Source organism: Ambystoma mexicanum, chromosome 13, assembly GCF_040938575.1.
Source record: "Ambystoma mexicanum isolate Mex_15411 chromosome 13, UKY_AmexF1_1, whole genome shotgun sequence".
Taxonomy (NCBI): Eukaryota; Metazoa; Chordata; class Amphibia; order Caudata; family Ambystomatidae; genus Ambystoma; species Ambystoma mexicanum.
In genome coordinates, this window is record NC_090938.1 from 815,060,842 (window position 1) to 815,349,199 (window position 288,358).

The following is a 288,358-nucleotide window of genomic DNA, read 5'->3' on the forward strand; positions in this document are numbered from 1 at the left end:
TTGCACATGGTGCAAGTTCCGCATTTCCTAAATCCATTGCTGGTTGATGTTAACCAATTCGATGGTTCCTCCGTTGTGTCTGGTAGGTTCGAAGGACTTAGCTCATCTTTTAGTGTCTGTGCTCTCTTAAAAATAATCCTCGGTTTTACATCAACAAAATTGGAGATGTGCTCATCCAATTTTAACAGATGCCAGTGTTTGGCTAGGAATTTCTTCACGTATCTGTAGTCATTGCCAAATGTGGTGATGAAACCAATAGTTGGTTGTTCCAATACTTTGTTCCTTTTTACTAGTGTTTCCTCTTGTGTTATTAACTGACTTCGGTCCAAAGCTTTGTTGACACATTGTTCTGAATATCCTCTAGATAGGAATCTTGATTTCAGAAGTATACATTCTTTCACAAAGGGTTCTGTGGTCTGATAGTTTCTTCTTGCTCTTAAAAATTCCCTGATGGTATGTTTAGAATTGTTGGTTTGTGATGGCAGCTTGTCGCATGTATGGTAGAGTTGACTTCAGTAGGTTTCCGAAATGTGCATGTTCTAATTTGCTTCTGGCCAATGTATATTGTGAGATCTAGAAAATTAATACTTGTTGCATCAGAGACACCAGTGAATTGAATCCCCATTTCATTACGATTGATTCTGTTCTGAAAGTCTGTGAGCTCCAATTCTGTGCCTTCCATTGTATCAACACATCATCTATATATCTTAACCAATGCACAAGTTCCTTCTGATATGCCTTGTCCTGGTAGATAACCGTATCCTCAAATAGGCCCATAAAGAGGTTTGCTAGGGCAGGAGCGTATTCTGTGCCCATTACAACTCCCTTGGTTTGCCTGTAATATGTATTATTGAAATTGAAAATGTTGCACTCTAAGGATAGTTCTAACATTTCTTTGATCATTAGAATTTGATTGTACATCGATGCTGAGTCATCCTTAAAGGTATGATCAATTGTTTGTAAGGCCCATGAGTGTTGAATCGATGTGTACAAAGCTTTCAAATCCATGGTTGCCAGTAAGCAGTCATTCTCCCATTTCCAAGATTGCAGTTTAATAATTACATCGGTCGTATCTTGTAGATATGCTTTCAAATTCATGGCTCTAGGTCTCAAAATATTATCCAGGTACTGTGAGATATTTTCCGTTGACCAGCCTGTTCCACTTAGAATTGGTCGACCTTCCGGTATTGAATCGTATTCCTTGTGGACCTTAGGTAAGAAATACATTATTGGTATGATCAGATCTTTAATCAGGAGATAGCTCTTTTCATTGTCTGTAAGAAAACCTTTTCAGTACCACTCATGAATTTTGTATTCCAATTTATGTACAATTTCCTTAGTAGGGTTAGCCGGCAATCTTTCATAGCAATCTGGGGTGTTAAGGTGCCTTTTAGCCATTTCCAGGTAATTCTCGCTGTCCATAATGACAATATTCCCTCCCTTGTCCACCTCTTTGATCACTATTGAGCGGTCGCTTTGCAATTTATGTAAAGCTTCTTGTTCTTTAGGGGTCAGATTTGGTTTAGTTTTTGAGTGTAGTCGTCTTTGGTCTGTTCGGTAGAGGTCTTGAGATACTGCCTTGTAAAAGGTGTCAATGATATTATCAGCTGCAAATTGGGGTACAAATCTAGAGGTTGGTTTTAGTTCCTTAATTGGCAACGTATCGGGTTGCACGTTAAGATCTCTCAGTACATTGGTAATATCATAATCCACTGGTTCCGTAATTGATCTAAGTAAGTGAATTTCTTCTATTTCTTTAATGCTTAATTCACTCGGATTTTAATTTACGGATTTTGATCTTCCCTAATTTCAACAATGATCAGGACAATAACCTAGCAGAGATGTGGGAACATAATTTGAATGGAAGCGCAAAGAAAATGGTAGAATTACTGATTGGACACGGGAACATAAGAGAACAATAGAACTGATTGATAAAACCAAAAAAGAAATTGAGGAGAAAAAGTCACAAGATTCGAAGAAAGTGAAGAATTATAATTCAATGCATGACATTCTGAAAAATGATCAAGATGAAGTGAAACTAAGAAAACTGAGGAAGCATTACAGGGACGAGAGAGACTATCAAGATGATAGGGTCTATACCTTTCCAGCAAAATATAACACAACGAAATTCGGATCGAAAACTAGCACACCTAATAAATCATCCGCAAGTTCGGATGCGGACTCAGAAGGAGAAACGCAGAATACAGATGAGACAATAACCGTAATGGATACGTCCGGGGCTAAAGAAAGTACAAGTGGAAGATCTACCTCTGGCTTTATGAATCAAATCAAGAGATATAAAAAAGGCAACAGAAATTTCATACCCAAACAGGTCTGTTTTCAGTTACCTGTGAATACCGGACCAACAACCAGCACACCAGGAGGAGAGGAAGGAGGGGTGGAACAAGATCTAATAAATCAAGGATTACAAGAAAATACAAACAAAAGACTTACAAGAGGGACCTCAAAAGAAATAAACAGAGTGAAATAGGGCCCAATCTCATTCTTAATCTATCAAGTAGATCGATATCACCCAAAGCGAGCAAATTACTAAACAAAGGACTTTAATTCGCTCCATCTACACACCATAATGAGACGGACTTACATACTGATCTTTTCAAGTTCGTACGGAAATTGAAACTGAAAAAGTTCTTCACCACTAAAGCACCGGACATATAAACAGCAACAGAAAATCATTCCGGTGAATTAAGCATTAAAGAAATAGAAGAAATTCACTTAATTAGATCAATCACGGAACCAGTGGATTATGATATTACCAATGTACTGAGAGATCTTAACGTGCAACCCGATGATACATTGCCAATTAAGGAACTAAAACCAACCTCTAGATTTGTACCCCAATTTTCAGCTGATTTGCAGCTGATAATATCATTGACACCTTTTACAAGGCAGTATCTCAAGACCTCTACCGAACAGACCAAAGACGACTACACTCAAAAACTAAACCAAATCTGACCCCTAAAGAACAAGAAGCTTTGCATAAATTGCAAAGCGACCGCTCAATAGTGATCAAAGAGGCGGACAGGGGAGGGAATATTGTCATTATGGACAAGGAGAATTACCTGGAAATGGCTAAAAGGCACCTTAACACCCCAGGTTGCTATGAAAGATTGCCGGCTAACCCTACTAAGGAAATTGTACATAAATTGGAATACAAAATTCATGAGTGGTACCGAAAAGGTTTTCTTACAGACAATGAAAAGAGCTATCTCTGGATTAAAGATCCGATCATACCAATAATGTATTTCTTACCTAAGGTCCACAAGGAATACGATTCAATACCGGAAGGTCGACCAATTCTAAGTGGAATAGGCTGGTCAACGGAGAATATCTCACAGTACCTGGATAATATTTTGAGACCTAGAGCCATGAATTTGAAAGCATATCTAAAAGATACGACCGATGTAATTATTAAACTGCAATCTTGGAAATGGGAGAATGACTGCTTACTGGCAACCATGGATGTGAAAGCTTTGTACACATCGATTCAACACTCATGGGCCTTACAAACAATTGATCATACCTTTAAGGATGACTCAGCATCAATGTACCATCAAATTCTAATGATCAAAGAAATGTTAGAACTATCCTTATAGTGTAACATTTTCAATTTCAATAATACATATTACAGGCAAACCAATGGAGTTGCAATGGGCACAGAATACGCTCCTGCCCTAGCAAACCTCTTTATGGGCCTATTTGAGGATACGGTTATCTACCAGGACAAGGCATATCAGAAGGAACCTGTGCATTGGTTAAGATATATAGATGATGTGTTGATACTATGGAAAGGCACAGAATTGGAGCTCACAGACTTTCAGAACAGAATTAAACGTAATGAAATGGGGATTCAATTCACTGGTGTCTCTGATGCAACAAGTATTAATTTTCTAGATCTCACAATATACATTGGCCAGAAGCAAATTAGAACATGCACATTTCGGAAACCTACTGAAGTCAACTCTACCCTACACGCGACAAGCTGCCATCACAAACCAACAATTCTAACCATACCATCAGGGAAATTTTTAAGAGCAAGAAGAAACTGTCAGACCACAGAACCCTTTGTCAAAGAATGTAAACTTCTGAAATCAAGATTCCTAGCTAGAGGATATTCAGAACAATGTGTCAACAAAGCTTTGGACAAAAGTCAGCTAATAACACAAGAGGAAACACTAATAAAAAGGAGCAAAGTATTGGAACAACCAACTATTGGTTTCATCACCAAACTTGGCAATGACTACAGATATGTGAAGAAAATCCTAGCCAAACACTGGCATCTGTTAAAATTGGATGAGCACATCTCCAATTTCGTTGATGTCAAACCAAGGATTATTTTTAAGAGAGCACAGACAATGAAAGATAAGCTAAATCCTTTGAACCTATCAGACACAACGGAGGAACCATTGAACTGGTTAACCTCAACCACCAATGGATTTAGGAAATGCGGAACTTGCACCGTGTGCAAATATGCACATGACAAAACAGACTCATTCTCCAGCGGCAACAATAAGATCTTGAAAATTAAACAACCTATAAACTGTGGGACAAAATATGTGGTCTATGCAGTCATCTGTGTGTGCAAATTGGTGTACATTGGCAGCACGATCAGAGAACTCAGGACCCGAGTACGAGAACATCTAGCGAAAATCGGAAGCCAAGATCCCAGACTGCCACTTGCATGCCATTGGCAAGAGAAACACCAACTGGATGACAAGGCAGACATCCAGTTCATTGGTCTTCAAAGAGTCACATTGGGTAGACGTGGAGGTGACAAAGAGAAGAAACCCAGACAAATGGAAGCAAAAATAATCTGTAAACTTAATTCTACGGTAGCAGGCCTTAACACAGATAATGAGATGGTGTCCTTTTTATAGGTAATTAGTCACCAACTATACATTGCTGAGTGTGATTCCACATAAATCTCTCTTTATTCTCATTTTCACTTTATTTAAGGACAACCGACTACTTTTCGGCAATCAGCAGAACGAGAAGTAACATATGTTTGATTATTGATTAACTGAGTGCACCCAGCCCATTGTTACAATTGTATAATTATACATTTGTTTGTCTTTTTATGCTAATCCACGCCTTTACTTCAATGAATGATTAACTGAGTGAATCTACTCCATTGTTACAATTATACATTTGCTTCTTCCTTTATGCTAATCCACGCCTTTATTTCAATGAATGTTCTACTGCTAAAGGTTACCCGCCTGTCACCAGGGCAGTTTTCACAGTGCAGTGCTTTTCGAGATTAGATATTGTCCGCTCTACCATTGCACCGCCATTAAGAGTACTCAAACTTTTAGGTTCTCCTATTTTCATTTGAGGCCTATTTTTGGTACTTAATATGAATACCTAATATATGACCATGAATCTGACTTGTACACAATCATGGTGAGTCTCTTAATACCGCGTTCATAAGGACATACTATACCGTATATATGAACGGACTCCATCCTAACATGGCCGCCAGTTTTTCACTGGATTAAACATGGAGAAAGGACTGAGTTAGGATGTTTGTCACCATAGCAATATAAACTTTTACACTGAGGACTCCTAATGGTACCCCCTCAAGATTCTTTGCAACACGCGATTAGACGCTGCATTGCTATACTAAGGTAAGAGACCGTCTGGCATTTCACGGCCCTCTTTGTACTCTGAAATACGTAGAATTCTCGCACGCGAACGGGCGCACTTTTCAATCCGATTTGTTAGCTACTCATGTCATGCATCTCATCTCCCGCGGGGGATTATTAAGGAACTATGATACTTCTCTTGGAGAAGAAGTCTGAATAGCAAGACTGTTAGAAACAAACGCAAGCTCCAACATTACTATTATACTTTATAAAACGCCACTATAACAGAAATAATGTGACTTCACCGCGCATCAGCTTTAATTTTTGACTTACCTAACTACTTGGATAGTAAGGTGATTGTGTCAATATTTCACCCCTGTAGGGATCGAGCCCTTTTATCTATGGAGGATTAATGCCAAATGTGACAGGGGCACTAGAGGAAGTTTAAGTTATCTATGGAGGATTAAGGCCAAATGTGACAGGGGCACTAGAGGAACTTTAAGTTATCTATGGAGGATTAAGGCCAAATGTGACAGGGCACTTGAGGAACTTTAAGGTAAAGAAACTCAATTATTTTTAAATGAGCCGCACAATGAATTCAAAGCTGATCTTTTACCCATTCAAAAGTACTTTATTTAATAAGTGTCTTGTATTTATCTTTTTCAAAGAAATACCCCTTCCATTACCACTCCCATTCCCCATCCTATTTTTGTCTGGCTTTTTATTTCAATTTGGACTTTTTCTGTTCATTTAACACTACTCTGAACTCTGTTTTTTTGTTTAATTCTTACATTTTATGTAATGTGGAGAATTGTACATGGTTATTAATGTGAATGTGTACATTAAAATGCTCACATTGAACTTTTGTGTTATAACGTTATGGTGCTATGACAGATTAATAGCCCTGATTTGAGAAAGGTCTCTGGGAGACCGAAACACGTGTCATTATCTAAGGGCATTTTTGTAAATAACACATTTTCTTGGAACATTTGGCGCAGTCTCCTTCCGGGTTATTAATAACTTATACTAATGCTTAAGCGGGTTTTCTCTTGGCTAAACCCAGTATCCGGTGAGACGCGACTGTTTGCATTTAAGGAAACCTCTTTAAAATACACTCATCATCACAAGATGTCGCCATGTTAGACCAAACCGCTACAGCCAAGATTTTTTGGATAAAACTGTTTTATTTTTATGCTCTGCCCTTTTCTCTCTCTTTAACCGAATTATTGGAGTGCCATCTAGGTTACGTGCTCACCTCTGTTTTGCAAATAAGTGGTGTTTTAACTTAGACTTATCTGATAATTATTAAAGGATAGTTCCGGGACTTTTTTTTTATTGTCCCTACGGTTCGGCCATGTGTTTTTAAGCATAAATCGGTAGATCGTAGAAAACTTTCCTATGGACCTTACCCGACTTTTCGTCCATTAACGCACTCGAAATCAGCCGCCATTTTGTGATAATCCTATCATTTCCCCCCATCGCCCTGGCTCACCTGCGTTTGCGGCACTAAATCAAATCCCCTGCCCCTGAAACAGACTTGATGAAAACATTCATATTCCCCGCCTCTATCCGTGACGTGACTGTGCTGCGTAGGCAAACGCGCCCAGGCGTCTTCTACGCGACTCCACACAGAACCCGGAAACCAACACAGATCAGCTCACAACACAGCGCGCCACAATTCGGAATATGAAACTGTACTTTAAAATCAAACAGCAACACGGTACATTTGGTAAAGTACATTTATTGGACATCAAATGTTTAGAGAATATTCAGCGATTTGCATTTTTCTTTGCTCTCGATCCAAAATAGTTCGTCTTGAGGCAAGCGATGTTCGTGTGCAGTACACAGGGTGTTGGTTTACGATAAAATAAGCTCTTCGGTCGCACTGATAATCGCATGGCTGTTCCAACAACGAGGCACTAGGCCACCACAACGGTATGTATGTTGCATCTAGCCATTAGTACCGCGTAAGGGCATACTTGTACTTGGCGATCGTCCCATAAAATGGTCAGGGTGGTAACGTTGTTCATGCGGAGAAGCAACTGGCGGTTGAAAAATCCATCCGCCGGTGTCTGGTACTCGTGACACAGACAATAATGAAGGATGTACCTGTTTTAAAAACATAAAAAATGAAATTAGTCTCACCATCAGATCTTTATTAAAATTATTCATTTTATATATTACGTCGGGAAATTATTTCATAGCTAGGACAGTGCAACTGGGTATTATACGTCATTTCCAGTAACCCACCCCCTCTCCTCCGCCTTTTTCAGAGCCGCCTGAGCGCCAGTGGACCACTTCGTCACTGATATGATATAATATGGCATTTGCAACGCGCCTATACACAAGTGTTTCAAGGCGTGGCGAGGCAAGGTAAGTGCAGAACAAGTGCTGGGAAGGGGGGGCTGTAGGATACTGAGACAGTCCCCCAGTGCAGGGGTTGACAGGGAGGCAGTGCAGGTGGAGAGTGGAAGGGCCCAGGACCGAGGTCGCAGACAGTGGACCAGTTGTAGCAGGGGAGAGGGAGAGAGAAAGCAGAAGCAAAGAGGAAGGTTTTGACGTGCTTCCGTAAAAGGAGATGGTTCTCCTCAAGATAGTGCGCGGTACAAAACAATATGCCACATAGAACGAACAAGTACAACTTAACCCGTCTTTAAAGCTACTGTATAGTAATTAAATTGCGGTATAAACTCATCTAAAGAGTTACTTACATTATATTTGCATTTTCCATTGTGTCTGTGCGTAGGGCAGCCCCGAAATACCACTCCTTCTATGCCGACGTTATTTCTTCTAATGAACGAACATTAAATGGCTTTCGTTTCTGAAATTTTATTCATTATCGTTTCTTACGTTATTGCACCACACCCCCAAAAAGAAGTCTTTCGGGATGGTCCCGGCCTGTCAAGGTCAAATAACAATAGAACCTTATACTGAGTCGTGGGCCATTCCGGCACCCGAGCAAAAAATCAAAGCAGCTGACCTTCACTTTGAACGAGCACACATTCCTAGTTAGCTACATTCAGTGTAAGGCCATCTCGCAGGACTTGAAATTTACACTCCATCTTTGCATTTTGTCTGCGTGCTTTGCAGCCCCAGAGAACCATAAATACGGAGACATTCTATATGTTTTGAAAAATGATTTATATTACTGTTTGGTTTAATTTAATGCACAAATGAACAAGGTGGAGAGACACATTGCATGTACACTGAGCAATCACTTTTATTTACACATTACATAGATACACATATTCAATGGGCCTGCAACATGAGGAGACTCGAGAGCAAAGTCACAGGTGACACCCGGGTGGTTCGCACTACTGCACGGTGAAGGGAGGGGCAAGGGTGGAGAGACACATTGCATGTACACTGAGCAATCACTTGTATTTACACATTACATAGATACACATATTCAATGGGCCTGCGACATGAGGAGACTCGAGAGAACAGACAATCAAATTACAATCATTTGAACCGTGATGTGTATTTCTCAATGAGCTCTGCTTTAGGTGGACATGGAACAGAGGCAATGTTGGGTGGCAATGCAGTTGTCCCCTGCACAGGTTCGTTCACAACTCCATGTATGTGCCTATCTAGTACGTCAACAATAAGTCTCTCAATAAACTCATATTGCATATCCTCAAACACTGGTTTGATCACCCATTGTTTACTTCTTTTAGTGAAGGCCTTATTGTAGCGAAGCGTCCCTAAAGTTCCGGTCGTCCTACTTTGTTGACGGCCAACATTATGGTTATGTGCCAAGACCGCTAGAAGAGTTCCGATTTATCATGCCCTCCATGCCAAAATGCAATCGTTTTGGCCTGTACTTTAGGCACATATTGTGGAACACCTCCAAATCTCCTGTGTGGCAGAATTCCGTGAGTCCCCTCAAATCTCTTGTTATAGTTTTATCAAATACAATCTTTTCAATGGCTTTGTGAGTGGGTGATGAAGGAATCAACCACTTCTTCTTCCGTGCCTCCTCTGTGGACAAATGGCCATGTTCACAATTGTGGAAATGTTGGTTCGTGTTCCAGCGGTGAACGTTGCTACAGTGTAGCATTACTGACCGCCATTTTTCCAGTAGAATTTCCAACGACCCTTCACATGTTTTTGAGCTCCACCAAAGATGGTTGCTGATTGACTTGGACCACTGTGAAATACCTTGCATATCTTTTTTTTTACCTGCAGCCGACATTTTTTTATTGATTGATTTTGCAAGATGCCATACGTCAAATTGGTGATTTATATTTTTGTACTCTTCTCTCATTGTCTTGGCAATTGAAACGTGTCTGTCCGTGGCTATCAGGTCGATCACCATTCCCCGCGATTGTAGTTCTTGCAATGATGCTACAAAGCCAACTTTCTCCATGGCCACTGAGGATGTACTTTGTGACACCTGCACGACCACCGAACTCACAATTTTCTTACTTTCCATGTCCTGAAAGCGGTAGGTGCAGTACTTGGCTGAAAATCCTGGGCTGTCGCACTGTCCATCACCGGCTAGCCTGAACCGTTTGCCCGCGAATGTACTTTCAATAGACATTTTTTCAATTCTCCAAGCTGCGCTAATGGCTGGAAATAGATAATCGGTTTGGTATTTGTAGAACTGAGTTTTCGCAATGAAATGGATTCCCACAAACTGAAAGAAATACTGTAACTTTTTAAAACTTGAACCACTAAAAAGTGCGCCCGCTGCACAAAGTAGATTGCCTGCTGGCAGTTGCCCCAGCATGGGTTGTGCAGACCATGAGAACGGATGATATTGTGTACAGGTGGCATGTATTTTAAGGTTAGTGCCTCGAATTGCACGAGTCACATTAATCAATGGCTCCCCACATACTTCCCCACCAACCAAATGCCCACATTTCAGCATAATAATAATATCAATCAAACAACTATCGAATACAATGAATTTGGCCTCTTTCCTTATACTGTCACTCTGCATCCCAGCTGGTTCGGCCTGTAACGTTGAGGACATGTCACTCACAGTAAAGGTACAATCTCTGATATCGTCTTCCGCTATGTTCAGTGATATTGATGGTGTTTCATTGTTGTCCATTACATTCTCTTCCATTGAAACATCTGTTCCTTCTCCGGCGATGGGAGAATAAAACAATTTCTTCAACTTTCTCGCGGTCTTGGTTTTTGCGGGTGTGGATTCTGTGAATTGAACTCCGACTGCATCCGAACTACCAGGAGGACATTCACTATCAATGGCTGGTGGTGGTATAGCTCCGTTGTCAATCACTTCATATTCTTCCCATTGGCACGATGCATCTCCAGTCTCAAGTCCCTGCCAAAAGGTTTGACAAGCAACATCTCTCGTTCGCTTCACTGTCTGTGTAGATCTAGTTCGTACACCCACTCGCAACTAGAGGACAGATTGGAAAAGGGATGTTCAGTTTAAACACAACTTACAGTATTGAACTATTAACAGTGAAAAACAACGTAATATAGTGAGCAGGACACTAACCTTCTTTTGCTTTCTTTTCTTTGAAACTTTCTTGCCTCGAACTTCAACATCTGGACGCTGTTGCTCCGACTCGTGTGTGCATGTCTCCACTTCCTCTTGCGATGCAACGACTATATTTGCACGATAAGCACATCCATCACTCACTGACGCTCCATCGACTCCCTGAAACATAGAACTTTCATTAGTATGTATAATAATATTGAAAACACAAAATGTACTTGGGGACCAATACCCACGTACATCTCAATAGCAAAACACGAATGAACGCATTGTGTAGAACATTCAAACGACAATTATTCAGGCATTGTTGATCTAGTTAGATGGAACTGTCAAGATCCATACCTCGGGCTCCGCATAGACTTCCATTGATGATATTATTGAAGATGACGCTTCAACAACTCCCTGAAACACAGTAATTGCATTAGTATGGAAAGAACATAAACTTTGTGCAGGCGTCAACGGCTCATCTAAATAGACCTGCACAAATGATCAGTTGTCAAAAATAAATAATGGATATCTAAATATGATTCGATTTGCTCGATCGTTGGAAGTGTCACCACCCAGAGATCTGCATCGACTACTAGGGGTGATGTTCTTGTAGAAGAAGCTCCGTCATCTCCCTGAAACATAGTACTTGCGTTAATAAAGAAGGAAGTATAGTGGATGTAATCACGTCATATGATCTTGCTTGATCGAACTGTCAGTATCCATACCTCGAAATGCATAAGAACATCAAGGGACGCTGTAACTGCGGTGCACACTTCTGCAAGCTGTTGCGCCGACCCGTAACTGCATGCTCCCCCTTCTTCTTGGACTAATGCTCCATCGACTCCCTGAAACATAGGACTTTCATTAGTAATGAACACAATATTGAAAAAAGAAGACACATAGGAGGGCGACGACAGAAGGACATATCAATGGCTAAAAACGAAAGAAACATTGTGTGTAACAATCACGCTAGAAGAATGCAAGATCTGATGATCTCCATCGAAGGAACTGTCCGGAAACGTACCTCGAGCATCTGAGTGACATCAACGGTTGTCGTCAATGCGTTGGACTCCTCAGCATCTCCCTGAAAGACAGTACTTGCATTATTTTGGATAACAATAATTATAACTGAAAACAAAGACTAGTGGACGAGTACTAGGGTGTACCATTAGGTGAAATAATTACACGATAAATTAAAAGTATTGATTTACATGCCTAAAACAAGTCAGTGGCAGAATAGCTAAGTAAGATTACCCGATAGGCGCTTGAAGTGGCTGATGACTGCAATAACGACACGGATGGAGAATCTTCCGCCTTCATATTGAGTGGATACATAAATGGGGAAATTATTGTTAGCTAATGCTACACACTACCGCAAGGCCGAGAGCTAAATCCGTAAACTTGACTCACCAGTGGAGGGATGTGGACGAATAGAGTGGGAATAGCGGTTGAGAGCAATTTTCGCCTCGCTCGCGGTGTTTTCTTCTTTATTAGCAATGATGTGGAGTACATGTCTGAGCTAAAGTGCCTGCTGCAGATGCGGTATCGATCACCCCTCTTGTCCGCAAAGACTTCTAGGACTCTACTTTCAAGCTCAGACGGTGGATACCCGCAATATCGGACCCATTCTCTTATCTGATCTATTGTCTTAGGGAAAACATGCATTATAGTACCTTCAGATTTATTATGGGTCTTCGAAGGGCAACCGCCAATGGAACAGGCAGGCATTGTGAAAAGTTCTGAAAAGTAAAGATCAACAATTCTCTATGAATACCAATGTGTTAAAAAATTAAATGACACATAAAAGGTCCAATGCAAGGTTCGGTTTGGTTCTTGGAACTATACATGTTATTCACATGCGGATAAGTATTTGAATAACTTTAAAAAAATAGAAAAATAATTTGACTAAACTCAGAACATGTGACTAGTTCCTTGCATGTACTGTCTTGAACGAAAAGAAAACATGGATGCAATTTGATGACTACTAGCAAATAGATATAAATTAAAAAATTGGACGCAAAATGATTATGGTACATGGCCTTACCTTGACGAACAAACAGTTAGATGCAGGGATCAGAGTAGTTTCTTGTCGTAGAACAGGGAGCAGTTCACAGGTTGCAAACTGACGAGTTTGCTCGAAGTGGTCACGGAAGTTCACAGGGACGAAGAGCAGATAACCAGCACCTTCACGGGTTGACTAGCAAAGCGCAAAGAAGTTCTCATTCGAAATATGAAGTGGGTTATAAAGAATTCGAAACAGGGGTGTGTTTGTGAATGCATGACGTGTATATGTCGTGGCATTATGCGGTTTGCAGGGGGGCGTCCAGCGTGAGGGGGGATGCTTGGCAGGAGACACGGGGTCTGGAGGTAGACATGGGAACAACAACCCATGCTCTATAGACCACTTTGAAGTGTACATGGTCTTTGGCACCTCTTGGCCTTTATCGCTCCCTGACAGCTCCACTTGCCAGCGCAAGTACCCCGGTGCGAACTGCCTTTGATAGGGCGGGGGGTGGATTGGGGCGGTGGTCGTGCAGACAAGACACAGGAAGACTCGTGAATGGAGACACACTTATGTGGATTGCAGGGGGGCGTCCAGCGTGAGGGGGGATGCTTGGCAGGAGACACGGGGTCTGGAGGTAGATATGGGAACAACAACCCATGCTCTATAGACCACTTTCAAGTGTACATGGTCTTTGGCACCTCTTGGCCTTTATCGCTCCCTGACAGCTCCACTTGCCAGCGCAAGTACCCCGGTGCGAACTGCCTTTGATAGGGCGGGGGGTGGATTGGGGCGGTGGTCGTGCAGACAAGACACAGGAAGACTCGTGAATGGAGACACACTTATGTGGATTGAAGGTGGGCGGCCAGCGTGAGGGAGGATGCTTGGCAGGAGACATGTGGTGTGACAAGACAAGGCACAGGAAGACTATTCAATGGAGACACACTAGATTCATTTAAAAAATCAAAACAACCATTGTTAAAATATATGTTGGGTTTTATTTTAGATCTTAATTTCAATTGAACATAAATAATAAACATTACACATTGTAAAGTTCCGGTTGCAGCACATCCAGGGAAAATCTGCGGTATTGTCCACTGTCGCTGGGGAAATGTTGTCTAATGGCAAGTACCGCACAGGCAGGTATTACTCTCCGAACGCGGTGTCCGAGCCTCCCGTGAAGCCACCAAGTGAAGCAACGATAGGCCACCAGCCTGTACCACCTGTGAAAAAGAAAGATGCAATGGAACCAATTTACATGCGTTCGAATGATATGTAGATGTAATTTTATATGTGGGAGACGACCATGAAATAGTAGTGGCATCACTGACATCACAACCAGAGTATACTTACTCGTTACTCGGATTACGCGGACGAACAGTGCCGCGAAGTTCGTGCATAAGCACCATCATCATCCTCAACACGGTCCGTGAGAGGCAGGCTTCCCCGAACTCTGGCAGCTCGGTGATGCATTGCGGACTTGGCTCGCCTTCCGAAATGTAGGCCAAGCACCCGGAATTTTCACGGCAGCAGCAGTTCTCCTCCTCAGTTGGCATTAGCTCGCACCGATTGCACGTGCACCAGGTGGAGACGCCGTCCATGCGACATGGTCCAGGCTCTTCATCCGTTGACTGGTCCTCCCAACTGCCGTCCGAATCCCCATCGTTTTCGCGTGCTTGCCTTTCCAGTAGTTCCTCCTCGGTGTACTCGGGCTCGTACATATACGGCATTATTGTAGCCATTGTGTGGTAAAGAAAGTAAAATAATTTACAGAGATGGTACAGGTGTTCACAAGGCCTAGAAGCGGCGAAGGTAGCTGACCAGAGCAAAGAAACGAGTGACAGAATACTCAAAGTAACACAGAGAGAGGAATGGAATCGGAAATCGGCTGCTGTGTGTTGTGAAACGGTGTGTTTATACTTATTGAGGAAAGAGGCGTCCTGCCATTTCCATGGCGACACTTCATTAGCTGAGGCGCAGCGATTGTTGACACGAAACGTGCTTTGGCGTTGGGAAATGGGCGGTACGCGTCTGCTGATGTCAGGCTCAGGGGCGGGGGATTTGATTTAGTGCCGCAAAAGCAGGTGAGCCAGGGCGATGCGGAAAGTGATAGGATTATCACAAAATGGCAGCTGATTTCGAGTGCGTTAATGGACGAAAAGTCGGGTAAGGTCCATAGGAAAGTTTTCTACGATCTACCGATTTATGCTTAAAAACACATGACCGAACCGTAGGGACAATTAAAAAAAAGTCCCGGAACTATCCTTTAAGGGAGCTGTGTATACTTTTGTTGATTGTGTTTTGAACTTGCTTTGCTATATAGTGCTAGTGTATTTCTTAAAGTGTGTGTTAAATAAATAATTATATACTTTTGATACCAAAGCTCTGGTCAGTGTTTGTTTGCTCTATCGTGTTTTTAGCCCTATTGTGTATACTCTATATACTGCCCTACTCATCTTGAGAGAAGTCTGACTGCTCAGCCACAGCTACCAGGTAAATCTGGGTGGTGCTGACTGCTACCAATTGGGTTTACTGCTTACTCCTGTAGTCTTAATCTTTTTGCAGTGTTCCCTAAGGGAACTGCACAGGATTCTGCCTAACACTCTTCCTCGGTAATCGGCCTTTAAAGCTCAGAGACCTCACTGTGACTAAGCGTTGGTAGGGACACCCCTTCCAGGTAAGACTCCATTGCTTCCCCTTCTTGGACTCCCTCTTCCCCATATAGGGACTCATAAAAGTTGGCAAATTCCCTGGCTATTGCCTCTGGTTCTGACTGCGGGCTGGCCCCTTTCCCCTTAATCTTGTCCACCCACCTCGCCGCCCTTTAGCCTCTGAGCTTCTCTGCCAGCATGGCATCCGCCTTAACCCCCTTCTCGTAATAACTCTGCTTTAAATACTGGAGGCCAGATACCACCCTCCCCATCTCGATGCCCCTTAGTTCCTGCCGCTTATCCCTGGCGGCTGCCTCCAGATCCCTTACCCTTTCTTTCTTCCCCTTCCCCTCCGCTCTCTCCAGGAGGCGAATCTCCCTCCGAAGAATCTTGGATTGGAGTGACCTAATCCTCTTCTTCGCCGCCCCTTCCCAATCTGCTTGCCCCACCAGGTTGCCTTGGCCGCATCCCAAACTATCCCTTGTTCTACTTCTCCTGTATCATTTAGGGTTTAATATTCCTTGATACACTCTCTCATTTCTTCCCTGAAGGGCTCGTCCCTCAGGAGCAGGTCGTTACAGCGCCACAAAGATTCCCTGGGTTTAAGTCTTGACATAGCAATGTCCGCCCCCACTAATTTGTGGTCAGACCAGCTAATAGGGGATGTTCACACCTCTCCACTCTATTGGCCTGTTGGAGCTCCAGGAAAATGTAATGGATCCTAGTTCTGGACCCATGGACTGCCGAGTGAAAGGTGTATCCCCGCGTGGCCGGGTGCACTTCCCACCAGGTGTCAACCAGTCTCTGGTCCCACATAAAATCCATAAACCCCCGGCTCGCCTGTCCGTCCCTGCTACCCTTGGGTATGGGCTCACCACTATGATCCATTCCACGGTCCGCCCACATGTTGAAATCACCTCCCAGGAGGAGAAGCCCCTCTACTCTGGCCAGGATCTCCCTCAGGAATTGCATCTGACCAATGTTTGGGCAGTCTAGGGTTGCAATGGATATTCTACCATTTTCCAGGTTACCCGAGACTACTAGAGCCTTCCCGTCCACTCTTCTCCAAACTGTGGGTTCGGAGAGCCTGAGTCTTTTGTAGATCAAGATCCCTACTCCCCCTTTCTTGTCAAGACCGGAAGCCCAGAATGTCTGGCCCACATGGGGGCCCGGGATGCGTCTCTCCTCTCCTTCCACTGTCCTAGTTTCTTGGACCAGCAATACCTCCAACCTCAAATTTCTCATCTCCCTTCCAAAGAGAGATCGCTTTATAGGCGAGTTGAGACCCTTCACATTCAGGGATCCCAACTTAAGTGTCTCGACCCGGGCCCCGCTCTCAGGGATAGCCATCCGGGATCACCAGGCTTCTCAATTCCCCTTTGGCCCCGAAGGATCTCCCTGCACACTTCTCTGTCCCCGACCTCTGACACCTTGAATGAAACCCCCCACCCTCCTCCACCCTCCCCTGCCCTCCCTCCCCATGGTATGAGACACCTGCCCGTGGACAGGCCAATATGGGTTAAGATCCGTTGGTCCTCCGTTGTCTTCCTATGTTTCATCTTCACCCCCGGCAGGGGTCTCCCCGTGGCCAGCTTTTCTTCCGGTGGTGCTCTGTAGGCCCTCTCTAATTCACTTCCTCATTGCGTGTTGGGGTGTTTGGTTTCCTGAATGTTCTCTTCCCCTTCATCTTTCTGTTGAGAGCCCCAGGGCCTTCTGGTCCGCTTGCTTGTCCAGTTGAGGTTGTTCCTTCATCTCCCCCTTCCGCTGGTGCGCCTTCCCCCTTGAGGACTTGGAGCACTTCCTTGCCACTGGTCACCAGGTAATCCACTCTCTCCCGCTCAAAAGACAGCGCAAAAGGATAGGACCACCTATATCTGATGTCCTGTTCGGTGAGCCATTGTGTTAGTGGGCAGCATTCCCGTCTGCGGGCTAGCGTGAGGGTTGAGGGATCCTGGAAGATCCGGACTGTGTCCCCCTCAAATATAAAGCTCCCAAGTCTTTTCGCCTTCTCCAGGACTTCCATCTTTTCTCTGTAGCGGAGGAAGCGCACGAGAAAGGACCGACCTTGGGCCGCCTTCTCCACCCCCTCCACCTCTATGTTATGTGCTCTTACAAGCTGTACCTCCTTGCCTCCTTCCATGGTGAACAGTTGGTTTATCAGGCCCTGTACCTTTCTTTCTACTTCCACCGCCATTTTGCCCCTCTGCTGTGACACGCCTAATATGCGCAAGTTGTTACGGCGGTCTCTATTTTCGAGGTCGTCCATCTTTAACAGCATGTCCTCTTGTCTGATTTCGAGGTCAGTTATCCTCGCCTCATACTTCATGTCGAGGAGGTCGGCCTGTAGGTGCTTATTTTCCATACCCTCCATCTTATTCTCGAGTGTGTCCACCCTTCCTTTGAGGTCACATATCGAGGCTTGTATGTCTGTCCTAATGGCTTTGATCTCTTGCAGTATGTCTTTGAGATCCTCTCTGGTGAGCACCGGGGGTGGTGGGCCGCCTCCTGCAGACATTCTGTAAGTGGTTGGGTAGGTTCTCCCTCCGGCGTCCTGTGGCTGTCTCCGGAAACGCTGCAGGGAGAGGAGTGCTTGGGCAGGCGACCGATTATTTGAGCTGATTATGTGTGATGGCTCCAGGTTCGCCCCTCTGTACCTCTCTGGTACTGTTGTTTCGGCTCCCAGAGTTCACGTCCCTTTCTTGACTCGTGCTCTCCTAGGCCTGATCACCTCAGCCCCCAACTCTGCACTTCACAGCATTTGCTTTCCGTGGGGGTGCGTTGGGGCGGTGGGGGGCTCCTGTATGTGGACCCATGGCATGTACCAGTGTGTTATTCAGCGCCCTTCCCGGGGGACCAATCTCCCTCTTCTTGACCTTTGCCCTATTTTCAGGGAGCCCCTGGGTGCCAGGGGCCCTCTTTCTTGCTTGGGAGTATTGCCCAGGGGGGTCGCGGGATCAGTTCCCCGTCGGGGGCAGAATGCTCTGTGTCCTGTATCTTGTTTGCGGCACTTCTGGAGCAGGGCATTTACATGTTGGTGCTGTCATGAACTTCAGATCACGCCCCTTTTGGACCTCCTGGTCCTTGTCTCAACGGGGCTTACATTCCGTACTACTTCCAACATGGCCGTCCAGAGCTGAAGCCCTTACTCGCTCCATGCGCTGAACGCGGCGTGATCTATTTATAGACCGCGGCTCTGCGCGTCTCAATGCTATTGCAGAGTAGCCTCAGACGTGTGTTCGTAGCTTGCGGTATTGTTTCCTTTGTCCCAGTGCTACTACCCGCTCCTGACCCTTTCCCCCTTCCTGATTCTGAGTATTTCTAGCCTTTCCCAGACTCCCGGATTCCTGGACTCCGCGCTCCCGGAACTAAACGCAACCTGGAACCAGACGAGACTCGGGCAGCGCTGTTCAAGACCAGGAGCGTTCGCAAGAAGGCAGCGATCGAAGACACCGGCAAACACCGGACCCAGGTGAGAAGAGGGGAACTCCTTGACAGTTTGAGACGCCACCCAATCGAACCTAAAAACGAGATGGAAGCTGCCGTGCAGGACATAATGCGACGCATGCAAGAATTATCAACCGAGGTTCAAAATCTTAAGGCGGAAAACGCTGCGCTCAAACAATTGGTTTTATCCCGGGATTCTGCTACAAAGGAGGGTGCCCTGTTCGGCGGTATTTTTGACAAGTATGATGGTTCGGCAAAAACACTTGGCGGATTCCTGGATTCATGCCTCGTCCACTTTACCTTTAAGCCCTATTATTTCTCGACTCCTAGGGCTAAGGTGGGTTTCATCATATCCCACCTTTCCGGCAACGTCTTAACTTGGTCAACACCCCTTGTTAACTCCGGCGATGCCCTCCTAGATGACTATGATGGGTTCATACAGGCCCTTAAAGGCATGTTTGACCGTCCAGAGCAGGTCTATACTGCCCAAGAACGCTTGCTTGACTTTCAACAGGGCTCACAAGATATGCTCACTTATGTGACCAGATTTAAACAATTGGCTAAGGAAGCAGACTGGTCCTCTGAGGCTAGTTTTACCCTGTTCAGGAGAGGCCTGAATGATGAGATCAAGGATGAACTGGCCAGGGTGGCCAGACCAAATTCATTCCAAACACTAATGGACCTGGCCTTGCAGATAGACTTTCGCATCCAGGAAAGGAAGGCTGAAAGGAAGAAATCCAAGGCAAACCCACCCAAGACGTCCTTTGAGAGCACAGCCAGAACGGACGCAAACCCAAGTCCAGCACCAGAACCTGAACCCATGCAAATTGGAGCCTTTCGTGGACCCATATCACCTCAAGAAAGATTGAGAAGGATCCATATGGGTTTGTGTATGTATTGTGCTTCAGACAAACATTTTGTCAGGGAATGTCCTCTGGCACCTCCTCGGCGTTTGGGAAACGCCAGCTCCCGATCTTAAATGGAACAGAGATTCAGGAGAGAGATGTTTGCTCCACATCAATTCTATCCTTGAACTCTCCTAGACAAAACAGTTTGGTGATACTACAGGCCTTCCTGTCGCCCTCCAAAGACAAGACCTATCCCATTCTGGCCTTGGTGGACTGCGGAGCTATGGGAATTTCATTGATCAAGACTGGGTTGTTAGTCATCATATTCCGTACAAGACACGAAACACCATGCAGCCGGTGGAAGCAATTGACGGAAGACCCCTCTCTTCAGGACCCATAAGCCTGCAGACTAAAGAGATCCAACTTTCCATAAACCATCATCAAGAGCGGATTACATTCGACATCATTAAGTCAGTCCATTACCCCAAGGTTTTGGGAATGCCCTGGTTACAAAAGCACAATCCGTATATCAATTGGACAGCAGGATCATTATTCCTGGGCTCAGAGTTCTGTATGTCCCACTGTCTATCCCTGGACCCCTCCTCGATAACTTCTAAAGAACCACCAAGAGACCAAGAAACACCACTCATGGTTTCCAATATCATACAAGTTCCAGAAGCCTATCAGGGATCTGCTGATGTATTTTATACTGCCATAGTCCAAGCCTTGCCCCCTCACAGGCCCGAAGACTGTGCCATAGATACGGATCCCTCAGCTGTAATTCCCTTTGGCAGAATGTTCATTCTTTCCGAACCCAAGAAAAAGGCCCTTCGGGAATACCTAGACACTAATCTTGAAAACGGCACCATAAGACCCTCGAAATCTCCAGCGGGTGCTTCGTTGTTCTTCGTTCCCAAGAAGGATACCAAGGAACTCAGACCTTGCCTCGACTATAGAGGCTTAAATCAATGCACCCTCAAAGATCGGTACCCACTGCCCCTGATCTCGGATATCCTGGAAGCTGTGAGAGGAGCCGTAATATTCACCAAATTGGATCTCATGGGTGCTTACCATTTGATCTGTTTCCGGGAAGGAGACGAGTGGTAGACCGCCTTTAGAACACCCTTTGGCCACTACGAGTACCTGGTCATGCCCTTTGGACTAGCCAATGCCCCAGCAGTATTCCAACGTTTTATGGCTAGAGTGTTCTCTGATATGTTGTTTCTTTTCATCATTGTCTATCTGGACGACATATTGATTTTTTCCAAGGACCCTCTGAAGCATGAAGGACATGTTAAGGCAGTTCTACAAAGACCCCGGGAACATCACCTCTTAGCCAAGCCTGAAAAATGTTTGTTTCACGTTACCTCTGTGCACTATCTGGGATTTATCCTTAGTCCAGAGGGGATTGGCATGGACCCTTCAAAAGTAAAGGCCATTCTCGCCTGGCCTACTCCCACGTCCGTGAAACAAATCCAATCCTTCCTAGGACTAGCCAATTTCTACCGAAAGTTCATAGCCACCTTTTCCGAGATTGTACAACCTATAGTGGCTCTGCTAAAGAAGGATACCCCATTTGTCTGGTCAACATTACAAGAAACTGCATTCCAGCTTTTGAAGACCGAGTTCACACAAGCTCCCATTTTGGCTCAACCCGATACAAGTCAACCCTTTTTAGTGGAAACAGATGCCTCTAATTATGCTATAGGAGCTGTGTTGAAGCAGAAAATGGAGGACGATTTGGAACACCCTGTTGCTTATCTTTCATGAACCTTAACTCCGAGTGAAACACACTACTCCGTCCTGGAAAAGGAACTCTTAGCCATTCGCCAAACCTTCACTGAATGGAGACACCTACTTCTGGGAGCCAGACATCCTGTCCAAGTCCGTACTTATCATCGAAACCTTCACATTCTACAGTCACTGGAGTGCAGGAACAGTTGTCAGGCACATTGGGCCTACTTTTTTGCCCAGTATCAGTTCCACATTACTCATGTCCCTGGATCACAGAACCTGATCGCTGATGCCTTGTCTCGCCGTCCTGACTATGTGACCACTGAAGATAAGGCATTTCCTAAAATGTTTTCTCCCACGATCTTCGTAGCCCAAGCAGTTGATCTCCTGGAAGAAGTCCGATCGCAAACCCAATCCTCGGAAATATGGAAGGACATTTCAACAAGAAATCACTGGAAATTAAGAGCCAAGGAAGGCTACTTATTCAAGGACAATGCACTACTCATTCCTACACGGAAGTTACAGCAAAAAATAATAAACCTTTGTCATTACACACTCCATTCCGGGCACCGAGATATCACCAACACCCTCCGTCTTATACAGTGACAGTTCTGGTGGCATAAAATGAAGCCTGACATACAGCAATACATCCAGGCTTCTATAACCTGTGCCCAAAATAAACATGATAACAAAAGACCGGCGGGTCTTCTTCTGCAGCCCACTCTACCCTCTAAACCATGGGAAATCATCGCTACAGACTTCATAGTGGAGTTACCACCTTCCCGAGGATATACTACCATCATGGTCACCATAGATTTGTTTACCCATATGGCCCATTTTACGCCACTGATGAAACTACCCTCCTCTTCAGAGCTAGCTGGAATATTTCTGGAACACATATTCCGTCTACATGGGCTTCCTTCCAAGATCGTATCTGACCGGGGTCCCCAATACATTTCACAATTCTGGAAACACCTCTGTCGGGTACTAGGAATCCAACGTGCCCTCTCTTCAGGATATCACCCCCAAACCAACAGAGCCACAGAACGTGCAAATCAGACCCTGGAACAATATCTCCGATGTTTCGCCACCAAGGTCCAGGATGACTGGTCTCTCCTGATACCCGTTGCAGAATTCGCTTACAACAACTCCGAACACTCAGCGCTACAGACCAGCCCTTTTTATTGTAGTCAGGGGTTCCATCCATCGGTTTTACCCTCGGTTCTTCCTTACCCTACACCAGTACCTACTGTTGACTCCTGGATCGAAACTCTTATCAACATTCACCGGGAGGCTAAAGAACACTTAGAGAAAGCCAGATTACAGACCAAGAGGTATGCGGATTCCAAGAGAAGACCAGGTCCTTCCTATACGGTCGGTGACCGAGTATGGTTGTCATCAAAACTACTCCCCCGACACTTGCGACCAAACAAGCTGGCTCCCCGCTACTATGGTCCATTTCCCATCAAGGAGATTATCAATCCTGTCTCATATCGAATCAAGCTACCTGACTCCTGGAAAAGAATTAATCCTGTTTTTCACACATCCCTATTGAAGCCCTACATCCAATCCTCTCAAAAATCCAGTAGACCTCCTCCTCTACTGGTTGACAACCAACTGGAATTTGAGGTGTCCCAGATATGTGACTCCGAGTATAAGCGGGGCCATCTTCAATACCTAGTGGAGTGGAAAGGATATCCCCTCCTAGAGAAAGGACCTGGGAACCTGTTTCAAATATCAAGGCTCCTCGGTTGCTCAGAAGATTTCACCTAATACACCCGGGCAAACCTGGAGGAAAAGACCCTCGGAGGAGGCATGCTGTCATGAACTTCAGATCACGCCCATTCCGCACTACTTCCAACATGGCCGTGCAGAGCTGAAGCCCTTGCTCGCTCCATTCGCTGAACGCGGCATGATCTATTTATAGACCACGCCTTCCACGGCTCTGCGCGTCTCAATGCTATTGCAGAGTAGCCTCAGACGTGTGTTCGTAGCTCGCGGTATTGTTTCCTTTGTCCCAGTGCTATTACCCGCTCCTGACCCTTTCCCCCTTCCTGATTCTGAGCATTTCTAGCCTTTCCCAGACTCCCGGATTCCTGGACTCCGCGCTCCCGGAAGGAAACGCAACCTGGAACCAGACAAGACTCAGGCAGCGCTGTTCAAGACCAGGAGCGTTCGCAAGAAGGCAGCGATTGAATACACCGGCAAACACTGGACCCAGGTGAGAAGGGGGGAACTCCTTGACAGGTGCTCCCTGGATGGAGGTGTCAACCTCAAGGGGTCCCATCCTCGTCCATGGGGGCCCGCCTCCCTTCAGTGCCCCTGCAACTCAGCGTATGGCAGTCTTTTATGGTGCACTCTTCATGGCGGTGCCCTCGGCCGCCTCCTGCAACCGTGTGTCTTCTCTGTGGTGTCCCCGGGGTTGGCCCAACAGGACTTGGCTCATATGCGAGGGGGACCTCACCGGAGGGTGCCCCTTCCAGTTCCGGGGGAGCGGGTCCCCAGAGTGGCTCCCCCCTCAGCGGGCAGTCCAGCTTTAGGTTTCGGTGATCCCTGCACACTGTGTCCCTTGGAATGTCCCCTCCTTATGATGTGCACCAGGGTCTCGTCAGGGTCAGCCCAGCGTTCCCTCTGTGCAGGGATCTCCACTCGACTAGTCCCATGTGACCCACCTCAGCCCCCCTGACCCCTCTTCCACTCCTAACCTGGTCCCACTGGGATTCTCCCATTGATGGGGGATTCCGTGATCTTTGCAGCCGCAGGTGATGCAGGCCACTTGGTCTCGTGGGGGAGGCTGCTCCATGTGGTCCAAAGCCTGGTCTCTCCCTAGGGCTGGTCCGGACGTGTGTCGACGTGGGTAGAGGGCCCAGTGCGGCCGCTCTTCACTTGCTTTCTTCTCTCCCTCGCCTCCACTGGGTCGGATCCACCAGCAGGAATCCCTACTCCTGGGGTGAGCAGCTGTGCTCCCTCGGCACTGGTCCCGGGTGCGTTCTTGGCCATATCTCCAAGGGGCCCACCGACCGTTGCCTCAGGCCGTCTCTCTCGGGGCAGGTCCACCGCCACCAGGCCTTCACCCACGTTGCGCCCGCCTCAGAAGGTAGGAATCCGGGCTCCACTGCAAGGATCGCTCTGCTCAGCACCAGCTGTCACTGGGGTCTCAGCTTCCTGCAGGTGGAGTGCCTCTCCCCTCCAGCGAGATCTTCCATCTGCTCCGGATAGCTCTTTACCAGAAAGTTGGGGGCTCCAGTCGAGTCCCAAACTCTTTATCTCTGCCGGGGGTGAAAGTTGCACCCCATGCCCAACTGGTGAGGACGGAGCACAAGTCTCACGCCTCTGCCATGGTCCGCAGCCCCTAGCGGTCTCCCTCCATCTTGTCTTGATATCACTTTCAATCATTCCTGCCTTTTTCTGACTTCCAGACCAGGCTGTTGTGCTCTGGACACATTCCCAGAAGACTCTTCTAAAAGGGTTGATATGCAGGCAACAGAGGGATGGGCCTTCTCAGGATTGTACCTGCAGAGCAGGAGGTCATGTCAGCGGCCGATCCACAGTAGCACCCAGGGTAGCAGGCAACAGAGGGATGGGCCTTCTCAGGATTCTATGGCATGACAGGAGGCTTCATATTATGCATAACAATCTTTACTCTGAAACCACAGCAGCAAAGAAAAAACTTTTACAAACAAAAAAGTTTCAATAACAGAACTAAATAGAGTTCAATGTCAATGCAAGGGGAGCTCCCCAATCCATCATGGAGGACACGTCCTGCCCTGTAGGGAACCAATGAGCAGGGACTCTCCTCTATATATGTCCTTTACTCTAAATCCAACTCCTCTTTCTTTGCTGCTGACACCACAGCTAAGTCACTCCTTTTATTTGTGCTTTGCATGTTAGTCAGTGGTTGCCATATGAATTTGTGTTTCATATATAATATGCTGGGTGCTTTACTGTGTTCACCATGGGAATTGTGTTTCCTTATTTTGAGTTTATTATTGCAGTATTGTATGAACTGCCACTTACTTCCTGGCCTTTAACCAAAATATTGGGTCGTGAGTGCCCGCACTTTAATTGTGGTGTGGTTTCCTGAAGTGAGTATTTCGATTTTCAGAAACCTTTTTTAAATACCCAACGCCCTTCACGCGTGGGTTTGGGGTGCCAGGCAATGCTGGCCTCTGTGTTTATTTATTTTGCTTTTCTTTATAAAATGGAATGCGAGCTGTGGCGCGCGGGTCTTTGAAGCCTTGGCTTCAGACCTCACACGCACAGCCTTTTGTTTGTTTATTTCACATGCTGCCCTTTTAGAAGCTGTAGCTTCAGGTCTGTCACGCGTGGGTTGGTGCACCTAGAGCACCAGGTTATGTTTCTTTTTGTTTAGCATTGTGTTGTCAGCTGTGCACGCGGGTCTTTAGAAGCCTTGGCTTCAGACCTCACGTGCACAGGCTGCTGTTTCTGCTTCCCTCCATCGTGCGCGGCCCTTTCAGAAGCTTTCGCTGCCGGCCCGACGCGCGCCGGAAACCCTTCTGATTAACACGCTTGTCGGCTAACCGATGACCGCTCCTCCCTCCCCATTCACCTTGCGCGTGGGTATTGAAATCTTTGCTTTGCTCGCAGCGCGGGGGGGGGGGGGGCGGGATGCTAGTGTTGGGAGTTTTTTCCCTTCTGGAGCAGCGCTCTGATACCTGTAGGTTTGTAGCGCTGTATAAATTAGGAATTATGAATGACAAATTATTCAATTTATATGCAATAAGGTACTAGAGTGATGGGAATTTTTTCCCTTCTTATACGCTGCGCCAGGCCCAGGGGTAGGGTTGAGCAGCGCTCTTATACCTGTGGGTTTGTAGCGCAATGTAACTGCTCAATTATGAATGCTCAATTGTTCAATTTATACACAATAAGGTACAAGAGTGAGGGGAGGTTGTTTCCCTTCTTATACGCTGTCCCAGGACCTGGGGTAGGGTTGAGCAACACTCTGATACCTGTGGGTTCATAGCGCTATATGTGAATGTTGAATGCTAAATTGTTCCATTTATACCCAATGTGATACAAGGGTTTTTCCCTTTAAAGGAAACATTATGGGAAAAGTGCAAGTTTTCCACATGTCCCCACGCGCGCCCTGGCAACAGATTTGCTTACTGATGCGCAGGTCAGGGGAGCGCCATTTACCATCTCCCTTACATTTTAGAAATGAAATACAAAAAATACAAAGTGTCTCTCACTGTTTGGGGGTATATTGTGTCAGACTTTTGGCACATACATTTTGAGTGCCGATGCCTGCTCGGCTTCAGGTTTCACCCGAGTTTGGATGCGAGGGTTGTTCCCTGGCGGGCTGTTGGTTTCCATACCCTGCTAGGGTAAACAGCTTGTGGTGCGCTTGCTCAGCGTATTCCTTTGTTACAGCAATGGTTAAGCTGTGTGTGAAGCATTAACGCTTCCCTTTTGTTAAAAGAATTATTTTGTTTTATTTATTTTTCTCATTTTATCCTTCAAAGAAAAAGACAGGGGTTGGTGGAGGAGGTCGTTAAGTGACCTAGGGGGGCTTGGGCCTTCCTATCCAGCCTTCATTCAGACGCAATCCTGTACTAGCATGATATTTCATGTCCCTTTATGGGGGGAAAAATGTCTGGTTAGTTTCCCCTCTCTCTTTTTTCCATTAGGTAGGTTCAGGACAACTCAGTCCGTTTACTTCCCTTAGGTTTTTCGCCTCCCCTGAAGGGGTCAGGTACGCAGGTTAGGGGGAGTACCCACAGTTCTGGTCCGTTCCTCATAGCCTGTTTTCTTAGTATATATCTCCGCTACTGCATGGTCCTTGTTTCTGTGACAGATAATTTGGAGGACCCTATTTGCCTTCAGAGCTAACCCTCTCGACATTGATTGGACAGTCCTTGGTATCCTTCTTTGCCCTAGAGGAAATAAGGGGAAGGACCCTACGAAGGAAGAGTGGTAGCTGTGTATTTAAGACATGTATAACCCAGTTTGCTCAGCTGGCTAAAGAGGGATGCAACCTCTAGTTTCACTATTTGATGTGCAAGTACTGGGCTACTTGAATGAAATCTGTTTGCCTGCTCAGCAACGACGACGCCTCTGCTCTTACGGAGCGGCGTAATTACCCCTCTTGTGAGGAGGGATGGCTCAAGGTAAAACAATACAATCCAGGTTCGGATTATAATACTAGCACTTGAAAATGTGCGGATCATGAAGGGCTAGATTATAAGAGCGATTGCCTGCTCAGCATCGATGAAACACCTTCATGGCCACAGGATGACGTAAGCCCCTTCCCGTGCGACTTCATCTCAAATGATTATTGAACAGGTGGCTTTTATTAAGAGCTTTGCCCCTCAGGAGAAGGGAGCCAGCTCCTGTGGGTGTTTTTCCCTAAGTCTACCTATCCGGTAGAAGGCGCATCAAGAGTTGCGCACAGTTACTCCTCTGCTCGAGGGGCTTGAGCACTGTGTTTTTGTTCCTTTGGAGAGATTGTGCCGACAGGAGTCCTGCTAGTCATAGGATATCTCCTCTAATGCCTCAGGTGTTCACCAGATTCTTCTTAAATGTTCACCTCAAACCCCTGGGGGTTGCTGTAGGTTAACAAGGATCCAATGTTGTACATTTCCTCTGTCAGTGTTCCCTTGCCTCCTTCCCCAGTGGTCACTAAGGCAAGTAACATTTTTGGAAGGGGCGGTGATACCAGCCTCCCTCAAGGTTTTTCAATTATGAATGAGATAACTCTGCTCCCACTAATTGGGAGTGAGCATATGGAGTACTTCCAATAATTAGCTTGCCAGTCTTAACATCTATTTGGGGCACCTTTAAAAGAGGAAGAGTTTTTATGCTCGTTGTTTCCTGTCCCTTGCCGGAGGGCATGGCCAGGTTAGGCCTCGAGGATGAGTGCTGGGAGTTCCAGTTTTTCCTTCTTATTAGGAGTTTCCTCTTCATTTCCACTGATGGGTTCACTCTTATCAATGTCCTTCCCTTTTGGTTTGCCTTCTCATTTGAGCAGACAAGGCATAGTGTGAAAAAAGGATTCGCCCGGGAGCACTGACTTTGGTTAAGTGACGAAACTGTGATTTGAGAGCAGTCTGCAGTTCAGAAACTTGAACACATCTCTTCCCAGATGTAATCGGTAGAAATACTTTCTGCAAAAGGCCTTTTGAAACTTTGGTTTGAAAACACTATCTTTGGAAAGCATTGCAAAAATATGGCAATTGTGTTTTGCTAACGGAAACACACTACTCTTTTTGCAGAAGTTTCACGATTGTTTTTATTTTTTCATTTGTATATTTGGGCAATCTAGCGCCTAGATGCCTACGGGTTTAGTGCGCTTTACAATTTTAAAAAGAAATAAAAGATAAATATTGTCCAAATTAGCAATATGCTTTTATTTCAGAAGCTGCAAATAAGGATTATTTTGACTGTCAAGAAAAAATAGCAAATAATAACTATGTTTATCAAGTGCTGCTCACTACAAAATGAGATGGCAGCCTCATTAATGTACCCCCTGATCCCTGACTGGAGGGGGTGAGCAGGCCAAAACTGTATGCCGGTGTAGAATAGCAGGGGATCCTACAGCAGAATGTTGCAAAGCCAACTGAGCTGGTTAGGAGACTGTTGCTGTGATGCTATGAAACACAATTTACTTGTATAAGCGCCTAACAAAGGCACAATATATAAATAAATGTATACATTTAGACTTTCCTGTAAATCATACGTCTTCCTTCCTATTCCTGCGGCAACATGTGCAGTAAAATGTGGTGTCTTGACATGGGGAGGAGTACGGCTCCCTCACTTCACTCAGTGTCTGAACTTTTGCCCCCATAGAAAAAACCAAAAGCTGGCACCCAAGAATATACGCACAGTAAGTGAACACATCTGAAAGTGAAAGGAGAAAGATACAAACGTATTGCAATTGACCTTTCCCCTTAGAAGAAAGTGCACGAGGCAAAAAGAGTACTGACCTTTCAAAAAAGTAATCAACAACAGAAAAATAACCTCAGAGGAGATTTTGCAACAAATACGCTGGCAAAGTTTAAAAGGTGCTCACCATTTAAACCCAGCAATATGTAGTGCAATATTCCCAGGAAAACAAAATCCCAATACGAGCATGTGCTTTGATGAACGTTTTATGTGTCTGCACTGGAAACATGACAACCCGGGTGACATCCCGGTAGTCAAATGCTTGAGCAAGCTTGCCGACCTCAAAAACACCCAAGCGGGCTGCGTCCACCCTCTGAAAAATGTTACTGTCCACCCACATGCATCCTTTACTTGTGCCCTGAAATGCAGCACATGGCCACAATCAAAGGGAAAATAACTGCACCAGTCTCCAGGATTGCAACGTCTCTTGCCACGTCCTGGGCAAATATTCAGGAATCACTTGCCCTCTCAACATTTCCCCTCCTCAACCCCATGTCTGGTCTTCAACAATACTCTGTTTTATGAAGAGGACTTGAAAAGTACACACACCATAGTAAGGTACCCACTCAAATATAGAAACCCTGACAGAAATATGTTAAGCATAAAGAGTACAATTGTGGTACTATTTCCTCATCTTGACTAGGAGACTACAAATACCAGAATGCAATTCAGCAAAAGGCAAACAAATGCCCTTTGTATTTTCACGACATATAACAACATGTAGTGTGTGAAAAGGTTACCCGTTTGTGTTTGTGTTTCGCAAATGCAGGGTTCATATATGATGTGATGAAAAAAATCAAATTCTATCAAGAATAAACGCTTTTTGGTGTATTAAATATGAACATCTGAAAATAATGTAGCTAATTTAAAACAGTTTTGTTTGATATATTGTAATTGACCTGGAGGAGAGCATAGATGTAGGCAGCTAACTTGTTCTGTATGTGTGCTTGTAGAATGAAAACACCTATTTGAATTTCTTAAGACAGAAATGCTACAACCCTCTCCTCCAAAACAATGGTCTCTTAAATGGGCCATCACTTGTAAATCGCCCCCACTTTACATGCTCTGTTTGAAGAAAGAACGTGATAAGCAGTCATTAAGTGGCCTGCAGCACCCGATGGGCCTCTGGGAATGGGTGTTGGTCTCTAGAGAGCCACGGGAGGTTGGGAGGCGACACTGTGGCCTCACGCGAGCTTAGTACCGAAGCCGCACAGGCCCCCTTAACACATTATTCCTGGTATAGTTGATAGGTACTGGTGCCTGCGGGGCCCCTCTGACAGCAGGGCCCTGGGCCACAGCACAGACTGCCCATGCTTCAGGCCGGCTCTGTATTGGAGCCTTCCCCCTGTTGCGTTTCATCCTTCAGGCCTTCCGGCGCTCCAGCCTGTGCTGGCAGGGGGCTGGAGCCGGTATAGGTGGGCACCACTTACTTGCTGCCCGCGACTGACTACCCCTCCTCCGGAGTCACGCCACAGCATTTATTGTACGTACCGCATGCAGTGACTTGTACATAACACCCCCATCCCGCTGTATGGTTTCTCAACCAAAAGGCACCTTTGCTCCCTCACAGCCCCACCACATAGATCTGGGACGGGGTGAACTAAAGTCTCTTTAGGAACTAGAAAGAAACTATCCTGTGTTCTTGGAAGTGAGCAGAATTGCAGAGTAAAAGGCAGGTCTTGCACCTGACTTTCCTGACTTTATAAACACGCTGCACATGCCCCCCCCCTCCACCATTCCCTTTCACACTCAGAGATCCTAACACATCTGAAAACGGGGACCATATTTAATAATAGAGTTTTTTAATGAAAACATTTCGTTATACAAAATAGCATTCAAACATATTGAACATAATTATTTAGCAAACTATATTAAGACAAGACCACCAAGGCAGGCCAGTTAGTGGTCTGCAACTAAGGCATATTTACAGGGGGCGTAAGTAGCGCATCTAGCGCTTTATAGGGATCAATGGCCACCTGTTTACAGCCACTGCACACACTAAATTCCCCCACTCACCTGAAGGGGGGTCACGCTCTAGAATGTGTAGAATGGGGGTACATGCACTCATTCAAGGTCTCCTACACACAGGGGAAAGCAGGCAATGGTGGTATGTATCCGCACATGTGGGTCAAAGTTTGCTTGGGGCACTTTGACAGTGCAGACACCTGGCCTGCAGGCGACCCACCTAGGCGGATATCTCTGGTAGATGGGGTCCTGGGCACTGAACTCTGCCAGGGAGTCATTGATGGCCCGATGACAAAAGGGGAGCCTTCTACAGGGCAAAGCCTTGTGGAGCCATGCTTGAGGGTGAAGGCGGAGGTGTAATCACCTGTGTGGCCACATTTTATTCACAAATCCTATTCTTTTCCGATTTTTCAATGGACTTGAGAATTATTTTTATCTTCGCTAAGCAAAAAAAACACATTGTGCACCACATGCTATCTAAAAAGTTATCAGACTCCTTTCACTGGAGCCTGGTGCCATCCATGCCGTGCACAGCTGTGCATTACGCATGCATCGATTCATTGCCTGGTGCCATCCATGCCATGCACAGCTGTGCATTACGCCAGCATCGATTCATTACCCGGTGCCATCCATGCCGTGCACAGCTGTGCATTACGCCTGCACCGATTCATTGTCTGGTGGGTCCTCAGCAAAGCCAGTCAGCTGTTTCTGCACCAGGGCCCAGTAGATGCCTTTTCTATCCAGCAGCTTCTGGTGTGTCCCCTGCTCTTTAATCTCACCCCCAGACAGCACCAGGATGTTATCGGCCTGCTCCGCCACGCTCATCCGGTGTGCGATCACCAGCACGGTCCTCTTCTTCTCCTTACTGTAGATGGCGCTCTGCACCTGGGTGTAGAAGAGTGACAGGTTAGAACACACGCACCAGTACTCTCACACCAGTGTCTGACTGACATTGCCCCGTCAGACATGCCAGGGCCTTCAGAAGACCTTCAGAGGCAACTACAACCACTGGCACAGGAATCACCATCACAAGCTTTGTGTGTAGAAAGGTGAGGGTGTCACTAGTACTCTTACACCAGTGTCTGACCGACTTTGCCCTATCAGACACGCAACTGGCCTTCGGAAGCCCTTCAGCCAAGCAGATCTCCTCCAGCAGAAATCTCTGGAAGTTACTGATCCATATCAGATTTAGCGATCCACTCTGAGAATCTGATGAATAAGGAGCTTGAGGGGGCCCAGAGCATCCTAAGATTGTAAGGTCTCCACGGAGGAGAATCTCCCGCCTCCAATGGATGGTCGAGACATATGTTGTTCTGCACAACCATCCGAGCTCTGACTATACTCCTGTGGGCACTAATCCCAGAATATGAGGTGTCCTGGGCCCTCCCCATTACCGCATCCCTACCATGAGCTTCTAGACAAGAGATCCTGCTCTAGGCAGGATGGAACCCCCTCCTGATCCACCACCACCCCAGAATATGAGGTGTCCTGGGCCCTCCCCATGACCCCATCCCTACCATGAGCTTCTAGACAAGAGATCCCGCTCTAGAAAGGATGGATCGCCCCCCTGATCTTCCACCACCCCAGGATATGAGGTGTCCTGGGGACTCCCCATGACCCATCCCTACCATGAGCTTCTAGACAAGAGATCCCACTCTAGACAGGATGGATCCTGCTCCTGATCCTCCACCGTCCCAGAATATGAGGCGTCCTGGGCCCTCCCCATGACCCCATCCAGAGGTCGAAGTGGTCGGGAGCGGTGCTCCTATACTTTTTATTTTTCAGTTTCACCGTTCCTATACTTTTATTTTTAAAAGAAACCGTTCCGGAACAGTTTCGTTTTTAAAATAAAAGTGTAGGAAGAAATTGAAGCTTGCACTTCAGTGCACTGCACTGAACATTCCCTTAAATAATAGGTGTGTTTGTTTGGGGGTTTGGACTGTGTGTGGGAGGGGCGCAGCTATGGGGTTTGTGGGGAGTGGGGCAGGCCGGCAGGGAACATAGCTCCACTACTTCTTTTCGTACACTTCGACCACTGACCCCATCCCTACCATGAGCTTCTAGACAAGAGATCCCACTCTAGACAGGATGGATCCCCCTCCTGATCCTCCACCACCCCAGGATATGAGGTGTCCTGGGCACTCCCCATGACCCATCCCCACCATGAGCTTCTAGACAAGAGATCCCGCTCTAGACAGGATGGATCCCCCTCCTGATCCTCCACCACCCTGTTATGGTAATACATGCACGAGTCTCTTTAGAACCTCGTGCATGTATGTTCCATTTGAGAGTGCCTCGCCAGTTGGTGCTTCTACTGCGACAACCCCGGGGGCCTCGAATAAAGCTCTTACTCTCCTTCAATTTAGTGTGCCTCTTTATTACAATGGCGACGAGGCACCGTACCCCGAGGCCCCCGGGAGCGTATCATGCCACCTGACTGCGAGCACAGCCCCCCCCTTCGCTGCCGCCGACTTCTTCCGACAGCGCCCGCAGCGGCCTGCCTGTCAGCTGCAGACAGCCAAGAGAAACAACCAAGAGAGGCCTCGACATCCTTTTCCCCCACCTTCACTTCTACACTGTAAAGGGTGCCTCTCCTCCCCGCTGGGAGTTTAGAGCGGCGCACACTGCAATCCTGCCCTACTCCAAAAGTGCTTCAGACAGCAGGAGCTGTCCATCTATCAGGTCAGAGGAGGGGGGAGGACGAAGTGAAACATACACTTTCCTTTTATTTGGCAGTTTATGTGTAAAACGGACGAAGTGAAACGTACGCTTTCCTTTTACTGGCATTTTTTTTGTGTAAAACCCTCATCGCCGCCCAGAGCAGAACCCTGCATCAATTTCAAAAGCTGCTAGCTGTTGCCCAGCAACGCACACACAGCATTTGCAATCTTCATTCTCTAAATGGCCACTTTGACCTTCCGGGACTAATTACTCACTATCTTGGTCCATTGTGACATCACAACTGAACATTCCATCAGGTCTTCCCTGAACCAGCCACCCTGCGCTTCCAACCCATTGTGAGGCCACAATCTGTACTAAGGGCCATCCATACACTGAAGCTTAAAGACTCTGCAGTACAGATACGCCTGGGCACTCTCTGAATCGGGTCCTACCCTACCCTTCAAGCACTTCTATAAAGGCTGTATCCCAGCGCCTCCTTGCCAGCTCACTTTATTGACTGCCAACAGTACTGCAAACCTCTGCCTATCACCACAGCAACTGGCGCCATTGAACAGCTGCCACACACCATTTAACACCCAGTCCTCAGCATAACAGAGTTACCTTTCCACAAGTACTTGTTGTCTGTTTCCTTACCACTTACAACCAAGAACCAGGCACACCACCATGCAGGGCGTTCCGCCTCCCACCAAGTTTCTTCCATGCCCTGGGAGCCCAACCTGCCCATGGGAACAATGGATCGATGGCTTCCACGTCTACCTCAGAGCCATTGGGGGCAGCAAGTTCAATGATGACCTCAAGGAGGCGACCCTCTTGAACTGTATAGGGGCAGAAGCACTGAGACTTTTCAGAACTTTTCCAGAACCCGGCAACATGGGAGGAGATGGCAACCGCAAGTTCGACATAGCATTGGCCAAACTCACCAGTCATTTTGGCAACAAGACCAACATAGTACTGGAAAGATACAGGTTCTTTTCCAGAAAGCAGCTCAAAGGCGAGTCTATTGATTCATACATAGCGTCCCTCAGGGCGCTTATGTCAACCTGCAGTTTCACAGGTGTCTGTGATGAGTATTTGAGAGACCAATTGGTGCTGAATGTGGCTGATCCAAGCATCCAACAAAAATTGTGGCAAACCAAAAATCCCACCCTGGACCAAGCCACGGAGATAGCAAGGAGCATGGAATTGGGAGATCGATGTATGAGGGAAAGACGTGACCACACGACCAGTGTGGAAATCAAATGTGTCAGCCCTGAGTCCGAGCCTTACGAGCCTCTTGTAGCAGCAGTAAGAAAGGCTCCGCCATCAAGAGGTTCGAAATTTGGCTCAAACAGAGCGAGGCCATACAACTCCCAGAATCCAACGCGCTGCCAGAGGTGCGGATGGTACAAGCATGCAAATCCTGATAAAGAATGCCCCGCCATCGCTGTCGAGTGTTATAAGTGCAGCCAGATTGGACACTTTGCCAAAGTCTGCAAGAACACACGGGGAAGGACAACCAGATATGGCAATCTCACCAGGCGACCTTTCATCAGACCGTCCTCTGTGAGAGTCATCGAAAGCAACCAAGAGCACAATGACATGTTATCTATCAGTCAAATGCAACAAACGGTACAAATACTCACTGTAACATCCCAACAACAGAGCAACGGTCCCTGGGTCAAAATGCAAATCAACGGCATATCATTACCTGTAATGGTAGACACCGGCTCCCCCTACACCATGGTGGATCTCAAGACCTTCTTGAGTGTACTCTCTGGCAAGATACATGACCTGCGGAGCACTTGTGTAAGAGCTACCGGTTATGGAAAAACGCCCATCGATATAATGGGATATGTGTGGGTGAACCTCAAGTTCCATGACAGAGAATCATATTGCAAACTCTTTGTAGCCAAAGATGGCTCCTCCTTTGTGGGATGGGAAGAACAAGCCGGCCTTCGAGTAAGAATACACCCTGGAGAAGAAATCCCCGTGCTGAGTGTACTCAATAATGATATGGACATCAAGTCTAATCTAGCAAAACAATTCCCCAAGGTGTTCTGCAACAAGATCGGACTCCTAAAAGGTTTCCAACACAGAATAATCCTCAAAAGAGGTGCTGTCCCAGTGGCCCACCGAGTCCGCAGTATTCCCTTTGGAACAAAAGAGGCGTTGAAGAAAGAACTTAAACGCCTCTGCGATGAAAATATCATACAGCCCATCGAGAGTTCAGAATGGCTTGCCCCAATTGTCTTAGTAAAAAAACCGGACGACTCCATAAGAATGTGCGTCGACTTGAGAGACCTAAACAAAAACATATGGGTTGACAGACACCCACTTCCCAACATATCTGAACTCCTATCGACCATGAAACCTGCAAAGTACTTTACAACTCTGGACCTCTCCTCAGCCTATCACCAGATTGCTTTGGAAGAGAGCTCAAAGAACCTAACATCTTTTGTCACACCGCTCGGTGCATTCATGTTTAACAGAATGCCATTCGGACTCGCTTCAGCCGCAGCAGTCTTTCAGAGACTCATGTCACATCTATTTGGAGGACTTGATGGCATACACTGCTTCCAAGATGATATCCTCATATCAGCCAGTACAGAAGAAGAGCACAACGCAAAACTTGTGGGTGTCTTACAGGTCATACAAAAAAGTGGTCTCACACTCAAATTAGAGAAGTGCAACATAAAATGCGACTGAGTTTCATACCTGGGCCATTCCATTGACGCCAACGGCATCAGCCCCAAGAGGAAACTCATGGACATCATATTGAATATCGCCGAGCCTCAAAATAAAGACCAATTAAGGAGTTTCCTCGGGATGACAGAATACTACTCCAAGTTTATAAGCAACTATGCTGATAAGACCAAAAGCATGAGGAACATCTTGAAGAAGGCAGCCAAATTTATATGGTCCACTGAATGCAAGAACGAATTTGAAGAAATCAAAATCCAAATTAACCAAGCCCCAGCCTTAGGAATGTTCGATTGTAAAGCCAAAACCATCATATCCGTAGATGCAAGTAAAACCGGACTGGGTGGTGTCCTGGAACAGCAACAAGATAAGAACACCGTGACGATCGCATTTGCATCGAGAGTACTGAGGGGAGCCGAACTAAACTATTCCACCATCGAGAGAGAAGCTCTGGGTGTGAGGTGGATTCTTCAGCATTTCAGGAACCTAATTTGGGGCTTACCCATCCTACTGAAAACAAACCATAAACCTCTAGTAAATGTCCTTCAGTCCAAAACCCCTCACCTTATATCACCGAGAATAAGACGTTGGTTCCTCGACATCATGCAATACAACCTCCAACTATGCTATACTCCTGGTCCACAAAACCAAGTAGCAGATTGCCTTTCCAGATTATCGACCAACCTCGACACTGAGATTGCATCTCCAGATGAGGACATCATAGTTGTCGTAAACCCTGCCATCTCAAGAGATGAATGGAAAATTAATGCCAATACTGATCCGGAACAGCGAGAAATCAGGGAAGCGATAACCAATGACTGGGTGGAAACGGGAGAGGCCTTAACAAGCTTCATTCCCTTCAAGGAAGAATTATCCATAGACGATGAGCATATCTTTAGAGGCGATCGAGTAATCCCACCCACCCAACTCAGAAAAAAAATACTCCAACTGGCACACGAAGGTCACCTAGGAAGGAGCTTGACGAAAAACAAGTTGAGAAACAACTATTGGTGGCCAGGAATGTGGAAAGAAGCAGAAGAACTGGTCAAAAATTGCTCCACGTGTGCCATGAGTGACAAGTCTAAGATCTTAAGAAAGACCCCCTTACAGCCTATTGAACCTCCCAAACATGTGTGGTCTAAACTGGCAATCGACATCATGGGTCCATTCGAAAACCTCGAAACAGTCAAAGTATATATCATAGTACTTGTCGATTACACCTCTAAATGGACAGAATGGGGAATAGCTGAGGACAATGTGACCTCAAAGAAAGTTACAGATTTCCTGACAGAGATCTTCAACAGGGAGGGAGACCCCAAGGAAGTGGTTTCGGATAACGGGTCTCAGTTCATGTCTATGGAATTTGGTGATTTCCTCAAGAAAAGGTCCATCAGCCACATAACATCTTTGTACCATCCGATTTCCAACGGACTTGTGGAACGCATGAACAGGCTCGTGAAGAGCGTAGTTCAGCTGGCCACGGCCAACAACCTCCCGTGGAGAGAAACCCTCAAAGCAGCCTTGCATGCGTATAGAACAACCCCACACACCACCACAAACATAGAGCCCTTCCCCCTCATGCGAGGTAGGGTTGCAACTAGCCGATTTAGACCGGCGTGGATGTTCTTATACACGGGAGAAGCAAGGGTGAACATGGATCTACTTCAAAAGACAGTAAGAGAAAAACAAGCAAAATACAAAAGACAATATGACTCCAGACATGGAGTAAAAGAGATGCTGGTTCGTGAAGGAGACTGGGTATGTGTCAAAGAACCGAAGAAAACTCTCAAGGGTGAATCCATCTTCAGACCCCCACAGAGAGTTGTGAGTTGCCATGGGAAGTCTGTCATCCTCGATGATGGAAAGAGATGGTCTGGAGATGATCTCACAAAAGTAACAAAAGACATCCTAGAGACCAGCATATCTAAGGACAACAGTCCTGACAGACCATCACAACACACCTCAGAATCCCTCTGTGAACATGTGGACAATAATAGACCTCACTCCATTCATCAAGGAGTCCCCACTGGAAGAATGTCCAGAAGGAACCGCAAAATCATCCAAAACTTCAACAATGCCTATGTCTATTACTAATGTACCCCAGTTTACCCATCTTCCCTCTGCCTCTCCCACTTGACCCCCCCTTTTTTCCCCCTCACTTCCCCGTTTTCTTCCCCCCTTTGTTTTTCCTTTTTTTCTTTTGCCTCATGTGGGGGAGATGTTATGGTAATACATGCACGAGTCTCTTTAGAACCTCGTGCATGTATGTTCCATTTGAGAGTGCCTCGCCAGTTGGTGCTTCTACTGCGACAACCGCGGGGGCCTCGAATAAAGCTCTTACTCTCCTTCAATTTAGTGTGCCTCTTTATTACACACCCCAGGATATGAGGTGTCCTGGGCCCTCCCCATGACCCCATCTCTACCATGAGCTTCTAGACAAGAGATCCCACTCTAGACAGGATGGATCCCCTCCTGATCCTCCACCACCCCAAGATATGAGGTGTCCTGGGCCCTACCATGAGCTTCTAGACAAGAGATCCCACTCTAGACAGGATGGATCCCCTCCTGATCCTCCACCACCCCAGGATATGAGGTGTCCTGGGCCCTCCCCATGACCCCATCCCCACCATGAGCTTCTAGACAAGAGATCCCACTCTAGACAGGATGGATCCCCTCCCGATCCTCCACCACCCTAGGATATGAGGTGTCCTGGGCCCTCCCCATGACCCCATCCCTACCATGAGCTTCTAGACAGGATGGATCCCCCTCCTGATCCTCGACCACCCCAGGATATGAGGCGTACTGGGCCCTCCCCATGACCCCATCCCTACCATGAGCTTCTAGACAGGATGGATCCCCATCCTGATCCTCCACCACCCGAGGATATGAGGTGTCCTGGGCCCTCCCCATGACCCCATTCCTAGCATGAGCTTCTAGACAGGATGGATCCCCTCCTGATCCTCCACCACCCCAGGATATGAGGTGTCCTGGGCCCTCCCCATGACCCCATTCCTAGCATGAGCTTCTAGACAGGATGGATCCCCTCCTGATCCTCCACCACCCCAGGATATGAGGTGTCCTGCGTCCTCCCCATGACCCCCTCCCTACCATGAGCTTCTAGACAAGAGATCCCCTCCTGATCCTCCACCACCCCAGGATATGAGGTGTCCTGGGCCCTCCCCATGACCCCATCCCCACCATGAGCTTCTAGACAAGAGATCCCACTCTGGACAGGATGGATCCCCTCCTGATCCTCCACCACCCTAGGATATGAGGTGTCCTGGGCCCTCCCCATGACCCCATCCCTAGCATGAGATTCTAGACAAGAGATCCCATTCTAGACAGGATGGATCCCCCTCCTGATCCTCCACCACCCCAGGATATGAGGTGTGCTGGGCCCTCCCCATAACCCATCCCTATCATGAGCTTCTAGACAAGAGATTCTGCTCTAGACAGGATGGATCCCCCTCCTTATCCTCCACCACCCCAGGATATGACGTGTCCTGGGCCCTCCCCATGACCCCATTCCTAGCATGAGCTTCTAGACAGGATGGATCCCCTCCTGATCCTCCACCACCCCAGGATATGAGGTGTCCTGGGCCCTCCCCATGACCCCATTCCTAGCATGAGCTTCTAGACAGGATGGATCCCCTCCTGATCCTCCACCACCCCAGGATATGAGGTGTCTTGGGCCCTCCCCATGACCCCATTCCTAGCATGAGATTCTAGACAGGATGGATCCCGCTCCTGATCCTCCACCCCCCCAGGATATGAGGCGTCCTGGGCCCTCCCTATGACCCCATCCCTACCATGAGCTTCTATACAAGAGATCCCACTCTAGAGAGGATGGATCCTCCTCCTGATCCTCCACCACCCCAGGATATGAGGTGTCCTAGGCCCTCCCCATAACCCATCCCTATCATTAGCTTCTAGACAAGAGATCCCGCTCTAGACAGGATGAAATCCCCCTCCTGATCCTCCACCACCCCAGGATATGAGGTGTCCTGGGCCCTCCCCATGACCCCATCCCTACCATGAGCTTCTAGACAAGAGATCCCATTCTAGATAGGATGGGTCCCCATCCTGATCCCCCACCACCCCAGGATATGAGGTGTCCTGGGCCCTCGCCATGACCCCATCCCTACCATGAGCTTCTAGACAAGAGATCCCGCTCTAGACATGATGGACCCCCCTCCTGATCCTCCACCACCCCAGGATATGAGGCGTCCTGGGCCCTCCCCATGAACCCATCCCTAGCATGAGCTTCTAGACAAGAGATCCCCTCCTGATCCTCCACCACCCCAGGATATGAGGTGACCTGGGCCCTCCCCATGACCCCATCCCTACCATGAGCTTCTAGACAAGAGATCCTGCTCTAGACATGATGGACCCCCCTCCTGATCCTCCACCACCCCAGGATATGAGGTGACCTGGGCCCTCCCCATGACCCCATCCCTACCATGAGCTTCTAGACAAGAGATCCTGCTCTAGACATGATGGACCCCCCTCCTGATCCTCCACCACCCCAGGATATGAGGCATCCTGGGCCCTCCCCATGACCCCATCCCTACCATGAGCTTCTAGACAGGATGGATCCCCCTCCTGATCCTCGACCACCCCAGGATATGAGGCGTCCTGGGCCCTCCCCATGACCCCATCCCTACCATGAGCTTCTAGACAAGAGATCCCACTCTAGACAGGATGGATCCCCCTCCTGATCCTCCACCACCCCAGGATATGAGGTGTCCTGGGCCCTCCCCATCCCTAGCATGAGCTTCTAGACAAGAGATCCCCTCCTGATCCTCCACCACCCCAGGATATGAGGTGTCCTGGGTGCTCCCCATGACCCCATCACTACCATGAGCTTCTAGACAAGAGATCCTGCTCTAGACAGGATGGATCCCCTTCCTGATCCTCCACAACCCCAGGATATGAGGTGTCCTGGGCACTAGCCATGACCCCATCCCTACCATGAGCTTCTAGACAAGAGATCCCGCTCTAGACAGGATGGATCCCCGTCCTGATCCTACACCCCCCCCCCCTCCCAGGATATGAGGCGCTGCTTGGACCCCATGACTCACCAGGTGCTCGCTTTCGGTGTCCAGCGAGCTGGTGGCATCGTCCAGGATGAGAATCTGGGGGTCCCTTATCAGGGCCCTGGCGAGGGCCACACGCTGCTTCTCTCCTCCAGACAGCTGCCCTCCCCTCTCGCCGGCATCTGGGGAAGGGAGACAGGAAGGAATCAGACATACAGAGAGGAGGGTAGCGCATGAGAGGGTTTCCAAGCGCTTCATGGGCCCCATGGGAAGATGGGAGTTTCTTCCACATTGGGAGATGTAGAGAGGCTTACAGCCGGACACAAGCCTCGCCTCCCACTCATGCCAAGAGCATACATGTAGATCGCTTCAGAGCAATTTAAAGGGAGTTAAACCATAGATAGAATGTCTTAAACCACTGCTTCCCAAAAAGGCCTACACGCTTCCCAATACTTATTATTGCACGGATGGCTGACCTTTGACCCCCTTCGTGTGTAAGAGAAATGAAAGACTGCAGGTGTGCACAGTAATGGAGTATACATGGGTGCCCCAGGGCGTTGCCTCACATCACACACACACGCGCACGCACGCACACACACAGACACAGGGGTGCGGAAAACATTTTTAGCACAGACTCATGTCTCAATGCTTTCACCATCAGATGGACGGCGCATGGAGGCAGGGAAGCAGTAATTCCTCCCCACTTACCCCCACCTCCCGGGGATGCACTGTCGTGAAACAGGATGCATGCACAGTGCTGAGCAATCACCAGCACCGAGGCATAGTGCCGTGCAATCACCAGCACCGAGGCATAGTGCCGTGCAATCACCAGCACTGAGGCATAGTGCCGTGCAATCACCAGCACTGAGGCATAGTGCAGTGCAATCACCAGCACCGAGGCACAGTGCAGTGCAATCACGAGCACCGAGGCATAGTGCAGTGCAATCACCAGCACCGAGGCATAGTGCCGTGCAATCACCAGCACCGAGGCATAATGCAGTGCAATCACCAGCACCGAGGCATAATGCAGTGCAATCACCAGCACCGAGGCATAGTGCCGTGCAATCACCAGCAATGAGGTATAGTGCCGTGCAATCACCAGCAATGAGGTATAGTGCAGTGCAATCACCAGCACCAAGGCATAGTGCAGTGCAATCACCATCACGAGGCATAGTGCAGTACAATCACCAACACAGAGGTATAGTCCCGTGCAATCACCAGCACCGAGGCATAGTGCCCTGCAATCACCAGCACTGAGGCTTAGTGCAGTGCAATCACCAGCACAGATGGATAGTGCAGTGCATTACCAGCACCGAGGCATAGTGAAGTGCAATCACTAGCACCACGGCACAGTGCAGTGCAATCACCAGCACCTAGACACAGTGCAGTGCAATCATCAGCACAGAGGCATAGTGCTGTGCAATCATCAGCACAGAGGCATAGTGCAGTGCAATCACCAGCACAGAAGCATAGTGCAGTGCAATCACCAGCACCGAGGCATAGTGCAGTGCAATCACCAGCACCGAGGCATAGTGTAGTGCAATCACTAGCACTGAGGCATAGTGTAGTGCAAACACCAACACTAAGGTGCAATCACCAGAACCGAGTCATAGTGCAGTGCAATCACCAGCACTGAGGCATTGTGTAGTGCAATCACCAGCACAGAGGCATAGTGCAGTGCAATCACCAGCACCGAGGCATAGTGCAGTGCAAACACCAACACTAAGGTGCAATCACCAGCACCGAGGCATAGTGCAGTGTAATCACCAGCACTGAGGCTTAGTGCAGTGCAATCACCAGCACCGAGGCTTAGTGCAGTGCAATCACCAGCACCGAGGCTTAGTGCAGTGCAATCACCAGCACAGACGGATAGTGCAGTGCATTACCAGCACTGAGGCATAGTGCAGTGCAATCACCAGCACCTAGACATAGTGCAGTGCAATCACCAGCACCGAGGCACAGTGCAGTGCAATCACCAGCACCAAGGCTTAGTGCAGTGCAATCACCAGCACAGACGGATAGTGCAGTGCAATCACCAGCACAGACGGATAGTGCAGTGCAATCACTAGCACCAAGGCACAGTGCAGTGCAATCACCAGCACCTAGACACAGTGCAGTGCAATCACCAGCACCTAGACATAGTGCAGTGCAATCACCAGCACCGAGGCACAGTGCAGTGCAATCACCAGCACCGAGGCATAGTGCAGTGCAATCACCAGCACCGAGGCATAGTGCAGTGCAATCACCAGCACAGAGGCATAGTGCAGTGCAATCACCAGCACCAAGGCATAGTGTAGTGCAATTACCAGCACCGAGGCATAGTGCAGTGCAATCACCAGCACCGAGGCATAGTGTAGTGCAAACACTAGCACTGAGGAATAGTGTAGTGCAAACACTAGCACTAAGGTGCAATCACCAGAGCCGAATCATAGTGCAGTGCAATCACCAGCACCGAGGCATAGTGCAGTGCAATCACAAGCACCTAGGCATAGTGTAGTGCAATCACCAGCACCGAGGAATAGTGTAGTGCAAACACTAGCACTGAGGAATAGTGTAGTGCAAACACTAGCACTAAGGTGCAATCACCAGAGCCGAATCATAGTGCAGTGCAATCACAAGCACCGAGGCATAGTGCAGTGCAATCACAAGCATCGAGGCATAGTGCAGTGCAATCACCAGCACTGAGGCATAGTGAAGTGCAATCACCAGCACCGAGGCATAGTGCAGTGCAATCACCAGCACCGAGGCATAGTGCAGTGCAATCACCAGCACTGAGGCATAGTCCAGTGCAATCATAAGCACCGAGGCATAGTGCAGTGCAATCATATGCACCGAGGCATAGTGCAGTGAAGAACAAGTTACTTTCTTACCTGGTAACGTTCTTTCGATGGGATGGTCCGACGACGTATTCCATATCTATGACATGTAATCACCACAGCTGTGCTGCTTCGGAAACTTTTTTCGGCGTCTGCGTCCTGCGTCGATGACGTCGATGCGCCGTCGTCGAGGATCTCCTCCGACCGTCTGCGTCCTGCGTCGATGACGTCGATGCGCCGTCGTCGAGGACCTCCTCCGACGTCCGACGTCATCCGATGTGATAAGTAGGACGCACGACGCCCGTAGCCTCAGTTGTAGTTTTTTCCCCCAGAACGTGTGACATCAGTCAACTGCCAGTCAGACACAAAGCCTTGCGGAACGTAAGCTGCAATCGCAAAAGAAATTCTGCAGCGGGGAAGGCAGGGCGGGAGCGATATGGAATACGTCGTCGGACCATCCCATCGAAAGAACGTTACCAGGTAAGAAAGTAACTTGTTCTTCGAGGGGATTGGGTCCTCCGACGTATTCCATATCTATGACAGACTCCCAAAGCAGTACCAGAGCAAGGAGGAGGGAAAGAATTTAGAATCAAAATTTAGAATAGCCAATCAAATAGCAGAGCAAAGGACCGCCTTGCCAAAGGCCAGATCCTGCCCTCGGATGGAATCGAGGGAATAGTGACGTACAAGTGTATGTACTGAAGCCCAGATGGCTGCATCACAGATGTTGCGAATAGGAACACCCCTTTGCAGGGCAGTAGATGCAGCCACACCCCTGGTAGAATGGGCCCGCAAGCCAGCCGGTGGGTCCTTACCCGCCAAGCGGTAACACTCCGATATGGCTAAAATAATCCAGCGAGACAAAGTCTGTTTCGTCACGGCCTGTCCCAAACGCTTTCCAGCGTAACCAATAAAGAGTTGATCGTCCACTCTGACCCGGGACATGCGTGAAACATAAAAGCTTAAAGCTCCCCTAGGATCAAGCCTATGGAGCCTCTCCTCTTCCTTACCAGGATGCGGAGGAGGATAGAATGCCGAAAGAACAACCTTCTGGGCCAAATGAAATTCCGACACTACCTTCGGAAGAAAAGAAGGACGAACTCTAAGGACAACCCTGTCCTTGTGAAATACAGTGAAGGGTGGCTTAACTGAAAGTGCCTGTAACTCACTCACTCTGCGAGCGGAAGTAATCGCAACTAAAAACACAGTTTTCAGAGTTAACAGCCTCAAAGGGCAAGAATGTAAAGGCTCAAACGGAGCACCCATAAGAAACTTAAGAACAAGGTTTAAATCCCAACCTGGCACCAGGAAAGGTGACGGAGGGAACACATTAGTGAGCCCTTTCAGAAACTGCGAAATTAAAGGGATTTTAAAGTAAGAACACTCTTCAGACGAGCGCTTAAAGATGGACAGCGCCGCCAGGTAACCTTTAACGGTACCCACTTGCAAGCCCCTGTGGGCCAAAGAAAGTAAAAAGGACAGAACCATGGGGATGTCACATGCAAAAGGATCCACATTCTGAACTCTGCACCAGTCGCAGAACTTACGCCAATGGCAACGGTACAGAGACTTTGTTGCCGGCCTACGGGCCGAAAGCAACACCTCCATCACGTCTTCAGGGAGGTCCCAATCCTTATACCTCAACCTTTCAGAAGCCAAGCGTGAAGGTTGAGGGATCTGACCTCTGGATGGAGAACCTGACCCCCCTCCCGTGAGAGCAGATCGTCTCGGTAGGGAAGACGACGTGGAGGGCAGATGGACAAGTCGAGAAGGTCCGGGTACCACGTCCTCCGAGCCCACGCCGGAGCAATGAGGATCATCCGGGAACCGAACTTCCGTAACCTCCGCAGCACTTGCGGGATGACGGGGACTGGAGGAAACGCATACAGCAGCGGGAATGACCACTCCACCACGAACGCGTCTAATAAGGCTCCTTTTGGAGGAAATTCCCGCGAGCAAAACCTTTCGCACTTCCGGTTGACACTGGAGGCAAAGAGATCCACTTGAGGGGTCCCCCAAAGGGCGAAGATCTCCAGGAGAATCTCCTGAGCCAACTCCCACTCGTGAGAGATCGCGCTCTGCCTGCTCAGAGCGTCCGCCGTCACGTTTTCGTCTCCGGCCAGATGAACTGCCGAGATCGAAACTTCCTGCTGGATGGCCCAGAACTCGAGCTGCATCGCCTCCCTGCACAGAGGAAGTGACCCTGCCCCCCCCTTTTTGTTGAGGTAGTGCATGGCCACTGTGTTGTCCGTCAGGATCAGGACATTCTTTCCTCGCACAGTCGGCAGAAAAGCCTTCAGGGCTAGCCTGACGGCCCTCAGCTCCAACAGATTGATATGGAGTCTGGACTCCGACGGAGACCAACGACCGCTGACTGTCAGCCCGTTGGCATGAGCTCCCCATCCCGTGAGGGATGCATCCGTCACGATCGTCACCTCCGGCCAGGGTAGCCAAAATGGAGCCCCCTTCATCAAGTTGCCTTCGACGGCCCACCACAGAAGGTCCCGGGCGACCGAGGGCGGCACCTGAACCGAGTCCGACATCCTGCCGGAGGACTGCGACCATTGCGTCTTGAGTGCCCACTGCAAAGATCTCATCCGCAGGCGAGCCTCTGGCACCAGAAGAATGCAGGATGCCATGAGGCCGAGCAACCTCAAGAACTCGAACGCAGGGAGCGTCTGGGCATGCTGAAACAAGTGCACCATCTGCTGAATGTGAAGAGCCCTCACCTGGGGAGGAAAACACTGCCCCAGGGAAGTGTCGAGCACTGCTCCGATGTACTGGAGCCGCTGTGTTGGCGTCAAATGGGACTTCTTTAAATTGAGGGAGAAGCCCAGCCTGTGAAGGGAGTGGCAGGTGACGGATAGATGATCCAGGACTTGCTCGGGAGAGCTCCCCCTGATCAACCAATCGTCCAGGTAGGGGTAGACGTGAATCCCCCCTTGCCTGAGATGCGCTGCCACCACCACCATGAGCTTGGTGAAAACCCTCGGGGCGGAGGTCAATCCGAACGGCAGGACCCGAAACTGAAAGTGCGAGTCGCCAACCGCGAACCCCAGGTACTTCTTGTGCTTGGGATGGATCGGCACATGGAAGTAAGCATCCTTGAGGTCGAGTGACACCAACCAGTCCTGAAGCTGAAGGGCCTGGAGGACTTGAGAGTGAGTAACCATCTTGAACTTGTCCTTCCTGAGGAGTTTGTTCAAACCGCGCAAGTCCATGATGGGTCTCAATCCCCCGTCTTTCTTGGAAATCAAAAAATAAGGGGAATACCATCCCTTGTCCCTCTCCGCTACAGGCACCAGTTCTATGGCGCCTTTCTCCAGCAGGGCTTGAATTTCCTGCGCAAGGAGCGGATCCGGACACTTCAAAGAGAGGTTCCCCGGTGGATTGTCGCGAGGCCTGTGCCGAAAGGGAAGACAGTAGCCGTGGGTTATGATCTCCAGAACCCACACATCTGAAGTAATGGCTTGCCACTCTACAAGATGCTGCGCCAGCCTTCCCCCAACCGGCGAACCATGGGACATGGCCTCATGACTGAGTGGGAGCGGCTGCGGCGTTACCTGAGGGCAAAGAGGCAACTGCACGAGCAGCCTTGGCACCACGGGTACCCTGTCGTCCACCTCTGGTACCCCTGCGTTGGCCTCTTTGACTGCCAGCTCCTCTCGCTTTACTGAAGGACGAGTAATAGCGAAAGGAACCACCCCTCCATTGCTGTCCCCTAGGACGAAAAGGCGGAGGTTGGCGAACTGCAGCACCCAACGACTTCGCTGCAGCTTTTGAGGTCTGCAACCTCTCAAGGCTCTAGTCAGCCTTGCTGCCAAAAAGGTGTTCACCGTCAAAGGGCATGTTGAGAAGCCGGGACTGCACATCAGGAGCAAACCCCGACTTCCGCAACCACGCAAACCTGCGTATCACGGTGCTCGCCGCCATGGACCTACTGACGCATTCAGCTAAGTCCAAACCCGACTGAACGGACTCACACATGGCATCCTTACCATCCTGGACCATAGCAAGGAAACCATCTCGTTCGTCCCCTTCGGGAATATGTTCAGCCGCTAACGCAACACAGTTCCACAGAGTGTGCGTAAAACGAGACAAGGCACAAATGGAGTTGGCCGCCTGAAGCGCCATACCACCAGAAGAAAACACTTTCTTCGCCCAACCATCAAAACGTTTGTCGTCCCTATCAGGAGGGATGGTAGGGTACGACGCCTGCTTTGCTGGGGCCGTGGCCGCCTGCACCACCAAACTCTCCGGAGTGGGGTGCCTGGTCAAGTAGCAGGGGTTGCTACTGGCTGGACGGTATTTTCGCGACAAGGATCTGCCCACCGCCGGGAGACTCTCTGGAGCAGTCCAAGCCGCCGCCACCCTTCTCTGTAAAGCCATATGGAACGGCAGTAGCGGGTCAGTTGGGGGACCAACATCAAGGATGTCCGTCAGATCATCCTGCACAAACTCCCCTGGGGGAGCAGACCATCCCAAGTACTCAGAAACCCTAGCCATAAGGCGCCGGTACGAGGAATCGGCATGAGAGCCAGGCTCAGGCCTACAAAACTCCACCTCCGGAGAGGTGTCCAGTCCACTGGCATCATGCAGTAACTGCCTCAAATCGTCAAACTGACTATGGCCCGAGACAATTTCATCTGGCACCTGACTAGGAACCAGGCCATCAGAATCCTCATCCGCCTCTGAAATATACTCCAGGTGGCGAAAAGAAGGCACCCGAGAGTGCTTGCTCTTAACCAGAGCTTTCCTAGGGGGTTCTCCCGTGACACGGGGTACCTCCGACACGAAAGGCGTCGATGGCGTTGAGCGAATCGGCGCCGACGTCGAGAAAACCGGCATCGGCGCCGAGAGGATCAGCGTCGAGGAAATCGGCGTCGACGTCAGATGCAGCGCCTCCAGCATCGGCGGCGTCGACACAGCCCTCGAAGCCGGAGCTCCGAGCGTGTCCTTCGACGACCTGAGCGTCGACGGCTTCGACGACTTCCTCGGAGCCGGAGCCTCGAGAAAACCTGTCGACGCCCTCGACGCCTCAGACGTCGATGTCTTCCTCGAAGACCTCACAGGTGCACACGGTCTCGAACGCGTCGAGGACCGGGACCTGGAACGGGTACGGCGAGAACGAGCCTCCTTGTCCGAACGGGACCTCTCCCGTGACTCGTGCCGACCACTCTTGCAAACGGTGTCTCTCGACCTCTCACGGCCGACCCCACTCGGGGGCGCGGACGGCTTAGTACCCTGCGACTCAAGAATCGCCAACATTTTCTTCCCGAAGGAAGCCCATTCCTCCGGCGTCGCACGGCTGGAGGGGTAACCGACGTGCCGGGCAGAGTCCTCGGAAGAGGACCTGGAAGACGACCGGTGTCGGCGCTTCCGAGAATGCCTCGAAGAGGCTGAGGAGTGGCGAGACCGACTCCTAGAAGGAGACCCATGAGACTTCCGACGATGACGCGGAGAGTCACCCCTCGAATCATCCGTCGAAAGCCCCGCAGACTTCGACTTCCGGGGCATGGACACCCGACCTACCGACAACTTCTTCTTACGTTCGCGTAAGGCTTTGGACGTGAGCGACTGGCAGTCGATACAGTCATCCGTGTCGTGGGCCTCCCCGAGGCACCAGAGGCAGGCGTCGTGCGAGTCCGTCACCGACATCTTGGACCCACACTCCCCGCACTTCTTGAAGCCCGGACGCGGGGTCGAAGACGAAGTAGAAGACATCTTTGAAGGATTTTCACAAACGAACAGGTTCGAAGAACCGGGAAGAACAGAACTCCAAAGAGTCGAGGCGTAGAACCGAGAAACACGAAGCAACACGTTCGCGGAAAAAACGGAACTGAGGCTACGGGCGTCGTGCGTCCTACTTATCACATCGGATGACGTCGGACGAGGTCCTCGACGACGGCGCATCGACGTCATCGACGCAGGACGCAGAAAAAAGTTTCCGAAGCAGCACAGCTGTGGTGATTACATGTCATAGATATGGAATACGTCGGAGGACCCAATCCCCTCGAAATCACCATCACGAGGCATAGTGCAGTGCAATCACCAGCACAGAGGTATAGTGCTGTGCAATCACCAGCACTGAGGCATAGTGCAGTGAAATCACCAGCACCGAGGCTTAGTGCAGTGAAATCACCAGCACAGACGGATAGTGCAGTGCATTACCAGCACTGAGGCATAGTGCAGTGCAATCACTAGCACTGAGGCTCAGTGCAGTGCAATCACCAGCACCTAGACATAGTGCAGTGCAATCACCAGCACCGAGGCACAGTGCAGTGCAATCACCAGCACCGAGGCATAGTGCAGTGCAGTCACCAGCACAGAGGCATAGTGCAGTGCAATCACCAGCACCAAGGCATAGTGCAGTGCAATCACCAGAACCGAGGCATAGTGTAGTGCAATCACTAGCACTGAGGCATAGTGTAGTGCAAACACCAGCACTAAGGTGCAATCACCAGAACCGAGTCATAGTGCAGTGCAATCACCAGCACCGAGGCATTGTGCAGTGCAATCACCAGCACCGAGGCATAGTGCAGTGCAATCACAAGCACCGAGGCATAGTGCAGTGCAATCACAAGCAATGAGGCATAGTGCAGTGCAATTACCAGCACTGAGGCATAGTGCAGTGCAATCACCAGCACTGAGGCATAGTGCAGTGCAATCACCAGCACCGAGGCATAGTGCAGTGCAATCACCAGCACCGAGGCATAGTGCAGTGCAATTACCAGCGCCAAGGCATAGTGCAGTACAATTACCAGCGCCGAAGCATAGTGCAGTGCAATCACCAGCACCGAGGCATAGTGCAGTGCAATTACCAGCACTAAGACTTAGCACGGCATAGGTCACGGCTTGCTCATGAAGAATCAGGTGTACATTATACTTGTTCTTTTATGTGTAAAGGAGCTCCCAGTCACGCGCACCAACCAAATAAGGGAGCAACCCAAGGTGCAGGAAGAAACCAGCTTTATTGATGCAATCGGCCGGTAGAAGGTCCACAGACGTCCTCAATTACTTCCAGGTGACCCCGGGGTAGAGACTAACCAGATGACATCATCATATTCATAAACACAATATTCACAAGCTGCCATTGGTTGCTGAAATAAAATCACCTATATTGTTATATACATGACCTCTTCTAATTGGATATTCATTATCTTTGAGCCTGCCCCGGGTCCCTCCTACTATGCAAGACGTCATGTCCCGTGCATCATCGGACCGTGCTCCAACTGGATGGAACCACAACATGCCGACATCGTTACAATACTGGTGCCTGTTACTGATGTGGCCTTGGGTGTTACTGGTGCCCGTTACTGATGTGGCCTTGGGTGTTACTGGTGCCCGTTACTGATGTGGCCTTGGGTGTTACTGGTGCCTGTTACTGCTATGGACTTGGGTGTTACTGGTGCCTGCTACTGATGTGGCCTTGGGTGTTACTGGTGCCTGTCACTGCTGTGGCCTTGGGTGTTACTGGTGCCTGCTACTGATGTGGCCTTGGGTGTTGCTGGTGCCTGTCGCTGATGTGGCCTTGGGTGTTGCTGGTGCCTGTTACTGATGTGGCCTTGGGTGTTGCTGGTGCCTGTTGCTGATGTGGCCTTGGGTGTTACTTGTGCCTGTCGCTGATGTGGCCTTGGCTGTTGCCCGTCGCTGATGTGGCCTTGGGTGTTACTGGTGCCTGTTACTGCTGTGGCCTTGGGTGTTACTGGTGCCTGCTGCTGATGTGGCCTTGGGTGTTACTGGTGCCTGCTACTGCTATGGCCTTGGGTGTTACTGGTGCCTGCTGCTGATGTGGCCTTGGGTGTTACTGGTGCCTGTCGCTGATGTGGCCTTGGGTGTTACTGGTGCCTGTTACTGAGGTGGCCTTGGGTGTTACTGGTGCCTGTTGCTGATGTGGCCGTGGGTGTTACTGGTGCCCGTCGCTGATGTGGCCTTGGGTGTTGCTGGTGCCCGTCGCTGATGTGGCCTTGGGTGTTACTGGTGCCTGTTTCTGATGTGGCCTTGGGTGTTACTTGTGCCTGTCACTGATGTGGCCTTGGCTGTTGCTGGTGCCCGTCACTGATGTGGCCTTGGGTGTTACTGGTGCCTGTTACTGCTGTGGCCTTGGGTGTTACTGGTGCCTGCAGCTGATGTGGCCTTGGGTGTTACTGGTGCCTGTTACTGATGTGGCCGTGGGTGTTACTGGTGCCCGTCGCTGATGTGGCCTTGGGTGTTGCTGGTGCCCGTCGCTGATGTGGCCTTGGGTGTTACTGGTGCCTGTTACTGCTGTGGCCTTGGGTGTTACTGGTGCCTGCTACTGCTGTGGCCTTGGGTGTTACTGGTGCCTGTCGCTGATGTGGCCTTGGGTGTTGCTGGTGCCTGTCGCTGATGTGGCCTTGGGTGTTACTGGTGCCTGTTACTGATGTGGCCTTGGGTGTTACTGGTGCCTGTTACTGATGTGGCCGTGGGTGTTACTGGTGCCCGTCGCTGATGTGGCCGTGGGGGTTGCTGGTGCTTGTCGCTGATGTGGCCTTGGGTGTTACTGGTGCCTGTTACTGATGTGGCCTTGGGTGTTACTGATGTGACCTTGGGTTTTGCACTTATCCACAACAATCCAATCAACTTGTGGTGGGAAAGGAGCGATTGAAACGTTGCCCTGGCCAAAGAACTATCAAACTCACTCCCATCTCATCTTTCCACGCCAGGTCTCAATCTCCCAACCAGTTTGCTCAACCTCGGAAAGCTTGTCCCGTACTCCCTTCTGATAAATACTGCTGCCTACAAGCGTTTGCTGCAATTGGGTCATGCCGTGCACAGCTTATTCATTGCAGTGTGAGGCCAGTGTATGAGACCTTTTCCCTTCAATGTATTCAATCTGTTAATGTGTTCTGCGGGCATGCGTTGAACTGCATTCACCATTGGAGGCGCTGTGGATGCATCTTGCTAGTGTGTTCTTGGCAACATTACTTACTTCCCGATAGCAATTAAAACTGGGTATATTTCTGTCTGCTAGCAACAAAACGAACTTTGTCGTTTAGCTAAACTGGAACCATGAGAAAGGCATATTCGTGCAGTTTCAGCTATCCTCCCTCTTCTTTCAGCCATGGAAGTTTCAGCCATCTGGACACCATCATGGATATGCAGTTTCAGCTATCCTCCCTCTTCCCTCAGCCTTGGCAATTTCAGCCGTCTGGACACCATCATGGATGTGCAGTTTCAGTTATCCTCTCTCTTCTCTCAGCCTTCGCACTTTCAGCCGTCTGGACACCACCATGGACGTGCAGTTTCAGCTCTCCTCCCTCTTCGCTCAGCCTTGGCACTTTCAGTCGTCTGGACACCATCATGGACGTGCAGTTTCAGCTATCCTCCCTCTTCTCTCAGCCTCGGCACTTTCAGCCATCTGGACACCATCATGGACATGCAGTTTCAGCCATCCTCCCTCTTCCTCAGCCTTGGCACTTTCAGCCGTCTGGACACCATCATGGACATATAGTTTCAGCTATCCTCCCTCTTCAATCAGCCTTGGCACTTTCAGCCATCTGGACACCATCATGGATGTGCAGTTTCAGCTAGCCTCCCTCTTCTCTCAGCCTTGGCAATTTCAGCCGTCTGGACACCATCATGGATGTGCAGTTTCAGTTATCCTCTCTCTTCCTCAGCCATGGCACTTTAAACCGTCTGGACACCATCATGGATGTGCAGTTTCAGCTATCCCCCTCTTCTCTCAGCCTTGGCACTTTCAGCCGTCTGGACACCATCATGGACGTGCAGTTTCAGCTATCCTCCCTCTTCCTCAGCCTTGGCACTTTCAGCCATCTGAGCACCATCATGAACGTGCAGTTTCAGCTTTCCTCCTCTCAGCCTTGGCACTTTCAGACATCTGGACACCATCATGGACGTGCAGTTTCAGCTATCCTCCCTCTTCCCTCAGCCTTGGCACTTTCAGACGTCTGGACACCATCATGGACGTGCAGTTTCAGCTCTCCTCCCTCTTCTCTCAGCCTTGGCACTTTACAGCCGTCAGGACACCATAATGGATGTGCAGTTTCAGCTATCCTTCCTCTTCTCACAGCCTTGGCACTTTCAGCCGTCTGGACACCATCATGGACGTGCAGTTTCAGCTATCCTCCCTCTTCTCTCAGCCTTGGCACTTTCAGCTGCCTGGACACCATCATGGACAAGCGATCATTTCTACTACAATGCTATACCTTCTTAACCATGTGCTGTGCAGGGCCTTGCAAAGGGAAGAATGGTGCTTCTCTTGCCATTTATAACGCTGCGTTACATATATACCCTACCTGACTGTGCACCCCAGCATGTACTACATTCCCTCTCTGTGTATTCAGCAACCTAACCCTCCCTACAAAGTGGCAAAACCAACCCTAACCTGCTTGTGTTACATTCTACATGGCGGTGGGAAACACAAAATGACACATTTTAATGTTCTTATTCTGTATGTTCGCTCTGGTTTGGGGACAGGTGGAGTGGGGCCTTGCACACTACTGTGGTTATCTCCATCACACATCTATGTATCTTATTTATAAATGGCAAGATAAGCTGGGAAGCACTGACGCGCTGTCCATAGGGGGCACCATACAGCAGCGTGGGGGTTGCAGAGCAGCTGGAATGAATAAGTGGAGCAGGGGGCTTCAGAAGGTGGGGTAAGGGGTTGAGTGGAGCAATCAGCGATTGGGTAAGATGTTCTTTGAAGTGTAGGGTCTCCATGTTCTTGGTGAAGTGTGGATGGAGGGGCCAGTCTTATCTGCGTTGGTAACTTGTTCCAGAGACAGGGGCACAGCAGGAAAAGGCCTGTCCTCTTTTTACTCCTCTTGCAATTCTATGTGTCCACACTGGTGATGTTGTGGCTTCTGGTGCTGGGCTGCACCCCAGAGATGGCAAGTTTCTCAGGCAGGTAGAGTGGTGCTTTGTTTCCACACTGGTAATGTTGCGGCTTCTGGTGCTGCGCTGCCCCCCAGAGATGGCAAGTTTCTCAGGCAGGTAGAGTGGTGCTTTGTTTCCACGCTGGTAATGTTGCGGCTTCTGGTGCTGCGCTGCCCCCCAGAGATGGCAAGCTCTCAGGCAGGTAGAGTGGTGCTTTGTTTCCACGCTGGTAATGTTGCGGCTTCTGGTGCTGCGCTGCCCCCCAGAGATGGCAAGTTTCTAAGGCAGGTAGAGTGGTGCTTTGTCTCCACGCTGGTAATGTTGCGGCTTCTGGTGCTGCGCTGCCCCCCAGAGATGGCAAGCTTCTCAGGCAGGTAGAGTGGTGCTTTGTTTCCACACTGGTAATGTTGCGGCTTCTGGTGCTGCGCTGCCCCCCAGAGATGGCAAGTTTCTAAGGCAGGTAGAGTGGTGCTTTGTCTCCACGCTGGTAATGTTGCGGCTTCTGGTGCTGCGCTGCCCCCCAGAGATGGCAAGCTTCTCAGGCAGGTAGAGTGGTGCTTTGTTTCCACGCTGGTGATGTTGTGGCTTCTGGTGCTGCGCTGCCCCCCAGAGATGGTAAGTTTCTCAGGCAGGTAGAGTGGCGCTTTGTTTCCACACTGGTAATGTTGCGGCTTCTGGTGCTGCGCTGCCCCCCAGAGATGGCAAGCTTCTCAGGCAGGTAGAGTGGCGCTTTGTTTCCACGCTGGTGATGTTGTGGCTTCTGGTGCTGCGCTGCCCCCCAGAGATGGTAAGTTTCTCAGGCAGGTAGAGCAATGAACTTGGGTCTAGTGCTGGTGGCGGTGGTACATCCCAGTGCATGTACCAGTGTGGGGTCTATGCACTATATGTAGGTGCACTGAGGAGGCCGAGCAGGATACATATACCTGAACAGGATACATATACTAGCACTGAGCCTGAGCAGGAGGCATATACCAGCACTGAGGCTGTGCAGGATGCATATACCAGCACTGAGGCTGTGCAGGATGCATATACCAGCACTGAGGCTGTGCAGGATGAATATACCAGCACTGAGGCCGTGCAGGATGAATAGACCAGCACTGAGGCCGAGCAGGATGAATAGACCAGCACTGAGGCCGAGCAGGATGAATAGACCAGCACTGAGCTAAGCAGGAGGCTTATACTAGCAATGAGGCCAAGCATGGGGTATTTCACAGCACTGAGGCCGAGCAGGGTGCCTATACCAGCACTGAGGCTGAGCAGGGTGCCTATACCAGCACTGAGGCTGAGCAGGGTGCCTATAACAGCACCGAGGCCGAGCAGGGTGCCTATACCAGCACCGAGGCCGAGCAGGGTGCCTATACCGGCACTGAGGCCGAGCAGGGTGCCTATACCGGCACCGAGGCCGAGCAGGGTGCCTATACCGGCACCGAGGCCGAGCAGGGTGCCTATACCGGCACTGAGGCCGAGCAGGGTGCCTATACCAGCACTGAGGCCGAGCAGGGTGCATAACGTACCACTGAGGCTGAGCAGGGTGCCTATACCAGCACTGAGGCTGAGCAGGGTGCCTATACCAGCACTGAGGCTGAGCAGGGTGCCTATAACAGCACCGAGGCCGAGCAGGGTGCCTATACCAGCACCGAGGCCGAGCAGGGTGCCTATACCAGCACTGAGGCTGAGCAGGGTGCCTATAACGGCACCGAGGCCGAGCAGGGTGCCTATACCGGCACCGAGGCCGAGCAGGGTGCCTATACCGGCACTGAGGCCGAGCAGGGTGCCTATACCGGCACCGAGGCCGAGCAGGGTGCCTATACCGGCACTGAGGCCGAGCAGGGTGCCTATACCGGCACTGAGGCCGAGCAGGGTGCCTATACCAGCACTGAGACCGAGCAGGGTGCCTATACCAGCACTGAGACCGAGCAGGGTGCCTATACCAGCACTGAGGCCGAGCAGGGTGCCTATACCGGCACTGAGGCCGAGCAGGGTGCCTATACCAGCACTGAGACCGAGCAGGGTGCCTATACCAGCACTGAGACCGAGCAGGGTGCCTATACCAGAACCGAGACCGAGCAGGATGCCTATACCAGAACCGAGACCGAGCAGGGTGCAAACACCAGCACTGAGGCCGAGCAGGGTGCCTATAACGGCACCGAGGCCGAGCAGGGTGCCTATACCGGCACCGAGGCCGAGCAGGGTGCCTATACCGGCACTGAGGCCGAGCAGGGTGCCTATACCGGCACCGAGGCCGAGCAGGGTGCCTATACCGGCACCGAGGCCGAGCAGGGTGCCTATACCGGCACCGAGGCCGAGCAGGGTGCCTATACCGGCACTGAGGCCGAGCAGGGTGCCTATACCGGCACTGAGACCGAGCAGGGTGCCTATACCAGCACTGAGACCGAGCAGGGTGCCTATACCGGCACTGAGGCCGAGCAGGGTGCCTATACCGGCACTGAGACCGAGCAGGGTGCCTATACCAGCACTGAGACCGAGCAGGGTGCCTATACCGGCACTGAGGCCGAGCAGGGTGCCTATACCGGCACTGAGGCCGAGCAGGGTGCCTATACCAGCACTGAGACCGAGCAGGGTGCCTATACCAGCACTGAGACCGAGCAGGGTGCCTATACCAGAACCGAGACCGAGCAGGATACCTATACCAGAACCGAGACCGAGCAGGGTGCAAACACCAGCACTGAGGCTCGGCAGGAGGCATTTAACAGCACGGAGGCTGAGCAGGAGGCACATACTAGCACTGAGGCTGAGCAGGGTGCCTATACCAATCAGGAGGCTGAGCAGGAGGCATATACTAGCACCGAGGCTGAGCAGGGTGCCTATACCATCATTGAGGTTCAGCATGGGGCATATACCAGCACTGAGGCTGAGCAGGTTGCATAAGCCAGCACTGAGGCAGAGCAGGTTGCATAAACCAGCACTGAGGCAGAGCAGGTTGCATAAGCCAGCACGGAGCCTGACCAGGGTGCATACACCAGCACGGAGCCTGACCAGGGTGCAAACACCCGCACTGAGCCTGACCAGGGTGCATACACCCGCACTGAGCCTGACCAGGGTGCATACACCCGCACAGAGGCTGACCAGGGTGCAAACACCCGCACTGAGCCTGACCAGGGTGCATACACCCGCACTGAGCCTGACCAGGGTGCATACACCCGCACTGAGCCTGACCAGGGTGCATACACCAGCACAGAGGCTGACCAGGGTGCATACACCAGCACAGAGGCTGACCAGGGTGCATACACCAGCACAGAGGCTGACCAGGGTGCATACACCAGCACAGAGGCTGACCAGGGTGCATACACCAGCACAGAGGCTGACCAGGGTGCATACACCAGCACAGAGGCTGACCAGGGTGCAAACGCCAGCACGGAGGCTGAACAGGATGCATTCAACAGCACTGAGGCGGAGCAGGATGAATATACCAGCACTGAGGCTGAGCAGGATGAACATACCAGCACTGAGGCTGTGCAGGGTGCATATACCAGCACTGAGGCTGTGCAGGATGCATATACCAGCACTGAGGAGGAGCAGGATGAATATACCAGCACTGAGGCTGAGCAGGATGAACATACCAGCACTGAGGCTGAGCAGGATGAATATACCAGCACTGAGGCTGAGCAGGATGAATATACCAGCACTGAGGCTGTGCAGGATGCATATACCAGCACTGAGGCTGTGCAGGATGCATATACCAGCACTGAGGCTGAGCAGGGTGCATATACCAGCACTGAGGCTGTGCAGGATGCATATACCAGCACTGAGGCTGTGCAGGATGCATATACCAGCACTGAGGCTGTGCAGGATGAATATACCAGCACTGAGGCCGTGCAGGATGAATAGACCAGCACTGAGGCCGAGCAGGATGAATAGACCAGCACTGAGGCCGAGCAGGATGAATAGACCAGCACTGAGGCCGAGCAGGGTGCATATAGCAGCACTGAAGCAGAGCAGGGTGCATATACCAGCATTGAGGCTGAGCAGGATGCATGTACCAGCACTGAGGCTGAGCAGGGTGCATATACCAGCACTGAGGCTGAGCAGGGTGCATATACCAGCACTGAGGCTGAGCAGGGTGCATATACCAGCACTGAGGCTGAGCAGGGTGCATATACCAGCACTGAGGCTGAGCAGGGTGCATATACCAGCACTGAGGCTGAGCAGGGTGCATATACCAGCACTGAGGCCGAGCAAGATGCATATACCAGCACTGAGGCCGAGCAGGAGGCATATACCAGCGTGGAGGGTGAACAGGAGGCATATACCAGCACTGAAGCTGAGCAGAGTGCCTATACCATCATTGAGGTTGAGCATGGGGCATATAACAGCACTGAGGCTTAGCAGGGTGCAGATACCGGCACTAAGGCTGAGCAGGGTGCAGATACCGGCACTGAGGCTGAGAAGGGTGCATGTGCCAGCACTGAGGCTGAGCAGGGTGCATATGCCAGCACAGAGGCCAAGCAGGATGAATATACCAGCACTGGGGCCGAGCAGGATGCATATACCAGCACTGGGGCCGAGCAGGGTGCATATACCAGCACTGAGCCCGACCAGGGTGCAAACACCAGCACTGAGCCTGACCAGGGTGCATACACCAGCACAGAGGCTGACCAGGGTGCATACGCCAGCACAGAGGCTGACCAGGGTGCATACGCCAGCACAGAGGCTGACCAGGGTGCATACACCAGCACAGAGGCTGACCAGGGTGCATACACCAGCACAGAGGCTGACCAGGGTGCAAACGCCAGCATGGAGGCTGAACAGGATGCATTCAACAGCACAGAGGCCGAGCAGGATGAATATACCAGCACTGAGGCCGAGCAGGAGGCATATACCAGCGTGGAGGGTGAACAGGAGGCATATACCAGCACTGAAGCTGAGCAGAGTGCCTATACCATCATTGAGGTTGAGCATGGGGCATATAACAGCACTGAGGCTTAGCAGGGTGCAGATACAGGCACTGAGCCCGACCAGGGTGCAAACACGCCTGACCAGGGTGCATACACCAGCACAGAGCCTGACCAGGGTGCATACACCAGCACAGAGGCTGACCAGGGTGCATACACCAGCACAAAGGCTGACCAGGGTGCAAACGCCAGCACGGAGGCTGAACAGGATGCATTCAACAGCACAGAGGCTGAGAAGGGTGCATATACCAGCACTGAGGCTGTGCAGGATGCATATACCAGCATTGAGGCCGAGCAGGATGCATATACCAGCACTGAGGCGGAGCAGGATGAATATACCAGCACTGAGGCTGTGCAGGATGCATATACCAGCATTGAGGCTGTGCAGGATGCATATACCAGCATTGAGGCTGTGCAAGATGCATATACCAGCACTGAGGCTGAGCAGGATGAACATACCAGCATTGAGGCTGTGCAGGATGCATATACCAGCATTGAGGCTGTGCAAGATGCATATACCAGCACTGAGGCGGAGCAGGATGAATATACCAGCACTGAGGCGGAGCAGGATGCATATACCAGCACTGAGGCTGGGCAGGGTGCATATCCCAGCACTGAGGCTGAGCAGGATGCATATACCAGCACTGAGGCCGAGCAGGGTGCATATACCAGCACTGAGGCCGAGCAGGATGCATATACCAGCACGGAGGCCGAGCAGGATGCATATACCAGCACTGAGGCCGAGCAGTGTGCATATACCAGCACTGAGGCCAAGCAAGATAAATATACCAGCACTGAGGCCGAGCAGGGTGCATATACCAGCACTGAGGCCGAGCAGGATGCATATACCAGCACTGAGGCCGAGCAGGATGCATATACCAGCACTGAGGCCGAGCAGGATGCATATACCAGCACGGAGGCCGAGCAGGATGCATATACCAGCACGGAGGCCGAGCAGGATGCATGTGCCAGCACTGAGGCCGAGCAGTGTGCATATACCAGCACTGAGGCCAAGCAAGATAAATATACCAGCACTGAGGCCGAGCAGGGTGCATATACCAGCACTGAGGCCGAGCTGGATTCATCTACCAGATAAATATACCAGCACTGAGGCCGAGCAGGGTGCATATACCAGCACTGAGGCCGAGCTGGATTCATCTGCCAGCACTGGGGCAGAGCAGGGTGCATGTACCAGCAGTGAGGCTGTGCAGGATGCATATACCAGCACTGAGGCCCAGCAGGGTGCATATACCAGCACTGAGGCCCAGCAGGGTGCATATACCAGCACGGAGGCCGAGCAGGATGCATATACCAGCACGGAGGCCGAGCAGGATGCATATACCAGCACTGGGGCCGAGCAGGATGCATATACCAGCACTGGGGCCGAGCAGGATGCATATACCAGCACTGAGGCCGAGCAGGATGCATATACCAGCACTGAGGCAGAGCAGGATGAATATACCAGCACTGAGGCTGAGCAGGATGAATATACCAGCACTGAGGCTGAGAAGGATGAATATACCAGCACTGAGGCCGAGCAGGATGAATATACCAGCACTGAGGCAGAGCAGGGTGCATGTACCAGCACTGAGGCCGAGCAGGATGCATGTACCAGCACTGAGGCCGAGCAGGGTGTATGTGCCAGCACTGAGGCCGAGCAGGGTGCATGTGCCAGCACTGAGGCCGAGCAGGGTGCATGTGCCAGCACTGAGGCCGAGCAAGATGCATGTACCAGCACTGAGGCTGAGCAGGATGCATGTACCAGCACTGAGGCTGAGCAGGATGCATGTACCAGCACTGAGGCTGAGCAGGGTGCATATACCAGCACTGAGGCCAAGCAAGATGCATATACCAGCACTGAGGCCGAGCAGGAGGCATATACCAGCGTGGAGGGTGAACAGGAGGCATATACCGGCACTGAAGCTGAGCAGAGTGCCTATACCATCATTGAGGTTGAGCATGGGGCATATAACAGCACTGAGGCTGAGCAGGGTGCAGATACCGGCACTAAGGCTGAGCAGGGTGCAGATACCGGCACTGAGGCTGAGAAGGGTGCATGTGCCAGTACTGAGGCTGAGCAGGGTGCATATGCCAGCACAGAGGCCAAGCAGGATGAATATACCAGCACTGAGGCCGAGCAGGATGCATATACCAGCACTGGGGCCGAGCAGGGTGCATATACCAGCACTGAGGCCGAGCAGGATGCATATACCAGCACTGAGGCCGAGCAGGATGCATATACCAGCACTGAGGCCGAGCAGGATAAATATACCAGCACTGAGGCCGAGCAGGATAAATATACCAGCACTGAGGCCGAGCAGGATGAATATACCAGCACTTGGGCCGAGCAGGATGAATATACCAGCACTTGGGCCGAGCAGGATGAATATACCAGCACTGAGGCTGAGCAGGATGAATAGACCAGCACTGAGGCTGAGCAGGATGAATAGACCAGCACTGAGGCTGAGCAGGATGAATAGACCAGCACTGAGGCCGAGCAGGATAAATACACCAGCACTGAGGCTGAGCAGGATTCATCTACCAGCACTGAGGCCGAGCAGGGTGCATATACCAGCACTGAGGCCAAGCAAGATGAATATACCAGCACGGAGGCCGAGCAGGATGCATATACCAGCACGGAGGCAGAGCAGGATAAATATACCAGCACTGAGGCCGAGCAGGATGAATATACCAGCACTTGGGCCGAGCAGGATGAATATACCAGTACTGAGGCCGAGCAGGATGAATATACCAGCACTGAGGCCGAGCAGGATGAATATACCAGCACTTGGGCCGAGCAGGATGAATATACCAGCACTTGGGCCGAGCAGGATGAATATACCAGCACTGAGGCCGAGCAGGATGAATATACCAGCACTGAGGCCGAGCAGGATGAATATACCAGCACTGAGGCCGAGCAGGATGAATATACCAGCACTTGGGCCGAGCAGGATGAATATACCAGCACTTGGGCCGAGCAGGATGAATAGACCAGCACTGAGGCTGAGCAGGATGCATATACCAGCACTGAGGCTGGGCAGGATGCATCTACCAGCACTGAGGCTGAGCAGGATGAATATACCAGCACTGAGGCCGAGCAGGATGAATATACCAGCACTGAGGCCGAGCAGGATGCATATACCAGCACTGAGGCCGAGCAGGATGAATATACCAGCACTTGGGCCGAGCAGGATGAATATACCAGCACTGAGGCCGAGCAGGATGAATATACTAGCACTGAGGCCGAGCAGGATGAATATACCAGCACTGAGGCCGAGCAGGATGAATATACCAGCACTTGGGCCGAGCAGGATGAATATACCAGCACTGAGGCTGAGCAGGATGAATATACCAGCACTGAGGCCGAGCAGGATGCATAACGTACCACTGAGGCTCAGAAGGATTCATATACCAGCACAGAGGATGAGTAAGAGGCATATACCAGTGCTGGGGCTCAGCAAGAGGCATACACCAGTGCGGAGGCTGAGCAGGAGGCATATACCGGCACTGAAGCCCAGCATTTTATGTATATCAGCACGGAGACCAAGGATGGGATGCATATAGTACCGCTGAGCAGGGTGCCTATACCATCTTTGAGGCTGAGCACAGGGCCTATAGCAGCATTGAGGCTGAGCAGGTTGTGTTAAGGTAGCTATTGTCTGCGGTCAAGACTAGGTCTCAGGAGGGGTGAGGGTGACTGAAGGACAATGAGCACACAGAGCAAGGACACTTACAAATGACTCCCAGACAGGTGTATATATCAAACAGATAAAAACATTTATTACAAGGCCTTTGTAACTCAGCACCCCGAAAAAGAATCACAGCAATACTATCAAACCAACACAACACTATCAATACAAGATATATACAAGACCATTGGGGTCTAAAGGGTTAAAGGCACAAAATATATTCACAACCTAGAGGGGGAAGGAACATAGGCAGTGCAGATAGTCTTTAGTCCCCTTGCACATCAACCACACACCTAACTAAGAGGCAGTCCAAACCCTAAGAAGAGAGGAGCCTTATGCTCAATAGTACATGTAGTGCAGGCGCACGCGGTTGTTCCAATGGGCAAAACGGGGTCCCTTCAGGGGTCTCTAGCAGCTCAGGAAGGTGGGTGAGGCGATGAAGAATAGATTCTCACTATTCAAGGAGGGCCTCCACTTGAAGGCAGAGGTGATTCCAAGGTTCGGGAATAGTTTGCTAGTTAGCACTAGCAGTGGAAAAGAGAGGGACCTCCAAGGGCCACTCGTGCCTAAAAATGGATGGAGGCGCTAGGGCCCACCGGTTAGGGATGCGATTACTCACCGACCCCGGCGCACTCCGGACCAAACGTCGCCAGTTGAGTCCACTTCGGTTGCAGGTTCAAATGCGGCAATATGATGGCTCTGCGGCTTTCAGTTCCGAAGATACAGTGATGATTCCCAAACAGGACAGTGGCGATTTCTCTGCTCCGGATGGATGGATCAGGCCAGTTTCACTGCAGCAGGCTTTAGGGGCACAAATGCAGCGTACCTGCAAAGGTTGTTGCCGCGGCTTGGCAACACGGTAACCGTGTTTACTCTGGTCCTGGCACACTCATCTCACTTCAGACCAGGGAATGCCAAGTGTACGAAATTCGGTGTGAGGGTGCCGTTGACAGAGAGCTAGCAGTAAACCCAGTTTTGAGGGTCTCCTCGAAACGGCGGCGGAGACAGAGCAAGGTCCTGCGTAAGCTGGTCAGACCACTGGTTGGCACAGGGACACTTCCGAGAAGGCTTACTTGCAGGTTTTGTTGAAGGTGCCGAGAATAGTTGGTCCCACTATTCCAATGGGTCGAAGCGCCTTTGCAGACCTTCTAGGACGACCAGATACAGTGGGGTCCCACGTGATGACAGCGGGCTCAGGGTGCCAAACCTTACAGCAGTTCCTCAACTCGGCTTATTTAGTTTCAGGATACTTGGATCCTATCCTTCGTTCAGTGAGAACTCCAGAGATCGACATGGTAAGGGTGTTTTTGGCCTCCTCTTATCCAGAGTCTCCTTTGCGCCAAAATGAAGAGGACCCAATGGGAGATCTGCTCACAAACACACACTCTATACGTGGACCAATCACGGACCACGGTGGTCCCAGGCATTCACAGCACTCCAGACTCTCTGGCACCCTGGATGTGTATTGGGGACAGACACCCCAGCCCACATTATGGAGGCACACACACAAGGCATGTATAAGCCAGTGAAAGCTTGGCGTTTCACGGGAAACTGCATGACCAAATAAGGATTGACCCGGGTCGGCTCGACCTGGGGAAGGCAAAGGGGCAAGATGGCCAAAGGACAGGACAAAAGAACCTCGTGGCATGGCCATTTTGGAGCCAGGCCACCTATTTGTGCCAAATGCGGTAATCGCAGTTTAAATGAAGGAAAGGGTTAAAATTATATGAAAAGATAAGCTGCCACCAGCCCTGTCCATGACACATCTGCACATCTCCGAAAAAGTCCTATGAGAGTATCTAGCGTCTTTGGAAATTACTAGGAGACCCAAGTGCACTGTACTGTAAGGTACATTGTGCACTTGTTAAATGTTGCAGAAAAATTGCAACATTGGAAAAGGACTCCCAGTACTGACTGTCTTAAGGGCATGTCAGTTTCCCCATAAAAAGTGAGCGAAAGCCCAGAGGAGTGCAGCTGAAGGCTGTGCCTCTCTGGCAAAGTCAGACCATAGTGTTTAAACAGCAGCAAAACGTTTGGGGGTGTACAACTGGAGGGAAAATTACACATATAATGGAAATCTTTCCTACCAGGATGAGGCTGAGCAGGAGGCATATACCAGCACTGAGGCTGAGCAGGATTCATATACCAGCACTGAGGCTGAGCAGGATTCATCTACCAGCACTGAGGCTGAGCAGGGTGCATATACCATCATTGAGGCTGAGCAGGGTACCTATATCATCTTTGAGGCTGAGCACGGGGCATATACCAGCACTGAGGCTGAGCAGGGTGCATATAGCAGTAGTGAGGCTGAGCAGGGTGCATATAGCAGCAATGAGGCTGAGCAGGGTGCCTATACCATCTTTGAGGCGGAGCACGGAGCATATACCAGCACTGAGGCTGGGCAGGGTGCATATAGCAGCAATAAGGCTGAGCAGGATTCATATACCAGCACTGAGGCTGAGCAGGATTCATCTACCAGCACTGAGGCTGAGCAGGATTCATCTACCAGCACTGAGGCTGAGCAGGGTGCATATACCATCATTGAGGCTGAGCAGGGTGCCTATATCATCTTTGAGGCTGAGCACTGGGCATCTACCAGCACTGAGGCTGAGCAGGGTGCATATACCATCATTGAGGCTGAGCAGGGTACCTATATCATCTTTGAGGCTGAGCACGGGGCATATACCAGCACTGAGGCTGAGCAGGGTGCATATAGCAGTAGTGAGGCTGAGCAGGGTGCATATAGCAGCAATGAGGCTGAGCAGGGTGCCTATACCATCTTTGAGGCGGAGCACGGAGCATATACCAGCACTGAGGCTGGGCAGGGTGCATATAGCAGCAATAAGGCTGAGCAGGATTCATATACCAGCACTGAGGCTGAGCAGGATTCATCTACCAGCACTGAGGCTGAGCAGGATTCATCTACCAGCACTGAGGCTGAGCAGGGTGCATATACCATCATTGAGGCTGAGCAGGGTGCCTATATCATCTTTGAGGCTGAGCACTGGGCATCTACCAGCACTGAGGCTGAGCAGGGTGCATATACCATCATTGAGGCTGAGCAGGGTACCTATATCATCTTTGAGGCTGAGCAGGGTGCCTATACCATCTTTGAGGCAGAGCACGGAGCATATACCAGCACTGAGGCTGGGCAGGGTGCATATAGCAGCAATAAGGCTGAGCAGGATTCATATACCAGCACTGAGGCTGAGCAGGATTCATCTACCAGCACTGAGGCTGAGCAGGATTCATCTACCAGCACTGAGGCTGAGCAGGGTGCATATACCATCATTGAGGCTGAGCAGGGTGCCTATATCATCTTTGAGGCTGAGCACAGGGCATATACCAGCACTGAGGCTGAGCAGGGTGCATATAGCAGTAGTGAGGCTGAGCACGGAGAATATACCAGCACTGAGGCTGGGCAGGGTGCATATACCAGCAATAAGGCTGAGTAGGGTGCATATGGATCGACGTGATTACAGCGAGGCATGAAATTGCAAATCTGAAAATATTGAATTGCAAAGCCATGCAGCGCAGTGATCACATCTATATATCTTTATTATGTGTTATATAGCACCACTAACCCGAAGGCCTCAGGGCGCTCACACAGACAGAACATCAAAAGAACAAACAGGAAAACATACAAAGGACAAAGGAGCTACAGCACATTGACCAAGTTCATTGTCGAAGAGGAGAGTCTTTAAGTGTTTTTTAAAAGAGGGTAGTTGAGGCACTCTCCATAAGATCCGAGGGAAGTGTGTTCCACAGAGCTGGGGCCCCAGAAATGTCAACTTGCTGCACCACTTTTCTTGAGGTTAACTTGTGGGTGGCCAAGTCTGGTGGTGCTGTTAGATCGTCGAACACGTCTAAAAGGGGTCCTATTTATTCTTGTAGTCAGAGAAGGCGGCACCTCACCCCAGAGACATATAAAGACCATGACTAGGCCCTTAACCTGAATCCTTTGCTGGACCGGAGGCCAGTGCAGTCTCCTCCGGGCCTCAGTGACATGGGCAAGACGTTTCAACCCACAGACAGCCCGTACAGTGCTATTCGGAATTACCTGCAATTTTCTAATGTCAGTCTGGGAGGTTCCTACCAACAGACTATTGCAGTGATCCAGTTTAGTGTTTGATTGCAGCAGCGATCATTGCCCAGTTTGCCTCCGATAACAATTGATTGTTTATTTGTATAGCGCCTATATACAAAGTGCTTAAAGGAGGGAGGGAACATGGGAGAAGACAATTACATTCTTATAAGTCCTTGAAACAATTAAGAATGAGAATAATAACTATCAGAATCAGCCTGACGACATTTCAGATAGTGCAAGGAACAAATAGGGAGAAGAGGGGTAGGGAAAAAGGAGACAAACTAGCAGTAACATTACTATGCCTGATGGCAATTGATGCACTGCATGAGTATGCAGAAGGTGGGGGGGTGGAGGGGTGAAGGTGTGGAGTTGAAGGGGAAGGAGAGGAACAAACAAGAATAGGAAGGTCAGATGACAGTTCAGCAAAATGCAAGGAGGGGAGGAGAAGATCAGGAGGGAAAGGAGGGGGAACGGGCAAGCTGCCATCAAAGTCGAGAGACAGATGATAGGAGTAAGTGCTAAGGGACAGAGAAAGAAAGTGGGAAGGGGCACAAGACTGGGAAATTGGGCAGAAGTGCACAGAGACAATCACATGGGACATGGGGGAGGGTAAAAGGTGCAAGACAGAGACAGGGAGCATAGGGGTAGAAGGACAGGGTCCGGACAGGGAAAGGCAGGGGGAGCGGGAGTGGCTGCAAGGCAGGTGGCTACGAAACTATGCCTGACGGCAATTGGGGTAGAACCGGACTTATCAGGACAAGGGGAGGAGCTACAGGGGAGGGACAGACGGTTACGATTACTATGGCCAACGACACCTAGGGGAGTGTCTGAGAATGTTAGCGTCTGAGGGGGAGGGTAAAGAAGGGTAAAGGGGAGGAGAGAGAAGGGGAAGGGAGGAGGTAGGGTGGGGTGAAAATAGAAATTGCAAGGGCAAAAGGGTGGGAGGGGGTAAGTGGGGGGGCACACAGAATGACTCTGGGGCACACTCAGGGGAATGGGGGGCACACAGACAGATCAGGGGGCATGGGGGCACACAGACAGACTCAGGGGCATGTGGGGGCACACAGACAGACTCAGGGGCATGGGGGGCACACAGACAGACTCGGGGGAATGGGGGGCACACAGACAGACTCGGGGGCATGGGGGCACACAGACAGACTCGGGGGCATGGGGGCACACAGACAGACTCGGGGGCGAATCTGCCATAACAAATGGCCATAATAAGAGTGGGATGATTTAAGATGGCGGACCTGCTTAAACGATAGCTGGCAGTCAAAGAAGACTCCCAAAGTCTTAACACATACGGAGACTGGGATAACATGGTCTACAATTGTAAAGCTCTTATAACTTGGGTCCAGTTTTTTCAATTTTTGTTGCGTCCCTAAAATAAGCAGCTCTGTTTTAAAGTTGTTCAGAGCCAGAGAGTTCCGAGCCATCCATGATTGTGTGGCTAAAAAGACCTTGTTAATGTTCCCAGACTCATCAACATAAGAACCAGAGAGCTTCAACACAATCTGGGCGTCGTCCACATGCATCCCCAAAGCAGAAATTCCCGTAATGTTGTGGCACTACTGGTGCATATAGCAGCACCGAGGCTGAGCAGGGTGCATATAGCAGCACTGAAGCAGAGCAGGGTGCATATAGCAGCACAAAGGCCGAGCAGGGGGCATATAGCAGCACAGAGGCTGAGCAGGGTGCATATAGCAGCACAGAGGCTGAGCAGGGTGCATATAGCAGCACAGAGGCTTAGCAGGGTGCATATAGCAGCACAGAGGCTGAGCAGGGTGCATACAGCAGCACTGAAGCAGAGCAGGGTGCATATAGCAGCACAGAGGCTGAGCAGGATTCATATACCAGCACTGAGGCTGAGCAGGATGCATATACCAGCACTGGGGCTGAGCAGGATGAATATACCAGCACTGAAGCAGAGCAGGGTGCATATAGCAGCACTGAAGCAGAGGAGGGTGCATATAGCAGCACAAAGGCCGAGCAGGGGGCATATAGCAGCACAGAGGCTGAGCAGGGTGCATATAGCAGCACTGAAGCAGAGCAGGGTGCATATAGCAGCACTGGAGCTGAGCAGGGTGCATATACCAGCACTGGGGCTGAGCAGGATGAATATACCAGCACTGGGGCTGGGCAGGGTGCATATACCAGCACTGGGGCTGGGCAGGGTGCATATAGCAGCACAGAGGCAGAGCAGGGTGCATATAGCAGCACAGAGGCAGAGCAGGGTGCATATAGAAGCACTGAAGCAGAGCAGGGTGCATATAGCAGCACTGGGGCTGAGCAGGGTGCATATAGCAGCACTGAAGCAGAGCAGGGTGCATATAGCAGCACTGGAGCTGAGCAGGGTGCATATAGCAGCACTGGAGCTGAGCAGGGTGCATATAGCAGCACTGCAGCTGAGCAGGGTGCATATAGCAGCACTGAAGCAGAGCAGGGTGCATATAGCAGCACTGAAACAGAGCAGGGTGCATATAGCAGCACAGAGGTTGAGCAGGGTGCATATAGCAGCACTGGGGCTGAGCAGGGTGCATATAGCAGCACTGGGTCTGAGCAGGGTGCATATAGCAGCACAGAGGCTGAGCAGGGTGCATATAGCAGCACTGGGTCTGAGCAGGGTGCATATAGCAGCACTGACGCTGAGCAGGGTGCATATACCAGCACTGAGGCTGAGCAGGATGCATATACCAGCACTGGAGCTGAGCAGGGTGCATATACCTGCACTGGGGCTGAGCAGGGTGCATATACCTGCACTGGGGCTGAGCAGGGTGCATATAGCAGCACAGACGCTGAGCAGGGTGCATATAGCAGCACAGAGGCTGAGCAGGGTGCATATAGCAGCACTGAAGCAGAGCAGTATGCATATACCAGCACTGAGGCTGAGCAGGGTGCATATACCAGCACTGAGGCTGAGCAGGGTGCATATACCAGCACTGAGGCTGAGCAGGGTGCATATACCAGCACTGAGGCTGAGCAGGGTGCATATACCAGCACTGGAGCTGAGCAGGGTGCATATAGCAGCACAGAGGCTGAGCAGGGTGCATATAGCAGCACAGAGGCTGTGCAAGATGCATATACCAGCACTGAGGCGGAGCAGGATGAATATACCAGCACTGAGGCCGAGCAGTGTGCATATACCAGCACTGAGGCCCAGCAGGGTGCATATACCAGCACGGAGGCCGAGCAGGATGCATATACCAGCACTGGGGCCGAGCAGGGTGCATATACCAGCACTGAGGCCCAGCAGGGTGCATATACCAGCACTGAGGCCGAGCAGGATGCATATACCAGCACTGGGGCCGAGCAGGATGCATATACCAGCACGGAGGCCGAGCAGGATGCATATACCAGCACAGAGGCTGAGCAGGGTGCATATACCAGCACGGAGGCCGAGCAGGATGCATATACCAGCACGGAGGCCGAGCAGGATGCATATACCAGCACTGGGGCCGAGCAGGATTCATCTACCAGATAAATATACCAGCACTGAGGCCGAGCAGGGTGCATATACCAGCACTGAGGCCGAGCTGGATTCATCTGCCAGCACTGGGGCAGAGCAGGGTGCATATACCAGCACTGGGGCAGAGCAGGATGCATATACCAGCACTGGGGCCGAGCAGGGTGCATATACCAGCACTGAGGCCCAGCAGGGTGCATATACCAGCACTGAGGCCGAGCAGGATGCATATACCAGCACTGGGGCCGAGCAGGATGCATATACCAGCACAGAGGCTGAGCAGGGTGCATATACCAGCACGGAGGCCGAGCAGGATGCATATACCAGCACGGAGGCCGAGCAGGATGCATATACCAGCACTGGGGCCGAGCAGGATGCATATACCAGCACTGAGGCCGAGCAGGATGCATATACCAGCACTAGGCAGAGCAGGATGAATATACCAGCACTGAGGCTGAGCAGGATGAATATACCAGCACTTAAGCCGAGCTGGGTGCATATACCAGCACTGAGGCTGTGCAGGATGCATATACCAGCACTGAGGCTGTGCAGGATGAATATACCAGCACTGAGGCTGAGAAGGATGAATATACCAGCACTGAGGCCGAGCAGGATGAATATACCAGCACTGAGGCTGAGCAGGGTGCATGTGCCAGCACTGAGGCCGAGCAGGATGCATGTACCAGCACTGAGGCCGAGCAGGGTGCATGTGCCAGCACTGAGGCCGAGCAGGGTGCATGTGCCAGCACTGAGGCCGAGCAAGATGCATGTACCAGCACTGAGGCTGAGCAGGGTGCATGTGCCAGCACTGAGGCCGAGCAGGGTGCATGTGCCAGCACTGAGGCCGAGCAGGGTGCATGTACCAGCACTGAGGCCAAGCAAGATGAATATACCAGCACTGAGGCCGAGCAAGATGCATATACCAGCACTGAGGCCGTGGAGGGTGAACAGGAGGCATATACCGGCACTGAAGCTGAGCAGAGTGCCTATACCATCATTGAGGTTGAGCATGGGGCATATAACAGCACTGAGGCTGAGCAGGGTGCATATGCCAGCACAGAGGCCAAGCAGGGTGCATATGCCAGCACAGAGGCCAAGCAGGATGAATATACCAGCACTGAGGCCGAGCAGGATGAATATACCAGCACTGGGGCCGAGCAGGGTGCATATACCAGCACTGAGGCCGAGCAAGATAAATATACCAGCACTGAGGCCGAGCAGGATGCATATACCAGCACTGAGGCCGAGCAGGATGCATATACCAGCACTGAGGCCGAGCAGGGTGCATATACCAGCACTGAGGCAGAGCAGGATGAATATACCAGCACTTGGGCCGAGCAGGATGAATATACCAGCACTTGGGCCGAGCAGGATGAATATACCAGCACTGAGGCTGAGCAGGATGAATAGACCAGCACTGAGGCTGAGCAGGATAAATATACCAGCACTGAGGCTGAGCAGGATGCATATACCAGCACTTGGGCCGAGCAGGATGAATATACCAGCACTGGGGCCGAGCAGGGTGCATATACCAGCACTGAGGCCGAGCAAGATAAATATACCAGCACTGAGGCCGAGCAGGATGCATATACCAGCACTGAGGCCGAGCAGGATGCATATACCAGCACTGAGGCCGAGCAGGGTGCATATACCAGCACTGAGGCAGAGCAGGATGAATATACCAGCACTTGGGCCGAGCAGGATGAATATACCAGCACTTGGGCCGAGCAGGATGAATATACCAGCACTGAGGCTGAGCAGGATGAATAGACCAGCACGGAGGCAGAGCAGGATAAATATACCAGCACTGAGGCCGAGCAGGATGCATATACCAGCACGGAGGCAGAGCAGGATAAATATACCAGCACTGAGGCCGAGCAGGATGAATATACCAGCACTTGGGCCGAGCAGGATGAATATACCAGCACTTGGGCCGAGCAGGATGAATAGACCAGCACTGAGGCTGAGCAGGATGAATAGACCAGCACTGAGGCCGAGCAGGATGCATATACCAGCACTGAGGCCGAGCAGGATGAATATACCAGCACTGAGGTCGAGCAGGATGCATATACCAGCACTGAGACCGGGCAGGATGAATATACCAGCACTGAGGCCGAGCAGGATGCATATACCAGCACTGAGGCCGAGCAGGATGCATATACCAGCACTGAGGCCGAGCAGGATGCATATACCAGCACTGAGGCCGAGCAGGATGCATATACCAGCACTGAGGCCGAGCAGGATGCATATACCAGCACTGAGGCCGAGCAGGATGCATATACCAGCACTGAGGCCGAGCAGGATGCATATACCAGCACTGAGGCCGAGCAGGATGCATATACCAGCACTGAGGACGAGCAGGATGAATATACCAGCACTGAGGCCGAGCAGGATGCATATACCAGCACTGGGGCCGAGCAGGATGCATATACCAGCACTGAGGCCGAGCAGGATGCATATACCAGCACTGAGGCCGAGCAGGATGAATATACCAGCACTGAGGTCGAGCAGGATGCATATACCAGCACTGAGACCGGGCAGGATGAATATACCAGCACTGAGGCCGAGCAGGATGCATATACCAGCACTGAGGCCGAGCAGGATGCATATACCAGCACTGAGGCCGAGCAGGATGCATATACCAGCACTGAGGCCGAGCAGGATGCATATACCAGCACTGAGGCCGAGCAGGATGCATATACCAGCACTGAGGCCGAGCAGGATGCATATACCAGCACTGAGGCCGAGCAGGATGCATATACCAGCACTGAGGACGAGCAGGATGAATATACCAGCACTGAGGCCGAGCAGGATGAATAGACCAGTGCTGAGGCTCAGCAAGAGGCATACACCAGCGAGGAGGCTCAGCCAGAGGCATATACCAGTGCGGAGGGTGAGCAGGAGGCGTATACCAGCACTGAGGCCGAGCAGGGTGCATGTACCAGCACTGAGGCCAAGCAAGATGAATATACCAGCACTGAGGCCGAGCAAGATGCATATACCAGCACTGAGGCCGAGCAGGATGCATATACCAGCACTGAGGACGAGCAGGATGAATATACCAGCACTGAGGCCGAGCAGGATGAATAGACCAGTGCTGAGGCTCAGCAAGAGGCATACACCAGCGAGGAGGCTCAGCCAGAGGCATATACCAGTGCGGAGGGTGAGCAGGAGGCGTATACCAGCACTGAGGCCGAGCAGGATTCATCTACCACCACTTAGGCCGAGCAGGGTGCATATACCAGCACTTAGGCTGAGCAGGATGAATATACCAGCACTTGGGCCGAGCAGGATAAATATACCAGTGCGGAGGCTGAGCAGGAGGCATATACCAGCACAGAGGATGAGTAAGAGGCATATACCAGTGCTGGGGCTCAGCAAGAGGCATACACCAGTGCGGAGGCTGAGCAGGAGGCATATACCGGCACTGAAGCCCAGCATTTTATGTATACCAGCACTGAGACCAAGGATGGGATGCATATAGTACCGCTGAGCAGGGTGCCTATACCATCTTTGAGGCTGAGCACAGGGCCTATAGCAGCATTGAGGCTGAGCAGGTTGTGTTAAGGTAGCTATTGTCTGCGGTCAAGACTAGGTCTCAGGAGGGGTGAGGGTGACTGAAGGACAATGAGCACACAGAGCAAGGACACTTACAAATGACTCCCAGACAGGTGTATATATCAAATATATAAAAATATTTACTACAAGGCCTTTGTAACTCAGCACCCCGAAAAAGAATCACAGCAATACTATCAAACCAACACAACACTATCAATACAAGATATATACAAGACCATTGGGGTCTAAAGGGTTAAAGGCACAAAATATATTCACAACCTAGAGGGGGAAGGAAAATAGGCAGTGCAGATAGTCTTTAGTCCCCTTGCACATCAACCACACACCTAACTAAGAGGCAGTCCAAACCCTAAGAAGAGAGGAGCCTTATGCTCAATAGTACATGTAGTGCAGGTGCACGCGGTTGTTCCAATGGGCAAAACGGGGTCCCTTCAGGGGTCTCTAGCAGCTCAGGAAGGTGGGTGAGGCGATGAAGAATAGATTCTCACTATTCAAGGAGGGCCTCCACTTGAAGGCAGAGGTGATGCCAAGGTTCGGGAATAGTTTGCTAGTTAGCACTAGCAGTGGAAAAGAGAGGGACCTCCAAGGGCCACTTGTGCGTAAAAATGATGGAGGCGCTAGGGCCCACCGGTCAGGGATGCGATTACTCACCGACCCCGGTGCACTCCGGACCAAACTTCGCCAGTCGAGTCCACTTCGGTTGCAGATTCAAATGCGGCAATATGACGGCTCTGCGGCTTTCAGTTCCGAAGATACAGTGTGATTCCCAAACAGGACAGTAGCGATTTCTCTGCTCCGGATGGATGGATCAGGCCAGTTTCACTGGAGCAGGCTTTAGGGGCAAGAGGGGCACAAATGCAGCGTACCTGCAAAGGTTGTTGCCGCGGCTTGGCAACACGGTAACCGTGTTTACTCTGGTCCTGGCACACTCATCTCACTTCAGACCAGGGAATGCCAAGTGTACGAAATTCGGTGTGAGGGTGCCGTTGACAGAGAGCTAGCAGTAAACCCAGTTTTGAGGGTCTCCTCAAAACGGCGGCAGAGACAGAGCAAAGTCCTGCGTAAGCTGGTCAGACCACTGGTTGGCACAGGGACACTTCCGAGAAGGCTTACTTGCAGGTTTTGTTGAAGGTGCCGAGAATAGTTGGTCCCACTATTCCAATGGGTCGAAGCGCCTTTGCAGACCTTCTAGGACGACCAGATACAGTAGGGTCCCACGTGATGACAGCGGGCTCAGGGTGCCAAACCTTACAGCAGTTCCTCAACTCGGCTTATTTAGTTTCAGGATACTTGGATCCTATCCTTCGTTCAGTGAGAACTCCAGAGATCGACATGGTAAGGGTGTTTTTGGCCTCCTCTTATCCAGAGTCTCCTTCGCGCCAAAATGAAGAGGACCCAATGGGAGATCTGCTCACAAACACACACTCCATACGTGGACCAATCACGGACCACGGTGGTCCCAGGCATTCACAGCACTCCAGACTCTCTGGCACCCTGGATGTGTATTGGGGACAGACACCCCAGCCCACATTATGGAGGCACGCACAGAAGGCATGTAGAAGCCAGTGAAAGCTTGGCGTTTCACGGGAAACTGCATGACCAAATAAGGATTGACCCAGGTCGGCTCGACCTGGGGAAGGCAAAGGGGCAAGATGGCCAAAAGACAGGACAAAAGAACCTCGTGGCATGGCCATTTTGGAGCCAGGCCACCTATTTGCGGTAATCGCGGTTTAAATGAAGGAAAGGGTTAAAATTATATGAAAAGATAAGCTGCCACCAGCCCTGTCCATGACACATCTGCACATCTCCGAAAAAGTCCTATGAGAGTATCTAGGGTCTTTGGAAATTACTAGGAGACCCAAGTGCACTGTACTGTAAGGTACATTGTGCACTTGTTAAATGTTGCAGAAAAATTGCAACATTGGAAAAGGACTCCCAGTACTGACTGTCTTAAGGGCATGTCAGTTTCCCCATAAAAAGTGAATGAAAGCCCAGAGGAGTGCAGCTGAAGGCTGTGCTTCTCTGGCAAAGTCAGACCATAGTGTTTAAACAGCAGCAAAACGTTTGGGGGTGTACAACTGGAGGGAAAATTACACATATAATGGAAATCTTTCCTAACAGGATGAGGCTGAGCAGGGTGCATATACCAGCAATGGGGCTGAGCAGGATTCATCTACCAGCACTGAGGCTGAGCAGGATTCATCTACCAGCACTGAGGCTGAGCAGGATTCATCTACCAGCACTGAGGCTGAGCAGGGTGCATCTACCAGCACTGAGGCTGAGCAGGATTCATCTACCAGCAATGAGGCTGAGCAGGATTCATCTACCAGCACTGAGGCTGAGCAGGATTCATCTACCAGCACTGAGGCTGAGCAGGGTGCATATACCATCATTGAGGCTGAGCAGGGTGCATATATCAGCACTGAGGCTGAGCAGGATTCATATACCAGCAATGAGGCTGAGCAGGATTCATCTACCAGCACTGAGGCTGAGCAGGATTCATCTACCAGCACTGAGGCTGAGCAGGGTGCATATACCATCATTGAGGCTGAGCAGGGTGCCTATATCATCTTTGAGGCTGAGCACGGGGCATATACCAGCACTGAGGCTGAGCAGGGTGCATATAGCAGTAGTGAGGCTGAGCAGGGTGCGTATACCAGCAATGAGGCTGAGCAGGGTGCCTATACCATCTTTGAGGCTGAGCACTGAGCATATACCAGCACTGAGGCTGAGCAGGATTCATATACCAGCAATGAGGCTGAGCAGGATTCATCTACCAGCACTGAGGCTGAGCAGGATTCATCTACCAGCACTGAGGCTGAGCAGGGTGCATATACCATCATTGAGGCTGAGCAGGGTGCCTATATCATCTTTGAGGCTGAGCACGGGGCATATACCAGCACTGAGGCTGAGCAGGGTGCCTATACCATCTTTGAGGCTGAGCACGGGGCATATACCAGCACTGAGGCTGAGCAGGGTGCCTATACCATCTTTGAGGCTGAGCACGGGGCATATACCAGCACTGAGGCTGAGCAGGGTGCATATACCATCATTGACGCTGAGCAGTGTGCCTATATCATCTTTGAGGCTGAGCACGGGGCATATACCAGCAATAAGGCTGAGTAGGGTGCATATGGATCGACGCGATTACAGCGAGGCATGAAATTGCAAATCTGAAAATATTGAATTGCAAAGCCATGCAGCGCAGTGATCACATCTATATATCTTTATTATGTGTTATATAGCACCACTAACACAAAGGCCTCAGGGCGCTCACACAAACAGAACATCAAAAGAACAAACAGGAAAACATACAAAGGACAAAGGAGCTACAGCACATTGACCAAGTTCATTGTCGAAGAGGAGAGTCTTTATGTGTTTTTTAAAGAGGGTAGTTGAGGCACTCTCCATAAGATCCGAGGGAAGTGTGTTCCACAGAGCTGGGGCCCCAGAAATGTCAACTTGCTGCACCACTTTTCTTGAGGTTAACTTGTGGGTGCCTAAGTCTGGTGGTGCTGTTAGATCGTCGAACACGTCTAAAAGGGGTCCTATTTATTCTTGTAGTCAGAGAAGGCGGCACCTCACCCCAGAGACATATAAAGACCATGACTAGGCCCTTAACCTGAATCCTTTGCTGGACCGGAGGCCAGTGCAGTCTCCTCCGGGCCTCAGTGACATGGGCAAGACGTTTCAACCCACAGACAGCCCGTACAGTGCTATTCGGAATTACCTGCAATTTTCTAATGTCAGTCTGGGAGGTTCCTACCAACAGACTATTGCAGTGATCCAGTTTAGTGTTTGATTGCAGCAGCGATCATTGCCCAGTTTGCCTCCGATAACAATTGATTGTTTATTTGTATAGCGCCTATATACAAAGTGCTTAAAGGAGGGGGGGGACATGGGAGAAGACAATTACATTCTTACAAGTCCTTGAAACAATTAAGAATGAGAATAATAACTATCAGAATCAGCCTGACGACATTTCAGATAGTGCAAGGAACAAATAGGGAGAAGAGGGGTAGGGAAAAAGGAGACAAACTAGCAGTAACATTACTCTGCCTGATGGCAAGTGATGCACTGCATGAGTATACAGAAGGTGGGGGGGGGGGGGTGGAGAGGTGAAGGTGTGGAGTTGAAGGGGAAGGAGAGGAACAAACAAGAACAGAAAGGTCCGATGACAGTTCAGCAAAGTGCAAGGAAGGGAGGGGAGGAGAAGACCAGGAGGGAAAGGAGGGGGAACGTGCAAGCTGCCATCAAAGTCGAGAGACAGATGATAGGAGTAAGTGCTAAGGGACAGAGAAAGAAAGTGGGAAGGGGCACAAGACTGGGAAATTGGGCAGATGTGCACAGAGACAATCACAGGGGGACATGGGGGGAGGGTAAAAGGTGCAAGACAGAGACAGGGAGCATAGGGGTAGAAGGACAGGGTCCGGACAGGGAAGGGCAGGGGGAGCGGGAGAGGGCAGGTGGCTGCAAGGTAGGTGGCTACGATTACTATGCCTGACGGCAATTGGGGTAGCACCGGATTTATCAGGACAAGGGGAGGAGCTACAGGGGAGGGACAGACGGTTACGATTACTATGGCCAACGACACCTAGGGGAGTGTGAGAATTTTAGCGTCTGAGGGGAAGGGAAAGGAAGGGTAAAGGGGAGGAGAGAGAAGGGGAAGGGAGGAGGTAGGGTGGGGTGAAAATAGAAATTGCAAGGGCAAAAGGGTGGGAGGGGGTAAGGGGCAGAGTGGGGGGGCGCACAGAATGACTCTGGGGCACAGACTCAGGGGAATGGGGGGCACACAGACAGACCAGGGGGCATGGGGGCACACAGACAGACTCAGGGGCATGGGGGGGCACACAGACAGACCAGGGGGCATGGGGGCACACAGACAGACTCAGGGGCATGGGGGGGCACACAGACAGACTCAGGGGCATGGGGGCACACAGACAGACTCGGGGGCGAATCTGCCATAACAAATGGCCATAATAAGAGTGGGATGAATTAAGATGGCGGACCTGCTTCTTAAACGATAGCTGGCAGTCAAAGAAGACTCCCAAAGCCTTAACACATTTGGAGACTGGGATAACATGGTCTACAATTGTAAAGCTCTTATAACTTGGGTCCAGTTTTTTCAATTTTTTTTGTGTCCCTAAAATAAGCAGCTCCGTTTTAAAGTTGTTCAGAGCCAGAGAGTTCAGAGCCATCCATGATTGTGTGGCTAAAAAGACCTTGTTAATGTTCCCAGACTCATCAACATAAGAACCAGAGAGCTTCAACACAATCTGGGCGTCGTCCACATGCATCCCCAAAGCAGAAATTCCCGTAATGTTGTGGCACTACTGGTGCATATAGCAGCACCGAGGCTGAGCAGGGTGCATATAGCAGCACTGAAGCAGAGCAGGGTGCATATAGCAGCACAAAGGCCGAGCAGGGGGCATATAGCAGCACAGAGGCTGAGCAGGGTGCATATAGCAGCACTGGGGCTGAGCAGGGTGCATGTACCAGCACTGTGGCAGAGCAGGGTGCGTATACCAGCACTGAGGCTGAGCAGGATGCATATACCAGCACTGGAGCTGAGCAGGGTGCATATAGCAGCACTGAGGCTGAGCAGGGTGCATATAGCAGCAGTGGGGCTGAGCAGGGTGCATGTACCAGCACTGTGGCAGAGCAGGGTGCATGTACCAGCACTGTGGCTGAGCAGGGTGCATATAGCAGCACTGAGGCTGAGCAGGGTGCATATAGCAGCACTGGGTCTGAGCAGGGTGCATATAGCAGCACAGAGGCTGAGCAGGGTGCATATAGCAGCAGAGAGGCTGAGCAGGGTGCATGTACCAGCACTGTGGCTGAGCAGGATGCATTTAGTAGCACTGGGGCTGAGCAGGGTACATATAGCAGCCCTGGGGCTGAGCAAGGTGCATATAGCAGCACAGAGGCTGAGCAGGGTGCATATAGCAGCACTGGGGCTGAGCAGGGTGCATATAGCAGCACAGAGGCTGAGCAGGGTGCATATAGCAGCACTGGGGCTGAGCAGGGTGCATATCTGAGCACTAAAATCAATCATGGTGCATGGGCCAGCACTGAGGCAAAGTACAATGGTAGTACCAGCTCTGAAGCCAAGCACATTTCATGTAATGAGGCAAAAGACTCTGCATGCACCCACCATGCTCAGCCTCCGTGCTGGTATATGTGCACACTGCTCAGTGCTGGTTTATGCACCCTGCTCAGCCACAGTGCTGGTACATGCACCCTGCTCAGCCTCTGTGCTGCTATATGCACCCTGCTCAGCCACAGTGCTGGTACATGCACCCTGCTCAGCCACAGTGCTGGTACATGCACCCTGCTCAGCCACAGTGCTGGTACATGCACCCTGCTCAGCCTCAGTGCTGGCACATGCACCCTGCTCAGCCACAGTGCTGGTACATGCACCCTGCTCAGCCTCAGTGCTGGCACATGCACCCTGCTCAGCCACAGTGCTGGTACATGCACCCTGCTCAGCCACAGTGCTGGTACATGGACCCTGCTCAGCCACAGTGCTGGCACATGCACCCTGCTCAGCCACAGTGCTGGTACATGCACCCTGCTCAGCCTCAGTGCTGGCACATGCACCCTGCTCAGCCACAGTGCTGGTACATGCATCCTGCTCAGCCTCAGTGCTGGTACATGCACCCTGCTCAGCCTCAGTGCTGGCACATGCATCCTGCTCAGCCACAGTGCTGGTACATGCACCCTGCTCAGCCTCAGTGCTGGCACATGCACCCTGCTCAGCCTCAGTGCTGGCACATGCACCCTGCTCAGCCACAGTGCTGGTACATGCATCCTGCTCAGCCTCAGTGCTGGCACATGCACCCTGCTCAGCCGCAGTGCTGGTACATGCACCCTGCTCAGCCGCAGTGCTGGTACATGCACCCTGCCCAGCCTGCCCAGCCTCAGTGCTGGTATATGCACCCTGCCCAGCACCCTGCTCAGCCTCTGTGCTGGTATATGCACCCTGCTCAGCCTCTGTGCTGGCATATGCACCCTGCTCGGCCTCAGTGCTGGCATATGCACCCTGCTCAGCCTCAGTGTTAGTTTGTGCCTCCTGCTGGTGTCCATGGTGTCATCTTTTTTACAGTAATTATAATCTACTGTAGTCTGTGCATGCTGAACTACCGCCGTGCCCCTGTGTGTGCCACACTGGGACTGGCACTCTGCTACCTTCTGTGTACAGACACATACCATATCACACACTGGATATCCATGAATCTCTGTGGGTGTTTTATTGGGGGGGAGGTGGATATCCCTCTTGCGGTTTCAAGCGTGACTAACCCACTTACCTTTTGCGATTAACTCGTGCGCATTGGCCTGTCTCGCCACTCTCTCGACAGCGTCCAATGGCTGGGCCTTAAACCCATAAGTGATATTCTCCTGCACCGGGCGGGCAAACAGCACCGGCTCCTGACTCACTAGCGCCATCTGCAGAGAGAACAGGGAGACACATGAGCACACAATCCTGCTCCCTAGCGCCATCTTCAGCAAGAGAACAGGGAGACACATGAGCACATAATCCTGCTCCCTAGCGCCATCTTCAGCAAGAGAACTGTTATTACACTAACACGCAGTACACAATCCTGCTCACTAGCGCCATCTTCAGCAAGAGAACAGGGAGACACATGAGCACACAATCCTGCTCACTAGCGCCATCTTCAGCAAGAGAACTGGTATTACACTGACAAACAATCCTGCTCACTAGCACCATCTACAGAGAGAACAGGGAGACACATGAGCACAGAATCCTGCTCCCTAGCGCCATCTTCAGCAAGAGAACTGTTATTACACTGACACGCAGTACACAATCCTGCTCCCTAGCGCCATCTACAGAGAGAACAGGGAGACACATGAGCACAGAATCCTGCTCACTGATGCCATCTTCAGCAAGAGAACTGCTATTACACTGACACACAGTACACAATCCTGATCACTAGCGCCATCTACAGAGAGAACAGGGAGACACATGAGCACAGAATCCTGCTCACTGATGCCATCTTCAGCAAGAGAACTGTTATTACACTGACACGCAGTACACAATCCTGCTCCCTAGCGCCATCTACAGAGAGAACAGGGAGACACATGGGGACACAATCCCTGCTCACTAGCGCCATCTTCATCAAGAGAACTGTCATTACCCGGCCACTGTTATTAGACGCACACCCAGCACACAATCTGTGCTAACCAGTGCCAGCTACAGAGAGAACAGGGAGACACATGGGGACACAATCCCTGCTCACTAGCGCCATCTGCAGTAAGAGACTGCTATTACATAAACACACAGAACACAATCCTGGCTCAGCAGCACCATCTGCAGAAAGAAAAGGATGTCACATGAGCATCCAATCCCTACTTAACCGCACTGTTATCCGCATGAGAAATGTTAATGCATGAACACAGCACACAATCAAAGCTCTCACGTGCCACTGGCAGTGAGAAGAGGGTGACACATTAGCACATAATCCCTGATCAACAGTGCCATCATCAGCAAAAGGCCTCTTAAGTGAACTCACAGCAACAATCCTGCCTCACTAGCTCCCCCTACAGTAAGGGAACATCTAACATATGACTACACGGCCCAGAGTCCTGGCTCACTAGCGCCCTATAACATAGGATTACATGGCCCACAATCCTGCCACATTTGCGTTATAAATGCCATATCATATCATATCCCCCTACAGGAAGGGAACATCTAACATAGGACTACACAGCCCTCACCTCTGCCTCACTAGCGCCCGCTACAGGAAGGAAACATCTAACATACGACTACACAGCCCTCACCTCTGCCTCACTAGCTCCCCCTACAGGAAGGGATCATCTAACATAGGACTACACAGCCCTCACCTCTGCCTCACTAGCGCCCCCAACAGGAAGGGAACATCTAACATAGGACTACACAGCCCTCACCTCTGCCTCACTAGCTCCCCCTACAGGAAGGGATCATCTAACATAGGACTACACAGCCCTCACCTCTGCCTCACTAGCGCCCCCAACAGGAAAGGAACATTAACATGAATACATGACCCACTATCCTGGCTCACTGGTGCCCTTACAGGAAGGAAACATCTAACATATGACTACACGGACCACTATCCTGGCTCACTAGCTCCCCCTACAGTAAGGGAACATCTAACATATGACTACACGGCCCAGAGTCCTGGCTCACTAGCGTCCTATAACATAGGATTACATGGCCCAAAATCCTGCCACATTAGCGTTATAAATGCCATATCATATATCATATCCCCCTACAGGAAGGGAACATCTAACATAGGACTACACAGCCCTCACCTCTGCCTCACTAGCGCCCGCTACAGGAAGGAAACATCTAACGTACGACTACATGGCCCACAATCCTGGCTCACTAGCTCCCCCTACAGGAAGGGATCATCTAACATAGGACTACACAGCCCTCACCTCTGCCTCACTAGCGCCCCCTACAGGAAAGGAACATATAACAAATGACTACACGGCCCACAATCCTGGCTCACTAGTGCCCCCAACAGGAAAGGAACATTAACATGAATACATGACCCACTATCCTGGCTCACTGGTGCCCTTACAGGAAGGAAACATCTAACATATGACTACACGGACCACTATCCTGGCTCACTAGCACCCCCTACAGGAAGGGAACATCTAACATGTCTACACAGCCCACAATCCGGTCCCACTAGTGCCCCTACAGGAATGGAAAATCTAACATACCACTACACGGCCCACAAACCTGCCTCACTAACTCCCCCTACAGGAAGGGAACATCTAACATTGGACTACACAGCCCACAATCCTGGCTCACTAGCACCCCTACAGGAAGGGAACATCCAATATATGGCTACACGGCCCACAATCCTAGCTCACTAGCACCCCCTACAGGAAGGGAACCTCTAACATATGTCTACACAGCCCACAGCCCTGCCACACTAACTCCCCATACAGGAAGGGAACATCCAACATATGGCTACACGGCCCACAATCCTGGCACACTAGCGCCCCCTATATGAAGGGAACATCTAATATAGGACTACACAGCCCACAATCCTGGCTCACTAGCACCCCATATAGGAAGGGAACATCCAACATAGGACTACAAAGCCCACAATCCTGCCCCACTAGCGCCCCTACAGGAAGGGAACATCTAACCTAGGACTACACAGCCCACAATCCTGGCTCACTAGCGCCCCTACAGGAAGGGAACATCTATAATATGACTACAGGGCCCACAAGCCTGCCTCACTGGCACCCCCTACAGAAGGAAACATCTAACATATGACTACACAGCCCACAATCCTGGCTCACAAGCACCCCCTACAGGAAGGGAACATCTAACATAGGACTACACAGCCCACAATCCTGCGTCACTAGCACCCCTACAGGAAGGGAACATCTAACATAGGACTACAAAGTCTTGTAGCATTTGTCTAATATTTGCCGGTAGGGAGGAATAATTTGCTGTGGACAGTGATTCAATATCTTTAGTAATGTTGACCCCCCAAATATTTTATCGCATTACCTGGCCAACTGTACCGAAAAAGACTTCTAGTGTATAGAGGGTCCTCTCAGCCAAGTTCAATGGATTTTTGAAGAAAGTTGGAAGTTTAATGGCCTGGTTTACATGGAACCTGGGTATGAATTTAGATGAAACACTAGGATGTGTTCTAAGTGCAGCCTTGTTCTTGTGGATAACAAAGAAAGGGTCTTGTACTGATAATGCTTGTAGCTCACTAACCCATCTTATAGAGGTGATGGCTACTAGGAAAGCTGTCTTGTAGGTAGGGTGTTTGAGGCTGGCTTTGTGCATAGGCTCGAAGCGTGGACCCATGAGCTTTGAGAGTACAGAATTAAGATCCCAACCTGGTGGCGAGTTGGAAATTGGAGGGTAAAGTCTCTTTACTCCCTCCATGAAAGTCTTGATAACAGGAACTTTCTACCAAGACATCTTGTTTTGTGAAGTAGTGTGCGCAGACAGAGCCGCTAGGTGAACTTTGATGGCGCTACATAATAGACCGGAGTCTAGTAGATAGAGCATGTAGTGAAGAATGTTTGATGGGGAACATTCAATTGGATTTACAGCTTGTGTTCGGCACCATATCACAAATATATTCCATTTGTTGAAGTAGCAGTGCCTGGGGTTAGGTTTGCATGCCTCCTTTGAGGTAATTTTAAGTGTCCGAACTCTAGGACTTCAGGAGCCAGGCTGCCCAGTTCATAGATTGAGGATTTGGGTGGAGAGTTGTTCCCTCGTGCTGTGATAGTTTGTTGTAGGGGCATGGGAGTTTGACTGGTTTGCACATCGCCAGTTTGAGTAGATGTGGAAACCATGGTTGATCTTGCTCACAAAGGAGCCATCAGGATTAGTGTTGCTTGTTCCTGGTGAATCTTGTGCACGATCCTGCTGAGGAGAGTTGTTGGGGGTGACGGGGGGGGGGGGGTGAGGGACAAGCATAAGCACATTTCCCTGACCAGTTCATCCATAGGGCGTTCCCCTTGGATTGTGGTTGAGGGAGCCTGGATGCGAAGTCGAGGCATTGTGCGTTTTGTGGCGAGCAAGTCTAAAGGAGGATAACCCCACAGGAAGATCATTATTTTTTATTTGGTTGGTTGATAAAATCAACCTTTCTAATATATACAAATCGTTAATTTAGAAGTTTTAACAGTTTCACAGTTTGCAATTTTGCTAACACTTTACAATGATATTAATCCCATTGCATTCATAATACAAAAAAATTGGTAAAAGATTTAACTTCATACAAACAACTTTTAGATCTCTCACAGTTCATGATAGTATTCTTCAGAGTAATTAGCGCTAGAACTCTTAATCTAGCTATTTTGATGATTTGGGAAGTATGAGATCCAAGTACTGAATTATCGCAATGCAAACAGCTAGTCTTGTGTTTGTAAAACGCCAAAACCATATTTCACTTGTCTCCATATGAAGATGTTTAACAATAAAATTCTTGAATAGCATATTTCTCTCATCCTTTAGTTCCGGACACATTACAATACAGTGTTGCAGTGTTTCACGCTCTGTTACATTTTTGCAGAATCGACAATAATTTTGTTCAATTGGTATTAATTTTACTCTCACCAGCACATCCCTAGCGGGCCAGAAATTCAGCCTAAATCGCAGAAATTGTGTTTGTATGTATGGGGACAGACACTTAATAAGATAGTCAGACATGACACGAAATATTTTATGGCCAAACAATAACGTATTAAAATCTTTGTAGGTCATACAACGATTTCGGTTCATGATCCATAGATTTTGAGCTTAGCCCACTCAGGATTTTGTAGTAATTGATCTAGATCTTCCGCTAAAGCATTTGTAGCACATTCAAGCCATGTTTCAGGAAACATGTGTTTTGCAGGTAATAAAGATTTTGTTTAGAATTTCTCTGCTGAATTGCCACTCGTGCTCCTGTGGTTTCTGCTTCGACTGTCTGCTAGAGCATCGAGTTCCCCCGAACGTGTTGCGAGACTAGGAACATATTTCCGCTTGAGTGCCCACTTCATCATTTTATGGGACAGCCTGGACAGACTTGGAGAGTGTGTGCCTCCCAGCTCATTTATGTAAAACATGGCAGTGACGTGGCTGTGAGGATTTGCACCGTCTGACCTGCTAAATGCAGTTGAAAAGCTTGTAGGGATTGGAGTACTGCTAGTACGGCTTCCCATATGGACAGTGAGGTGTCTGTTGTAAGTATTGCTTGAACTGGTGGCTTGTGAAAGGGTTTTCCTTTTAACACATTTTCCTTGGACCATCAGCGAAGTGCTTATGCCAGGGTTAGCGAAACAACCACTAGATGGTCCCACTTACCGCTTGCCTGAGACCATTGTTTCGCTAACGGCTCCTGCATTGAGCGCATGCACAGCTGTGCACATGGAAGTAGATAAATGCATGAAGCCACCACCCCGAGCAGGTGCATTGCCTTGCGTACGGTTATTTGGTGACCAGCGAGATATTGCAGAATTTGCAGCAGCATGTTTTGAAATCTTTCGTTTGAGGGGAAGACTAGCCCCTCTCTTGTCCTCATGATAGCTCCCAGGAACTGCTTAGTTTGACTGGGAACAAGACTGGATTTGTTCTCTTTGATTGAGAACCCCAATTGCATCAGAAGGTTGATTGTTCTCTGGGTATTGTGCTTGCAATTTTGAGGGTATTCCCCTGTTATTAGCCAGTCGTGCAGATAAGGGTACACTGGGATTGATTCTCTGTGCGAGTGTACCGCCAGTACCTTGGTGAATACTGTAAAGACTGGAAGGGGAGTTATCTGTACTCCTGCTCTCTATATGGAAGAGTAGAAGCACAGAGCACCCCAGTGAAGATTCTCTATAGGGCAGAGAAGGACGAGCAATCAAGGCCTAGCTTCTCAGGAGGTAACGCGGGCTGGTTCTTAAGTACAGTGTAGTCCCCAAGCCCCCACAAAGGAATGTCCACACACAATGTTATGTGATAACACAGTTCTTTATGTAAATAAGGTTCAAGATATATACACAATCAATAACACACGTGGTTTGGCAAAACTAATATGGCAAATCTATACAATGTCTATGCGGTACCACACTTAACTCTTGACTCCTTTAAAATGCACCAACTGCTGACAGTTCTAATGGAACACAAATCAAACAGTAGTGGGTATCAGCATCAGACATAGGAAGGAAGACAAGTTAGGTTAAACAATGGCAGGATAGTACTTTAGCTACCAAGACACAGTTCTGTGTGAGGATCCCCCACTATGGCAACCTGCAAATAAAGTGTATAAACAAGCCCAGTTCATTATTGTTTAGTCTTGTTTCCTGTTAAAAATGTTCTACTACCCCAATGTACCTGAGTTTAGCAGAGTTTCTTCGACGGTTCATCGACGGATCGCTCGTGGGTGAACTCCCTTTAGACCAGGAGTCACAGGGCATTGCTAGTCCTCCAACAATGTGAACCTTGGCATTGAGAGTCCCCGATGAAGAGAGTTTGTTGCCGCAAAGATGCCTTAATGAAGAACGTAGGCCTGGCAGCGGGCATCAGGTGTCGGCGATCGGCACTCGATTTTGGCTTCCTTTCAGATCTTCGTCGGCGTCTTTGTGGACTTTGGTTGGTGGGAAACCCACCGACGGATTCTCCTTGGTCGTCGACGACCTCGACTTTCTCTGGCAGGAAAAAGCGTTCAACGGTGATGGCAAGGCAGCCCTCCATTTATGATATGATAATGGCATTTATAACGCGCCTATACACAAGTGTTTCAAGGCGCGATGAGGCAAGGGAGGGGGAACAGAGGGAAGACAGAGACAGCTAGGCCAGGTGACATTGAGATCGCACAAGTGCACAGGAGGGGGGAAGGGGAGAAGTGCAGGGGGAAAGTGGGAGGGGGCAGTGGAGAACATAAGATAACCGTGATAAAAAATAAATAAATAAAATAAATAAAGACAATAAAAAAGAAGTACAGCCAGCTCGTGGCAAGGGTAAGGGCAGACATCAGGTGTCAAGTGCTGGTAGGGGGCTGTAGGGATACAGAAACAGTCCCCAAGTGCAAGGGTTGTCAGGGGGGCAGTGCAGATGTGCAACTGGCAGGGAGGGGACCTGGGCCCAAGATCAGAGTGTAGCCAGGTAAACCAGTGCAGTTTCAGTTTCAACCAGGAGACCAGCAGGGGAGCAGAGGAGAGAAAGCAGAAGCAAAGGGGAAGGTCTTGAGGTGCTTTCGGAACCAGAGATGGTTCTCAAGTTTCAGAGAGGCAGGGAGGCTGTTCAAGAGGGAGGCCTAAGCAAAAGAAACATCTACCACCAACTCGTTTCTTGGAGAAGCGAGTGACCCTGAGGGAGTTGGTGGCAGATGAGTGAAGTGCTCGAGAAGGAAGATGTTTAGGAAGAGAGGGTTGAAGATATTGAGGGCCCCAGGCCCAGAAGGCCTTATGGACAATGCAGAGGGTTTTGAACGTAATCCTCGCCGCCACTGGGAGCCATTGCAGAGATTTCAGTCCTGGAGAGATACGATCCCTGGGCTTGAGGCCAAGGACAAGTCTTGAAGTCCTGTTTTGGATGAGTTGCGGAGAGTAGAGGCAGGCAGATTTTGAAAGAGGCGGTTGCAGTAGTCCAGCCTAGAGAGAACCAGAGCTCTGGAGACAGTGGGCTTCTGGGGAAAGAGAGGAAAGGAAGAATACCTCTGCGGAGGTGCAGCTGGTAGTGTGACTTCTTGGAGATGTCGGAGATGTGAGGAGAGAAGAAGAGTGTGGAGTCGAAGATGACCCTGAGGATTTTAGCCTCACAGGTGGGAGCAGGAAGAGGGCCAAGAGAAGCCGGGCAGAGAGCTGCAGGGAAGAAGGGAGTGGGTGTGCCAATGAGGAGAATCTCGGTCTTACTGGCATTAAGGCAGATATCATTGGTGGCACACCACTCCTGAATAGCAGACAGTCAGAGATGAGAGAAGGAGAAGAGGTGGCAGAAGGGAGCCTGAACATGAGTTGAGTGTCATCCTCATAGCACTGAATGTTGGGGCAGAGAGCGCCAATGCGGTGGGCAGGACATGCCAGTTATTGGTTGAACAGCAGGGGAGAGAGATTAGACCCCTGGGGAACACCACAGGTAAAGCTACAGATAGAAATGGAGGAAAGGAAGGACCCAATTTGGACCTGGGAGGGTCGAGTGGAGAGGAAAGAAGTCAGCCAAGCCAGGGTCTGATCAGTGATACCCAGGTTATCACAGAGACGGTTGAGCAGGATGGCATGGTTGACCATGTCAAAGGCAGAAGAGAGATCAAGTAAGATGACGACACAGGGGGTGTTGGAATCAAGGTAGGAGAGCAGGTCTTCACGGATGTTCAGGAGAGCAGTTTCCATGCTTCTGGCAGCTCTGAAGCCAGACTGATGGTCATGGAGACAACCAACAGATTCAGTGTGATGATTAAGCTGGGAGATGGCCAGCTTTTCCATGAGTTTGCCCAGGAAAGGAGTGTTGGAGATTGGGCGATGGTTAGCTGGGCGGGAAGGGGCGGCAGAGGGTTTCTTAAGGAGAGGGTGCAGAAGGGAGTGCTTCAGGGGGGTAAGGGAAGACTACAGTGGTGGAGTGGGTCCGGAAGTCAGCCAGAGCAGGAGCCAGAGTGTCAATATGATCCTTCATGGTTTTAGAGGAACAGGGGTGAACCTGTTTTGACGAGTCTTTCATAGATCGGACTTGTCTGGAAACCTCGTCGGTGGAGAACAGGGCAGAGGCAGAGAAGGAGGGAGGAGAGGCGGCCCAAGAAGGACCAGAGGAAGAGCAGGGAGTAGAGGGAGGAGGGGGAGAGGAAGAGAGAGAGAGGGCAGGATGTCCTGATTTTTAGTGATGAAATGAAAAGCCAGGGCTGAGCAGAGGGCTTTGGAGGGGACAGGAGAGGTAGATACTGCAGCAGGATTGGCCAGCTCCTTGCAGATTTTAAGGAGTTTGGCTGAGTTGTTAGATGCCACAGAGATGCAGTCTTGGATGTGGGCTCTCTTCTTGGTACGGACAGAGAGCTTTGGCATAAGGTGGAGCGGTGTGGCTCTGGACGTCGAGCAGCACAGCGTCAAGATGTCCCCGCTTCTGGTTCTGACTCGACGGGCTTCCAGCAGTCACGGAAATTCTCCGAACCCCGGTCAATGGCAATGGACTTCGATGGCCTCAATATCCGGGTGCTTCACTTCGAGATTCCTCAACGGACCCCGTTTCCGGTCAACAGCCTTTCGGGACTGGCTTCCAGGGTGCCTCAGTGAAGATAAGCTTTTGCACGATGTTGCCGCGTAGCTCGGGGAAGAGGTCTCCTAGCCAGGTCCTCTCTCAGATCAGTCCTCGACAGATTCAACAGCTTTCAGATCGGGTTGAGGGAAAACATCAGTAACCCTTCTTCTTCCAGCTGGGCTTCAAGAATAAGCAGCTTCAAGTTTCAACTTCAGCTTCTGAACAATTCTGGTAGCTGAGAGGTCCCCAGATATACAGTTCTGTCTCTTTCATACTGCTGAGCCAAGCTCGGGCAACCAATCAGTCAGAAGGGCATTCATACAGGCAGGCAGCCAATCAGGCTCTCAGTGCATTCAGGCCATTCACTTCCACCCAGACACCCATAACATGAAGTGCATATTGGACACTCCATTCACCCAGGTCACACCCCGAAGGTGTACCCACAACATACAGTCAATGGGAAGGCTCCAGCCAGTCTAGCCTGGACTTCCCCACAATACCATATATGGTTCTTCCACACAACAGCCAGTCAGGAGAAGGGACAGTCAGGGCTTCCCAGGACTTTGGGAAAACAAGGTAACAGGCAATGGAAAGCAAGAGGCCACAGGGGCCATCTTGTCTCCTATCAGGAATCCACCGATTCCTATGGTAGGGCCTGGGTATCCCAAAATGGAGGATACTCAGAGCACCTGTCAAATTCAGCATGGAGCTGCCACCAACCCATACCCTGCCCGGTGGGCCACACACATGTGCCCAAAATGATACACTAGGGGTACAGGGCTGTACCCCCACCCATGTTCACCACAACCAAAAAGAGGAAGAGCTGAACTGCCAGGGGTCCCACTGGACTCCTGTGCAGAAAAGAACACAGAACACACATGATAAGGGAGTACAGGACAAGGGTTCCACGTGTTAAAAAACCCCAGCAAAAATATCGCCATACACAAATATAGCCTATGGCCATTCCCGACAACCATATATACGGCGATATTTTTGGTGGGGATAATATTGCCTGATATCAGGACAAGGACATGGAGGCCCTGTCCCTCCAATGCATTCCAGCATCACAAATACCCTTGCAGATGAGTCATTGCCAAAGGGGAGCACCATGAACTGGAAGTCTTCTCCTGCTATTTGGAAGCGAAGGAATTTTCTGTGCGCTGGGAACATTGAAATATGTAAGTATGCATCTTTCATATCCAATGTTGCCCTGTAGTCCCCTTGTTTCAATAGGGGGATTACCTCCTCCAGGTGAGGGCTGCAGTGGTTGTATTCGGTAGGTGCTGGTGTGTGCCTCCAGGTGAGCGCTGCAGTGGTTGCCTTCTCAAGGGGATGGTGCGTGCCTCCTGGTGAGGCTGCAGTGGTTGCCTTCTAAAGGGGATGGTGTGTGTCTCCAGGTGAGCGCTGCAGTGGGTGCCTTCTAAAGGGGACGGTGTGTGCCTCCAGGTGAGCACTGCAGAGGGTGCCTTCTAAAGGAGATGGTGTGTGCTTCCAGGTGAGCGCTGCAGTGGTTCCCTTCTAAAGGGGACGGTGTGTGCCTCCAGGTGAGGGCTGCAGTGGTTGTCTTCTAAAGGGGATGGTGTGTGCCTCCAGATGAGCGTCGCAGTGGTTGCCTTCTAAAGGAGATGGTGTGTGCCTCCAGGTGAGCGCTGCAGTGGTTGCCTTCTAAAGGGGATGGTGTGTGCCTCCAGGTGAGTGCTGCAGTGGTTGCCTTCTAAAGGGGACGGTGTGTGCCTCCAGGTGAGGCCTGCAGTGGTTGCCTTTGCTAGGTGTTTGTATGCCTCCACAGGAGGGCTACAGTAGTTGCCTTCTTAAGATGATGGTGTGTGCTTCCAGTGGGACGCTGCATAAGTTGCCTTCTGAAGGTGTTGGGGTGTGCCTCCAGGTGAGGGCTGCAGTGGTTGCCTTCTAAAGGGGATGGTGTGTGCCTCCATGTGAGGGCTGCAGTGGTTGCCTTCTAAAGGGGATGGTGTGTGCCTCCAGAGGAGGGATGCAGTAGTTGCCTTCTCATGGTGATGGTGTGTATCTCCGGATGACGGCTGCAGAGGCTTTCTCCTCCGTGTTTTGGAATGCCTTGATCCAGCAATAGCAGAGTGGTGGCCTCCTTCGGGTGAGGAATGCCTTCATCCAGCAGTAGTGGAGTGGTTGTCTCCTCCAGGTGAGTAATTCCTTCATCCAGCAGTAGTGGAGTGGTTATCTCCTCAGAGGAATGGCATGGCTTCATCCAGGAGTAGTGGAGTGGTTGTCTCCTCCAGGTGAGTAATTTCTTCATCCAGTAGTAGTGGAGTGGTGGTCTCCTCTGGGTGAGGAATGCCTTCATCCAGCAGTAGTGGAGTGGTGGTCTCCTCAGAGGAATGGCATGGGTTCATCCAGCAATAGTGGAGTGGTTATCTCCTCAGAGGAATGGCATGGCTTCATCCAGGAGTAGTGGAGTGGTTGACACCTTAGGGTATTGGAATGGCTTCATCCAGCAATAGTGGAGTGGTTGTCACTTTAGGGTGATGGAATGGCTTCATCCAGCAGTAGTGGAGTGGCTGTCTCCTCCGGGTGAGTAATTCCTTCATCCAGCAGTAGTGGAGTGCTTGTCACCTTAGGGTGATGGAATGGCTTCGTCCAGCAGTAGTGGAGTGGCGGTTTCCTCTGGGTGAGGAATGTCTTCTACCAGCAGTAGTGGATTGGCGGTTTCCTCTGGGTGAGGAATGCCTTGGTCTCCTCAGAGTGAGGAATGCCTTCATCCAGCAATAGTGGGTGGGGGGGGGTCTCCTTGGGGTGATCTGGAGCATTCCTCCCGTGGGGGTGATGTAGTCACATGTCCCACCCGCCCCCTATATTTATAAAAGGCAGTTTAGGTTTTAGAGCCTCTGGGAGATCAGATAATTATTATTATTATTATTTATTAATGTGATACAGTTTTAAACAAATGTAAAAAACTTTACACATATTTACATCAAACAACTGAAATTCGATTAATAAAAATAAAATTCCAAACCTTGATAAAATCTTTAATACAGTTAATAGATAATTGATACTATATATGAGTTCAGAACAGAGCATAGTTATTGTATGTATATACGTAAAAGGAGAGAGAAACACCCTCTTCATATTCATATTAACATTAAACATTTCGTACTTGCACATACCAGGAAGAAGCCCCCTCGAGTTTGAATTCATGAGAGCAGCGGCCTCACGCCACGCCTGATGGAGTGCAAGATGCAGTTTAGAATTGTAGGTATTAACACACTGCTTCCAGAAATCTGCCTGATCCATATAATCTATATTATGAACAAACTCACTGAGATACTTCATATGCTTCCTTCTCATCCTACAGCATCTCGTCAGCACATGGCGAGCCGTCTCCGGCTCGGTAGGGAGATCACAAATCCTACAGTATCTTTCTGCTAAACTCAGACCCAATTCTGGGCCCCGAGTAGTCAGAACCGGTAAGTGGTTGAGGCGCATTAATAGAATAAACCGCCTCAGATGTTCTGATGGGCATACATTTAAATAGGGTTGTGCCTTCCCATAGGTATATAGTACAAATAGGATGAAACTATAGCTTTTCAGGCTACTAAGATGGTTCAAATTATTCTGCCAGTCCCACAAATTGAGGCGATTGCTCATGCTAGTAATCAGGAAATCATTTTCCCTGGCCCATTCCGGTGACCAGCTGATTTCTTCAGTCAGAGACCGAATCTGGCTTTCTAATTTAGCCTGTCTACCCGCCACGCAATCTTCCTTAATAGTCAAAAGTAGCCTATTTGTTGGTTTATTATTGAGCCTGATATACAATTCCATCCTCTTCCTTAAGACCGTGGCTCTACAAGAGAAGATTCCTAGCTCGAGTCTAATGATCGCCATGGGGATACACTGGGGAAGGCCAAGAATTTTTCTCCAAAACGTACCCTCTACCAGTTGTAGCCATCCTAAATTCATGTTTATTAAAGGTTCTAAACCATACGTCACCATGGGGGCCAGGCATTGAATATACAGCTGACGTGCTGCCCAAATTGAAAATCCACACTGATCTCGTGTGAACTTATAAATTAAGGCTGTGAGTTGAGCTGCTTTTGTTCTACGCTCCTGAATGCAAGTGAAATAATTTCCTTTACTGTCAAATTCTACCCCCAGATATCTGTACATATGAGTGTATTCAATTTCGATCAAGCCCATCGTCATTCTCGGTCTAGCCACTCTACCAGCAGTACATAGCAATAGCTTAGTTTTACTATTATTAATAACTAATTCATTGTTTTCTGCATATCGCCATAGCTGATTGGCTGATCTCAGGATACCACTGAAAGTTTGATCCATGATCACCAAATTGTCCGCATAAGCCAGGAGTGGGCAGTGGCAGGAGCCTATTTTAGGGGGACAGTTATTAATCCCTGAGAGGCATTTGGGTACATCTGAAACAAACAAATTATATAGGGTAGGAGCTGTCACACATCCTTGCTTTACCCCTCGACTCTGGGGAATGGGTTTGGTCACTGAACCCAAATTATCCAACCTAACTTGAACAGTGTTATTAGAATGTAGGAGCTCCAGATAATACAATAAAGATTCGGGACAGCCCAAATTCCTCAATTTGTTCCATAGGAGGGAGCGGTTAACCGAATCAAAGGCCGCCTTGAAATCTACATATAGAGCGTATAGTGGAGGGTTAGAACGGGCCAATGCCTTATTTCTCAGAGTATTCATAACAAATATATTGTTTGAAGTAGAATAGCCTGCTCTAAAACCGCTTTGAAATTGATCTAATATACCAGCGTTCTCTACCCATATTAGCAATTCTTTCAAAATAAGGGCTGCAAACAATTTCCCAGAACAATCCAGCGTAGATAAGAGCCGGTAGTTCGTAGGATCGGACCTACTGCCTTTTTTGAAAACGGGTATGATGATGGCTGCCTGCCAAGATGTCGGTATACTACCCTCATATAATACCTTATCAAACAATATTTTCAAAAGGTTTGCCCAGATAGGGGGGTTGTTTCTCAGCACCATATTAGAGAGGCCATTTGGCCCAGGAGCTCGTGAAGTATTTAATGACTTGATTCTATTTTGCAGATCCTCCACAGAAACAGAGAATGGGGGAATATGGGGTTTGCTAGCAGTAGGAATAAAAATCTTACAGCTGCTCCCCATATTTCTCATTCCCAGAAAGGAGATCCATTCATCACACCCTATAGGATTAACCATGCTGGATATAGTTTTCCCTTTCGCTTTCCCTAGTATGGACCAGATTTTACGAGTGTTCTGGCCACATAATGTTCTAACTGTATGTTGCCATCTCTCCACTTTCCTGATATTTTTATGTATTTTTAGCCATACTTGGTAAGCAACCTTCAGCTTTCTTGTTTTGAGAGCTATACCCTTTTTGGGGTCAGGGCCATTGATGATATGTCTCATGTCTCCTCTAAGCTTGCACTTCCTATCTCTAATACGCTCATATTTTAACTCGTTTGAGGCCTTACCCACCATCAGCCCCATTTTACAAGAGAGAATTTGCTAATCCAGCTTTCTATTTGTTTGGGTGACATTTGCATAAACATATTTGATTGTTCAGTCCCCCACTCACCAGACGCCCTTGTGGCCTTTAGAATATTATTCGCTGACCAAGAAATACGATTTAGGGAGTGGTTGATTACGAGATCTCCCAGATTTGCAGTTTCTACATTAAGGTGGCTGTATCCCAGAGATAATATCAAGGGGTCGTGGTCACTCCATTTATATTCCTTTACCCTCAAATCTTTAACGATTGATGCAATCTCCACACTAGTGTAGATATAATCGAGGGTACTCTCGTTACTCCCATTCTTCCGGGTAAATTTACCGGGACTATCGTTTCTAGTTCGACCATTAATTATTTCAAGGTCCCAGCATTCAAAGAAATCCCTCCAGCACATCCCCTCATTATCAGTAAAAGCCTGATTCCAAAAAACTATTATTCGCTAAGTACTGATTATTGCTTATACCACCACCACTATTGATTCTACAATTTAGATCCCCAGCCACAATAACAAAATATCTGTCATTGGTTAATTTCCAATTGCTTAAAAGATTGTGCAGAGTATCTTCTATGCACTCTCTATACTTCGCACCCGGGGGATTATATACATTTATTAACAATATTTCTTCCCATCTTGCTTTTATTCTGAGGGTCAGGGCAGCAGCACACAAATAGTTACTGTCCACTGGGATCATTCTGCTTTTAATATTAGATATCCCTATAGCTACGCCCCCATAAGGTCGTCCGCATAAGCCTTTCTTAGCAAGGGTGGGGTATGTAGCGTAACCATCAATGGCTGTCTGCTGCACCAGCCAAGTTTCTTGTAATAAAATGATGGGATATTTGTTTATCAATAGTAGGGAACCCTTATTAGTAAGAAAATGCTGATGACCATGTGTATTCCAACTTAGCAGGGTATCATCTCATGTTTGTTGTAGAACTAAAGGCAGCGAATCTGCCAACCATGTCAAAGTGTTTTGGATATCTGACACCTGTACGTTCTTTCCCGTTATTTGGGTGGGTATACCACTCTTGTTTTGGGCTGCCATTGACTCAGCGCTTGGGAGTGAGGGATCTTCCTTCTCTTTACAGGCATCTACTTCCATCCCCACTTGTAAAAGACATTGTTTATGAGATCGAATCAATTGGGCTGATGCCAGGACACAGCAATGGAGGGCTGTAACATTGGGATTGCATACAGTAAGTGGTTCCACAAAGGAGAAATCTTCTGAGTGGATAAACCGCAATTATGGAATCAGATGCAGTTTATTCAGGACCTCCGTTCTCGTCAACCACTTATCCCTCTTCTTTTGATTTAAGTTTTTAATAATGCATATTTTACTTGCATTAGGATCGTCTATTTCTGTTGCTTCCATTGGGTTGTGTGGCCCCTTGGCATCCACATTATCATCCCCACATTGATTCGAACATTTCGTGTCCTCTTCAGCTAAGCTGGTAGAGATGTCAGAATCCGGATCCTCAAGGATCGTGCTGGTAACTTCCTGTGCTATGTCCGGGATAATCCAGCTTGTTAAGGTCCCTAATCCTTTCTTAGCAAATTTCCTAGTTTTCCGCCTCCTGCGTTTTGCTTTTTTAGCACGGGTTGCTGGAACATTAGTAGCAGGTAAGGGGGAAGCTATTTCGACTACCAAGTTTTTAGAGGCTAGACGTCTTTGTTGCCGTCGCTGCTTTTTTGTCAGGGGTGCTTCCAAGCCATTCTCTACGGGTTTGTCTGATTTGTCGGGTGCCATCAGTGCAACCGGTCCCCCAGCTCCATTTGGGGGCTGCTGATTTGATAGATCTTGCCCCATAGATGTAACAGAATTAGGAAGCCCCAACTGTATTATCGAATTGGTGTGGATCCTCCCGCATAGTTTTAACAGAATTTTCATGGCAAATTGGAGAGATGCCACTGAGGCTTGCAATTCTACAATGGCTATGTTATTGCAGTCCTCAATGTTTCTGCTATCTCCCCTATCCATGCACTCCGGGTCTTCAAATCCAATATATAGGTTTGGAGAAGTTGATAACCGCTCAACTGTTGGGACCACCGGGGAAATAGAGGTAGGGTGCATAGAGTGGGTACCCGATAAGTTAGAAGTTGAGTTGCTTGGTTGTCTTGGGCTAACAGATCCCCTAAGACTTTGCTGCTCCCCCTGAGCTGCATTTAGAACCTGGGCCTCAACCACAAGTGGACAATCGTTTAATGCAGTGGAGGGTTTGTTTAGAGAGGCCATCAATTTTTGAATTGATAGACATAGGTCTAAAAGAGAGTTATTATCAATGTCATTATAATTAGTATTATCCAGGGTAATACTATTATTATGTTGGAATGGGGGTGGAAAATTACAATCTTCTGCTACTGACTTATCCGCAGTGGTGGTTTTCCTTTATGTTGTTTTTCCCAAACACAGCTGGAATAGTCCCTTTAATCACTCTACCCACCTCCTCCCTAGTGTTGATATGCTTATTTACTTTCTGCGGTGGATTATCCCTGGGCCCTTCTTGGCCTTTACGCAAGTTATATCGGGTTTTGTTCTGCCTTGTTTTGGCCATGAGGTCAAGCAGACCTTGGCCTCCCTTCTTCTTAGGTGGATGTAGCGATGGAATAAATAAGCACAAACGTGCTAGTATAGTCTCCCTTGAATTATACCGGCTTCCACAGTATGTAAGATCAGAGGTGCACCAAGGCACAATGTAGTTGTAGGTATGCGAGATAAATAACTCACTGCCTCGAATTTCAAGTTGGCGATATCACTTCAGCGCCAAACAGTCGCAAAACAGTCGGCGCACTTCACCCCTGGGTGTTAGCCTGGTCTTTTTACTTCTCCCGAGGTCACGTGGTCTGGGTACGTGTGGTGCGTGGCCCCGCCTCCTCCAGGAAGCGTGCAGCAGGGATAGTAGCGGCAAGAGTCGAGGAGCAACTCGCAGTGCCGGCTCTTTGATTGTAGGCTCCAGTCAATGTAAAATCACCAGTTCTTTGTAAAAAACAAAATGATCTGCTGACCTGCACCCCCACTTCCTTGCAAACCACCAACTAGTCCCCCCAAGACCCAAGACCCAAGTTCCTATAGTCAAAGATTCTTAGCCTGCCAGGTCTAGGGGCTTGAACTCTGACCCTGTGCATGGGTGCACCTACACAAGCACACTCCTTAATGTAGCCACCTGCTCACCCGCGTATCATAATGCAGCGCTATGGTTTGCGGTCACCAGGCCGCCATCTTACCTTACTGTGCAGGTACCGGTGATCGTACTCCTGAAGGGGCGTCCCATCCAGGAGGATCCTGCCAGCCTGCGGCTCATAGAAGCGCTCCAGGAGAGCCACACAGGATGACTTACCAGCCGAGGAAGGGCCTATGAGGGCTGTTACCATACCCGGTCTCAGCTCAAATGAGACAGCCTAGGGAGAAAAAGAGAGACTGGTGATTAGTAGAGATGAGAGAGTCTCATGGATACTTTACTATATCCATGTTATTTCTCTCTGGTGAGGTGTAAAGTGCTGCCGCCCTAGTGGGGGAATAAGAATCTGCAGTCATTTACGGCACGGCCCTAGCCATGGATGAACCTTCCAGCACCACCTAGTGTTTATCTGCAGAAATGTGAAGAACACAGAGGACTTCCAATGAAGAATTGTATTAGCATAATGCCCCGCTGCAGCCTATGCACACACAATCTGACCTCAAGGTAAACGGGCAAATGAGAAGCTTGAAGACCTGAAGCCATCCAGAGCCCCCTGGGAAGGGGAACGCCTTCTCGTACCTTCAGCACTGGAATGTTCGGCTGGCTGGGGTAGGAGAAAGCCACGTTCTCAAAGGTGATGTGACCATGCAGGGTTTTTGGTGCCAGCGTGCCAGGAGGCGAGATCTGTGGAGTGCGGTTCATGTACTCGAAGATCTTCTCAGAGGCTCCGACAGCTCCTTTCACATCGGGGTACATCCTGAGGAGCACCTGATCCAGGGGAGACAGTGATTAAGAGAGCAGCACACTCAGACACAATAAGCAGGTCAGCAGGCATAGGGCAGCAAGATACCCGGCGTACGTGTAGGCACATAGGATAGCTGATCTTCAGGGGCACAGGAGGCATGTTCTGATGCCAATCCCCGAGGGGCACTGGAGCATGGGACGAAACATACCCCTGATGGGCACTGGAGGCAGGTGGTCATATGTCGTATGGTGAAGCTTGCTCCCAATGGAAAACACTTCACCTGCTCAACTCACCAGAAGAAAGCAAGGGTGACAGAGGAGGAAGATGTACAAGGAGAGCAGCGAGGGTAGAATTACATTCAGAGACAGGGAGAGGAATATCAGGGCATGAGAGGAAGAAGACAGAGCCTAGTAGAGTGTTACATTCAGAGACAGGCAGATCAGGGCATGAGAGGATGAAGAAAGAGCCAGGTAGAGTGTTACATTCAGAGTCAGGGAGAGGAATATCAGGGCACGAGAGGAAGAAGACAGAGCCTGGTAGAGTGTTACATTCAGAGACAGGGAGAGGAATATCAGGGCACGAGAGGAAGAAGACAGAGCCTGGTAGAGTGTTGCATTCAGAGACAGGGAGATCAGGGCATGAGAGGAAGAAGCCAGAGCCTGGTAGAGTGTTACATCCAGAGTCAGGGAGAGGAATATCAGGGCACGAGAGGAAGAAGCCAGAGCCTGGTAGAGTGTTACATTCAGAGACAGGGAGAGGAATATCAATGCAAGAGAGGAAGAAGACAGAGCCTGGTAGAGTGTTACATTCAGAGACAGGGAGATCACGGCATGAGAGGAAGAAGACAGAGCCTGGTAGAGTGCTACATTCAGAGAAAGGGAGAGGAATATCAGGGCGTGAGAGGAAGAAGACAGAGCCTGGTAGAGTGTTACATTCAGAGACAGGGAGAGGAATATCAGGGCATGAGAGGAAGAGACAGAGCCTGGTAGAGTGTTACATTCAGAGACAGGGAGAGGAATATCAGGGCATGAGAGGAAGAAGACAGAGCCTGGTAGAGTGTTACATTCAGAGACAGGGAGATCAGGGCATGAGAGGAAGAAGACAGAGCCTGGTAGAGTGTTACATTCAGAGACAGGGAGAGGAATATCAGGGCATGAGAGAGAGATGACAGAGCCTGGTAGAGTGTTACATTCAGAGACAGGGAGAGGAATATCAGGGCATGAGAGGAAGAAGACAGAGCCTGGTAGAGTGCTACATTCAGAGACAGGGAGAGGAATATCAGGGCATGAGAGGAAGAAGACAGAGCCTGGTAGAGTGTTGCATTCAGAGACAGGGAGATCAGGGCATGAGAGGAAGAAGACAGAGCCTGGTAGAGTGTTACATCCAGAGTCAGGGAGAGGAATATCAGGGCACGAGAGGAAGAAGCCAGAGCCTGGTAGAGTGTTACATTCAGAGACAGGGAGAGGAATATCAATGCAAGAGAGGAAGAAGACAGAGCCTGGTAGAGTGTTACATTCAGAGACAGGGAGATCACGGCATGAGAGGAAGAAGACAGAGCCTGGTAGAGTGCTACATTCAGAGAAAGGGAGAGGAATATCAGGGCGTGAGAGGAAGAAGACAGAGCCTGGTAGAGTGTTACATTCAGAGACAGGGAGAGGAATATCAGGGCATGAGAGGAAGAGACAGAGCCTGGTAGAGTGTTACATTCAGAGACAGGGAGAGGAATATCAGGGCATGAGAGGAAGAAGACAGAGCCTGGTAGAGTGTTACATTCAGAGACAGGGAGAGGAATATCAGGGCATGAGAGGAAGACGCCAGAGCCTGGTAGAGTGTTACATTCAGAGACAGGGAGAGGAATATCAGGGCATGAGAGAGAGATGACAGAGCCTGGTAGAGTGCTACATTCAGAGACAGGGAGAGGAATATCAGGGCATGAGAGGAAGACGCCAGAGCCTGGTAGAGTGTTACATTCAGAGACAGGGAGAGGAATATCAGGGCATGAGAGAGAGATGACAGAGCCTGGTAGAGTGCTACATTCAGAGACAGGGAGAGGAATATCAGGGCATGAGAGGAAGAAGACAGAGCCTGGTAGAGTGTTACATTCAAAGACAGGGAGAGGAACATCAGGGCATGAGAGGAAGAAGACAGAGCCAGGTAGAGTGTTACATTCAGAGACAGGGAGAGGAATATCAGGGCGTGAGAGGAAGAAGACAGAGCCTGGTAGAGTGTTACATTACATTCAGAGACAGGGAGAGGAATATCAGGGCATGAGAGGGAGAAGACAGAGCCTGGTAGAGTGTTACATTCAGAGACATGGAGAGGAATATCAGGGCATGAGAGGAAGAAGAAAGAGTCTGGTAGAGTGTTACATTCAGAGACAGGGAGAGGTATATCAGGGCACGAGAGGAAGAAGACAGAGCCTGGTAGAGTGTTCCATTCAGAGACAGGGAGATCACGGCATGAGAGGAAGAAGACAGAGCCTGGTAGAGTGTTACATTCAGAGACAGGGAGAGGAATATCAGGACATGAGAGGAAGAAGACAGAGCCTGGTAGAGTGTTACATTCAGAGACAGGGAGAGGAATATCAGGGCATGAGAGGAAGAAGCCAGAGCCTGGTAGAGTGTTACATTCAGAGACAGGGAGAGGAATATCAGGGCATGAGAGGGAGAACACAGAGCCTGGTAGAGTGTTGCATTCAGAGACAGGGAGAGGAATATCAGGGCATGAGAGGAAGAAGACAGAGCCTGGTAGAGTGTTACATTCAGAGACAGGGAGAGGTTTATCAGGGCATGAGAGGAAGAACACAGAGCCTGATAGAGTGTTACATTCAGAGACAGGGAGAGGAATATCAGGACATGAGAGGAAGAAGACAGAGCCTGGGAGGGTGTTACATTCAGAGACAGGGAGAGGAATATCAGGGCATGAGAGGAAGAGACAGAGCTTGGTAGAGTGTTACATTCAGAGACAGGGAGAGGAATATCAGGGCATGAGAGGAAGAAGACAGAGCCAGGTAGAGTGTTACATTCAGAGACAGGGAGAGGAATATCAGGGCATGAGAGGAAGAAGACAGAGCCTGGGAGGGTGTTACATTCAGAGACAGGGAGAGGAATATCAGGGCATGAGAGGAAGAAGACAGAGCTTGGTAGAGTGTTACATTCAGAGACAGGGAGAGGAATATCAGGGCGTGAGAGGAAGCAGACAGGGCCTGGCAGAGTGTGACATTCAGAGACAGGGAGAGGAATATCAGTGCAAGAGAGGAAGAAGACAGAGCCTGGTAGAGTGTTACATTCAGAGACAGGGAGAGGAATATCAGGGCATGAGAGGAAGAGACAGAGCCTGGTAGAGTGTTACATTCAGAGACAGGGAGAGGAATATCAGGGCATGAGAGGGAGAAGACAGAGCCTGGTAGAGTGTTACATTCAGAGACAGGGAGAGGAATATCAGGGCATGAGAGGATGAAGACAGAGCCTGGTAGAGGGTTACATTCAGAGACAGGGAGAGGAACATCAGGGCATGAGAGGAAGAAGACAGAGCCTGGTAGAGTGTTACATTCAGAGACAGGGAGAGGAATATTGGCGCATGAGAGGAAGACGCCAGAGCCTGGTAGAGTGTTACATTCAGAGACAGGGAGCGGAATATCAGGGCTTGAGAGGAAGAAGACAGAGCCTGGTAGAGAGTTACATTCAGAGACGGGGATCAGGGCATGAGCGGAAGAAGACAGAACCTGGTAGAGTGTTACATTCAGAGACAGGGAGAGGAATATCAGGGCATGAGGAGAAGAAGAAGACAGAGCCTGGTAGAGTGTTACATTCAGAGACAGGGAGAGGTATATCAGGGAATGAGAGGAAGAAGACAGAGCCTGGTAGAGAGTTACATTCAGAGACGGGGATCAGGGCATGAGAGGAAGAAGAAAGAGTCTGGTAGAGTGTTGCATTCAGAGACAGGGAGAGGAATATCAGGGCACGAGAGGAAGAAGACAGAGCCTGGTAGAGTGTTACATTCAGAGACAGGGAGAGGAATATCAGGGCATGAAAGGAAGAAGACAGAGCCTGGTAGAGTGTTACATTCAGAGACAGTGAGATCAGGGCATGAGAGGAAGAAGCCAGAGCCTGGTAGAGTGTTACATTCAGAGACAGGGATAGGAATATCAGTGCAAGAGAGGAAGAAGACAGAGCCTGGTAGAGTGTTACATTCAGAGACAGGGAGAGGAATATTAGGACATGTGAGGAAGAAGACAGAGCCTGGTAGAGTGTTACATTCAGAGACATGGAGAGGAATATCAGGGCATGAGAGGAAGAAGAAAGAGTCTGGTAGAGTGTTACATTCAGAGACATGGAGAGGAATATCAGGGCATGAGAGGAAGAAGAAAGAGTCTGGTAGAGTGTTACATTCAGAGACAGGGAGAGGAATATCAGTGCAAGAGAGGAAGAAGACAGAGCCTGGTAGAGTGTTACATTCAGAGACAGGGAGAGGAATATTAGGGCATTAGAGGAAGAAGACAGAGCCTGGTAGAGTGTTACATTCAGAGACAGGAAGAGGAATATCAGGGCATGAGAGGAAGAAGACAGAGCCTGGCAGAGTGTTACATTCAGAGACAGGGAGATCAGGGCATGAGAGGAAGAAGCCAGAGCCTGGTAGAGTGTTACATTCAGAGACAGGGAGAGGAATATCAGTGCAAGAGAGGAAGAAGACAGAGCCTGGTAGAGTGTTACATTCAGAGACAGGGAGAGGAATATTAGGGCATTAGAGGAAGAAGACAGAGCCTGGTAGAGTGCTACATTCAGAGAAAGGGAGAGGAATATCAGGGCGTGAGAGGAAGAAGACAGAGCCTGGTAGAGTGTTACATTCAGAGACAGGGAGAGGAATATTAGGGCATGAGAGGAAGAAGCCAGAGCCTGGTAGAGTGTTACATTCAGAGATAGGGAGAGGTATATCAGGGCACGAGATGAAGAGACAGAGCCTGGTAGAGTGTCTGGAAGGCACATTCCCAAACCTTGTGTAGTTACTAACAACATTGATAGTGAAGAGCTAGACTAGAAGGTCCAGGAGGGAGTTTAGATATAGACGGCAATTGCCTTTAGGTTCTCATTGACAGCCAAGCTAGATACCCGACTGTATGGGTCAATAGTCTCCATCTACGAGGGGATTGTGAACACCTGGGTTAGTGTGGGAAACACTATATCTAGACAAGAGAATGAGGGACGCCCTAGTGTCATGGCAAATAAATCAATAAAAACCCTTGAACCTTCTCTGGGAGTTGGGGTGTTCCTTTAGCCATCTGTGACATAGGTTGCTATAAGTCTACGCACAAGCATACATCCCCATTCACCTTCCTGACTACACCCAAGGGGGACATGCATTCCACGTCTTTTGTTATACCTTCCTGGAACAGGCTGGACACTTATTTCTGTACTACACTTCTCTTCACCAAGGGGACACGTTGTGCTCTGGCCACGGGTGGTTTTGGCCCTCCCTTAAGCTCTGTTTTATGTATCACGCCTTTGAAACCTCAAACTTGAGGTTTAAAAACTCTTGGAACCTCCCTTCCTCCGGCACATGTACCTTGTGTTCTCTCATGTCACATTGTCGACACTATTGTGAAGCAAAGCACAGAGGCAGTCTGTAGGTAACTCTGGTAGCTCCATTTATGTTTAGATCAAGGTGACATGGAGCGGCCCGCTTCCCCCAAAACTCCTGGCTGCCTGGCCGGCCATCATGGCTGGAATCCCTAGGCCGTCACATTCTTGAGCACCTGATACATTCCCAAACTGGTGCCCCCATGGCCACAGTCAGCACAATATCTACTCCCGATGGGTAATGTGATGTCATGGAGGCAGAACCCTAGAGGCACTGGGCAATACCCATCCCTGAGAGACAGAAGAGGCAGGAGGTTAAACCTAACCCCAGGAAGTGCAGGGTGATATCACCATGTGCCTCCAGTGCCGAGCAGGGGTAGCTATCTACCCCCGGGAAGCACAGGAAGTGCTGGGTGATATCACCATGTGCCTCCAGTGCCGAGCAGGGGCGGCCATCTACCCCAGGAAGCACATGAGGTGCTGGGTGATATCACCATGTGCCTCCAGTGCCGAGCACGGGTAGCTATCTACCCCCAGGAAGCACAGGAAGTGCTGGCTGATATCACATGTGCCTCCAGTGCTGAGCAGGGGTAGCTATCTACCCCCAGGAAGCGCTGGGTGATATCACCATGTGCCTCCAGTGCCGAGCAGGGGTAGCTATCTACCCCCAGGAAGCACAGGAAGTGCTCGCTGATATCACCCAGTGCCTCCAGTGCCGAACAGGCGTAGCTATCTACCCCCAGCAAGCGCTGGGTGATATCACCATGTGCCTCCAGTGGCGAGCAGGGGTAGCTATCTACCCCCAGGAAGCACAGGAAGTGCTGGGTGATATCACCATGCGCCTCCAGTGCTGTGCAGGGGTAGCTATCTACCCCTGCACAGCACTGGAGGCAGATGAAGAGATCTATTGACGATGGGCACTGTGAGGAGCCAGGAGTGAGATGCAGACACAGGGGAATCATGGTTTGGACCCAAAACCTTTATTAAAATAAAAAGGGGTTGAAAAATACCTCTATGTCCCTATTTTAAGAGCCATTTCCCTACCTACCATTTGCCTGACTAAAAAACTAAGGGTCTGTCAAAGGTCAGAATGTCCAAAGCAAAACGTCCTGTGTCCAAAGTACTATCCTGGCCCTCAAATTCTAAAAATCAACTCCAAGGTGAAAGGGAAAATGTCTTTGGCCTCGAGTAGTGTACAAATGTTCAAAAAGAAAATGTGTAACTTCAACACAAAGGTTCCAGAAGGAGAGAGTTCCTTGTTCCAGAGGGTGGTTCCCTGCACCTGGATTTCTCTTCACTTTGTTTTATACTTCAAAGGATAACAGTTGCTTAAGTTTCTCTCGATCAACAACACAACTGACACACAAAACAGTTTGGCTGTTAGTCTGTATCTTGGTAGGATACCTGGTGTACTCTCCTGCAAGGTTTTCACTCCTTTTCAATATGCTTTAACACAGCTTTTTGCTAGTCCTGATGGATCCTTCTCTGGACTGCCTTAGGTGATGTATTTTACACACTGCTCAACGTGACCTTGCCTGATATACTTCCTTCCCAGGATGTTCGCATATGAATACATTTGCAGCTTGCATCTGCCTGGTAGACTCTCCTGCCAGGGCATTTCTCTTGTGGCTTGAATCTGCCTGGTAGACTCTCTTGCCAGGGCCTTTCTCTTGTGACTTGAATCTGCATGATATTCTCTCCTGCCAAGGCTTTCCTCATATGTGCACTGTGCACACTTACAGATTTAATAGTCTCTCTTGTTTGTTCTGTTCTATCTTGACTCTGCCTGGTACACTATCCTGCCAGGGCATTCCTTATATGTAGTATACACTTACAAACTTGACAGTCTCTTATAGCTCCTTCATTCTGTCTCTAAGTAATATTGACTGGTTCGCTCTTTCTCATACACTTCATTTAATGTTATTTGCTTTCGGGAGGGTTTCCAACACGCCCCAGTGTCCCTGCTTCCCTTGGGTGGACTCACTGGCTCTTGATGGCGTATATAGGTTCTCCTGCAGTAAGCCTGTGGCTCATCAGCATTTTGTTTCCTCTCACCGCCTCTGCTTCACAGCTTCTGTGCCTCTCGGGACTCCCGCTCTTCCGTTCTGCATCTCTCCGGGCTACGGCGGTGTGGAGGTTGTCTTTCGTTACCTGCGAACGCCCTGAAGCTTCTCGTCTGCTTCTGGCATCCTCGCAGTGTGCCGTCCTCTGCAGTCAGCACCCCTCGTTTCCTTCGGTGAGCCAGTTGGCGCCACACACCTCAAACCAGCACTGCAGTCCCTAAGTCGACAGAGAGGACTAGAGCTCTCCAGCCAGCGTCTTCCTGTCAGCTGGTCTGCCAGTTTAAATCTCCCAGCAGCTTGCCTTTTCCTGCAACAACTAGAGCGCAGCTTGTGCTCTTGGCCTCCATTGATCTTCATTACTCAACTCATCTATTTCGTCCCAGTATTTTCGTATTTAGGAACAAGGTATTCAAGTTCTTGATGAAGTCTTGGAATGGAAGGGGGTGTCAGGTCTGTGTCCCACCCACCCTGTGCAGGCAGATCTGGGCGTATGGTTCATTTTGGAATGGAGGGAGGGGAGAGTCAGATTTGTGTCCCACCCGCCCTGTGCAGTTAGAACGGGGTGCACGGCTCATTAATGGAATGGAGGAAGGGGGGGGGTGTTGGATCTTTGTATCACCCACCCTGTGCAGTCAGAGCTGGGCGTACGGTACATTTTGGAATGGAGGGGTGGCGTTCCTTAGTAAAACTTTTTCCTGCAGTGAGAATTTAAGCAGACGCATTTATATACGGCCCTCAACATGGATTAGGTTTGCTCCCTGGATCTATTCGTGGGGTCCTCCTCTGCTGCCCTCACGTATGGCTTGCTTAAGTTTGTGTACATATGGGGGAGGGGCTGTCTGAGTTTTAAGAACTGCAATATCTCTAAGCACTCACCTCCACTGCTGTGGTGAACTGCAGCTCGTACAGGATGAAAGCCACAAGGTCCCCTCCACTGACTGCGCCAGATGTCACGAGGCACCCCCCGTAGTAGAGGATCCCCACCTTGAGGGCCAAGCCTGAGAACTGAGGGCAGAAATGAAAGGCAGGTCACAGCAGCAAATAAAACATCCTCTTTACAGTGGTTCTGAACCTAAAGTGGGATGGGGGATGTGCAAGCCCTCACCTCAAACAGGAGGGAAGACATGAGGGAATGCACACACGCGCCCAGCATGTCCTTGCCTGATATATATATATATATATATATCACACACACACACACACACACACACACACACACACACACACATATATATCACACACACACACACACACACCTCGCCTACCACTGACTTCTTGTAGACCGTTCCCATTTCGCTTTCTCACTTTGCCACTGCCAAACTCTTGCTTTCTACCCCCCGCCCCACCCTCTCTCACACAGATACATTGAACCCCCATGTGCAACAAGGATCTGGGAGATGAGCAAAGGGGGTAGCGTGGAAACTCCACTCATTAACATGAGCTGCATGCTGGGGGATATGGAAGGCATGAACCTTGGGTTCAGAGCTTGGGAAGGGAGGACTCTGGCCCACCTTTCACTTTCCTTGGCATGGTGGTTGGCAGGCTGTTTGAAACCACACTTCAACTTGCTCAAATGCTGTGCTCGGTGGTCAGCTGGGACGTCTGCCTGTCACGGCAGTGCCGGTCGGGGCAGGCATTGGCGCTCATCATGCGATTGGGCAGGGCCCACAATCCCTGGGTGTTTTTCCCCAGAGTCTCCCACAGGTCTCAAGATCCTTGCACACAGTGCACACAGCCACAGGACAAAATGAAATCCACCACACTGGCCCCCACTCACCAGGAATGTGCACATATCCAAGTTGTCATTAACGTAGACAGGGGGTGCGCTCCCATCCAGGCACCATTCCCTCAAATCTGGGGTTCACAAGGAATACACACACACATCCAGACAATTGCTAAACTGCAGGTGTTGCAAAGGACAGTGCACCCACCCAGAGCTTGCAGTTAGGTCCTACTGGTGGGTCTGGGGGGGAACTACACGGCATGAGCACGAGGCCAGCATCTGTGAACATCCTCCAGCTCATTACACTGCTAGTATATTGCACTGCTAGCATATAAGAAGTCAGCATAAGTGGATATCCTACAGCCCATTACACTGCTAGCATATAAGAAGTCAGCATAAGTGGATATACTACAGCCTGTTACACTGCTAGCATAAAGAAGTCGGCATAAGTGGATATACTACAGCCCGTTACACTGCTAGCATATAAGAAGTCAGCATAAGTGGATATACTACAGCCCGTTACACTGCTAGCATATAAGAGGTCGGCATAAGTGGATATACTACAGCCCGTTACACTGCTAGCATAGAAGAAGTCGGCATAAGTGGATATACTACAGCCCGTTACACTGCTAGCATAGAAGAAGTCGGCATAAGTGGATATACTACAGCCCGTTACACTGCTAGTATATAAGAGGTCGGCATAAGTGGATATATTACACCCATTACACTGCTAGCATATAAGAAGTCAGCATAAGTGGATATACTACAGCCCGTTACACTGCTAGCATATCAGAAGTCAGCATAAGTGGATATACTACAGCCTGTTACACTGCTAGCATATAAGAGGTCGGCATAAGTGGATATACTACAACCCATTACACTGCTAGCATATCAGAAGTCAGCATAAGTGGATATACTACAGCCCGTTACACTGCTAGCATAAAAGAAGTCAGCATAAGTGGATATACTACAGCCCGTTACACTGCTAGCATAGAAGAAGTCAACATAAGTGGATATACTACAGCCCGTTACACTGCTAGCATATAAGAAGTCGGCATAAGTGGATATACTACAGCCCGTTACACTGCTAGTATATAAGAAGTCGGCATAAGTGGATATACTACAGCCCATTACACTACTAGCATATAAGAAGTCAGCATAAGTGGATATACTAAAGCCCATTACACTGCTAGCATATAAGACGTCAGCATAAGTGGATATACTACAGCCCGCTACACTGCTAGCATATAAGAAGTCAGCATAAGTGGATATACTACAGCCCGTTACACTGCTAGCATATAAGAAGTCAGTATAAGTGGATATCCTACAGCCCGTTACACTGCTAGCACATAAGAAGTCAGCATAAGTGGATATACTACAGCCAGTTACACTGCTAGCATAGAAGAAGTCAGCATAAGTGGATATACTACAGCCCGTTACACTGCTAGCATAGAAGAAGTCAGCATAAGTGGATATACTACAGCCCGTTACACTGCTAGCATAGAAGAAGTCAGCATAAGTGGATATACTACAGCCCGTTACACTGCTAGCATAGAAGAAGTCAGCATAAGTGGATATACTACAGCCCGTTACACTGCTAGTATATAAGAAGTCAGCATAAGTGGATATCCTACAGCCCGTTACACTGCTAGTATATAAGAAGTCAGCATAAGTGGATATCCTACAGCCCGTTACACTGCTAGCACATAAGAAGTCAGCATAAGTGGATATACTACAACCCGTTACACTGCTAGCATATAAGAAGTCAGCATAAGTGGATATACTACAGCCCGTTACACTGCTAGCATATAAGAAGTCAGCATAAGTGGATATCCTACAGCCCATTACACTGCTAGCACATAAGAAGTCAGCATAAGTGGATATACTACAGCCAGTTACACTGCTAGCATATAAGAAGTCAGCATAAGTGGATATACTACAGCCCATTACGTCTGTGCTCCTTGTGTAGGACATGGGGAACACCCTACGCCTCATTGCTCTAGTGGTACTGTAGGAGACGGGGAACACCTTACACCTCATTGCTGTAGTGGTGCACAGGGAACGCTCAGCAGCCACTCACACTGTTGGTCCACATGACTCCTGCGTATGTTGCAGCCTCCATCTTGTTGAGTTGGTACGTCTCGTGCAGCTTCTCCGCATATCGCTTGGCTTCCCCGTCCTCATTGGCAAAGCTCCTCACCGTCTTCATGTTGGAGAATGTCTCCGATGCCACGTGATTGGCCTTCGACAGAGATTCCTGTACCTGCTTTGACAGATTCTGGGAGGGGGGAGAGAGAGAGCATTGCTGAGTAGGGGGTCAATAAGGAGAGGTGCAGTTTTGTTGAGCTAGTACAAGGTTTTCTTGCTGCTTTTCCTATGCCAAAGATCACATCCTTCATGACCAGAACTGTCCCTTCTGACACCCTCCAGCTTCCCCTCCCAGCGCCCCATATCCCCATTGAGGACCCCTCTTCGACGCACCTTGCTGGTCCAGACCAGTCCTTCATATGACATTGCCCCTGTGCCCTGTAAAGTCTACATTGCATCCTTAGGGGAATGGCTGAAACTCGTACCCACATCTTCATGAAGGGAGCTCCTCATCCACCAGGCACTTTACTGAGCGTGCTCCACGCGGCACATGCCTCCAAGTGCAATGGCCACACTCAGCTGCACATCACAACAATACACACTGCTGTGGATGCAACACCCTCAACTTCACATCCCCCCATATTCTCTCCTGAACACCACCAACCTCCAAGGAAACATCCTTCTGAAGCTCAGTTCCCTCATCAGTCACCCTGCTCATCCAAGCAGCATCCTCGTCCCAAATTATTTATTTATTTAATGTTTGCTTTTTAGGCGATTATACAATAAGAATACACTGTTTCAAAGCACCCACAGGGCAGGGAGGGAGAGTGGGTAATACATTATAACATTATAAAACAATATTTAAGAGCAGAGGGGGAAGAGGGAGGGGGACACACCTATTATGCCTTGTGAGTATTCATAACATGCAAGTGCAGAGTGGAAGAGGAAAAAGGGGTAAGTGATGGGGAAGAGGAAAAAGGGGTAAGTGATGGGGAGTCCGAGCCCATGTGAAGTGCGAGGAATGTTGAGTGCTACACGGCCTGGGACCCAGGAAGTGTAAATGCGAGTCTCCAAAGCAGAGGGAGTGCAGATGCAAGTGCTGTGGAAAGACAGGAGCTGGGAAGAATTGGTTTGGGAGTTCAAGGCCCCAAAGATGCATAAGGGGCAAGGACACCGATTCATCAACTGTGGGATTGGCAGAGGAGAGAAGGAGGGAAGGAGGAGGAAAAGAGGAAAGTCTTGAGGAGCTTCCGGAATTTGAGAAGATCCTGCTCAAGGCGCAGGGGGAGGCTATACCAACAGAGGGAGCCCGCAGAGGAAAGTGAGCGGCCCCCTGTCCTCTGTTTAGCAAAACGCTTCACACACAAAGAGTTGGTGCCAGAGGAACATAGTGGTCTAGAGGGAGAGTATTTATTAAGATAGAACTGAAGGTCGTGTGGTCCCCGGGCCCAGACAACCTTGTGGATGATGCAGATGTGTTTGAATTTAATCCTTGCAGCAACCAGGAGCCAGTGAAGACTTTAGTTCAGGAGAGATGCGGTCCCTGGGCTTAAGGTCAAGGATAAGTCTCGCTGGCCTATTCTATTTTCGTTCCATTCTTTCAGGAGGTTACATGATACATATGGGTATTTGTTCTTCTATCAGTGATCAATGTAAACTTCCTTCCCAGCAGATATCTGAGATAGAGGACTGCCCATGTGATGGCAAGGGCCTCTAATTCTAATACAGAATCGTTCCTTTCTCTGGGGAATGGTTTACGACTGGCAAATAGGATGGGATGCTCTAGACCATCATGCACTTGGGATAATACTGCTGCTAATCCTGTCAGGGAGGAATCCGTCTGTAAGGTGAATTCCTTGGAGAAGTCTGCCCCTTTTAGTACGGGGTTTTGACATAGGGTCAGCTTTAGGTTATTATAACAGATGTCGTCTTCCTCAGTCCAGCAAACGTTCAGAGTCTTTGCGATTTTTAGCTTATCAGTCAATCTGGATGTTTTGTCAGAGAACCTGGGGATAAACTTACGGTAATACGCGATTAACCCCAAGAATGAGGGAATAGCTCTCTTTGTCTTAAGTGTGGGAGCATCTAGAGCAGTTTTTACCTTTCCTCGCTGTGGCTGTACACTGCCATTCCCAACAAAGAAGCCTAGATATTTCACTGCTGATTGAGTTAATTTGCAATTCTTTGGATTGGCAATCAGTCCGGCTTGTCGGAGTGGCCTCATGATAGTGTAACGATGGGAGAGATGGTCTTCCCAGGTCAGGCTATAAATGACAATGTTGTCAATGTAAGCCCCACAGAAATCAGAGTAGGGTTGGAGTATCTTATCCGTAAATCATTGAAAAGTTGCTGGGGCCCCATGTAAGCCGAAAGGAGGACTTTAAACTGGAATAGCCCTATTAGGGTCGAACAAGCCATATTTTCTTTATTAGGTCCATGTACCGGGAACCTGCCAATACCCTTGTTAGGTCCCGGGTTGATAAGAATACCGCAATACCCAGCTTGTCTATCAAATCATCGATTTGAAGCATGGGATAAGCATCAAAGGCGGAGATGCCTTTTACTAGCCTGCAAAATATGCAAAACTGTCAGGTTTGGTTACCAAAACAACAGGGGAGGACCACAGGATTGAAGAGGGTTCCATGACATTGGATTTTAGCATGTTCTTAACCTCCTCAATCACTATTTTCTTTCGAGCCTCTGGAATTCTGTAGGGCGTTAGATGTACTACCTTCCTTTTGGACCCTAACAGGTTTTTCACTAAATACATCATTGAAAGCACAAATGAGATCGTCCAATCTCTCTGTTTATCCTTAGATAAGTCTTGGGGAATGAGGTCTAGGTTATCAATCTCTTCCGATATCAGACAGGATAGCACGGAAGATGTGGAGGCCGCTGTATTTTCGTTCCATTCTTTCAGGAGGTTATATGATACATATGGGTATTTGTTCTTCTATCAGGTTGGGCAACCCTATTGGTACAGGTACCGGTTTGTTCTATCATCACATAAGGTCCGTGCGATTTGAAAGAAGTTTATTCTCTGAGGTGGGTAAGAGAACAAACACTTTCTGACCCACTGAAAATTAGCAGAGGTTCACTCTCCAACATAGACCTGTTTTTGTTGGGTTTGAACTTTCTCCACATGAGTATGAACTAGAGTTCTAACTAGCTTCATGTGTTCTCGTAATCGGGTAGCTGTCTGGGACAAGGGTATTGGTGCTTCTCAAGTTTTCCTGAGCATGTCTAAGGCATCGCTGGGTTCTCTACCGTACAGTAGTTCAAAGGGAGGGAATCCAGTAAATGCTGGAGGAGTTTTCCTCACTGCAAACAGGGCCCATGGGATCATGCAGTCCCAATCCTTTCCATCCTCATCTAGTAACTTTCACAGGATTGTCTTGAGGGTCTTATTAAATCTCTCCACCAATCCGTCTGTCTAGGGTTGTAAACTGAAGTTCTCAATGTAGTAATGTGTAGTAATTCCTTTATTTCAGCTTAGCTTCCTTATGAAATTCGTTCCCTGATCAGTTAACGTTTCCTTGGGAAAGCCAACCCTAGAAAAGAAGGGTAACAAATGCTTTAGGATCTGCCGAGTGGTGCTATTTCTCATAGGGAAGGCTTCTGGGTAACGGGTGGCATATTCTACAACTACAAGAATACATTTATTACCCTAGAGATTTCCAAGGGTCCTATAATGTCCATCCCTATTCTAGAGAAAGGAATTTCTATTATGGGCAGAGGGTTTAACAGGGCAGGTAAAGGAATTTGTGAACTGGTCTTTTGACATATTTCACATGTCTGAACATGCATACCTGGCCAATAGAATTTCCCACTTAACCAGGCCTTCTACAGTCGTTTCTCTCCTATATAGGAGTCCTTGTTTCAGAAAGAAAATAGGGCTACCTTTTCCTTGGCCTTCTCCTTCGGGAATTAATTGCAAGAATGCCTCTATGAGTATTGGATAACTTCACTATACGAAGGCTAAGTCAGGAAGGATGGACGGTTCATCGTTCCTTGTGGAGCTGATGTTAAGCTCCTTGTCAACCTCTCCAAAACCCAAGTCACCCCTCTCAGTTTCCTCCATTTGCTTTTCCTCCTCAAAGCGGGGAACTCGAGCCCTTTCAAGTATTCCCTGGGCGATTTTATCCCCAGGTTGTATTATAAAAGGGTTTTCGCTATGATTTTGTAGAAGAACTTTCATGTCTCCCCTAAAGTCTAGATCTATAACTCCTGCCAGGACATCCAGAGCAGATTTCCATGCCAAACCACATTTTGGGGCTAATCTAATACAGCAACCAGATGGGGGTATTAGGACTAAGTCAGTGGGAATTAACCCTCTCTTCCCAGGAGGGATGGTAGTTTCCTTAATGCTACATATATCAAAGCCAATGGATTCCTTAGTGGCAACAGAGGTGTCTGAGGCTCAGTAGCTACGCTTCTGATGTTTCAGGGTTCCTCAATTTGTTTCAATTGAGTTGCATCCCACTTCTGACACCACATGTAAGGGAGGCATGGTATCACAAGTGAAGACTGAGAAACCTGAGGGTATTCCCGCAGCAAAACCTTGAAAATCCCAAGTGGTCAGTACACGGCCATTGTTGTTGGATCCAGTTCCTGGAGGTGGACAAGCAGGGGAGTATCACCTGGGTAGGGGAACCCGGGGTTATGCTTGGGGGAATACCCCAGGTGAGATGCGGTACCATCACAGGGAGGATGGTGAGGGGAACCAAGTCCCTGAGGCTTTTATAAGCTATTCCCACTCATCATCTCTTCCATCCATTGAATCTCCCTTACCCAAAAGTTAAAAACAACAACCCATTCACATCCGATACATACCCTAGGAGCACAACCCCAATTAGGATTAAAAATGCCTCTCTCAGAATCCTTGCGTTACTGTTCCCCATCTGCACACTCACAGTCATTCTTCTTCCTGTCCCTCTGACTGCTTTCTTCCACACTCCCAACCTACTTGGGGAAAAATACCACAGCTCCCACAATCCCTCTCGTTTATTTCACAGCCCCAGCTAGTCCCATTTGCCCAACAAACCCTATCAATCCCGTCCCACTGATTGTCATTTTCCGAACAGCAAATACACTATGACAGGACACTACCATTCCCACAATCCCCTCTGTTCTGTTCTCCATCCCGGTCATTCTCGTCCATTTAACAAAACCTACCCTTCCAAGAGCACCCCAAACCCAAATGCGAAGGCTATATTTCCATGCATCACCTCTTGCCCTTCCGACTCTGTAGGATGTTTGGAAACTCTACCAACCGCCTTTTCCGATACTCCAACCCCTTCCTTTTCCGACATGAACACTGGTTTACAGTCTTGTAATGTTAAACCTGTGTACCTGACATGCCCCAACCAGAGGGTCAGGCAACTGACTCAAATCACACACACCTGACGGCTCTTCCTTTTCCCACAGGGATAAAAGGTGAAGCAAGAGAGCGCAGTATGAGCAAGGCAAGCACGGCAGACAGCACGACAAGACGGCTAAACAGGCACAGCTATTCAAGCGAAGGAGAAAGGCGGCAGGAATCAAGAGGGTGGCAAGAGGAGAGGTGACCTTGCCCTATTCATACCAGGCCTGTAGAACCTTTGTGGAAGAGAGCCTAAGACCATGAACAATAGCACAAGTGTCCTGCAGCAGATGTCAACGGTACACATGGCAAGCATATGCCGATAAGCAAGAGCGAGGGACGTTCCCGCGCCCGTTCTACCGACCTTGACTCCAGAGAAGACAAAAAAACAAGCGGTTCATCACAGTTGGTGAGTCGAGGAGAGAACTGATAAGAACTGGTCTGTGTTGAGTGAGAATCACAAAGTGGCAAGTTTTGAAACAAAGCTGATGAACTTTGAATGAACTGTTAAAAGTGTGATTGGGAGACCAGCTGTAGAGGGAAACTGGCACCACGTAGGTGCTAACTCAAGAGACTCTAGTCGAGCCCCAGAGGAGAGAAACTAAAAATACCAGAAGGCTGTAGGAGGGCCTGCAAAATAGGAGGTCAACGTGGTCATACAGAGGGTCAAGCAAAATCCCTGTACAATCGAAAGACTTTGATCTATAAGCAGTGTGAGAGAACGGGAAGTGAATCCCACAGCAAGAGTAAACATTGAGAAATCAAGGGAACTGAATCCCGCTAAAGGCAAGATGGGTCCGAGCCCGACCGAGGGAGATCCAGGGGTGAAGTCATCACCCAAGCAAAAGACATTGAGAAAATGAGGGAGGAGAAATCCTGCAAAAGGCAAGAGGGGTTCGAGCCTGACCGAGGGAGATCTAGGGGTGAAGCCATCACCCAAAATTGATTTATATAGGAACTATAATATATTTTTGAAGTACGATACTTAAAGGGTCACTACCCAGTAGAGGGAGACCCAGGAGTGAAACAATCACCTTACTTGAATGTGGTTATAAACAATTGAGAAGGGTCAGCATCCAGAAGAGAGTGGCCCAGGGGTGAAGCCAACACCCTACATGAAACTGTGATAAACAATTGAGAACGGTCAACACCCAGAAGAGGGGGGCCCAGGGGTGAACAATGATCACCCCAAGCAAGATAAGGGAACAAACTTGCATTTGGTTAAAGAAACTTTTGTTTTTGTTATTTGAACAAGTCATGCCCGGAGGCAAGAGACTTTCAAAGGAAATGAGACTTGGCATCGACGCGCCCAAGAACCATCTTCGGAACTGTCGTCTCGTGCTGGAGAAGCCAGAGACTGTACTGTGCTCTAAGCTCCAATCTTACCCCGTACACAAAATGTGGGGAAGGGAGACCCAGCCTACTGCATCCTTACATATTCTTTAAGAAGACTTCTTTCTTTTCTGGATAACTAGCCCACATCCCTTTTTGTATTAGTTGTGAGGTTTGGCTATAGATTTCTTAGTATAGGTCCTTTTATTTTGACACAACGGCACCAGGACTGCCTTATATTCCTTTGATGGTCGATGCTTGCTCCCATCTTAGATATAGGTTTAGATTAGGCATTTTTCCAACCTGCATACAGCATTCATTGTTCAATAAACACCTATGAACTGTGATTGCTTGTGTCTGTCTTGTTGTCACCATGAGTTTCTCACAAGACAGACACAAGATATGCACTGTTCAAGGGTGTTTATTGAACAACAGGGGTTGTAAAAACTCCTGTCTGGCTCTATATCTAAAGATTGGAGCACGCTCTACCATCAAATAAAAATAAAACAGTCCCAGTCACGTCAGTCAAAACAAAATGGCCTATACTAAATAAACCTATTGCCTGCCCTTCTGCTACTACAGTAAATGGGTGCATGGGAAAAGGTATATGTAAAGAAAAACAGTGTTCAAAATAATATGTTGGGGTGGCTGAGCAACCAAATTCCCTTCAACAGGTTTTTTAGCACGGGACACAGTGGCAGCCTCGGGTCTTTAGAACACACTGTGGCTGTTTTGGCACGAGGATGCAGCTCAGGAGACAGACCAGGACCTTCCATGAAAAAGCCTCTTGTTCGCACCAAGTCTCTTATTCGCAGGATGTCTTGGACTTCTTTAACACAAAAGAAAAGCTCCTTCTAAATTCAATACAGTCACATTTCTTCAGGATTTCTCAGGGTTCACAATTCACAATAGTTCTCCCTCGGCCGGGCTCAGACCATCCACTTGCAATGTTATCATCGTTCGTTACAGGCCTCCCTCTGTCAGCCTCGGACCTTCTAGTCATACTTTCAAATGTGCAAGGGGTTTTACAAAAACCTCCGCAGGATCACTTTGATCGCAGTTTATTCTTCCCTTCAACCATTCAGGATTTCAAAGTTAATTACTTGACGAGGTTATTTCCTACTTTCACTTTCCATCTCATTACAGTATATGTTAAACAGAGACCTTCGTTTGGGCACTTTCACTATGCCGGACCACTCTGTTATTTGGTATCACTCGTTACTTGCATGCTTGACAGTTCATCAATGCTTTTGATGGTTTAATCATATCTTGCCTTCACTTGCGTCTTTCCAGTAAACCTGCATCCTTCATTCTCATGATAAACTGTTGCAGTTTGCAATCTTAGCTTCAATACAAGCTGGTTTTGCACGGCTTTCTCTAACTCAGCAGCTGTGTTGATTTCTGAGTTTGCGTCTTTGGTTTGGGAGCCAAAGAGGATACCATGGCGGCTGCTTGATCTCCCCCACTCAGCCATTAATCCGGGAGTGCAGCGTGTATCTTTTACACACAATGCTGGATTCAATATTCTCTGTCGTTGGGTTTGCATATGCAGTTCTCCAGTTTCCTGGGAGGTAACGATCACCTGCCGAGACGCCCAAGGGCTCCACACTTCTTGTTCCTGGCTCTCGGTCTGCTGTCTGTCTCCACCTGCTTTGCTGCTGCCCTGGAAGAACAGCTCCTTCGTGTGATGTGCCTCGCTCAGAGTGTTTTCCCGTGCTCCACCTTTTATCCATGTGGGGAAAGTCCATAGGAATGGATACATGCAGGTGGGGAAGACAACAGCATGCCCCTACGCAAGGGTGCCTATCCCTAGGCAGCGTATGGTACAACGGCCAATCTAATAGGGATAGGATAGGAGAGAAACTGTCCCTCACTTAACCAAATGTATGAATACCCCAGCCTGCATTGATGCTTATTTTACAGCATGAAGAGTTTTTTCTAAAATAGAGCAACCAACAAAAACAACACACAACTCTTGCGTTTCCTGGTGCGACAGGACTGGTTATTAGATCACTGTCAGACACAGCTAAATAGCTTGCATGAGCATTTAAATAACCATGGGTTAGGGGGGTAGATGAAAACTCGGAATATCCTGAAGAGTAGGATGGTATAGAGGTGTTAAGGTGGGTATATCACGTATCACCATTCAGTGTCCCAACCGCACTCCCAAGGACCCCTCACCCAGGTGATCCTCCCGCAGGGGACCACCCCCAGGCTCAGGATCCAATGGCGATGGCTGTGCCCTGGCCAACGGAGTAAGAGATCCTCTGGGACTAGACAGTGAGACACCCTCTGGTTTCTCTCACCTGGGTTGGAAGGGTGAGCAGGGCACCATTCCCTGGTTTTGGAAGGGTGAGCAGGGCACTATACCACTGGGTGGGGGACCAGGGCACATAATCTCTGGATGTGGACTAGAGAGCAGGGGTCTGTATCCCTGGGTGTGGAGTAGAGAGTAGGGGTCTGTATCCCTGGGTGTGGAAGGGTGAACAGGACACTATACCACTGGGAGAGGGACCAGGGTGCATAATCTCTGGGTGTGGACTAGAGAGCAGGGATCTATATCCCTGGGTTAGGAAGGGTGAGCAGGGCACTATACCGCTGGGAGGGGGACCAGAGTGCATTATCTCTGGATGTGGACTAGAGAGCAGGGATCTATATCCCCGAGTGTGGAAGGGTGAGCAGGACCCTATACTGCTGGGAGAGGGACCAGGGTGTATAATCTCTGGGTGTGGACTAGAGAGCAGGGGTCTATATCCCTGGGTGTGGACTAGAGAGCAGGGGTCAATATCCCCGGGTGTGGAGTAGAGAGCAGGGGTCAATATCCCCGGGTGTGGATGGGTGAGCAGGGCACTATACCCCTGGGAGGGAGAGGGACCAGGGTGCATTATCTCTGGATGTGGACTAGAGAGCAGGGATCTATATCCCTGGGTTAGGAAGGGTGAGCAGGGCACTATACCCCTGGGAGGGAGAGGGACCAGGGTGCATTATCTCTGGGTGTGGACTAGAGAGCAGGGGTCTATATCCCTGGGTGTGGAAGGGTGAGCAGGGCACTATACCCCTGGGAGGGAGAGGGACCAGGGTGCATTATCTCTGGGTGTGGACTAGAGAGCAGGGGTCTATATCCCTGGGTGTGGAAGGGTGAGCGGGGCACTATACCGCTGGGAGAGGTTCCTGGGTGCATTATCTCTGGATGTGGACTAGAGAGCAGGGATCTATATCCCTGGGTTGGGAAGGGGTGAGCAGGACCCTATACCGCTGGGAGAGGGACCAGGGTCCATTATCTCTGGATGTGGACTAGAGAGCAGGGATCTATAACCCTGGGTGTGGAAGGGTGAGCAGGGCACTATACCCCTGGGAGGGAGAGGGACCAGGGTGCATTATCTCTGGGTGTGGACTAGAGAGCAGGGATCTATATCCCTGGGTGTGGAAGGGTGAGCAGGGCACTATACCCTTGGGAGGGAGAGGGACCAGGGTGCATTATCTCTGGGTGTGGACTAGAGAGCAGGGGTCTATATCCCTGGGTGTGGAAGGGTGAGCTGGGCACTATACCCTTGGGGGGGAGAGGGACCAGGGTGCATTATCTCTGGGTGTGAACTAGAGAGCAGGGGTCTATATCCCTGGGTGTGGAAGGGTGAGCAGGGCACTATACCCCTGGGAGGGAGAGGGACCAGGGTACAATATCTCTGGATGTGGACTAGAGAGCAGGGATCTATATCCCTGGGTGTGGAAGGGTGAGCAGGGCACTATACCCCCGGGTGTGGACTAGTGAGCAGGGCACTATATCCCTGGGTGTGGAAGGGTGAGCAGGGCACTATATCGCTGGGAGAGGGACCAGGGTGCATTATCTCTAGATGTGGACTAGAGAGCAGGGATCTATATCCCTGGGTGTGGAAGGGTGAGCAGGGCACTATACCCCTGGGAGAGGGACCAGGGTGCATTATCTCTGGGTGTGGACTAGAGAGCAGGGGTCTATATCCCTGGGTGTGGAAGGGTGAGCAGGGCACTATACCCCTGGGAGGGAGAGGGACCAGGGTGCATTATCTCTGGATGTGGACTAGAGAGCAGGGATCTATATCCCTGGGTGTGGAAGGGTGAGCAGGGCACTATACCCCTGGGTGTGGACTAGTGAGCAGGGCACTATATCCCTGGGTGTGGAAGGGTGAACATGGCACTATATCCCTGGGAGAGGGACCAGGGTGCATTATCTCTGGATGTGGACTAGAGAGCAGGGATCTATACCCTGGGTGTGGAAGGGTGAGCAGGGCACTATACCCCTGGGTGTGGACTAGTGAGCAGGGCACTATATCACTGGGTGTGGAAGGGTGAGCAGGGCACTATATAGCTGGGAGAGGGACCAGGGTGCATTATCTCTGGATGTGGACTAGAGAGCAGGGATCTATATCCCTGGGCGTGGAAGGGTGAGCAGGGTACTATACACCTGGGAAAGGGACCAGGGTGCATTATCTCGGGTGTGGACTAGAGAGCAGGGATCTATATCCCTGGATTTAGAAGGGTGAGCAGGACACTATACCCCTGGGAGAGGGACCAGGGTGCATTATCTCTGGATGTGGACTAGAGAGCAGGGGTCTATATCCCTGGGTGTGGACTAGAGAGCAGGGGTCAATATCCCCGGGTGTGGAATAGAGAGCAGGGGTCAATATCCCTGGGTGTGGATGGGTGAGCAGGGCACTATACCCCTGGGAGGGAGAGGGACCAGGGTGCATTATCTCTGGATGTGGACTAGAGAGCAGGGATCTATATCCCTGGGTTAGGAAGGGTGAGCAGGGAACTATACCCCTGGGAGGGAGACGGACCAGGGTGCATTATCTCTGGGTGTGGACTAGAGAGCAGGGGTCTATATCCCTGGGTGTGGAAGGGTGAGCAGGGCACTATACCCCTGGGAGGGAGAGGGACCAGGGTGCATTATCTCTGGGTGTGGACTAGAGAGCAGGGGTCTATATCCCTGGGTGTGGAACGGTGAGCTGGGCACTATACCCTTGGGGGGGGGGGGGGAGAGGGACCAGGGTGCATTATCTCTGGGTGTGGACTAGAGAGCAGGGGTCTATATCCCTGGGTGTGGAAGGGTGAGCTGGGCATTATACCCATGTGGGAGGGAGAGGGACCAGGGTGCATTATCTCTGGATGTGGACTAGAGAGCAGGGATCTATATCCCTGGGTGTGGAAGGGTGAGCAGGGCACTATACCCCTGAGTGTGGACTAGTGAGCAGGGCATTATATCCCTGGGTGTGGAAGGGTGAGCAGGGCACTATATCGCTGGGAGAGGGACCAGGGTGCATTATCTCAGGATGTGGACTAGAGAGAAGGGATCTATACCCTGGGCGTGGAAGGGTGAGCAGGGCACTATACCCATGGGAGGGAGAGGGACCAGGGTGCATTATCTCTGGATGTGGACTAGAGAGCAGGGATCAATATCCCTGGGTGTGGAAGGGTGAGCAGGGCACTATACCCCTGGGTGTGGACTAGTGAGCAGGGCACTATATCCCTGGGTGTGGAAGGGTGAGCAGGGCACTATATCGCTGGGAGAGGGACCAGGGTGCATTATCTCTGGATGTGGACTAGAGAGCAGGGATCTATATCCCTGGGTGTGGAAGGGTGAGCGGGGCACTATACCCCTGGGAGAGGGACCAGGGTGCATTATCTCTGGGTGTGGACTAGAGAGCAGGAGTCTATATCCCTGGGTGTGGAAGGGTGAGCAGGGCACTATACCCCTGGGAGGGAGAGGGACCAGGGTGCATTATCTCTGGATGTGGACTAGAGAGCAGGTATCTATATCCCTGGGTGTGGAAGGGTGAGCAGGGCACTATACCCCTGGGTGTGGACTAGTGAGCAGGGCACTATATCCCTGGGTGTGGAAGGGTGAACAGGGCACTATATCGCTGGGAGAGGGACCAGGGTGCATTATCTCTGGATGTGGACTAGAGAGCAGGGATCTATACCCTGGGTGTGGAAGGGTGAGCAGGGCACTATACCCCTGGGTGTGGACTAGTGAGCAGGGCACTATATCCCTGGGTGTGGAAGGGTGAGCAGGGCACTATATCGCTGGGAGAGGGACCAGGGTGCATTATCTCTGGATGTGGACTAGAGAGCAGGGATCTATATCCCTGGGTGTGGAAGGGTGAGCAGGGCACTATACACCTGGGAGAGGGACCAGGGTGCATTATCTATGGGTGTGGACTAGAGAGCAGGGATCTATATCCTTGGATTTAGAAGGGTGAGCAGGACACTATACCCCTGGGAGAGGGACCAGGTTGCATTATCTCTGGATGTGGACTAGAGAGCAGGGATCTATATCCCTGGGTGTGGAAGGGTGAGCAGGGCACTATACCCCTGGGAGGGAGAGGAACCAGGGTGCATTATCTCTGGATGTGGACTAGAGAGCAGGGGTCTATATCCCTGGGTGTGGAAGGGTGAGCAGGGCACTATACCCCTGGGAGGGAAAGGGACCAGGGTGCATTATCTCTGGGTGTGGACTAGAGAGCAGGGATCTATATCCCTGGGTGTAGAAGGGTGAGCAGGGCACTATACCCCTGGGAGGGAGAGGGACCAGGGTGCATTATCTCAGAGCAGGGATCTATATCCCTGGGTTAGGAAGGGTGAGCTGGGCACTATACCCCTGGGAGAGGGACCAGGGTGCATTATCTCTGGATGTGGACTAGAGAGCAGGGGTCTATATCCCTGGGTGTGGACTAGAGAGCAGGGGTCAATATCCCCGGGTGTGGAGTAGAGAGCAGGGGTCTATATCCCTGGGTGTGGAGTAGAGAGCAGGGGTCCATATCCCTGGGTGTGGAAGGGTGAGCAGGGCACTATACCCCTGGGAGGGAGAGGGACCAGGGTGCATTATCTCTGGATGTGGACTAGAGAGCAGGGATCTATATCCCTGGGTTAGGAAGGGTGAGCAGGGCACTATACCCCTGGGAGGGAGAGGGACCAGGGTGCATTATCTCTGGATGTGGACTAGAGAGCAGGGATCTATATCCCTGGGTTGGGAAGGGGTGAGCAGGACCCTATACCGCTGGGAGAGGGACCAGGGTGCATTATCTCTGGATGTGGATTAGAGAGCAGGGATCTATATCCCTGGGTGTGGAAGGGTGAGTGGGGCACTATACCGCTGGGAGAGGTTCCTGGGTGCATTATCTCTGGATGTGGACTAGAGAGCAGGGATCTATATCCCTGGGTTGGGAAGGGGTGAGCAGGACCCTATACAGCTGGGAGAGGGACCAGGGTGCATTATCTCTGGATGTGGACTAGAGAGCAGGGATCTATAACCCTGGGTGTGGAAGGCTGCGCAGGGCACTATACCCCTGGGAGGGAGAGGGACCAGGGTGCATTATCTCTGGGTGTGGACTAGAGAGCAGGGGTCTATATCCCTGGGTGTGGAAGGGTGAGCTGGGCACTATACCCTTGGGAGGGAGAGGGACCAGGGTGCATTATCTCTGGGTGTGACCTAGAGAGCAGGGGTCTATATCCCTGGGTGTGGAAGGGTGAGCAAGGCACTATACCCCTGGAAGGGAGAGGGACCAGGGTGCATTATCTCTGGATGTGGTCTAGAGAGCAGGGATCTATATCCCTGGGTGTGGAAGGGTGAGCAGGGCACTATACTCCTGAGTGTGGACTAGTGAGCAGGGCACTATATCCCTGGGTGTGGAAGGGTGAGCAGGGCACTATATCGCTGGGAGAGGGACCAGGGTGCATTATCTCTGGATGTGGACTAGAGAGAAGGGATCTATACCCTGGGCGTGGAAGGGTGAGCAGGGCACTATACCCCTGGGAGTTATAGGGACCAGGGTGCATTATCTCTGGATGTGGACTAGAGAGCAGGGATCTATATCCCTGGGTGTGGAAGGGTGAGCAGGGCACTATACCCTGGGTGTGGAAGGGTGAGAAGGGCACTATATGGCTGGGAGAGGGACCAGGGTGCATTATCTCTGGATGTGGACTAGAGAGCAGGGATCTATACCCTGGGTGTGGAAGGGTGAGCAGGGCACTATACAACTGGGAGGGAGAGGGACCAGGGTGCATTATCTCTGGATGTGGACTAGAGAGCAGGGATCTATATCCCTGGGTTAGGAAGGGTGAGCAGGGCACTATACCCCTGGGAGGGAGAGGGACCAGGGTGCATTATCTCTGGGTGTGGACTAGAGAGCAGGGGTCTATATCCCTGGGTGTGGAAGGGTGAGCAGGGCACTATACCCCTGGGAGGGAGAGGGACCAGGGTGCATTATCTCTGGATGTGGACTAGAGAGCAGGGATCTATATCCCTGGGTGTGGAAGGGTGAGCAGGGCACTATACCGCTGGGAGAGGGACCAGGGTGCATTATCTCTGGATGTGGACTAGAGAGCAGTGATCTATATCCCTGGGTGTGGAAGGGTGAGCAGGGCACTATACCGCTGGGAGAGGGACCAGGGTGCATTATCTCTGGATGTGGACTAGAGAGCAGGGATCTATATCCCTGGGTGTGGAAGGGTTACCAGGGCACTATACCACTGGGAGAGGGACCAGGGTGCATTATCTCTGGATGTGGACTAGAGAGCAGGGATCGATAACCCTGGGTGTGGAAGGGTGAGCAGGGCACTATACCCCTGGGAGGGAGAGGGACCAGGGTGCATTATCTCTGGATGTGGACTATAGAGCAGGGATCTATATCCCTGGGTGTGGAAGGGTGAGCAGGACACTATACCGCCGGGAGAGGGACCAGGGTGCATTATCTCTGGGTGTGGACTAGAGAGTAGGGATCTATATCCCTGGGTTAGGAAGGGTGAGCAGGGCACTATACCCCTGGGAGGGAGAGGGACCAGGGTGCATTATCTCTGGATGTGGACTATAGAGCAGGGATCTATATCCCTGGGTGTGGAAGGGTGAGCAGGACACTATACCGCTGGGAGAGGGACCAGGGTGCATTATCTCTGGATGTGGACTAGAGAGTAGGGATCTATATCCCTGGGCGTGGAAGGGTGAGCAGGGCACTATACCCCTGGGAGGGAGAGGGACCAGGGTGCATTATCTCTGGGTGTGGACTAGAGAGCAGGGGTATCTCTGGGTGTGGACTAGAGAGCAGGGGTCTATATCCCTGGGTGTGGAAGGGTGAGCAGGGCACTATACACCCTGGGAGAGGGACGAGGAACCAGGGTGCATTATCTCTGGATGTGGGCTAGAGAGCAGGGATCTATATCCCTGGGTGTGGAAGGGTGAGCAGGGCACTATACCCCTGGGAGGGAGAGGAACCAGGGTGCATTATCTCTGGATGTGGACTAGAGAGCAGGGGTCTATATCCCTGGGTGTGGAAGGGTGAGCAGGGCACTATACCCCTGGGTGGGAGAGGGACCAGGGTGCATTATCTCTGGGTGTGGACTAGAGAGCAGGGATCTATATCCCTGGGTGTGGAAGGGTGAGCAGGGCACTATACCCCTGGGAGGGAGAGGGACCAGGGTGCATTATCTCTGGGTGTGGACTAGAGAGCAGGGATCTATATCCCTGGGTTAGGAAGGGTGAGCAGGGCACTATACCCCTGGGAGAGGGACCAGGGTGCATTATCTCTGGGTGTGGACTAGAGAGCAGGGATCTATATCCTTGGGTGTGGAAGGGTGAGCAGGGCACTATACCCCTGGGAGGGAGAGGGACCAGGGTGCATTATCTCTGGATGTGGACTAGAGAGCAGGGGTCTATATCCCTGGGTGTGGACTAGAGAGCAGGGGTCAATATCCCCGGGTGTGGAGTAGAGAGCAGGGGTCTATATTCCTGGGTGTGGGGTAGAGAGCAGGGGTCTATATCCCTGGGTGTGGAAGGGTGAGCAGGGCACTATACCCCTGGGAGGGAGAGGGACCAGGGTGCATTATCTCTGGATGTGGACTAGAGAGCAGGGATCTATATCCCTGGGTTAGGAAGGGTGAGCAGGGCACTATACCCCTGGGAGGGAGAGGGACCAGGGTGCATTATCTCTGGGTGTGGACTTGAGAGCAGGGGTCTATATCCCTGGGTGTGGAAGGGTGAGCAGGGCACTATACCCCTGGGAGGGAGAGGGACCAGGGTGCATTATCTCTGGATGTGGACTAGAGAGCAGGAATCTATATCCCTGGGTTAGGAAGGGCGAGCAGGGCACTATACCTCTGGGAGGGAGAGGGACCAGGGTGCATTATCTCTGGGTGTGGACTAGAGAGCAGGGGTCTATATCCCTGGGTGTGGAAGGGTGAGCGGGGCACTATACCGCTGGGAGAGGTTCCTGGGTGCATTATCTCTGGATGTGGACTAGAGAGCAGGGATCTATATCCCTGGGTTGGGAAGGGGTGAGCAGGACCCTATACCGCTGGGAGAGGGACCAGGGTGCATTATCTCTGGATGTGGACTAGAGAGCAGGGATCTATAACCCTGGGTGTGGAAGGCTGAGCAGGGCACTATACCCCTGGGAGGGAGAGGGACCAGGGTGCATTATCTCTGGGTGTGGACTAGAGAGCAGGGATCTATATCCCTGGGTGTGGAAGGGTGAGCAGGGCACTATACCCTTGGGAGGGAGAGGGACCAGGGTGCATTATCTCTGGGTGTGGACTAGAGAGCAGGGGTCTATATCCCTGGGTGTGGAAGGGTGAGCTGGGCACTATACCCTTGGGAGGGAGAGGGACCAGGGTGCATTATCTCTGGGTGTGACCTAGAGAGCAGGGGTCTATATCCCTGGGTGTGGAAGGGTGAGCAGGGCACTATACCCCTGGGAGGGAGAGGGACCAGGGTGCATTATCTCTGGATGTGGTCTAGAGAGCAGGGATCTATATCCCTGGGTGTGGAAGGGTGAGCAGGGCACTATACCCCCGAGTGTGGACTAGTGAGCAGGGCAATATATCCCTGGGTGTGGAAGGGTGAGCAGGGCACTATATCACTGGGAGAGGGACCAGGGTGCATTATCTCTGGATGTGGACTAGAGAGAAGGGATCTATACCCTGGTCGTGGAAGGGTGAGCAGGGCACTATACCCCTGGGAGGGAGAGGGACCAGGGTGCATTATCTCTGGATGTGGACTAGAGAGCAGGGATCTATATCCCTGGGTGTGGAAGGGTGAGCAGGGCACTATATCCCTGGGTGTGGAAGGGTGAGAAGGGCACTATCTCGCTGGGAGAGGGACCAGGGTGCATTATCTCTGGATGTGGACTAGAGAGCAGGGGTCTATATCCCTGGGTGTGGACTAGAGAGCAGGGGTCAATATCCCCGGGTGTGGAGTAGAAAGCAGGGGTCTATATCCCCGGGTGTGGAAGGGTGTTCAGGGCACTATACCCCTGGGAGGGAGAGGGACCAGGGTGCATTATCTCTGGATGTGGACTAGAGAGCAGGGATCTATATCCCTGGGTTAGGAAGGGTGAGCAGGGCACTATACCCCTGGGAGGGAGAGGGACCAGGGTGCATTATCTCTGGGTGTGGATTAGAGAGCAGGGGTCTATATCCCTGGGTGTGGAAGGGTGAGCAGGGCACTATACCCCTGTGAGGGAGAGGGACCAGGGTGCATTATCTCTGGATGTGGACTAGAGAGCAGTGATCTATATCCCTGGGTGTGGAAGGGTGAGCAGGGCACTATACCGCTGGGAGAGGGACCAGGGTGCATTATCTCTGGATGTGGACTAGAGAGCAGGGATCTATATCCCTGGGTGTGGAAGGGTGAGCAGGGCACTATACCCCTGGGAGGGAGAGGGACCAGGGTGCATTATCTCTGGATGTGGACTATAGAGCAGGGATCTATATCCCTGGGTGTGGAAGGGTGAGCAGGACACTATACCGCTGGGAGAGGGACCAGGGTGCATTATCTCTGGATGTGGACTAGAGAGCAGGGATCGATAACCCTGGGTGTGGAAGGGTGAGCAGGGCACTATACCCCTGGGAGGGAGAGGGACCAGGGTGCATTATCTCTGGGTGTGGACTAGAGAGCAGGGATCGATATCCCTGGGTTGGAAGGGTGAGCAGAGCACTATACCCCTGGGAGAGGGACCAGGGTGCATTATCTCTGGGTGTGGACTAGAGAGCAGGGATCAATATCTCTGGGTGTGGAAGGGTGAGCAGGGCACTATAGCCCTGGGAGAGGGACCAGGGCGCATTATCTCTGGGTGTGGACTAGAGAGCAGGGATCTATATCCCTGGGTGTGGAAGGGTGAGCAGGGCACTATACCCCTGGGAGGGAGAGGGACCAGGGTGCATTATCTCTGGGTGTGGACTAGAGATCAGGGGTCTATAGCCTGGGTTTAGAAGGGTGAGCAGGGCACTATACCCCTGGGAGGCAGAGGGACCAGGGTGCATTATCTCTGGATGTGGACTAGAGAGCAGGGATCTATATCCCTGGGTGTGGAAGGGTTACCAGGGCACTATACCACTGGGAGAGGGACCAGGGTGCATTATCTCTGGATGTGGACTAGAGAGCAGGGATCGATAACCCTGGGTGTGGAAGGGTGAGCAGGGCACTATACCCCTGGGAGGGAGAGGGACCAGGGTGCATCATCTCTGGATGTGGACTATAGAGCAGGGATCTATATCCCTGGGTGTGGAAGGGTGAGCAGGACACTATACCGCCGGGAGAGGGACCAGGGTGCATTATCTCTGGGTGTGGACTAGAGAGTAGGGATCTATATCCCTGGGTTAGGAAGGGTGAGCAGGGCACTATACCCCTGGGAGGGAGAGGGACCAGGGTGCATTATCTCTGGATGTGGACTATAGAGCAGGGATCTATATCCCTGGGTGTGGAAGGGTGAGCAGGGCACTATACCCCTGGGAGGGAGAGGGACCAGGGTGCATTATCTCTGGATGTGGACTAGAGAGCAGGGATCTATATCACTGGGTGTGGAAGGGTGAGCAGGGCACTATACCGCTGGGAGAGGGACCAGGGTGCATTATCTCTGGATGTGGACTAGAGAGCAGTGATCTATATCCCTGGGTGTGGAAGGGTGAGCAGGGCACTATACCGCTGGGAGAGGGACCAGGGTGCATTATCTGTGGGTGTGGACTAGAGAGTAGGGATCTATATCCCTGGGTTAGGAAGGGTGAGCAGGGCACTATACCCCTGGGAGGGAGAGGGACTAGGGTGCATTATCTCTGGATGTGGACTATAGAGCAGGGATCTATATCCCTGGGTGTGGAAGGGTGAGCAGGACACTATACCGCTGGGAGAGGGACCAGGGTGCATTATCTCTGGATGTGGACTAGAGAGCAGGGATCTATATCCCTGGGTGTGGAAGGGTGAGCAGGGCACTATATCGCTGGGAGAGGGACCAGGGTGCATTATCTCTGGATGTGGACTAGAGAGCAGGGATCGATAACCCTGGGTGTGGAAGGGTGAGCAGGGCACTATACCCCTGGGAGGGAGAGGGACCAGGGTGCATTATCTCTGGGTGTGGACTAGAGAGCAGGGATCTATATCCCTGGGTAAGGAAGGGTGAGCAGGGCACTATAGCCCTGGGAGAGGGACCAGGGCGCATTATCTCTGGGTGTGGACTAGAGAGCAGGGATCTATATCCCTGGGTGTGGAAGCGTGAGCAGGGCAATATACCCCTGGGAGGGAGAGGGACCAGGGTGCATTATCTCTGGGTGTGGACTAGAGATCAGGGGTCTATAGCCTGGGTTTAGAAGGGTGAGCAGGGCACTATACCCCTGGGAGGCAGAGCGACCAGGATGCATTATCTCTGGGTGTGGACTAGAGAGCAGGTGTCTATATCCCTGGGTGTGGAAGGGTGAGCAGGGCACTATACCCCTGGGAGGGAGAGGGACCAGGGTGCATTATCTCTGGGTGTGGACTAGAGAGCAGGGATCTATATCCCTGGGTGTGGAGTAGAGAGCAGGGATCTATATCCCTGGGTGTGGAAGGGTGAGCAGGGCACTATACCCCTGGGAGGGAGAGGGACCAGGGTGCATTATCTCTGGGTGTTGACTAGAGAGCAGGGGTCTATATCCCCGGGTGTGGAGTAGAGAGCAGGGGTCTATATCTCTGGGTGTGGAAGGGTGAGCAGGGCACTATACCCCTGGGAGGGAGAGGGACCAGGGTGCATTATCTCTGGGTGTGGACTAGAGAGCAGGGATCTATATCCCTGGGTGTGGAAGGGTGAGCAGGGCACTATACCCCTGGGAGAGGGTCCAGGGTGCATTATCCCTGGGTGTGGAGTAGAGAGCAGGGATCTATATCCCTGGGTGTGGAAGGGCGAGCAGGGCACTATACCGCTTGGAGAGGGACCAGGGAGCATTATCTCTGGATGTGGACTAGAGAGCAGGGATCGATATCCCGGGGTTGGGAAGGGGTGAGCAGGGCACTATACCCCTGGGAGGGAGAGGGACCAGGGTGCATTATCTCTGGATGTGGACTAGAGAGCAGGGGTCTATATCCCTGGGTGTGGAGTAGAGAGCAGGGGTCTGTATCCCTGGTTGTGGAAGGGTGAGCAGGGCACCATATGCCTGGGTTTGGAAGGGTGAGCAGGTCACTATACCGCTGGGAGAGGGACCAGGGTGCATTATCTCTTGGTGTGGACTAGAGAGCAGGGGTCTATATCCCTGGGTGTGGAGTAGAGAGCAGGGGTCTGTATCCCTGGGTGTGGAAGGGTGAGCAGGGCACCATATGCCTGGGTTTGGAAGGGTGAGCAGGTCACTATACCGCTGGGAGAGGGACCAGGGTGCATTATCTCTGGATGTGGACTTGAGAGCAGGGATCTATATCCCTGGGTGTGGAAGGGTCAGCAGGGCACCATTTCCCTGGTTTGGAGAGGTGACCAGGGCACTATACCACTGGGAGATGGCCCAGGGTGCATTATCTCTGTATGTGGACTAGAGAGCAGGGGTCTATATCCCTGGGTGTGGAAGGGTGAGCAGGGCACTATACCCCTGGGAGGGAGAGGGACCAGGGCGCATTATCTCTGGATGTGGACTAGAGAACAGGGATCTATATCCCTGGGTGTGGAAGGGTGAGCAGGGCACTATACCCCTGGGAGGGAGAGGGACCAGGGTGCATTATCTCTGGATGTGGACTAGAGAGCAGGGATCAATATCCCTGGGTTTAGAAGGGTGAGCAGGGCACTATACCCCTGGGAGAGGGACCAGGGCACATTATCTCTGGATGTGGACTGGAGAGCAGGGATCTATATCCCTGGGTATGGAAGGGTGAGCAGGGCACTATACCCCTGGGAGGGAGAGGGACCAGGGTGCATTATCTCTGGATGTGGACTAGAGAGCAGGGATCGATATCCCGGGGTTGGGAAGGGGTGAGCAGGACCCTATACCGCTGGGAGAGGGACCAGGGTGCATTATCTCTGGATGTGGACTAGAGAGCAGGGATCGATATCCCGGGGTTGGGAAGGGGTGAGCAGGACCCTATACGGCTGGGAGAGGGACCAGGGTGCATTATCTCTGGATGTGGACTAGAGAGCAGGAATCTATAACCCTGGGTGTGGAAGGGTGAGCAGGGCACTATACCCCTGGGAGGGAGAGGGACCAGGGTGCATTATCTCTGGATGTGGACTAGAGAGCAGGGATCTATATCCCTGGGTGTGGAAGGGTGAGCAGGGCACTATACCCCTGGGAGGGAGAGGGACCAGGGTGCATTATCTCTGGATGTGGACTAGAGAGCAGGGATCGATATCCCGGGGTTGGGAAGGGGTGAGCAGGACCCTATACCGCTGGGAGAGGGACCAGGGTGCATTATCTCTGGATGTGGACTAGAGAGCAGGGATCGATATCCCGGGGTTGGGAAGGGGTGAGCAGGACCCTATACCGCTGGGAGAGGGACCAGGGTGCATTATCTCTGGATGTGGACTAGAGAGCAGGAATCTATAACCCTGGGTGTGGAAGGGTGAGCAGGGCACTATGATATGATATGATAGGTTATTTATAACGTGCTTAATACCCAGAGGTTTCTGAGCGCGGACCCGGGGATCGAACCTGTGTTGCTCCGTGTCGCCTTGGTTCAAAGGCGAGAACGTTGCCGCTGAGCTATCCTCCCGGACCGGCAGGGTCATAATGAGGCCCTAGGTCATGGGTGCACAATATACGGCCCGCGGGCCAGTTGCGGCCCGCCATGCTCTTTTGTCCGGCCCGCAAGACACAAAGACTTTCCTAATGGAGGGCGGCCCGCGGCCGCCCTCCATTAGGAAAGTCTTTGTTGTCTTCCGGGCCGGACAAAACACTGGCCCTCATTGGCTCAGCACACACACGCCCTAGGTCTTCTTTCTTTAGCTTAGTTTGCAAGGTAGAGACATTCTCGCTAGGATAGACAGGCGTTTATCCCAACCCTTTTTATTTTAATAAATGGCGAACTTTGAGAAAACTGTACCTTTGTGCCCGTCTCACATTTCTGACCCTTCACACACTGTTCTACAATCGACGACACTCCTCCACTGAAGTCCCTGTGACCCATGGTTCTACCATTGACGACACCCCTCCAATGGAAGGCCCTGTGACCCATGGGTCTACCATTGATGAAACCCTTGACTGGAAGGCCCTGTGACCCATGGGTCTGCCATTGACGACACCCCTCCAATGGAAGGCCCTGTGACCCATGGGTCTACCATTGACGACACCCCTCCAATGGTAGGCCCAGTGACCCATGGGTCTACCATTGACGACACCCCTCCAATGGAAGGCCCAGTGACCCATGGGTCTACCATTGACGACACCCCTCCAAAGGAAGGCCCTGTGACCCATGGTTCTACCATTAATGACACCCCTCCCATGGAAGGCCCAGTGACCCATGGATCTACCATTGACGAAACCGTGACTGGAAGGCCCTGTGACCCATGGGTCTACCATTGAGGACGCCCCTCCTCTGGAAGACCCTGTGACCCATGGGTCTACCATCGACAACACCCCTCCAATGGAAGGCCCTGTGATCCATGGGTCTACCATTGACAACACCCCTCCAATGGAAGGCCCAGTGACCCATGGGTCTACCATTGACGAAACCCTTGACTGGAAGGCCCTGTGACCCAAGGGTCTACCATTGAGGACGCCCCTCCTCTGGAAGGCCCTGTGACCCATGGTTCTACCATTGAGGACGCCCCTCCTCTGGAAGGCCCTGTGATCCATGGGTCTACCATTGACAACACCCCTCCAATGGAAGGCCCTGTGACCCATGGGTCTACCATCAACAACACCCCTCCAATGGAAGTCACTATGACCCATGGGTTTACCATTGACGACACCCCTCCAATGGAAGGCCCTGTGACCCATGGGTCTACCATTGAGGACGCCCCTCCTCTAGAAGGCCCTGTGAACCATGGGTCTACCATTGAGGACGCCCCTCCTCTGGAAGGCCCTGTGACCCATGGGTCTGCCATTGAGGACACCCCTCCAATGGAAGGCTGTTACCCATGGGTCTACCTTAGATAACAATGCTCATCCTGATCTCTCCCATGATCCATCTTCTCACGAAAGATCAAAGCCTCAACTCCTGTCCCCAAAAGGTATCAGTGAACATGTCTCATATGCCATGCCCATTCCATCTCAACCCGATTGATCTCACAGCCTTCACGTCACATGATCAACCTCCCAGCACATACATGTTTAATGTACCATGTCCATTCCAACTAACACCCGAGCCACTTCCGTGCACAAACATGCCTCATGTACCATACCAATACCATCTCGCACCCGATCAACATCCTAGCTCAAGCAGCTCTGGCATACCATGTTCATTCCATCTCATCCCCGATCGACCATCCCCACCATAAACATGTCTCTGGTACCAGGCCCCTTTCATCTCACATTGCATTGATATCCCAGCTCAAATCTGTCCCATGCACTGTGCCCATCTCATCTCTCACCAAACCTACCTCCCAGCCTGTACATGTCTTATATGCCATGCCCATCTCATCTCACACCTGACCGACTGTCCCATTCACCGTGCCCCTTCCATCCCCACCAAACCTACCTCCCAGCTTGTACATGTCTTATATGCCATGCCCATCTCATCTCACACCTGACCGACTGTCCCATGCACCGTGCCCCTTCCATCCCCACCAAACCTACCTCCCAGCTTGTACATGTCTTATATGCTGTGCCCATCTCACCTCACACCTGAACGACTGTCCCATGCACCATGCCCATTCCATCTCACACCAAACCTACCTCCCAGCTTGTACATGTCTTATATGCCATGCCCATCTCACCTCACACCAAACCTACCTCCTAGCTTGTACATGTCTTATATGCCGTGCCCATCTCATCTCACACCTGACCGACTGTCCCATGCACCATGCCCATTCCATCTCACACCAAACCTACCTCCCAGCTTGTCCATGTCTTATATGCCATGCCCATCTCATCTCACACCTGAACGACGGTCTCATGCACAGTGCCCATCTCATCTCCCACCAAACCTACCTCCCAGCTTGTACATGTCTTATATGCCATGCCCATCTTATCTCACACCTGAGCGATGGTCTCGGGTACCATGCCCATTGATTGTCTTTGCCAACTGTTACCAGACTGCCCAGAACTGAGCGATTTCTAATGCCCTTCCCTGGGAATGCATCGCCAGCCTTTTCCAAATGCCAATCTGCTCTAACCTGTTGGAAGGTTCCAGAGAGTTTAGGGATGACCAGAATGATTGGCAGCCCAACAAGCGTGAAGAGAGCCAGTTTCCATGACATCCAGAGCATGAACACGTAGAGGGAGGTCACCCTCATAAAGTACCACATCAGCAGGCTCAGGTTCTGGCTCAGAGACTCGCTCATCGTATTCGTGTCAGTCGTGATCCGTGAAGTGATTTCTCCTGCGAACAAAGGAACGACAGGGCGGTTATCATTACGTAATTGCCAGCAGGAGGCTTGCTTAGAGGTGATCACTGTAGAGAGAAGGCAACAAATCAATGGGCCAGAGGAAGGGACATTCCTTCCAGCTACTAGAGGTGGTCATGCCCTCGTGGAGAGCGAAGGATAGAGCAGTAAAGAGACCAGACTCACATCTCACCCTCAATCCCTGCCCTTAGCCGTACGATAAGCAGCATATGGAGCAGTGCAGACCAGACTCACATCTCACGCTCAATCCCAGCCCCTGGCTATATGACAAGCAGCCCCCATCTCACCCTCAATCCCAGCCCCTGGCTATATGAAGAGCAGCATATGGAGCAGTAGAGACCAGACTTACATCTCACCCTCAATCCCAGCCCCTGGTTATATGACAAGCAGCCCCCATCTCACCCTCAATCCCAGCCCCTGGCTATATGAAGAGCAGCATATGGAGCAGTAGAAACCAAACTCACATCTCACACTCAATCCCAGCCCCTGGCTATATGACAAGCAGCCCCCATCTCACCCTCAATCCCAGCCCCTGGCTATATGACAGGCAGCCCCCCATCTCACCCTCAATCCCAGCCCCTGGCTATATGACAAGCAGCCCCCATCTCACCCTCAATCCCAGCCCCTGGCTATATGACGAGTAGCCCCATCTCACCCTCAATCCCAGCCCCTGGCTATATGAAGAGCAGCATATGGTGCAGTACAAAGACCAGACTCACATCTCACCCTCAACCCCAGCCCTTGGCCGTATGACGAGCACCATATGGAGCAGTACAGAGACCAGACTAACATCTCACCCTCAATCCCAGCCCCTAACTATATGACGAGCGGCATATGGAGCAGTACAGAGAACAGACTAACATCTCACCCTCCATCCCAGCCCCTAACTAAACGACGAGTGGCATATGGAGCAGTACAGAGACCAGACTTACATCTCACCCTCAATCCCCGCCCTTAGCCGTATGATAAGCAGCATATGGAGCAGTGCAGAGACCAGACTCACATCTCACCCTCAATCCCAGCCCCCGGCTACATGACGAGCAGCCCCCATCTCACCCTCAATCCCAGCCCCCGGCTATGACTAGCAACATATGGGATTTTAAAGTCTCCTCCCACTGGGATTCCCCAGTCCCAGCAAAGGGAGATTTGTATGCCCCCTCCCACACAGGATTCTAAGGGCCATCTCATGGGGATGGCTAAGTCCCGGAAACTGGGGATTTCCCTGGATACACAATGTTGGAGGATGGGGCGGTGAAAATCAAATAATTTTGGAGAGTTTCAGGATTGAGGACTCTGAGGGAGGATAGGACAAAGGACCCATGGATTTGAACACTTATAATGTTGGGATTTCTTGACAGAGGATATGAGGAAATTAAGACTGAGGAGTTAGTTAATTAAGTATGAAAGATGTGAGAATGTAAAGATCCTAAGTCTGTGGGAATTTAAGACCCAGCAGATGTCTGTATACTAGTATCAAGGAAGAGTGCCTGGGCCAATCATATGATTCAGGATGCAGGCAATAACTGGAGATAATGAACTGCATTCCAATCCATATGGCAGGATCGGTGCACCTCTTTGCTTGGTCCTTTAACTCATTCCCTGTGCCTTTATTGCCCAGTATAGCCCTCATCTGTGGCCATTCTGATTGTATTAAAACCAATGACAAAAGGATATTTTCGACCCAGAACTAGGTTATTTGGAATCCAGGATATGGAGTTCACAACCCACAATTGACGTGTTTTAGGAGCTGTACATGGGATATTCAAAGATCCAGAAACAGGGATGTTAAGAACAATCAACTTGTAGATTTCAGAACACTGAACTGCGAGTCTAGGACTCAAGATACGGGATATTAAGGCCTAGGACTGGGGAGTTTATAGCTTTGCCACTTGTAATTTCCAATTCATGGGTTGGAGTGCATATCAGCTTCTTCTGGAGTTAAGGTGTTGTGATGAATCTGACGATGTCATCACTCCTTCCCCAGGGAAAGTCTCTCCCCATGTGTCCAAGGAAAGGCGGAAACTGCCCGACTCTGACCTGGGGGGGGGAAGGGGGACGCTACTTAAGGGAGGACCACATGGAGGGATAGGATCCCTGCTTCACAGGAGAGGCATCGCCAGATAAGGCATGGTATTCCCCCACTCCCTTTACACCCAGTGACCCCTCCTGGAAACCCCAAGCCCTAATGGCTTATTTTTAATGAAGCATTTGAACATCCCGGGAAGAATAATAATGAAGCTCGGGAACACTCTCACGAGAAAATGCTAAATTGTACTGCGACGAGGAGGAGGGTCTGAGTAAGGGGAGATCACTTGTAGAAACCAAGGAGCTCGCTCTAGCTGTTGGGCTCAGCTGATTGGTAATAGCCCATTTTAACCACGTGGGGAGAGGTAATAGGAACCTGGTGTTTGTAATTGCAGTTAATTGCCTGACCCTGCCTGATCTCATCAGTGGGACATGACGAATGTACTGCATGGGTGGTAATCTTCTTAGCCTCAGACCGCCTCTTCCTCGGCTCAGTATTTGTATAGGAAAGGGGATGAGGGTTGGGAAGTTGGTATTTCCTATTAAAAAGGATGGGATAGGGGGTTGGGAAAGGGGGATACCGCGTTTCGCCAGTGGGTGCTCCCCCCCACTCCCCGAAGACCCCCCAGTCAAGCGATCCTCCTGCACTAGTCCAACCCCAGGGTCTGGATACAAAAGTGATGGCCGTGCCCTGGCCACCTGACTAAGAGATCCTCGGGAACTAGACTGTGAGACACCCCCTGGTTTCTCACAATAACTTCTGCTTGTGAACTATAAAGAAGCTGAGAAACTGGGGGGAATGGACACCCCCCTGAGGATTGTGGAGCCCCCACCTGAGGTTTGTGGAACTTGGATTGTTTCTTGGGCATCTGTTTTGAACTTTGTGTTGGAACTGTGGAAAGAAACACAATTGGCCACTTAAAAGACTATATACCCTTTCCCGTTATTATAGGTTTAGAATGTAAGGGTCAGGTTAGGATTTCGGATCCAGGGCAGAGAACTCTTTTGCTTTTGGACATTCCGACATGGACATGCTTTAGTTTCGTTGAGGCAGGGAACACCCTCATAGTGAGGGGGCAGGATAGGCCTTTCTCCAAACCTCTTAACTTTAATAAAGGTTTATAGCAATCAACACAATGCCCTTGTGTCCGAGTCCTGCTCCCGATTCCTTACAGTGTATTCTGGTCTCTCCTCGAATTCTGAGTTCTGAGCGGTTAGAAGTAGAGTTGGGCAGGGGATTTGTGCTTACCTGTAGACAAGGTGTCGAAGAAGGCAATCTCCTGCCCCAGCACAGCTTTAAAGACCTGTCCCTGTATCCTCACATGGACCAGGCCCATCGTCCAGTAGTACAGGTTGTCACAGAGGAACTCCGTCACTGCACTGTGGGGGACAGACAGAAGATAGAACACAGGGCCATTACCGTCAATATGCAGAGGACTGCTGGGCTGCAAGATTTCCAATCTGGCCAGTCTGGCACAGTGGCATGATGGATACAGCTTCAGAACTGAAAAGAATGTTGGTGCATGCCATGCCAAAGAAAACAGACAGCATGCCTGCCAAGATATTCATGTCTTGTCACGAAGGTACGCTGCAAGCTTCATAAACAGATGTACTGTGAAAGGTACACAGCAAGCTTCATAAACAGATGTACTGTGAAAGGTACGCTGCAAGCTTCATAAACAGATGTACTGTGAAAGGTACACTGCAAGCTTCATGCAGAGAGTTGCAGCGAAATGTACGCAGCAAGCTTCATACAGAGAGTTACTGTGAAAGATATGCTGCAAGCTTCATGAACAGATGCACTGTGAAAGGAACGCTGCAAGCTTTATACATAGATGTACTGTGAAAGGTATGCTGCAAGCTTCATACAGAGATGTACTGTGAAATGTACGCTGCAAGCTTCATACAGAGATGTACTGTGAAAGGTGTGCTGCAAGCTTCATACAGAGAGGTACTGTGAAACGTACGCTGCAAGCTTCATACAGAGATGTACTGTGAAAGGTGTGCTGCAAGCTTCATACAGAGATGTACTGTGAAAGGTGTGCTGCAAGCTTCATACAGAGAGGTACTGTGAAACGTACGCTGCAAGCTTCATACAGAGATGGACTGTGAAAGGTACGCTGCAAGCTTCATACAGAGATGTACTGTGAAAGGTGTGCTGCAAGCTTCATACAGAGAGTTACTGTGAAACGTACGCTGCAAGCTTCATACAGAGAGGTACTGTGAAACGTACGCTGCAAGCTTCATACAGAGATGGACTGTGAAAGGTACACTACAAGCTTCATACAGAGATGTACTGTGAAAGGTACGCTTGAAGCTTCATACAGAGATGTTTGGTGAAAGGTACGCTGCAAGCTTCCTACAGAGAGTTACTGTGGACACCAATGAGTCATGGGAGACACCTTCTGCCACCACAGCCTTAAACCCCAAATAATGGGGGAGGTGCACAGGTGATCACATGCTCTCTGCACATGATCTTCAAGAGTTACATTCACAATGTTTAAGGTAGATCCATCTTGCAGCCAGGAGATCGAGTGATCACGGATAAAAGGGAAGTGGTTACCATGCTTTTATACAGTGCTTTTCTGAGATCCTCAAAACCTTTTTTGATTACATCTGCCAACCTATCAGAGTTGAGAGCTCAGGACACTCCAGGTCCTAACACTGGACGTATATTGCGTCCATGCCCAACTTGTGCACTTGGCATGCTCCTAAGCGTGGCCAATCAAATCTTTTCTTAAATCCCTTTTATAGCTGGATGATTGGTGGACCTGCTCCAGGGCATCCTTAGCACGACTGATGGCAAGTATAGCGCCTCCTGTAGCGTCATCAATTGACTCTACATGGCGCTATGCAAGAATACAATGTGGGTCCATCTCAGAGGCATACGAGGGAATCCCCCCCCCCTTCTGGAGTATTCTAGAATAAGTCTCCCTAACTCTGGGCTTCTGGGACATGAGGGCATGCAAGGAGCAGGGGCTTCTGCAGGGTCTGGTGAGAAGGGAACTAGGGAACCAATCACAGCTCTTGGTGACCCTAAAAACTGGCCAAAGGTGGCACCAAAAGGTGAACCAACAGTCAATGAAAAGGTGTGTTATGGTGCGTGAGACGGCGAGATGTAACCTAAAGATGGTGATGGGAGAGACAGTGATGATGGGAGGGAGACGGCCAGACGTTACCTAATGGTGGCGATGATGGGTGAGAGAGCTGGCCAGACATTACCTAAAGGTGGAGATGATGGGAGAGACAGTGATGATGGGAGAGAGACGGCCAGATGTTACCTAAAGATGGTGATGAGAGAGACAGTGATGATGGGAGAGAGACGGCCAGATGTTACCTAAAGATGGTGATGATGAGAGAGACAGTGATGATGGGAGAGAGACGGCCAGATGTTACCTAACGATGGTGATGATGGGAGAGAGAGAGAGAGAGAGAGAGACGGCCAGACGTTACCTAAAGATGGTGATGATGGGAGAGACAGTTATGATGGGAGAGAGACGGCCAGATGTTACCTAAAGATGGTGATGATGGGAGAGACAGTGATGACGGGAGAGACGTTACCTAACTAAAGATGGTGATGATTGAGAGGGGCAGTGATGATGTGAGAGGGATGGCGAGATGTTACCTAAAGATGGTGATGATGAGAGAGACAGTGATGATGGGAGAGAGACGGCCAGACGTTACCTAAAGAAGGTGATGATGTGAGAGATGACCAGATGTTACCTAAAGATGGTGATGAGAGAGACAGTGATGATGGGAGAGAGACGGCCAGATGTTACCTAAAGATGGTGATGATGGGAGAGAGAGACGGCCAGACGTTACCTAAAGATGGTGATGATGGGAGAGACAGTGATCATGGGAGAGAGACGGCCAGATGTTACCTAAAGATGGTGATGATGGGAGAGAGACGGAGAGACGTTACCTAAAGATGGTGATGGGAGAGACAGTGATGATGGGAGAGAGACAGCCATATGTCACCTAAAGATGGTGATGATGGGAGAGAGGCGGCCAGATGGTACCTAAAGATGGTGATGAGAGACAGTGATGATGGGAGGGAGACGGCCAGACGTTACCTAAAGATGGTGATGATGAGAGGGACAGTGATGATGGGAGAGAGACGGCCAGATGTTACCTAAAGATGGTGATGATAGGAGAGACAGTGATGATGGGAGAGAGACGGAGAGACGTTACCTAACTAAAGATGGTGATGATGGAGAGGGGCAGTGATGATGTGAGAGGGATGGCGAGATGTTACCTAAAGATGGTGATGATGAGAGAGACGGCCATACGTTACCTAAAGATGGTGATAAGAGACAGATGATGGGAGAGAGACAGCCAGACGTTACCTAAAGATGGTGATGATGGGAGAGACAGTGATGATGGGAGAGAGACGGAGAGATGTTACCTAAAGATGGTGATGATGGGAGAGACAGTGATGATGGGAGAGAGACGGCCAGATGTTACCTAAAGATGGTGATGATGGGAGAGACAGTGATGATGGGAGAGAGACGGAGAGACGTTACCTAACTAAAGATGGTGATGATGGAGAGGGGCAGTGATGATGTGAGAGGGATGGCGAGATGTTACCTAAAGATGGTGATGATGAGAGAGACGGCCAGACGTTACCTAAAGATGGTGATAAGAGACAGATGATGGGAGAGAGACGGACAGACGTTACCTAAAGATGGTGATGATGGGAGAGACAGTGATGATGGGAGAGAGACGGCCAGATGTTACCTAAAGATGGTGATGATGAGAGAGACGGCCAGATGTTACCTAAAGATGGTGATAAGAGACAGATGATGGGAGAGAGACAGCCAGACGTTACCTAAAGATGGTGATGATGAGAGAGACAGCCAGACGTTACCTAAAGATGGTGATGACAGTCATAGCTTTAATGGCGCCAACGAAGGCTGAAGGGTCTTCCTCCTCCTTCCCGATCCAGTCCGTCATTCTACCCGTGTAATAGGGCAGCACCATTTCACCTGCAAACAAGGAACAATGGTTTTATTCAATTTATAGAGCACTTTTACCCGGAGGAGGACACAGTTATTACACAGTCTGAAACCAATTCATGCAATATTAGGAATGCTTTCTGCGGTAGTTACAAAGATGCTTCCATGAGTGAGAAAGATCATCAAAGAGGTATGGGCCGAGGTAAAGCATTTCACAAACCTGGCGCCAGGAGGAATTAAGAGCAAAAGAGGCAGAGTGGGGTGATTATGGGGCAGTCACAAGACAGAGAAGCCGAGAGGAGAGAAACAGGAGTAGAGGCAGAGATAAGAGGAGAGATATGGGGTGGGGCAAGGGAGCGTATGCTGGTAAATACTGCAAGAAGGGCAGAGGAGAGAAACAGGAGCAGAAGTAGAGATGGAAGAGGAGAGATCTGGTGTGGTGCGGGGCAGCATATGCCTGTAAATACTGCAAGAATAAGCTAAGAGGAGGAAACAGGAGTAGAGATGAGAGGAGAGGAGAGGCATAGGGTGGTGCAAGGGAGCGTACGCCTGTAAATGCTGCAAGAAGAAGCTAAGAGGAGAGAAGCAGGAGTAGAAGTAGAGATAAGAGGGGAGAGATATGGGGTGGTGCAGAGTATCATATACCTGTAAATACTGCAAGAAGTCCAGAGGAGAAAAGTAGAAGTAGAGAGGAGAGATATGGGGTGGTGCAAGGGAGCATATGCCTGTAAATACTGCAAGAAGAAGCTAAGAGGAGAGAAGCAGGAGTAGAAGTAGAGATAAGAGGGGAGAGATATGGGGTGGTGCAGAGTATCATATACCTGTAAATACTGAAAGAAGGTGAGAGGAGAGAAACAGGAGCAGAGATAAGAGAGGAGAGATATGAGGTGGTGCAAGGGAGTGTACGCCTGTAAATACTGCAAGAAGCTGAGAGGGAGAAACAGGAGTAGAAGTAGAGATAGGAGAGGAGAGATGGGGTGGTTCAAGGTAGCGTATTCCAGTAAATACTGCAAGAAGAAGCTGAGAGTGACATATGCACAGGACTGGAGGCCAATTGAGATGATCTGGAAGGGAGGACGTGTGAACAACACCCTCATGGATAGAGAACAGGAACGCACGTGTGTAGAATCCACTGGAGAAGAGCCCCCGGAGGAAGACCATGGGAGGAGAGGCCCCCAGAGGACGACCATGGGAGGAGAGGCCCCCCAGAGGACGACCATGGGAGGAGAGGCCCCCCAGAGGACGACCATGGGAGGAGAGGCCCCCCAGAGGACGACCATGGGAGGAGAGGCCCCCCAGAGGACGACCATGGGAGGAGAGGCCCCCGAGAGGAAGACCATGGGAGGAGAGGCCCCCCAGAGGACGACCATGGGAAGAGAGGCCCCCGGAGGAAGACCATGGGAGGAGAGGCCCCCAGAGGACGACCATGGGAGGAGAGGCCCCCAGAGGACGACCATGGGAGGAGAGGCCCCCAGAGGACGACCATGGGAGGAGAGGCCCCCAGAGGACGACCATGGGAGGAGAGGCCCCCAGAGGACGACCATGGGAGGAGAGGCCCCCAGAGGACGACCATGGGAGGAGAGGCCCCCAGAGGACGACCATGGGAGGAGAGGCCCCCAGAGGAAGACCATGGGAGAAGAGCCCCCAGAGGAAGACCATGGGAGAAGAGCCCCCAGAGGAAGACCATGGGAGAAGAGCCCCCAGAGGAAGACCATGGGAGAAGAGCCCCCAGAGGAAGACCATGGGAGAAGAGGCCCATGGGAAGACCATGGGAGAAGAGCCCCCAGAGGAAGACCATGGGAGAAGAGGCCCAGAGGAAGACCATGGGAGGAGAGGCCCCCCAGAGGAAGACCATGGGAGGAGAGGCCCCCCAGAGGAAGACCATTCGAGAAGAGCCCCCAGAGGAAGACCATGGGAGAAGAGGCCCAGAGGAAGACCATGGGAGAAGAGGCCCAGAAGTTAACAAGAGAGAGACACAGTTATAAATGTTTAGTTGGAGTGCTGTCAACACTAAGAGCCCAGGATAGCCCTACCCACGTGCTATGAAACCCAGAACCCACAGGATACGACCACAGTGTTGAACTTACTCAAACAGGACAGAACAACCAACACAGCAACGAGGAGGAAGCGACCGAGCTCTGGCTTCATGCAGGAGAAGAGCCTCCCCAGCGAGGCAGAGGGCTGCTTCTCCTTGACCTCCATCTGGAAGGGGGATAAGTGATGCCAGACCAGGGCCACCACCAAAGTGACCACATGGGTTGAGGCAAGAACATCCCACCGCCCCCATCCGTAGAGACATTCTGCAGCTGCGGGAAACGTGGCCGCCATGCTCACAGTCACATAGCAGGGGAGCAGGAGGCTGAGGGTCGCTGTGGACAAGAGGAGTGCCTGCCGCAGTCCCTCAGGAAGGCGCATACTCAGCACATGGACTGCGTAAGTCAGGAATCCCCAACGTGCCAGAGAGGCGACCCAGATGACGAGTACAGGCTCCTGAAGGCCAACAAAAGGACAGAACCACTGAAGAAGGTTCATCACCAAGACATCCAGGACCGGCAAGAACCACAGCGCGGATGGAAACTCCATGCTCCAGCAAAGTCAAACCTACAGAACAGAAAAAAACAGGGGTTCAGTGCAGACACAAAAGTGCAGCTTAGACACATGCACCTCACAGACAGTAACCTCTCCACCATTCATAGTAAAGCCCAAGAGACCAGACACACCAGTGCAGCTAATACACACCCAACAGAGACCAGACACACCAGTGCAGCTAATACAGAAGGACCTCACAGACAGTAACCAGAAAAATTCAACCCCTCCACCAGTGCAAGGAGATCACATCAGAGACCAGATACACAAGTGCAGCTAATACACAAGGACCTCACAGACAGTAACCAGAAAATTCAACCCCTCCACCAGTGCAAGGAGAATCCAGCAGAGACTAGACACACAAGTGCAGCTAATGCACACTCAGCACAGACAGACACACAAGGGCACCTTATACACATGAAGCTACACACAGTAACCAGAATATTCAACCACTCCACCATTCATAGGAAACCCCAACAAAGACCAGGCACACAGGTACAGCTCATACACAGGAACCTCACACACAGTAACTGTGACAAAGGATTCTCCTATGCACGAGTACAAGGATGAGTAGTGGTGAAAATGACAACTCGGCATTCACACTTCTACAAACCAAGAGCCAATGCAATCATAAAGGTAAAACAGGCACAGTTAAGAGATATACCTCCTTCGACTTTTGTGGCGACGTTGGCCGAGGGAAGGCTATGTTCTTAAGAGGGGTGTTAATGTGAACCAGTAGTCACCCAAACAATACAGTAATATAGTCCAAAATAAATGGAATGTCCAATCAAGGTTCTATAAAAATATATGTACTATAATCAAACACAGCACCTGCAGTGAAACCATCTAAAAAAAAACACTGTATGAAACCCAACCCTGTGGAAGAACGGAGAAGATGCTACAGACCGAAGAATGTAGCAATTGGCGTATGAATACAGGGGTGATGGGCAAATTACTACCCCTAAAACAGATACGTCTTTGCATGAAAAAAGTTGAAAAAAAGTGACGTAACCAGTCCCTAGGGCCCAAATGGACCACAGGGGCAGTTATTGGTCAACAGGACCTCATTTTGAGTCTTTGGCGGGTTAAAGTCCTCAAACCCGGCTTCAAGCAGTGATGCCAGTGGAAAAAGCTCAATGTGGACACAGTGGATTGTGTGGCCCCAAGCAGCAAGCGGACGTCGAGCTGGTTCAAATACCGTACCTCCTTGCGGCTCGAAGGCGGCATTCAGTGTTGCAGGTTGAGGTGCTCACCAAGATCTCTTCAATGCCAAGTCGGGGTGTAACCGCCGGGAAGGATCGAAGAGTGACACTCGAGCGGTTCGAGATGACAGGCGGTGGTTGTCGAAATGGTGATCATGTTGCTCTGATGTATGGTTCACCGAAGCAACAGTTTGAGGGGTGAGTAATGGTGTAACCCCCGGTCGGGGTCGGCAAGTGACTCTCCAGTGGTTCAAGTCGGGTCCCAGTGGCTAGCGGCTGATTGTGCCTAGCAGGTGATGGGCTCAGCAAGGACACAGGAGGATAGCTCAGGGGCACATGCTCGGTTTGGAAGCAAGTCGACACTGAGCACCACAGGTTCGATCCCCGGGTCCGCGTTTAGAAACCTCTGGGTATTAAGCACGTTATAAATAACCTATCACATCATATATCAATGCAGCTTCGAGCAGCTCAATGTACAATCAATTATTTCAAGGTTCGGAGGAGTGCCAGAAAGTAGCAACGCTGGGATCCCTCTGCATTGAATTCGCTATGATAGCCGTCCGACTGGTTCTGAAGCAGCGGAATGGGGAGTGTTAGGGAGAATCTCTGTTTAGGCTGAATTCCTAACCTAGTGAGTCCCCCAGCAGCTTTGCTGGATTTTTGGGGTTTATTTTTTTCTCCTGCCAAGAGTGAGACTCTTTTACCCTCACTCTTGGGCATGATTTGAGTGTGTTTCTTTGATTCTAGATGTGTTTAATGGGCTATGGGGTCTTTTACTCCATAGGGCTTCATGTGTTTTTGTGATGTGTGTTACACAGCACCCTCAGTGCAGTAACACAGGGGTGTCATAGTGACTCCCCAGTATAGACTCCATACCCTGGGACTGACTACTGTCTCCCAGGGTCTGTAAAGTCACCATTGACTTTACTAGTCTTAAATTCTGAACAGAACCAGTACAAACCATCATATTGTGGACGTACTGGCTGGGGCAATTCGATTGCCCCGGGGTCTGTTAGTTGAGGGGGCACGTCTCTGTCCCTCCTGATCGAGTTTTGGCTGGTGGCAGTGGATACTACTTTTTATATTCAACCGCGAATATTTCTCAATGGAATTTTCCCATTGTTGGAGGCTCCTATCTTTATTTATTTAATTACGATAGCCTCGAACATAACGCTGGTTTATTTAATTAATATTCATTCTCCGGTTGGTGTTTTTTGCCAAAACTCAGTTCTAAAATGGTGTTTGTGTTCCCTTCTGTGACTCCAACCCAAGTCGAGCCCTTTGTTCCACTTTTTGGCAGCTTCTCCACAGAAGCCCTCCAAAGTGGTGCCACTCTGTCCGGGGTACTTAAGAAGGGTGGAGGGGGATTTAGGCACCCTGGACTGAGTTGCCTAGGCAACTCAAGTCGCACTCCGTCCTGATTGGCCCAAGTGGTGATGTTTGAGTGACAGCTAGGCTAAGTGAATGGGGGTTTTCTGCATAAAAGCAGGGCTTTGGGGACTGGAAATTCAGAGGTCGCCACAGGACCTAAGAATCCGACGAGGGAGAAGCTGAGCCGACCTGCCACGACGACACCACTGGTGGAGCCCTGCTGGACCGTCTCACCACTTTTCCCAATGACAGAGGAGATCTCCCGCCGGAGAGTCTTCTTCCTTTGACTGGTGGGGATAACCAGTTTCACTGTCTTTTCGCCTTCCCGACGTATCTCGTGGCCGCCTTGCCTGTGCCAAGCACCCCGGCAACCAGGATACCACGTTTTACCACGACCGTGAATTAAAGGGTAATACCTTTAACCGGAAAACTCTGCGGCTGGTTTCTTCCCTGGCAGTGCAACGACCTTCATCTTTCCTCCAAGTCGAGATCTTCTCTTCCCCTGGACGACGATGAAACTTGCACCCGCTGCCAGAAACAACTGCCACCGCTGGAGGGTCCTTCCCACTTAAGGTACCGTGTCCCGCCCGGCTTCCCTTGCCACCGACTGTACGGGGTAGATTTAGCCCCCGGCTTTCGAACCTGGGTTAGCCTGAGACACCCTGGCTAAACTTTTCTGAGCCTCTCTAAACTCTTTTCGAACTCTCTGCAAGACTTTCTAAGCCTAGTGTAACTGTGTGATCTTGGGCACATTTGTTCTCTGCTCTCTCTAAGAGTGGGCCCAGCCTATGGACTTTGGCTCACAGGTGACTTTTGCTCTTCTGCCTTGCTAATAGTGTTCCTAAAGCTTAGAGTGGTATACCTTCCCATATTCTGTCTTTTTCCCTCCCTTCTTCATGAACTTGTTGGAGTGCCATCTATAGTTCAGCACTCACCTCTGTATGAAAATAAGTGGTGTTAACTAAGACTTATCTGATAAGGAACAAGGGTTGTATATATTATAATAGTAACTGTGTTTAGAGTGTTTTACAATAAGAGTGCTGGAGTGTTTCAAACAGTGTGTTTTTAAATAAATAATTATATACTTTGATACCAAAGCTCTGGTCAGTGTTTGCTTGTATTATTGTACCCGAGTGCCTATTGTGTATACTTTGCATACTGCCTAACTCTTCTTGAGGGAAGTCTGACTGCTCAGCCACAGCTACCAGGTAAATCTGGGTGGTACAGACTGCTACCAAGTGGGTTTACTGCTAACACCTGTAGTCCTAAATCTTTTGCAGTGTTCCCAAAGGGAGCTGCACAGGTTTCTGCCTAACAGGGAGCCTTAGCAGATCTGGTCCTCCAGGTGCTGTGAGTCCCAATTCAGGGGCTTGAGGACAGAGCAAGTCCTTTCAGGGTCTGTTCTACAAGCCCTGGGAGATTTCGGTGCAGCGTGGCAGGTCCTGGTTCACAGCAAAATGTCACCCCCAATGTATCCTGGGAGTGGGTAGAGCTCTCCTCTGCCTTGGATTGCTCCTTCTTCACCTCAGTGGTTGAGGACTTTGGAAAGATCTTCTCACTACTCTAACTCTGCCCCTTCCCTTCTCACCAAGATCAAAGGCCCTTAGAAGTACAGCACCCTGATGTGAGGCTACTCCCTTTGAATGGGTGTGCCACTTTCATACCTGGGCCCAGGGCAGCTATGTCTGAAAGAGGGCATTAACTACCCTAACAAAGAGATCAAAGAAGAGGCAGGGTCATCCAGGTTCCTGTCCTATCATTTGGCAGGCTCAGTCCGTCCGGCCAGAATACATATCAGCTTCCACAGCTAAGCTGACTCACAGGAGCGGAAACATGTGAAATATCAAATTGGATGTGGCTGTCGCTGCAACTGTCAAATGGACAACTGTGACCACTGAACCTGCTCTGCGCCAGTGGTAGAGAAGGTGTTGCAAATCAGGATACGGGTGCAGCAGGACCCAGATGCACACCATGCTTTAGGCACAGAGCTTATGAAAGGGGAATCTATCTGAACAGGAGATTTCCCTTTCAGAGATCAAATTACATGCATCATTTTTTTTTTTTTTTTTTATAAAATTGAAAAAGCCAGGGTTTCCATACCCTTGCCAAATGGTAATCTGTCACAGTAACCAGAACATTCAAACTCTTCACCTGTACAATGAGAACCAAGCAAAGCCCAGACACCAGTGCAGCTAATACACACCCAGTAGAGACCAGTGCAGCCAATGCACTCCCAGCAGAGACCAGTGCAGCGAAGACACACCCAGCAGAGACCAGGGCAGCTAATACACTCCCAGTAGAGACCAGTGCAGCCAATACACACCCAGCAGTCAGCCCAGTGCAGCTAATACACACCCAGTAGAGACCAGTGCAGCCAATACACTCCCAGCAGAGACCAGGGCAGCTAATACACTCCCAGCAGAGACCAGGGCAGCTAATACACACCCAGCCGAGACCAGTGCAGCTAATACACTCCCAGTAGAGACCAGGGCAGCCAATACACTCCCAGCAGAGACCAGTGCGGCCAATACACATCCAGCAGTCAGCCCAGTGCAGCGAAGACACTCCCAGCAGACACCAGTGCAGCTAATACACACCCAGTAGAGACCAGTGCAGCCAATACACTCCCAGCAGAGACCAGTGCAGCGAAGACACACCCAGCAGTCAGCCCAGTGCAGCTAATACACACCCAGCAGTCAGCCCAGTGCAGCTAATACACACCCAACCGAGACCAGTGCAGCTAAAACACTGCCAGCAGAGACAAGTGCGGCTAAAACACTGCCAGAAGAGACCAGTGAGGCTAATACACTCCCAGCAGAGACCAGTGCGGCCAATACACACCCTGCAGTCAGTCCAGTGCAGCAAAGACACACCCAGCAGTCAGTCCAGTGCAGCAAAGACACACCCAGCAGTCAGCCCAGTGCAGCAAAGACACACCCAGCAGTCAGCCCAGTGCAGCAAAGACACACCCAGCTGTCAGCCCAGTGCAGCAAAGACACACGCAGCTGCCAGCCCAGTGCAGCAAAGACACACCCAGCTGTCAGCCCAGTGCAGCAAAGACACACCCAGCAGTCAGCCCAGTGCAGCTAATACACACCCAGCAGTCAGCCCAGTGCAGCTAATACACACCCAGCAGAGAGCAGTGTTGCAAATACACACCCAGCAGAGACCAGTGCAGCAAATACACAGCCAGCCGAGACCAGTGCAGCTAAAACACTGCCAGCAGAGGCCAGTGCAGCCAATACACTCCCAGCAGAGACCAGTGCAGCTAATACACTCCCAGCAGAGACCAGTGCAGCTAATACACTCCCAGCAGAGGCCAGTGCAGCCAATACACTCCCAGCAGACACCCGTGCAGCCAATACACTCCCGGCAGAGACCCGACACACAAGTGCAGCTAATACACTCCCAGCAGAGACCAGACACATACGTGCAGCTAATATACACCCAGCAGAGACCAGTGCAGCCAATACACTCCCAGCAGAGACCAGTGCAGCCAATACACTCCCAGCAGGGACCAGACACACAAGCGCTGCTAATCCACAGGTACCTCAGACACAGTCACGAGAACATTCAACATCTTCACCATTCATAGCAAAACACAGCAGAGACCAGACACACAGATGCAGCTAATGCACACCCAGCAGAGACCAGACACACAAGTGCAGTAATACGCATGCAGCTCACACACAGTAACCAGAGCATTAAACCCCTCCACTATGCATAGGAGCACCCAGCTCTGTAAGAACAGAATGGGTTCATGAGTCCCTGTCGTCCTGCATTCTGTGCTCTATGAAGGCGGCCCGTCACCCATGCACGGCTTTCCTCCTGGAAGCCGCCCTGTCACCCATGCACGGCTTTTCTCCAGGAAGGCGCCCTGCCACCCATGCACGGCTTTCCTCCTAGAAGGCGCCCCGTCACCCATGCACGGCTTTCCTCCTGGAAGGCGCCCTGTCATCCATGCACAGCTTTCCTCCTGGAAGGCGCCCTGTCACCCATGCACAGCTTTCCTCCTGGAAGCCGTCCTGTCATCCATGCATGGCTTTCCTCCTGGAAGCCGCCTGTGTCACGGCTCGCTCCCTTCGCTCCCGTTCCCGCCACTTGGGGCATGTTTTGGGGTTTATTCCCTACTGGACATTTCCTCCGAACCTTATGCTACAGTGCTGTGATGAATTGGGAGCGCTTAAACCTTCTTTTCCAAGTTACTTCCCTTCCGGATCCATTCCAGGTTTTTGGCAACCAGCATGCTACTTTAGTCTAATAACTATGCTTCCCAGAATGCCTGGCTCACTGCTTCATCTCCTCCCTCGCCGGACAAGGTTGGGTGGAGGATAGGCAACACCTGTGGCTGCAGGTGCAGCAAGCGGCACACCTAAGGGGTAGGCTCGTTAAGCAGCTTTAAAAGCCTCAGTTTGCTTCAGTCCAGCGCTGGTCATTGTTGCAGTTTTCCTGTTGTGACTAGTCCCTTGTTCCTGGTTCCTAGCTTTTGTGCCTAGTTCCTAGTTCCTGTTTCTTGTTCCTCTGCCCTGGATTTCGAATTTATGTGCTTAATTGATTTCTGCTTTTTGGATTTCCCTTTCTGTCTTCCTCTATCTGCAGGCAGCTTTTCTCTGTGCTTTACCCTTTGATGCAGCCCAATTTGCCTGTGTTCTCTGTTTCTTTGATGCTGTCCTTTGCTACTGAAAAACTTGATGCATTAGTCTTTCCCTTTATAGATTTAGCTTCCTGCCTTTTCTCCTTGGATGGGTGGGAAAGGTTTCCTTTTGTGATATCATTTTCCCTGCTCCTTACTTTCTATTGGGATCCATTCCATGTTTTCCATTGCACTTCTCCATTTATTTCCCATTGATTATTAGGTGTGGGGTGCTGTTGTAACTAGCCCGTGTGAATGCCTTCTGTTTTCCTCACTATTCTATAATCACAATTCCTACTTGCCCCTTGACTTGGGTCTTATGTATTTAGTTATCCTCCACCCATTGCTGTTATAGCCTTCTGGGTCCCTGTTTGATCAACTGGGTTCGTGGGTTTACTGACATTCAAGTGGTCTTTCCGGTCCTCGTGAGTACTGTTTCTAAGTTCCTTATTCAGTATCATCCCGAGTGTCAGCTCACAGATCCTGTCCTTGCTTGCCCTCTAAGTGTGCTTAGCGCTGTCAGTGTCTGTAATAGCATAGTGGGTAAGGAGCTTGCCGACTTTCCTTTCAGTCATAAGGAGGTTCTAAGTGCTTACCCCACATCCCTTTTCATATATTGGTATTGTTGTTTCACTCTATTTGCACTCCTGGGTTTTAGTATACACGAGCCTTGGGTATTGTATGCACGTTGTTAAATTCACAGTTGTTCACTGTGCGATTCCTCCTTGCACGGCTTTCCTCCTGGTAGCCGCCCTGTCACCCATGCACGGCTTGCCTCCTTGAAGGCGCCCTCTAATCCATGCCCAGCTTTCCTCCTGGAAGCCGGAGCAGATTTGCCCCCTCACCTTGCTTGGAAAGCGTGGGGTTGTGTATGCCACGATTGCAGCATGAGTGATTGTGGCAGAGCGTGCACCGCGTGTCTGTGCCGCCAGGGAAGTGTGGGATTGTGTATAATGCCAGGATTGCAGCGTGAGTGAGTGTGGCAGAGTGTGCACGTGTTTCTGTGCCGCCAGGGAAGTGTGGGAGTGTGTATGCCAGGATTGCAGCGTGAGAGATTGTGGCAGAGTGTGCACCGTGTTTCTGTGCCCCAGGGAAGTGTGGGATTGTGTATGCCAGGATTGCATCGTGAGTGATTGTGGCAGAGTGTGTACGTGTTTCTGTGCCCCCAGGAAGTGTGGGATTGTGTATGATGCCAGGATTGCAGCGTGAGTGATTGTGGCAGAGTGTGCACGTGTTTCTGTGCCCCCAGGGAAGTGTGGGATTGTGTATGCCAGGATTGCAGCGTGAGTGAGTGTGGCAGAGTGTGCACGTGTTTCTGTGCCCCAGGGAAGTGTGGGATTGTGTATGCCAGGATTGCAGCGTGAGTGTGGCAGAGTGTGCACGTGTTTCTGTGCCTTCAGGGAAGTGTGGGATTGTGTATAATGCCCGGATTGCAGCATGAGTGATTGTGGCAGAGTGTGCACATGTTTCTGTACCCCCAGGGAAGTGTGGGATTGTGTATGATGCCAGGATTGCAGCGTGAGTGATTGTGGCAGAGTGTGCACGTGTTTCTGTACCCCCAGTGAGTGTGGGATTGTGTATGATGCCAGGATTGCAGCGTGAATGATTGTGGCAGAGTGTGCACGTGTTTCTGTGCCCCCAGGGAAGTGTGGGATTATGTATGATGCCAGGATTGCAGCGTGAGTGATTGTGGCAGAGCGTGCACCGCGTGTCTGTGCCGCCAGGGAAGTGTGGGATTGTGTATAATGCCAGGATTGCAGCGCGAGTGATTGTGACAGAGTGTGCACCGTGTTTCTGTGCCCCAGGGAAGTGTGGGATTGTGTATGCCAGGATTGCATCGTGAGTGATTGTGGCAGAGTGTGTACGTGTTTCTGTGCCCCAGGAAGTGTGGGATTGTGTATGATGCCAGGATTGCAGCGTGAGTGATTGTGGCAGAGTGTGCACGTGTTTCTGTGCCCCCAGGGAAGTGTGGGATTGTGTATGCCAGGATTGCAGCGTGAGTGAGTGTGGCAGAGTGTGCACGTGTTTCTGTGCCCCAGGGAAGTGTGGGATTGTGTATGCCAGGATTGCAGCGTGAGTGTGGCAGAGTGTGCACGTGTTTCTGTGCCTTCAGGGAAGTGTGGGATTGTGTATAATGCCCGGATTGCAGCATGAGTGATTGTGGCAGAGTGTGCACGTGTTTCTGTACCCCCAGGGAAGTGTGGGATTGTGTATGATGCCAGGATTGCAGCGTGAGTGATTGTGGCAAGAGTGTGCACGTGTTTCTGTGCCCCCAGGGAAGTGTGGGATTGTGTATGATGCCCGGATTGCAGCGTGAGTGATTGTGGCAGAGTTTGCACGTGTTTCTGTGCCCCCAGGGAAGTGTGGGATTGTGTATGATGCCAGGATTGCAGCGTGAGTGATTGTGGCAGAGTGTGCACGTGTTTCTGTGCCCCCAGGGAAGTGTGGGATTGTGTATGATGCCAGGATTGCAGCGTGAGTGATTGTGGCAGAGTGTGCACGTGTTTCTGTGCCCCCAGGGAAGTGTGGGATTGTGTATAATGCCAGGATTGCAGCGTGAGTGATTGTGGCAGAGCGTGCACCGTGTTTCTGTGCCGCCAGGGAAGTGTGGGAGTGTGTATGCCAGGATTGCAGCGTGAGTGATTGTGGCAGAGTGTGCACCGTGTTTCTGTGCCCCCAGGGAAGTGTGGGATTGTGTATGCCAGGATTGCATCGTGAGTGATTATGGCAGAGTGTGTACGTGTTTCTGTGCCCCCAGGGAAGTGTGGGATTGTGTATAATGCCAGGATTGCAGCGTGAGTGATTGTGGCAGAGTGTGCACGTGTTTCTGTGCCCTCAGGGAAGTGTGGGATTGTGTATGCCAGGATTGCAGCGCGAGTGATTGTGGCAGAGTGTGCACGTGTTTCTGTGCCTCAGGGAAGTGTGGGATTGTGTATAATGCCAGGATTGCAGCGTGAGTGATTGTGGCAGAGTGTGCACGTGTTTCTGTACCCCCAGGGAAGTGTGGGATTGTGTATGCCAGGATTGCAGCGTGAGTGATTGTGGCAGAGTGTGCACGTGTTTCTCTACCCCCAGGGAAGTGTCCGGATTGTGTATGCCAGGATTGCAGCGCGAGTGATTGTGGCAGAGTGTGCACGCGTTTCTGTGCCCCCAGGGAAGTGTGGGATTGTGTATGATGCCCGGATTGCAGCGTGAGTGATTGTGGCAGAGTGTGCACATGTTTCTGTGTCCCCATGAGTATGGGGTTGTGTATAATGCCCAGATTGCAGCGTGAGTGATTGTGGCAGAGGGTGCACGTGTTTCTGTGTCCCCATGAGTGTGGGGTTGTGTATAATGCCCGGATTGCAGCGTGAGTGATTGTGGCAGAGTGTGCACGTGTTTCTGTGCCGCCAGGGAAGTGTGGGATTGTGTATGCCAGGATTGCAGCGTGAGTGAGTGTGGCAGAGTGTGCACGTGTTTCTGTGTCCCCATGAGTGTGGGGTTGTGTATAATGCCCGGATTGCAGCGTGAGTGATTGTGACAGAGTGTGCACGTGTTTCTGTGCCGCCAGGGAAGTGTGGGATTGTGTATGCCAGGATTGCAGTGTGAGTGATTGTGGCAGAGTGTGCACGTGTTTCTGTGCACCCAGGGAGTGTGGGATTGTGTATGATGCCAGGATTGCAGCGTGTGTGATTGTGGCAGAGTGTGCACGTGTTTCTGTACCCCCAGGGAAGTGTGGGATTGTGTACGCCAGGATTGCAGCGTGAGTGATTGTGGCAGAGTGTGCACGTGTTTCTGTACCCCCAGGGAAGTGTCCGGATTGTGTATGCCAGGATTGCAGCATGAGTGATTGTGGCAGAGTGTGCACGTGTTTCTGTGCCCCCAGGGAAGTGTGGGATTGTGTATGCCAGGACTGCAGCGCGAGTGATTGTGGCAGAGTGTGCACATGTTTCTGTGCCCCCAGGGAAGTGTGGGATTGTGTATGATGCCCGGATTGCAGCGCGAGTGATTGTGGCAGAGTGTGCACGTGTTTCTGTGTCCCCATGAGTGTGGGGTTGTGTATAATGCCCGGATTGCAGCGTGAGTGATTGTGGCAGAGTGTGCACGTGTTTCTGTGTCCCCATGAGTGTGGGGTTGTGTATAATGCCCGGATTGCAGCGTGAGTGATTGTGGCAGAGTGTGCACGTGTTTCTGTGCCGCCAGGGAAGTGTGGGATTGTGTATGCCAGGATTGCAGCGTGAGTGAGTGTGGCAGAGTGTGCACGTGTTTCTGTGTCCCCATGAGTGTGGGGTTGTGTATAATGCCCGGATTGCAGCGTGAGTGATTGTGGCAGAGTGTGCACGTGTTTCTGTGCCGCCAGGGAAGTGTGGGATTGTGTATGCCAGGATTGTAGTGTGAGTGATTGTGGCAGAGTGTGAACGTATTTCTGTGCACCCAGGGAAGTGTGGGGTTGTGTATGATGCCAGGATTGCAGCGCGAGTGATTGTGGCAGAGTGTGCACGTGTTTCTGTGATCCCAGGAAGTGTGGGATTGTGTATGCCAGGATTGCAGCGTGAGTGATTGTGGCAGAGTGTGCACGTGTTTCTGTGCCCCCAGGGAAGTGTGGGATTGTGTATAATGCCCGGATTGCAACGTGAGTGATTGTGGCAGAGTGTGCACGTGTTTCTGTGCCGCCAGGGAAGTGTGGGATTGTGTATGCCAGGATTGCAGTGTGAGTGATTGTGGCAGAGTGTGCACGTGTTTCTGTGCCCCCAGGGAAGCGTGGGGTTGTGAATGATGCCTGGATTGCAGCGTGAGTGATTGTGGCAGTGTGTGCACCATGTTTCTGTGCCCCCAGGGAAGTGTGGGATTGTGTATGATGCCAGGATTGCAGCGTGAGTGTTTGTGGCAGAGTGTGCATGTGTTTCTGTGCCCCCAGGGAAGTGTGGGATTGTGTATGATGCCCGGATTGCAGCGTGAGTGATTGTGGCAGAGTGTGCACGTGTTTCTGTGCCCCCAGGGAAGTGTGGGATTGTGTATAATGCCAGGATTGCAGCGCGAGTGATTGTGGCAGAGTGTGCACGTGTTTCTGTGCCCCCAGGGAAGTGTGGGATTATGTATGATGCCAGGATTGCAGCGTGAGGGAGTGTGGCAGAGTGTGCACGTGTTTCTGTGCACCCAGAGCTGCCGTATAGACTCATAATGGACCTGCTTGTGCTGCTGTGCATTTTCGCACTGCACACTCACTGCTCTCCCTCTTAGACCTCGGCACCCCGTTTGGTGAGAGTAGGGTTACCAGCCACCCCTGCTTTATAAGGCGCAGAAGCGTGGAAGGGTTCGCACCCCCTTGTTCTGGAGGGGCGCCACGTATTCCCACCAGATTAAGTATTCATAGTACATTTGAGCTGCACAGAGAGGGGGGCAGCCTAGAAGCACTGGGGAGAGGGGAGTGGGGAGGAAGGTGGGAAGGTTCAGTGGTAAGGAGTGGGGGGCGGGGTGGGGGGCCAAGATACCTGCGACGAAGAGAAAGACTGAAGGGGAAGGAGGCGGCTCAGGTCATCCACGCGGGCTCCGCTGCTCACCTGTAGCGCTGCGAGGCGGCCCGTGTCTCTAGCCGGACGCGAGGCGCTCTCTGCCCGTCTCCTCCCCGGGCTCGCCCCGGTCCAGGCTCTGACAGGAAAACGAAAGTGAAAGGCGCCACCGCCCCCCCCCCCCCCCCCGCCCCAAGCTCCCTCCCTTGGCACCCTAAGCCCGGCCCTCCCTGGTTTCTCCCCACCCCTCCCTCAGCGCCCTAAGCCCGGCCCTCCCTGGTTTCCCCCCACCCCTCCTGTAGGCACCGCAGGGCCCGGGTTCCCCCACCTGCAGCGCTCAGAAGCGCGGCCTCTCACTTCTCAGCGCACCCCAGTCCAGCCGTAGCCGGTGTTGTATGATGTTCTGCATCCCGTGGCAGCATGATGAAGCAGGTGTTAGCAGGTTTTGGGCCACGCCTACCTGGTAGCCCCGCCCACTGGCCCAAAGAGTTGCCTGAGCCTCCACCTCCTTCTTCGGAGCTGGTTCGGGTCCTGGTGCAAGGATCCTGCAGACACCAGCGCCGCCTTCAGGCGAGGAGAGAAGGTCTCCTGCACATCCGCCTTCATCCAGAACAGACCAGCCCTGGATCCGCAACATCCGCTTCCATAGTGGCGCATTTTCTGAAAAATGCATGACACTTTTGTGAAAAAAGCACCACCTGGACAGCTGTGTTACTTTATAATGTGTTATTTCGGCCACAAATTCAAGTCCAACAGTCGTCAACTCTCGGGTCTCTATAGCGCTAGCAAGCAACCCCCGGGTCTCTATAGCGCTAGGAAGCATCTCCCGGGTCTCTATAGCGCCAGGAAGCATCTCCCCGGTCTCTATGGCGTTAGGAAGCATCTCCCGGGTCTCTATAGCGCCAGGAAGCATCTCCCCGGTCTCTATGGCGTTAGGAAGCAACTCCCGGGTCTCTATAGCGCTAGCAAGCAACCCCCGGGTCTATATAGCGTTAGGAAGTATCTCCCGGGTCTCTATGGCGTTAGGAAGTATCTCCCGGGTCTCTATGGCGTTAGGAAGCATCTCCCGGGTCTCTATAGCGCCAGGAAGCATCTCCCCGGTCTCTATGGCGTTAGGAAGCATCTCCCGGGTCTCTATAGCGCCAGGAAGCATCTCCCGGGTCTCTATAGCGCCAGGAAGCATCTCCCGGGTCTCTATAGCGCTAGGAAGCATCTCCCCGGTCTCTATAGCGCTAGGAAGCAACTCCCGGGTCTCTATAGCGCTAGGAAGCATCTCCCGGGTCTCTATAGCGCCAGGAAGCATCTCCCGGGTCTCTATAGCGCTAGGAAGCAACTCCCGGGTCTCTATAGCGCTAGGAAGCATCTCCTTGGTCTCTATGGCGTTAGGAAGCATCTCCCGGGTCTCTATAGCACCAGGAAGCATCTCCCAGGTCTCTATAGCGCCAGGAAGCATCTCCCCGGTCTCTATGGCGTTAGGAAGCATCTCCCGGGTCTCTATAGCGCCAGGAAGCATCTCCCCGGTCTCTATGGCGTTAGGAAGCAACTCCCGGGTCTCTATAGCGCTAGCAAGCAACCCCCGGGTCTATATAGCGTTAGGAAGTATCTCCCGGGTCTCTATGGCGTTAGGAAGCATCTCCCGGGTCTCTATAGCGCCAGGAAGCATCTCCCGGGTCTTTATAGTGCTAGGAAGCAACTCCCGGGTCTCTATAGCGCTAGGAAGCATCTCCCGGGTCTCTATAGTGCTAGCAAGCAACCCCCGGGTCTCTATAGCGCCAGGAAGCAACTTCAGGGTCTCTATAGCGCTAGGAAACATCTCCCGGGTCTCTATAGCGCTAGCAAGCAACCCCCCGGGTCTCTATAGCGCCAGGAAGCATGCATGAGCTTCTTTCCCAACATTGAACCTTGTAGTGTCCTGGGGCCAGGGCACAGGGTCCAGGACAGCGTTGCTGGGGGCACCCAACTGGCTCTCCTCTGGTGCACATGTCGAACTGGCTCACAAGCACGCACCCCAACCCGTGGGGTGGTGAGGGCACCCACCACACACAGTTGCAGGGGGTCACCCTTGTGTTGGTGCTGACAGGTGTTGCATAGAAACGGGCCCTTATTTCTGAACCGCCATGCCCCATCTCCGCTGCAAAAGCACCATCTAGGGGAATTGGCTGGGAACCCCGAACGTGAAGATGCGGGCCCTGGGGGACGTCACTCCATGGCGTCATAGTGTTCCCTGGCCCTCACGCTGACGGAGGCCCCCGTGTCCACTAGTACCCGGACAGATGATTCGTGGACTGCGACAATGCACTGCGGTTGCCGTCTGTTCTTGGGTTTGAGGGCCTCGACGCTGGATACAAAGAAAATGTTCTCCTCTTCCTCTTCCTCCTCCTCGTCCAGTTGTGCACCTTCATCACCCTGATCGACCTGGGCAACGTTGGGCGGACGTGATTGGCGAAAGTAGCCAGACCGAACAAGACCCCGCGGCACCATACACTACATAGTGGTTGGCTAGGCCACATCGACCGCAGGCTTTCCCTGCCGCTGGACACTCAGTAGGGTGGGGCAGGTCATACCCGCACTTCAGGCACGCCTCCTGTTAGGCAGATCCTGTGCAGTTCCCTTAGGGAGCACTACCCCAGATTAGGACCACAGGTGAGAGCAATAAATCCCCTTTGGTATCTGTCTGTACCACAAAGATTTAGTTGGTAGCTGTGGCTGAGCAGTCAGACTTATCTCAAGAGGGAGATGAGCAGTATTCAGGGTTTACACAATAGGCCTACTGTACTATGGCACAAGGAAACACTGACCAAAGCTTTGTAGTTAAAAAGTAAATATATATTTATTTTATACACCTCTAATAAGACACACGTATCACAGTCATCAAGCAAGTTAAAGGATAGTTCCGGGACTTTTTTTTTATTGTCCCTACGGTTCGGCCATTTGTTTTTAAGCATAAATCGGTAGATCGTAGAAAACTTTCCTATGGACCTTACCCGACTTTTCGTCCATTAACGCACTCGAAATCAGCCGCCATTTTCTGATAATCCTATCATTTCCCCCCATCGCCCTGGCTCACCTGCTTTTGCGGCACTAAATCAAATCCCCCGCCCCTGAGCCTGACATCAGCAGATGCGTACCGCCCATTTCCCAATGCCAAAGCACGTTTCGTGTCAACAATCGCTGCGCCTCAGCTAATGAAGTGTCGCCATGGAAATGGCAGGACGCCTCTTTCCTCAATAAGTATAAACACACCGTTTCACAACACACAGCAGCAGATTTTCGATTCCATTACTCTCTCTGTGTTACTTTGAGTATTCTGTGACTCGTTTCTGTGCTCTGGTCAGCTACCTTCGCCGCTTCTAGGCCTTGTGAACACCTGTACCATCTCTGTAAATTATTTTACTTTCTTTACCACACAATGGCTACAATAATGCCGTATATGTACGAGCCCGAGTACACCGAGGAGGAACTACTGGAAAGGCAAGCACGCGAAAACGATGGGGATTCGGACGGCAGTTGGGAGGACCAGTCAACGGATGAAGAGCCTGGACCATGTCGCATGGACGGCGTCTCCACCTGGTGCACGTGCAATCCGTGCGAGCTAATGCCAACTGAGGAGGAGAACTGCTGCTGCCGTGAAAATTCCGGGTGCTTGGCCTACATTTCGGAAGGCGAGCCAAGTCCGCAATGCATCACCGAGCTGCCAGAGTTCAGGGAAGCCTGCCTCTCACGGACCGTGTTGAGGATGATGATGGTGCTTATGCATGAACTTCGCGGCACTGTTCGTCCGCGTAATCCGAGTAACGAGTAAATATACTCTGGTTTTGATGTCAGTGATGCCACTACTATTTCATGGTCGTCTCCCACATATAAAATTACATCTACATATCATTCGAATGCATGTAAATTGGTTCCATATTGTGCCTTTTCTAGATAGAATTTTTTTCAAAGCAGAATGATAAGAAAGTTTTGTCATTTTAATACAGTTTGCATCTTTCATTTTCACAGGTGGTACAGGCTGGTGGCCTATCGTTGCTTCACTTGGTGGCTTCACGGGAGGCTCGGACACCGCGTTCGGAGAGTAATACCTGCCTGTGCGGTACTTGCCATTAGACAACATTTCCCCAGCGACAGTGGACAATACTGCGGATTTTCCCTGGATGTGCTGCAACCGGAACTTTACAATGTGTAATGTTTATTATTTATGTTCAATTGAAATTAAGATCTAAAATAAAACCCAACATATATTTTAACAATGGTTGTTTTGATTTTTTAAATGAATCTAGTGTGTCTCCATTGAATAGTCTTCCTGTGCCTTGTCTTGTCACACCACATGTCTCCGGCCAGCATCCTCCCTCACGCTGGCCGCCCCCCTTCAATCCACATAACCGTTGAACCCATATGCAGCAGACATACATATGTCAAGCGTTGGCAATAAAAGGAAGGCCGTTGGATTTTATTGACACAAAACATGGTTATAGGTAAATAATCAATACGGTTGATCATAATAAATCATCCTTTTGGGCACCGGGTACAGAGATGACCCCCTCTGGCCCGTGCCGCCTTGCCACCACAGGCCAGCCTGCTGCTGACTAACTGCCTAGGCATCCAGGGTCTCCAGGGTGAACTGCACCCATATATTCTCCTGGGAGGGTGAGGTATTTATAAACTCACCCCCCTGCCTTCCATGTACTAGATCCAGCAGCCTGCCTCTTACATGCAGTTAGATGGCCTCTCCTTGGTGAGGCCCTGTGGCAAACGAGTCTTGTCTGCACGACCACCGCCCCAATCCACCCCCCGCCCTATCAAAGGCAGTTCGCACCGGGGTACTTGCGCTGGCAAGTGGAGCTGTCAGGGAGCGATAAAGGCCAAGAGGTGCCAAAGAACATGTACACTTCAAAGTGGTCTATAGAGCATGGGTTGTTGTTCCCATGTCCACCTCCAGACGTGTGTCTCCTGCCAAGCATCCCCCCTCACGCTGGACGCCCCCCTGCAATCCACATAAGTGTGTCTCCATTCAGGAGTCTTCCTGTGTCTTGTCTGCACGACCACCGCCCCAATCCACCCCCGACCTATCAAAGGCAGTTCGCACCGGGGTACTTGTGCTGGCAAGTGGAGCTGTCAGGGAGCGATAAAGGCCAAGAGGTGCCAAAGACCATGTACACTTCAAAGTGGTCTATAGAGCTTGGGTTGTTGTTCCCATGTCTACCTCCAGACCCCGTGTCTCCTGCCAAGCATCCCCCCTCACGCTGGACGCCCCCCTGCAATCCACATAAGTGTGTCTCCATTCAGGAGTCTTCCTGTGTCTTGTCTGCACGACCACCGCCCCAATCCACCCCCCGCCCTATCAAAGGCAGTTCGCACCGGGGTACTTGCGCTGGCAAGTGGAGCTGTCAGGGAGCGATAAAGGCCAAGAGGTGCCAAAGACCATGTACACTTCAAAGTGGTCTATAGAGCATGGGTTGTTGTTCCCATGTCTACCTCCAGACCCCGTGTCTCCTGCCAAGCATCCCCCCTCACGCTGCACGCCCCCCTGCAAACCGCATAATGCCACGACATATTCACGTCATTCATTCACAAACACACCCCTGTTTCGAATTCTTTATAACCCACTTCATATTTCTAATGAGTACTTCTTTGCGCTTTGCTAGTCAACCCGTGAAGGTGCTGGTTATCTGCTCTTCGTCTCTGCGAACTTCCGTGACCACTTCGAGCAAACTCGTCAGTTTGCAACCTGTGAACTGCTCCCTGTTCTACGACAAGAAACTACTCTGATCCCTGCATCTAACTGTTTGTTCGTCAAGGTAAGGCCATGTACCATAATCATTTTGCGTCCAATTTTTTAATTTATATCTATTTGCTAGTAGTCATCAAATTGCATCCATGTTTTCTTTTCGTTCAAGACAGTACATGCAAGGAACTAGTCACATGTTCTGAGTTTAGTCAAATTATTTTTCTATTTTTTTAAAGTTATTCAAATACTTATCCGCATGTGAATAACGTGTATAGTTCCAAGAACCAAAACGAACCTTGCATTGAACCTTTTATGTGTCATTTAATTTTTTAACACATTGGTATTCATAGAGAATTGTTGATCTTTACTTTTCAGAACTTTCAACAATGCCTGCCTGTTCCATTGGCGGTTGCCCTTCGAAGACCCATAATAAAGCTGAAGGTACTATAATGCATGTTTTCCCTAAGACAATAGATCAGATAAGAGAATGGGTCCGATATTGCGGATATCCACCGTCTGAGCTTGAAAGTAGAGTCCTAGAAGTCTTTGCGGACAAGAGGGGTGATCGATACCGCATCTGCAGCAGGCACTTTAGCTCAGACATGTACTCCACATCATTGCTAATAAAGAAGAAAACACCGCGAGCGAGGCGAAAATTGCTCTCAACCGCTATTCCCACTCTATTCGTCCACATCCCTCCACTGGTGAGTCAAGTTTACGGATTTAGCTCTCGGCCTTGCGGTAGTGTGTAGCATTAGCTAACAATAATTTCCCCATTTATGTATCCACTCAATATGAAGGCGGAAGATTCTCCATCCGTGTCGTTATTGCAGTCATCAGCCACTTCAAGCGCCTATCGGGTAATCTTACTTAGCTATTCTGCCACTGACTTGTTTTAGGCATGTAAATCAATAGTTTTAATTTATCGTGTAATTATTTTACCTAATGGTACACCCTTGTACTCGTCCTCTAGTCTTTGTTTTCAGTTATAATTATTGTTATCCAAAATAATGCAAGAACTGTCTTTCAGGGAGATGCTGAGGAGTCCAACGCATTGACGACAACCGTTGATGTCACTCAGATGCTCGAGGTACGTTTCCGGACAGTTCCATCGATGGAGATCATCAGATCTTGCATTCTTGTAGCGTGATTGTTACACACAATGTTTCTTTCGTTTTTAGCCATTGATATGTCCTTCTGTCGTCGCCCTCCTATGTGTCTTCTTTTTTCAATATTGTGTTCATTACTAATGAAAGTCCTATGTTTCAGGGAGTCGAAGGAGCATTAGTCCAAGAAGAAGGGGGAGCATGCAGTTACGGGTCGGCGCAACAGCTTGCAGAAGTGTGCACCGCAGTTACATCGTCCCTTGATGTTCTTATGCATTTCGAGGTATGGATACTGACAGTTCGATCAAGCGAAATCATATGACGTGATTACATCCGCTATACTTCCTTCTTTATTAACGCAAGTACTATGTTTCAGGGAGATGACGGAGCTTCTTCTACAAGAACATCACCCCTAGTAGTTGATGCAGATCTCTGGGTGGTGACACTTCCAACGATCGAGCAAATCGAATCATATTTAGATATCCATTATTTATTTTAGACAACTGATCATTTGTGCAGGTCTATTTAGATGAGCCGTTCACGCCTGCACAGAGTTTCTGTTCTTTTTATCAAAATAGAAAAGCATACTAATGCAATTACTGTGTTTCAGGGAGTTACTGAAGCATCATCTTCAATAATATCATCAATGGAAGTCTATGAGGAGCCCGAGGTATGGATCTTGACAGTTCCATCTAAGTAGATCAACAATGCGTGAATAATTGTCGTTTGAATGTTCTACACAAAGCGTTCATTCGTGTTTTGCTATTGAGATGTACGTGGGTATTGGTCCCCAAGTACATTTTGTGTTTTCGATATTATTATACATACTAATGAAAGTTCTATGTTTCAGGGAGTCGATGGAGCGTCAGTGCGTGATGGATGTGCTTATCATGAAAACATAGTCGTTGCAGCGCAAGAGGAAGTGGAGACATGCACACACGAGTCGGAGCAACAGCGTCCAGATGTTGAAGTTCGAGGCAAGAAAGTTTCAAAGAAAAGAAAGCAAAAGAAGGTTAGTGTCCTGGTCACTATATTATGTTGTTTTTCACTGTTAATAGTTCAATACTGTAAGTTGTGTTTAAACTGAACATCCCTTTTCCAATCTGTCCTCTAGTTGCGAGTGGGTGTACGAACTAGATCTACACAGACAGTGAAGCGAACAAGAGATGTTGCTTGTCAAACCTTTTGGCAGGGACTTGAGACTGGAGAAGCATCGTGCCAATGGGAAGAATATGAAGTGATTGACAACGGAGCTATACCACCACCAGCCATTGATAGTGAATGTCCTCCTGGTAGTTCGGATGCAGTCGGAGATCAATTCACAGAATCCACACCCGCAAAAACTAAGACCGCGAGAAAGTTGAAGAAATTGTTTTATTCACCCATCGCCGGAGAAGGAACAGATGTTGCAATGGAAGAGAATGAAATGGACGACAATGAAACACCATCAATATCACTGAACATAGCGGAAGACGATATCAGAGATTCTACCTTTCATGTGAGTGACATGTCCTCAACGTTACAGGCCGAACCAGCTGGGATGCAGAGTGAGAGTATAAGGAAAGAGGCCAAATTCATTGTATTCGATAGTTGTTTGATTGATATTATTATTCGGATGAAATGTGGGCATTTGGTTGGTGGGGAAGTATGTGGGGAGCCATTGATTAATGTGACTCGTGCAATTCGAGGCACTAACCTTAAAATACATGCCACCTGTACAGCAGGCAATCTACTTTGTGCAGCGGCTGCACTTTTTAGTGGTTCAAGTTTTAAAAAGTTAGAGTCTTTCTTTCAGTTTGTGGGAATCCATTTCATTGCGAAAACTCAGTTCTACAAATACCAAACCGATTATCTATTTCCAGCCATTAGCGAAGCTTGGAGAATGGAAAAAATGTCTATTGATAGTACATTCGCGGGCAAACGGTTCAGGCTAGCCGGTGATGGACAGTGCGACAGCCCAGGATTTTCAGCCAAGTACTGCACCTACCACTTTCAGGACATGGAAAGTAAGAAAATTGTTAGTTCGGTGGTCGTGCAGGTGTCACAAAGTACATCCTCAGTGGCCATGGAGAAAGTTGGCTTTGTAGAATCATTGCAAGAACTACAATCGCGGGGAATGGTGATCGACCTGATAGCCACGGACAGACACGTTTCAATTGCCAAGACAATGAGAGAAGAGTACAAAAATATAAATCACCAATTTGACGTATGGCATCTTGCAAAAACAATCAATAAAAAAATGTCGGCTGCAGGTAAAAAAAAAGATATGCAAGGTATTTCACAGTGGTCCAAGTCAATCAGCAACCATCTTTGGTGGAGCTCAAAAACATGTGAAGGGTCGTTGGAAATTCTACTGGAAAAATGGCGGTCAGTAATGCTGCACTGTAGCAACGTTCACCGCTGGAACACGAACCAACATTTCCACAATTGTGAACATGGCCATTTGTCCACAGAGGAGGCACGGAAGAAGAAGTGGTTGATTCCTTCATCACCCACTCACAAAGCCATTGAAAAGATTGTATTTGATAAAACTATAACAAGAGATTTGAGGGGACTCACGGAATTCTGCCACACAGGAGATTTGGAGGTGTTCCACAATATGTGCCTAAAGTACAGGCCAAAACGATTGCATTTTGGCATGGAGGGCATGATAAATCGGACTCTTCTAGCGGTCTTGGCACATAACCATAATGTTGGCCGTCAACAAAGTAGGACGACCGGAACTTTAGGGACGCTTCGCTACAATAAGGCCTTCACTAAAAGAAGTAAACAATGGGTGATCAAACCAGTGTTTGAGGATATGCAATATGAGTTTATTGAGAGACTTATCGTAGATGTCCTCGATAGGCACATACATGGAGTGGTGAACGAACCTATGCAGGGGCCAACTGCATTGCCACCCAACATTGCCTCTGTTCCATGTCCACCTAAAGCAGAGCTCATTGAGAAATACACATCACGGTTTAAATGATTGTAATTTGATTGTCTGTTCTCTCGAGTCTCCTCATGTTGCAGGCCCATTGAATATGTGTATCTATGTATTGTGTAAATAAAAGTGATTGCTCAGTGTACATGCAATGTGTCTATCCAACCTTGTTCATTTGCGCATTAAATTAAACCAAACAGTAATATAAATCATTTTTCAAAAAATATAGAATGTCTCCGTATTTATGGTTCTCTGGGGCTGCAAATGCACGCAGACAAAATGCAAAGATGGAGTGTAAATTTCAAGTCCTGTGAGATGGCCTTACACTGAATGTAGCTAACTAGGAATGTGTGCTCGTTCAAAGTGAAGGTCAGCTGCTTTGATTTTTTGCTCGGGTGCCGGAATGGCCCACGACTCAGTATAAGGTTCTATTGTTATTTGACCTCACAGGCCGGGACCATCCCGAAAGACTTCTTTTTGGGGGTGTGGTGCAATAACGTAAACGATAATGAATATAATTTCAGAAACGAAAGCCATTTAATGTTCGTTCATTAGAAGAAATAACGTCGGCATAGAAGGAGTGGTATTTCGGGGCTGCCCTACGCACAGACACAATGGAAAATGCAAATATAATGTAAGTAACTCTTTAGATGAGTTTATACCACAATTTAATTACTATACAGTAGCTTTAAAGACGGGTTAAGTTGTACTTGTTCGTTCTGTGTGGCATATTGTTTTGTACCGCGCACTATCTTGAGGAGAACCATCTCCTTTGACGGAAGCACCTCAAAACCTTCCTCTTTGCTTCTGCTTTCTCTCTCCCTCTGTCGCACTTCGAGGGTTCCACGATCAGTCTGAGGAATCACTTGGGTTAGATGCCGCTAAAGTAATTCAGACTTCCCTCCTGAGAGCACAGCTTGCAGGGAAAAGAAACACCTGTCAGGCCAAGGGCTCAGGCAAAAAGGCAGAACGCACAGCGGAGCTAGAGGGAAGAAAACAAACAAAGCAAATATTACATACCGTTTGTTGACAATTCCAGTCCCTCTACCCCCTCCGAGCCCCACAAGCTTACCTGTGTATCCCTTTCCTTTAGCGGAATACCTACTTGTGACAATACACAAGAATGGGAGTGCGTGAAGGTCAGAGGAAGTTTTCTTGCTTGAATGAAGGGGGACCATAGACTTCCCTCAATGATGGATTAGTGATGTCAACAGAAGAGTGTCCCCCAATCCAATGAGCGAAAACAAAATCAAATGTTCCAAAAGCAAGTAGGCAAAAGAAAACAGCAGAGCGTCCTAGTATCCAAGGGGTGAAGCCAAGTGTCTCAAGATCCAAGGGGGCGGAGTAAATGATAAGCACAGCAAAGCGTCCCAAAAAATCCCACAAGTGATGAACACAGCAAAGCGTCCCAAAAAATCCCACAAGTGATGAGCACAGCAAAGCGTCCCAACAATAATCAAGAAGTGAGGTTTCTCCGCTCGGGGAGCGGGTGGCCAAGAGTGGTTTGAAAACTACGGGGTTGAAGGGAGGCGGAAACCAGACATGAGAAGCAGAATCCAAAACAAGTCCGAGGTGTATTCCGTGGTCGAGCAGGGGAGTTGATCAAACGAAGGTCTAAAGCAGAAACAAAGAGACGATAACAAGGTCCAAGGTAAACATAGAATTCAGGAACCAGAAAGGCAAGGAATAGGGCAAAAGGAACTTATTCCAAGAGCGTAGCTCGCGTAACGCAATGGTTTAGGAGCACCGGCTTGTTGGGGGCGTGGCCAATTATAGGAAGTGAAATGTAATTGAGGCGTGGAACGCACGCAAAGAGAAAGTGAAAAACGTTCCAAAGGTTCCTTGCGGGCATCGTCCTCTTGGGAGATGTAGTTGATTACCGGCGGTGGCGTCGGCGTTGCCGCAAACGCCAAGTTAAACGCCACGGGCTTCTCCCCTGGGCATAAGGATAGCCTAAGAAACCGGGGGACGTGACAGTACCCCTCCTCAAAGATGGGCCTCCTCCGGGTCTCGAACCATTAGACCGGAGAAACGCCCGCAAAAGACGCGGCGCGTGAAGATTTGAGGCGGGTTCCCAGGTACGATCTTCGGGGCCATAGCCTTTCCAATCTACTAGATAATGCCGGGTGCCTCGGATTACTCGAGTATCTAATATGGCCTGAACCTCATATTCCTCCTCCCCCTGAATCGCAACAGGAGCGGGATGATCACCCAAACGTGTACCGGCAACATAAGGCCGTAATAGGGAGACGTGGAACACGGGGTGGATCTTCCAAGCTGAGGGTATGCCCAAACGATATGCCACTGTGTTGATGCATCGCGTGATGGTATAGGGACCCACGTAGCGGGGATTCAGCTTACGTTTGCCTGGTATGAGAAGGTGCACAGTGGATAGCCAGACCTTGTCCCCCAGGTGATACTCCGGGGCTGACCTACGATGCCTATCAGCATTTTGTTTTGTGCGATCCTGTGCTTGGTGTAGATGCTGAAGCACAGCGGCACGGATAGACCGTAACGACTGGGCTGTTGCCTGAGCTGCGGGCACTCGTGCCACTGAAGGAAGGGTGGATGGTAGAACTCGAGGATGTAAACCATACATGGCATAGAAGGGTGAACAACCAGCCGATGCATGGCAGGCATTGTTGTAAGCGAATTCCGCAGCCCCCAATACAGACAGCCAGTCCGATTGATATTGTAGGCACAAACATCGGAGATACTGCTCCATTGTGGCATTAAGACGTTCTGTCTGCCCGTCCGTCTGAGGATGGTATGCTGAGGATAGGCGAACGTCAATGCCAAGAAATCGAGTGAGAGCCAACCAAAAACGCGAGGTGAATTGGGATCCACGATCAGAGATAAGAATCTGAGGGAGGCCGAATAGGCGGACCACCTGTTCGAAAAACAACTTGGCCAATGTAGGAGCAGAAGGAACACCATTGCAGGGGACAAACCGTGCCATCTTGGTGAAGGCATCTACCACCACCAAGATAGTGGTAAAGCCCTGGACTGGTGGTAGCTCTACCACAAAATCAAGTGACACAGTGTGCCATGGGCGTGATGGGATGGGCATTTTCTGGAGAAGCCCCACCGGTTTTCCAGGTACCGTTTTGCATTGTGTACAGACGGCACATTTAGATACATAGTCTGCCACATCCCGTTTCATATTGGGCCACCAACACCATCGGAGGAGTAGATCAGTTGTTTTAGTTTGTCCTGGATGAGCCGCCAGGCGAGTATCATGGGACCAGTTTAGGGCCTGTAACCGAGTCCGAGCATCAGGGATATACAGACGTTCCTGTACGTAAGGTAATCCCGATATCAATTGTGCTTTTAGCCCTTGAAGTACCTCCCCATGGTCAGCGGCCCAGTGGCGGATCCGTTCTAATAAGGAACCGGTTGCAGCACAGACACACATAACCGTATTGTGTGGCAAAACAGGAAGGACTGCCTCCTCGAAGGGGATATCAACTCCGATACGAGAAAGTGCATCGGCCTTGCCATGCAAGGGGCCCGGTCGATAAGAAACCGTGAAATTGAATTGTGCAAAAAACAAATGCCATCTGATTTGTCTAGAGTTGGTACATTTCACCGTGGATAGAGCTTGTAGGTTACGGTGGTCCGTGTAAACCGTGACAGGGTGTCGACCCCCCAGTAGATGGTGTCTCCACTCCTTAAAAGCAGCTCGAATAGCCAATAGCTCACGTTCCATTATAGTATAATGTTTTTCCGGAGAAGTCAATTTCCTGGAAAAGAAGGCTACTGGATGTAGTTGCCGAGTCGTGGGGCATTTTTGAGATAAGATCGCCCCAAGGGCAAGGGCAGAGGCATCAGCTTCGATGATGAAAGGTAAAAGGGGGTTTGGATGTAGCAAGACCGGAGCCGTAGTGAACGCCTCTTTCAAGGCCTGAAAGGCGTCCTGAGCCTGAATGTCCCAACAAAAGGGAACTGAGGGACTGGTAAGGCGTGTCAATGGGACTACAATGGCTGAAAAGGATGCAATAAAGCGTCTATAAAAGTTAGCAAATCCTAGGAAAGATTGCAAACCCTTAAGCGAAGTAGGAGCAGGCCAATCAAGGACCGCTCGTATCTTTGCATCATGCATATGAACACCCTGAGAGGATATCACGAATCCTAGAAACTCCACAGAGGAAACATGAAAGACACATTTTTCAGCCTTTGCATATAACCCATGTTCCCGAAGACGGAGTAACACCGTCCGGACATGGTTCTCATGTTGTGATAACGTTTCCGAGAATATTAATATATCATCCAGATATATCACAACAAAAACATCCAACAGATCTCGGAAGATGTCATTGACAAAGTGTTGGAAGGTTGCGGGGGCGTTACATAGACCAAACGGCATTACTAGGTATTCGAAAAGGCCGTATTTGCACTTGAAGGCAGTCTTCTACTCGTCGCCCGCACGCACTCTCACCAGATTGTAGGCCCCCCTTAGATCTAGTTTCGTAAAGAGTTTGGCGGTAGAGAGGCGATCCAACAACTCCGAAATGAGGGGTAATGGATACTGGTTTTTTATTGTCACAGCGTTAAGTGCACGATAATCTACACAAGGCCGGAGATCCCCTTCCTTTTTTGGGACAAAAAAAATCGGGGAAGCAGCTGGAGAACGGGAAGGTCTTATATGGCCCAATCTCAGAGATTTCTCGACGTACTCCTTTAGGAGTTCTTCCTCAGGCCGTGCCAGAGAATATATCCTTCCGTGGGGGAGAATGGCATTGGATACCAAATCAATCGGACAGTCATATTCCCGATGTGGCGGCAGTTGTTCAGACAGACCTTTGTCAAACACCTCAATCAGGTCCTGATATGCAGAAGGTATTTCCACCGTCATCCTAGCAGTAGCGTTACAAGTGAGGATACTTGAAATCAGAGCCTTACATGGAGATGGGTGAGATGTCCCGTGAACTGGAAAGCAGTCCTTCAGACACAAGGGAGAAGAAAAAAGCACTGTTTGTTCCACCCAGTCAATGATAGGGTTATGTTTACGCAACCATGGGAGGCCCAAGATGACCCCAAATTGCGGTGTGGAAATGAGATCGAAGGACAGGTATTCTGCATGCCCTTCCGTTGTGCTCATCCGCAAGGGTTGTGTTTGTTTAACAACATGACCCGAAACCAAACAGGAGCCGTCTACTGCATAAACAAGTTCTGGTGACTCCTTAGGGTCTACCGGGATACCATAGGTTGCTGCCAGATGTTCATCCATATAATTACCTGTTGCCCCGGAATCTATCATGACTGGACTAGAAAAGACTTGAGAGTTGGGCAACATAAAAGACATATCTAAATATATGTGCGCGGCAGCTGTCTGAAGGAATGAGCCATTGGAAGGCTGACCCGTCACGTCGGCTCGATTTAGGGACGGGTCGTGGCGTTTCCCGCCCGTTTAACAGGGCGTTTAGGGCAGACACGAATGAAATGTCCCGTTTGTCCACAATACAGACACAGATTGTTTTGCATTCTTCTCTCCCTCTCTGCTTTTGAGAGGGGACCTTTTACTGCCCCAATTTGCATGGGTTCTACCTCTCCAGAGGTTGGAGAAGATCCCAATTCGGATTTGCCAGGGCGCGGATCAAGGTGACGGCGTTCTCCACGCCTTTGTTGCATCCGAGCATCGACCTGTAACACCAAATCAAGCAATTCAGGAAATACTGAAGGGATAGAAGGGACAACGGACAATGCGTCCTTAAGTTCGTCTGATAACCCCTTATAAAAGACTGCCGCCTTTTTTGATTCAGGCCAAGAGGTTTCTGCGGCCAGCTGATTAAATCGGGCTAAATACGCCAAAAGAGGTTGTTTCCCCTGGGATATTGCCAAAAACTCTAAATCCGAAGCCTGAGCCTTATATCTGGTGTCAAAGACCAGATTCATGGCGACTAGTAGGGCATCGAAATCGTACAAGACCGGGTCATTGGACTCCAACAACGGATTCGCCCAGGCCGCAGCCATACCCCCTAGATGAGAGAGCACAAAAGCTGCTTTTGTTTCAGAATTAGGGAATGCCAAGGGACGGCATAGGAAATGTAAACGACATTGATTGACAAATGTCCTATACGTTTTTGGATCTCCCGTGAAGCGTTCCGGTGGTGCCAATGGAAAAGGACCCGGCAACACCACAGGGGCTAGGGGTGTCGGAGGAACCGGTGGTGGTACAGGAGCGGGAACATCCCCAAACTCCTCATCCACCGGCAAGGGTTGCACAAAGCTTTGCATGACATCCATGCGTTGGTGCAAAGCGGCATGTGCTGCTGCCATGTCTGTGCGTAACGTGGTAAAGGCTTGCATCATAGCAGCCATAGGATCAGCATTAGGATCCATCTCGGACAGGCAGGCACCAGTATTAGGCTCCTAAATCTGTCGCACTTCGAGGGTTCCACGATCAGTCTGAGGAATCACTTGGGTTAGATGCCGCTAAAGTAATTCAGACTTCCCTCCTGAGAGCACAGCTTGCAGGGAAAAGAAACACCTGTCAGGCCAAGGGCTCAGGCAAAAAGGCAGAACGCACAGCGGAGCTAGAGGGAAGAAAACAAACAAAGCAAATATTACATACCGTTTGTTGACAATTCCAGTCCCTCTACCCCCTCCGAGCCCCACAAGCTTACCTGTGTATCCCTTTCCTTTAGCGGAATACCTACTTGTGACAATACACAAGAATGGGAGTGCGTGAAGGTCAGAGGAAGTTTTCTTGCTTGAATGAAGGGGGACCATAGACTTCCCTCAATGATGGATTAGTGATGTCAACAGAAGAGTGTCCCCCAATCCAATGAGCGAAAACAAAATCAAATGTTCCAAAAGCAAGTAGGCAAAAGAAAACAGCAGAGCGTCCTAGTATCCAAGGGGTGAAGCCAAGTGTCTCAAGATCCAAGGGGGCGGAGTAAATGATAAGCACAGCAAAGCGTCCCAAAAAATCCCACAAGTGATGAACACAGCAAAGCGTCCCAAAAAATCCCACAAGTGATGAGCACAGCAAAGCGTCCCAACAATAATCAAGAAGTGAGGTTTCTCCGCTCGGGGAGCGGGTGGCCAAGAGTGGTTTGAAAACTACGGGGTTGAAGGGAGGCGGAAACCAGACATGAGAAGCAGAATCCAAAACAAGTCCGAGGTGTATTCCGTGGTCGAGCAGGGGAGTTGATCAAACGAAGGTCTAAAGCAGAAACAAAGAGACGATAACAAGGTCCAAGGTAAACATAGAATTCAGGAACCAGAAAGGCAAGGAATAGGGCAAAAGGAACTTATTCCAAGAGCGTAGCTCGCGTAACGCAATGGTTTAGGAGCACCGGCTTGTTGGGGGCGTGGCCAATTATAGGAAGTGAAATGTAATTGAGGCGTGGAACGCACGCAAAGAGAAAGTGAAAAACGTTCCAAAGGTTCCTTGCGGGCATCGTCCTCTTGGGAGATGTAGTTGATAACCGGCGGTGGCGTCGGCGTTGCCGCAAACGCCAAGTTAAACGCCACGGGCTTCTCCCCTGGGCATAAGGATAGCCTAAGAAACCGGGGGACGTGACACCCTCTCCCCTGCTACAACTGGTCCACTGTCTGCGACCTCGGTCCTGGGCCCTTCCACTCTCCACCTGCACTGCCTCCCTGTCAACCCCTGCACTGGGGGACTGTCTCAGTATTCTACAGCCCCCCCCTTGACGTATAATACCCAGTTGCACTGTCCTAGCTATGAAATAATTTCCCGACCTAATATATAAAATGAATAATTTTAATAAAGATCTGATGGTGAGACTAATTTAATTTTTTATGTTTTTAAAACAGGTACATCCTTCATTATTGTATGTGTCACGAGTACCAGACACCGGCGGATGGCTTCTACAACCGCCAGTTGCTTCTCCGCGTGAACAACGTTACCACCCTGACCATTTTATGGGACGATCGCCAAGTACAAGTATGCCCTTACGCGGTACTAACGGCTAGATGCAACATACAGACCGTTGTGGTGGCCTAGTGCCTCGTTGTTGGAACAGCCATGCGATTATCACTGCGACCAAAGAGCTTGTTTTATCGTAAACCAACACCCTGTCTACTGCACACGAACATCGCTTGCCTCAAGACGAACTATTTTGGATCGACAGCAAAGAAAAATGCAAATCGCTGAATATTCTCTAAACATTTGATGTCCAATAAATGTACTTTGCCAAATGTACAATCTTGCCGTTTGCTTTTAAACCACAGTTTCATATTCCGAATTGTGGCGCTGTATTGTGACATGATCTAAGACCCTGTGTACAGCAAAGGAACATCGCATGCCTCAAAACAAACTTTTTGGAACGTGAGCAAATAAAAATGCAAATCGCTGAATATTCTCTAAACATTTGATGTCAAATAAATGTACTTTACCAAATTTACAATCTTGCGGTTTGATTTAAAAGTACAGTTTCTATTCCGAATTGTGGCGCGCTGTGTTGTGAGCTGATCTGTGTTGGTTTCCGGGTTCTGTGTGGAGTCGCGTAGAAGACGCCTGGGCGCGTTTGCCTACGCACCACAGTCACGTCACGGATAGAGGCAGGGAATATGAATGTTTTGATCAAGTCTGTTTCAGGGGCGGGGGATTTGATTTAGTGCCGCAAAAGCAGGTGAGCCAGGGCGATGGGGGGAAATGATAGGATTATCAGAAAATGGCGGCTGATTTCGAGTGCGTTAATGGACGAAAAGTTGGGTAAGGTCCATAGGAAAGTTTTCTACGATCTACCGATTTATGCTTAAAAACACATGGCCGAATCGTAGGGACAATAAAAAAAAAGTCCCGGAACTATCCTTCAAATTAAGTCAAAGGAAAAATATACACACTCCCAAGTTAAATTGTAGCCCAAGTGAACCAGAGTGAAATCTGAGCAAAATGGCACAGTGACACCTTCACACAAGGATCCTCTAACAATTCCTCACAAGGGAGGGAAAGCACAAGTTATATAGACATAGGCTCTTACACACCCTAGCAGCACCTCCCCCAAGTTTGTGAACCAGTTTAAGCAAGACAGTGCATCAGTATAAACAATACTTCAATGAAAACCGAGCAAAATGGCATTTTACAAGGTTTAGAAAAGGGGAGGAAAGGGTAGTTGTAAGAAATTGGTGCACCACACAATTCTAGATGAGAATCAATCTAAAGAAGGCAGGTCTAACACATTTAGCCAGAGTCAGTAGGCCTGTGCCAGATTTAGAGGTACAAGGCAAGGGCCCAGGAGCAAAATGTTCTCGTAGCTGCAGTCAAGTCTTTGGTTAACGATGTTGAAAAGGTGGATGCAGGAAGCGAATAGACAATGTTAAGAGAGAGGGGCGACCAACCCAACAGGTAGGTAAAGGATTTAAAACACCTTTAGTGCTACCGCGAAGAAAGGGCGGCCTGGCGGAACAATGTACCTTTAAAGAGAAGAAGTGGCTCCTGCGGTGGCGGTTGTTCCTGGTAGTTCTTGCAGTTCAGGGGATCAGGAAGAGAGGCTATTGTTGTGGAGGAAGGTTCGAGTTACTGCACTACCCAGGGATGAAACCAGCCGCGGTGCTGCCCAACGAATAAAAGGTATGCTCCTTTAAATCGCGGTCCGGGTGGACTGGTGCCTGGCTATGCGGCCTCCGAGTGCAGGGTACGGGAGATTCGACCAAGGCAGGGCCGGGAAGGCGATTGGCAAACTGGTTGGCCCCACCAGCTCAAGGGAAGAAGGCTCTTGCAGATGAAGATCTCCTCTCGTTGTGTGGAGAAAAGGGATGAGATGCTACAGCAGGGCTTCACCGGAGGTGCAGGTGCTGAAGATGTCCTTGGCTTCTCTCCTCTTCAGCTTCTTATTTCCAGTGGCAACGTCTTGCTCTTCCAGTCCTCAGGACCCTGCTTTTATGCAAAAGGAGCCCCATTCATACAGCCTAGCTGTCACTCACACAGTGGAGTGGTCATCTTGGCGGGAGACCTTCCAGCCTATCAGGATAGAGTGCGTCATGGGTTGCAGAGGCACCCTGTCCAGGGGCCCTACTCCCCCTGCCACAAAATGGGTCTACCCCAGACTCAGTGGCGCCGAAAGGAGGGCTTCTTGGTAGAAGCCCGCCAAAAGGCTGAACAAAGGATCCCCGACCTGGGTTGGGAGTTTAGAGAAAGACACGAGAAAGAAGTTATATTAAAGTTCTGGCAAATAAAACCTACCGGAGCGAAGTTAATATTAAAATGCACCGGCGGTATGTTAGAGGCTGTCAGAAAAAGTGGTAGCCTCTAACAATGGGAAAATCCCATAGGGAAATATTCGCAGTCGAATATTTATGGTAGTAACCACTGCCACCAGCCAGAAACTTTTGAGAGTGGGACTGTATGTACCCTCTCGAAAATGAACATAGGGGAAAAACTATTAACCCCTTCCAGTACCTCCATAGTAAGATGGGTTGTACTGTTTTAGTTCATAGGATTCGACTAGTAAAGTCAATGGGGACTTTACATGCCCTGGGAGACAGTAGTCAGTCCCAGGGTATGGAGTCCATGTTTGGGGGTCGCTGCAACACCCCTTTGTCACTGCACTGAGGGTGCTGTGTAACACATGTGAATAAAGATGGTTCCTATGGGGTTGAGAAAGATCCCATAGGCATTAAACACAAAAATAGCCTAGAAAACACATAGAAAAAATGCCTAGGAGTGGGAAAAAGAGTCTCACTCTTAGCAGGAAAAAAGAAACAAACCCTACAAATCCAGCAAAGCTGCTGGGGGACTCTATAGGTAAGGGAAATTAGGCATAGAATGAAAATTCTCCCTAACACCTCCCCTGGGTTTCCGCCCCTGTCAGAGAAATTCCCTGCTAGCCTCCTGGTACCTCTGCCACCACGGCCCACGGCACAGACCTCCTCCACCTTGGCTGGGCGCACTCCCGATTCCATTCTGGACGGCGTACCTCAGACACTTCTTGGCAGCGACCCAGTTCTAGGATACGAGGCAAGGTGATTCCAGGCTCCCGCAGCACCTGTCTGCGTAGTTTCCCCGACGAGCAACCTTGGATCAGCTGATTACTGACCATTGTATCAGGATTGTCCCAGGCACGCCACTGATAGCTGCCGGAGACGGCCATAGAAAGTGTCCAGAGTCTCATTATAACTCAGGCGGTCCGGAAATAACGGTGGCGGTAAACCCGCCGCCACCGTTGTTTCCGGACCGCCTGATCCCGACTCCTGCAGGCGGGAGGTGATGTTCCCGCCAGGTCTGACCTGGCGGGTTTAACACCGCCCGCCTACAGGTGGCCGAGGAAACACCGGCAGCATTACGAGATGCTGCCGGTGTTTCCATGATCCCCATTCCCATCGAGTCCCATAGGACTCAATGGGAATGGGGATTAACACCATTCCGCCTCCGTGATTCCCAGAAAACCGGGGTTGTAATGCCCCGGTAATTCCGGGAATCACGGAGGCGGAATGGTAATACGAGTCCGGCGGTAACCAGGCGGTTTTACCGCCGTGGTTACCGCCGGACTCGTAATGAGGCCCATAGTCTGCATTTGCCAAAGAAAGGAAATAGTCATGAAGAGCCGTCTCCACTGCACCATTGGAGGCATCTGTTGGTTGGAGAGAGTCAAATATTTCATGTGCCACAGGCCCTGCAGAGTACAATAGGGTCGCCAATTTGCTGTCCTCGTTGGTCTCCATGGTGGCCCTGAAGTACATATCGAGGCGATCAATCCACCGCTTCCACCTAGGTCCCAGGCTGGATGGAGGGCCAGACACGTCACATTCAGGGATTGGCTGTAGTGCCCCTGGAGGTCTCATCTTGGCCATGGTTGAGACACAGGTAGGGGCAGAGTGTGGATCACAGGTGGAGGCTGGACCTGGGGCACGGCTGGGCTACTGGCTGAGCCCCAGCTTGATCAACCTGATCATTCATGGGTTAAGCGCAGGAGCACCCCTCCTTGGATGACTAAGGGGCCGCAACTCACCCAGACAGTCTGAAAAACTGCAGGCCTTCTTGATCTTCAAACTTCCACACCAGTCTAGGATGCAGTGTAAGCTACACAAACATGGTCCAGTCACAAACAGCCAGCCAATGTGATAAAAAAATGGGCCTCAGGCAAAGCAGGAAGTGTCCAGAAATGGAGCCAGGGAGGCCTAGGGGATTACCAAGGAAAACAGCAGGCTTCCCCCAGCACCTCACCTTAACTCGACGAAATTCCCATCAAAAATCGAAATGTCCGATATCTGGTGGGCTGTGCGTGCAGAAACAGCTGCCCGCTGTCTGTATGTCCAAAAATTAGACCTGGATGGCATGTGGGAGCCCCTCCAGAGCACCGCGATCATCCTAGGCCTCATCAACAAAATGGCTGCCAGCCGCGTGTTCCACACCCTCTCCGCAGCCTTGAACGAGAAAATTGCATACCTCGTTCGAAATGAAAAATTAAACTTCCATTCACCGCCAGGCATGACTCCAGTCACGTTGCCACTGCTGTGGGGCGCTCTGCAGCCCCGCGATATCCCGTGATCCTCCCACCCGCCACAGACTCACAACCAGAGACGTCTGTTTGGTTCAGCCTCCCCGATTGCACTGACAGCTGGGGCATGCCCCCTTTATTTAAAGGCACATGGCGGAGTGTAACGTCACTCCGCCGCGTGCTGAAGCCCTTAAAGCGGCAGCACCACAACACAGACCCAGACCGTGGCCTGGGGCACCCAGCCCGTCAGAGCCAGAGTTGCCCGGCAGGGGGTCCGGAGCACAGCTGCAGAGTTGCCTGGCAGGGGCTCTGCTGAATACCAGTGGAGGGAGGTAGTGTTACCCGTCAGGTACACTGTCACAGTGGAGGGCCCAGCAGGCAGGCCCACTGCCTGCTATGCAGCACCAGCATCACACTGCAGCAAGAACCACACCGCAGTCATGAGTCTGTTGGTATCGACTGACGAGCCGGAAATGGCTCATCCCTTTTATTCAGTAAGTCAGATGATCACAGACATATAACATTAGCATGAGCCCTAGGAGGGACTCATTCTCTCAAAAAGGGTGGCACACCACACTCCTCCTTTTCCATAACAAACAAACAAATGGCAAGCATGACTGGACATCCAATCAATTAACAGTCAGACACAGTCACAGTTGGAATCCAGGTGCAAACAATAGTCACGTGCGTTGGGACTCAGGTTAGCATACTTTGCTAGTTTCAAACATGAAACATACACTGAGCGTTGGTACACGCTTTAGGGTGATGGTCAGGGTTGGTGGACTGCTGGTCACATTGTTGGAAATTCCACATCTGAAAAACCCTTTATTAAACTGGGTGAGTGGAACTTGAACCACTGAATGACACCATTGTTAGCTCCTGGCACAACTTAAAACAGGCCCACAATATGCAGGAGTACAACTTCACATGACATTTTAGCTGGGGCCACTTTAAGCATGTCCTGTCCAGGGTCTGCAGGCTCCCAGCATTTATTTAGATGGCTACTGAGGCCATTTTAAGCATGTCCAGGGTCTGTAGGCTCCCAGCGTTTATATGGATGGCTACTGAGGCCACTTTAAGCATGTCCGGGGTCTGCAGGCTCCCAGCATTGATATGGATGGCTACTGAGTCCATTTTAAGCATGTCCGGGGTCTGCAGTCTCCCATCATTGATATGGATGGCTACCGAGGCCATCTTAAGCATGTCCAGGGTCTGCAGGCTCCCAGCATTTATAAGGATGGCTACTGAGGCCATTTTAAGCATGTCCAGGGTCTGCAGGCTCCCAGCATTGATATGGATGGCTGCTGAGTCCACCTCAAGCATGTCCAGGGTCTGCAGGCTCCCAGCATTGATATGGATGGATACTGAGGCCATTTTAAGCATGTCCAGGGTCTGCAGGCTCCCAGCATTGATATGGATGGCTACTGAGGCCATTTTAAGCATGTCCAGGGTCTGCAGGCTCCCAGCATTTATATGGATGGATACTGAGGCCATTTTAAGCATGTCCAGGGTCTGCAGGCTCCCAGCATTGATATGGATGGCTACTGAGGCCACTTTAAGCATGTCCAGGGTCTGCAGGCTCCCTGCATTGATATGGATGACTACTGAGGCCATTTTAAGCATGTCCAGGGAGGCCATTTTAAGCGTGTCCAGGGTCTGCAGGCTCCCAGCATTTATAATCATGGCTACGGAGGCCACTTTAACCATGTCCAGGGTCTGCAGGCTCCCAGCATTGATATGGATGGCTACTGAGTCCACTTTAAGCATGTCCAGGGTCTGCAGGATCCCAGCATTGATATGGATGGCTACTGAGTCCATTTTAAGCATGTCCAGGGTCTGCAGGCTCCCAGCATTGATATGGATGGCTACTGAGGCCATTTTAAGCATGTCCAGAGTCTGGCTACTGAGTCCACTTTAAGCATGTCCAGAGTCTGCAGGCTCCCAGCATTGATATGGATGGCTACTGAGGCCACTTTAAGCATGCCCAGGGTCTGCAGGCTCCCAGCATTTATACGGATGGCTACTGAGGCCACTTTAAGCATATCCAGGGTCTGCAGGCTCCCAGCATTTATGTGGATGGCTACTGAGTCCATTTTAAGCACTTGCTGGGCTGTGGGAGACCGGCCCACCTTACATTAGTATCTGTTCAGGACAGTTCAGTTCATAGTTCAGGGCCGGCAAAGCCGCACCTGGGGGCACCGGGGGCCACATCGGCATAGGCCATAGATGGTGGAGGCCGGCAGAGGCAGGGTACTGTTGGCGGGGTGACTTCCCCTTCCACGCAGGGGCTGCTGGCAGGATTCTGCTGATAGCAGAGGGCGTACAAGCACTTGCAAGAACTGTAACTCTCTCTGCTCTTTCCCTTCTCTTTTCCATTTTCTTCCTTGGCAATCACCCCCACCTGGCCCCAGGGTGGCGCCCACAGAGCAGGTGCACACTGGCGTGGGGCCTGCTACTGTGTGGTGAGCGTGGGCAGCCACACACTCTCTTTAATGTACACAACATTGCTCCTACCTGGAGCCTGCAGCCAGCACCCCTTTCATTTGCAATCAGTTCTGATCCCAGAGCACATACTCCTCTTCAAAGATAGCATAGATGAAATGTCAGGAGAGGCAAGACAGATGGCACTCCGTCAACTAGCGTTGACATTTGATCGTTCCTGACAGCAGCACAAAAGGCACTTTGCACTTTGTTATAGGTGCAATGGGCCCCGCGTACTGGGAGGAGAGCGAGCTCTTAGTCCATAAGAGTGCCAGACTGTATTCTAAAGTGGTTGCAGCTTCCGAGATAGGCTGGTTGCTTGCATTGCCACCTTCAGTGGAGGGGCCTTCCGTCAGGGAGTCCACGAAACAGGATCTTCATGTCCACAGAGTGCAGGCAGCACCTTTGCCTTTTCCATTTCACCACCAAATAGGCCCAGAATCTTCAGGGAGGGCGACCTCCAATGTTGCACACTGTTATGGCTTAATCTCTCGCATACGCAATGAATACACGAGACACAGGTCCGCACGTCCTACTCCCTTTATTACCTCTTCACAGACTAACTTCCCTTGTCTTTCTCCCCTCCCTTTGCCTCCCCCACCCCCTCCCTTGCTTCCAGGTCCCCTCCTTCTTAAGGGAGCTGCATCCGAAAGTCCACAACATCCCCCCCTTGCTTATCACAGGAGGTTGTGGCCTACATCTGTTCGATGAGGCAGGGGGGCTTGCGGATGGTATGCTGGGACCAACCCGGTAGGTCATGGGCCTCCTCATTGGGTGCCCCGGCGGGGGTGTCCTCGGGGGGTTCCACCCTGAGCTCTTCTTGTTCTTCTTCGACGTGTGTTTCTTTTTCTGCATCCCCATGGAACAGCTTGCAAAAGAATGAGGCATTCCGGGTTATCTCTCCATCCTCTCCCAGGGCCGTAACCATTGGCCCTTTGATCTCGGTGACCACGAGCGTCTCCGGTCTGTACAGTGCGTCTGTTTTCTTTTGTTGTTTTTGCCGGACAAGTAAGACCTCGCCCACTGGGAGCTGTGGTTCTTCGGCCATTTGCTTGCGATCCCTCCATTCTTTGGCCTTCTTTCTTTTTTCGGCCTCTCGTTCCCTGATCTCCTCATCCTCCGCTGGGGTGTAGTCTTCCAGTTGCAGAAGCCGGGTCTGTGGTTTGTATCGTATCATGAGTTCGGTGGGTGTGCGTCCGGTCGTCTTGTGTGGTGTATTCCTGTAACTCCTCAGCATTTGGGAGATGGCTTGAGGCACGGACATCAGGTCCACTGCTGCTTTTGGCATTTCCTTTTGATGGTGGCCATGAATCGCTCCACCATGCGATAGGCCTGTGGGCATAGAGGAGTGATCCTTTGATGATGGAATCCTAGGTGAGACGCACATTTCGTAAATTCTTGGCCTTGGAATGGCGGGCCATTGTCTGTTTTGACTACATTGGGGACACCCCATTTGCTGAATATCCCGTCTACTACCGCCACTGCATGGTGGAATGCTGTGAACGGGACGTGCTCTACCAGGGGGAAACAAGAGTTTTTATCTATGGTTACCAGTAGGTGGCCTTCTCCTTATAGTGCCCCATAAAAATCCATTGCCACCCTTTGCCAGGGTCCTTCGGGTAGTGGGACCGTTTGGAGTGGGCATGGGGGCCTGTTTGGTGCGGTTACTTGGCACAGTCTGCAGTGTTTTAGTTTATCTTCCACTGTTGCGCCCATGTATGGGAACCACACCTGGTTTCGCAGTATCTTCTTTGTATTGCCAATTCCCCTGTGGCCTTCGTGCACTATGATGATGAGGGCTTTCCTGAGACTCTTGGGGGGCCACTAGTCGGTTACCTCTCAGCAGTGTTCCCTGGTCAAGTGTGGCCAGTTCACCTTGTATTCTTGCTATTCTCTGTAGGTCTTGTTCTGGAAGAGAGGAATTCACTGACGGCCCATAGGTCAGCGCTCACCCTCTAGAACTTGTAAGACAAGATAGATGCACCATGTGGGGACAGGGGGTGCAGGATTCACTTACTCCAACACCACTCAATAATGAGGACTCAGTAAGTTGGCAAAGGGAAGTATGTTTAATGACAAATACATCAAACAAAGAAATAAATGGAAATCAGCAGCATTGCCATCACCTGTATCACTCCGACTTCCTCGAACTTCAGTCGAACAGTCATTGTTATAGGCAAACTCGTCATCACTGACGTCTAATTCTATAAAAAATCATCATGCAATGTAATTGGTTAGGAAAGGTAACTTAAGTATAGGTGTTATATCTGTATAAGATAATAGGGCATGCGGATTGGATAAATCTTATCGGGTGGGCGTCTACGCCCATCCCTCTACATCACGCATGATGGACATCACTACAACTACGACGTCCTATTGGTAACAGTATCTATAGGACTCCAGATAACTTGGTCCATTGTGATTGGGCAGGTTACACCCCTAGACATAAATTTCCACTTTTAATTAGCAGCATGCAGAATGGACACCCCTGTGTCTGGTGTCCCAAGTTTCACCCTGCCTCCCTTCCATCAATCAGTGTTTTAGGGCGATGTGTCAATTAGTTGGCTAAGGATGGCCTCAAAACTGTAGTCTCTTATCGGGAAAAGTTATGGCATCCTCGGGTCCTGGATGACATCAGGCGATGGTACTTCTTTGCGCCTGGCTGGTCATGTGTTAGTTCACCACGAATCTGCTTCAGTTTCCAGCTTTTAGTGCATTTTTTTCTGTTTCAGCCTCGCCACCTGCATGGGCCCCCCTTATCTTGACCTTCATGAGGCAGTCTGGTATACTCTGAAGTTTGAGTCTTGTTAGCTGACGCTCTCCGCCCTTTCTCTGGTTGACCTCGATTTCCTAGGCATTGAGTTTCGATTCTGCTCCTTCTCTTGGCTGGGTTGCGAAACTTGGCCTGTCAGGCCTCTGGCCGCCTGGGTACATTTCTGCTTTTACAAAATGGAGTCGCACTTGTATAATGTGCCTTATTGAGGTAGATATATGGTTGGCGCTTGCCGCTCTATCTTCTACTAAGCATTGCAAACAGTATCGATTTCTATGCATCTTGCGTTTCAAGCCTACTTACACACGATTAACAGGTCGGTTGCTTCCATCTTGTCTCATAGCACCGTTTCCTCACGTTTTAACATTGTCTCTTCTCTGTGTCCATTATATTTATTTTCGTAGTTACTCGCACTGGCCTGTTATCCTCGATAGCTGCTTTTGTTCATTCACGAGTCTGTTCAGGCCCTTGTGTCATTTCCACTGGCATTCCATTAGGGCTCTTTGGGTCTCTTCATGGACCGTCTGTAGGTACTCTTCGTTTCGTATCAGCGGCTGGTACGGCTGTCTGATAGGGTACCATGCTGCCCAGGGTTGGCTGGTTATGGGTGCTTCAACAGGTATGGATCTTCTGATGTATACTGGGCAGAGTCCCAGTGCAGCTCTTTGTAGGTTCATTTGCTCTTCATACGTCACATACCTTGGCGAGTACGCTCCTGGTACCTCGAAATGAGGGGAACGGGTGCAGGCCATGTCTGGGACCTCCTCTACACTCCCCCCTCCGGTCGGTTCATCGACCACTTCTGCAACCTCCTTTGCATTTATTTCCTTTGATTCTTCAGTGTCATGCTCATCGTCTTCAGGGTTTGTACATGATGGTGTGAATGTGTGAGCCTTTGGAGTCCATATTTCTATCACTCCCTTCAAACTCCCTGCTGTTTTCACATTTTCGTCTTTGTTCCATGTCATTAGCTGACATTGTCCATTTTGGCTGCAGTAGATCCATTTTCCTTCATACGTTCTTTGTTTCTTAGAGTATGTGAACCTTGTTCCCTCTGGCGCAAATTTGCTGGCTTTCACAAAGTCTCTTATTTCTTCATCAGTCAGGTATCTGGGCTTCCACCCTGGCTCGACACCAACCATTATTTTCATCCCTATGGATTTCTTTGCAGTTTTCTGGCACTGTGTAATGATTATCTTGATGACACAGAATCCTAGCAATACCATTGCTAGTAGAGCTCCCAGAAACTTGAATATATCTGCCATCCATTATGGGAACCACGAGAATAGGTCTCTAAACCAGCTGTCATCGTCCACTTCATCACTTTCATCGATCATCTGGTTTTTCAGGCTTGTCAACATGCTTATGGCCTCTGTTAGGGTTCTGTTTTCTTCATCGTTTGATGGTACAAATGTGCAACATGATTCCCCAATTTGTGCGCAAACACCTCCATCCATTGCAGTGATCATGTCAAGCACATATCTGTTTTGGAGGGTCATTAGTCTGATTGCTCTCAGCTCTTCTTTGATCGCGTTGAATCCTTTTATAGTGGTATTGATGGTCTGCAATAACTCCCATCTGGTTATCTGCAACCATTTATCATTCACTCCAACTTGGATGTGGGCAGGAGTAGTGTTGTGAATACTATTGAGGTGATGCTGAACAGCCTGTGTTCGTACGGGATTGCATGGAATGCCTCTTCTGATTTGGGAGAAAAGTAATTTTACCTCTTCATCCTGGATGCCAGTTCCACAGATCTCCTTCTTCTTAGATGAGCATCTGCTTTCAGGAAACTGTCCAACTTCAGGTCATTCTTAGGGATCACTAGTGCGGGAACTTGGACGTTCACTAGTGTGCATATGCCTCCCCAGTTTATCGGCAGCCTTATGCATGCCTTGGATCCACACACCAAGTAATGCTCCATAATAACTGCGGTTCCTTGTGTCACTCCTGGAGCTTCAAAGATTCGTCTGAGTTTTGATTCTCTCCCATCTTCCTTGTGCCATTGTTTCTGAAAAATAGTTTCGGGCTCTCCAGTGGCACTATCTAAAGGGTCCCCCTCTATCTTCGACCCATGTTAGTAGCTTTACCAGCTTTGGCCACAGAGGTTTGCACAACCTCTGCAAATTCTCTATTGCTTCTTTGCAGGCTCCAAGGACCATTCACGCTCGGCAGATTACTACTCTGTTCTCTTATCCATCTGGGGAGACCACTGACCCCCAGATCTGCATTTGGCCTCTGTTCTTCCAGATTTGAGCCTCTTCTGCAGTCTTTCCTTGAACGTTCAGTCTCGGGTTAACTTCCCATTTTATCCCTGATCCTTTGATGCCAGGGTTCTCATACCTGATCACATGATTTCTGGTGTGCGCTCGGTTTCTTGTTTTAATGTTCTGGACGTAGCCATCTTCATCCGGGTAATCCTTTTCGTTGGCCCATATCAACGAGGTGTCTTTTCCCATAAATTGTCCTCTGGTGTTACACATTGCTACATGTGACATACAGTGTGCTGTAGGGACATCAATTTCTAGGATTTTCCCATGCTGTATGAAAGGAGAGCACAGACGAAGCATTCTCCTTCTGACTGCCTTCGTCCTACTTCCTTCATGTGCTGGTACAATATGTTGTTTCCGAGATGGACTGTGCTGTCCAGGTAATCATTAAGTTCATTGTTATCTTCGTGTGGGCTTCTCTTGATTCTCAGCGTTCTTCTGTAGTTTGCTATGACTATGTCTCTAAATGCGTCTGTGCTGCTTTTCCTCTCTGGGTGTCTCAGTGCAGCAGGCTGCCTCGACTGCATCGCTGTGGTAGGAGAAGGGTTTGTGTTTCCTTTCATTCCCTTTATATGTTGTCATAGACTTCCTCTAACCGCCATTGGCTCTCCAACCTCCCAACGCGTGGTTGTGTTGTAGGTCTGAGGCTTGTTCCTTGCATTGGAGCAGGTGTGCTTGCTGTTATAGTCTCTATAGTCCTGCCTTTCAGCTCCTCATGCAGTTTCTTTGCTCTGACTATAAAAGGGAACAAATAGTCTATCAGCATTTGTGTTTTCTCTGTGAATTCCTTTGTGGCTACTTCTGTTCTTTTGAGGGATCTTGCTATGCCCTCTCTCTCTGGTGTTTCACTCGGCTCCTCTTGGTGGGTACTTCCACTGTTTTCTGGAACTGATTGTTCAGCAGGCAGTCTCCCCTTCTCTGCTGCCTTCGTTGGAGGCTCTGTAGCCATTGACACATGCCCTTGTCTGTTTGCATCCTGTGTGTGGGTGCGTGCAGTGGTCAGTGCAGCGTTTTCATTCATTCCGTGCTGACCCTGTCTCCAGCTTTTCTCTTCAATTGTTACCTCAAATACGTCTAAATCATTGCTCATTACATTTGAATGTAGTTTGTTACTTTTATCATCACGTTTTCTTGGGACTGGAATGACTATATAGGGTCTGGGAGCTTTCGCAGGCCCCAGATGTTCATTCTCTGGTGGGTGCACCGAGATTGGGACACTTCGCACACCAATGAAGAAAGCAGTTCGGATTGTTAATGACAGAAAAACAATAATAATAACTATACATACACACATAATTGTTCAGAACGACAATTTGCAGCATTTTCTTCCAGGGAAATGGGGGCGCCTTTCTGTTGGGGGTAAAACCAAGTTACTGTTCTGGACCCCCATTTTGAATGAGTTCATAGTCAGTTATTTATTCCTCCTCTTGCTCTGGTCTCGTAATTCGAGGGTTCATTACTATTATATTGACAAGTGCTTCTCCAAATGTCCCTCCTCATGTGAGTGACGACGGTAGTCTCTGGGTACTCAGTACAGTTCCTGTGCCAGACTATGGAAAAGGGTTAGGCTAGCAACTTTGGTACATCACATTCATTATGCCTATCGATAATAGGTGAGGTCCCAATGCACGCCTCGAATTTGCCTTGGTCCTAAGGACATGCTGGAACTTGCTCAACGCGAAATAATTAAAAGATGGAACTGCTAAAAATCACACAAGAATAAAATGTTGTAAAAATAAAAACAAAAATAAAAATAAAAGTGAACATATGAAAAAATAGGAAAAAATGAGAAAAACGAAGAAAAAGGAAAATACGATCGTGAAGTTCTTGTGTCCGCTCCTTTCGCTCGGTCTCTAGGTGACAAGTTGAAGAACAGTGTCTCTCTCCTCGATCTGCTCCAAGGCGGAAGGATGACGAAAAGGATAATAAGAAAAATAGAAGAAAAAATAAAAATAAACTAGGAACAAGATATTGTAATCCTTGTTTCTGCTCTTCTCGATCTGTCCTCGGCGGAAAGTTTATTGGGATCTCCTCTTCACAAGGCTCTCCTCAGTAGTTGATGAACATAATTACTTCTCAGTTGCTTTATGATGGCTCTCAGGAGCTTGTTTAATTGTGCGTTCTTTACTGGGTGTCTGAGGAATGCGGGTACGTCAACATTGTTGGGTCCCCGCACTAACCTAGGAAAGTTCTCAATGATGTGAAAGAAAACATGGTATGCATATTGGCTGTCTTCTGGTGATAATGGCATTTGACCTGTTCTTGCTAGATTCGAGGCTACAGTTTTTTCCTTTTACGTGAACAGTCTCTGCACTTTCCTGCTGCGTGGATTGCAACCACGTAGTTCATTTTGTACCAGATTCGGTTTAGGAATTTGTTGTTTCTTGGATCTCTGATAAAGGATAAGGTATCTGTGGTTCTCCCGACGAGTCCTGGGCATTCCTCTATGATGCGAAAGAAAAGCGTGTATGTCAGCTCATCAATGATCACTTGTGGTGGAAGCATCTGTACCCTTATCACCGTACTCGAGCAGTACAATGAAGGCTTCTGTGATGACAGTCAGTAGTTGCCAGATTATTTTCTTGTTGGCCGGATCTTGAATAAAGTCTGTGACACTGGCTCCTCTCTCTATGAGTGATGGGTATGATAACACCACGAGTTGGAAATAGGTTAGCACATCCCACTTGAGACTTCTGCTGGAATGTACCATACGTTCTGTGAACAAAGTCTCAATACTGATTGCTTCAGCATTCTGTGTTACACTCTCAGGCAATGTCTTATTTGCAGTCTATCAGAGTCTTGATTCTTTGTGCTACTTGGGCATGTCATGCTTTCAAAAGTTCATTTTATCAATGTTGTTGTGGCTTCGGGTGTGCTTCTCTTTACCCTGCAACTGGGATGTACAGAGTGTTTGTTATGTCCTTATTCCCTTTTGTTTGGGGAACCTGTCCAGTTTTATGCCACTTGCATCCAGGTTCTTTGTCTTGGTTCTCCGCTCATGCGTCCTTCTTCCTCGCCATGGATCTTGTCTGCACGTGCTGAGGTTCTTCCCCGTTGTCTATGGTGTCTTTGCAGTTGGATGCAGCAGGAAGGCTCTCTCCTATGTAGGGTTTAATGTCATTTAAGAAGATCCATGCTCTTCTGCCCTGGAGCTTGACGGCGGAGGGGGTGCAGTCCTCTACGATGAAAGGGCCATTAAATCTTGGCTCGTCTCACCTCTTCCTAGTAAAGTTCTTCACAAGCACGCTGTCACCAGGGAAGACGAGGGGCGCATGCACACCTTGCTCGGTGTCTGCTTCAGCACTTCCTGATTGTTTTGTGCTGCGCCGTCCCCTTTTCGCCGTCGCTGCAGCTGGCCTGTAATGACAGAGGCGCTGGATGTCATACAGTTAAGGTACGTTTGCATCTCTGTTCCCAGAACCTCCCTAGTTGGCTGGGCATCACATCTAGCTCTATCTCGGGGGATAAGAGGGGTCATCATCCTTCTGCCGTGACTATCTCGTGCGGCGTGAAATAATGGTCGGAGCCTGGTTGGTTCCGAAGTGCATACAATGCCAATGGTAGACAGTGCAGCCATCCCTTCTTTAATGTGAGCTTCAACTTGGCTATCCTCTCCTTAAATACATTTACTAACAGATATTATTATTCTCTAATTTAACTTTACACTCCTTACATATTGCTTTAGTACAAATCCAACAAATGTTTCGCATGTCGTATTTGGATAGCATTATTGTTCTTGTATACTTGTAGGTTAACATTGCTAATTCAAGTAATCCCCTGATCCTGAGGTCAACAAAGGACAAGGTCTACATGACCCTAACATGTAGCCTGAAGGCAGGTTGGACATTAACCCTCCTACAGAGGTTGAAGAGGTTAAAGCAAGAACAAGAGCACACGAGACTGCCATTTTAGACTACATGGTGACTTTGTATAATAAACTAAAATGGCGGTTCTAACCTAAAATGGAGGCTCAATTCACTTGAGGTCACGACCTTGTAATACGGATTTCCTCGCAAAGCGACTGGGCATAGGCCAAAATATACAATGAGGACGAAACAATATTATATCAGTTCTAACAAACCCTCCTTTTGGCCTATGCCAAGTGCTAAACTACCTTCAATCACTTTGCGACTAACTCCACACTTCAACATCTATACATCCTGAATTATTGTCTGACATATCTATTGCCATTAGATCTGACACCAGAGTTTCTTTTAATACATACTCTTTTGAAACCTTCTCTGGGGCGTATATTTTATGCCCTAATACACTTGTTGCTTGCGCACAACATCCCCCTAATACTGAGCATATACCAGGGAGACACTGTATACAAAAACTTCCCAAGATAATGAGCAGGGCCGAAAACAACTTCCATCCCCATGACCGTAGGAGGTCCCAAAACCATGCACTAAGTTCCCAGTTTCCCTCAGGAACATGTACTTCTGAACTAAGAATATGTAGATTTTGAATAGCCCTAAAGATCGTCGAAGAGGAGTCTGGTACGTAAAAGCAGCAAGCGGACCCCACTAATTTACATACTCCTCCACGCTCGGCCAGAATGACATCTAATGCCATCCGGTTCTGAAGAGCCACTAATCTTATCGCTTTCTGTTCTAACGTCATATTATAGAGTATGTCAGTGGTCCGATTGATGGTTCTCTTCAATACTCTCGCTAGTCCCCTGATATCTTCTGAATTCGTAATTTGCCCAAAAAATGGCACAAAGGATTTCATGATGTCTCCTAGAGTTTGCGCTGGAGTATCCCCTTTCACACCTCATCGTGGACGAGTTTTCGAAACATCTGCAATACTAGCAATAAATACCCCAGGTAGTAGAATCCCTTAATAGCAGGTTCCTTGCCAATCCCTGGGCAACCATGGAAATGCCACATTAGCGCAAACAAAATAGACAGGTTCGCCTACGTACAGAAGTTTGTTCTCACTTGTCAAATTCGCAACGTTGGCGCACTTTCTAAAATTACCCATTGACCGTGTTCCATTCCTCTGTATGCAGAAGGATACTGAATCGGGGCTATGATTAACAGAATAAGATGGAGGCGTGGCATCCTTATTGCCTATAGGAGCCATTTTGAAAGAGATTAAAGACTGAAAAGGACGAGACAATCTATCAGAGTGCCTAACAGAAGCAACGTTTGGCTTACTTCTATTTGCAAAAAGCGAGCAACCCAGGGACATCAAAACATGCTTTTCAAAGCTATTTAAATTTTTATCATCAAAGTTCCCTGAGATGCTGTCATTCCATCGGCCAAAAAATAGTGCTCTAAGAGAAGCGTAACAGGCAGTTGTCAAAGGAAAAGGATGAATATACCAACCTAGCCCCTTATCCCCATGTTGCGGTAGATGTGAACAGATCCAACAATTGGTCTTATTTAAAATTGCATGAGTGGCATTCATAATTAACAAAAGGGTATTATTCTGATAGTTCCGTCTATGCAAAGAATCTCTAGGCGATAAAGTATGCAATTGCACGGAAGGAGTAGGGATAACAGATACATTTTCAATAGGTAAAAAGTCCTCTAGCGGATATGCTTCCTCCAGATACCATAACCCAAAACCAAAAGTTACTAAATATCCAGTAATTATCACAAAGAGGCAACAATACACTTTTGGGGTCCCCTTACATGCTTGACCATTGTCTCTGCTAGTCACATATTTATCTAAAAGTTCAGTACGAGCAGTAGCGGGTGCAGGCATTGTAGTCTTCAACCGAAAAAACACTAATTGTTCATTTGTTGGCGACTCCAGTCGCGCGTCTTCTTAATGTCTTTCCCACAACCCTTAGCCAACAGAATCTTCCTGTACAGTCGGGCCAAAAGACAAGCCTTCAAATGATTTTTTTTCAATCGCACAGTCAGACCATGCTGTACGTTTACTTCCTTGGACGCAAATTATATTTCGCAGTTTCTGGTGAGGACAAAGTGTCGTCACTTCCTCCTGGAAGTGGCGAATGAACGGAAATGGGATCAGAAAAGGATTGATCCGGAAGTTCCACTGTTGGGGAGTGCGGAGACAAGATGGCCGTTTTGTCTGGCCTTGCGGATTCTGGAGCGGTCTCCGATTCTCCCTTGTTGGTTGTTGCTGTTTCAGGCACGCTAGTTACAGCAGTGGGAAGGGATTCTGTATCTTCTGTATCGTATGGCACGGGCTGTGGGATCCGTTTGGTGTGCGTCGCATGGATCCAGTTCTTACGACCCGCTACCCGCACAGCAGCCTGCCACAAAATGGGTCTACCCCAGACTCAGTGGCGCCGAAAGGAGGGCTTCTTGGTAGAAGCCCGCCAAAAGGCTGAACAAAGGATCCCCGACCTGGGTTGGGAGTTTAGAGAAAGACACGAGAAAGAAGTTATATTAAAGTTCTGGCAAATAAAACCTACCGGAGCGAAGTTAATATTAAAATGCACCGGCGGTATGTTAGAGGCTGTCAGAAAAAGTGGTAGCCTCTAACAATGGGAAAATCCCATAGGGAAATATTCGCAGTCGAATATTTATGGTAGTAACCACTGCCACCAGCCAGAAACTTTTGAGAGTGGGACTGTATGTACCCTCTCGAAAATGAACATAGGGGAAAAACTATTAACCCCTTCCAGTACCTCCATAGTAAGATGGGTTGTACTGTTTTAGTTCATAGGATTCGACTAGTAAAGTCAATGGGGACTTTACATGCCCTGGGAGACAGTAGTCAGTCCCAGGGTATGGAGTCCATGTTTGGGGGTCGCTGCAACACCCCTTTGTCACTGCACTGAGGGTGCTGTGTAACACATGTGAATAAAGATGGTTCCTATGGGGTTGAGAAAGATCCCATAGGCATTAAACACAAAAATAGCCTAGAAAACACATAGAAAAAATGCCTAGGAGTGGGAAAAAGAGTCTCACTCTTAGCAGGAAAAAAGAAACAAACCCTACAAATCCAGCAAAGCTGCTGGGGGACTCTATAGGTAAGGGAAATTAGGCATAGAATGAAAATTCTCCCTAACACCTCCCCTGGGTTTCCGCCCCTGTCAGAGAAATTCCCTGCTAGCCTCCTGGTACCTCTGCCACCACGGCCCACGGCACAGACCTCCTCCACCTTGGCTGGGCGCACTCCCGATTCCATTCTGGACGGCGTACCTCAGACACTTCTTGGCAGCGACCCAGTTCTAGGATACGAGGCAAGGTGATTCCAGGCTCCCGCAGCACCTGTCTGCGTAGTTTCCCCGATGAGCAACCTTGGATCAGCTGATTACTGACCATTGTATCAGGATTGTCCCAGGCACGCCACTGATAGCTGCCGGAGACGGCCATAGAAAGTGTCCAGAGTCTCATTATAACTCAGGCGGTCCGGAAATAACGGTGGCGGTAAACCCGCCGCCACCGTTGTTTCCGGACCGCCTGATCCCGACTCCTGCAGGCGGGAGGTGATGTTCCCGCCAGGTCTGACCTGGCGGGTTTAACACCGCCCGCCTACAGGTGGCCGAGGAAACACCGGCAGCATTACGAGATGCTGCCGGTGTTTCCATGATCCCCATTCCCATCGAGTCCCATAGGACTCAATGGGAATGGGGATTAACACCATTCCGCCTCCGTGATTCCCAGAAAACCGGGGTTGTAATGCCCCGGTAATTCCGGGAATCACGGAGGCGGAATGGTAATACGAGTCCGGCGGTAACCAGGCGGTTTTACCGCCGTGGTTACCGCCGGACTCGTAATGAGGCCCATAGTCTGCATTTGCCAAAGAAAGGAAATAGTCATGAAGAGCCGTCTCCACTGCACCATTGGAGGCATCTGTTGGTTGGAGAGAGTCAAATATTTCATGTGCCACAGGCCCTGCAGAGTACAATAGGGTCGCCAATTTGCTGTCCTCGTTGGTCTCCATGGTGGCCCTGAAGTACATATCGAGGCGATCAATCCACCGCTTCCACCTAGGTCCCAGGCTGGATGGAGGGCCAGACACGTCACATTCAGGGATTGGCTGTAGTGCCCCTGGAGGTCTCATCTTGGCCATGGTTGAGACACAGGTAGGGGCAGAGTGTGGATCACAGGTGGAGGCTGGACCTGGGGCACGGCTGGGCTACTGGCTGAGCCCCAGCTTGATCAACCTGATCATTCATGGGTTAAGCGCAGGAGCACCCCTCCTTGGATGACTAAGGGGCCGCAACTCACCCAGACAGTCTGAAAAACTGCAGGCCTTCTTGATCTTCAAACTTCCACACCAGTCTAGGATGCAGTGTAAGCTACACAAACATGGTCCAGTCACAAACAGCTAGCCAATGTGATAAAAAAATGGGCCTCAGGCAAAGCAGGAAGTGTCCAGAAATGGAGCCAGGGAGGCCTAGGGGATTACCAAGGAAAACAGCAGGCTTCCCCCAGCACCTCACCTTAACTCGACGAAATTCCCATCAAAAATCGAAATGTCCGATATCTGGTGGGCTGTGCGTGCAGAAACAGCTGCCCGCTGTCTGTATGTCCAAAAATTAGACCTGGATGGCATGTGGGAGCCCCTCCAGAGCACCGCGATCATCCTAGGCCTCATCAACAAAATGGCTGCCAGCCGCGTGTTCCACACCCTCTCCGCAGCCTTGAACGAGAAAATTGCATACCTCGTTCGAAATGAAAAATTAAACTTCCATTCACCGCCAGGCATGACTCCAGTCACGTTGCCACTGCTGTGGGGCGCTCTGCAGCCCCGCGATATCCCGTGATCCTCCCACCCGCCACAGACTCACAACCAGAGACGTCTGTTTGGTTCAGCCTCCCCGATTGCACTGACAGCTGGGGCATGCCCCCTTTATTTAAAGGCACATGGCGGAGTGTAACGTCACTCCGCCGCGTGCTGAAGCCCTTAAAGCGGCAGCACCACAACACAGACCCAGACCGTGGCCTGGGGCACCCAGCCCGTCAGAGCCAGAGTTGCCCGGCAGGGGGTCCGGAGCACAGCTGCAGAGTTGCCTGGCAGGGGCTCTGCTGAATACCAGTGGAGGGAGGTAGTGTTACCCGTCAGGTACACTGTCACAGTGGAGGGCCCAGCAGGCAGGCCCACTGCCTGCTATGCAGCACCAGCATCACACTGCAGCAAGAACCACACCGCAGTCATGAGTCTGTTGGAATCGACTGACGAGCCGGAAATGGCTCATCCCTTTTATTCAGTAAGTCAGATGATCACAGACATATAACATTAGCATGAGCCCTAGGAGGGACTCATTCTCTCAAAAAGGGTGGCACACCACACTCCTCCTTTTCCATAACAAACAAACAAATGGCAAGCATGACTGGACATCCAATCAATTAACAGTCAGACACAGTCACAGTTGGAATCCAGGTGCAAACAATAGTCACGTGCGTTGGGACTCAGGTTAGCATACTTTGCTAGTTTCAAACATGAAACATACACTGAGCGTTGGTACACGCTTTAGGGTGATGGTCAGGGTTGGTGGACTGCTGGTCACATTGTTGGAAATTCCACATCTGAAAAACCCTTTATTAAACTGGGTGAGTGGAACTTGAACCACTGAATGACACCATTGTTAGCTCCTGGCACAACTTAAAACAGGCCCACAATATGCAGGAGTACAACTTCACATGACATTTTAGCTGGGGCCACTTTAAGCATGTCCTGTCCAGGGTCTGCAGGCTCCCAGCATTTATTTAGATGGCTACTGAGGCCATTTTAAGCATGTCCAGGGTCTGTAGGCTCCCAGCGTTTATATGGATGGCTACTGAGGCCACTTTAAGCATGTCCGGGGTCTGCAGGCTCCCAGCATTGATATGGATGGCTACTGAGTCCATTTTAAGCATGTCCGGGGTCTGCAGTCTCCCATCATTGATATGGATGGCTACCGAGGCCATCTTAAGCATGTCCAGGGTCTGCAGGCTCCCAGCATTTATAAGGATGGCTACTGAGGCCATTTTAAGCATGTCCAGGGTCTGCAGGCTCCCAGCATTGATATGGATGGCTGCTGAGTCCACCTCAAGCATGTCCAGGGTCTGCAGGCTCCCAGCATTGATATGGATGGATACTGAGGCCATTTTAAGCATGTCCAGGGTCTGCAGGCTCCCAGCATTGATATGGATGGCTACTGAGGCCATTTTAAGCATGTCCAGGGTCTGCAGGCTCCCAGCATTTATATGGATGGATACTGAGGCCATTTTAAGCATGTCCAGGGTCTGCAGGCTCCCAGCATTGATATGGATGGCTACTGAGGCCACTTTAAGCATGTCCAGGGTCTGCAGGCTCCCTGCATTGATATGGATGACTACTGAGGCCATTTTAAGCATGTCCAGGGAGGCCATTTTAAGCGTGTCCAGGGTCTGCAGGCTCCCAGCATTTATAAGCATGGCTACGGAGGCCACTTTAACCATGTCCAGGGTCTGCAGGCTCCCAGCATTGATATGGATGGCTACTGAGTCCACTTTAAGCATGTCCAGGGTCTGCAGGATCCCAGCATTGATATGGATGGCTACTGAGTCCATTTTAAGCATGTCCAGGGTCTGCAGGCTCCCAGCATTGATATGGATGGCTACTGAGGCCATTTTAAGCATGTCCAGAGTCTGGCTACTGAGTCCACTTTAAGCATGTCCAGAGTCTGCAGGCTCCCAGCATTGATATGGATGGCTACTGAGGCCACTTTAAGCATGCCCAGGGTCTGCAGGCTCCCAGCATTTATGTGGATGGCTACTGAGTCCATTTTAAGCACTTGCTGGGCTGTGGGAGACCGGCCCACCTTACATTAGTATCTGTTCAGGACAGTTCAGTTCATAGTTCAGGGCCGGCAAAGCCGCACCTGGGGGCACCGGGGGCCACATCGGCATAGGCCATAGATGGTGGAGGCCGGCAGAGGCAGGGTACTGTTGGCGGGGTGACTTCCCCTTCCACGCAGGGGCTGCTGGCAGGATTCTGCTGATAGCAGAGGGCGTACAAGCACTTGCAAGAACTGTAACTCTCTCTGCTCTTTCCCTTCTCTTTTCCATTTTCTTCCTTGGCAATCACCCCCACCTGGCCCCAGGGTGGCGCCCACAGAGCAGGTGCACACTGGCGTGGGGCCTGCTACTGTGTGGTGAGCGTGGGCAGCCACACACTCTCTTTAATGTACACAACATTGCTCCTACCTGGAGCCTGCAGCCAGCACCCCTTTCATTTGCAATCAGTTCTGATCCCAGAGCACATACTCCTCTTCAAAGATAGCATAGATGAAATGTCAGGAGAGGCAAGACAGATGGCACTCCGTCAACTAGCGTTGACATTTGATCGTTCCTGACAGCAGCACAAAAGGCACTTTGCACTTTGTTATAGGTGCAATGGGCCCCGCGTACTGGGAGGAGAGCGAGCTCTTAGTCCATAAGAGTGCCAGACTGTATTCTAAAGTGGTTGCAGCTTCCGAGATAGGCTGGTTGCTTGCATTGCCACCTTCAGTGGAGGGGCCTTCCGTCAGGGAGTCCACGAAACAGGATCTTCATGTCCACAGAGTGCAGGCAGCACCTTTGCCTTTTCCATTTCACCACCAAATAGGCCCAGAATCTTCAGGGAGGGCGACCTCCAATGTTGCACACTGTTATGGCTTAATCTCTCGCATACGCAATGAATACACGAGACACAGGTCCGCACGTCCTACTCCCTTTATTACCTCTTCACAGACTAACTTCCCTTGTCTTTCTCCCCTCCCTTTGCCTCCCCCACCCCCTCCCTTGCTTCCAGGTCCCCTCCTTCTTAAGGGAGCTGCATCCGAAAGTCCACAACATCCCCCCCTTGCTTATCACAGGAGGTTGTGGCCTACATCTGTTCGATGAGGCAGGGGGGCTTGCGGATGGTATGCTGGGACCAACCCGGTAGGTCATGGGCCTCCTCATTGGGTGCCCCGGCGGGGGTGTCCTCGGGGGCTTCCACCCTGAGCTCTTCTTGTTCTTCTTCGACGTGTGTTTCTTTTTCTGCATCCCCATGGAACAGCTTGCAAAAGAATGAGGCATTCCGGGTTATCTCTCCATCCTCTCCCAGGGCCGTAACCATTGGCCCTTTGATCTCGGTGACCACGAGCGTCTCCGGTCTGTACAGTGCGTCTGTTTTCTTTTGTTGTTTTTGCCGGACAAGTAAGACCTCGCCCACTGGGAGCTGTGGTTCTTCGGCCATTTGCTTGCGATCCCTCCATTCTTTGGCCTTCTTTCTTTTTTCGGCCTCTCGTTCCCTGATCTCCTCATCCTCCGCTGGGGTGTAGTCTTCCAGTTGCAGAAGCCGGGTCTGTGGTTTGTATCGTATCATGAGTTCGGTGGGTGTGCGTCCGGTCGTCTTGTGTGGTGTATTCCTGTAACTCCTCAGCATTTGGGAGATGGCTTGAGGCATGGACATCAGGTCCACTGCTGCTTTTGGCATTTCCTTTTGATGGTGGCCATGAATCGCTCCACCATGCGATAGGCCTGTGGGCATAGAGGAGTGATCCTTTGATGATGGAATCCTAGGTGAGACGCACATTTCGTAAATTCTTGGCCTTGGAATGGCGGGCCATTGTCTGTTTTGACTACATTGGGGACACCCCATTTGCTGAATATCCCGTCTACTACCGCCACTGCATGGTGGAATGCTGTGAACGGGACGTGCTCTACCAGGGGGAAACAAGAGTTTTTATCTATGGTTACCAGTAGGTGGCCTTCTCCTTATAGTGCCCCATAAAAATCCATTGCCACCCTTTGCCAGGGTCCTTCGGGTAGTGGGACCGTTTGGAGTGGGCATGGGGGCCTGTTTGGTGCGGTTACTTGGCACAGTCTGCAGTGTTTTAGTTTATCTTCCACTGTTGCGCCCATGTATGGGAACCACACCTGGTTTCGCAGTATCTTCTTTGTATTGCCAATTCCCCTGTGGCCTTCGTGCACTATGATGATGAGGGCTTTCCTGAGACTCTTGGGGGGCCACTAGTCGGTTACCTCTCAGCAGTGTTCCCTGGTCAAGTGTGGCCAGTTCACCTTGTATTCTTGCTATTCTCTGTAGGTCTTGTTCTGGAAGAGAGGAATTCACTGACGGCCCATAGGTCAGCGCTCACCCTCTAGAACTTGTAAGACAAGATAGATGCACCATGTGGGGACAGGGGGTGCAGGATTCACTTACTCCAACACCACTCAATAATGAGGACTCAGTAAGTTGGCAAAGGGAAGTATGTTTAATGACAAATACATCAAACAAAGAAATAAATGGAAATCAGCAGCATTGCCATCACCTGTATCACTCCGACTTCCTCGAACTTCAGTCGAACAGTCATTGTTATAGGCAAACTCGTCATCACTGACGTCTAATTCTATAAAAAATCATCATGCAATGTAATTGGTTAGGAAAGGTAACTTAAGTATAGGTGTTATATCTGTATAAGATAATAGGGCATGCGGATTGGATAAATCTTATCGGGTGGGCGTCTACGCCCATCCCTCTACATCACGCATGATGGACATCACTACAACTACGACGTCCTATTGGTAACAGTATCTATAGGACTCCAGATAACTTGGTCCATTGTGATTGGGCAGGTTACACCCCTAGACATAAATTTCCACTTTTAATTAGCAGCATGCAGAATGGACACCCCTGTGTCTGGTGTCCCAAGTTTCACCCTGCCTCCCTTCCATCAATCAGTGTTTTAGGGCGATGTGTCAATTAGTTGGCTAAGGATGGCCTCAAAACTGTAGTCTCTTATCGGGAAAAGTTATGGCATCCTCGGGTCCTGGATGACATCAGGCGATGGTACTTCTTTGCGCCTGGCTGGTCATGTGTTAGTTCACCACGAATCTGCTTCAGTTTCCAGCTTTTAGTGCATTTTTTTCTGTTTCAGCCTCGCCACCTGCATGGGCCCCCCTTATCTTGACCTTCATGAGGCAGTCTGGTATACTCTGAAGTTTGAGTCTTGTTAGCTGACGCTCTCCGCCCTTTCTCTGGTTGACCTCGATTTCCTAGGCATCGAGTTTCGATTCTGCTCCTTCTCTTGGCTGGGTTGCGAAACTTGGCCTGTCAGGCCTCTGGCCGCCTGGGTACATTTCTGCTTTTACAAAATGGAGTCGCACTTGTATAATGTGCCTTATTGAGGTAGATATATGGTTGGCGCTTGCCGCTCTATCTTCTACTAAGCATTGCAAACAGTATCGATTTCTATGCATCTTGTGTTTCAAGCCTACTTACACACGATTAACAGGTCGGTTGCTTCCATCTTGTCTCATAGCACCGTTTCCTCACGTTTTAACATTGTCTCTTCTCTGTGTCCATTATATTTATTTTCGTAGTTACTCGCACTGGCCTGTTATCCTCGATAGCTGCTTTTGTTCATTCACGAGTCTGTTCAGGCCTTTGTGTCATTTCCACTGGCATTCCATTAGGGCTCTTTGGGTCTCTTCATGGACCGTCTGTAGGTACTCTTCGTTTCGTATCAGCGGCTGGTACGGCTGTCTGATAGGGTACCATGCTGCCCAGGGTTGGCTGGTTATGGGTGCTTCAACAGGTATGGATCTTCTGATGTATACTGGGCAGAGTCCCAGTGCAGCTCTTTGTAGGTTCATTTGCTCTTCATACGTCACATACCTTGGCGAGTACGCTCCTGGTACCTCGAAATGAGGGGAACGGGTGCAGGCCATGTCTGGGACCTCCTCTACACTCCCCCCTCCGGTCGGTTCATCGACCACTTCTGCAACCTCCTTTGCATTTATTTCCTTTGATTCTTCAGTGTCATGCTCATCGTCTTCAGGGTTTGTACATGATGGTGTGAATGTGTGAGCCTTTGGAGTCCATATTTCTATCACTCCCTTCAAACTCCCTGCTGTTTTCACATTTTCGTCTTTGTTCCATGTCATTAGCTGACATTGTCCATTTTGGCTGCAGTAGATCCATTTTCCTTCATACGTTCTTTGTTTCTTAGAGTATGTGAACCTTGTTCCCTCTGGCGCAAATTTGCTGGCTTTCACAAAGTCTCTTATTTCTTCATCAGTCAGGTATCTGGGCTTCCACCCTGGCTCGACACCAACCATTATTTTCATCCCTATGGATTTCTTTGCAGTTTTCTGGCACTGTGTAATGATTATCTTGATGACACAGAATCCTAGCAATACCATTGCTAGTAGAGCTCCCAGAAACTTGAATATATCTGCCATCCATTGTGGGAACCACGAGAATAGGTCTCTAAACCAGCTGTCATCGTCCACTTCATCACTTTCATCGATCATCTGGTTTTTCAGGCTTGTCAACATGCTTATGGCCTCTGTTAGGGTTCTGTTTTCTTCATCGTTTGATGGTACAAATGTGCAACATGATTCCCCAATTTGTGCGCAAACACCTCCATCCATTGCAGTGATCATGTCAAGCACATATCTGTTTTGGAGGGTCATTAGTCTGATTGCTCTCAGCTCTTCTTTGATCGCGTTGAATCCTTTTATAGTGGTATTGATGGTCTGCAATAACTCCCATCTGGTTATCTGCAACCATTTATCATTCACTCCAACTTGGATGTGGGCAGGAGTAGTGTTGTGAATACTATTGAGGTGATGCTGAACAGCCTGTGTTCGTACGGGATTGCATGGAATGCCTCTTCTGATTTGGGAGAAAAGTAATTTTACCTCTTCATCCTGGATGCCAGTTCCACAGATCTCCTTCTTCTTAGATGAGCATCTGCTTTCGGGAAACTGTCCAACTTCAGGTCATTCTTAGGGATCACTAGTGCGGGAACTTGGACGTTCACTAGTGTGCATATGCCTCCCCAGTTTATCGGCAGCCTTATGCATGCCTTGGATCCACACACCAAGTAATGCTCCATAATAACTGCGGTTCCTTGTGTCACTCCTGGAGCTTCAAAGATTCGTCTGAGTTTTGATTCTCTCCCATCTTCCTTGTGCCATTGTTTCTGAAAAATAGTTTCGGGCTCTCCAGTGGCACTATCTAAAGGGTCCCCCTCTATCTTCGACCCATGTTAGTAGCTTTACCAGCTTTGGCCACAGAGGTTTGCACAACCTCTGCAAATTCTCTATTGCTTCTTTGCAGGCTCCAAGGACCATTCACGCTCGGCAGATTACTACTCTGTTCTCTTATGCATCTGGGGAGACCACTGACCCCCAGATCTGCATTTGGCCTCTGTTCTTCCAGATCTGAGCCTCTTCTGCAGTCTTTCCTTGAACGTTCAGTCTCGGGTTAACTTCCCATTTTATCCCTGATCCTTTGATGCCAGGGTTCTCATACCTGATCACATGATTTCTGGTGTGCGCTCGGTTTCTTGTTTTAATGTTCTGGACGTAGCCATCTTCATCCGGGTAATCCTTTTCGTTGGCCCATATCAACGAGGTGTCTTTTCCCATAAATTGTCCTCTGGTGTTACACATTGCTACATGTGACATACAGTGTGCTGTAGGGACATCAATTTCTAGGATTTTCCCATGCTGTATGAAAGGAGAGCACAGACGAAGCATTCTCCTTCTGACTGCCTTCGTCCTACTTCCTTCATGTGCTGGTACAATATGTTGTTTCCGAGATGGACTGTGCTGTCCAGGTAATCATTAAGTTCATTGTTATCTTCGTGTGGGCTTCTCTTGATTCTCAGCGTTCTTCTGTAGTTTGCTATGACTATGTCTCTAAATGCGTCTGTGCTGCTTTTCCTCTCTGGGTGTCTCAGTGCAGCAGGCTGCCTCGACTGCATCGCTGTGGTAGGAGAAGGGTTTGTGTTTCCTTTCATTCCCTTTATATGTTGTCATAGACTTCCTCTAACCGCCATTGGCTCTCCAACCTCCCAACGCGTGGTTGTGTTGTAGGTCTGAGGCTTGTTCCTTGCATTGGAGCAGGTGTGCTTGCTGTTATAGTCTCTATAGTCCTGCCTTTCAGCTCCTCATGCAGTTTCTTTGCTCTGACTATAAAAGGGAACAAATAGTCTATCAGCATTTGTGTTTTCTCTGTGAATTCCTTTGTGGCTACTTCTGTTCTTTTGAGGGATCTTGCTATGCCCTCTCTCTCTGGTGTTTCACTCGGCTCCTCTTGGTGGGTACTTCCACTGTTTTCTGGAACTGATTGTTCAGCAGGTAGTCTCCCCTTCTCTGCTGCCTTCGTTGGAGGCTCTGTAGCCATTGACACATGCCCTTGTCTGTTTGCATCCTGTGTGTGGGTGCGTGCAGTGGTCAGTGCAGCGTTTTCATTCATTCCGTGCTGACCCTGTCTCCAGCTTTTCTCTTCAATTGTTACCTCAAATACGTCTAAATCATTGCTCATTACATTTGAATGTAATTTGTTACTTTTATCATCACGTTTTCTTGGGACTGGAATGACTATATAGGGTCTGGGAGCTTTCGCAGGCCCCAGATGTTCATTCTCTGGTGGGTGCACCGAGATTGGGACACTTCGCACACCAATGAAGAAAGCAGTTCGGATTGTTAATGACAGAAAAACAATAATAATAACTATACATACACACATAATTGTTCAGAACGACAATTTGCAGCATTTTCTTCCAGGGAAATGGGGGCGCCTTTCTGTTGGGGGTAAAACCAAGTTACTGTTCTGGACCCCCATTTTGAATGAGTTCATAGTCAGTTATTTATTCCTCCTCTTGCTCTGGTCTCGTAATTCGAGGGTTCATTACTATTATATTGACAAGTGCTTCTCCAAATGTCCCTCCTCATGTGAGTGACAACGGTAGTCTCTGGGTACTCAGTACAGTTCCTGTGCCAGACTATGGAAAAGGGTTAGGCTAGCAACTTTGGTACATCACATTCATTATGCCTATCGATAATAGGTGAGGTCCCAATGCACGCCTCGAATTTGCCTTGGTCCTAAGGACATGCTGGAACTTGCTCAACGCGAAATAATTAAAAGATGGAACTGCTAAAAATCACACAAGAATAAAATGTTGTAAAAATAAAAACAAAAATAAAAATAAAAGTGAACATATGAAAAAATAGGAAAAAATGAGAAAACGAAGAAAAAGGAAAATACGATCGTGAAGTTCTTGTGTCCGCTCCTTTCGCTCGGTCTCTAGGTGACAAGTTGAAGAACAGTGTCTCTCTCCTCGATCTGCTCCAAGGCGGAAGGATGACGAAAAGGATAATAAGAAAAATAGAAGAAAAAATAAAAATAAACTAGGAACAAGATATTGTAATCCTTGTTTCTGCTCTTCTCGATCTGTCCTCGGCGGAAAGTTTATTGGGATCTCCTCTTCACAAGGCTCTCCTCAGTAGTTGATGAACATAATTACTTCTCAGTTGCTTTATGATGGCTCTCAGGAGCTTGTTTAATTGTGCGTTCTTTACTGGGTCTCTGAGGAATGCGGGTACGTCAACATTGTTGGGTCCCCCCACTAACCTAGGAAAGTTCTCAATGATGTGAAAGAAAACATGGTATGCATATTGGCTGTCTTCTGGTGATAATGGCATTTGACCTGTTCTTGCTGGATTCGAGGCTACAGTTTTTTCCTTTTACGTGAACAGTCTCTGCACTTTCCTGCTGCGTGGATTGCAACCACGTAGTTCATTTTGTACCAGATTCGGTTTAGGAATTTGTTGTTTCTTGGATCTCTGATAAAGGATAAGGTATCTGTGGTTCTCCCGACGAGTCCTGGGCATTCCTCTATGATGCGAAAGAAAAGCGTGTATGTCAGCTCATCAATGATCACTTGTGGTGGAAGCATCTGTACCCTTATCACCGTACTCGAGCAGTACAATGAAGGCTTCTGTGATGACAGTCAGTAGTTGCCAGATTATTTTCTTGTTGGCCGGATCTTGAATAAAGTCTGTGACACTGGCTCCTCTCTCTATGAGTGATGGGTATGATAACACCACGAGTTGGAAATAGGTTAGCACATCCCACTTGAGACTTCTGCTGGAATGTACCATACGTTCTGTGAACAAAGTCTCAATACTGATTGCTTCAGCATTCTGTGTTACACTCTCAGGCAATGTCTTATTTGCAGTCTATCAGAGTCTTGATTCTTTGTGCTACTTGGGCATGTCGTGCTTTCAAAAGTTCATTTTATCAATGTTGTTGTGGCTTCGGGTGTGCTTCTCTTTACCCTGCAACTGGGATGTACAGAGTGTTTGTTATGTCCTTATTCCCTTTTGTTTGGGGAACCTGTCCAGTTTTATGCCACTTGCATCCAGGTTCTTTGTCTTGGTTCTCCGCTCATGCGTCCTTCTTCCTCGCCATGGATCTTGTCTGCACGTGCTGAGGTTCTTCCCCGTTGTCTATGGTGTCTTTGCAGTTGGATGCAGCAGGAAGGCTCTCTCCTATGTAGGGTTTAATGTCATTTAAGAAGATCCATGCTCTTCTGCCCTGGAGCTTGACGGCGGAGGGGGTGCAGTCCTCTACGATGAAAGGGCCATTAAATCTTGGCTCGTCTCACCTCTTCCTAGTAAAGTTCTTCACAAGCACGCTGTCACCAGGGAAGACGAGGGGCGCATGCACACCTTGCTCGGTGTCTGCTTCAGCACTTCCTGATTGTTTTGTGCTGCGCCGTCCCCTTTTCGCCGTCGCTGCAGCTGGCCTGTAATGACAGAGGCGCTGGATGTCATACAGTTAAGGTACGTTTGCATCTCTGTTCCCAGAACCTCCCTAGTTGGCTGGGCATCACATCTAGCTCTATCTCGGGGGATAAGAGGGGTCATCATCCTTCTGCCGTGACTATCTCGTGCGGCGTGAAATAATGGTCGGAGCCTGGTTGGTTCCGAAGTGCATACAATGCCAATGGTAGACAGTGCAGCCATCCCTTCTTTAATGTGAGCTTCAACTTGGCTATCCTCTCCTTAAATACATTTACTAACAGATATTATTATTCTCTAATTTAACTTTACACTCCTTACATATTGCTTTAGTACAAATCCAACAAATGTTTCGCATGTCGTATTTGGATAGCATTATTGTTCTTGTATACTTGTAGGTTAACATTGCTAATTCAAGTAATCCCCTGATCCTGAGGTCAACAAAGGACAAGGTCTACATGACCCTAACATGTAGCCTGAAGGCAGGTTGGACATTAACCCTCCTACAGAGGTTGAAGAGGTTAAAGCAAGAACAAGAGCACACGAGACTGCCATTTTAGACTACATGGTGACTTTGTATAATAAACTAAAATGGCGGTTCTAACCTAAAATGGAGGCTCAATTCACTTGAGGTCACGACCTTGTAATACGGATTTCCTCGCAAAGCGACTGGGCATAGGCCAAAATATACAATGAGGACGAAACAATATTATATCAGTTCTAACAAACCCTCCTTTTGGCCTATGCCAAGTGCTAAACTACCTTCAATCACTTTGCGACTAACTCCACACTTCAACATCTATACATCCTGAATTATTGTCTGACATATCTATTGCCATTAGATCTGACACCAGAGTTTCTTTTAATACATACTCTTTTGAAACCTTCTCTGGGGCGTATATTTTATGCCCTAATACACTTGTTGCTTGCGCACAACATCCCCCTAATACTGAGCATATACCAGGGAGACACTGTATACAAAAACTTCCCAAGATAATGAGCAGGGCCGAAAACAACTTCCATCCCCATGACCGTAGGAGGTCCCAAAACCATGCACTAAGTTCCCAGTTTCCCTCAGGAACATGTACTTCTGAACTAAGAATATGTAGATTTTGAATAGCCCTAAAGATCGTCGAAGAGGAGTCTGGTACGTAAAAGCAGCAAGCGGACCCCACTAATTTACATACTCCTCCACGCTCGGCCAGAATGACATCTAATGCCATCCGGTTCTGAAGAGCCACTAATCTTATCGCTTTCTGTTCTAACGTCATATTATAGAGTATGTCAGTGGTCCGATTGATGGTTCTCTTCAATACTCTCGCTAGTCCCCTGATATCTTCTGAATTCGTAATTTGCCCAAAAAATGGCACAAAGGATTTCATGATGTCTCCTAGAGTTTGCGCTGGAGTGTCCCCTTTCACACCTCATCGTGGACGAGTTTTCGAAACATCTGCAATACTAGCAATAAATACCCCAGGTAGTAGAATCCCTTAATAGCAGGTTCCTTGCCAATCCCTGGGCAACCATGGAAATGCCACATTAGCGCAAACAAAATAGACAGGTTCGCCTACGTACAGAAGTTTGTTCTCACTTGTCAAATTCGCAACGTTGGCGCACTTTCTAAAATTACCCATTGACCGTGTTCCATTCCTCTGTATGCAGAAGGATACTGAATCGGGGCTATGATTAACAGAATAAGATGGAGGCATGGCATCCTTATTGTCTATAGGAGCCATTTTGAAAGAGATTAAAGACTGAAAAGGACGAGACAATCTATCAGAGTGCCTAACAGAAGCAACGTTTGGCTTACTTCTATTTGCAAAAGCGAGCAACCGAGGGGCATCAAAACATGCTTTTCAAAGCTATTTAAATTTTTATCATCAAATTTCCCTGAGATGCTGTCATTCCATCGGCCAAAAAATAGTGCTCTAAGGGAAGCGTAACAGGCAGTTGTCAAAGGTAAAGGATGAATATACCAACCTAGCCCCTTATCCCCATGTTGCGGTAGATGTAAACAGATCCAACAATTGGTCTTATTTAAAATTGCATGAGTGGCATTCATAATTAACAAAAGGGTATTATTCTGATAGTTCCGTCTATGCAAAGAATCTCTAGGCGATAAAGTATGCAATTGCACAGAAGGAGTAGGGATAACAGATACATTTTCAATAGGTAAAAAGTCCTCTAGCGGATATGCTTCCTCCAGATACCATAACCCAAAACCAAAAGTTACTAAAAATCCAGTAATTATCACAAAGAGGCAACAATACACTTTTGGGGTCCCCTTACATGCTTGACCATTGTCTCTGCTAGTCACATATTTATCTAAAAGTTCAGTACGAGCAGTAGCGGGTGCAGGCATTGTAGTCTTCAACCGAAAAAACACTAATTGTTCATTTGTTGGCGACTCCAGTCGCGCGTCTTCTTAATGTCTTTCCCACAACCCTTAGCCAACAGAATCTTCCTGTACAGTCGGGCCAAAAGACAAGCCTTCAAATGATTTTTTTTCAATCGCACAGTCAGACCATGCTGTACGTTTACTTCCTTGGACGCAAATTATATTTCGCAGTTTCTGGTGAGGACAAAGTGTCGTCACTTCCTCCTGGAAGTGGCGAATGAACGGAAATGGGATCAGAAAAGGATTGATCCGGAAGTTCCACTGTTGGGGAGTGCGGAGACAAGATGGCCGTTTTGTCTGGCCTTGCGGATTCTGGAGCGGTCTCCGATTCTCCCTTGTTGGTTGTTGCTGTTTCAGGCACGCTAGTTACAGCAGTGGGAAGGGATTCTGTATCTTCTGTATCGTATGGCACGGGCTGTGGGATCCGTTTGGTGTGCGTCGCATGGATCCAGTTCTTATGACCCGCTACCCGCACAGCAGTCTGGGTGACTAGCAGGACTTGGTAGGGACCCCTCCACCGAGGTGCAAGGCAAGACGACCTCTCAAAAACCTTCGTGAGGCTCCAGTCCCCGGGTTGTAGACTGTGACCGGGACCCTCATAGCGTACAGGTAATGCCTCTCGCACCTGGTGATAAATAGAAAACAGATTTTTAGTCAACTGGTTACAGTAATCTGAAAGAAGCACATTCTCTATATCCCGCAACGAGCGACTTTTTGGCATACCCCAAATATTAGCAGGCCTCCCCATCCCCACCTCAAAGGGAGAGAGCCCAGTCTTAATTTGAGGGGTTGTTCTCATCGATAGCAACACGATCAGTAAGGCGTCTGGCCATTTTAACTTGGTGCCAGCACACGTCTTAGCGAGCTTGTTCTTTATAATGCCGTTATGCCTTTCTACTAATCCGGCACTTTGGGCATGTCTGGCCAAATGGAACCGTTTATCAATCTGTAATCCTTTGCAAATTTGTAGGATTACAGTAGCGATAAAGTGTGGCCCATTATCCGACCAGATGACTCTCGGCAGCCCGAACCTAGGGAAAAACTCTTTCAACAGAGTTTTTGCCGTGGTTATGGCCGTTGCATCTCTAACCGGGAAGGCCTCAACCCACTTACTAAAGGCACAAATGACAACCAACACATATTTAAGATTGTTACAACGTTCCATTTCAATAAAATCAAAGTGAATAACCTTTAACGGAACAGAAGGTGGAGCGAAACTTCCTCTAGGAGTTGAGGTACCTTTTCCTACATTGTGCTGCAAGCAGACCATGCAGCCTTGGACAAAACGCTCTGCAGTTTTGAAAATCTTATCATTGGCCCATACACTATGTAGCATTTTAGTCAATTTACGCGCACAAACATGTGTCGGATCATGAGCCATAATAACCATCATTGTAATGTAGGCATCAGGGAGTAACCATTTTCCTTCAGTATTGTCCACCCAACACCCATCATCATCCAGTCTTCCTGCACCCTCGATCCATGTCTTAGTTTCCTCTATGGTAGCATCTGCTTGAATGTTTTTTTACAGCATCGATACTTTCACCCAAAGTGCAAACATTTACAATTTCTCTTACAGCATACATTTCTGAACTGAAATCAGTGGCAGTTTGTTTAGCTATCTGATCGGCGAAAGCATTCCCTTTTCCTACATCATCTGTAACCTTTTGATGTGCTGAACATTTTATAATAGCTAACTGAACAGGGAGTGCGAGTGCTGAAAGTAATCGCACTATTAAAGTGCCGTGCTGAATTTTCGTTCTGTGCGAGGTCAAGAAACCTCATTCTTTCCAAAGTCTACCGAAATTGTGGACCACCCCAAAAGCATACTGACTATTGGTATATATATTTACTGTAAGCCCTTCAGAAAGTTCACAAGCTCGAGTTAACGCTATAATTTCTGCGGCATGCGCAGAATTATGCATAATTCTTTTGGTTTCCACAATCGTGTTTAAAGTAGTGACGGCATAAGCAGCCGTGGATGTACCGTCTGGAAGTTTAAAACAAGAGCCATCACAAAATAGCTCTCCTTGTGCGCTATTCAAAGGCGTGTCTTTCAGATCGATTCTGCCTTTAGTCTCCTGTGCCTGTCATATAAAGGCAATCGTGTGACATTTTGTCACCATCAACAGTATCTTGCGAGACAGGTAAAAGTTCAGCCGGATTTAATACACAGCACCTCTGAATTTGAATGTGGGGGGCAAACAAGATTGGTTCATATCTTGTCAATCGTGCAGAAGTGAGGTGTTGCGTTTGAGTTCTATTCAATAAAATATCTACAGAGTGAGGTACCATTAGGGTTAACGCATGACCCAGGACCATGCCCTCACTCTGTTTTACAGACGCAGCAGCAGCAGCAACAGCGCGCAAACATCTTGGCAAAGCGCATGCTACAGGATCAAGGGCGGAGGAATAGAAGCCGCACGGCATATTCTTCCCTCCATGCTCCTGCGTTAATACAGCCAAAGCACATCCATCACGTTCATGCACAAACAATACAAAGGCCTTGTCTTAATTCGGAGTTCCTAAAACCGGTGCTGAACACAGCGTGGATTTGAGCAAATCAAATGCTGTCTGGTGTTCCAAAGTCCATGGCAATGGCAAAGAAGTGCCCTTCTTTGTCAAAGCCAGCATTGGTTTGTATTGCTGGGAAGCCAATGCATGTTATCTGGGGTTATCCATGATACTGTTTACCCATTTCTATTACTGAGAAGCCAATTCCTTTAAAGTTGTGATTTGGGGTTACCCATGATATTTATTACCCATTTATTTTACTGAGAAGCCAATCAATTTAAAGTTGTGAATTGGGGTTACCCAGGATACTGTTTACCCATTTCTATTACTGAGAAGCCAATTCATTTAAAGCTGTGAATTGGGGTTAACCATGATACTGTTTACCCATTTCTATTACTGAGAAGCCAATTCATTTAAAGCTGTGAATTGGGGTTACCCATGATACTGTTTACCCATTTCTATTACTGAGAAGCCAATTCATTTGAAGCTGTGAATTGGGGTTACCCATGATACTGTTTACCCATTTCTATTACTAAGAAGCCAATTCATTTAAAGTTGTGAATTGGGGTTACCCATGATACTGTTTACCCATTTCTATTACTGAGAAGCCAATTCATTTAAAGTTGTGAATTGGTGTTACCCATGATACTGTTTACCCATTTCTATTACTGAGAAGCCAATTCATTTAAAGTTGTGAATTGGTGTTACCCATGATACTGTTTACCCATTTCTATTACCGAGAAGCCAATTCATTTAAAGTTGTGAATTGGTGTTACCCAGGATACTGTTTACCCATTTCTATTACTGAGAAGCCAATTCATTTAAAGCTGTGATTTGGGGTTACCCATGATATTGTTTACCCATTTATATTACTTGGAAGCCAATGCATGTTATTTGGGGTTATCCAGGATACTGTTTACCCATTTGTCTTTCCAAGAAGCCAATTCATTAAAACTTGTAATTTGGGGATACCCATGATACTGTTTACCCATTTCTATTACTGGGAAGCCAATTCATGTTATTTGGGGTTATCCAGGATACTGTTTACCCATTAGTATTCCGAGAAGCCAATTCATTAAAACTTGTGATTTGGGGTTATCCATGATACTGTTTACCTATTTTTATTACTGAGAAGCCAATTCATTTAAAGTTGTGAATTGGGGTTACCCATGATACTGTTTACCCATTTCTATTACTGAGAAGCCAATTCATTTAAAGTTGTGAATTGGGGTTACCCATGATACTGTTTACCCATTTCTATTACTGAGAAGCCAATTCATTTAAAGTTGTGAATTGGGGTTACCCATGATACTGTTTACCCATTTCTATTACTGAGAAGCCAATTAATTAAAACTTGTGATTTGGGGTTACCCATGATACTGTTTACCCATTTCTATTACTGTGAAGCCAATGCATGTTATTTGGGGTTATCCAGGATACTGTTTAACCATTTTTATTACTGAGAAGCCAATTCATTTAAAGTTGTGATTTGGGGTTACCCATGATATTTTGTACCCATTTATTTTACTGAGAAGCCAATTCATTTGAAGTTGTGATTTGGGGTTACCCATGATACTGTTTACCCATTTCTATTACTGAGAAGCCAATTCATTTAAAGTTGTGAATTGGTGTTACCCAGGATACTGTTTACCCATTTCTATTACTGAGAAGCCAATTCATTTAAAGCTGTGATTTGGGGTTACCCATGATATTGTTTACCCATTTATATTACTTGGAAGCCAATGCATGTTATTTGGGGTTATCCAGGATACTGTTTACCCATTTGTCTTTCCAAGAAGCCAATTCATTAAAACTTGTAATTTGGGGTTACCCATGATACTGTTTACCCATTTCTATTACTGGGAAGCCAATTCATGTTATTTGGGGTTATCCAGGATACTGTTTACCCATTAGTATTCCGAGAAGCCAATTCATTAAAACTTGTGATTTGGGGTTATCCATGATACTGTTTACCTATTTTTATTACTGAGAAGCCAATTAATTTAAAGTTGTGAATTGGGGTTACCCATGATACTGTTTACCCATTTCTATTACTGGGAAGCCAATTCATGTTATGTGGGGTTATCCAGGATACTGTTTACCCATTTCTATTACTGGCAAGCCAATGAATTAAAACTTGTGATTTGGGGTTATCCATGATACTGTTTACCCATTTCTATTACTGAGAAGCCAATTCATTTAAAGTTGTGATTTGGGGTTACCCATGATACTGTTTACCCATTTCTATTACTGTGAAGCCAATGCATGTTATTTGGGGTTATCCAGGATACTGTTTAACCATTTGTATTGCCTAGAAGCCAATTAATTTAAAGTAGTGATTTGGGCTTATCCATGATACTGTTTACCCATTTTTATTACTGAGAAGCCAATTCATTTAAAGTTGTGATTTGGGGTTACCCATGATATTTTGTACCCATTTATTTTACTGAGAAGCCAATTCATTTGAAGTTGTAATTTGGGGTTATCCATGATACTGTTTAACCATTTCTATTACTGAGAAGCCACAGCATTTAAAGCTGTGAACTTGGTGTATCCATGATACTGTTTACTTTGTTTTTTAAATGATAAGTCAATGCATTTAAAGCTGTGATCTTGGGTCATCCATGATGTTGTTTACCCATTTATTTACTGAGAAACCAATGTCTTTACAGCTGCAAAACCACTGCATTTAAAGCTGTGAACTAGGGATAGCCATGAAACAGTTTACCCTTTTCATTATTGAGAAGACAATTAGCCTCATTACGGGTCTGGCGGTAACCCTGCCGGTGCTACTGAAGGGTTGCCGCTGGACCAGTAATAATTTACTGGTGCGTGACTTCCCAGTGTCACCGGGCTATTACAAGGCCGGAGGCCGGGAAGTCAGGCCCTGGTTCATTTGTTAATCCCCATTCCCATAGAGTCCTGTTGGACTCTATGGGAGTGGGGACACGGGAGCACCGGCACTGTTAGCAACAGTGATGGTGCTCCCATTACAAGTCTGCCTACCGTGGCCACAGGGTCAGACCTGTTGGGCACAGCGGCTCTGGCCGGCAGACTTGTAGTTTGCCGGTCCAGAAACAAGGATGCCGGTGAGCTTACCTGCACCCTTGTTTCTGGACCAGCAAACATGTAATGAGGTCAAAGGTATTTAAAGTTGTGAAGGCAATGCACTTAAACCTATGAACGTGGGTTATCCATGATGTTGTTTATCCATTTCATTACTGAGAAGCCACTGTATTTACAGCTGTGAAGCCACTGCATTTAAAGCACTACTATTTATCTATTTCTCCATCAGGCATCTGTTACCAGGGTCATGAACCAATGAACGTAAACACTAATGGTTATCTATTTATCCAACAGGCTTCTATTACCAGGGCCAGTTGCTTCTGTATAAAACCACTAATATTTATGTATTTATCCATCAGGCATCTGTTACCAGGGTCATGAACCAATGAACGTAAACACTAATGGTTATCTATTTATCCAACAGGCTTCTATTACCAGGGCCAGTTGCTTCTGTATAAAACCACTAATATTTATGTATTTATCCATCAGGCATCTGTTACCATGGTCAATTTCTAATGTATGTAACCACTAATCTTTATCAATTCATCCATCACGCATATGTTACTATATGTATTAAATAAATGGTTCCCTTTCAGAAGGTTACAGCACATTTATTTGGTGCACTTCAGTATTATTTATTACTCTCAGCAGTTTATTGGGGTCTCAGTGGGGGGATTGGTGCACCCTTTATGGTCCAGGCTGGGTGCTCTCAAGTGCACCCCCGGGATTTGCAGGACACACTCTTTGGGCTGTAAGGTGCATGCCCGTTTCTTTGTTTAGCAACAGGTTGCTTAGTCAAAGGGAAGTTCTGCCTATCCGTATTTGGTTAGGAACCAGGGTCAGTATGACCTTTTTTCCTTTTGTTTCCATTTATATAGCGCTACAAGCTCTCAGGCATCAGAGCACTGCTCACCCACGGTGTGTGGTGCTCATTTATCGACCTGGGAAGGTTGAAAGGCTGAGTCTGGCCCTACCGGGATTCAAACCTGCAACGGGGGCTCTGCTCGGATGTCAAAGCGAGCGATCTACTCGCTGTGCTATTTGACCGGACTTTACACATATACTCAGGATCCCTTAATTTCTTTTGGGTTTGAAGGGGGCCGCAAAGGTAACCATGCCCCAGGCCATTACAGTGCTTAAAATGGGCCTGACTGGACCTCTGCTGGGAGTACAGCTTGTTCTAAAATCCTCTGCCAGAGAGTGTTAGAGAGGAGACATCCAAGGTACAGAAGTGCTCTGTCCCCTAACCATCCTCAGGGAACAGTGAGGTCGAATTGCTGTGGACTATGCTCGCTCTATTGGCTGCACTGGAATTCTATTAATTGGGGGAAACCCTGTAGGTGTCAGCCAAGCTCCCTGAAATTGGAGTGCAGAACCAATTGACTCGTCTTGTCCTGGAGCCCCTGAATTGGGGCTCCCAGCTCCACAGAAAAAAGGAAGTGACAGCTGGCTCTCCCTGCATCTCCAAACTGCCCCAATGTCAGTTTGGGTATCTTCATCGCCGTCCAATCTGCCATAAGGGAAACGCTGTGGTCACCCTTGACCTCTACATTTGAACACCTACACATCTGCAAGTTCACTCGATGCAGAGACCTGGCAAGTCTTCTAGCATCCACAACTGGACACTGATGCCGTGTCCCCAGCTCCCTGAAGCACTTAGCCAGTGGTGCTGCTGTGTCCCGATGTGATGCTGAGCCAGCCGCGCGCGGTCCTCAGCCAAGGCAAGTATGCGCTTCTCCAACCCCTGAGGCCACAAAGTCTTCCAGATGCAGCCTGGAGGTATACATTTTAGGCTGTGCCTGTTTCACTTTTATGATTGGCATCACTGCTGGTTTAGTTGTAGTGTGGGGCTGAGTAGGCCTTTTTTCCCACTACTCATCCCAGCACTCCATCAGAGCAGTAGTCATTTCCTCACAGCAGCCCCGGGCACGGCAACATTTTTGACACACCTCACGCTTACAATGGGTCCAGAGTCGATGGGTTTAGAATCAAAATGGTGCCCCCCCCCCGGTGCCCCGGTGCTTGAGGCACCCTAGGCTGCTGCCTAAAATGGCCTCATCCCCTTCCATCCCCCATCTTGTCTCTCCTTTGCAATCTTCCCTCCGCTATTCACACACCCAGGTACACTTTGTATTGTTGGATTGATGCTGCATGCTCTGTCACGTTCTGCTGATATCTGGAAAGTCGAGGATGACATGGACTGCACTATGTCACCGTGGAGTGTTATGCAGGTGGGTTCCAGGACTGCCTATTGTAGGGTGTCCAGTCGGCTGCAGGAGCTCCATTGTGGAATGAGGTATTTACAATAGCACTTGCTAGCAAAGTTACATAAATACATTATCTTTTTCTCTATGACCATCTTTACAACATCTCCCCTCGCTCCGCATAGATAGGGTGACAAGATGTCCCGGTTTTGCCGGGACTGTCCAGGTATTGTGCCTCCGCCCCAAGACTTTTTAAAGTTTAAAAACCGCATCCCCCGGTTTTTGGCATGATTTCTTGATGTTTCCATCGGTTTGGCCAAAAAATGGGATGGTATCCACCCGATCTGCAGATCCCAGGCGGGGTTTTAAAACTTAGAAAACATAGAAGATGGACTAGTTTCACAGCTGAAGCTGTAGTCCTACTTCCATGTCAGTGGCCTGTCCCTGTTTTTTTATTTTCAAAATCTGGTCACCCTACCCATAGAGCACTTTCAAGGGCCCCAAGGCCCATACCCTGGGTTTCCTCCACCTAATCTCCCTTTTCCTCCCACCGATCTAGGGCCCCCACCCATAGAAAATGTATTCCAAACCAGGAGGAAGGCGTATCAACGTTGAACAGTGTTGGCACTAATCCTTCAGCCGTCTATAACATTTCCAAACGCATACTTTCTACCCAGGAAACTGAGATCCTAGAAAAGGGTTTTTCATTCATTCCTATGAAAAATCCCACTCAGATGGACTTAGAAATAGAACTCAGGAATTTTTTCCGAAAAGTTCGTCTTAAAGATTATTTTGGTTCGAGTAATCCTGAGCCAACAGATGAGGAGAATACTCCATTCCATTTGAAGTCCACATTTACACTGACTTCGCAAATGGTTTCCCCTGAAACTGTTATTTTTGAACGGTCAGTACTCCGAGATTTCCATTCTATCTTCGCTTCTCCTAGTGCTGCCAAACACAATAGGTCATACAATTTTTCTAAGTGTGAGTGGGAGTGCCTTCAAAATCTCAAAGGAGATCCCTCCATTATCATTAAGCAGGCTGATAAAGGGGGAGGGGTTGTGGTTTGTGATTCTACGTACTATGACTCCGAGGTGATGAGACAACTTAACAACACCTCCTTTTATTTGAAACTTAGAGGAGACCCGACAGATAGTATATGGGACGAGATCCTTGCCCTGGCTACACGGGCACGTGATATCAACATTTTGAGCCCCAAAGAATTTCAATATCTTACCATTAAAGGCGCTAGAGCTCCGCTCTTTTATATCCTTCCGAAAATCCATAAGGATAGATTGAATCCACCAGGAAGACCTATAGTGTCTCTATGTGGCTCTATCTTAGAGCCTTTGGGCAAGTATCTTGATTTCTTTCTCAAACCTCTGGCTGCTGAAACTCCGACCTACCTGGCAGACACAACGGATGCCATTGTTCATTTAGAGGGCTTACCTTTCGATACTGCTATCAATTTATTCATCACTCTAGATGTGGAGTCTTTATATTCTAATATTCCACAGTTGGAATCGCTCCGCATAATAAAATTCTTTTTGGACATGAGAAGCGACCCTCAGCAGGTGCCTAGCGAATTCCTCATTGACCTTCTTGAAATTGCACTTACAAAGAACTATTTTCGGTTCAAGGAGGACTTCTTTTTACAAGTCAAAGGTACCGCCATGGGAGCCTCATTTGCTCCAAACTATGCTACACTTTTTATGTGGGCTTTTGAGAAGGTCTCCATCTTTGATGAATCCAATCCTTACCTTCAATCTATTATCTTCTATCATAGATACATAGACGATATTATAATAATCTGGGACAGAACTTTGGGTAACCATGAAACCTTTCTCACATGGATGAATTCGCTGAATGACCATCTTCGCTTCACCATGACTTCTGACAATATGTCAATACCCTTCCTGGACCTTTTATTGAAGGCTAAAGATGGGGCCATTTCAGTGGATTTATACCGCAAGCCCACGGGTAGAAATACCATCCTTCACTTTGAAAGTTTCCACCCCCAATCCCTTAGATTCAGCATTCCCTATGGCCAATTTTTACGGGCTAGGCGCAATTGTACTGACAAAAAAGATTTTGCTAAACAGGCCGACATCATTGAAGATCGACTCATGAAACGCGGTTATCCACATCATGTATTGCGTCAATCTCGTAAGAGGGCACGACATCAGCATCGAGAGATTCTTTTGACCAAGAACCCTCGCGAGAAATCTAACCAGTCGAGAATGGTTTATGCAATGACCTATAACACTCACCATTCGGCCATTAAGAAAGCAATTAGCAAGCATTGGCATCTTTTACAGTTGAACCATTCCGATCTGGCCCTTCCCATGTTTGCGTTCAGAAAAGGTAAAAACCTTAAGAGTTGGCTTTCTAAGGCCGATAGGTCGTTGCCTCTGTCAGGTCCTAAAACTATTACTGAGATGTGGGGGATGAACAAAGTCCATGGCCACTTTCCATGCGGCTACTGTTGCCATTGTGGGTCAACCACAGCCACTACAACTGTGAACATCAACAACAGGGTATGGAACCTCAGGGACCATACAACATGTAATTCGAAGATCGTCATATATGCGATTACATGCCCCTGCGACAAGACCTACGTAGGCAAGACATCGAGACCTGTGAAACTCAGAATTTCTGAACACAAGTATAAGATTCGTACGGGCAACCTTACATCTCCCCTTGCACTCCATTTCGTAGAACACCAGCATGATTGCAATGATCTACGTTGGTGGGCGCTAGAACAAGTCAGAGGTTTTGACTCCAATACCTCTGCTAACAGACTATCCACTCGGGAAAACTGGTGGATTTACAACACCCAAAGTCATATAGTGGGCCTGAACTCACAGGAAGAGTGGGCTGCCATCACCCACATATCTGTACAAACTTAGAAGGCTTGCTTTGGCAGCCTAGATTATTTGACTTTCGTCCAGAAGAATTGCTGTTCCTGCCTATAGCACTGAGCTTCTAATTTTGGTTGCATTATAAACCTACTGTGCTATGTTTTCATATACATTTCATAGTCCCTTCTTGAACTCACAAGAAAAGTGGACTGCCACCACCCATATATTTGTTCAAACCTAGAAGAACTGTTTTGGCAGTTTAGATTATTTGCGTTTATTTATTTAGAAGACTTGCCGTTTCAGCCTAAAGCATCAAGCTTTTAACTTTGTTTGCACTATAAATGTATTGTGTTACGTTTCCGTACACATTTCATAGCTTTTTCTTTCAGCCTGTGGGTGCTTTTTAGTTCTTTCTTCTTATTTTTAGAATTCTAATGCCTTCTCTTATTATTTGGCGCTTTCATTATTTGAGATTACTGTCGTATTGCCCATCGGGTTCACACTTTATTTCATTACATTATTCATTCATTTTATTTAACTTTTGCAACCTAGTTTGTGAGCTTCGAGCGAGCAGCGCAGTTGCCTCGGTCCATTTTGTTTATTGTGCAACTTGGGCTGTGATTTAAGACTCTGCAGCACTAGACACGGCTTGCTCATTAAAGGCAGCTGGAAACTGTTTGAGCTCGGCACTGGTGTGCCTCCTGCTGGCAATGAAGCATTTTTTTGCTTCAATGCGTGAAGTAGCACGCCCAGATCTGCACCAATTCCCCCCCTCCCCTCCCCTTCCCCCCCTCATTTGGCTATTTAAAGCCGTTCCAGCCATGTTCTGTGGGATAGCTATTGAGGATTCAACGAAGGCGGGATGACGGTGAGTTGGGATGCTGGGCCAGTTATTTGAACATCTAGAAATCGTCTTTGAGCAGTCATCTGTTGCGAACCAGGACACAATTGGGGGGCCTTTTTGGAGTGCTAATTTAGGCGCCCAATGAACACATTAGGCTTCCAGTGCGGCTGCAGCAGCTAGTAGCACTGACCTTCTGCTGGCAGCTGTGTCTGCCATTAATCAGCAGGGTACACACCGATCTCGCTAATTTCCTGCATTTTCACTCTAGCTGCCAAATATGCATTATATTGGTCGCACCTCTTTAGCATTTGCTACTGCAGCCGCTACATTGTCTTTATTATTAATTTTAGCACTGCGTTTATTAGTTTCCTTAGCATTGAAGTAATCTGTTTGACATCATGGGGCGAGCGATGTATTCCATGTTGGAGGACTATTTGTCTCGTAACCCTCTATATTGACTGCTCACACTGCCTGTTTATTTATTTAATTAATTACTTACGTTACCACAGCTATCTGCGCACGTACCATAACGCGGTGAACAACACTAGACTCCAGTAGGACAGATCTTTTTAGATGCCTTATTGTGACTGGTCGACCGCGACAGAACTGTGCGATTGAACTCTTATGTTTGTGATCCGTTCCCAATTTAGGGGAGCTCTAATGTTTGGTTTTGCGTTTACCTTTTTTTATTGTCACATTAGGAAGGACTGCCGTATGGCGTGCACCCTTGGTTGTTGGTTTTTTGGAGTGGGTATCAGCTACTGATGATCCCTCCTGTATTACAACATCTTCCTGTCTCTCCTTTTTGTTTTTTTGCAGTTCTACTTGACTGAGAACTTGCCCTACAGGTCCATACACATTTCCCAGGATGTACATTCGGGAACAAGTGGCCAGTTTCAAGGTTGAGATATTGGTAAATTTGATAATTTAATTATTTAACCATGTTTTCTCCCATTATTTAGTAAGGAGGTGTTTTTCCGGACAGTGTTCTATGGGGGAGGGGTTTATCCTGTTCGTCAATCACAGATCAGTATGTTTTAATCATTATGCCCTCTGTTTTCTTGATTTGATTTAGTTTTGCAGGTCGATACACAATGTATCCTCGGTATTGTTTTGATTATGTATTTACTGTTTATTTGTTTTTCCCTCTTTTTTGTTTGGTTCTTTTAGGTAAAATTATGGATTCAGTTTGCATAATTCTGTATTCCTGTGTGTATTATTGCCTTATTGCTACATTAAAACCTTCAAGTGGCAAATATTCCAACGGGAGTGCACCGTCCTGAAGAAGACGGGCATCAACCGTGAAACAGCCTAGATGCTCCGCACCATCGAAACTACTTCCTGTGTATATGTCAGACCTAGTGTATATAGTAGGTCATGACAGTACAGTAGTCGACGTATGGCACCCCTTTTTCTAATTAGGAACTACTATTGCCTTGTCCATATATTTTTGTGGTTTTCTCTACATTGTTAAATGTGGCCATAGCCTCTGACCACCAGCCGGGTGACCCTCTTCAGCCGACTTGAGGTTCAGACAGCTTGGCAACATGAAGTTAATACTGACTGAATTTTCAGTCTGCTTTTATATTAGCACTTTGTTTCACTATGCACTTTATTTTCCAACAATATGCTGCTATTTAGAGATGAGCTCGTAACAAAATTTAATATGTATGTTTTAAACAAATGAAATTTAAATAAAATATTCATGTTTTTCAATTATTGTTTGGTTTATATGGCCTGATCTGTGATTCCGAATTTCGGGGGCCCCCTCTCTCCCCAACCCATTGCCGGTCACCACTTTAACTTGAATTTTGTTTCCGCTGACACACTCTCTGTTCACTATAAAGGTGCTGTAAAGGGACACACCAGAATCCTACAGGCATGCATATTAGTGTAAAACCAGTTCTGCTGCTTCTCTCTCTGCTCTTCCATGCTTCCTTCTTGCCTATTCCTTCCTTCCCTCTCTGTCACACATATGTGAAGCACCCCCTCAAATGCCCTAACAAACACAATCTATGCTTTGGCATAAATATAGAAATAAAGATCACACATGGCAACACGACAATAGGCAAACACCTCCAAAAAGTAGAGCAGAGAACAGACTGTTGTGTTAAGCCTCAAACATCTGGAGCTAGTTCCATTAACATGACAGTCGGGCCTTCCCATGACATCTAGAGCACACACAGAATGTTCAGCCTGCAGCAAATCGCAATGCCAGGAATATGCAAAAGGCCTGAATATTGACACATCACGTTTGGAGGAAAAGTGGAGGATTTACCCCTTTTTGGGGTAGGACGAAGCCTGATTTGGAAATGGTTTTTCCCATTCTGTAATGGCTTGGCAGGCTGAAAAACGACGGTCTGGAGGGTTGCCCAGAGCTGCGCCCGTGGTTATGATTAATTCAAAACCTTCCAGCCATCACCTTTTTTGTTTTGCTGGATTAACCAGAAATAAATCCTCCACTTTTCCTCCAAACATCTGCAAAATTACCACAACGATATTAACCCTCATGATAATTCCACCAAAAACCCAATGGAGTCCTATGGGCTCCAGAAATGGGGACTTACACCGCCCTACCACCACTTGCACTCTCGTGGTAAACCCATGGGACCAAGTCGTGGAAATGGTAACCGATTCTGCCGGTAATACGGCAGAAATCCCACCGAATTACCACCACACTCCGAAGGAGGCCCTTTGAGTAAAGCAAAGCCGTATCCCGCAAGATCATATCATGACAAGCGCATGCGTGAAGGATGTCCCGCAACACACAATTGTGTTGAATGGCTCAAGTGAAAGGATCCTCTAACATATTCAGCTCAGTTGTGCCAGAAATGCGTGGGCCCTGTTCACAGATGACACGAGACAAGCAAAGCGTGGAAATGGGAGGGTCTGTGTCTCATTTGGAATTCAGAAATGGATGCACCTTAAAATGCACAGAAAACAGAACCTGTGCCCAGCTCCTGTAGGGAATTGCATGTGAAGGGGCAGTGCATGCCAGGGTCGTTTCTGGTCCTTAAATGTATTTTGTTTTAGAGTTAGCACAACTGTCCCACCTACATTACTATCCCTCAAACAGGGATAGCATTTCTTTTTTATTCTTTTTTGTTAGCATTGCACAACAGCAGGTCCCTGAAGGGACAGCCACTGTGAAATGCTCACCCCCTACCTCTTGGGTACGTGCAGTTTATCATGCATTAGTGTCTAAAGAATGCTTCAGACATGAATGCATGCAAACGGGCTGGCCAGCAGATAAATGGAACTGGAGCACAGACCTGTGTGAATAGGGTGATCTGTGCATTTATTTGCATCACACAAAGGTGCCTCCATGGTGCTTTTTTGCTACTTGTGTGATTCTTTCAGAATCAGCCACATACATTTTCGGGAAAGGTTTGGGCGCCATTTTGATACCTATAGAATCCATCTGACGTTTGCCCTCTTATCCTCCAGCACTGAAATCCCCATCCCAGCCAACTGCTTTTGAATTCCCTTGCACGGGCTCGCTCAGGATGCATTGCATCTCCTCGGATGAAAACTACGTCCTAGTGCCTTGAAGCCCTTCTTTCTCAACCAAAGAGTTTGGGCCTCATTACACGGACGGCGGTGGACATGCCGGTAAAATACCGGCACCGCCTTGGAGGAAAGGGGAATTACCGCCCTATTCCAAGGTTGGTGGGGCGGTAATTCCCCTTTCCCCCATTCCCATTTTTGCCCCATAGGGCATAATGGGAATGGGGAAGGTGCTAATTACGGCACCGCAAATTGCGGTACCGTAATTCGCTCCCTGGTCCCTTTGCGGGTTGGTTTTTAACACCTGCAAAAAGCAGGCGTTAAAGTCTCCAACCCGCAAAGGGACCTCGTTGTAAGGCGGTAAGGGTTTACGGTCACCGGTACCATTAACGGTGACCATTAACCCTTACCGCCGTCCGTGTAATGAGGCCCTTTGTGTTGTACGTTGTGCACACAGAACTGGCAGGAATAGCCAAAATAGGGCCTCATTGCAACCTTGCCGGTATCCTGGTGGTATAATCAGGACAGTAGTTGATTATACTGCTACTGGGCATTTCTTATAACTGACAATGGAGAGAAGGATCAGTATTGACCTTCCCTGCATAATATTGTGAATGGGTGAAGATGGGCAGCAGTGATGCCCACTTTTTCACCCCCTTTTGCAGTCCCACTACAGAGCATTTGTATTGAATTTGAAGTGATGGGCTGGGGGAGCCCTTGTATTGAGGTTGAATTGAGAGGGCTGGCGTGAGCCTTGTATTGAATTTGAAGTGATGGGCTGGGGGAGCCCTTGTATTGTAGTTGAAGTGATGGGCTGGCGTAAACCCTTCACTGAAAATTTAAAAATGTATTTAGGAGGCTGGTTGAATTGCAGTCTTTAGCTCTAATTTGTGGAGGTGAGCAATTTGGAGTATGGAGTATTGTTAGGAATACTGCATGTGGTAAATACTGCCTGCTCCATAATGAACCAGGCATGTGGCTAAACCGGCTAGTAATGCGGGCACAAAGGGAAACAGTTTGCATGCTGGATCTGGACTCTATAAGGAGTCCTTTGACCATAAAGTGGCCAGAACAGTTTCCATTAAGCAACCTTCTCCAGATATTCCCGCCGCCTGCTGAAGAAGGTCACGCTCTGAATCCTGGGAAGAACATTATGCTATAGAGTTCGTACTACAGGAAAGAAAGCTTCATTTCGACGTGTATGTATTTCCTCCCCCATTGGGATTTGGAAAGAAACACATGAACCTGCATACCCTGTCAGTCCAATCTGGTTCTTGACTCTCGTTCCCTGGCCAGACATAGTCAGAAGGAGCACACGTTCCTGCCACGAAAGCAACCGCTCCACTGGGGGGGTGGGGGGTGAGTCCTGGTGATCCAGCTTTTCATCGCCTGCCCTGTAGCCTCCAGTTGGGTTGAAGGCAGCTAGAAAGTGTAGGCCATCACCTAAATCTTCCCGGATCTACTTTTCCACAGGAGAAATGCTGAATGTGGTTCCACAAGGCTGCACCGGGTGGTTCCACGAGGCTGCACCGGGTGCGCTTGTGATGGCGACTTCTCCTCTCCTTCTCTTTGACACTCAGAATATGCACCTCTGTTGCTGAGAGTAGAAAGGGGGATACCTGCAATGCATCCTTTATACAGAGCATGCTACTACCAGTCATTGGCCCTCATCAGGAGGTTGGAGGTAACCATGCCGCTTTTAGCGGCATGGTTGCCTCCTTACCGCAATCCGGGCCCAGGTCCCTCGAATGAGGACTTACCGGGCCATCGCAACCTTGGTGGACCCGGTAATTCCCTGTCCCAGGAACCCGGACTCAGTTCATCCCCATTCGAGCCCCCATAGGGAATGGGGATGGAGCTAACAATAGGCCCGTTAATAGCACCCTGGTGTCCTCGCGCGACCCGGTATGGACGTCTGGTTTTTCCAGGCGCCCATTGCGTGTCCCGCGAGGATACTTTGTGGTAGGGCGGAATGGGTTTACCGGCACCGGCACATTTACCGGTTCCGGTAAACCCATTCCGCCAACCTTATGATGAGGGCCATTGTGGTGGTAATGGGAAAGTGGACTGCAACTCTTGAATACCACCCAAAGACTCAAACGATTTCTAAATTACTGGTTTCATGTGAGAAAAAGGAACTGTGGTTGTGGAAAGGAAACGTTTAATGACTAAGCAACCTTTGGCCATACACCTAACATGGCTCATGCTAAGATAGCAAAGGACTGGGTATTTCAACCAGAACTCCTCACCAATGCGTTGAGACCTCCCATTATTTGCATGACGAGAATCCACCACATATTTCTTTTCTTTTCTGGCACAGACAGCCCCGGACATGACAAAAGAATGGCTTTGTACCAGCTCTACAAAAACTGATAGAAAAGAGGTCCGCAGATAGGGAATTTAGGATACCAAGACCATAACCAAAGGAATATCTGGAGGAAATCTACTGACGGAAACAAGCCGAAGTAAAATCTAGTAGGCCCATGGCTGACTAAACACTAGCCCAGAGGTTGGTGTTCACTTCAGCCCTACACGGAAGCTACTGAGAGTGCATAGCCAGGCCCAAAGGAGGAAGAGTTGACACAGAGATGTGCATCGATGACAAAAGAAGGACCCCCTCCCAGCAGAACAAACTGGAGGTTCCAGAGTATTGCATGCAATCCACCCGAGGGTGAGTTGTCTTATCATTGACTCCTCAACCTAAGAGCATGTGTATTCTTTATGATTTCAGAAAAGGTTGAAGTTTCTGAACCCATCTGCATGGAGCCCACAAGCTCACACTGTCACTTCCACAAGACCTCCATCTGAGGGTCTGACACCATTGGCGAAAGACGTGAAGCAGAAAGTAAAGACAAACTGATTTAAGACCAGATTCTGTAAATCCAAGAAATAAAGAAATACAGTGAGCTGTTCCACTCTGGATGGTTCCTGCAGTGCAAGACCAACAAGACCAACTCAAAAGGTGGCTGCAATCCCTGGAAAAGACCCAGAGAAACCTTATTTATAGAAAAGACCAGGAACAAGCTTTGGAAAGAGGGCTGTCACATCCAGAGGCAAGCCAAAAAAAGCACAGTAACACAGTAATGCCCAGTAATCTGCAGACTTCCACAATGCTCCAATCTGTCTCCTCTAATCTTCAACCTGTACATAGGACCTCTGTGGGAACTCATCATCAACAAAGACATTAAGATACACAAATTTGCGAATGTCACACAGCTTTACCTAAAGATCAATTGCATCGACAACATCCCTCGACTCAAGCACTGTCAATCCCTCTCCATGCTTAGATGTTAAGTACCTACCTGAAGCTCAGCCTTACAAAGGCTGACATTTTATTCTGATGAAACCCTAGCAAGCATGCCCAAGTCCAGAATTGTCTGTCTGACATGAAGGTTAATGGACACTCCCTCAGTGCAAAACCTCAAACGACTGTGACCTCTCATTCAAAACACACATCACCAAGAAGATCCAAGCAGCATGGTACCAGCTTGCGCTACTCCACAATTCAACCCTTTCATCCCTGCCCTGAGTTTTAGAACAGTTGTAACTGAAAAGTATCCAAATGTATTGCATACTCCGTCCCCTGCAAACCTTAGTGCGGACAAAGTCAGAAGAGATTAGTAGGAAATGTATATGATTTTACGAATATACATAAAGCATCCATTCATTTTTCAGTGAAATTACAATAATTTAAATCCACAGTACATATAATTGTATTGTATAATTGGTTATTTATAACACACTTAATACCGGGAGGTTTTCAGTAGTCCTGTAGATAACATTTTCTTTATGTTTGATATCATCAGCACAACACATTTTGGGATTCAGGCTTTATTGATCAGTTGCAATTCAACAATCTACAATATAATATGTTAGTTTAGTATATAACTATATTAGTTAAATCTTGAGTAAACAAACATATGTCTCTTAGTGCATTTACAAAATGTATACATGTTTCTGCCCACTGAATGTCCAAATTCTAGTTAGCCGTGTGCTGTGCCTTATATAAGATATTTGGCAATGCGAGAAATTGTGATATATCTCTGAGGTACGAGATTACAGATACTCCCATGTGCAAGAGAAAATCATGTCTGTGTGTTTGTGTTTGTTTGTTCTTCTGAGAGAATCCTTGTGCTGCATACATATCCATTGGTGTAGAGCATGCACTAGATACATGCGAGGGTAGACGATTAACAATCTAAGATTCAAGCAAGGCAGTGAAGAAAATAGTAAAAACTCCCTCAAATGTGCATCTCTAAAACTCTCTTATTGGCAAGTCTCAAATTGCTAGGGGGTCAAGTCATGAAGAAAATCACTGGGGGTAATCAAAAGAACCAAACATCATTTTCAAAATGTATATCTTAAAATCCATTTTAGAGCCAAGGTGGAGGGAATAAAAGAAATATAGCTGGATTAAATAAACGTTACCATGGACTTTGTGACCATGTATCAAAGAAATGCACTTGCCGGCTGCAAAGACAATGGAGAGCATATTGTACCCATATTGTACCGCTATATTACATAATTCCATGATTATAAAACACGATGTATAATAGAGAAAGGAAAAGTGGTTATCTTACCTGCGTTCAGTATAGAACAATTATTCTGAACAGGTCTGCACATGCAAAAAGTTACCTGTGTCTTGCTGCATGTATATATATATAGTTGCTCTGCATGTTTATGTTGTTGCCGTAGTAACAACACGAGTCATAGAAGACAGACTTGTCTGTATAAACGGAGGTACAGTGTAACCTAACAAACGTGATCCTAGTTTACATGGAAGGATTCATCTAGCAGGTGTATCAAGAAAATTCAATTTAAGAACTAATTGTTACGAGCACCCTAATCTTATGTTATTGAAATAACCGTAACAAATGTAGTAAAGAACTCCATAGGAAGCAGCAAAACCGTAAAATGCAGTTCTTTCTGCTCTCACTAATCTGTCTCTGAAATGTATCCCCCTTCTATAAGACATCAAGCAAGGTCTTGGAAACAGATTTTGGAGTAGTGGGGTATAGTGTAGGTATTTTCACCTGTTACTAATTATCCTACGTAGATGTATGCTTTGCCTTGAAAACTCTGAACTATAGAGAAGAGGAATCCCCTTATCTCTTAGTGTTGGATGTAATAATGTCATCCTGTCAACTGCATCTGCCGTCTGTTTGGCCAATTCCAGAATCTCATAGGGATATCCTCTTGACATAAATTCATTTGTTGTGGTCTGTGTGTTCTAGCTCAAGCAATTCTGTATTGGTGATCATTCTCTTGATATGTAAGAATTGGCTGGATGGAATATTTTGCATCACCTGTCTAGGGTGAAAGCTTGCATACTGCAAGAAGTTGTTAGCATCTGTAGGCTTATGGTATATGTTGGTTTCTGAGCCAGTCTCTGTCATTTTTAACTTTACATCCAAAAAGTGTAAATAGGGGTCTCTTATTTCCACAGTGAATTTAATACAAAGGTGAATCTCGAGATATTTATAACAATCCATCATGTGGGATTTGGTACCTGACCATATGCCAAAGATATTGTCAGTGTACCTCTTCCAAATAATTAGGTTATTGGACCAGTTGGTGTTCTCCAGAATATACTGTCTCTCAAAATAGTACATGAAGATATTCACATATGCATGTGCCATCACTAAGCCCATCGATGAACTGTACATTTGGGCATCATTTTTGTTATCATCCTTAAAGTAGCTGTTATTTAGGATAATGCATCACAGTTCAATCATGTCATCTTAGGAAATTAATTACAAAATCCTGGCGCCCTCCTCTGTAGAGAAGGGTAGGGTTGCTGCATGTCTGTCTGGAAGGTCATTGATCCTAGAAAAGGACACATCTGGTAAAAGGGTGCAATGCACTCTTTTGTATCATGCCTAGAAGGGCTCGGAAAACAGTGGACAGAAAGAGAAGTGTGGGTGCACACCTTCTAAATGGAGCTCATTAAAAAACAATTCAAATATGATTATGAGAATGAATTTGGGGGCACACAAGGTAACTCACCCTTGACTTGACGTTGGAAAGACAACTCCAACTGAAAACCATCCAAACGTTTTCAATTAATGAATTAACTCCAATGCAGTTCACCCATGTGTCCTTTTCTAGGACCAATGACCTTACAGACAGACATGCAGCAACCCTAGCCTTCTCTGCAGAGGAGTTCCACCAGAATTTTGTCATTAATCTCTCAGGTTCAGCATACATCAGACACTACTGGGGATCGAATAAATGAATCATCATACTTGAGAGACTAATTAGGAGAGAAATTCACAGAAGGGTCATGTATACACGCTAGTGGAATATTACAAAGCCAAACGCATTCCAAGAGGAGTACGTTTCTACCTGTGCCCTACATTGTGCGAGGATAGTGTTGAGCTTGTGAAAAGAGGGACCAGATCCTAAACAAATGCTCACTCAACCTGATCTTACTGACTATTAAGGAACTGTCCAAGAAACTAACTTCAATCGATAGTGATATCACAGAATTAAAGATCCAATTGAGTCAGTTTAAGGCCTTTGAAGAAATGCATAACATCCTAGATTATATCAACACACAAATCTTTCATCATATCAAAAATATATAGAGTAAAGGAAGATACATCAATTCAAAAGAGATTCTTTTGACTATGTGAGAGACATGGTGTACAATTGGCAGGAGTATTATTCACAACAGTTTGGAGGAGGTAACAATAGAAATTCAAACAGACAAAGTGGAACAAAGAACTCTAGTGATAAAAGAGAGGACAGTAATTCAAGTGGAAGTTCAGGGACAAGAGGTGACCCTATTCCCACCACATCTACAAACAGTGACATAGAATCAACAACAAACACTGTTTCAGTTCCACTAACCACCTAAACCACACCAATCCCAGTGCAGGTTAATCTTTTAAACCAAAAAAGACGACCAGATGAGGGAAAAAGACCACTAAGGTCAAGACAAAAATGAACTCTTAGAATAATCTTGTTGACAACATCTCAAATACATCACTGTGTTAACAACAGCTTAGATAATTGAACATGGGCTTATCTTTTGTGTCACCATTCAACACCACATTATTTGCAGAGTAGGTGAATTTGAGCAAACCATTGAGAAAGATATGCCTACAAATGGTCTTTGAGTTACAACCTCCAGTTGAGAGTGAATCATTGTCTTTTGACTTATTAGAGCATTGGCTGAAAAGCAACTTTAATCCCACTTTTAACAACATAGCTCTCAACATATTTGAAAATCAAGTCATTAAACAAATGAGAAATGTCAACTATATGAAAAAGTTTCCTAGTAGCATCAAAATTAATCAGCTCAAGTTAATTGAGAATTTGGCAAAAGATGCAAGCTTGATTATCAAACCTGCTGGCAAAGGGGGAGCTATAGTTGTAATAACTTTGAGCTTTACCATTCCAACTGTTTAAGGCTTTTGTCAGATGAGAATATGTATTTGAGACTAGATAAAGACCTCATAATAGACATTGTTGTCCTTAATAAGAACACATTAGAAAGTGCTGAAGAGAGTGGTTGGATTACATCTAAAACGAAGGGATTTCTCATGAATACCTTTCCAATAATTCCAGTTTTATACGCATTGCCAAAGATCCACAAACATGCTACTAAGCAACCCTTCAGACCATTTGTGGCAGGCACCAAGAGTGTTTCTGATGCTCTGGCCCTCTATATAGACAAAGTATTACAACCTCTAGTTTAATCAACAGATGCATACTTGAGGGACACAACACACTTTCCGAATCATCTTGAACATATGGAGTCTGTTCCAGCTGCTCACACACTGTTTTCTTTAGATGTGGGCAGCCTATGCACATTATTAACCCAACATGAGATCCTGGAAGCCGTTGAATGGCTCATCCTCAGAGATGACACTGTGGGGGAAAACAAACAGTTAACTATTGAACTGTTTTACATTATCCTACATAACAGCTACATCATGTATGATAAATATTAGCCCACATGTCAGGTACATCGATGGGTTCAGTGATGGCACCTGCTTACGCAAACATCTTCAAGTACTATTTTGAGAGAAGATATATTCTGAAGAACACCAACTGGTCCAATAACCTGATTATCCGGAAGAGGTACATTGACGATATCTTTGGCATAGGGTCAGGTACCAAAGCCCAGCTGATGGGTTTTTATAACTATCTCAACGAGATTCACCCTCGGAACACATTCACTATGAAGACAGGAGAGCCCAATTTGCACTTTTTGGATGCACAGCTAAAAATAACAGAGACTGGCTTAGAAAACAACATATATAATAAGCCAACAGATGCCAAAAACGTCATACATTATGAATGCGTTCACCCTAGACCGATAATGCAAAATCTTCTTACGTATGATTCTCACAAATACATAATCTCTTGAGAAAGAATACAGAGACCAGAAAGAAATATTCATGTCAAGAGGATATCCCTCTGGAATTGTGGAATTGAACAAAGAGAGGGTAGATCATGTTGACAGGATGGAATTATTACATCCTACAACAAGAGATAAGAGGATTCCTCTTCTCTACACCTCAGGGTTTTCAAGGCAAAGCATACATTTACATAGGATCATTTGTAACAACTGGAAATACCTACACCATGATCCACTACTACAAAATCTTTTTCCAAGACCTCCCAAGAGGTTTTATAGAAGGGGGGTTAACTTCAGAGACAGATTAGTGAGAGCAGAAAGAGCTTGCCCAGATACACAAAGAACTCTATCTATACGGAAGAAAGGGACATTCCCATGCTTGGGGTGCAGTAATTGTAACAATATTATCAAGGGCAACACCATCCCACACCCTCAAAAAGGCCAGAAAATGGAACTAAGGGATTTCTCAACTTGTAACAGTACTGCAGTTGTATATGCAATGAAGTGCCCATGTGGTTTCCTATATGTGGGTCACACAAGAAGGTCCGTAAGAGAAAGGTGGCTTGAACACAAATCTAATATCCTCACTAACAATTTAAAATCCCCAGTGGCAGGACACTTCAAGGAACATAGGCACAATTTATCCCAAATTAGGTTTATGATCTTAGAAATTGTCCACATATCAGCCAGAGCAGGAGATGAATCTAAAAAAGTGATGCAGAGAGAAATGCACTCAATCCATCTTTTTGATATAGTGCATCCAAAAGGACTGAACAAGAAGTTCAATTTACATTGTTTTCTATAAATACCTATGAGTCTACTGTTTATATCTTTCAATCCATTGTATGTATGTACATAGAAAGCATGGAAAAGTCACGAAGCATGCACAGACTGTTAATTAGCACAGCTCTGACTCTGAGCAGAAGCACTCGTACCTGCGGAAGGAGAGTCAACAATGGAACACCTGGCCAACATGGAGAAAACGGGGGGGCACAAAACCAGGGTGAGAAGAAACTTTACGATCCTGCACCTGGGAAAGTGGTAAAAGGGGCACTGGCAAAGTAAAGCCGTCGAAAATGTGGAGTAAAGTAACGGCGTCAGTTCCGCTTAACAGATGCTGCTCGCCATGCAAGGTGGGTCACAAGAAGAAAAGTGGGAAAGTAAAGGGAAGTAAAGTAAAGTGAAAAGTAACGGCGTCAGTTCCGCTCTACCGATGCTGCTCGCCAAAAAGTGGGGAATGTAAAGGTGTGCTGCTCAGAGTAGAATATCCTGAAGCAGTACTGCCAAATTCGAGTAACGGAGTAACACTTGTGTACGAGCGCGATAGAAATAAAATATCAATCAATCAATCAATCAACTGAACTTGCTGAAGTTGAGAGTGTTGTACCGCAAGAAAAGGGAGATCTGTAAGAAAAGAAGTCCGAGGAAGCAGAGAGAAGTGACTGGACCCATGGACCACAAAGGCCTTATTTGATGGAAATTAAACATGAAGAGTCTTACACATAAGAATGACTCAAGTTGATTAAAGATTATTCACCAACCAAACTTAGGAAGTAGTGACTATCTCATGTTTGCTGGATTTTCTTTCATATATTGTTCATGTCCCTAGTTAAATGTTTTGCTTTTTTGTCCTGTCACACACTGCAGCCCTGATAGATTCTTTTCCTGATCACTCGTTCCTGTTTTCACCAAACTCATGCTTTTGCCACGAACTAGGGTTGCCCTGCCCTCCTTCTATTTGGATACGGTTCACTAGAGAAAGAAAAAGAAAGCCTCGGGAGATACTTTTGCTGAAGGGGAAAAGATTTGGGGAGTGTACAGGTCATGCGATCAATAATTCTCACCTTTGTTTCCCCACTTGTTACCCACATTAAGTTGTTTATGTACATGTGCATACAGGAAACTCTATTGAACATGGTAAGGGCGGCTATAAAGCAAATTATATAAATTATTTACCTCTGCATTGGACATTTGTTTCCCCTGAACTCGCTTCCTGCTGCTACTGCCACTGCTGCTGGTTGGTATACCAGCTGTCTGCCTTCAGTGGCCAGTGTCCATCATCTCACGGGCTCACGCTCGCTTCCTGGAGGAGCGGAGCATCATCACGATCACGTGACAGGTCACGTGATTTAGTTGCCGGCACAAAAAGGAGCACAGACCGCCCGAGCGGCGTTTACCTCTGCATTGGACATTTGTTCCCCGTGAACTCGCTTCCTGCTGCTGCTGCCACTGCTGCTGGTTGGTATACCAGCTGTCTGCCTTCAGTGGCCAGTGACCATCATCTCACGGCCTCACGCTCGCTTCCTGGAGGAGGCGGAGCGTCATCACGATCACGTGACAGGTCACGTGATTTAGTTGCTGGCACAAAAAGGAGCACAGACCGCCAGAGCGGCGTTAAGCCCGTCAGGGGTAAAGGCCGCTGACTGTTGTGTGACTGTTAGGTGGCTGAGAGGGGCATACCCTTGTGGTGTTCAAAGACACATTTCATTCGACCAGGAGATTGAGTTTCCCTCTCTTCTGGTGCAGATAGAGAGGAGCTGCACGACGATGGGACGCCTGAACAGTGACACCTCAGATCCAGGGGCGAATGAAAGGGTGAAAACCCGACAACAGGTAAGGCAGCGGGTTGCTTCCTATCAAGTCCCTGCTGGGGGCCAATCACCAACTACGGAAGGCCTCAATAAAGGCATGTTGCCTTGGAGACAAAGCCGACTGGCTTTCCCAAAAAAAATAGTCCCGGAGCAGGACCAGCACCTGGCGACTGAAACGGCCAGGGAAGACCCCGCACCGACGGCCGTAACACCAGATGACGGAGATCTTGACCAAATCACTAGCAAGGGCAGATTCGCCCAAGATCAGACCCCTCCTGGAGTGGGAAAGGGCCAGGCAGGGGTAACGCAGTTAACTCTGCCAAACGAACATGGTGACAAGATAAGCCCCCAGAGGTCTCCGGAGACTGATGAAGCCCTGAATGAGCCCATCCATTCAGAGACGCTCAGCGGGGAAGACTTTGTTGAGGAAATGCCCGACATAATCAAAGAAAATCTGACCATTGAACAATCAGAGCGGGAGGCTCCACTAGAGAAGGTGCTGGGAGTGGGGGGGAAAGGGGTTGAAACATCTGACCCAATCACAGCAGAGGAGGGGGTCGACCAAAAAGACGCATCAGGAGCCTGTCCCAAAGCAGGGGAGGCAGTAACCCCTCGGGATAAAACACCAACTTAGAAGGGGACGACCACAGTAACCTCTAAATTGACCACCCAGTGCATAGTATCCAGCTGGGGGAACCCCCACAACCAAATGAGGGGCAGAGAATGTTCGACGCAAACATTTTGAATGTCTCAGACCTAAGTCTGGGTGATCACAGGGAACAGAGGAATGGCCCTTTGCCGACCCTTCTTCCCCAAAGTGGTTGCAACGGCACGACCCAGGATACGCTTAGTAACTCAAACCTTGCTGCTAAATTAATCCTGGACATCTCAAATATTACTGATAAAATAGTAAGGGAGAAAAGGAGGAGTCTTTCATTCATCAAGGATAAACTGGCAGCGCTTGATGACGAGGTGGACCTGACAGACCAACAGGATGCAATTATCTCACAAAGAGGGGGAAATTTACAGCAAAATACAGGTCCCAGACAAACGGATTACAGAAGTAAAGCTCTGCAGGGGCCGTTGAAAATGACACAGCCTATGACTATTGATGACACTTCTATGGAAAAAATAAGCGATCTATTCTGCAAGGGAAAAAGGGACGACATGGCTCATATTCAGGATGTGATGATGGCATCTTTAAACATCACACTTTCCCCCTTTCTGAAGCTTTATGAGTCCATGAACGAAAAACTTGCATTTACTACACACCTTAGCATTAAAAACTGAGGAAGGAATGGGGGAAATTGTAAGCTTCACAAAGCAACTGGATATGAGACTGCAAAAAGAATCTGACTTGTCACATCAGTGGCAAAATCGCCTTTGTGACCTGGCACGCCAGGAATCCAACGATAAGCAACTCTTGATGGAAGCCACACTTGAGGATCATAAGTGGATAAGGAAGCAAAACCAGCAGTCCTCTTTGAAAACAGATCCCAAACGAAACTCTGAAAGGGATCAGGACCCGGAAGTGTCGAGGGGGGAAAAACCCTGAAGTGATCAATGCAAAGGAAAAAACAGGCAGTCCCCTAATATTAGGGAAGGGCTTAAAGACAACTAGACCCAATAATTCAGACTGCCTGTTGATAATAGACGACGAGGAAAAGAAATCAACGTTTGTCGCTCCTTGAAACACTTGTGTATAGGCGCGTTACAAATGCCTTATCATATCATATGATATCATAACGTATGCGATCTTCAAAGAACCTTCGCATCAAGCAGAAAAAAGGAGCGTTTGCCCAGAAGATCCTTCCAAAGAAAAGAAAGGAATAAGTCAAAAGAAAGCAAAAAATCAAGCTCAAAAGCGCAAAGCAAATGGATCCAGAGCATTCTTGAGGAACATCAAATTGCCTATTGAGGAGAGGGAGGAGCCCTTACCTAAGAAGCCAAGGAGAGAACTCAGCTTGTCAGGACCATCAAAGGGGAAACCAGCAAGCAAACAGAATGAAAAAGATTCTGATACAAGTGTCTGCTTGAGTGACCTCATAGAAACAGCTGAAGAACTCAAAGAGGATGAGCTGTGGGACAACATCAGCTTATCTGAATGGCAAGCAATAGACAACCAATTAGACTCTGCCCCGATGGAGAAAAAAAACGAGAAAACCTGAAGACCAAAGGAAAGAGAAATCAAATGAAAAAATAACAAACTATGAAGTGGACAACTAAAGACCTAAAGGTCCCAACCGTCTGAAAGAGGAGCATCGAAATGAGAAAAGAAGCCCAGTGAAAAAGTACCAAGAAAACAGATCTCATAGGAGGTGTGACTCTCGAGAAAGCCTCCAAAGGAAGAAAAGGGACAGGTACCAAGGAAACAGATCCAATGGGAGAGGGAAATCTCCCCACGAATATTGTGACGAAAGATCTAATGATAGTAAAGAGAAGAAGAGAGACATCATAGCCAAAGAGCCTCGATTAACTATAATGGACAGGAAAAGGAGCCCTAATAACACAACAAAAAACCCGGAGTTATTAAAGCAGCTGAAAGTCAGGCGAAATGAAAGACTCCAAACGAGCCCACTCAATCAGCGTTATTCGAAAGAGAGAAAAACTCTGAGACATAGGAATCGAGAAAAGAAAACAAAAGTAAGCCAGCAAGGAGATGAACGGGAGACTGGGGGTAAGCATGGTCAATTTCATACATTGAGACTGGAACAGATGTGGAGTGATAGAAAACGGATAGTGCTGAACAGGGCGAGGGTGATGGCACTATTCAAAGACCTACCATCAACCTTGAGAATCCATAGTGACGATGTGGCAATAGTCGAGTTTATCGATGAAAAAAAGCCGGACGTGGTCCTACTACACCTGAGGACAAGTAAATTGAAAGAAAATCTGAGGGGGTTAAGGTATAACCTTGAGTCCTGGGGATACAGACTCGATGACCCAGGAAGAAAAAGTGATGAACGAGAGGTAAAGTCTGTCAGACCTCCTACAGTGAGGGTGGAAAAAATTATGAAAACCTTTGAAAGGAAAGCCGAGAACACAAGGCAAGAAGTAGGGTCAAAACAAAAGTCAAGTGCCAGACAACACCAGGAGGCTACAAGGGATCGTTGCTCAAATCTAACGAGCAATATAAATACCTACCGAAAGGCCACAGAGGATCAATTAACAAAACTGAGATATACGATTGATAATTCAAATCAGAGGGAAAAAGGGACTGGAATCGGTACTCAGAGACTGAAAGAAGGGGAAACAAGAAGCAAACCCGCCATCATACCAGAAAAAAAGAGACAATAGATTAATTGCAGTTTAAAAGGAATTAAACCTCTATTGGCATCATGGAACACACGGGGTTTTGGACATCTCTACTCGGGGGAGAGTAATTTCCTAGTGAAATATGAATTAATTTGTATACAAGAGAGCTGGATCAGAAGAACTCCGGTGTGTGAAGGCTATCAAGTCTACATAATTCCGTCACAGAAAGGACCCTTAGGAAGACCTCGGGCAGGGCTGGTAACCCTAGTGAAGGAGGATTGTCAATTGCAAGTATTAGAACACCAAACCCCGAACCCGTTCCTACAGATACTTAAAGTGGTGAAAAACAGAGGTAGAAATGAAAGGAGACTCCTTCTAATAAACACATATTGGAACCCCTCAGAAATAGCCACGAGTAAATATCTAGTGGAGATAATGAAGGCTATCGATGCAGCAATGTTAGAGGATGAGGGCCAATTGATTATTTTATGTGGGGACCTAAATATTAAACTGCTTGATAAAAAGGGACTGTTGAAAAGAAGACAGACTCTGCCGCCTAATGAAAAACTCTGGCTCGCACAAATGGACACCAGGGTGATGTCCATGTTGAATGATCAAACAGTAGGGGACATCCCAGGATCAAACACCTGGACAGCGAACTCGAGGGCGGCCTGCCTTGACTACTGTTTCGTCGCCAGAAACACCTTACCCTGGATAAACTCCTTCAAAGTAGTCCATCAGATGGTCAGTGACCATGCTCTGCTTGAAATTGAACTTCTCTGGAAGATGGAAGAGCCTAATTACCGAAACTTTCCTGAATTGGAGTTATCGGGCGGACGCACAAGGCTAAAAATCAAAGCGAGCTCTATTCCCCTACTAGTAGAGAAACTGAAACATAACGTCGAAGAAAACCAAGACACTGTGGACTATGGTTGCCTTTTGAAGGAATTTGAGATTAAGATCGGCCCTAACAAAAAACAAGAGGTGATAAGGAAACATGCACACAACAAAATTTTGGTGGTGAAACGAAGGGAACACCGTACAGAATTGAGGCGCCTGTGGAAAAGCTCCCTCACTAATAAATAGGAACTCATAAGACTCTGCAAACAGGCTTATAAAAACTGGCTAAAATCCACCAGGATGTGGAGAGCACAATTAGATGCTGAAAAAATGATGGCAGCAATAACCACGTCTAACTCAAGGTCCTTATGGGAGATAATCAATAAAGCGGGAGAACTCCAGACTGCATTGACATCTAGTAATGTGTCAAAGGAGGATTGGGTGAAGTTCTATACAGATCTCTTTCAGGAGAAAGACCCGATTAAGACAGAGCAAAGATCAGGAAATGTATGGTCAATTGACATCGAACGGGAAGATATCCTAACAAGGATACAAAAGTTGAGTTCATCTCGAGCGGCGGGCCCGGACGGCATCTCTAACTGCATGCTCAAGGAAAACAAGGAAGAGTGGGCAGATTTCATCTTAATATTATTCCAGCAAATCTTAAGAACAAGATCAATACCCCAATCCTGGAAGGAGGCCCTAATAGTACCTATATATAAGAAGGGAGATCGTAACAACCCGAGGAACTACAGGCCTGTCGCCCTACTCGATTGTATTGGGAAATTGTTCTGCTCCATTCTGCTGAGAGATCTGAAAAATTGGGCAATAAAGACAGGGATCCTCGACAAGAGGCAAACGGCATTTATGAGCGGCGTGGGAACATCATTGAACCTATTCATCCTGAATATACTCAAGCTACGAGCATTAGAACAAAAGAAAAATATATACCTGGGCTTCGTCGATCTGGAACAGGCCTTTGATGGGATCTGCAGAGAACTCCTATGGGCTAAATTAAGAAAGTGGAACTGTCCGCAGGATCTGCTTGAGGCAATTCAGGAACTATATACAAATACTTCAGTTCAGATAGTTGTCACAAAACAAGGAGATCTGATAGAAAAAATACCGACATCTAAGGGCATAAAGCAAGGGTGTGCACTGGCACCCTTCCTGTTCATTCTGTACTTAGCAGATATGAAAGAATCCCAGGACCAAATCCGTGCATTTCCTCCAGTATTTCAGGATGAAGCCCTCTCATGGATGGTATACGCAGATGACGTCGTATTTGTGGATCAAACCCCCATAGGTCTGCAAAGGCGAATTGTGGAATTTAAGTCCTACTTAAATCAAAATCACCTGAAGGTAAACGTAAAAAAATCCATGATCTTAATAATGCAGTCGGCGCGTGGAGCAAGAGCCAGAAAACAGAAAAAGGGATCAATCTGGTCATTGGACAACCACCCACTGGAAATAGTGGACTCAACAGTTTACCTGGGGGTACTAATCAATAAGAACATCAATGAGCAAGGGCAATTAGATTCCATCAAAACGAAGCTAAACAAACTAACTAACCAGGCTCGAGCTCTCCACCTACGCTACGGATCCTTCTCAATGCTGCCAGTAATCACATTTTACAAACAAAAGGTAGTGGCTTAACATACGGAGCAGAATCCCTGCTAAATCTCCATTGGAAAATATGGGATGTGCTAGAGGCATCTTTCTGGAGAAGGGTACTCAGGCTCCCGAATTGCCTCCCTGTCTCGACAATAAGACACGAACTAAGATTACAATCGATGGAGTCAATGGTCCTGTGGAAGACCCTTTCCTTATACCGGAAGTGTATCCTCGATAAGACGTCCATTCCATTCGAATTGCTAGCCAAAAAAGAGATAAAAAAGAAAGACTTCCATTTTGAGGCTTGGAAACAGAACTGTCGCAAAATATTGGAATATCATCACAACAAAATTGCAACGCTAAAAGAAAACCCAGAGAAAGCGAAGAAAAACATGTGGGAAAACGATTGGATCTCCAAGGATAATCGGAAAATGCAGAACACAAACTGCCACAACTTTACGTGGGAACGAAGAGCACTGAACGAACCTCCCCCCTACCTACGCCAATTTCCCTCTTCAAAATATAGGGATCTATTGATGAGATGCAGATTAAACATCCTGCCAACAAGAGAGGTCCAATGGATAAGGAAACAAATCCTAGTGGAAGACGCAAGATGCCGTTTCTGTAATGATCCGGAGATGTTGGAAACAGTGGAACATTGGCTGTTTTTTTGTTCACAATTAAGCGCCCAAAGGAGCCTATATTTAGGCGAATGGGTGGTCAACATAAATGAAATATCGTCTGAGGAATACTGGGAACGAATCATGATGGTGCAAAAAATCGGCCCCACCCTAGAAGCCCTAAGATTCATAGAATCGATCCTAAAGGGACTAAAGGACTGAAACGTGGAATCTTAAAAGGACGGACTAACATTAAAACATTAAGCATAAGGATGGGGGGGCTGGGGAAAAGGACTTGGATCATCTTTCTTTTGTTAAAGGTTGAAAAGAAATTTAACCAATAAAACAAAAAAATAAATAAATAAATTATTTAAAAGCGTATCAATTTAAAATAGTGTGCCCAACCCAAGATTGACACTGCTGGCGAGGCAATGTGTGTGGCTGACGTGGTGTTACAGCTCAAGGCGATAACAGGAAGTTGAAAGATGATTGACAAATCAAATGTGTGTATTGGAGAGGCTTTTTGTGACTGGTCTGCTTGGAAGGGCATCAGGGAGAGTAGACAGTAAGGAGGGTCCGACTAGAATCTGAGGTTCAGAATTGGCCAATGAATAGAACTTAAACGGCTGTGCCCCTTTTCCATTGGATATGGTTGTATGAAGTGATCTTTTTTGCCAAAGGCTCGAGGTGGTATGCACCTGGAAGAGATGAAAGTTGCCTGAAATTGAGAAAGTTGAAAGAACCGTCTAGCTTATATCTAGTGTAGAAGGTCACCAACCAATCCAAGAACGTTATAGAGATCCACGTTTGAACAATTTGATCATAAAGAGCTGGAATGTAAGCTCACAGCCCACGTAGATATGATCTTGAAGGTCTCAAAGGACATCTTACAGCCAACAAAAAATTGAAATAATGTGGTTGTTAGAACTGATGTTACCCTCCATATACTTAATTATATGTCGCACCATTTGAAGCACAGTGTCATGTGAAACGATTTAGAGGATACAATTTATTCTCCCGAGTTACGTTTTTTATCAAGTCAAGCCAGAGGGTGAAACCTCTCTCTCGGAGATCACAAATAGGCACATTTTGAAAGAAAAGTGGTAACTGCATGGATGGCACCAGCAACATTACCGCTTTAAGGATGTTGTGTCCCCTCCATGCAATTTTAATCATTGCAACATGTAGTTCAAGATGTAAGTGTACATACAGATGGCATCACCTCTACAGCATGTGTTTGCAATCTGTTTTGCAGAAGGTGTAACTGCTGCCTGCCATTTAGTAGTATTTGCAATGGATTTCACAGGATCCAATCCATTGAATGTACAACAGCATGGAATGCCATTCTGGCATGAAGCCATGCCTTATTTGAGAGTGCAGCGGGAATGCACAGCAGGAAAGTACATCCTGTTGCATGCCCCACTCTGCCTCCCAATAGAATGAAAACACCTTATAATGTAAAAGCTTGGTGTAAACCATGTAGCTAGCGCGTGATCTGCCACCTTGCCTTTATGCTCTGTTGACTTACAGAATGACACTTTATGTGCCTTCTGAATTTGTGTAACTCGTGTGATCTGTTGCAGGAGTTTATGACTTGAAAGCGAGAGTCAGGTCTGCTTGCAGGACCATAGCAGACCACCAGGTACTTTCTGCACTACATCGGATTGGTGGCATGGTTCCCTGGGTAACAGCCTGAAGATGGCAGAGGCCACTTCAGGAAGCACTGTTGCATTGTAGACATGAGAGTACCCAGAAGCCATGTGGTGTCCCAGCCCAGGGCAGGCCTTTGGTGATGGGGGTGTAATTAAGGTGTGATTAGGTTGAGGATTGGAGGTTCCCAGAGGATTATGGACAGAGAGAGGCCACATTGCACCCTTCCTGTGGTTTCCAATTCAGGGGCATTACGCAACCATTGACTGGGAGTTTTCTCATTATGGAATGGCCTACGACCCCCTCTCTGCTAGGCATAGAGGGGTTCCCATACTATGCTCAGACATCCACCATGGAAAGCATAGACCTTGCGTGTTTGAGGAGCCACCCAATAGAGACACTATCGGGTTAAGTCATGTCCGATCCTCTGGAGGAATCTTCACACTCAGGGGAGGCAGATGACTAACGTTTGGACTAAATATTAGAACCCAACATAATAGTCCTGCTGGCCCACAGGTAAGTGACTCCCCAGAAAGAATAATGAAAAAAGAAAGAGGGGTAAAAGGGAGAAAGTGTAGAAAAATAAGTATCTTTAATTTCTGTTCCCGGGGCCAGTCTATTACACATCACCCACCTTCATCCAAAGGCAGCAAAGTCTTTTCCCTTTGATCAATTGTACAAGTTTGCTTGAGGCTCTCACAATGGTCCGCATTTGACTGGTTCGCTTTTTTGACTTTAGGGTAAACCTCCCACCGAGATTTGAAGCACCTGTCAGGCTAGAATGAATGCCTTTCCCATTAGTGTGTGATGAAAATAGAATCTATCATAGAGATCCAAGTAAAATGTAAAAAGGAAGAATAAAGAAAGTTCAATTAATCCATCTAGGACACCCTCACAGACTGAAGGAGAGGTCGCCTTCCAGTCGTGGAAGGGTCATTATCCTGAGCGGGTACCCAATTACTAATCACCTCTTTGTTGGAGATTTATGAAGATCCACCTCCGAGATGAAACATACGTTTTTTGTTATTGTATATGTTTTGACATAGTTTCCCCTGAAGAAGGGTTCAGACCCGAAACACATAGAAATGAGAATTACGTGTGACACCATTTGAAATTACAGAATCACAGTATTGTTTAGAATGGAACATTTTGTTTAATTTAGTAACATATGTAAACAAGTACTTTCAGTTCAGCCTCATGAACCATCACTTTGATAATGTCTACGCTACATTTTTCCTCGTAGCTTTACAGAGAATATGACCATTAAAAGCAAATCATTGTTTTCATTTCATGATACGTTTCATCACATGATTACTCTGTTGAAGGCACTTTCATGATTAAACCACTTGGTTTTGCTCTTCAGAATTGCTAGAAAGATGACAGGGTTGATTTCTAAACTTGAGAACAATCAGAGGGATTGTCTGGTCATGAGAGTGACACTGCTATGGCAGAGTTCTCTGGGAGACATCATTACGAACCCTCTTGTATAGATTCACATGTGGCCTGAACTACTTAGCATGTGAGGAAGCTCACTACTCATGTGCAATGTGCACGCCTTGGCAATTGAAAAAGGCGGGACTAGGCCAGTCCCCACCCCCTTTGGCTCATAATAAAAGAGCTCTAAGGACTGAAGATATTGGCTGAATTGCCGGACGGGCTACTAAAGTGACATTACTTTCATAAAGGTCCTGGATATGCCCAGGGTGATGCCAGTGAATATCTGACAAAATACATGAAAACATAAAAAATAAAATGCTGGTGAGTCCTGTTTGCAGCTATGTCCTTCGTGTTTGTAACAATGAATGGTTGTGAAAACAAATCCAGATGTGTAGAACTGGACACACAGGTGTCATGATTGACAGTACAGTCGCCCCACCCATAACCGCACCCAGAGCTGATGCAGTCCCTTCATGGGGCCGGCCTTGTCGCGTGTGGCAGAAGCTTCATTAAAGTTATCATGTCCTGAGGGGAGGCTGGCGGTATGAAAGCTGCTAGTTTTGTCTTGAGGTGTGAGAGATAGCCTGCCGTTTACTCCTTGGCATCTATGCATGCCCCACGAGCCCCTCCCACTCTATAAAGACCACCTCAAGAGGGGAGTCATCAAACAATGTATGTTCATTTATAGGCGTTTCCTATGAGACTTTAGCGACTACTTAAAGTCCTGTATATATATCATAGGTATTTACTACATCGACTATACCTTTCAAATCCAATCGGAGCAAAGTTAATGCCAACGCCCGCTATTGTCTGAAAGTGTTGTGGCACATTTGCCATTTTGTGTTGGAGAACTCTCCAGCTTCCATTTGAATAGCATTCATCAGCTCAGCACCTTATTACCCATTCTATTTGGAGGATGGAGGATGGAGGAGCAGAGAAGAATCTAATTGGTTGACATTGGGTATCACAGATCTTTCTCTACGCAAGTTCTGACAGGCATTTTCATGAGAGATCACAGAACTCTGACTTTTAGAAGACTCCACTGGTTGCTGGACATTGCAAGGATTTCATTTAAGATCCTAAAATGTGCCCACAAAAGGGTCATTGGTGATGCGCCACTCTATCTCAGAAACACAGATCCCATTAATTATTGGGCGCAGCACGGCAGTTATCTGGGGAAACCGTGCTTGTTGAATCCATGACTACTCAGGCCAGGGCCGGAAGAGGGGTCTACCCCATGATTAGTCTCTTGTTTGAAACTATGTTCTGGATTTCATAACGCAAACCTATCTTTGAAACAACTGAGCTCTTTATACCGAGGGCCTTCAGTACCTGAGTACAGTAGTATGGATACAGTTACAAGGACAGACCGTTAAAGGTGTACTTTGAAGGCTCTGGAGATGGAGACACAAAGGGTAACAGGCATGGGATAGATGTTAGGAAGGGCAAGGCAGACCGAGGGATGACTACTTTGTTGGTGGGTCTGCAGCTGCGCACTGGTTGAGCTACACTCCTGAGGGTTTCATCCAATTTGACCTTTCTGGGTGTTTTGTTGAGTCCCTGTTTCTGCACCACTGGTCCATTCCCTTGCCTTCTTCTGCTATGAGAAAAGCAAGTGTGTTCCATTTAAACACCCAGAGAAAGTCCCCATTAAACAGCTCCTCCCACATTCTTCCAGGCTTTTTCTATGCCGAGATGTACTGCCTTTAGGCAGCAACTCACAATTAACTGTTTCTGTTTTTCTCCCCAGGATTCCACTCTTCTGATTGTAGTCACTTACTTTGATTTTCAATACATTTTGGTTGCCAATCATCACAAGAAAAAGGGGTCCAAACAGAGAAGCACTTACTGTGCTTTAATTTCAATGTGATTGTCTTTTTGTAAGGCGCCTCACCCCATACCGGAGTTTGGTTTCTAAGCATGTATCTGGGATTCAAACCTCTGTTGCTCTGCGTGGTCTTGCTTCTAAGACCAGTGTTGCCCCTGTGCTATCCTCCGTTCACCACTGCTGTATCCAGTGCATAGATGAATAAGGGCAGAGCTGTTATGTTGAACTTGCAAATAGCAGCATTGCTGGGCGAGATGGGTGAGCTGAACTCTGAAGAAGACATTGAAGGTGTGGGAAAGAGAAGGGGTTAAGTATGGGGATTTCAGGGGAGGCAAGTGAAGGGGTTTTGGAGTTTCCCATTGGGACAGAGAAGGAAACAGCCCATCACGTCTCATGACATATTAGAAACAAACTCTTGTGTTTGTGAGCAACAAATGTAACTGAAACCAATTGAAAACACACGTGGAATAGATCATTGCAGGCATATCTCATAACATGAGAACAGACCCGCTCCCATCGGAGGACAGGCCCCAACAGCATTAGCCACGACCTCACCTTTGCGTGATTAAGCATGAAATATCGCTGAACACAATAGAATGCATAGACAGAGCTGCCCAATGCAGACAGGCCTCAGCGCATGAGGGTAGATCCTTAAGATTGGAGTAAGCACCAACGACATCAGTAATGGCCTCGGGTTTTTATATCAGGGATTGACTCACTGGTGAGGGACAGAACTCACCCGCAGCAGAATTGTGGAACAGTTGCCCGGTAGTCTTGACTCTAGCCTTTTACTAGTATTTGAGAACCTCACCAGTTAGGCCCGCTCATCTTTTAAGATCTTTTAGAAGCTAATCCAGGGGCAGGAATTGCCTAGTTGACAGATGCCGCTTAGCCGAGTAATAGGGACGGTCCATAGTGGGAGTTTGCGGTGCTCTTGCCAACGTCTGCCTCCCGTCTTGCCCTCATTGCATATTTCCCTACGTGAACCCCTTCAGATGGAGAAGGAGTTCAGGCAATCTGGGTAGCATGGTGAGTCTTAGAAGGCTATCAATGTGAAAAGAGAGAAGGAAACATTTTCAGCAGTGATTCCGACGGGTTCGCCCGGCGTTTTCATCTCCCGGACCGGCGCGGAGCAGCCTGGACAGATCAAATTAGAATGTTCTCATCTGAAAAAGGACGCTCAGTTAATGGCGGATTGAAGATGACGGGGCATTTTAAGTAGGTGACGGGCCCGGGCTCTTGCCAAAGTTAATGGTGTCATTACTTTCCAATTTCATGGTACACTAGGATCTTCTGGAGCTGGCTGGGCTATGAAAATGGCGAGAAGATGCTGTGGTTTTTATTTCCAGGGGAAGCGTGAAAGCAGGAGCCTGTATCTTCACTCGTCATCCCCTTTAGGTTGAAAAGGTCATCCTTGTTTCAAAACGTAATTAGTTATGTCTTCTGAGAGAACATCATCGATAGTGATGGTGGGTACATTTTCCGCCATAATTATGTGTGAAGTCTGAGGAGTCTACGAGTGCATGGTGTGTCCGTCCTGGACACAAAGCAGTTTCTAAAAATGCTTCCAGGGAATGGAGGAGTGCATCGTCCTCTCACAGCTGCGTGATTGTAGCTTTAATAATGATAAGAGCAGGATTCCCAGTTCCCCTCCTGGCACTTATCTTTGAGTGATGAATGCAAGGGAAACATGTATACATCAAAACACACGCACGCACGCACGCACACACACACGTCCATTGCATTTGTTATAATTGTATACATCTATTTGTTCAGGGCCGTTACCCTTTTTCACCTGCTGACCCTGCTCATCGCTCTCTACTCTGTTTCATTTGGACTCCTTCCACCATCTTCTCTCCCTTCCTAGGAGCAGGTCTCCTAGAGTGCCTGACTCTGCTGCACCATCTTACTTTCTCTCTCTCGCCTGGAGTTGGTCTTTCCTCAATCTCCCTGTAATCTGTGCTCTTCGGGTCCCTTTCTCGCCTCTCCACGCTGATCTCTCCCACAAAGGTGTTGCCCCCCCTTCCCTCTTTCAGCTGTTCCCCAGTTCCACTTCCTCAGTATACTGGTAGCTTCAAACACAGGCAGCACTGCCTACTCTAGATTCACTTAAGTGAATGAGGCCTGCAGTGCCTGCCAGTGCCCCAAGCTCTGCATCCTTACTGGCTGACAGAGCATGACAAATGACAGACACGGTGTATAGAAAATGGCCCTTTAATGTGAGCCTGCCCAGGGTCCCAAAGCATGATTACACTGTGTCTCTACCGCCTCACAAACAATGCCTGATTGTCAACAAATCCATTAAACATCCACTTCCCCTCCTCTAACACTGCACACCATCCAAGGCCTAAGGTCCCACTCCCTGCCTGACCTTAGGTCATCACTGATGACCGAGCGTTTGCTACTCCTGTGCCAGATTGGCTTCCGTATATCCTCCCCTAACCCTACTCGTCACCCTTGACCCAACGTCTCCCACCCTGTATGACCATGTGTCATCACTAATGCCTGAACCTTCAATCCTCCTGGACCTCATGGCCTGTATATATCCTCCCCTAACACTACTAACCACCCTGGACCTAATGTGCCTCACCCTCGCTGACCATATGTCATCACTGGTGACCAAGTCTTCCGTCCTCCCGAGCCGCATTGGCTCTTGTATCCCCTCCCCTAACACTACTCGCCACCCGGTACCTTACATCTCTCACCCTTTCTGACCACACATCATGCCTGATGACCAGGTCTTTGCTCCTCCTGAACCCCATGGCCCTTGTACAGCACATTGCTAACATGTTGGTGGTCCTGTCATTATCTGCTGTGCCTGTCCAACTTCAAACAAGGTCATTCCTAATGTCAAATGGCCATGTTAGCTAATGTTTTCTGGGGGACCTCTCACATCAACTGTTATGTTATGTTAGCTAAACTTATAAAGCGCTCGTACACCCGGGGGCATCTTAGCACTGAAACACACACAAATGCTAGCCAGCACTTTGACCTAAAAGAGCATGGTTTTCTTAAGATGTCTGAATTCTAGGTTATTTTGGGTGTGTCTAAGGGCGAGAGGCAGCACATTCCACAACTTGCCAGCAGCAATCGAGAATACTTATCGACCTACCCTAGAAAGACGAATCCTAGGAACCAAGACTAAACAGGCATCACCAGAATGGAGGGCTCGGTCTGGAATGTAGGGAGCAAATGTATCACAAAGATAGACTGCCCCCAGATAATAATAGGCCGGATGCAGATAGGGCAGAGGGCTTGGAACTTCACTCGCCAGGACACTGGGAGCCAAAGGAGGGAACCTAGAACAGAGGTAATATGATTACCACAGGGTGAATTGGTGGCCACTCGGGCAGTCAAATTCTGCAGCAGTTGCAACCGATGAATAAGGCCCACAGGTTGGGACTGGAACAGGGAATTGCAGAAATCTATTCTGCTAAGGACTAATTTGGCCACAACCAAAGGACATAGGTGACCTGGTAAAAATGCTAAAACCTAATGCAGTATCCTGGTATGGAAGTAACCAGCCTTACAGACCGCACCAACCAGAGAGTCCATTGAAAGAGGAAAATCACAATAGAACAGATGGCCAAAAGGATGGGGTCCAAAAAGTGGGGTTAGGAGGAGAGCCCCCCACCAAGACCTCTGTCATGTTCCTGTTCAGCTTCAGCCAATGCTGTTCATCCTCCCCGCCATGGCCATCGGGCACTGACACAGGCACATACACTCCTCAGCCTGGTTACGATCGAAGCAAACCAGGATTTGAGTCTCATCGGCATATGAATAGCACCGGAGGATTGAAGGGGCAGACAAGACATACAAGAGGCTGAATAAAGATGATAAGATGCATAGGGGACAAGGCAGAGCCTTGAGAAACGCTGCAGAACAGAGAGTGGGAAGGGGAAGAAAAAGGAGGGAGAGAAAAAGATTGACTCTTTATCTGTCAGGAAGGAGGTAAACCATGCTAGGACAGGCCCAGAGAGACTGCCAGGACCAGACGGGACTGCAGGATAGAGTGGTGGACAGTGTTGAAAGCCGCTGAGAGCTCTAACAATATCAGGACATCCACTCACCCACCGTCCACCAGCCTGGCCATGAAATCAGCAGCAGACACCAGGACACTCTCTGTGCCATGTCCCAGATGGAATCCTGACTGAAAGGGGTCAAGGAGCCCAGAGGAATCCAGGAGGGAAAGGAGGAGAGGAGATAGCAGGGCTTCCAAAATGTTCATGAAAAATGGCAAGAGGGAGATAACACAGAAATTGTCAGGGACATAAGGATCCATGATGTTTTCTTTAAAAAGAGGGATAGCAGCGGCCTGTTTAAGCTCTGCTGGAATACATCCAGGTAGGCATGAAAGATAAACTGCTTGAGACACCCAGGGGTCATGCCGGGCATGATGTCTTTAAGGACATCTGGTGGAACAGGGTCAGAGGGAGCGGCGGATTTGCGCTGTATGATGGCATTGCTCACTATTTCATAGGTGAACATAGGGAGGTCTGACCAAATGTGTAGAGAGCCCATCTTTGCCTTGGCAGAGTCCATATTGGTATCAACCTGATGAGCCAAATGGATTAGTATGGATGTTTGATATTTTAGAAATAAAATATTCGGCCGGTGAATCGCACCGCAATTGCGTAGGTGTGACCTTAAGATTAAGATTAGCGGTCGAAGACAATGGACCTCATTAGGACACTGGTGGTGACGGTATGAACAGTGACGGTAAGGGCCGGTTATTGCCCAATCATGGGAGGTGGTGCCGGTAGCGACCATGCCGGTAGCTGTGGCTGCCATACAGGCACGGCTACCAGCATGCTCGTAATGAGGCCCAATGATTTGACCACCGAGAACAGTTCCCTTGGCTGATTTCAAACATTCTAGATTTTATGAGTAAAGAAAGCCTACTTGGCCTGATAGATGGCTACATGATAGTTTAAGTGAGCTGATGGTAAACCTACGGAGTTAAGTGAACTTTGAGGGTGTGACTACATCAGCAGCAACCCTTAAGTACTCAGTCAATGAGGACAGGTCAACCATACTACTAGTGTTACACTCTTTTTTTAACAAAAGAAGAGCATTCCAATCTGCAGAGCGCCAGTTCCGCTGCATAGCTGTAGGGGGGGATTTTTAATAGGGAGGTACGGGGAACATCAGCACAAAATGCAGTAAGTGGTGGTCAGACCAGAGTACTGACTCCGCAGGAAGAACATTGATTCTGGATTTGTCGAAGAATACTAAATCAAGGGTATTTCCTAAGACATGAATGGGCTCAAACACAGACTAATACGGACCCAAATCAGTAAGAGCGTAAAAAGACGGGGATACAATAGGGGCATGTGGGAGATTAAACTAAAATAATGACATCTCCCAAAATCACCAGTTGAGACGAGGAACCAGTCTCTGAGATGGAAGGGATGCAGATCTTACTCATACATCAGTAATCAGAACGACTTAGGAAGTTGGCAAAATCAAGGATGTTTTAATAATAAGTCTTTACAACAGGGAGTACAACAGACATCAACGGATGCTGCACAGCTTGCTCAATGAGTTCTCAAAAACATACCATAAAAAACATTATTTTATACTAAATATTCATCATAAGTGACGTCATGCTACCTGGCAAAATATGAAAACCAACTAGGGATTGTGGTTGGTCTACGGGGAACATCTACATATACTTTCTATGGGATACAGGGTCGTTATTGGGTCTCTAAAATCAGGTGGACAATTAAGCCTACCCCAAGTGCAAGACATCATCCTTGTCAGACTAATATACGATGGACTATTGGCTTCTCAAACTAAAGGGCTCTTTACTACGTGGCCCTCTATAATTGGTTGGCACGCTTTTACCCTTCTGGAATATTCCACCCGCTAGCAGCACAGAAGCTGGGACCCAAGGTGCTGGGGGGTTGGCCTGGTCAGGCCTCCCCACCCAACTAGCCCAACGTCCATCATCGCTCCTGTGGTCTGTTATTCAATTAAATCTGTTTGAACTTGGCCTTGTAGAGGCTCACTATGCCTGAGAATAAAAGGAAGTGTGAACATGGCCTTATCTTCTGGTCTCGGTGTAGCTCACCCCAAAGTCTATTTTTATCTGACCATGTGAGTGGAGACCACGTTTTTGAGCTCCTTCGTAGTATTTAACCTCATCTGTGCCAAGGACGAGGTATCTCATTGTGATGCTGGAAATGCATCAGAGGGACAGGGCCTCTGAATCCTTGTCCTTTTCTGCCTTTTATCGTGTGTTCTGTTATGTTTTCTGCCCAGGAGTCCATTTGCGACTCCTGGCAGTGCAGCTCTCTCTTTTGGTTTGGTGAACAGACCCATGGGATACCCTTATGGCACCCCTGGGTAGGGGTACAACCCTGTGCCCCTAGTGTATGTTTTTGGGCACCTGTGGGTGGCCCACAGAGCAGGGTATGGGCTGGTGGCAGCTCCATGCTGAATTGGACAGGTGCTCTGGGTGTCCTCCATTTTGGGATACCCAGGCCCTGCCATTGGGATCAGTTGATTCCTGATAGAAAACAAGATGGCCCCTGTGGCCTCTTGCTTTCTATGGCCTGTTGTCTTGTTTTTCCCAAAGTCCTGGGAAGCCCTGACTCTGTACCTTCCCCCTGACTGGCTGTTGGGTGGAAGTTCCATATATGGTGTTGTTGTGAAGGCCCAGCTAGACTGACTGGAGCCTTCCCTTTGACTGTATGTTGTGGGTACCTCCTGTGGGTGGGACCTGGGTGAATGGAGTGTGTGACCAATATACACTTCTTGTTGTGGTTGTCTGGTTTCTGGCATGTGAGACAAAGACTGAGACAGCCCGGCCCGAAACTGGCCTGAATGCAGTGTGTAGTGTTGAATGGCTGGGTACTTGTCCCAATCCACATTCCTTGTTGTGAGTGTCTGAAAGGGAGGAGTGTGGCCTGAATGCACTGTGTGCCTGATTGGCTGACTGACTGCATGAATGCCCTTCTGTGTGATTGGCTGCTGTGTGTGTGCCAGCAGTGTGGATGAGAGACAGAACAGTATATCTGGGGACCTCTCACCACTGGAGATTGTTCAGGAACGTTCAGGAACGTTCAGAAGCATTCAGAAGCTGAGTCTCCACTCAAGAGTAACTGGATTTGCTGATCCTCGACGTCCAACTGGAAGAAGAAGACTTGCTGTGGCATTTGCTTCGACAGAAACTGAAGGTTGTCGAAATCGTCGAGGACTGACCCGAGAGAGGACCTGGCTAGGCGCCCTCTTCCCGTGCTCCGAGGGACCATCGAGCACCGCTGAATCTTCGCCGAAGCGCCCTGGAAGTCAGACCCTCGAAAGGCTGCCGACCCGAGACGGGACCGCCGAGGAGATCGAAGTGAAGCACCCGGACATCGACGCTGTCGAAGTCCATTGCCGTCGACCAGGGTTCGCAGGTCTGTGTAACCGCTGGAGGCCCGTCGAAGTTGTGTTGCCCAGCCGTGGGAACCACTTGACGCCGTGCCGCCGACGACCGGAGCCGTCCGCTCCTTGCCTAAGAATATTTCAATCGAAGGACTCCCTCGACCGCATCGTCGACCGCTTATCCTGCCGGAGAAAGTCGAGGACGACCAACGCGCCGAGGAGAAACCTGCCGGTGGGTTTCCCGCCACCCAACGACCTCAAAGACTCGGACGACCCGACGCCCTTGCTGGGCTTCCGTCTCTACAATCTTTGCGGTCCAGAACTATTGTCATCGAGGTGCCCCGCACACCTCCGCCTTGCAGGACGCCGACGCCCCGACGCCGACGAGCACCGCTCGGACGAAGCTGCCGCCTCTTTGACATCGTTCTACCTCGTTTGTCGACGGACGTTCGACGCCCCGTGCCTCCCGCTTGAAAGGGAAGGCATTCAAGAAGGGCCGTCGATTCCCCGTCGCCGAACCCCGAGGTCTTCGACGTTTCTCGACGCCTCTCGACGATCCGTGACTCCCGCTTGAAAGGGGGGTCATTCAAAAAGGATCTGTCGACGCCTCTTCGAAGAACTCGACTCCACCAGGTACATTGGGGGGGTAAAAACATTGCAGGAGAGAATAAGACTATTGAACAATATATGGACTGGGCTTGTGTTATATCTCTTTATTTTACAGGTTGCCCAGGTGGGGGGATCTCCACACAGAACTGTGTCCAGTAGCTAGGACCAGTATTCTGCCTATTGTTTCAACCATCTTTTATCTCTCCTCTCTCTATTGCTGGTTTCCTTCTTATTGATCTGTGTGCCATTTCTACAGTATTGTGAATGCACTTTAATGAGGTCTAATATTAGTGGTACCACTTTAGAATTGTAGATATTTACCATTATTGATTTTCCTGAGCACAAAGTGCGTTATTGTGATAAGTGTACATAACCCTTGAATATTAATTATATAAAGACTGTGTTTTCAGTAATACAGTGTGTGGACATTCCTTTGTGGGGGCTTGGGGATACACTGTACTTAAGAACCAGCCTGCATCACCTCCTGAGAAGCTAGGCCTTGATTGCTCGTCCATTGCTACCGTAATAGAGAATCTTGGCTGGGGTCCTCTGTGCCTCTCCTCTACCATATAGAGAGCGGAAGTACAGACCCCCCCACCGGTCTTTACACTCATCCTTGGAATTCCCTCCCTGTTGCCAAGGACGAGATAGCTTGTCATTTTCGGCACTCTGTTCAAAAATGTAATCCAACCCCTGGGCTATGTGAGGAGAGGTCCTCCCTCACTGCCAGGGGGCTGGGTTACTTTCAGTTTCACGTCGGCGTGCGTTAAGCACGCCTACGTGAAAGTGAAAGTAATGTTCACCGCAGCAGCCATTTCGGGCTGCTACTGTGAAAATAGAAGGTGAGTCTTCACCTTTCTCCCCCTCGATCTCCGGCTGTATTTCAAGTCAGAGATCGAGGGAGGTGTCATTGGAAAGGGGAGATTCTCCCCTTTCCAACGACACCCTTTGTGACAGCATTGCTGGGTGCGGATCGGGCGCAGAGCGCTCGATCTGCGCCCATCAATGCCACTAGACTAAGATGGATACGTTTGTGACGTGGGGGGAGAGAGAGGCTGCTTACAGTAAGCAGCCCTCTACCCCCTTCTCCCCCAGAGCATGGGTGCACATATGTGCACAACCCTGGGGGCAGATGGCTGATCATCTGCCCCAGGGAAGGGGGCAAAATAAAAAAATAAAATAAAAATAAACAACTGTGATGGGGTGTGGGTGGGATTTTTATTGCCCGCATGAAAGGGTGGTGCCCCCCCTCCCACACAAAGTGGAAAGGGGGGCCACCCCTTGTAGCCCTCCCTGGGGGCAGATTTATGCCCCCAGGCACGAGTTCATGAGGTGGACCCCCACCCAAATGGGTGGGGGAGGGCCACCATGAATAAGTGTGCAGGCCCCCCAAAGGAAGGGGCCTGCAGATTAGGCCCCCCCTGGGGGCAGATGGCTGATCATCTTCCCCCAGGGAAGCGGGCAAAATAAAAAATAAATAATAAAAAACAAAAGGGAATTTTGGGTGGGAGTTGGAGGGCCACTAGCCACCAGGGATTTATTTTACAGAAAAGGGGGGTGGCCCTCTCCCCCTCATCCCAAGGGGAAATGGGGATACCCCTTGTAGCCCTCCCTCGGGGGAAAATATCTGCTCCTAGGAAGGGGCATCTGCCCCCAGGGAGGGTTGAATGAGATGCCCCGATGAATTTGGTGTGGGGAGGAGAGGGTCAACCCCCATTACATTAGAAAATTACCTGGTGGTTTAGGGTGCCCCTCAGCCCGCCCTAAAGTGTAGTGTATAATTTTCCATTTTATTCTTTGTTTATGAAACTTGCCTTGGCGTAGAGGGGCACATTGGTGTGCCAATCTGGCGCTAGGGTGCCCAAACCTTACTGCCCCACTCACTGGGGGGCTTGCCCTACACATTTCTGGTGGCCCTCAGGCCCCAACCCAAAATTGGGTGGGGTGTACCTCACGCAGCCGTTTGTAGGAGGCCCAGGGGGGCCTGCATCAGGTGTCCCCGCCACCCATTTGGGGGGTGGGGGGAGAGGGCCATCAGAAATTGTGGGGCAGGCCTCCCAGTGGGTGTGGCTGTATGGGTTGGGCACCCTGGGGCCAGTTTAGCACACCAATGTGCCCCTCTGCGTCAAGACAAGTTTCGTAAACAAAGAAAAAAAGTGAAAATGGTGGAACGCATTTTAGGGGGGCTGTGGGGCAGCCCAAAGGGACGGGGAATTTTCTAATGGGATGGGACATTGAACTCCCTGCCCCCCACCCACAATGGAGTTGGGTGCCATGTCATGCAGCCCTCCCTGGGTCCAGATATCTGCTCCTAGGAAGGGACGCCTGAGCCCAGGAAGGAGTGCAGGACAGCCCCCCCTTATCTGCCCCCAGGGAGGGCTACATGAGATGTGCCGCCCCTCCAATTGGGTTGGGGATGGAGAGGTGCTGCCCCCTTCACATTAGAAAATTCCCGATGGTGTAGGGTGCCCCTCAGCCCCCGCTAAAGGGCAGCCTGCCATTTTGAATTATTTTCTTTGTTTATATCACACGGCCACAAATGCCTATCGACGGGGGGTTATGTGAAAGGAAGCTGAGCAGAGTGGTGTTCCTGCAAGATGTCATGATGCCCGCTCCCGGGGAGCCGGTTCAAGCCCGGCGTCCCCGAAAGCGGACATCCAGTCCCCAAGGAAGGACCCAGCAACCCCATATAGGGCCCCTTTGGACAGTGTCCTGGCGCCTACGGCGCCAGGCTCATAAAAGACATCAGTCCTGGCGCCATAGGCGCCAGGCTCATTATGGGAGTGCTTGGGTGCACTTACCTGATGCAGACCATGCTGCAGGATCCTGGCCTCCTTGAGGCCTGAAAGGAACTACTTTACCTGTGGGACTAATTTACCATCCGGGCGTGGTCGGGGAAGGATACATACCTGATTGGAGGAAGGATACATACCTGGAACTTCTTCCAAGGCTATTTAAACCCCACCCGAACAGCCACACGTGCTTCGCGTTGTTCTGCATCTAGCAGCTGGACGCTCACCGTGTCTGCTCCTGCATCCTGACTTCTGCCACACCTGCCAGCATCCTGGATCACCTGCAAAGGAAGAGAAGAAGAGAACAGAAGAAGGAAAAGTCCTTACCTGCTAAATCTGCATCCCGGAGACATCTCGCCGACAATCCTGAAAAGGAAGACTTTAATTTAAAAGCTCATCGCATCGATCGCTGCAGCGCCGCATTCCACTCACCTTTACAGGGCGCCTCCATGTTCAGCAGCGATAATCCGGATTCACAGTCACGCCCCAGCGTCTAGGGAGAAAAACACCAGAACAAAAGGTGAGAGAGAGAAGGGAATAAGGAAAGCTAAATCTCCATGTTAAGACTTACCTGTTGATTCATTCCCTCTTCATTTCGGGTCCGCGCCGCATCCTGGCATTTCCGGACCCCGGCCCCTAAGGGGAAAAAGAGACATCAGCGTTAATGAGCGAATGAAAAGACATTACCAAAAAATGCTCATTAAAGACTTACCTGATTTCTACAAGGATTTCACCTCTCATCTCGGGTCGGTGCCTGTTCCCCGGCATTCCGTACCCCGGCCCCTATGGGGAAAAAGACACTAGCATTAGTATATTAATGCATGGACACAAGGGGAACCTCTTATCAAAAAAACTTGCCTGGAAGCCAAGCAAGTTTGGTTCTCACCAATCCGAAAATCCAGTGAAGTAACTGGATACCAACGCGCCCCTGCATCAGAAGCAGGATGGAGAGCTCATCCTTCCAGACCCTAAGGTGAGACGCTACGAGAAATCACAGAAGGGTTTCAAGGAGGGTGAGAGGGGAAAGTGGGAGGCCGAATGCATTACCCCGCAGACAGTTAATCCCCTATTTTCGCCTAGAGAAGATTACTTCTGCAAGCCAGACAAGCCAGATTTGGGGGCCCGGTCCAGTCCGTCTTCCGAACCCTGCGCATCACCTTAGAAGAGGTCACAGCAGCACGAACCAGGCCAGCGCCTCCGTGGGAGTCAGGTGAGCATAACAGAACGCGAAGCCTTCCTACAAATTCCCACCCAGGCGCTATGGAAAGTTCTGAGACTGATCAGTTGGCCCAATTACTGGGGGAATTACGGGCGGAAGTACATGCCACTCGTCAAGAGACTAATGCCCTCAGGAGGGAATTAATAATATCAAAGGAAAGAACTGATGACCTGGCCAGACAGCTTTTGCAAGGTCAAGCTGGGCAAACTCCTCTACCCGGTTCCGGAGGGAACCCCGCTCCTGTGGTTTCCAGTAACCCTGTGCAGATTAATCTACCTGGAAACATGCCGCTGGCCCCACCCGAACGCTTTGCTGGGGACCCCAAACGATTTGCTGTATTCATGAATCAGTGTCGTTTGCACTTCCTATGCAGACCTGGGGCCTTCCCTAATGATCAAACTAAGGTAGCCTTTGTATTGTCATATCTCAGCAGCTGTGCTGCCGATTGGTCAGTTCCACTGGTTACTCAAGATGACCCGATTCTCTGTGATTTTCAAAGGTTTCAAGCAAGCATGGAAAGGTTATTTGCTCGACACTCTCAGGGACAGGCTCTGGATGACGAACTTCTATCCCTGCGACAGGGCAATCAGGACCTCCTATCCTATATTGCAACCTTTAATAGACTAATTGTGGAAGCGGGATGGCCAGAGGATAAAAGAGTCACATTGTTTTATCGAGGCCTTTGCGGAGAACTTAAACATGTCTTGGCCCAAGTTGTAAATCCGCCCCAAGAATGCACAGAGTATATAGACTTAGTGATCCAATTGGATCACAGACTTCAAAACAGAAAAGCAGATCGGTCCAGGTTTGAGACTCGGGTGTTGGTCAAGACCCATGCTAATCCCAAGGGAGTTGATGTCTCTGAGCCTATGCAAATTGGAGGGGTTAAAGGACCCTTAACTCAAAAGGAACGTGAAAGGAGGCGGCAGTTAAAATTATGTCTTTATTGTGAGAATTCTGGACACTTTCTACGAGATTGCCCGGCAAAACCGCCCCGAAAGACGGTAGGAGCCGCTGACAAAAACCATGAAGACTCTGTTTCGGGAAACGACTCCACCCGACAAGTGTAGGGGCCCGCTTGCCGAGCTTGAAAACTAACTCTCAGACCTCGCATTTCATTGTGCCAATGGTTCTCGTAGATCCAGAACAGCCTAAGCGGTTGCATGCAATAAAGGCATACATCGATAGTGGGGCTATTGGAAACTTTGTGGATCGTGAATTGGTCTCTAGGATTAACCTCTCTCTCCGTCCTAAAACCAGCAAAGATGTCATCACCACAGTCGATGGAACTGAAATTGCCTCTGGACCGGTAACACATTCCACTACTGAGGTGACTCTTATTGGTCCCGACGGTCATTGGGAGGGTGTTGTTTTTGATGTTATCAAGGCTCCACAGTTTCAGGTTATTCTTGGAATCCCTTGGTTAGAGACACATAATCCTCGAATTGATTGGCGAGCTAAGAGAATAACCTTCCCGGATTGTACACAAACCTGCTACCCAGAAAACCTGAAGATTAATCTAGCATCTGTAACCTCTGCCTCCATGCAACTACCTCCGGAATACCAAGACTTTCAGGACGTCTTCCAAAAGGAACAGGCCAACACGTTACCTCCTCCAGATCGTACGATTGCCAAATCGATCTGGTGCCCGGTGCACAACCCCCTTGTAGCAGGATTTATGCTCTTACCGAACCTGAGAATCTCCATTTGAGACAATATTTGGATCAATACCTAGCTAATGGTTATATTCGCCCGTCAAAGTCCCCGGCATCCTCGGCTTTGTTCTTCGTGCCCAAAAAAGAAGGCGACCTTAGAACTTGTATCGATTACCGCGCATTGAACCAGATAACGGTTAAAAACCGTTATCCTCTGCCTCTGATCCCTGAACTCCTTGACCAGGTGAAGGACGCTTGCATATACACTAAGTTAGATCTCCGGGGGGCTTATCATCTGGTACGAGTTAAAGAAGGCGACGAATGGAAAACTGCCTTCCGTACTAAATACAGATTATTCGAGTACCAGGTGATGCCTTTCGGATTGTGTAGCGCGCCGGCTGCCTTCTAATACTTCATGAATGATGTCCTTCGGGAACTCATCGATGTTTGTGTTGTCGTATATATCAATGACATTCTGGTGTACTCCTCTTCGGAATCTGATCACAGAAAACACGTCAGGGCAGTACTTGAAAAACTGCACCAACACAAACTATTTGCTAAATTGGAGAAATGTGTTTTCCATACCACAGAAGTCGAGTTTCTAGGTTTCATCCTGACACCCAAAGGAGTCCGAATGGACTCAAGAAAAGTGGATGCCATCCTCAAATGGCCATCACCTAGCTCTGTAAAAGGGGTTCAAAGCATGCTCGGCCTTGCCAATTTCTATCGCAGGTTTATCCCGGAATTTTCACGCGTGGTACAACCCATTACTGCACTCTTGATGAAAAATAAACGTTTTGAATGGTCTGAAGAAGCCGAGCAGGCCTTTCAGGATTTAAAAGCTAAGTTTACCTCCGCACCTATATTGAAACACCTGCGTCCAGATCTCCCTTATGTCGTCGCGACTGACGCATCCAGCCTAGCCATGGGAGCTGTCCTGTCCCAAAGAGATCCCGAAACCAACCAACTGCACCCCGTAGCATTTTGGTCCAGACAATTCTCGGCACCCGTGGTTAAATATGCAATCACGGACAAAGAACTGTTAGCCATTAAGTCCGCTTTTAAAGCCTGGCGGCATTATCTGCTTGGCGCTCGACATACCATCACAGTGATCACTGATCACCGGAATTTACAGTATTTGAAAACCGCCAAGGCTCAGTCATCACGGCAGCTCCGATGGGCTTTGTTTTTCGCTGAATTTGATTTCGTGATTACCTATCGACCTGGCTGTAAGAATGGCAAAGCAGACGCCTTATCCCGAATTGGAATGGGAGAATCTGATACAAACTCAGAACCAGCACCAATAATTCCCGAACAGAGGATTCTAGGCATGACTTCATTACAGACGCTTGAAGACATTCAAGCCAGAGTGAAACAACTCCTGGACCCTACAACCTTACAGGAATGGATACAAAAGGGATCAGACTTTACCATAGATAATAATTTACCTTATTTCCAAGGACGCTTATTCCTGCCACATAAGGAATTACACGAACTAGTTATTTCCGGTTATCATGATACATTAATAGAGGGACATCCCGGTATTGCCAAGACAGAGGAAAAGGTGAAACGACAATTTTGGTGGCCCTCTCAAAGATGTTAAATCTTTTGTGATGTCCTGTGGTGTTTGCGCCCAAAATAAAAGTCAAAAGAAAAGACCAGCCGGTCTCCTTCAACCTCTAGACATACCACCAGCACCCTGGCACACCCTATCAATGGATTTTATTACGGACCTGCCTCCTTGTTCTGGGTACAATACTATTCTGGTAATTGTGGATTTGTTTTCCAAAATGGCCCACTTTATTCCTTTGAAAGGTTTACCTTCAGCTTCTGTCCTAGCCAAAGAATTCCTCGAAAATATTGTTCGGCTACATGGATTCCCATCTATACTAATCTCTGACCGGGGAAGCCAATTCATTTCCCACTTCTGGCGCAAATGTTATCAAATGGCACAGATCGACATAAGATTATCGACCAGTCACCACCCTCAGACTGATGGTCAGACCGAGAGGACAAATCAGACCCTTGAACAGTACTTACGGTGTATGTTACAGCAATCTGAAAGCAACTGGAAAGACATTCTTTGGATAGCCGAATACGCATATAATAATTCGGTACACTCTGGAACTGGCCACAGTCCTTTTTATACTTTGTTTGGGCATCACCCTCGAACCTCAAACCTTGACTCACCTCAGAACCTCGGAATGCCTAGAACATCTGCATTCTACAATTACCCAAGCCTTCAAAGAGGCAACTACGCATTTACAACAAGCCAAGAGAAAATACAAGGAGAATGCTGATCTACATCGGAGTGAAGCACCTCCGTATCAGATTGGGGATCAAGTGTGGTTAGCTACCAGACATTTACCACTCAAAGGGCCTCGAACTTTTAACCCAAAATATCTGGGACCTTATTCTATTACGGCAATAATTAACCCAGTGGCTGTTAAACTTGATTTACCAGCTAGTATGCAAATTCACCCTGTTTTTCATGTGTCACTTCTGAAACCAGTGGTACCCGGAACCCGACTACTCAAACCTCCAGAACCTATTCTAATAGATGGGGAGCCCGAATTCGAAGTGAAGAACATTTTAGACTCAAAAATGTTTAGGTCAAAACTGTTCTACCTAATTGATTGGAAGGGGTACGGACCTCAGGAGAGGTCGTGGGAACCCAGCGACCATGTGCATGCACCTCGATTAGTCAGGAAATGCCACCGACTCTTCCCAGACAAACCAAAACCCCTGGAGGGAACAACCTTGGGAGGGGCCTTGGGGGGGAGTGCTGTCATGAAGCCCGCTCCCGGTGAGCCGGTTCAAGCCCGGCGTCCCCCAAAGCGGACATCCAGTCCCCAAGGAAGGACCCAGCAACCCCATATAGGGGCCCTTTGGACAGTGTCCTGGCGCCTATGGCGCCAGGCTCATAAAAGACATCAGTCCTAGCGCCATAGGCGCCAGGCTCATTATGGGAGTGCTTGGGTGCACTTACCTGATGCAGACCATGCTGCAGGATCCCGGCCTCCTTGAGGCCTGAAAGGAACTACTTTACCTGTGGGACTAATTTAACATCCGGGCGTGGTCGGGGAAGGATACATACCTGATTGGAGGAAGGATACATACCTGGAACTTCTTCCAAGGCTATTTAAACCCCACCCGAACAGCCACACGTGCTTCGCGTTGTTCTGCATCTAGCAGCTGGACGCTCACCGTGTCTGCTCCTGCATCCTGACTTCTGCCACGCCTGCCAGCATCCTGGATCACCTGCAAAGGAAAAGAAGAAGAGAACAGAAGAAGTAAAAGTCCTTACCTGCTAAATCCGCATCCCGGAGACATCTCGCCGACAATCCTGAAAAGGAAGACTTTAATTTAAAAGCTCATTGCGTCGATCGCTGCAGCGCCGCATTCCACTCACCTTTACAGGGCGCCTCCATGTTCAGCAGCGATCATCTGGATTCGGAGTCACGCATTTTTGGGGGGCTGTCGGGCAGCCCAAAGGGACGGGGAATTTTCTAATGGGATGGGGCATTTAACTCCCTGCCCCCCACCCACAATGGAGTTGGGTGCCATGTCATGCAGCCCTCCCTGGGACCAGATATCTGCTCCTAGGAATGGACGCCTGAGCCCAGGAAGGAGTGCAGGACAGCCCCCTCCTTATCTGCCCCCAGGGAGGGCTACATGAGATGTGCCGCCCCTCCAATTGGGTTGGGGATGGAGAGGTGCTGCCCCCTTCACATTAGAAAATTCCCGATGGTGTAGGGTGCCCCTCAGCCCCCGCTAAAGGGCAGCCTGCCATTTTGAATTATTTTCTTTGTTTATGTCATGATGCCCTCTCCCGGGGAGCCGGTTCAAGCCCGGCGTCCCCGAAAGCGGACATCCAGTCCCCAAGGAAGGACCCAGCAACCCCATATAGGGCCCCTTTGGACAGTGTCCTGGCACCTATGGCACCAGGCTCATAAAAGACATCAGTCCTGGCGCCATAGGCGCCAGGCTCATTATGGGAGTGCTTGGGTGCACTTACCTGATGCAGACCATGCTGCAGGATCCCGGCCTCCTTGAGGCCTGAAAGGAACTACTTTACCTGTGGGACTAATTTACCATCCGGGCGTGGTCGGGGAAGGATACATACCTGATTGGAGGAAGGATACATACCTGGAACTTCTTCCAAGACTATTTAAACCCCACCCGAACAGCCACACGTGCTTCGCGTTGTTCTGCATCTAGCAGCTGGACGCTAACCGTGTCTGCTCCTGCATCCTGACTTCTGCCACACCTGCCAGCATCCTGGATCACCTGCAAAGGAAGAGAAGAAGAGAACAGAAGAAGGAAAAGTCCTTACCTGCTAAATCTGCATCCCGGAGACATCTCGCCGACAATCCTGAAAAGGAAGACTTTAATTTAAAAGCTCATCGCGTCGATCGCTGCAGCGCCGCATTCCACTCACCTTTACAGGGCGCCTCCATGTTCAGCAGCGATCATCCGGATTCACAGTCACGCCCCAGCGTCTAGGGAGAAAAACACCAGAACAAAAGGTGAGAGAGAGAAGGGAATAAGGAAAGCTAAATCTCCATGTTAAGACTTACCTGTTGATTAATTTCCTCTTCATTTCGGGTCCGCGCCGCATCCTGGCATTTCCGGACCCCGGCCCCTAAGGGGAAAAGGAGACATCAGCGTTAATGTGCGAATGAAAAGACATTACCAAAAAACGCTCATTAAAGACTTACCTGATTTCTACAAGGACTTCACCTCTCATCTCGGGTCGGTGCCTGTTCCCCGGCATTCCGTACCCTGGCCCCTATGGGGAAAAATACACTAGCATTAGTACATTAATGCATGGACACAAGGGGAACCTCTTATCAAAAAAACTTACCTGGAAGCCAAGCAAGTTTGGTTCTCACCAATCCGAAAATCCAGTGAAGTAACTGGATACCAACGCGCCCCTGCATCAGAAGCAGGATGGAGAGCTCATCCTTCCAGACCCTAAGGTGAGACGCTACGAGAAATCACAGAAGGGTTTCAAGGAGGGTGAGAGGGGAAAGTGGGAGGCCGATTTCATTACCCCGCAGACAGTTAATCCCCTATTTTCCCCTACAGAAGGATACTTCTGCGAGCCAGACCAGCCAGATTTGGGGGCCCGGTCCAGTCCGTCTTCCGAACCCTGCGCATCACCTTAGAAGAGGTCACAGCAGCGCGAACCAGGCCAGCGCCTCCGTGGGAGTCAGGTGAGCGTAACAGTTTACTAAACTTGTCCTGGCACAGAGGGACACATTGGTGTGCCAATCTGGCCCTGGGGTGCCCAAACCTTACTGCCCCACCCACTGGGGGGCCTGTCCCACAATTTCTGGGGCCCTCTCCCCCCCACCTCAAATGGAGGGGGGGTGTACCACATGCAGCCATTTGTAGGAGGTCCAAGGAGACCTGCATGAGGTGCCTCCGCCACGCATTTGGGATGAGGGGGGAGAGGGTTTCAAAAATTGTGGGACAGGCCCCCCAGTGTGTGGGGCAGTAAGGTTTGGGCACCCTGGGGCTAGAATGGTACACCAATGTGCCCCTCTGCACCAAGGGGAGTTGGGTTACCAAAGGAAAAAAGTGAAAATGGTGGAACACATTTTAGGGGGAGGGGCTGTGGGGCACCCCAAAGGGCCGGGGAATTTTCTAATGGGATGGGGCATTGACCACCCTGCCCCCCACCTGCAATGAAGTGGGTGCCACGTCATGCAGCCCTCCCTGGGACCAGATATCTGCTCCTAGAAAGGGACGTCTGAGTCCAGGGAGGAGTGCCGGACAGCCCCACCCTTAGCTGCCCCAAGGGAGGGCTACATCAGATGTGCCGCCCCTCCAATTGGGGTGTGGGTGGAGAGGTGTACCCCCCTTCACAGTAGAAAATTCCCTGGTGGTGTAGGGTGCCCCTCAGCCCCCGCTAGAGGGCAGCCTGCCATTTTAAATTATTTTCTTTGTTTACTAAACTTGACGATACATAGGGTTATAAGACATATAGGGTTTTCTCAATAAAATACTTTGTTTCAAGGATGAAAACGGTAACTCACATGTGTGGGTGCACCTACCGAGGCACAAAAGGGAAAGGGTAACCCACTGGTAACCCCAAGCCTTTCGGCGCAGCCCATTTTGTTCATGTGGGCAACCTACAGATTTGGGCCTAGGGTGTCGAAGCCAGCAAGGAAAACAGGGAACCCCATGCATTTCCTAAAAGAGGACACCCGTGGGATTGCACAGAGGTCTGATTTGTGCGATGCGGCCCAGAATTTATTACACAGAACCCCAGACAAAGTGAACATTGTATTTTTCCCGCACCAAATATCACACTTTGTCAGGGATTGTGGCTAATAAATCTGGGGCAATTTGCGCAAGGCAGACCTCTGTGGATTCCCACGGGTGTCCTCTTTTCGGAAATGTATGGGGTTCCCAGTTTTCTTTGCTGGCTTTCACACCCTAGGCCCAAATCTGTAGGTTGCCATATGAACAAAATGGGTGTCCAGTCATAATTTCGAAAACATAATTTCGAAAGTAAAAAAAGTTGAATCAAAAATGTCGAAAAAAAAAATGTCGAATTGTTTTTTTTTTCGATATTTTTTTTTTGGCTCTAGTTTCTGTGAAAAAAATAGGTAAAAATAAAAAAAAAGGGGGGTTGGGGGCGGAACCCCCCCTTTTCGAAAAAAAACGTCATTAAAAAAAAATTCGACATTTTTTTTTTCGACGTTTTTTTTTCGACGCTTTGACTTTCGAATATTTTATATTCGAAATTATGTCTATGAACCAACAAAATGTGCTGTGCCGAAAGACTAGTGGTTACCACTGAGTTGCCCTTTTCCTTTTGCACCCCCAGTAGGTGCACCCACACCAAACATCCCACTTTGTCGGGGATTGTGGCTAATGAATTCTGGGCTGCTTCGCGCAAGTCAGAAATGCATGGTGTTCCGAGTTTTCCTTGGTGGCTTGGACGCCATAGGCCAAATCTGAATAGTGTGCACATCAGTCAAAATCCTGCACTCCTGCTGTGCGAAAAGAGTTGGGGTTACCAGTGTTTTAGGCTTTCCCCTTGGCGCCCAGGTAGGTGCACCCACACATGTGAGGTACCGTTTTCACTGGGACACCTGTAGGAACGCGGGACGGTAGGCCATGTGTTGTTGGTGGCGTGTTTTGGTGGGTGAGCCGAGTGAAATGTGTGGAAAGTGCATTTTTTTCCCACATTTGGGACTTTGCCGGGGTGTCTGGGTAATAAATTGTGGGCCAATTTGCGCAAGTCAGACCTCTGCGGATTCCCACGGGTGTCCTCTTCATGGAAATGCATGGGGTTCCCTGTTTTCCTTGGTGGCTTGGACACCCTAGGCCCATATCTGTATGGTGTGCCCATCTGGAAAAATCGTAAAAATTAAGATGTCTGAAAAGACTTGGGGTTAGTGGTGTGTTCAGCTTTAGGCACCATACACTTTTGTAACCTGCACAAGTCCCCTACCCTTGAAAAGGTCTTCTTGTGCTCTTTCAAAAAATGTATGTTTGCCCTTCCTCACCACATTGGTTTTCCTGATTTACACATGCTAAGTAAGTCTTTTCAGGCCGTAAGCATAAAACTCCTGTGTACCATGGCTCAGTGTTTGGCTTGTGGTATTGCTTGTTTTGTAAAACACTACAAAAAATGTGTGCTTTCCTAACTGCAGGAGTTGGGGGAATGTAGCAGAGCATTGCTTTTCTCAAAATTCATAAAAGCCATTGCTGTTCCAAGCCAACCATGTCCACCACATACCTTTTTTTTCGGGTCATTTTCCCGCTTTTCCCTCAATCTATGGCTTTTTCCCCTACCTAGTTGTGGCCCGACCTATGGAAATCACCCCTTCCTAAACTTGGAATTTTGTCTACGTTCCAGAAATGTATGCCTTTCTGTCCTCCAATTCGGCTTTCCTACACTTTTCATCCATTCCGTCCATGCATGTCCAATTGGCAAAAATGCCAAAATCGCCTGCCTCTCACAAAACGGTTGATAACCACATCAAAATCATTTCTTTTCGTTTCCACTCAACCTGTTCTTGAAAGCCAGGAAATTGGGAAATTCAACACAGCAAACCATTTGTTCCTAGCTCTTACAAGGAAAAAAAACACTGGCTTCTTTGTACAACATTTTATTGTCATTTTTTGAAAAAACAGAACATTTTCGCCCTTTTTGCTTATTTTCTCTCACCCCCCCTACAGCAACCTAGGATTCCTGGGTGGCGTTACGACCGCCTACATGTGGGAAAAAAGGGGCCACATTTGGCCGAGATATCTCATGTAACAATAAAGTTACAAGGCATTGAAGGGCGACATACCAAAATCACCAAAAAGGGCCTTTGCACTGGGTGGAAAAACCCATGGCAGTTAAAGGGTTAATACTATTAAATGAAGAAATCTTGGCACTTGCAGTGGTTTTCCATTACACCTCAAACAGGAGCTCAGCCTGCATCTCACGCTCATGTATCTTCTCGAGTAGATAACTAGGCTCTCGGCGCCCTGACTCTTGACACTGGGCCAGGCAAGCTTTCAGTGCGCCACACTTCCAGCCCTTTCATTCACGGGGTCCTGAAGAGTCATCAGTCGTATGGCTCTCAGCTCTTCCTTTATAGCATTGAATCCTTTTATGGTAGTATTGATCGTCTGCAGGAGCTCCTATCTGGTTATCTGTAACCATTTGGCATTTGCCATCGTCTCGATCCCTGGCATAAAGATTGTAGGCAAGCACTGCTGAAGTATGGCTGAACAACCTGTGTTCATACGGAATAAAATTGAAGGCTTCTATTGATTTACCTGAGAAGTAATTCTCTCTCTTTATTTGATTGAGGAATCCAATAGATCTCATCTTTCTCAGGTGAGCATCTGCTTTTGGAAACTCACCAATGTTCAAATCACTCTTTGGAATTACTAATGCTGGAACATGGACAATCTCCATAGAACATAGTCTTCCCCAATCTCTGTGCAGCTTCATGTATGTTCTGGATCCGCAGGCCCAGTAGTAGTCCATTATCACGACTGTCCCATCCTTCATTCCTGGTACATCGAAGATTCGACCACACTGCTGATTTTCTCCACCTTTTCGTGTCCCATTGTTTCTAAAGCATAGTTCTGTACTAACCAGAGGCACTATCGACAACGGGCCTCCTCTGTCTTTGACCCCTGTCAGCAACTTTGTAAGCCTCGGCCAGAGAGGTTTGCATCCCTTTTCCACACAAACTATAACTGGTTTATGATGTCCAGTTACTGCAACAGCTCTGCATATGACTATGCCTTCTTCCCAGCCATATGGAGAAAGTACTTTTCCCCAGATCTGCATCTGCTATCTTTCCTTGCATCTTCATATTTCTTCATCAGTCTTTCTTTGGCAATTGAGCTTTCGATTTATTTCCCATTGGATTCCTGCTCCCTTCATGCCAGGCTGTTCGTATCTTATCACATGATCTCTGGTGTGCCGTCTCTCTCTTGTCTTTAAATCTTGAACGTAATCCTCTTCTTCTGGTGCTGTCCGTTCAGTTGCCCCTACTGCCCATACCAAAGATGATGTTCGACCCTGAAATTGACCTCTTGTATGGCAGAGTGCAAGGTGAGTCAAGCAATGAGCTGTCTCTACATCTATCTCGAAAGCTATGAATATCTAGGACTTCCCCATAATATAAGGTAGGAAAGCACAAACATAGCAATTTTCCTCAGAGGTTCTCTTTCCTACCTCCTTCCCCAAATGCGCTGTTCTATCTAGATAATTGTTTCACTCATAATCATCTTCCCTTGCAATTCTCTTGGGCCTTTTTCTTGCCAAGTTAGCTCTCATAAGAAACTCATGAAATACATCCGTATACATCCTTCCTACAGGGGGAATCATAGGAACACTTGTCAGAGAAATAAGTGACTTCACATGTGTCACTGGTGTAGGGAAAATCACATAAGGCCTCAGCCTCCTTACAACATCTAACTCTGCATAGGTCACTGGAGTGGGAAGAATCAAAGGGACTTCTACCTTTTTTGGAACCAACAAGGTAAGCAGCATGAATTAGCAGAAATAGAAAAACAATGACAGATGCTGTGCACATATATATTATGCACCAATACATGAAACCCACCATTGGTGTCTTTCGACACGTGAGTCTGCTCACTTTCTGGAACTGCATTATGCTCAATAGACCACATTGTGCCTGGTGCACTATTTCTAAGGAAGGAAAACACATTTTTAATCAGACAGCCTCTTGAAATGCTCAGGTAGCTGTTGAATTTGCTCAATTATCGCTGCCAATAATCTTCTAATCATAGGGCTTTTTTTTAGGATCCTGCACAAAAGTGTGAACATCAGTGCTATGCCTAACAAGAGCAGGGTAAGCTCTGAGTATGAAAACAAAGACAGCATGAAGGAGTATATGGACATCGACATCAGACAGGACCATGTGGCTGACCAAAGAGAAATTCAGTGATAGATGAATCAGGTAAATGCTCACTTTTCCAATTATCCAAAATAAAGTCAAGAGCTGGCATTTTTTGTCACATCAGTACTTTCCAAAGTCCAATTTGACACAATCCCTGTGGTTTGAGAACAGTTACTTTTTGCACCCCAGCTAAAATATCTATAAAGAGTGTCTGGGAAAAGCCACATGCCAAATGCACACTTGCATCTTTTGAATCAGCAATCTTAGCATCCTTCTTCCTCGTCATCGATCGAGTCTGCACGTGCTGAACTGCTTCTTCATGACTTGCTACCGAATCAGGTGGGTGTGTTCTGGTCTCACCTACATACAGCTTCACGTCGCCCAAGTAGAGCTAGGCGTGCCTTTCTTGAACTTTTACTGCAGATAGAGTAATATTCTCCACAATGAACGGCCCACTAAATCGGGGCTCATGCCACTTCCTAGTGAAGTTGCGAATTAGAATAGAATCACCAATACATTTTTTGGGTACAGATAGTTCTGTGCATCTGGTTGCTGAATGGTCTTCATCTGTGTCCTGAGACCGACAACCCTTACGCTTGAGTTGATCTGAAATGACTGAGATACTAGCGGTGATACATATTAAATACGCACATAGCTCATTTCCTAACAATTCTGCAGTCATCTGGGCATCACTTCTACTCCTCATTGGAGGTGACAGGGGTATCTCATTCGCCTTCCTGTGACTAGCTCATGGGGTGTAAGGTGGTGGTCCGACCCCGGCTGATTCCTTAATGCATATAATGAAAGGGGCAGGCAATACAGCCACTCCTTCTTCAGTGTCAGTTTAAGTTTGGCAATTATTTCTTTCAGAAGACCGTTGAGTATATCACATTACCTGTTTGATTGCGGGTGATAAGCAGAAGAAAACTTGTGTTTAATACTAAGCAATAAGCACCAGGGTGTGGATATGGAGCAGTTTTAATCCATCTCAAAAAGGGGCACACCACCACTATCATATACCTATATCCACTATATACTTTGAGCATATCAACATAGTCGATATGTAAATGCTGCAAAGGACCATTATGATGATGGTGGAAGCTTCGGTGGACTCAGAGGCACAGATAAGCTACTTGCAGAAAAATATTGCCGATTATCTACGTCTTCTGAAAGCAATAAGACCTTTCATTAATGAAATCAATGCCGCAACAATTGCCAGAGCAATCATCCTGTTGCGGCATGATTATGGCAACGCTCACTTGTTAGGAGCCACTAAAAGAGAAATTCAAAAGTGCCAACTCATTCAAAACGACGCAGTTCGGATAGTCAAGAATATAAAAAAACAGAGAACATGTGTCAACAGGGAGAAGAGCTCTACATTGGTTAAGAGTGGAGGATAGAGTTAAGTTCAAGGCCATGACAATAATTCATAGATGCCTATATGGAGAAGCCCCCAGCTATTTTAAAAAACACTTCTCCTTCTATTCACCTGGAAGATGTCTAAGATCAGCCGACAGGGGCACTCTGAACACTTATGGGGCAAAGTATGTATCTAGGCAAGGTAATTCCTTCCCGGTGAAAGCAGTAGACATCTGGAACAAGCTGCCGATGGCATTACGGTTAGAAGCAAACTATCAGAGTTTCAGGAAACAGCTTAAAACCTCGTTGTTTCAATGAGTAATAGAGTCCATCCCTCGAGGTTCTTAACCTTACTCAATGAGGAGAGTGACGTGTTTTTTTTTACATCCTTGGTTCCCGCGCCCTGATGCCTGCGGGCTACCTTCGCAAAATAAGCAATCACATAACATAACATAACATTAGGTCGAGGAATCACTCCTCTATTTGTTTGCAATGTGTGTCCAGTGGTAAACCTTTGAGTTTGACATACGATGTAGTTTACTACATAAAAAGCAACCAATCCTCCACAATAGTTACTGCAAGGCTTCCCCTAGTTACATGCACAGGGTAGTGTAGTTGTTCTAAAGCTACCCTTAATAAGGCTAGAGGCATCACCGGTTTACCAGTGCTGTCCTGTCACCATAATGCTTCAGAGGGGGATAAAGAACACCCCATCTGTCTCTATAGCTCCTTTTCTTCCTGTGGGGCACTGCCTTGAACCTCTACGTTCTCGCGAGGATAGCTCCAGGGCAACGCGCTTGCCTTGGAAGCAAGACGACGTGGAGCAACACAGGTTCGATCCCCGGGTCCACGTTTAGAAACCTCTGGGTATTAAGCGCATTATAAATAAGCAATCATATCAAATCATATCATCAATTGCATTCTATATAAATGATTAAATCCTTCATTCATAATCATAACAATTTTTTTGTTCACATTAGGAGTATCAAAACGAGAAATATCATGTGAATATGCAACCCTTTTGGCCTCTTCGTCTGCGGCTTTGTTCCCGCGTGAGATAAAATTAGTTCTCTTAGTATGTGCTGCACATTTAACTATTGCAATGGCTCCTGGGAGTTGTAGTACTTTAATAAGCCTGTCCAATAATGCAGCATGTTGCACTGGAGTGCCGTCCGCTCGGAGGTAGCCCCTCCTTTTCCAATGTGTTAGCCCTGTGTGCACGGTTGACATCACATAGGTGGAGTCACTATACACCGTCACTACCTGTCCTCCATGTTTCTCAAGCACGACAATAAGCACCACCAATTCTGCAGCCTGTACCAAAAAGTGATACGGTAGTCTTGCACTTGCTACCACTTCAAATTCCCATTAGCTCTGGGTCTTACCACAGCTGAACTTGAATGCCTTTCCCCATCAGTTTCATCAATTTTTATGACCCATCAATAAAGAGAACCTCCCCCACCCTCCCTACTAGAGTATTCTCCTTTACCCCTGGGATCTTGTCATAATACTCCTCATAGTTAGAGCAATAATGTAATTGCTCATCTGCTGCCAAAGGCTCAGCTACAAATGTGGCAGGATTCACTATTTTACACCTGACTATTTTGATTGCTGGATTTCATATAACTACCTTATATGCAGAAGCCCTCTGAGATGTCAGTGTACTCTTAGGTTTCTCCAAAACAGCAAACAAAGCATGCTCAACAAATAAAGTAATGGAACACCCCATCACGATACTTGCAGACTTCTCAATAGCGAATGTGGCTGCTGCCAGCGATTGTTCGCAAGGAAAGTGTCCTCTCATAAGTGGATCTAGAATCCCACTATAATATGCCAGAGGTTTATACCCAAGTGTGGTCCTTAGTGTAAGCAGTGCTGTCAGAACTGTTCCGTTCGTGTATGAAATAGGAAGAGCTCCTCAGAATAATTGGGAATTCCTAAAACTGGAGCTGTACAAATTGCTCTCTTCAACTCCTTTAAACCTTCCTCCATTTCTTCAGTCCATTCTATTTTCTCATTCTTCACTTGGGCTTTCTTTGAAGCCTGCAAAAGGAGTCTTGTGTATAAACTGTAATCAAATACCCATGCTCTAACATAGTTACACAATCCCAAGAATTGCTGCATTTGCTTTATCGTGTGCGGCTTTGGTGTTTTCATGATCACCTCAGCTCGTTCAGGTGCAACCTTATTTCCCTCATGCAAGATTAATTGGCCTACGTAAAATACCTCCTCCTGGCAATATTGCAATTTCTCCTTGTCTATCTTGTATCCCTTGTCTGCTAGGATAGTCATTAGCCGAATCAAATATTGTCGGCACTCATCTTCTGTCATATTACAAACTAACATGTTATCTACTTACTGCAGCACAAACCTTGGCAAATCAATATTGCTTAGGTCCATCTGTAGCACCCTATTAAAGATCGACGGAGACTCATATTACTCATAGCAAACAAGTGCTTTTCAACTTAGTCTGACGAAACGTAAATGACGTGAGGTCTTGAGAGCCCTTATGCAACGGGATTGAGAAAAAGGCATTTTTCAAGACAATAACTGTGAAATATTGGACCTCTGTGGGAATACTACATAAAATCATCAATGGATTCGTAACTAGAGGAAACTCTGCCTCTACAATCTGGGTAATTGGTCTCATGTCCTGAATTAATCACCATGACCCTCCTTTTGATTTTTTCACAGGGTACACAGCAGTATTACACAGTGACTCTGACGTCACCAAAATACCTTGTTCCATCATAGCTGATATAGGGGGTCATTATGAGTTGGGCAGTAAGGGATACGGGGCACCGGTAAGGAGACCAGTGCCAGTAATCCCTTACTGCCCAATTCCGAGGTCCCTTAGTGGGAACTGTAAAGGACATGTGGTCTGACCACACGTCTTTTACGGGTCCTGCTAAGGGACCAGGGTGCTAATAACGGGCCTGCTATTCGCGGGCCCGTTATGAGCGCCTTCCCCATTCCCATTGAGCCCTATGGGAGCTCAAATGGGAATGGGGAATGATTGGTTGATGGGACTTACCGGGTCCGCACAGGTTGGAATGTCCCGGTAAGTCCCCATTCAACCAGACCAATGCCGGACACGGTATTGGAGGCAGCCATGGCACAAATAGTGCCATGGCTACCTCCAATCTCGGAATGAGGGCCATAGTCTTAAAAATACCCTCATCCGCCTCTTGAGACATTGGGTACTGCCTTGCTCGAGGTAAAATTGTTCCTGGTTTCAGTAAATCTTAACTTCTCCCACCCCCCTCAATAGGCCTACATCAAATGGGCCTGTAGTCCATAAAGAGGTTGGCACTTTTTCCATGTCTTCATCAAAAAATGTGGTGTGCTGCTGCACTAACATAATTTGCGGTAGGATTTCCCTTCTCTCTATTCTGATCCAATATGTAATACTTTGAATATTAATTAATCGTTTGACTGGTCAGCCTTAAACATATCTTCACCTGTACCGTCAGTCAATCTATACCCTTCCCCAATGGCAATTACTGTTCTCCATGGCCTGCCCTCATCCTCAAATCCTTTGAGCATGGCCAATTCCCCTCGCACTTTGGCTGTCTGCAGATGTAAGGGACAAATCTGTCCCCCCTCTTCGTCCATAGGTATCTGTGGCCTGAACAAAAATTCATCAGGTAGTAAAAGAAATTGTCATATTTAGCTTTGTCATTAAGTCCCGGCCCGAATATTCTGCCGTGAATACAATAAAGGTACATACATATCACATTCTCCTATAGAGACTGGTCATTCAAAGGTAAAAGGAACTCTACTTGTAGCTCCAGAGAAGCCTTGCACATTCATGGCATTTCCTGATAACAAAAACGTTCCCTCTACTTTACATGAGCGAGTTGCCCCAGTGTTTCCTAAAAAATAAAAAGATTTGCCTCCTATGGTAACATCAACCCTTGGTTCCCCTTGAAGATTCATTGTCACCGATAGTACTGAACACATCAAGTTGCCCTGTGAGCTGTCCTATTGTGGATACATGCATATTTCCGTGCCTGTAAAAGGTCTTCCTCCCACGACAGCGACACCCCCTACTCAAGGAGTCAATAACTGTCCAGGGGTCGCACTCTGCTGTATCTGCATGAGTTCATGCTGTGACTACCCTTGCATCAGATTCAATGGTGCTTGCTGTGCTTGTAAAGCATGTTGCGTTTGCGGCGCTTGTGCTTGATATACTGTCTGATGTTGGGCAAATCTGTCCCTATTGTGTGAGCTAAATGCTGGAGGTTAAGCTGCCGCACTCTTGAAAATTGCCCATTCTGTATATACCCTTGGCTTCCACATGTTAGCACAATGTGCATTGTCATACCACATGTCCAACGTATAAGAGGAAGTCTTCTCATTTGCCCTCCTTGCATATTTTGATTGTCATCCTGCATATTCTGAAACCCGCGTTGATTATTTTGAACACCACCCTGATTATTCTGGAAACCACCTCTTCCTCTAAAAGCCGATCCTCTGCCTCTCGGCAAAAACCCATTTCCTCCTTGACCCAACTGGCGTTGATTATTCACCTGTGACATACCCACTGCTTTCTGCATTCCCAGCCCTTCTCTGCTTGTCCGTACCCCCCTTCTATGGCGCACTTTGACAATTTCTTCTGCACTAACTTAGCCTCCTCAAGCCTTCCTAGCATCCTCCTTCTTCTTATTTTTCTCTTGCAGCAATCGGCAATGATGCACAATAGTCAACTGTATTTCAGCCCATGGCTCTGCTTCAATTACACTAGCTTCTTGATCTGTCTCTGTACCTATTATGGCAATCCCTGACACAAAATGTGGTAAAATACTGGCACTGATTTCCCCTTGGCTCTCGAGTTTCCAAGGACTACCGTTCCTGAATGCTTTGAATGTAAGCAAGCGGACCCTCGTTATCCTTCATCTTACGTGCCATAATTGCATCCATATCTGACATATCAGGATACTGTACCCTGAGCACTTTCCAAACAGCCGCCCTGCAATTATTAAATGGCACTCCATCATGAGCTCTGCTATGTGTCGTGACACTGCTCTCATACAAATGTCATCAACTCTTTCCCCAAGAATGGCAGCTAGGAGACCCTTAATGTCCCCTAGAGCTAATGTATTTCCTCCTGTCATCTTTTCTAGCTCAAAAATCAATTTTCCCACACCCACTGTTAAACTAGGGACTTTGCATTTTAAATTATCCTTATCCATTTGGGGCCAAGGGATATACTGTGGTCTGGCCCCTCCTTTCTCCAATAAGGGGAATTGTATGAACCCAAATCTGCAATCGGCTCCCATCGTCTGCCTAACCATAGTGGGGACAATGGCTCCTGATTGCCTTCTACCTGGCAATGACCTCAACCTGTTCACATATGGTGGCGATTCCCCCCCTCTCACTATGATTTCGTCCTTTACGTCACTCTGGGTATGCCATGGGGTCTGGCGTTCTATCTTTAGGTTGCTCTAGATCTGACCATCTCACTTCCTTGTCTGTCTACAAAGATCCCTCTGGACTGCATGCACTTTCTCCCTCTTCCCCACGGAAGGTTTCTCTGTCTTTGTCTGACATGTCTAGTCCCCAACTATTATGGCTTTCATCTTTCTCATATCTGGTTAAAGTCAGCCTGTCTAAAGACAAGGTTCTATGCTGATACTGCTCATTAGGATCTGCAAGACCTCCATGAAACGCCACCCACCGAGACCCTACATTCTCATCATCACCACAGTTCTTGTGTTTCTTGTCCTCTCTGCCCCATTCTCATTGATCAGTTTTCTTGAAATGTTTCACGTTGCCTCTGTTGACTCTTTTGCAATGATTTTCTTTTTCAGCTTCTACCTTAACAGTAGCCTCAACCCTATTATCTACTTCCTAGTGGCGAGCCTCAGACGGCAAGGACAAAGGGGCTTTTTTAAAGGGGCTCTTAGGAATGCCTTTAAAGAAGACCCTGAGTCATCTCACCTCCACTCACCAAGAGAGTCTTATAATGAGTGCTCCACTTTAATTCTTTTGCATCACTATGGACATGCCATATCTCCAGGATATTGAGGCATAGGGGAAGGCATGTTTTATGTCGCTGCTGGACACATCAAAAGTGACCAATTAAAAGTATGGGCTATCACGAGTTGGACAGAGCTGTAAAAATGCAGCGCTAAAGCTACAACCGCCGCATTACTGCGCCACCCAATCTCGAGTTGGGCGGAAAGTGGGAGGTTTACGTACGACGCACCAGTGTCCCGATGCGTTGTATCGAAGTACTCTCGTTCTTCTTCCCAGCTCTGTTTACTGAGCTCTTAGTTTGTTCTAATTATCTCTCCAGCTTATTGCTCTATTACTCTTCCTCGTCTTCCTTGTCACCGCGCGTTTGCTTACTTACGGGTATCTTTCTTTATTGAGGTTTATATTCTCTGTTAATCGTACATTGAGGTTTTTCTAGTACTCCTCAGTCTCTGTTCCTATCGTTCTTTCGCTTGCTTACCTTTTACCCTGTCTTCGTTTCCTTACCTATTTTTACCCTGTTCTATTTACTCAGCCTTCCTACTATCTCTTTTCTTCCTATTCTGTGGACCGGCTGGGTTATTCGGTTCGCCGTTCTTGGCGTTCCTCTACCTTCCGGTTCTTGCTACCCAGATTCCCGTGTGGATCTTACTGTTTACAGTTACTTACCTGCTGTGTAAGCACCTTCCATCCTTCGGTGCCTCTTCCTGGTGGAATCTAACTTTTGGACTTTCTCTCATTGTTTATCACTACCGGCTCTTGCTGTCTGAACCTTCCTGCTGCAACATTCGAGGAGGTTTCTCAGAATGGACATTTGAATTCAGAGTTTTTACTACACTGAAATATTGGTCTGCATCGTTTACACTCTGCATCTCTACAAGGAAGCAAGACCATTTTACAGGGTTTTTTCAGCCGTACGGCTTTTTCCCTGGATTTGGGGACTGACTCCTGGGAGGCACCTGGATTTGGTTCTCATCCGGTCATGGTGGCTTCCGGGGAGTCGCGTCCGTATTTACATCAAAAGAAGAGTAAAGAGTCCAGAAAGACTAGAAGAAAGAAGAATACGGAACCTCAAGAAGACCCCGCCGAAGACTCAGGTGAGGAGGAGATGGAAAGGAGGGGACCTACAGTTGCAAGTCCTGACAACATGTGTGATCATCATCCCATATATGAAAGTTTACTCGATTCTTACTTCGTCATCAGATTCTATATGGTCTATTCATCTTCTTTTCTGTCATCTCCTCTGAGGTGTATCACTTTGCTTCATGTGACATCAGCAGTCTCGTATTTCATCCGTCTTCACATGCACTTCTGGGATCTTTCCCAAGAGGCTGTCAGTTCTCCGTAAAGAATGGTTTCCTTAATGAATACTTTGCTTCAAAGGCTGCTCATGTTATAGGCATCATTACAGGTGTCTTGCTTGTCACTATTTCTGGTTCCCAACATATAGGCAATTTAGGGGTGGGACTTCCTGTAGAGGCTTTTGGCTCCTCCTCTACACTGTTAAAATGCCAGCCACAGGCCGCCCTCTTGCCCCTTTAGTTGCTTCACCAGGGAAATCATATAGCCATTCCAAACAGGGAGGTTCAGGAGCCATTTCTCCTGAAGCACGATAATGTCTAGGCCCATCAGTGGATTATCTTTTTCCAAAAGGAGGTGTTTAAAGCCTCTAGTATTCCAAACTGCAATTCTTAGACTTCTTTTATAACTGCGAGTTATTCTAAAAAACTCTGACTCTTCCCTTCTAATGCCGCAGGGAGCCAGGACAAATCAGAATCCTTTTTATTCTGGATTCCCTGGGAAGGGTGTTCTGACTTGAGTGTCGTGTAGACCGTTGATACCTCCGTCCCCAAGTGACGCACATGGGTACCTGAAGAACCCCCTGTGCGACCTTTGAGGCCACAGGTGGGAGATGTCTCTTCCCGGATCCACGGAGCCGCAAGAACACCGATGCTGCTGCAAAAAGAATGGGGTTAAGTACCAGGCAATGACAGTATAACACGAATCACAGAATCTGAGAGGTCTTACCTATCCGGTGGTAGGAAGGCACGGGAGACCTAAGTGCAGGAGGTTCGAGACTCAGATGAAAGGTAGTCCCCAGAAGAACAGGGACCAGAGTTGTACGTGGAAGCAGGACGGCCCACCTGAGCCAAGGACTGGGTGCGTAACGTGGGAATCAGGAGACAGGTACGTAGAGGAGCGCACAAAGTTCCAAAGAACAAATCCGATTGCAAGTGAAGGACGGTCCGGAGTTCAGCGACAAGTAAACAGTTCCAAGCAGAGGGACAGAAGGGCAATCCAAGGGAGTCCAGGTGAGAGTTCCGAAGTCAAGGTATACCAACAAGAGCAAGGTCCAAACTTCGCGCCAAACAGGGTCCATGAGACAGCTGAGAAGCGGTGACTGTTTTGCTCGTCAAGCGTTTTGTAACGGGTGCCTGACAGTCACGTGACGCGCTCTGCCACCACGTGACGGACGCTGCGCTGGGTCACGTGATCGGACAGTTACGCGATGCGGGAGCGTTCTGCCGATCCTTCTGGCGTGTGTTCTCCATGGCAACTGCCAGTGCAGGAAAGGCTGCAACCGGGTACGAACATGACACCTAGTGCGGCGTAACCGGTCCTGTGGGACAACCAAATCATGTGAGTCTCGTAACCGGGGAGTAGTGTGCAAACAGGAGGAAGGTGTTGTGGGAACGCTAGCTAAGTTCTGGTGTACGTGTGGATGCCTAACATAGCCCCACCCCCAAAGGCCCACGAACCCGTGGGCAGGACGGGTTGTCCCGGTGGAAGCGGGAGACCAACCGAGGTGCATCGACGTCCAAGGCGGAAACCCAAGAGCGCTCCTCCGGGCCATACCCCGCCCAATCCACAAGGTACTGGAGACGACCCCTAAACCAACGGGAACCCAGGACAGCAGACACCTCAAAAACGTCAGGGGAGGCCAGAGACATAGGGGCCACTGGGGCACGGAGACAGGAGGAATCCAGGCAGGGCTTAAGGAGGGAGACATGAAAAACGGGATGGATGCGCCAGGAGCTCGGAAGGACCAGGCAAAATACCACAGGATTGACCACCTGGGACATCACGTAGGGACCAACAAAGCGGGGCAGGAGTTTCCGGCAACCAACCAAGCGTAGGTGACGGGAGGACAACCACACCCGGGAACCCACCGCAAAGGGCAGAGCAGCCAGGCGCTTCCCATCCGTACGAGACTTCATGGAGGCCTTCGCCTCAGCAAGGTGCACAAGGGTACGGGCATGAACAGCAGACAGGTCCCTAAAACAGGCCGTGGCAGCGGGATTCAGGGACACGGAAGCATCCTGGACGGGCAGCACCCAGGGGTGCTGACCATAGAGGGCACAGAAAGGGGAGAAGCCCCTAGCAGAGTGAGCCGCATTGTTATAGGCGAACTCCGCAAGACGCAAAACGTCTAACCAAGAGGACTGCTGGTGCAATATAAGACACCGAAGATACTGCTCCATAGTCTGGTTCGTCCTTTCGGTCTGCCCATCGGTCTCGGGATGGTAAACCGAGGAGTAGCGTGTGTCGATGCCAAGCAGCTTAGCCAACGCCTGCCAAAAACGGGAAGTGAATTGTGAACCCCAATCAGAGATAAGAACAGACGGGAGCCCAAACAAAGAGAAGACCGTATCAAAAAACAAGTTAGCCAGAACCGGAGCCGAGGGGATCCCCTTGTAAGGAACAAAGCGGGCCATTTTGGTGAAGGTGTCTACCACTACCCAGATAGTATCAAAGCCCCGCACCTTGGGAAGGTCGGTAACAAAATCCATAGTCAACGTGTGCCAGGGTTTCGGGGGTACCGGCAGCGGTCGCAGCAGACCGATCGGACGACCCCTTCGGTGCTTAGATTGCAAGCAAACAGAGCAGGTGTTGACGTAGCGCTCCACATCATGCTTCATGGAAGGCCACCAGCACCAACGCTTTAGAAGGTCCATAGTGCGTTCTTGGCCGGGATGGGCATTGATGGGGGCGTCATGGGACCATTCGAGAGCCAGATTACGGGTGTCGGGCGTTGGAAGGAACAGGCGATCGTGTACGAAGGGCAAGCCGTCACGGTATACCGGATCCCAATCCCATAGCTGGTCAGGGTGACTGCTTGTCCAGGCATGTACGGTATCTACCAACGAGAGAGAGGGGGTACACAGACAGATTACGTGGCTTTTGTCTAGAAGAGTGTCGGGGAATGCTGGCAACGAGACCCCGCCCGGAGAGCATGACAAGGCATCTGCTTTCCCATGAGTAACCAAGGGCGATGAGTGACGCAAAAATCAAAAGCGGCAAAAAAAAGATGCCACCTGACCTGCCTGCTGTTGATGCACTTCAAGGAGGTCAAGTCCTGCAGATTCTGATGGTCGGAGTAAACGGTGACTTGATGCTTGACCCCCAGGAGATGGTGACGCCAGACGCGAAAGGCATCCATGACAGCCAGGAGCTCCTTCTCAGTCACCGTATAGTGGGCTTCTGTACTGGAAAACTTACGGGAGTGATACGCCACCGGGTGTAGTTTGCCTGATGTCAGACAAGTCTGAGATAATACCGCACCAAGGGCAAAAGAAGAGGCGTCCGCCTCGACTATAAAAGGGAGCTCGGGGTTGGGATGCTGGAGGATCGGAGCAGTGGTGAAGGCGGTCTTCAGGGCCTCGAAGGAATCCTGCTGCTCCTTCTGCCAATGGTAGGGTACTTGGGGGCTAGTCAGGGCTGTGAGGGGGGCTACAATGGCAGAAAAGGAGGAGATAAAGCGCCTATAAAAGTTGGCAAAACCCAAAAAAGCCTGCAAGGCCTTGAGTGTCTGGGGAATCGGCCACTGCAGGACCGCTCGCACCTTGGACTCGTTCATGGCGAGGCCTCCAGGAGTGATATGAAAGCCCAGAAACTCACCAGATGTTTTGTGAAACTGCCATTTTTCGGGTTTGGCAAAAAGCGAATGCTTCCTTAGACGGGACAGGACCTCCTGGACATGCTGCACGTGTTCGTCCAGATCACGTGAAAAGATCAGGATGTCATCCAAGTAAACTACCATGAACATGTCCAGGATGTCCCTGAAAAAGTCGTTCATAAAACGCTGGAATGTGGCCGGGGCATTGCGTAGGCCGAAGGGCATGACTAGGTATTCGTACAATCCGTAGCGGGTACAGAAGGCGGTTTTCCACTCATCGCCCTGGCGTACACGTACCAGATTGTACGCACCTCGGAGATCTAGCTTGGTGAAGATAGATGCATGAGACAACCGGTCCAGGAGTGGGGTGATCAAAGGGATTGGGTACCTGTCTTTTTTGGTGATAGCATTAAGGCGACGATAGTCCACGCAAGGGCGGAGGTCCCCCTCTTTCTTAGGGACGAAGAATATAGGACTTGCAGCCGGCGAAGTAGAGGGGCGAATGTGGCCTAATTATAGGGAGTTCTGAACGTACTGTTTCAGGGCTTGTTCTTCCGAAGGGGAAAGTGAATATATCCTACCAGAGGGAACGGTAGAGCCTGGGACCAGTTCAAATGGGCAGTCATAGGACCGGTGAGGGGGAAGCACGTTGGAGGAGCCCCGATCAAACACTGTCTCGTATGCCCCGTACACAGCGGGAATCCCATTAATCACCCCTCGACAGTTTGGGAACCCGCAGCCGAGGCCCCTTCGTCTTCCAACGTGAGTCGTGCAGTGGCACCCAAGGCCCGTGACGGCGTGTCTGCTTCATGGTGTGCCGGGAGACAATAGTTTTGACAGATGTCTGATTCAAAGAGAACCGTCCCTGATTTCCAATTGATGAGTGGGTTATGCTCCCGCAACCAGGGTATTTCCAAAATAAGACCGAATTGAGGCATGGTAATCAGGTAAAAACTAATTGTCTCCGTGTGAATGTCTTGTATAGTCAATAAGAGAGGAGCGGTTTGGTGCTTAATGGGACCGGATATCAAGGCAGTACCGTCCACAGCTTGGACCGGTTCGGGTTTTTACCACTGAAGGCAGATTGAGTGAGTGGGCTAAAGCGATGTCAATGTAGTTCCCTGTGGCGCCGGAGTCGATGATGATCATGACTGAGTGAGTTCTATCCACAGAGGGACGAAGGGTGGCCTGTACAAATGGGTTGGATGCGAGAAAAAACAGGGGTTGTGTCCGGAGAAGAAGACTGGATGCTCGACCTGGTCTCCGGGTCTAGGGTCGAGCAGTCCGAAAAACCTGGGACTTCTTGGGACGTCGTGGACATTGCTTTACGTAGTGTCCCGTTAGGCCACAATAGAAACGCGCGTTGTCCACCCTCCTACGTTCTCTCTCTAGTGAAGTAATGGGACTCCGTAACCCTCCCACTTGCATTGGTTCCTCTGAGGATGAGGCCGGAGGTGAGGTGGCTGCTGGCTGGGAGAACCCTAACTCGGCCCTGCGCTCAGAACGGCGTGCGTCTACCTGCAGCGCCAGGTCTTCCAGCTACTGATACTGAGTGGGCAACGAGGGAACCACAGACAGGGCATCTTTCATTGGATTGTTCAACCCCCTGTAGAAAATCACCGCCTGCTTGCTTTCCGGCCATGAAGTCTCGGCGACCAGTTGGTTAAAGCGGGTGATAAATTCTATCAACAAACCCCTGCCCTGGGTTAATTCTAACAGCTCCAGGTCCCTGGACTGTACTTTGTGTCGGGTGTCGAAGACTCGAGACATCTCGGTAACCAGTAGGTCGAAATCGTAAAGAACCGGGCTGTAGTTCTCTAACAAAGGGTTAGCCCAGGCGGCAGCTGTGCCAGCCAGGTGAGACAAGGTAAAGGCCGCCTTGGTAGTGGCGTCAGGGAAGGCCAGGGGTCTGCATAGGAAGTGTAACTTGCATTGGTTAATGAAGGTCCTGAAGTTCTTGGGGTCACCCTGGTAATGTTCAGGGGCTACTAAGGGAAACGGAGTTGGAAGAACCATAGGAGTCGGGGCTGGGGCGTTAGGCACTGGAGGTGGTGGGGGTGGAGCGGCAGCATCGCCAAATTCGGGGTCTGCAGGGAGGGGATGTTGGACGCTCTGTATGGAGTCTAACCTCTGATGTATGACGGTATTAGCGGCGGCCATATCCGCCCTCAGTACTGTGATTGCCTGAACTAGCTCAGCTATGGGTTCCTCCGTGGATCCCTGCATGGTTCAACATGACGATACGGCTTCTCAGTCTGTTCTGACTTGAGTGTCGTGTAGACCGTTGATACCTCCGTCCCCAAGTGACGCACAGGGGTACCTGAAGAACCCCCTGTGCGACCTTTGAGGCCACAGGTGGGAGATGTCTCTTCCCGGATCCACGGAGCCTCAAGAACACCGATGCTGCTGCAAAAAGAACGGGGTTAAGTACCAGGCAATGACAGTATAACACGAATCACAGAATCTGAGACGTCTTACCTATCCGGTGCTAGGAAGGCACGGGAGACCTAAGTGCAGGAGGTTCGAGACTCAGATGAAAGGTAGTCCCCAGAAGAACAGGGACCAGAGTCGTACATGGAAGCAGGACGTCCCACCGGAGCCAAGGACTGGGTGCGTAACATGGGG

General features: G+C 48.8%; 1 protein-coding gene across 4 annotated transcripts; it reads right to left on the reverse strand.

Annotated features, from left to right (window-relative positions):
- Positions 1-31,433: 31,433 nt before the first annotated feature.
- On the reverse strand, positions 31,434-161,197 carry LOC138522056 (antigen peptide transporter 1-like). 4 transcript variants are annotated; one of them, XM_069635288.1, is made up of 12 exons: positions 161,036-161,197; positions 147,514-148,027; positions 145,339-145,456; positions 141,721-141,851; positions 138,216-138,421; positions 112,987-113,184; positions 110,060-110,188; positions 101,379-101,567; positions 100,846-101,019; positions 82,722-82,860; positions 42,056-42,192; positions 31,434-32,498 (listed from the first exon to the last, which is right to left on the reverse strand). In XM_069635288.1, the coding sequence occupies exons 2-12, from the start codon at positions 148,007-148,009 to the stop codon at positions 32,265-32,267; spliced, it is 2,151 nt and encodes a 716-aa protein (XP_069491389.1). In that variant the 5' UTR covers positions 148,010-148,027; positions 161,036-161,197; the 3' UTR covers positions 31,434-32,264. The 4 variants fall into 4 exon arrangements, with proteins under 4 accessions (XP_069491389.1, XP_069491387.1, XP_069491388.1 ...); XM_069635286.1 differs by lacking the exon at positions 161,036-161,197 and adding an exon at positions 160,759-160,851; XM_069635287.1 differs by lacking the exon at positions 161,036-161,197 and adding an exon at positions 160,690-160,824.
- Positions 161,198-288,358: the final 127,161 nt, after the last annotated feature.

Coding starts and splice junctions, on each gene's coding strand:
- LOC138522056 (XM_069635288.1), bottom strand. CDS start 148,009: ATGGAGTTTCCATCCGCGCTGTGGTTCTTGCCGGTCCTGGATGTCTTG. Junction 141,852..145,338: donor ACTGTCATCACCATCTTTAG/GTAACGTCTGGC, acceptor TGTCCCCCACAG/TGCAGTGACGGAGTTCCTCT. Junction 113,185..138,215: donor TCTCTGGAACCTTCCAACAG/GTTAGAGCAGAT, acceptor CCCCCCTCCCAG/AATCTGTCAAAGCAGGTACA.